The 288,358-nt window shown below is 38.0% G+C and overlaps 2 protein-coding genes across 6 annotated transcripts; both read left to right on the forward strand.

Moving 5' to 3' along the window:
- The first annotated feature begins 23,026 nt into the window (after window positions 1-23,026).
- Window positions 23,027-148,238, forward strand: SLC16A7 (solute carrier family 16 member 7). 5 transcript variants are annotated; one of them, XM_037515091.2, is made up of 11 exons: window positions 24,764-24,998; window positions 27,281-27,347; window positions 36,183-36,243; window positions 63,282-63,379; window positions 93,836-93,964; window positions 96,211-96,289; window positions 97,614-97,859; window positions 132,861-133,004; window positions 135,924-136,742; window positions 138,764-138,975; window positions 148,051-148,238. In XM_037515091.2, exons 7-11 carry the CDS (start codon window positions 97,643-97,645, stop codon window positions 148,093-148,095), a joined length of 1,437 nt encoding a protein of 478 aa, XP_037370988.2. In that variant the 5' UTR covers window positions 24,764-24,998; window positions 27,281-27,347; window positions 36,183-36,243; window positions 63,282-63,379; window positions 93,836-93,964; window positions 96,211-96,289; window positions 97,614-97,642; the 3' UTR covers window positions 148,096-148,238. The 5 variants fall into 5 exon arrangements, with proteins under 5 accessions (XP_054552713.1, XP_037370988.2, XP_054552714.1 ...); XM_054696738.1 differs by lacking the exons at window positions 24,764-24,998; window positions 148,051-148,238 and adding an exon at window positions 23,027-23,058 and having other exon boundaries at window positions 138,764-142,656; XM_054696739.1 differs by lacking the exons at window positions 24,764-24,998; window positions 27,281-27,347; window positions 36,183-36,243; window positions 148,051-148,238 and adding an exon at window positions 36,250-36,297 and having other exon boundaries at window positions 138,764-142,656.
- On the forward strand, window positions 122,712-123,596 carry LOC119248109 (60S ribosomal protein L7-like). Its single transcript, XM_037515094.2, is given in 2 exon segments — window positions 122,712-122,955; window positions 122,958-123,596. Coding segments are annotated over 2 exon segments (783 nt in total). The 5' UTR covers window positions 122,712-122,738; the 3' UTR covers window positions 123,524-123,596.
- Window positions 148,239-288,358: the final 140,120 nt, after the last annotated feature.

A 288,358-nucleotide genomic window follows, 5' to 3' on the forward strand; every position in this document is an offset into this window, starting at 1 on the left:
GACTTGTGGCAGGCTTTGGGGCCTTGTTCTGGGCCAATCCCATTTGGATGGACTTTTACCCACGAGGGGACGGGTCACTTTGGGTGCTTCACTTAGAAACTAGACTCTTTGCCTCACCTGTATTGTTTCCTAGTTTTATTAAAGTTCCTTCCCATTAAAGTCTCCTATGTTTTGTGCTGATGCGGCGGATGGCAGAACCCATGTAGAATAGGCAGGTTTGCGGGGTTTGGGCTGACCCTCTCCCTGTCCTATAACACTTCTGCCTGCTTGTGTCTGTGCAGGCATCCTCGAGACCTTTCCCTTGCACAAACCTGCCCTTGGGCTGGAACCAAACATCTCTGCCATGGGGCGACTCATCTGGGGAAACTGGCGCCAGCTGCCGAGAGGGGGGCTCTGAGGGGTTTTTCCTCCGAAGGGACCCAAGGACCCCACTCTTGGGACCCAACACCTCTGCAAACCGACATCAGCCTTGATGAAAGGAAGCGTGTGGTACAGGGGAGAGAGCAACTCCAGCCCCTTGGCTCTTTCTCAGCCACATGGAACGCCTGTTCGCAGAAGTGCAAGACATGCACAAGGGCCTGCAAGGGACCCAAGCACAGGCTCACAGGGGGGTGTTTCAGAACCCGCTACTCAAGCCCGTCTGTACAAACAGTTAAAAAAAATCACACATTACAAGACACCAAGATCATTTCTAAACCGCGCAGACAAGCTGCACCAGGGGCCTCCAGGGACGCGTGAACCCTTCACATAACCTCACACGTCATTAAGTCATGCATTTCTGCTCCTTTGCAAGCCTGGGAGTTCCCCGATAAAATCTGAAACTGGCCCCTTACGAAGAGGGCAGAGAGACCCAAGAGGCAGCTCCTCTCAAAGGGATGCTTTTCAAAAGCAAGGAAACTTACTTACCAGCCTCCTCCCGGGAGCTGCAAGGGGAGATGCCTGAGCCGGCGCACCTGGGTCTTCGGCACTTCTAGGGAGACCTCAGCTGGGACCAGGCTTGCACTCCGTCAGCTGATCTCAACAACGCACCGACGCTCTCCAGCCCTCTCCAGGCTGCGGCCTTGCTGGGGCATGTGGGGACGGCAGGGAGGGCAGCAGGTCTGTGGCCAAGACAGGTGGAGGCCATGAAGCCCCTCTGATTGCTCAGGGGCCGCTTGCAGGACGCCGTGGCCCCTCGGTGACCTCCTCCAACAAGCGTGAGCTCACCTTTCTCTCAGCTGAGCCTCAGCTGCACATTCCAGGGCTCTGCAGATGTAAGCGTGGAGCCCCCCACTCCCCAGTGCGTCTGTGGGGTACCCGCCCCACACGGTGGTAACTACGGGGTGAAGCAATTAATTGAGCAGGTGCTCAGGAAATACCAGTGGACTCTGATACTCAGCCAAAGCTCAGCGCTTCTCTCTCTGTTGGTTCCATGTCCTGTTAGCAACATCCAGTCCCGGGAGGAGTGAGGCAAGATTGAGGAGTTGGTACTTGTAGGGGCAGGAACTGGACACGGTGCAGGTTTTCTGATCCCAGGCAGACCAGGTCAAGGAGGAGTCAGAGTCCTCAGTGGCTTTTTGCGGGTCTTTTTTGGGATTTACCCGGTAGACAGCAGGCAGGGGTGCTGGGGGGCCGGGGGACTGGCAGGCCTCCCAGCCCCCAGCAAGTCTTCACCCTATCTGGGCTCTCCGGCCTTCTCTCTGCTTCTCTGCTCTTCCGTTCGTTCTGCGGCTTCTCGGCTTCTCTCTCGGCTTCTTGGCTTCTGCTGGCGTCCCCGTGATGCCGCCCTTAAAAGCCCAGTCTCAGCCCAGGTGAATCCCATCTCCCTAGGCCCACACCCCACTCCAGGTGCCGCCCTCAGGCATGCACTCAGGACCGCAAGGATCCATCATCCATCCTGATGGCGGGAGGGCAGAAAAGCCTGACATTAGTCCTTACCCCACAGTAGTTACTGCAGATCTCAGTGGAACTCCTCCCAAGTTAAAAAAAAAAATGACAAAGTGAAATCTATTACGAAGAGGAAATAAATGCAAACATACCCCACGCAGGTTGGGGCTACAACAGGGGGGTTAGCTAGTGCACCCCCTTCTCTTTCCTCCCCAGATGCAAACACAAAGCTAAGGTGTTTGTCCACATGCCACCAGGTGGACGCAAAGCATGAGGCCATTCATTGGCACAAGCTGGGAACTGCCTGTGCAGAAAGGGTGATGTATAATTAATGCGTCTCCAATATGATGGGTGCAACCCTGAATTACAAATGGCGACCCAGCGTTGTGGTTGCTCCTGGCAGCAGAAGAAGAGCTGCAAGTCAGATTGTCCCAATGGCCGCTGTCCCCCTGTTCTGTGTCTAATCGATCGTCTTGCAGTCTCCACCCTGCCTACGATCCAACGCTAATTATGGATTGCCTTCTCATTTATTTGTCGCCGTTCCTGTCGCATCACTATGTACCTTATAAATGTTTTAACGGCGTGCTTTTTAAAATTTTACAGTGCATTTTATAAAGCAAAATCTAAAGACATGGAGTTTTTTTCCTCATTTTGAGGGAAGGGAGGCTCCATGTGTATTCAAGTTTATTAGGCAAACAGGTGGAGCTGATGAAGGTGGTGGAAGTGTGTAGGCAGCATATGTGGAAGAACTAATATGGAAACTAGTATTTTTCTTTAGAAAGAAACAGTGAAATCAGACTTTGATCTCTGCTGACACCTGCAATGCCAAATTTTTGCCCTTTCTGTCTCATCTTCTAATGAACTTGTTAGATATCTCAAAGGAAGCTGAAAGTGTTCCCATCCAGACTCGTACTGACCAAGAAGGTATGATAGAAACAGCAAATTATCTTCACTGCTATAAAAATTTCCATATCCCCATTCACATCAAACCCGAATTTGAAACAGCAGGACATCAAATTACTTCTGCCTTCCCGTAGCCACACAAGTGTAGTTTCTGAAAAGGCATGAATACTGATAATGCTATGGGGATTGTGCAGAAACGAGACTTCTAAAATAGTGGTTATAATCAGTGAACTAGATCTTTAACTATCATCTGTTCATGCTGATATCTTCCTGGTAAGCAATTTTCTATTTTTTCCCCGGGAGAAAACTGAGTCTTGTCCATTGTTCCAGCTGCGAGAGGACACACATTTCAATTCAAATGCAAATTGTTCCAGAAAGTTTTATAAATGCTTTTTAATCTGAATTTGATAGTGCTTATTAACAGAGAAGTAGATCACCGAGTTCTTTTGGCAAGGATTAGCAAGTTGACCGTGTTGCATAACGAATGCTTTTGATATTATATTGGTTTGCTCATAAGTCTTTGGCTTTGGACAGGATAGGACCAGCCCTGTAGAAAGACACGGCTGTTTATCAGCAGAAGTTATTTACTGAGAACTGACTATAGGAACGTATTAGAGACTCACTTTTTTTTTTTAAGATTTATCCATTTATGCATACAAGAGCTGGGGTACAGGCCAGAGGTGCAGGAGGCGGGGTGAGAAGATTCACCAGAGACAGAGTGGGGGGCAGAACAGGCAGATCCACTGAGATCCACTGCTGAGGGGAGCAGCGGGGAGACAGGAGGGGTCGGCTGTGCCCTGTCTCCCTGGCCAGGGATCCAACTCATGCTGCAGTGGCTGCTGGATAGTTCATAGCGCTGAGACTTAACTCCTGCACCACCAGGGAGACCCAAGAGAATTAAGTACTGAAGTTGTTAGCAAATGTTAATAAGATAATTAATCTGCCAGCTTATCTTTATTTCCCCCTTCTAGGACCTGTAAGCCACTTTTCTACCCTTTGTTTCTATGAGTTTGACTTTATCTGGAACCCACATGTTAAAGAGACCATGTGGTATTTGTCATTTTCTATTTTTTTTATAGATTTATTTATTTTATGTGTACAAGAAGTGGGGTAGAGCCAGAGGTGCGGGGGGTGAGAGGACTCAGCAGAGACAGAGTGGGGAGCAGAACAGGTGGATCTACTGAAACCCACTGCTGAGGGGAGCAGCGGGCGAGTCAGGAGAGGTCTGCTGCATCATGGGGGTAGCTCCCTGGCCGGGGATCAAACTCGTGCTGCCATGGCTGTGGACAGCTTCATAGGTTGCGTCTTAACCCTTGCGCCTCCAGAGAGGCCCGTGTTTGTCATTTTCTGGGCTTAATTCACTTAGCACAATGCCCTCGAGATCCATCCACATTGTTGCAAATGACTGATTTTCTTCATTTTCAATCTAAATAATATCCCTGTGTGTGTGTGTATTGTGTTGTGTGTGTGTGTGTGTATCTATCATCTATCTATCTTTCTATCATCTATCCACAATGATGACAACTATTTCACCTTTCCTCCGCACACCCAGTGACAACCACAGAGGTTGCTGACATTGTGAATATTGCTCCAATGAACAAGGGAGCGAGGATTCTTTTGCAGATCATAATTTCATTTCTTTTGAATATAAACCCAGAAGTGGAGTAGTTGGATTTAAGGTTGCACTGTTTTTAAATTTTTGAGGAAATTTCATAATATTTTCTCCACTGGCTGCACCAATTTACATTCCCACCAACAGTGGCCAAGCATTGCCTTTCTCTGCATCTCTACCAACGCTGGTGACCGCTTGTCTCTGATGACAGCTATTCTAGTATTTGTCATTATGGTTTTGATTTTCTCTGCCATCAATGTGTCAACATTTTTGAAGTCCCTGTTGGCCATTTGCATGTCTTCTTTGGAAAATATGTGTAGTCAGTCCATCTGCTCATTTTTTAAAATCAGATGACTGTCTTTTTTTTCTTTTTATTTTGCTATTGAGTCATTTGTCATTAAATTCTTTACATATTTTAGACATTACCATAGATGCTTTCTCCCTGGGTTATCCTCTTGTTTGTTTTAAAGTACCAGTAGAGTGCTGGCTATGTAAAACGAGTTTAAAATAGTTCCCATCTCTTCAGTTTCTGAGAGTTTGACAAGGGTTGGTATCAATTCCTCAAATATTTAGTAGGCTCACATGTGAAGCCATGTGTTCCTGGCCTTTTTTGTTTGGAGGATTTTGATTAATAATTCAATCTCCTTGCTAGTAGAGTAGTCTCCCCTTGTTCACAGTTTTGATTTTCCTCATCCCTTAGTTTCATCCAACTATGGAGTTCCTGGCTACTTGCTTAGAAAAATTCACTCTGCTTTCATCATGTTGTTCTAGATACAAGGAAGAGGAAGCGGAATGGAAATAGTAATAAATATTAAAACTAATAAAAACACTGACACTTTTTGGAATAACTGCTTCAGGTCTCAATCCAAATAAATAATTCAAATAAGGATGCAACACACAGGAATTGTATGACACATTTCTGTCTATCCAACTTATCTACTTGGTTTCTCACAAATGATTTTCTAGTAGTCTTCAAATGGGGGTTAAGATGTTAATGGTCTTGGCATGTTTTTCTAACTGACTTGCACTGGGAAACTGACAGCATAGACCAAACTTTTTATCACTGTAGGATATTTATAAGCACTACAAAGATAAAGTTAGCGGAGCGCCAAAGAGTAGATATTAAAATCCATGGAAATCATCGAGGCAATGGACATGAGTTATTTTTTTTTCAAGTAGTGGGCATCTATCCACAAAGACCGATGTGTGGTGCAGTGACTGATGATGACAACATCATCCTACATGGGCCAGAGGGTCAACAAACAGAAACGGGTTACTATATCACATGGAAGACAGTTAGAGAACAAACCTTGATCCCAAATGAAGGCAGAACTAGGTAAGATAGAGCAAGGTCTTAGGAAATACAGTCAGGTTTAACAGAGGAAAATGGGAGTTGATTGGGCAGAGGGTGTTGAGCATTGAACTATCAAGTAGCTGTGCATAGTGCTGGGGAAGGGAATGAGTCCAGCAAGACTGAAGTCCCAGAGAAACTGAAAAATTAATGTGGGATCAGTTATGGGAAAAGAGAAAGAGATACAGGAACTACTGAAGAAGCTGAGAACTTTTTTATGTTAGATTAAAGTAAAGGAGCTGTGTTTTTGCCTCTATAAGAATGCATACTGATAATAAGAAAGATTAAGTGAGCCATTTATACCTCACTGACAACTTATTCCTGTTGGTATTAGACATTCCGAAACAAGGGATTCCTTTTAAGTTGGAGGAATTTTGGAGTACTGGTTTCCAAAACTACAAGAGCCACACTTATTTTGTAAGTTGGAAAGAGTGTCTTAAAGATGAATGTCTCTGATGCATATGTTTGCATAATTTCTAAGTAGCACAATCATATTAGGAAACACATTTGCCACAAGATTGAACATGAAAGTGTCTGTAATTATCGACAATAGTACGGAAAAATAAAGGACTCACCCAGATTTGAAGAGAGTGTGTTTATGCTTTAATTGTCTTTTTACCCGGAGTAATATTGACTTGGTAGGAATGTTTTACTACCCTTTTCAAAGTGTTGTTTCCCAATTTGAAAGTAACTCTTCCTCCTTTTAAATATGTGCCAACTCTGAAATTGCAAAGTCAAGTTATAAAAGCCAAAAATGCCAAGTAACTAAACAGCTCTTTGCCATCATGTACTTTTGTTACTGAGAAAGAGAGGAACATATCTAAAGATGAAATCATTAAAAATGATAATAAAATGAAAACATCTGAAATACATCTGGTAGTTTATTAAATATAGTGTCTTGTTTTATGTTGAGGCATGTACAGGAGGCTCTAGAGTGCTGCTTAAAAAGTGGCTAGTGCAACTGAATTTTAATTTTATTTAATTTTAATGTAAATAGCTCCATGTTAAGCAGCATCATTCTAGAGAAAGTTTATATCTAAGTGAAGAGAAGAAATATTTTTTTATTCATGCAGCACCTCATCGAAGAGTTGGGGGATTTTTTTAAAGCACCTTACAATAGGATCAAAACTCTGAAAATAGACAAATTAGTAGAAAGACTAGTTAAACATATATGTGAAAAATGAGCATTTTGATGTGTTCACATACAAAAGGCTGTATGTGAACAAATTATAGTTTTCAATCCTTAGAATAATCAACATCAAATATAATAAATATCTGTAGGATGAACGAATCTTCCCCTATTCAGGAGCCTTCACTAAGGACCCAGATTTTAAAAATCCATTATATTTCATTTGCAGGGAGCTAGTTAAATAGTGTCAGTTGCAAGAAAGGTTGGAAATCATAGTTGTAGCTGAGCACATTGCCAACTCATCTAATTAAATAAGGCTCCTATCATCCAGAAAATGGAGAGAATAGATACCTACTGGAGGGTCAAGTTCTCAAAGGCAAAGGCTGCTTCTCTTTCATCTTTGTACCTATGACCTAAAACAGGACCTAGTTCTGTAGCATATGGGGCCATGAGCCCAAACTCTAGAATCAGAGAGACTGGCTGTTACTGATTTTCTGTGTGACCTGAATATAGTGGCTAACACTCATCTCTCTCTATCTCTTTACCTGCAAAAGGAATAAACATCTTTCTCTTGTGTTTGTTGTAAAGATTATATGAGATAAGGTGTGTACGAATTTTAATATAGTGCTTGACTTATAGTGACTACTCATGAAATCTGTTTTCATCTTTTGTTGCATATAATAGATGCTCAATAACTATTTGTTGATTTGTTTAGTCTGCTTTTGAGATTAAATATTGATCTGCTTGGTAATAAACAGAGAAGAGACTTCACCTATTTGAGTCACAGGACAAGTTTCTTAAGATATCACTGAATCAAGTCTTCTGCTTTCAGGTACGTTGACTAATGACCCATTCAAGTTTTAACTCGTTAGATATAGCTGTCATCCATTGCCCAGGAGTTTGTTCTGCACATGTAGAAATTATATTGTCCTGATATTATCAAATAGGGAAGACATAGGGGCAACTTTATTTAAAAAATTATCCAGAATATTACAATATCACCATCTGTAAAATGAATAATAAATCAAAATCCAAGATGAAGGGTAATTACATTTGTAATTTAGAAAATGATAGAAATATTAAGCATAATTGTTTAAATTAAATCAACTGGGACTGAAAAGGAATAGTTTATGAACTCTTTGTGGTTCTAAATACAACCAAAAAAAACAGATGTTTTCTAAGAAATAGGTAGCAGATAATTGCTTTCATCCAACTCTGAATTATAAACTTTATAATTCTCAAGTGGAAACACTTAATGAAAGGATGATATTATGACTCAATAAGATAATAGTAGTACATATTTTATTTATTTTCTCAGTCTATTGAAAGATACAAAAAGATTTGGCTTCCCTAATCTCCAAGTCCACCTCTCCTATTATATATAGTTCTGGTTAAATGGGAAAATGTTTGAAATCTACAAATTGTTGCTGCAGTGGACATGAAAAATACTATACTTTTATATTTCATTCTAGAAAGGACTTCCCCTAAAGAAAATTTGTAGTGTTACATTGGTTGGGGAACAGAACAGAGACATTATTTTTCAAATGAATCTGTACACAATTTTAAATGCTGTATGTGCCACACATGGATTCTTTTTAGTCCACTTTCTAACTACTCACTTTCATTAAAATATTTTAATAGAAAGGATTATACTTATGCCCTTCTAAAGGACGACGTGTTGAAGCTACAAAAGGATTAGAGGAAAAGAAATCATTTAGAGTATTATTCATCATCCAGGTGTAGCTTATGGAGCTAGATTTAGAATTCGTTTCTGTTGCCTAAAAATAAACTTTTTATCCTTTATACATTTTTAGTTCAAGTTCTAATAGGAAAGGTGTTTCCTGTTAAATGGACTTACAGTTTAATGAAGCAGCAAGCCATTTAAATCTAAACCTTATAGGGAAAAAGTAGGTGATATACTCAGGGTTACTAAAGTCGAAACATAAATTCATTTGATTTCATGGGTCCTGCAGCCTCGATGATATTATTCAGTTCAAGTGGGGACGCGCTGAGAACCTTAAAGCAATGAACTCTGAGAAAGAAGGAGCTAGCTTGACTGATTGGAAAAGGCAGAAGGTAAAGCCCCAGAGCTAAGTTATATGGAAGCTGGATTAACACGTCATGTCATCGAGCAGCAGGAATTCTCCTCAGGTGACTATCAGAGGTTCCAGAAGATTCAGGGGAGCTATTTCTGGAAGGGTTGCCTTGATGTCACTAAATTGGAGTCAGCCTAAAATACCACAGACGATTGGATTGTGAATGGGGATAGAATATCAAGACAAAGAAAAAGTATTGCAGAGTAAAAAATTAATTTAAAAATACAAGACAAAAATGACCATATGAGTTGGTTGTGAGACATCCAGATGGTCCGAGCTCTTTGTATTTTATCATGAAAGAGAGCAGGGCATCTCTTTTCATTTTATTTTTTGCATAGAAGATCAGGGGTACAGGCCAGAGATTTGGGGGGGGTGAAAGAATTCACCAGAGCCAGAGTGGGGAGCAGAACAGGTGGATCTACTGAAATTCACTGCTGACGGGAGCAGCAGGGAGACAGGAGAGGTCTGCTGTGCCCTGCAGGTCACCTCCCTGGCTGGGGATTGAGCAGGGGAAATAGTGATGATAGCGCTAAGACTTACCCCTAGGCCAGAGGGAGACCCTCAATCTCTCTTCTGATTGACATAAGAAAGAAGTATTTACCCAATTAATCACCTCATGCCATGTATTTGAGATGCTAATTTACTCTGGCCAAGGTGCCTTTCCTGCCATGGTGCTAGCAATCCGGGCTCCTTATTGTTGAACTTTTGGTGTTTTATGCTCACTGTAAAGGTCAGGAACAGGACACTGAGCAGGTTTTCTGATCCCATGCAGACCGGGTAAAGGAGGAGTCGGAGTCCTCAGTGGTTTTTTGCAGGTCTTTTATTGGGGTTCACCAGGCATACGGCAGGCAGGTGTGCTGGGGGGCCGGGAGGCTGGCAGGCCCCCCAGCCCCCAGCAAGTCTTCACTCTCTCTGGGCTCTCCGGTGATCTCTGCTTCTGCTTCTTTGTTTCTCCTTCGGCTTCTGCTTGACTTCTACTGGCATCCCCGTGACACCGCCCTTAAAAGCACAGTCTTAGTGCAGGTGTACCCACTTCAGGTGCCGCCATCAGGCATGCATTCAGGACCCCAGGGTTCCCTCATCTATCCTGATGGCGGGAGGGCAGAAGAGCCTGATATTTTTCCGTACCCTACACTTATCCTTCGTAAATTATCCATATTTCTGTAGAACAAATTTGGTGAGTTAAATGAAACCGTGATGGCGTCACCATTCCTGCTTCGCTTAGAAGCACCCCTTCCTTTAGGGCGCTTGTCCCCTTAGACCCCCCTCTCTTCAGCAAGAACCATGTAAGGGCTTTTGATTTACTGTGTTGGTTAAAAGAGGGAGGATTCATTTCCAGGACCTCCACCTGGCCTTTCCCTCTTTAACAACTCTCCTCATTGTAGTAACCATCTCAAAGACCCAGCATCCAGGTGGGAACTGATCTGACGCTCCAGTAGTTTCACCCTCGATGCAGAATGACCTCTGCCTGGGTTCATTGACTCAGCAGCTTCGCTGGAGCTGGAGCTCAGGCGTTTCCCACTTATTATGCACAGCCAAAGGCCCAAACTCTAAGAAGAGTCAAGATGACACTTTGGGTCTTTAGGCGTCAGTGTCCATTCATTCCCTCTGCCCTTCAGTCCCAATAATATCCAGGTTTCTTCCTTTCCCTGTACAATCACTGGGGAGTTCCTTCATGGAAAGACCAAGGGGGCCACTCAAATATCATGGCCAAGGTATTGCAGGGTTGTTTCTTCTAGGAACCAGTCACTTCTGAAATCAATGGATTCCGGCTTTGAAAACTGGCTCAGTTCTGCAAACAGGATAAAGATTGATGATTTTTTTGTGGGGTGACTGTCCTCTGTCTCCTCTTTCCTGATCTGACTTTGATTTCTTCTCCCGTTACAAGATGAGTCATGCCCTTGTCAACTGTCAATTTATTATGCCCCTGAGTATGTCATGTTCTATTAATCATCTTAATAACTCTCTGTGCATCAGTCTCCCTATGATGCCAGACAAAGCTTATTAGTCACTGTAATGATCACAGTATCCCGATTCCTGAGAGTTAAACACTATTATCTGAATTATATTGTTTGGAGTCTTTATCTATCTCGTGATGATCAGTGAGTGCTGTTCTGTAACGTCCTCTCCTGACCAGGTGGTTGAGAAACTGCTGCTGGACAGTCCCGTGATGCGAGCGCCCCTCTCATCAGAACATTCCTTATTTATTGTCAATGCTGTGCTCTGTGGGCCTCCCTGGAGAATAGAGTCACCTATCAGGAGTTTCTGGTTGTGTGTAATTTGTGCATTCTTGCATGCTTATAACCTTGAATTTTTTAAAGCTTTCCTTCGGCATTTGCCTTAGAAATTCTGGATTTCAATTTTGCTGAATATGCTATTTAATTTTATTTATTGACTTATCGAGACTATGGTAGGCAGTTGTTTGATCAAAAACTGTTTAGATGTTTCTGTGTTCTGTAGATGTCAAACATTTAGATAATAAATTCCTTAAAATAAATATTTCTCCATAGATGAAAAGATATATAAACGGAGATAGATAGAGAGATAGATAATGACAGGAAATATTATTGATGCTTTTCCTGAGAACCCTAACAAATATACTCATCATGGGTTATTGTTTTCCATTTTCCTAGGAGCCTTTATATTAGAGATTGTACCATCTGCTGAGGTAGTTACTAGTGTGTTACATCCTGTATCATGTGAAAGCACTACCAAGTCAATCAAATTTTATGTTTGACCCTCTTAACTAAGAACCTTTAGGATCTAGTCACATAAGAACTCTCCCAGCTCCACGAACTAAATCCCGTAGCTGCTCAGGGGGTATAGTCCTGCTAGCTTATAGCCATTATTTACTCCATACATCTAGATAATCTGATGCTTCACTCTCACGAGTGAAAACCTCCTGGAGTGTCCACACCCCAACGTTGCTGAAAAGCTTTTAACAAATAGATTCCCATACTGTTGCAGGAGCTGTTAGAGGTGGGGTCCACACTCTTACCCGGGTGATGAATAATGCAGCTCTAAAAGCCTGTAGAGCTCCCTGAGATTCTTCCAGGTATCAGCATTCAAAGATTGAATCACTGAAAGCAGATTCTGAAGGGGGAGGGAATCTGGCAGGACTGGACCAAAGAGGAAATCAAACCATAATAAAATGACTGGAATTTTAATCACCTGCCACATTTGGTCACCAGATGCAGACATCCAAATAAAAGGGGGTGACATCAAAAGACATGACTTGCTGTAGTTAAGGCGGAACTTGAAGTTGCTGTTTTGTAGAAGTGCCTGCTGACCACATGCTCTGTAACTGGGTGGAAACAGAACTGTGTCTACCACATGGTATAGAGTTTGCAAACTCAGGAAACAAAAACAACAACAAACAAAGCCATCACAAGACACAAACAACAAATTCTTGACTCTTTCCCTGTATACAAAACCTAATTTTCCTGGGGAAAACAATATGCTGGTCAATTCACTCTTACAGATTTTTCACTGATATCCTCCTACTGGTTTCTAATGTGATAGAAAAGCTACAAAGGAAAAAATACGGCAGATTCTGTTTTCCAGAAATGACACCAGAACATCCCCCATGCACATGCTCTTAACATGGATCCTTGCCACTCCCCCTGTACAGGTAAAGGTTGACTCTCCTTCTTTTCAGAGGTAACTAAAATGCCTCCCTGTAGGGTAGGGTAAAAATGACATCAGGCTTTTCTGCCCTCCTGCCATTAGGCATAATGATGGATCCTTGCGGTCCTGGATGCATGCCTGAGGGCGGCATCTGGAGTAGGGTGTGGGCATATGGACAAGGGATTCACCTGGGCTGAGACTGGGCTTATAAGGGCGGCGTCACGGGGAAGCCAGCAGAAAGCAGAACCATGAGAAAGAGTAGAAAGCAGCACGAGAGCAGAACCACAAGAGAACACGAGAGAAGGCCAGAGAGCCCAGAAACAGTGAAGACTTGCTGGGGGCTGGGAGGCCTGCCCGCCTCCTGGCCCTGCAGCACCCCTGCCTGCCGTGTACCTGGTAAATCCCAATAAAGCCTGAAAAGCCACTGAGGGCTTGTAGGGTAAGGAAAAATATCAGGCTTTTCTGCCCTCCCGCCATCAGGATAGATGAGGGAACCCTGTGATCCTGAATGCATGCCTGATGGCGGGCACCTGGAGTGGGTACATCTGGGCTAACACTGTGCTTTTAAGGGCGGTGTCATGGGGACGCAGTAGAAGCCAAAAGAGAAGCAGCAGAAGCTAAGAAGCCGATGAGAGAAGCAAAGAAGCAGAAGCAGAGAACACCAGAGAGCCCAGAGAGAGTGTGGATTTGCTGGGGGCTGGGAGGCCTGCCAGCCTCCTGGCCCCCCAGCACCCCTGCCTGCCATATGCCTGAAGAACCCCAATAAAAGACCTGCAAAAACCATTGAGGACTCTGACTCCTCCTTTACCCGGTCTGCATGGGATCAGAAAACCTGCTCTGTGTCCATTCCTGACTTTACAGGTCTCCAGGGCTCCTCCTTCACCCGTCTGCTGGGATCATAGAGATCCTGCTCCATGCCATTCCTGCCCTTACACTCCCCAAAGATGTTCACATTTAATCCTTGGACCTTATAGGTGTCATAGGGCCAAAGGGACTTTGCAGATGTAAGTTAAGATCTCAAAATGTAAGTGCAGATCTTAAACTAGGGCAACATCAGGTGAGCCCAATCTAATCACAGGAAGCCTTAATAGCAGAGAACTTCCCAACTGGAGGCAGGAGGAAAAATGCAAGGAAGGGGCTATCAGAGAGATCTGTAACATGAGAAGCCTCTGGACATAGTTGTCTTTTTAAAACAATGGGGGTGCCACTGACAAGGAATGGAGGTGGCCTTAGGTGGGAGGAGGATCCTGAGAGCTGCCAAGGATATGGGAACCTCAGACTGCAAGGACCTGGATTCTGTGGGCTGCTTACTTCAGCTTGGAAACAGATTCTCCGTAGCTTGTGAAACTCCGAGCAGAATAGTCAAAGTTACTCAGTCTGACTTACAAAACTGAGCGTTCACACATTTGTGCTGTTTTAAGCCACAAGTTTGTGATATTTGATTACAGTAGCGATAGAAAATTAATACTGACTTATGACTCACTGGTTACAAGCACAAGGCAGCACAAGAGATAACGTCCAAGGCTGGGTCAACTTCCACCTGTTTTCTAGAAGGCGAGCTCTCCTTTGAAACAGTCGCCTGCTGAATAAAACCCACCAGGCCATGAGTGCAAAGGTGATGGAGCTGGGTGGGGGGTGAGAGACGCATTCCTACTCACCCAGGGGTGAAGCTGCACTTTCCAGATTATGTAATTTTATAAAATGGTAAATCAATAGAATGTGACTGTAAGGGTAGGACCTGGGCACAGTGCAGGTTTTCCTGATCCCATGTAGACCGGGTGAAGGAGGAGTCAGAGTCAGTAGTTTTGCAGGTTTTTTATTTGGGGTTCACCAGGCATATGGCAGGCATATGGAGGCCTGTCAGCCTCCCAGCCTCCAGCAAGTCTTCACTCTATCTGGGCTCTCTGGCGTTCTCTGCTTCTGCTTCGGCTTCTCCTTCACATTCTGCTGCTGCTGCTGCTGCTGCTGCTGCTGCTGGCGTCCCCCCGTGACGCCGCCCTTAAAAGCACAGTCTTAGCTCAGCTGAATCCCATCTACCTATGCCCACACCTATTCCAGGTGCCCGCCATCAGGCATGCATTCAGGACAAGGATCCATCATCTATCCTGATGGCGGAAGGGCAGAAAAGCCTGACATTTTCTTTACCCTACTGTGACTTAAAAATAAAAAGAAAATAAAAGAGAAACTCAAGCATAAGGGGAGGCCGTACTTAGCTGTGCCAATCAGGAGTCTTAGGTGAGCCCCGGCCTAAGTCTCTCCAGCAAAGGAAAGATACATGCAATTAAAGGAGCCTCTCAATAATATTGGGGTGTGCTGGTTCAGTCTTTCCAGGTGAAGTTCCAGGTGTAATGAGGCAGAAACAAGGTCCATCCCAGACTTGCAAACAGAACTCATGAGCATCATAAAACTGTTACTGAATTATACCACAATTTGTTTTTTCACATAAAAACTAACTGGAGCAGAAAAGAAGGAAGAAAAAACTCTCAAATAAAAAGAATGATCATCTGTAGGGATCCTAAGCCTGGAGTGGCAAAATGATACAATTCTCTCCAGAATAATTATGAGAAGGAATTGTATTCTCAAGTTTTAATTTGACTAAATGACAGAGAAAGAGAATATCTTTTGATAAACTACAACTGAGTCTGTCTCTCTTATGTGATAAATGGTTCCTCTTATAGCTATCACAAGTACACGTCTAATCTCAATTGGACAGAGGATTTATTTAAAGTTAGATGTCAGTGAAGTGATTAATTTCCGTATAAAACTCTCTGAATTTTGTAATTGTCTTTTTTTGTTTACAAATGATTAGAGAAATTTAACTCAAATATCAATTCTTAGTTAATTTTACATGACTTTTCTCATTTAGATGATTTCAAGTTAGTTTTTCTAAATTGTATAATTTTGCTTTGGAGGAATATTTTAAATGTGTACATGTTTTACAGATGATAATATCACCTTTCTTTCTGTTAAAATTTACAGTTTGAAGAGCAATTCCATTTACATTGCTTGGTTCACCCTTCTTAATAACCAAATCAAATTTCTATTGATCATGAAGAGTGTGAAGTTTAAATAGATTTGTGTCATTGCCCAAGTAGTGCATTAATAAATTGCAAAACTATACACATCTTCATTTACTCAGAACACCAAACATCTGAAATAATCATTTAAGATATAACTTTTCTCACTGAGGAAGTATATAATTTTCATTTTATATATTCAAAAATCAAACTTAATATCTTAAAACATGTCTACAGGAATATTTTTATTTAAATATTTATAGAAGCAAATAAACAAAAGCTTTCTCAATTTATATCTGCATGTGAACTGATAAAGAATTTGTGGAACTTCCATACAACAAAAGCCAAATGCAAAAAGGTACATATTGCATCATTCCATTTATGTAACATATTAGAGTAGGGAAAACAAAGAAACTTATGATAACAAAACTGGATCAACAATCGCTTTGGTGCAGGTAGGACTAAAAAAAAAGATGAAATTTCTCTATGTTTTGATTGGAGTGGTGGTTAAAAAGTTTATTGATTTGTCAAGGCTTATCAAACTATACAATTAAAATGCATTCATTCTGATATTTGTAAGTTATACTTTCATGAGTTTACTTAAAATAAAGCTGGTTAAAATCCACAATTTTCATTTGAGTCTTTCGTATCATAAAAGCAAGCTCGTTCTCCTTCATAAAGCTGTTGAGGAAGAACTCTGTCTCTTTGAAGCATATTTCTGTGTGTCTGGCTAAGCATTGAACTCAGTAACTAGAATGGTCTGTTCCACTTTAGACTGAAGAAAAAATTAAGTAAAATGTCATTAAAAAAACATAATATCCCGGGCCTCCCTGGTGGCGCAGCGGTTGAGCACTGGGCTGCGAGGCTGCCCTCAGCCTCTGCAGCACCGGTTCATTCTCCGGCCGCCAGCGAGGGTCCCACCAAAAAAAAAAAACAAAAAAAAAAACAAAAACATAATATCCCAATATTTATACTCTGATATATGTGTGGGCAAATAAAATTATTGGCTGGGTATAATCATAGCATAGATGAGGCTCAGTTAAAAATTGAAGAAACTGTATACTCTGTTTCAGAGAACCAGTATTTATATCTAGAAAGTTTATCACTATACCTGGCAGATAAATGTTGCTTAATAAACATGCCAAATGAATAAAACATAAATATTTCAAAGTCATAACTGTATTTCATAAATCTAGACCTGCATTAAAAATTGAAGTTTTGGGGGCCTCCCTGGTGGTGCAGGGGTTAAGTCTCAACACTATGAAGCTATCCACAGCCACTGCAGCATGAGTTCAATCCCTGGCCAGGGAGCAACTCACATGGCGCAGCAGACCTCTCCTGAATCCCCACTGCTGCCCTCAGCAGTGGATTTCAGTGGATCCGCCTGTTCTGCTCCCCACTCTGTCTCTGGTGAATCCCGCACCTCTGGCCTGTACCCCAGCTCTTGTATGCAGAAATAAATAAATCTTTAAAAAACTTGAAGTTCTGGTAGACTAAGAAATAAGTTACAAAATCAATATACCTCAGGTGACCACCTATATTCAAGTGTCTCACAAAATATTACAGGACTAAAGCGTAGAGCTACGTGGATTTGAAACATGCATCGCATTTGATAGAACATCTCATACAGATTAATTCTTGGGAAAAAATTTACAAGTGGTAATGCAAGATCACAATCAATAAAATCCCAGAAAAATTAACCAGCTTAAGAGATCAACTACCATTATAGAGAAAAACAAACATGCACTCGGGTTCAATTCTTGGCAGGTGGAAAGCAGAAAAGAACCTTTTGAGTAGAAAACAAAATGGTAATGTGGCCTTAACTTTAAGCATAAAACAAAGTAAAGCAGCTGAAACACTAACTTACTGAGAATCAGATAGCTGAGCATATTTTGCATGAAGCTCTCCTGTGACCTAGAATGCATTATGTAAATAAAAACAATGACTAACCAAGTCAAGGACATTCTGGGCACCTGGCAAGCTAGACCAAAATTACAAGGCAAATTTATGGTTGCATTTTATAAAGTATCTTGATCAACACTGCTATTTAAAATATGAAAAGGAAGCTATTCTTTTTGTTTCATTAGAAAAAGCTATCATATGTATATATATATATATATATATATAAAACTTTTTAAGATATACATAATCTCTGTGGATCTTTGAACCACAGAGTTTAAGAAAATGAAGCTAAGATTAGGTGAGTCACCAAGAAATATGTGTCAGGAAGAGGTGCTGACAGAAGCTTAGGTTATTTGATATCATATTAAGACATCAGTGATGCATTTAATAAAATTTATTAAGGATTAAATACTTATAAACAACTATTTATAAGACACCCAAAAATTTCACAGTGTATTATGAAAATACGTTTCTAATGCCATATGCACTTTTAGAAAACATAAAATATTCAGTGACTGTATCAATAAGACATTTAAAAGTGGAATGCATTTAGCTTACTTTATGGATAGCATTAAATTAGATGTAAAATGGACATGAGTTCAATGCAGAACCCATTGAGAAAGTTTTGGAACCTCCCAAGTCATTATTTTTGACAAAAGATCTCGCTGGGTTAGTGTCTATTTGTTGAAAGACCTACAACAATGTCCAACATAACTGTGAGGGTCTTCGATAGAGGATATTTCCAAAGCAGTCTATGTGGATGTACTCACGACATAAATCTAGAAGCAGTGGAAAGATGTCATTCCTCTTGTACTTTCTATGAAATCAGGTCATCCCAGTTGCTCGTCAGACACAGCCACAGTCACAACACGCTGTTGTGAGATGTCGAGTGAGTTTGATGTCACTCAGGCTGATGGGACAAGAGGAACTTTAGTCTTTGCTCCTTAGTTAAATCCAATCTATTGTGTGTACTTGGCACACCCACACCCACATACGCACACCCCTACTTTGGTCTCATAGAGTCTTGTCATATAAAGGCTCAATTTAAGGTTGGGAGAATACATATTTTTAACCTTAACACATTAAATTTTTCTCATTAGCTCAAAGCTTCATGGGTCTTTATACCAATATGATTTATAATCTTATTAAATAACATCGTGCATTGCTCAGAATAATCTAGAAAATGTTCTCATGACAAAACCCCAAATCTGAGTGAATAAACACAATGATGGTTTCCTGCTCACACAAAGCCCAGCAGCTGTTCTTTATCTTTTAGGAATTCTATTTTGTAGCTACTCCATCTGAAACATGATACCATGAGAGCAGGGAAAAGGCAGAATGAAGGCACTTCCGTTGCCCCAAAATGACACATGTCACATTCATTCCTACTCTATTAGTTAGAATGAGTCCCCTGGTCCCAATATACCTGTCAGGGAAAGGTAGAGTCACCTGGAGTGTCATGAACACAACAGCCCCCATCAGGTGTCAGCAGCCTGAAGCCACACTACCATCTTGCCTCCATTGGAGTATCTCTGTCTTCAAGAAGTTGTGCTGTATGTTGGGAACTTCTAGAGATGAATACAATGACACCTTTACCCTCTACAATTCTAATGGAGTTGGAGGCGGAGGAATGTCCCAAAGAGAGGCAGATGCCATGTACACGGGAAAGAGCGCCTCTACAGAGATGGCTGCGAATTCATGGGGTCGTCTGGGGAGGGGCATGGCTTAGACAAGTTTGACAGGGAAAAGTGGGTGGGGAATGAAAAATGTGGGAAGACATGTCATGTTGTAGGAAGAATGGACAGAGACCCTGGAACATGAGGCTGAGGGAAACCATGGAGGACACCGGCCTTTGTTAGTTTGTATTGTATGTGTCTATGCACTAGTTTTCTTATTTGTGGAACATGAGTTGCTAGAATGCTGACTATGTTCTTGTTCTTTATTTTCCCAATTGTTAAGAAATCAAGGTTAAAAACTTACCTAGAAATTTTTTTAGATGGAGTAGCTACAAAATAGAATTCCTAAAAGATAAAGAACAGCCGCTGGGCTTTGTGTGTGCAGGAAACCATCATTGTGTTTATTCACTCAGATTTGGGGTTTAGTCATGAGAACATATTCTAGATTATTCTGAGCAATACATGATGTTATTTAATAAGATTATAAATCATAATGGTATAAAGACCCATGAAGCATTGAGCTAATGAGAAAAATTTTTAGGTAAATTTTTAGCCTTGGTTTCTCTTAGGTGCAACTTGAAAGAAAATTTCAAGTTCTGACCATATGTTGTCTTTTCCCTTCAATGGTGCGTTTTTCTCCATTTCTGAACAATCTTAAGACTATGTGTCATAGGATAAGTTGACTGAATTAGTTCCTACCTAATTCTCCTTTCAGATTCTTTTTTTTTTTTTTTTTTTTTTTTATAGAGGCATGTTTTTATTTATTTATTTATTATATTTGTTTGTTTTGTTTATACATGCACTGGGTACAGTCAGAAGCGCGGGAGGGTGAGAGAATTCACCAGAGCCAGAGCGGGGAGCAGAGCAGGCAGAAGGGCCGAAGTACACTGCTGAGGGGAGCAGCGGGCGGCAGGAGAGGTCTGCGCGCCATGTGGGACCCTCCTCCGGTGGCCGGGGAGCAGGCGGGGATCGAACCGGCGCCGCAGAGGCCGCGGGCAGCTTCGCAACCCAGCGCTCAACTGCTGCGCCACCGGGGAGGCCCTCTCCTTTCAGATTCTTTTCTAATTCAACTAAATATTTATATAACACACTTAGTCCTAGCAATAAGACAATTTAGAAATGAATTTCAATACAGAATTTCAATACACTGACACTGAACACTGAGCTGTAGGTAAATTGGATTCAGTTTTAACTGTTTGAAAACCAAAAATTGGAAAGAGAACTTGTTACGGTTAAGATAAAGTGCTACGGGTGTCGATGTTGAGGAGTTTGACAGTGGGTTAGTACTAGGTCAAGAACATGGGGATTTGGGGGCGGAACAGGACAATTAAGAAAATTCAAAGAGAAGGAAATGGATATAGGAAAACGATTCAGGAAATAAATAGTCTCACTTTTCTTATTTGAAAGAAAATAAAAGTGATGGTAGAGTAGGAAACATGTCACAAACACTCATGCACATGACATTAAAACGGTGTCTTGATGTTGTTTCTTTTCATAAAGAATTCTTTAAAAAAGAAAATGAAATTTTATAGTCTCTGCCAGACCGTCCATCCTTATCAAGTATATATTAAGTCATATATACAAATGTCAATTTAAATATTTTTGCTTAAAAAAACCCTCAAGTTCTTGTGAGAACTTTTTATCTTAGTTTATAAGTTCCCAAACTCCTCTCTTTATGAAAGGGCCTTCCACACTGTGTATCATTACTCATCTTATATTTTTTAAATGTTTATTTATTTATGCATATACTCATACTATCTGTCATTCACTTCACACACACCAGCTCACCTAACTGTTATGACAACAATAAAAAATTGAAATTATTTCTACTTTGTAATTGCAGAACATAAAATTCAACTTTTGTCCATATTCACAGACTTGCTAAGGGAGAAGAAAGGCAACGTGAATTTAGCCAAATGACCTAATTTGTCTGTTGCCAAATTTGTAAAATATGAATAATCACAGCACTCTAATAGGATTATTATTAATAGAGATAATCCTTGTAAGAACTGAGAGCAGCGCCTGACATGATAAACACTTAATAAGCAAGTACAATTATTACTACTACTATTATCAGCTTGATCCTCTGTCCCTCGGCTTTAAAATTCAGTTATTTCAACTAAATTATCTTGACTTCTTAGAAAGGATTTAAATTCTAGAATAAATGAGAAAAGCTTCTAGGAAGCTATATTATTATCTAGGATGAGATAATATTTTATCTTTTTCGCTTTTTAGGAGCAAGGATGGGGTGAGGGGGATCACATAAATTGGCAGAAAAAGTACAATATGGCTTCTCAAATGCAACCCAAGTTTATTCTTCTGGACAGTTTCATTTCTTTAGCGGTTTAACTTTAGCGACATTCAAGGAATTCAACCTAATTCGGTGTGAGCTAAGAAAGCATTCTTTTTTTTCTCCCCCCATGTAAGTATTTTATTTATTTATTTTATATATTTCTTACATCATTTTTCATTTTTGCACTATGTATGCCTTTTCATCTTGGTTATAGTCCCCAGACAATTCCCACCCCCTTGTTTTGATCCTACTGCCTCCCACCCTGCCCCGCCCCTACCTGTCTCTGGTTTATAGTAGCTTGTTGATTTCGGTTTTTGCCAAGCTATGGAAAGAACCCAAATAACCCAAATGCCCCCAAATCGATAACTGGATCAAGAAGATGTGGTCCATATACATATGGAATATTACTCAGCACTCAAAAAGGTAAACTCATGCCATTTGCAGCAACATGGATGGCGCTGGAAGGGATCATGCTCAGTGAAATAAGCCAAAAAGAAAAAGAAAAATCCCGGATGGTCTCACTCACAGCAGGAATCTAGAAAACTTAAATAAGGGACCAGGAAAAAGGCTCATTCTAATCAAGCTAGGCATTCTTTTCCAGGCCGTCCTCACACTAACTTCCCCAAGAAACATATTCCAAAGAGGGAGAAAAATCAAGGCAGAAGAAACCAAAGCAAGGCCAGTGGAGGAATTTCCCCAGCACTATTCATGGTTCAACAACTAAACCCTATTTTCAGGATTTGAATAATTTGCGAGACTAAAAGTGAATTCTGCCCAATGGATTTTCTTCCCTATTTTGAAGTTTCTGGGGCTATTTCCTGCTCTCCGCCCACGGCGCGCACTTTCTGTTTTCCTGAGCTTGAACGACTTGGTGACCTGCTGCCAGCGCTGCGATTCCCTCCCCTCCAAAAAGGCCTTAATGGAAAATTTGGTCTATTTTTTAAGATGTGTTTATGTCTGCGCACAGGGGCTGGGGTGCAGGCGGAGATGCGGGGGTGGGCGGAGTCCCCAGAGGCAGAGCCGGGAGCAGAGCAGGCGGACCGGCCGAAACCCACTGCTGAGGGGAGCAGCGGGGAGACAGGAGGGGTCCGCCGCGCCGTGTGGGTAGCCCCTGGCCGGCCGGGGCTCGAACTCGCGCCGCGGAGGCCGGGGGCCGCTCCACAGCGGGGCTCCCCCCTCGGCCGCCAGGGCGGCGCTCGCGTTCCTTCTTCAGGCTTCGGAGAAGGCCCGTCTCCCGCCCCGGCCGGCCGGGCTCCCCAAGGGCGCGTCTCCTCCCGCGGCTGCGCACCCCGAGCCTCCCCGCGGGCCCCCCCCACCCCGCCCCGCCCGGCACCGGGGGCGCGCGTCGCTCACCTGGCGCGGCCCCACCTGCCGCCCCGGCCGCGCCCGCCCGACAGCCCCGAGCATGCTCAGTGCGCCCCGCCCGCCGCGCCCCGACTCCCGCGCCCCCGCCGGGCTCCCCGCGCCCCGCCCCGGCCCCCCCGACCCCCCCGGCCCCCCCGGCCCCGGCCGCGGGCGCGGACTCGTCCGGGAGCGGGGCCCAGAGCGGCCGGGCGGGCGGCAGCAGCGCCCCGGGAGCAGAGCAGGTCGGCGCGGGGTGCGCGGGGGGCGGGAGGGGCGCGCGGGGGGCGCGCGGGGGCGGGGGGCGCGCGGGGGGGCAGAGGGCGCGCGTCTCGGGGCGCCCCGGCTCTGCCCGCGGGGAGCCGGGTGCCCGGGGAGCCGGGCGCCTCTTCCTCTCGCGGCTGCCGGGGGCGCGCGGGCCCGGGGGGCGGGGGTGTCGTCCCGGGGGGCGGGGGTGTCGTCCCGGGGGCGAGGGTGGCGGGGCGCGGGTGTCCGGGGCGGGGGTGGCGGGGCGCGGCCTGCGCCGGGTCTCCCCGCCCGGGGTGCGGGCCACGCGGGGGGCGCCCGGCCAGGCCGGCGGAGGCTGCTCGCGGGGCGCCCCCACCCCCCGCCCCCGCCCGCACCCCCGCGGGGAGCCGTCCCGACCCGCGGCCGCGGCGAGAGGCGCTTTCCTGGGGGGCCGGGGAGGGTCTGTGGTCTGCGCCCGGGGGGTGACACCACGCGCGCGCGCACATGCACACACAGACACACACATGCACACGCCCAGACACACACGCACACACGTGCACACACAGTCACGCACACGCCCAGACACACGTGCACACGCGCGCGCGCGAAACCAGCGGCTCCCCCAGTCCCTGCCTCGGGGTCCGGAGACGCCCCCCCCAAGCCCCCCCGGGCGGGCGGCGCTGCTGCTGCGGGAGCTCGGGCGGGGCCCCCCCAGGTCCAGGGAGACGCCCCTCAGGGGCGCACACGCCGAGGCCCAGATGGGGCGCTGGGGCCAAGACAGGCAGCAGGAAACTGGGGCCCAGACGCCCCTCGTGTCCCCCCGCGCTGCGCGCCCCGCAGGCTTCCGAGCGGCCCGGGGCGCTGCTCTGGGGGGGCCGGGAATGGGGCTGAGCCGGGGCCGGGGCGCGGCTGCGGGGCGCACCCGGGGGCTGAGCGAGGTGACCCCGAGCCCGGCGGGCGGACCCAGCGCCACCTCGGGCCTCAGCAGCCGCGAGCGCAGCGGCGACCTGGGGGGGCGGCGTCGTGAGCGCCGGGGGGCGCCCGCGCCAGGGCCGGAGGCCGGTGTTTGCAGAATTCCCGCCAGCGCTTCGCAGCCCCCCGCGTGGCCGCGTCCCCGGGGCGCGGGGGAACGCGGGCGGCCGGGGGTTTTCACACTCCCTCCCCATCTCCTCGTCACGGCCGCTTCCTACAGATGCTGCGTCTATTTCTGGCCCTGCCGCTGCCCTTTGACGATCTCGGGGTTGCATTTTTGGCCTCGGGCCCCTCCGATGGGCGGGAAGGAGCTGGACCCAGGAGCGAGCCTGGGCCCCGAGACGTCCTTAGGATCCCGGTTCCGAAATGGAAGGAAGTTCCCTGCGGTGGCTTTCACTTTTATTTATTTTTTAAAGATTTATTTACGCAGCCAAGAACTGGGGTACAGGCCAGAGGTGTGGGGGTCTCACCAGAGACAGAGCGGGGAGCAGAGCAGGTGCATCCACTGAAACCCACTGCTGAGGGGAGCCGCGGGGAGACGGGAGGGGTCTGCTGCGCCCTGCGGGCAGCTCCAGGACCGGGGATCGAACTCGTGCTGCAGTGGCTGCGGGTAGCTTCATCGTGCTGAGGCTTCACCCCTGCGCCCCCAGGGAGGCCCCGACTTTATTTGAACCCCTGACATGATGTCGGGTGCTGCACTCTGATTTCCAAGGTGGAGGAGGCTGGAATTCTGCTCTCGAGTCCTTCGTCTCCAGTTATGTAGGTTCCTCTCCCTCCTGCCCCTTTGCTTCCAGTGGACACGTCGTCCTTCGCGGTGAAAAGGATGCAGATCCCAAATATTCTGAAAGGGATTTAACAGTTATACGGAATGTTCGTCAGAGATTCTAGAAGACACCCCGGAGAAGGGTTCCTTAGCCAGAAACGGCGTATTCGGCCCCTTCCTGTGCTCACGGAGAGTGACCCGTCACTCGTGGCCTGTGGACAGGTGATGCAGGGCTTCCTCGTGCTGAGAAGGGAGGGTTGGACGAGTTGCGCCTCTCCCTGTCCCCATTTATAGAAAAAGAATTTAGGGGCAGAGAATGAAGGCACTTGCTCAGATGCACGGCCGGTCAGTGACTGCCCTGCAGCAAGCCCCGGGCCGGGTGGCTGGATCGTGGCCACCGAGCAGCACAGCCCCTGCCCTGCGTGACGTTGGTGAAGTAGGAACGTGGTTGTGTGTTCTAATCCCAGTGCGGTGCCTGGCAGGGGATCGTTCTGAATAATTGATAATGGGGTTGGGGGCCGGGAGAACCATCCAGGATGGAAGGACGTATGAGGGAGACAGAAGTGGAAGGAAGGGACAGGAAATTAGGAAACATCAAGCTTCCTTCCTGCCCGTTACTCTCAAGCTTGCAGGAAATTCGGCCCGGACTCTGACCTGGGGCGGGATAGTTGCAGTTCCCTGGAGAGTATCTGTGCGTCGCCCGGCATCTAGACATCCGGTCAGAGGCTCTTCTGTGAGGATTAGAAAAGCAATCACTCCTGGGGCCGATAGATTAGCAAACGGCGCCAATAACTGTAAACATGAAAAGGAAACCTACTCAGGGCGGGTGGAAAAGGGCAGGTTGTCGTTCAGGGGTTCTGGATTTCGGTTTCAGTTTGACTGCCGGTTGACTTAGCCGTGTGCCATGTGGGGGTATTGCTTGTCTGCTTGTTCTGAGCACCAGTTGTGTCTTCTCTGTGCACCTGACACATCGAAGGGCAGCAAATATGCCCTGTGTCATTTCAATACCTTTCATCTCCTCCCGCCCCCAACCCAGCCCAAAGCCAAGAAGCTGCTCCTGGGTCCCTCACCTTCAACAGTGCTTATGTCAACTGCCTTGTCACTTGAGCTGGACTTATTCTAGGCCAAATACTCTTATTTTACTTCAATTGTAATTCGTTGGGTGGGGGTCCTCTTTGTCTTCCTAGATTTTAGGGACCTTGAGAGCAGAGAGAGCATCTGGGGTTCATCCGGGAACCCTGTTTGTCTGGGTCTGAACAGAACATGGGGTCAAAGATGGGACTCGGGAGCCTGGATGTCTGGGTTTGAACTTGGCTTTGCTTGAGTAGCTAGAGAAGGTTGCTCAACCTCCCTGATTGTCAGTTTTTTTCACGTGTAATTATCTGTCTGTATTTGAGTTTCTTCGCATCTAGGAAGAGGATACTATTCCGCCTCGTAGTAGTTACAAAGATTAAATGAGATACTACCTACGAGGTGCCAGGTATATGCTACAGTAACTCAATGCAGGGTAGCTAGTGCTGTGTACTGAATATCTGACTGTAAGACTGTTGGATCGTTATAAGGATCGCAGGATTCTTCTTCTTAACAGATATTTTGGAAACTTGGAAATGCCAGTTTTCCCACTGGATGACATAACAGTGTGAGATTGCGTAATAAACCATTCAATGGACTCTCATCTTCCGAGAGTTTACCTTGGTTTGTAATAGGCTTTCTCAAAACTGCGGATCAAAGCAATCAGGAACTGTGTTGGGAAATAACTGCATACTCAGTTGCAGTAAAGAAAAATTTAAAAATAAAAATTATTCATTAAATTATAAAAATTATTCATTAAATAAAAATTAATTTAAAAATAATTAAAAATTCATTAAATAAAAATTAAATAAAGATTATTCATTAAAAATTACTCCTTAAAAAATAAGGAAAGCGTTCATTTCTCAATTGGTTCCTTAAATAGTGAAGGAGTGACGCAACCTACCTACTTGTAGGTTAGTAGCTACAGCAAGTTGCTCACCCGTCCTAATTGTCCGTTTTTTCATGTGTAAATGCCTGTCTGTATATGAGTTTCTTCGCATGTGGAAAGAGGATAGTATTCAGCCTCCTGTAGTAGTTGTAAAGATTAAATGCGATAATATCGACGGGACCCAGTGGTTTATAATCATAATGCGATGGAATAGCTTAATAGAGCCCATGGTATCGAGGAAGAAATAACATTTATCTCACAGACATGTGGCAGTTAGTAAACAAGAGAGAGGAAGGTCCATTTATGTATAAACAATAATAATAATCGGGAACACTAGAAAAAAGTAAACTACAAGTTAAACAAATTGAACGCAACTGTAATAAAACTAGTCCAGGTAAGACTGGACGAATTGGGGTACATGGGTTCATTAGAGACATTCTCGACATAGTCATAACTATCAGTCTTAATAAGTGGTGCGAATATTTTTGAATATAATTTTCCTGACCCAATACTAACACGTTCTTGCAATTTTTTTCATTAATAGTTCTTGAAACCCCAAACAAATTCCTGAAAATCTTACAAGAACCCCGAGGAACAGCTCTGAGACGCAGGTGAGAGATATTTTTAGTAAAAGTTTTGTGCAGCTCATGAAAATGTCTATGTGGGTCACTTACCTAAAACAGTGATGTTTTCCAGTAACACTTGGCATGAAAATAGCAATTTTCAATGGAAAACATTTAGTATCATGGTGAACACAAGAAAAATATTTATTTAGATAAAGGAAAAATGTGTAAAAATGTTGGTTGGTATTTTTTAAAAAAGCATTTAATTTCCAATATTGTCTGTCTCCTTAACAAATAAGATGACGAAATGTGTTCTTGTTCATCATCTAGACCCTAATCAGACTTTTATAGGAGTTATTGTGTGGAATATTTATAATTTATAAGAAGAAGCTGCCCTACTAAGTGATTTACTTGAGGACGTTTCTTTTGGGACTAGGTTAGATAGGATTCAACAGTAAAACTACTAGGCATGCCTTTGCTTAGAGAGCCTCTCAGGAATGAAATATTGTAATTATACTACTTATTTTAAGATTTATTCTCCAAAATATCAGAGTTGAAGTTCTCCCATTTCTCCTCAATTCTGCAAAAGTTGCATTCAGTGATTAATCGCGTCACATGACAATATTTCCCAGCGCGTGACTATTAGCGTTTTGGGCCGAGCACCTCTTCCTGGCATGGGGGTGTCTGTCTCACTGCAGGCTGTTTAATGTCTGTGGGGACCCCTGTTTTCATCTGCCGATAGCTTCACCTGGCCATTACAGATGCTAAAAATGCCTCCTATGTTTAAATATGCCTCTTGGAAGGATAATTCTAGATATGGCAGAAAACTGTTGGCCACTAGGATGAAATTGAGGATGGTAAGGAAATTATCCTGAGAGCAGAGTGTCTTCAGATAAAAAACAAATTCTCTTGTTTTACTTCAGAGGGTGAAAAATAGGATCATAGTGAAAAGACTTTGATTTTAAGGAAGAAATTCTTTTATTATAAGGAATATTGAGTATATTAAGTATATTAACTAGGTTAGCATGGATCACCGGGGCGCTCAGTGTCTAGCCTTTGGCTCTGTCAGCACCTGCTGCTTCTTCAATTTCTCTTCTGGCTTCTCTGCTCTTTGCTCTCCTCTTCTCTGTCTACTCATCGGAGCTCCCCCGTGCCTCTCCTTGTACCTCCTCTCACTAAAGTATGTGTTCCTCAATTTCTGCTTTGCATTTTTCTTTGGTGAATATTCTGTGCTTTGGCTGAGTTCATCCTTTCTTGGCCTCCACTTGCACCGCAGTGAGAATGGCTCCCAAATCTTCATCTTTAGCCCTGGCCTTCCTGTAAGGTCCACCTTCCCACACGCCTGCTGGACAGCTCCCCCGTGCTGTGCTGCCGACATCCTGTGAGCAGCTCTGAACTCTTGATGTCTTCCTTCCTGCCTTCTGTTACTCCCATTTATTTTATTAATAGTAGCCTCGTCCTGAGGTTTTTGAAACCCCCCTCAGCCTTGATCTTGTATCTCACCGTCATTTGATTAGACTGATACTTGCATATGTCGACTATTTCTTTCACCAGCTTCCTCTTTTCTCATCCTGCTGGAGTCTGGGCATGTTGTCAGAACCATGCGTTGGTCTTCTACCAGGTCTTCTCACCTCTGGTCTCTGACTCTACCAGCTAATTCTCTGGACCTGCCACCAGACAGTCTGACTGACATACGGCTCCCTTACTGACATGCGCATATCACTGGGGTGACTCCCATTACTTGGGGCTAAGAACCAACATTTCAGTCCCCGTAATTCCAAGGCCTTCTTCATGGCTGACCTACTGCCACCGTTCTTGAGTCAGCGTGAATGCTCCCCGGGTGTCATCCATCTTCACGCCACCATCCTTTTTGGTGATGCTTTTCTTCCATCTTAAAATGCTCTCACATCCTGTTTTTTCTATGTCTGGTTTCAACTCGCCTTCAACACTGAGCTTAAATACCATGTTCACATTTCCTTGGAAGCCTCTGGAGAGGTAGAAGAAGTTTTGCTGACACTCTGGTAACATTGCACTTGTGAGCTGTTTTATTTGTTTAAAAATTTGTATTATAGTTACATCGCGTGTGTCTTCAGTTGCTCCATTCACAACACATTTCTGGATGTCAGGAATGACAGCGTATCCATATTTATATGTTCTTTAGCACTTCGTTGGGGTACAGAGTTGCAAGGCGGACATCTGTTTCCACTTTTATGTAGTGTTTCTTCAGCATCTTCAATAAACCACCATCTCTTGTTTACCTGAAGTGTGCACAAAGGCAGCCTGTTCTTTTTTAAGGCAGTTCCAATTATGACTGAATTCTTCCTTCTTTTAACTAGAATCTTTACTTAGCTTTCTGGAATAATGCAAAATAAATCACCTTCTGGGTGGTTTGAAAGCCCGAGTGCTTATGTATCTTTTATTTTCTCTATCAATTTAACTTATTTAGGTTTTCTACCTGTTTATTTTTTTATTATTTATTTAATTTTTTAAAGATTTATTTATTTATGCATTCAAGAGCTGGGGTACAGGCCAGAGATGTGGGGGGTGAGAGGATTCACCAGAGGCAAAGTGGGGAACAGAATAGGCAGATTGACTGAAATACACTGCTGAGGGGAGCAGGAGAGGTCTGCTGCACCATGTGGGTTGCCCCCTGGCCCGCCAGGGATCGAACTCATGCTGCAGAGACTGCAGACAGCTTCATAGTGTGGTGCCTAACCCCTTGCGCCACCAGGGAGGCCCTACCTGTTTTATTTTTTATTTATTTATTTTTTTAATATTAAATTTTATTTTTATATTCCCCCATACAATTGCAAACGCCCCATTCTGACCCCAATCCTTCCCCTCCCGCCCCCCAACCCCCAAAAAGTGTCTCTGGTTCATAGTTTTTTGTTGATTTTGATTTTCACTTTCTTATATTCATTTTCCTGGTCCCTTATTTAATTTTCTAGATTCCTGCTATGAGTGAGACCATCCGGTATTTTTCTTTTTCTTTTTGGCTTATTTCACTGAGCATGATCCCTTCCAGCTCCATCCATGTTGCTGCAAATTGCATGTGTTTATCTTTTTTGAATGCTGAGTAATAGTCCATGGTATATATGTACCACATCTTCTTGATCCAGTCATCTATTTTTGGGCATTTGGGTTGTTTCCAAAGCTTAGCTATTGTAAACAGTGCTGCTATAAACATAGGGGTGCAGGTGCTCTTTGGAATTGATGTTTCTGTGTCCTTTGGGTAAATACCTGTTTTATTTTTATATGACCTACTTAAGCTCATTTTTCAGAACCACTGCATTTCAAGTTAGAAAAGTTCAGAAATGTACAGAAAACTATAATAATGAAAACAGTTATTATGAATATAATTGTTTAAACTTTTGTTAATGACCCTCGTGGCCATTAATAGCATCTGTTTTTTCATGAAATCTGAAGTGGCAAAGGAGATGTACAAAGGGTTCCACCTCTGGGAGAACCTCACTGCCAACTTAGAGCTGAACATTTTTTCTTTGTGGGCCTCAGTGTAATGTGTAAGTAAATGACTAAGCCATTGAAAGGAAGAAAGCAAAGAAGTGATAATCACTTTAAATTGCAGTTACAATTTGAAATTAGTCACTCAGTAAAGTTATTTCCCTTTATAGATGGATGCCATTAGAGGTAAATGACAACTCTGTGTGTGTGTGTGTGTGTGTCTGTCTGTCTGTCTGTGTGTTTACTAAATGAATTTGGAGATAGTGGACCATTTATTTATAAATAAACAAAGAGTATTCACTTATGTATTCTAGACACCATATAGATGTTAGGGAGATGACTGTGAATAGTACAGCTAAGTTCCTTTTAGCCTTGAGTCAAACAAATAGTGGAACATATTCCAGAAACAAAGTTAAACAATATCTGTCCTTCTGACAAATTTTTGTAGACTTCCAATGTCGCTTTCACCGTGTCCTCTGTCCCATGCCACAGCTCTCTCTTCCCCTTATTTCTCTATCCCAGTATCTCAAGTGAGACCAGAGCCTTCGTAGAGGGAGAGAGAAAACTCGATGGAATTTTTTCATTTGCACATCGCAAGAATAAAGTCTCAGCAAGATGAGGCTACCCATTAGAGAACCCCACAATTTAGTAGATGTTTCAATGCAGGATATTCTAATGGCAGCTAGATCTCACTTCTGAACCTTAAATACATTCAAATCAGTAAATTAGAATTACGACATGAAGTACTGTGCATTAAGACCTGAAAATAATATAGGGCCTCCTTCCTGATCCTTTGAGAATACTGTAATTGCAGTCATATTCTCTGTATGTGTTAGTTATCATGATCAGCGAGGACAGAGATTGACAAACCGTGTAACTCTTGAGCAACACCCAGCCCACTGTCTGTTTTCATAAAGTCTTACTAGGATGTAGCCACACCCATTTGTTTCTACATTTTCTGTGGACACTGTCCCATTTTCCTTCCACAGGGCAGAGTTGCCTAGTTGGAACTTAGCCAGCAACGTCTAAAATCTACGCTCTCTGAGCACTTTAGCAAAAAAATATTTGTTGGCCTCTGCTCTAGGATTTCAGGTGAGAGAGGCTTTATTATGTGAGGGAAAAATCAAAGACGACTTTAATGAAAGGAGTAGAAATATTTTGAAGCTGAGAGCTGGACAGACTAAGTAAAAAGAGGAGATGGTCATTTTAAATACCACTAAATTCAGAAGCTAACACAAACACATGGGTAAATACAAAAGTCTGCTGAAATGTAAAGATTTTATTAATGTTTGTAATTCAAGTGATGTAACCACGTGTCTGAGTATATGTTTTGTGAGTATTTTCATCCAGAACAGTGATTTGTAAACTTGTTGAGACATTTAAAAATAAGATTTAAAAATATTTATTTAAAATTAAATAAATATTTAAAAATATTTATGTAATTTAAAAATAAGATTTTTTTCATTCATGATCATTGATGCTAACGTATCTGATCTTTGTGGAAAATTACTAATCTAGACTAAGTTCATTTGGTAAAATTTATTATTTTCTGTTGTTGACGGAGAATTTTTTCCTCCCTTGTTATCTCTTCTAAAGTACATGCATGCTGGATGACGTAAATAATTTGATAATCTATTGTTATAATAAAATCAATACAGAATATTTGGTGCAAAACTAACTGCCAGTACTATGTCAAGAGCTTTGCAAAGCTCATCTCATTAAAGACTTATCCTGGTCAATGGGATAGATGTTATTATTCCCATTTTATAGAAGAGAACACTAAGGAACATATGAAACAAATAAATGACTTTAGACTACAATACTAGTAGATAGGTAATCCCCCCTGAATGCAGCATGACCCAGAAACTGACCCCTCAAAAAGAGAAACTTTGAAAATAGGATACAGGCAAGAACTTTCAGAAATTATAAAATAGTGAATTTGTCAATTTGTTCTAATGTGACTTAATTCTTTCCTTTTTAGAGCCTTCTGTTATATTTCTATTCTCACTACAAATGCTTCTGTAAATTATAATTGAAACTAATGATTTTTATGGAGCTGGAAGTTTCTATATCCTGCTTTATTCTGTCACTTTCTGTCCTCACCTCTTTCCCTTTTAAACAGCAGTTGCTTGTAATTTTCTCCTTCCCTCCCCTTTGTCTGTAGGGTCGTGTCCCTTTATTCACATCTAGGCCCCAGGAACCTGTTGGCTGGTGCCTTTAATGTAGCAATAAAATGCTTGAATGCATTTTCCTAAAGCAGCAGCCTTTGTCAGAAAACAAATAATCAATACAACTTAATACCAGTTTATTTTTTAAACATGAAAGCAAGTAGATGCTATCGAAATATTTGTACATCACTAATGGATATCACAAAATGATGAATAGATAAGAAAAGGTGAATGATTCAGGAGAAGGGAGGGTAAGAAAATGCAAGTCCGCCCACATGGACCACGTTGGCGCCCCTTGGAGAGGACCCTGGCCATGTGCCAAGTGGGGGGAACATTCATTATCCCCAGAAATGGTCCTGTCTACTGACCATCTGAGCATTATCTCCTTTGCCAGTCCTTTCCTAAGTCACATGTGCTGTTAAATTTAAAGGGGAAAAAATGCATCAGGGAGGAAACATACACGTTTTTATTTCTTTATTTTTTACCAATAATATAGATTTATTACCCTGACTGAGGAAGATATCTGGTCCTATTGTCTACATTTGTTTTCAGATGTTTTAAAAAAAAAAGAGAAGAGACGCTTCCATACACATAGCACCAATTAAAAACATGCATCTTATTTTGAATGCTTAGAATTAGAAGCCTAATTATTACTGTTCATTGGGTTAGCTCAGTGATCATGATCAAAATTGTCATGCACATGGTCTGCAACTTTCATTTAAGGCTGAGTGCTCCATCCATCCCTTTTAGTTTCTAAGTTATTAAAATTATTTAGCTTTCTATTAGGTCTCTTATTTTACTAGCTTTTGTCTTATTTTACTAGCTTTTGTCTTAGGGCATGGGATGCCTGCTCACACGTACATTCAGATAGTGGCTTGAGGGCTATAAAATCTAAATTTCAAAATGCAATTTTTTATTCTCTTGGTGTTCCAAAGATTTTGAAAGGCTTTACACAGGTTTTTTTTTGGAATTGAGAAAGGGGAAAGAGAAGCGTCTAATTCTTGGAGCGAGCCTTGTGCCAGGCATATCTGTGAGGCTTTCTGTGCATCGTCTCACGTAATCCTCAGGTTCAGCTTCTCCCCCTCCGCTCCAGGTGGTCTCACTGGCTAGTGTAGAAGCATTTCTCTTTATACACACATTATACAGAAAAGGGAAATTATGGGAAGACGAAAGTACACAGAATTTTGTCCTTTTCAAATGTGCTAACTTGAAAAACATCACATTTTTTAAAATGTCAAAATCACACCTGTTAATCTTTCTCAAAAACAAAAGCCAAACTAACGCACAAGGAAAGTGTTGGCAACGTACTGTGTTCCTCTTCTGCGTCGTCTTTGTCTGTCTGTGCTTCTGTGTCAAAATTTCACAGACTAGGTAGACTGAAAAATGGAAATTTATTTTGTTCTGGAAACTGGATGTCCCCAGATCAGGCCACCAGTGTGGTCAGGTGAGGGCTCCCCCCAGACTGCAGACTTCTTGCACCCCACACAGTGAAAGGACGACATGGACTCTCTTAGTAAGAGCAGTAACCCCATCCTGAAGCTTCCCCCTGGTGACCTGAGCAGCTCTCAAAGACCTTCTTTTCTTTTTTCTTAAAGATTTATTTATGCATACAAGAACCAGGGTATGGGCCAGATGTGCGGGAGGGTGAGAGGATTCACCAGAGACAGAGTGGGGAACAGAACAGGCAGACTGATGAAATACACTGCTGAGGGGAGCAGCGGGCGAGACAGGAGAGGTCTGCCTCGCCATGTGGGTATCTCTCTAGCCGGCGGGGGATAGAACCAGCACTGCAGAGGCTGCGGACAGCTTCACAGTGCTGTGCTCAACCACTTGCACCACCGGGGAGGCCCAAAGACATTATTTTCTACAACCATCCCTTTGCACATTAAGATTTCAACATGTGCATTTGGAGGCCCCATAAACATTCACCCCATAGCACACATCCGTACCTTCATTCAACAATGTTAACTCCATGAACTGTGTCTATTGGGACTGCTGTTCGTACCAAGAAGTCAAGCAGACATACAAACTCCACTGAACTAGTGCTATGTCTGCATAATTGGGATTGGAATATTGTTTTATTCTTTACTGAGTACTCGATGACACTTTATTAACCATGTTGGGAGAATGTGCCAAGCCTGTCTAATGGTCAGATGCTGAGTTTGCTGCCTTGGGGAAGCCAGTACGCTGTGGCGTTGCACAGTTGTGCCAATAACAATACCAGCAGAGTCAGCAGGCGTTCTTTGTTGCCAATTCTTCTTGGGGCTTCATGGACGGTGTTGCCATTGCTCCTGAAATCTATCCTTGGCCTGTTGCTGAAGCTGCCCTAATCGACATAAAGACACTCCTATAGCTGTCAATGTTTTCTGGACTTGACTTCCTCATTAAATGCAGCTGTATCCTCTGAACTCGAAAGTGCCAGAGAGTCTGAAGCGATGAGCCTGTCGGAGCTTGTTAGTTGCATCATCTTGTGCCCTGGCCTGGTTCCTGCTCCATGACTTGACTCTGCTGGATCTTGGCATTGACTCTGGCCAGGACCGAGTGACTGTTCCATGAAATGCCCTTCGGTTTTAGTGGAAGGGGAAGCTACAAATAATAGTCATGGGAACTGAGCAGTTGCCAGAAGTCAAACGGAGAAAGAAAAGCATGAAGGGCAAGCAACAGCACGATGCCTAAAGTAGCTGGCTTCATGCTTTGCCACCCCGAGCCTGTAACCTTTAGGTATAAATCTATAGAATAAGGATTTCATTGTAGAGCATTTTCCTTGTCAGATGGTGAGAAGCTCTCTGATAGTATCTAAATAACACCATTTTATGGGAACATTCTGTGTTGCTTCTGAGCAAAATATTTTGTCATTTATTTTGAATTAAACCGAAACAACTAGCCAACATCAATAAAGTCATTTGTCATGCAATTCATAGACTCTGGGTATACCACTTGCAGGGTTTAAATATGGATTTCATTTTGTATAGGTGAGCTCTTCATTTGTCTTGAGTTTATTTAAAATTTTGATAGATATTTTAATTTTTTATTGAAAAATATCAAGTGAGATATTTCCCAAAATACAAAAAACATTCTGAATTAATTTTTCAGTTACCTTACATAATAGCTTTTGTTGTGAAAACCAAGACTCATCATCTTCATAAAACTTTTCTTGATTCTATTTCTGAATTCTTCAGTTGTTGTTGTTCTAAAAAAAGCCCTGTGTAATAAAATGAGGAAGGGGAACTGAGTAACTATTTTTTTTTTCTAGAGGAAAGTATAGTTCATGGAAATCTAAGGAATTTCAGCATCTTGAGAATATATGAAGAGGGGTAAGACACATGTAATTTATTTCCACAGTTTCCCTAAAACTCAGTATTTAAAAGGTAAGTGGAGGGCATTTCTACTGTTTAGCTTGACAGCATACTTGCATCCTTATGCAACTGAAAAATCATATTCTGCCTGAAAATTTACTTAAGTGAAGTTTTATAGGTTTTAATTGCTATGTGTTGTGACATAAATGCATTCTTTAGAGAAGTGTCCTGCTAACTATGAAATAATGAATCTGTGTTTTGAAGTATTTTGAGTTAATATGTAATGTGGGAATGAAATCACTTTGTTAACATTATTGTTCGGCCCATTTCTCCACAAAGTATGGAAAATAGAAATTTAATCTGCATTTATTATTGCTCTATTCTATACGTATTTATTCAGGGGAATATGACTCCATTGATGGCACATTCATAAGATTTACAAAGGCAAAATTGCTTGTTCTTATTAAATACATGCTCTGTTCTCATTATACTTATTAATATGCTCATAAAATGCTACTTGGCTTTGGACAGGCACTAGCCTCCAATTTACACTCTACTCAGGAATACCCAAGTTAGAGGTTTTCCAACCTTACTTGATTATAGATGTCATTTTGAAGAGAAATTCTTGGCATTAGAATTTCATGGAATACCGTCAGGAAATACTGCCTGAAGAAAGACCTTTGTGTTTATGACAAACTGGGGCTTTGAAAGTATTGTTTATAGAAGAGCTGCATGTGCCTATGAGTAACTAATTTGAATTTAATTTGGGAGATTCTAAGCACGTGGCCTGTTGTCAGGTGTTCAAATGCATATCAAAGTAGGAAGCCAGTGTTCCTGTTTTCTTAATCAAATGACAAACATCAAGATCGTGTACATTATGTACATATAATAAGATATAATAAATAATAATTAAAACAGTGATTAAAGGGATTATCGATGTGGGGAATTGTTGAGGTCCGCTGTTTTGCCTTTAGTGTTAAAATAATTGAAATCTAACGTCATTAGAAGGGACTAACTGAACACTTCCCATGGAAGGTCACTGTGATTGTTCTGTTTATTAGTCATAGACTCAGAATCAGTAAAACCTAGAGGATGACCCCATCGCAGATAGAGGCATTCCAAAATTTTGAGTTTCTTTCCTAGTAAAAGCTCTAAATATTGAAAATAAATTTTATTTTACTGTAAACTGACCCAATTTTGCATCATCCTGAGGACTTTTTCTACTTTGCCTCACAGGAGACAAAGACATAGAAAGTTTATTAAAGGAAAATTGAAATAAAAAAATTAAAACCATTTCCTGGCATCAGTAATCCAAATTGTCTCTCCTTTTATAGCCATAGTATTATGGCCTGTAGCCATATCACTGCATTCCTTAATTATCAATACCTTATATGTACATTTTTGCTAAAATGATTTCACACATTTCCTTAAATACACAACTCAGTATCACTCAAGTATTTTTCTCAATGCACTCTAAACCTTTATTCCATCTACCACATGCTTAAGCATTTACTAAACCACTTAGCTAGTCAACACAAATTGCTCCATAATTATAGCTTTAAAACTGTGGCTACTTAATGCTATTTGCTAATTGTGTTTCCACGGACTCTTACTCCATTCTAGCACAGAGACCAATGAAATTAAAAATATTATCATCATAATTGGACTACAAGATGAATAAAAGTCATCTGCATGCAAGAAGTCCAAGAACAAGTTTCCTCCTTTTGACTATAATATTGGTTCTTCTACTGACACATCACCCAAGAGTTCTCCCTCAGTGCTTGTGCCCGCTCCATGATAATGAAAGTAAAGATTGTGGTTAATTCTTTTGAAGTAGAATGTTCCCCTCCAAGTCTAAAGTGGGTGACAGTTAGCAGTCTTACCTGTTCAGTAATCACACTCCATGCTGTCTGATCTGCCCTTCTTTTTTTTTTTTTTCAATAAATGAAGCTTTTTATTTAAATATTTATGTTACCTTTTAAAAATATTCTAGCGAGTGTTACCACATACTTCATTTTTTAAATTTTTATTGAACAACTTTGCAGTGTAACATTATATAGCTTTCAAGTGTGCATCATCATAAATCAACATCTGTATGTAGTACGTTATATTCATGATTAAAAGTTCAGTTCTTTCCTTTATCATATAGTTAACCACTTGTTGCCCTATTTACCTATCCCCTACTTCCTTCCTTTCTGGAGACCACTAGTTTGTCTTTGAGTCTAAAAGTTTATTTTTGCTTTATGTAGCTCATTTATTGTTTGGTTTCTTTATATGATCTGCCATTCTTAATAGTGATTCTGGTAAAACATACATGTAGCTATTAAGGTCAAGAACTTCCAGTGAGAAATGGCTCTGACTTGGTCCCCCAAGACCATTAGCCTCTTCTTCCCGTCTACAACTTACTTTAGGAATCACCTATCGTAAATTTTTGGTATAACAGCTTATCTTTGGTACAGATATGACAATTTTACTTGGAAGCTATCAATAACTGCATTTTCTATGGAGAACGTCATGAGGATATAATGATTTTATGATTTTTCTATTATTGTATATACTTATTTATAGCATCAATGTAAAGAAAATTTCTATGAATCCATTTTATTCTCAACTCTATGATAAGTTAGATGTAGCTAAAGTACATCTAAAAGCATTTAAAGTTTTTGAGTGGCTTCTAATATTGATGGGAGGATTTTACCTACTACTTTCTATTGTTAGGGACCTTTAGCCTTTACCTAATCTGATTTGCAGAGTGTACCTTTTTTCTTTTCAGATGTGCAGGATTTAAACAAAAAAAAAATCTAGATTTGCATTGAAGACTTCCTTTCAATTTGGCATCATGCATTTGGCACAATTTGTATTAATTAAATCATGCGCTCAAAGAAACTTAGAGGTGGTCTAGCTCTGTGTTTCAGCCCGTGTATTAATCCTACCAAATCCATGAAAAGTGATTATCCAGCTTCCGTTAAAAGGTTTGCAGACAATAGTGAACTCATCATTTTACAAGCAGCTCATATTTTTCTTAGCCAGCTTCATTTGTTAGTAATTATATTTTAGCATTAGCCTGAGGAGAAAAGTGCCTGCCAACTGTGTTCTTTACATTTTTATTAATATTTTAATTGGTAACATTCATACCATCAAGGCTGGTCATTGGCTGCCTGCTGATAGATTACAAAGGAATCTGATTTTATCCACATCCCTGGAGAAGGTAGACATGTCTATAACATGTGACAGGGGCTGAGAAAATCAAAAGTGGTGGGCGCCGAAGTTATAAAATGCTATTAACTCAGAGCTGGTGGATATCATTACCCAAGTGGAAAAGTTGCTAGGCAGAAAGAAGGGAGAATGTGTTAAAAATAAGCAAATATAACAATAGCTTACACTTACTGAATGCGATGTTACAATAATGACATTTATTTAATGTCTATTGTCTTGGGCACCATTCAAAATAATTTCCACGTATTATAGTTTTAAGCCATATACATGAGACAGGTACCATTATTTTTCTACATAAAAAGAACCAAGGTACCGAGTCATTGAGTGACTCATTGAAGTTCATAAAGTTGGTGCTAATGTTTGGCACCAGACACTCTGATTCTGCGTTTAATGTATTGAAGGGCCTCTTGGCATTTGGACTTTTCAGGACCCTGACAGTTGTACTCTGCAGTTGCGTAATGAGTCCATGATGCTGTTTTGATTTTGATTTTGATTTTGGTTTTGATTTCTCCCAGCCTGAGATCCCTGCCTATCAAGAAGGTTCGGTTTTCATGTTATCTAAGTTGTGTCTATATAAAGAACTCTGAGTGTTAAAGAGTCATTGTTGCCATTCTAGAGGCAAAGCAAAACAGATAAATTTGGAATTAATCTGCTTCATCTGAAAACTTTTCCTCTAAAAAAGATCAGGGAATGAATTTATAATGAGTTGTAATGAGTTCAAGAAAGACTGCATTGAAGACAGCTCAATAGGGTCTGTATTAGAATTAATATTGAGGGTACGTGGCTTACCTCTGCAGTTAAACACAGGTTTTACCTTGTGGTGTTCAAGAAATTATAACATTTCTCTTTTCATTCATTAGCCTGATGAGTTGGTGACAAAGTCCCTTCTAGTTCCTTCTATACGTGTCTATACTTGGTTTTGCAAAGAGAAAGATGTCTGTGCTTCTAACCCCGTGCCAACAGCGTAGCATAAGGGATGTGGGTCTCCCTTTGGAGGAACAGAAAATAGGAAATTGGCAAGACAAACTAAATAAGTGTGTGTATCATTTGAGGAAGCAGGAGACAGACTTTCCTGAGCAAGAGAAATCAAATGTACAATAAAGATATACCTCGAAAAGGAATTATTGAATGTAATGAATATAATGACTCAGAAACATAAAATTATTCCAGAAGTTCATTCCGTCTAAACTGAGAAATATTTGTAGTTATTATTCATCATACTGCTTTTTTACAAAATTTCCTCTCAGAACAGTGTCTGAGCTCAGGCCTTTCATTTGTTTTTCTTAGCTATGCAAAGTTGGCTCGCTGGATTGTGCTTATAAACACAACACAAACATAATCTGACTTGGCAGGCAGAATTTGAATAAAGACAGAGTATGTAATTAAACAGTCCTAGGAAGTAGTTTGGCCAAGCAGAAATGTGGGGTCCATGACTGACTTTCAGAGGGATGAGTTTTCAGCCATGTTTCCCCCCAGTCTGACTTACGACCTGGTACTCCATGATGGGTCCAGAGGTGTCCACCATTGTTCTCTCAAGTCCAGCTCTCTCTTTTTCTTTTCTTTTTTAAGATTTATTTATTTATGCATACAAGAGCTGGAGTGCAGGCCAGAGGTACAGAGGTGAGAGCTGACTCAGGAGAGACAGAGTGGGGAGCAGAACAGTCAGACTGAAATAACACTACTGAGGGGAGCAGCAGGCAAGTCAGGAGAGGTCTGCTGCACCATGTGGGTAGCTCCCTGGCCCTTCAGGGATCAAACTCAACCTCCTCAAGCTTCTATGAGTAGGTTGGGGCACTACCACGTTATTTACAGTCTCCTTCCCTGGAAGCAGTCTTTGAACCTTCTTAGCCCAGGAGCTGAGGATCTGCTTTTCTAGAATGGGTCTATAATGACTAAGTTTAATTTGCTATTTAATGTTTAATTTGCTATTTCTTGCCTCATCTTTCTCAACCCCAGGGCCATAAAGACACCATCCCAAATGTCTTTAGCACGGTCCGATATGCTTTTCTGCATTGATAGAAGTATTTCCTAGACTGTAAGATGTCTCTCTTTCACAAAGCAGGCTTCATCCATTGGGACAGGATTCTGAATTGCTTATGCACTATTCCTTATTATTCCTTATTTTTATTTTATTTTATTTTATTAAGGTTTATTTATTTATTTATACAAGCACTGGGTACAGTCAGAAGTGCAGGAGGGTGAGAGAATTCACCAGAGCCAGCGCGGGGAGCAGAGCAGGCATACTGACGAAGGACACTGCTGAGGGGAGCAGCGGGCGGCAGGAGAGGTCTGTGCGCCATGCGGGTTCCTCCTCCGGTGGCCGGGGAGCAGCCGGGGATCGAACTGGCGCTGCAGAGGCTGCAGGCAGCTTCGCAACCCAGAGCTCAACCGCTGTGCCACCGGGGAGGCCCACTAGTGCTTATTTTAGAGATTCTAATATTTAACCTGACTTGCATGTCTCATTTGCTCTGTACCTAATACTGTTCACCTGTGTCAGAGCTGCCAAGCTCTTATTGTTTTCCTCTCATTCTTAGAGTACAGGCATCTTGAGAGGTGAAATCATGTCATAGTCTCTTGAGATTTACTCTTGGGTTCATCCCATTGTTTCTGATAAAGTGAGTTGACTGGAATCACTGCCCACACTCACGCCTCCTTGTCTAAGTGTGACCAAGCTACCACCTTACTGTTTGGCAACTCATGATACTGATAGTTTAAATTATTTTGCAGTTGTTTAATGTAGTTAGTTTTTTATAAAATTCCAGAATAAAAGGCCCATTAATGTGTTTCCAGAATAAAAGGCCCTTTAATGTGTTTCTTTGTATTTGGTGAAAGCTAAGATTTAGTACAAATCAGACCACTTGGATAGATGGTGTGAGTGTAGTTGTGTTTCAGATTTTATGCTAAGGTCCACAAATTTCTGATTTAAATTAATATAAAATGTAAAAATAATTTTTATGGAATATAAAAATAATTTTATATAAAATAAAAAATAGGTAAATATAATGCCTAAATTGCCATCAGATTCTACAGAATGAAAAAGTAGTATAAATATACCCTGTGCCTCCTAAGTATTTTATTGTGTCCTCAAAATAAGTCAAATCTAAACTAAGTGAACTGGAAAACTATTTTTTAATGAGGGATAAGCTAACATTAGAAGTATCAATTTAATCACATGTTCAAACATTATTGTCCACCCACTCACATGTTGCTGGGCTACTCTCTAAGTCTGTATAATATTCCTTCCAGGCTGAAAAATAGGTTGTCATTCCCGTCTTACTCTTGGTGATTTAAAACAGTGCATAGAAATTTGTCAAACATTTCAATCCGCTATGTATACCTATAATGTCAGACAGACTGTAAATATCTTTTTCTGTCATCAAATAGAAAAAGTACCCGATAAGTCTGTTGTTCACCTTTCCAGGTGATTGTTTATCATTTTGTGACTTACATAAGTTCTTTTTAGACCTCGTATTTTCTATACGTACATATTACAAATACCCTCATTCAGATTAAGACTTGCTGGAAGGGATCATGCTCAGCGAAATAAGTCAGAAAGAAAAAGAAAAATACCGGATGGTCTCACTCATAGCAGGAATTTAGAAAACCTAAATAAGGGACCAGGAAAAAGACTAATCAATGCAAAGTAAAAATCAAAATCAACAAGCAACTATAAACCAGAGACACACTACAGGGTTGGGGGGTAGGTAATCAGGGAGGGGCGTGAAGAGGAAGGATTAGGGCCAAAATAAGGGGGGGTGCAATTGTATGGGGACTATAACCAAAATGAAAATGCATACATTGTGCAAAGATGAAAAAAGATGTAAGAATTATATAAAATAAAATATTTAAATTAAAAAAAAGACTTTCCTTTCCATTTTCTATATGGTATCTTTTGATAAATGGTTCTGAATTTTGCCAGCTGAATTTATCAGCTATTTCTCTTGGTGGTTTAATTTGCTATTTGTTGCCTCATCTTTCTCTGCCCCAAGGCCATAGAGACACCATCCCACATGTCTTTAGCACGGTCCGATAGGCTTTTCTGCATTGCTAGAAATATTTCACATCTGATATTTTTTAATACTGTGGCCACAAGCCACAAGGTACTGTTGAGCCCTGGAAATGTGACTAGTGTGACTGAGGAGCTAATTTTTAATATTTAATTATAATCAATTTAAACTTAAATAGCCTTCAGTGGCTTTTAACTATTGTCCTGGACAGCTCAGCCACAGCTTTGTTTAGATCATGAATAGCGATGCTTTTGGAGTTCATTTTTCTGTGTGGTGTCAGAGGAAATCTAGTGTCATATTTTCCCATAAGGCTTACAAGTTGGCCAAGAGCAACATTTTCCCCACTGATTGAAAATGCCAGTTTTGAAATAAAAAAGAAATTGTGTATATATTTGAGTGAGTGTGTGTGCATTTATGTACTTCTTTTCTGACTTTCTGTTCTGTTCCATGATTAATTCATCTGTCCTGGCACCAGCACATCTCATTACCAGTCACCACATTCCCTCTTTTCTTGTTCTGCTTCGGAACTTACTTTGCTGTTCTTGACCTTTGATCTCTGAACACATTGTAGCTGCAGGTTTTGCAGGTTTTGAAGGGGGGGTGTGTGGGAGAATTTTCTTTGTATTTGAATCAATACATCAATTTGGGATTTTTATGATGTTGAAGCTTTTAATTCCTGAGTAGGTTTGCCTCTATTTAGGTCTCTTTCATGTCTTGAATAAAAAAAAAATTATAAAGAATTTGCTTTTGTGACATTTTTGAGGTAGAACTGTATAGCGAGGACGTTATACAAGTTGCTTTTGTAAAGTTATGTATCTTATATTTTGAGGGTATCTATCAAACTTAACTAATTAATTAGTGTTTTATTGGTAGATTTTTGCACTCTAGACAGTTATATCTGTAATCTGTGTATAAGAATTTTGTCTTGGGCCTCTCTGGTGGTGCAGGTGGTTGAGCGCCGCGCTGTGAAGCTGTCCGCAGCCTCTGCAGCGCTGGTTCAATCCCGGCCGGCCGGCGAGGGTCCCACATGGCGACAGACCTCTCCTGTCTTGCCACTGCTCCCCTCAGCAGTGTATTTCATCACTCTGCCTGTTCTGTTCCCTGCTCTGGCTCTGGTGAATCCTCTCACCCTCCCGGGCATCTGTCCTGTACCCCAGCTCTTGTGTGCATAAATAAATAAATCTTAAAAAAAGTTTAGTGGGCTTTATTAAACAATTTACAAATCAGGCAACATCCATCTAGTAGGTAGAAATGAGCTGCTTTTGAGGGGTGTGAAGAATTACCTCATTGGTTCCAACCGGGAAGTTCTGCACTGACGGTTAAGGCTACAATCCTGGGGGTCGGCGGTGGTAATTAGTGTTTGGTTTTTAGGCTTGGTGGGCTTAATACAAGTAAATCCATTTGGGGCCTGTCATTTATTTTATTTATCTATTTATTTATTTATTTCCTCTGGCGCTTTTAAGAGTTTCTGACCCCTTGCATTCAACCTTTCTGAGCACAAGCCCAGTGGCATGGCTGGCTTTGGCGTGGCGGCCACCTGGGTGGTGACACCTGGAGGCCTGGCCCTGGTGGCTTTCTGCTCTGCACCCCAGCGGGTTTGGGCAGGTGCCTCTGTGCACCACAGTGACGGGGGCATAACAGCTGGACTGTCCCCCAGGCCTCCCAGCAGTGAGAGGCTGCAGGACAGAGACATGGTGGCCCACCTCGGTCAGCCTTCTTAAGGGCCAGCTGGAAGCTGGCAGGTTTGAGTGTGTGATGACCTCAGGCGTCTGGAGTCCAACATTATCCACTGACTCAGTCCCTCCATGTGTTTCTTCAGATTCTTGAGATTGAATGTAAAATTGCCGTAACCTTACCTATCAATGATCTCACAGAGGTACGTTATTGAAGGGTAGTTTACTGGATTAGATTAGAGCTCCAGTTTGCAGTGAGATTGACTGGATCTGAATCTGAGCATCGGATCTCCTTAGCATTGTCATCCTGGGAATCCCCCTTCATCAGTCCCGCCCAGTTCTTCCTCTAAACTGTGATGATGACAGTAGCACCTACGTCATAGATGTGAGGAGGGATTTATGAGTTAACATGTGGGAGACGTCAAAATTAAGGATATTGAGTATTGAGTATAGTGACTTCTCAGTAAACATTAGTTATTTCTTTCCCCTCACTTGATGCAATCCCTGGAGTAATTGTCTGTTGCCCGTGGTCAGGGCCAGTGGTGTAAGCATTTCCACCTGGCTGTGTTCCTGCGCCCCCACCACTGAGAAGTAAATTGAAAAAAGGGGTGACAGTAGCAGATATGACTAATGTAAATGGTGGAATAGAAACAGAACAACTCGTCTGTTTGAAGATATTTTAAAATATAATTTCCTTTATATAAAAATATACTTGGATGATAGAATTGTAACCTGATAGGATAGTCTGTAATTACACTGACTAAGCTCTATTATATGTAACGTTTCACACCAGAAATTTTCCTGTTTCAATTGATAATATACTTATAATCTGCTGTGGGTAAAGCACTAGACAATCAGGGAGGTAAAAGCGGATGTTGGTATAAACAGTAACACATAAAGGTAACAGCATGACTGTTGTACGGAAGAGTATCTCATTATTGCCCAAGTATTTCTCAGAAGCATTTCAAGGAACGATTTTCTCTCTCCTCCTTTTAAGTGCTTGAGGGTATTTATTTTTCTTTTTTGGTTGTTTTTGTTATTTTATTTTTTTTCAAGGAAAGAATATTTGACTAAACGTGAAGCTATGGACTAAGTCCAGTTTCCCACAGATGAGTACTTACAATTCTGTCCTGGGTTATTTCCAGATCCTTGGTAACTTAGAAATGAGTAAGTTAATCCGGCGATGCTTTGGGTCTGTACAGTTTTTTACAGTGAACACAATGCTTTCATTAATGAGTGAGGTGGACTAATAGGATAATTCTCGTCTTTGTAGAGGAATACAGCGGGGGCTCAGTTACTCCTTCCCAGTCACATAACAAACACAGATTATAGTCACACTCCAACAAAGGCGTTCGGAATCCATGTCATGTCACCTGCTGTGTCGGAGAAAGGACTGTGATGCTCTCAGCTAAATACAATTCTGAGCTCGGGGCACTGCTTCTGCATTTCCCGATTCACCGCTGCCGATGTCTCAGCCAGGCTGAGGGTGAGGTAGCCCAAACCTAGTGGAGACAGGAGGATATAGATGATAAACAGAACCATTTTAATTCCGCTGCCATTAAGTAAAATCGATGGAAACTTTCTCCCTGAATATATCTCGTGGAAGTTCAGCAGACGAACAAGAAATTTTGTTCTTACAACATTTATCAATATTGTTGAATGTAGCCTTTTTCTACTCTCAGGAACATGGAGAGAACATTACAAGTACTCGACCTTTCAATGCAGAATGTGTAAATTAATTCTTGTTATTACTTCAGTTTCACAGCTGAGTTATCTTGTAAATAAAACTTTTCCCTCATTAGAAATGAAGCCAATCTTGCAGTCCCCAAAGATCTCATATCGCTTACACCATCCTATGCTTCATACATTGAATTGGAACCCAAGAGAGTTTATGTGCCATTGGTGAATTAAACCGGAAATAATTTCCTGTGGCATTATGTCATATCGTCAGCAATGAAAAGAATCCACGAATTTATTTGCATTTAATTAGAAAAATTTAAGTGAATTCTTTCAGAAATACATTAAAATTAATAGGCCACTCTTTAGATTTCTTGTGCTGTGTAAAGAAATCCATTTCTTTTATTTTGTAAAAAGATTTATTTATGCATATCAGAGTTGGGGTACAGGCCAGAGATGCGGGGGTGAGAGGACTCACCAGAGACAGAGTGGGGAGCAGAACAGGCAGACTGACTGAAATGCACTGCTGAGGGGAGCAACAGGGAGACAGGAGAGGTCTGCTGCGCCATGTGGGTAGCTCCCTGGCCGGCCCAGGGATCGAACTCGTGCTGCAGAGGCTTCGGATTGCTTCTTAATGGGGTGCTTAACCCCTTGCGCCACCAGGGAGGCCCAAGAAATCCATTTCTTCTGCAAGCTGTGTTATCACAGTTATCTCCATGTTATCGCTCTATATAGACATATCTCTCTATGTATGTCTTTTGATTTTTATTTATCATTTTATTTCTGGTGTTTTTCATTGAGGGAGACATGAGAGAAAGACTTTAGCCTTGTGAGCAAAGAGTTGTTTCCTTTAAGTGTTTTTGCACACAAAGCTCTAGATGTGTTCCGTCTAGAACTCATTAATTTCACCCAGTCTTTCACACTGAAAAGACAAGGGTCATTCCTGACATTTCTTACCATCTCTATATAACTTGTCATCAAGCTCTTAAGACTCTAGATAGTTGCTTGAATTCAACATTTATTTTCAATCCTGTTGCCAGTGCTTTAGCTGAAAAATTTAATATCTTCCACTGAACTATTCTACAGTTCCTCTCTCTACTTTTTTGTAATGCTGTGTATTGTCTTCCTTACTCTCTTTTTTACCTAGACTCTGGATGATTTAATTTTGTTTTTCTTTTTAATATTATTTATCAGAATGGACTATAACCGATGTAGCTTTTAGCACACAGCTGTAATGTTCAGCTTGTCTATCTGGCTCCCTGACTATATAATATTGGAAAAATACATATTCTTCTGTGTGTGAGTGTGTGTTTCACATGCATTGTAGCCCAGAACCTAGCCTATATGGCAGGTCCTCACTCATTGACTAAATAAGTGAAACTGTGAATTAATGCTTATTGTTTAAATTTTGCCATCTTTAATATAGAGATAAAAGTAATCTCTTAGGATTATATTATAATTAATAAAATATTTTTGAGCAAGTTTTACATGGAAGCAGTTGATGGCATTTATAAATCATTGCTTTAAAGGTCTTCTGCCATAAAGATTTAATAATATGTGCCTACGTAGAGTTTCTTGTTTCAAAATTTTACTGTCATTGTTTTCCAGTGGTTGGAAAATTGGCAACTTGCTGAACCCCGTTGTGGCTGTTTTCTCATCTGTGAAACGTGGGTGGTAAAAATTCTCTAGGCTGGGTTGTTGCAACTATTGAATGAAGCTCATGGACATTACCTTGACTCATATGGCTCCTCAAAGCACATCAGTTCCCTTCTCCCAACAGCTCAAATGATTCTCACTTAGCTCAGAGTCAGATGGCACCGTGAGAAATCTAATCGCTCTGTGACCTCAAGGTTGGAAAGTTTTGATGTCCATTGTGTGCCTTTAATTTTTAGTAGAGTTTTCCCAGTAACTGTTTCATCATGAATTTGCGAGATTAGAATTTATTCTTTCCAGGTGCTAAAGGTTAAACTGATTCTCAGCTTTATGTCAAGTCACATATTTAGAAGCAAAGTATATTGCATTTCATTCAAGGGCAAATTACTACTGAAATATTTGACTATCTGTGTATTGTATTGTTTTTAGTAGCTACATATGGATTACTTACAATCTTACCTTATTTTTGGTTATCCTAAGTGGGATGTGGTTCCTCAGTGGTTAGCAGTAGAGTCTAATACCTAAAATTCCAGGTGTCTCATATGCCATGATGTGTCTACTAGCATCTTGCTCTGTCTTTTCTGTGCCACTTCTTAGAAAAGTTGGCAATAAAAATTAAACATAGCTCACTAACTTCTGTCAGGCAGTGCCGAGGTGGTTTATTTGCATTTATTGCTCAGTAACCCTTTGTGGTGATTAATGTTTTCATCCATGTGTTGTGGCTCCACAAACAAAGCCAGATCATTAACTTGCCCACGGTCTATGGCTAGGATCATTTGACTCCAGATCTGTCAACTTTGGGGCTCATGTTCTTAAATATTGCTGCTGGGCTGCCTCAAATGCCCTTATAGATTGTGTGGGGCACAAGTCCAGGTGAAGCAATCCCGCTGTGCTTGGGGAGAGTGTGCTGGGATGACACCCTTGGGTGTTCCGTAAATGCCAAGTAAGCGCTGATGCCTTAATGTCATTTTTCCATTTCTATTCTAAATGGTAGACAGCGAGTGATGACAGGAAACTGTTGTTCTTTCTCCCTTCCTCCCTCCATTACTTCCCTCCTACCCTGTCCTTTCTCCTTGGATTATTTAAAATAAATTCCCAGCTGAGAGCTTGTTCCTGGCCTGTTGTGATTGCAACACTCTAGTGTAGCAGATGCACTTAGGAGAATGAAACTTCCCTGTAGAACTGTTCTTGCAGCTAGTATTAGTGGAAAGTGTATTATGCCACGGAGTTCTGTTTCTGAGGCCTGAGGGCTGGAATATTCTCTCACTATTATTTATTATTGTCATGGAGCCATTAGCTTTTGCCATTCGAAACTATACTCATGCTAAAGGGGTTACGGCTGGATGTATGTGCTCAAATTCTCATTACCTGCTGCTGACCTCCCCCTGTAAATCTCAGCTTAGGAGTTATCAGCTTTCTACTTGTTGGCCCTAATTGGAAAGTTCTCTGCTATATCCAGGTACAAAATGTACTCTCAGAGCTTGAATTTCTGCCCCTTATTAACATTGCCTTTGTGACTTATTCCCTCAATTCTCTTTCCATTGACGATCCTGCTGAAACAATTTCCTCGGTTGTATATGCGAAGGGAGCTCACGTAGAAGACATGGCAAACCATGCGATGCAATAAAGAGGCACAGCCTAATTTTTACATTAGAGAATAGGAAAATGTCCTTCATTTTACTAATTACTTGCATGTCACTTTTTTTACTTTATAATCTAGAATTGAATTTATAACTTTTTTATCAGTTTGAAACTCCCACTTTAAAAATTCAGGTGTCAGGTAGACTGTGGTAGATTTCATGAAGGGCTTGCTGGGACTTGTGTTATGATTTCCTGAATCCTACTTTCACTTCAGATGGATTCTAATTTGACAAGACCGGTGTCATCCGAAGTGGCAGAAGGAATGTTTTTATTTTTATTTATTTATTTTTTTAGATTTATTTATTTATTTTGTACAAGAACCGGGGTACAGGTTGTTCGGGAGGTGAGAGGATTCACCAGAGACAGAGTGGGGAACAGAACAGGCAGACTGATGAAATACACTGCTGAGGGGAGCAGCAGGCCAGACAGGAGAGATCTGCTGTGCCATGTGGGTTGCTTCATGGCCAGGGATCGAACCCATGCTGCAGTGGCTGCAGTCAGCTTCATAGGTTGCGTCTTCTTTTTTTTTTTTTAAGAGATTTATTTATGCATACAAGAGCTGGGGTATATAGGCCAGAGATGTAGGGGTCAGAGGATTCACCAGAGACAGAGTGGGGAACAGTACAGGCAGACTGACTGAAACACACTGCTGAGGGGAGCAGCCAGTGAGACAGGAGAGGTCTGCAGCGCCATGCGGGTAGCTCGCCAGCCAGCCACGATCAAACTGGCACTGCAGAGGCTGCGGACAGCTTCACAGCGCTGCGCTCAACTGCCTGCATCGCCAGGGGAGGCCCAGGAATGTTTTTAAATGGACTAATTTGTCCAGGAAAAATAAAAATCTGGGACAAAATCCTTTAGACTTCCCATAAAGTTACTTGTTGACCTGGGGGATTGCTCAGTGTTCTATCCATGTGTTCCCCCTTCAGAGTATCAATGTACTTAGAAACTGTTAAACTCAAACACACCTGTTTTAGTTGGTTCTTTGCATATATTAATAATGACACACTCAATATTTCTCACCAAGATTCATCTTAAGTGCTTACTTAGCAGTAGTTTTGTTTTCCATGTGTATTTAAATTTTTTTTTTCTTATTTGCTAAACTTTATTTAATGAATGAATATTAAACAAGATTTTTAAAAGAAATATACAAATTTGAAATATTACTATGTAAATAATACATTTTAAAAAGCATTTAATTTGTGTTAAATGGTCTCTCCATTTTGTTTTTTTTTTTTGTATCTTATTTTTTCTTTTTTTAAATATTAAATTTTATTTTATATTCCCCATACAATTGCAAACGCCCCATTCTGACCCCAATCCTTCCCTCCACCCCAAAAAGTGTCTCTGGTTCATAGTTTTTTTGTTGATTTTTTAAATAGTTTTTCATAAATTTCAAAATAGCGTTTACTTTGGAACAATTGTGTAGGGTGTGCTGAATGTTTTGTTCTTCCTGTGCTTTATTTTTTCTATCTAAACTTGATTAAACTGCCTTTAAATCAATGAAAAGCTTTCTGTGCTCATGATAGAAAATGATCGAAACTTTGTTCTTAGTTAAGACCTTTGTAGAATTATGATATTGCTAAGATATTGCATAAATATTCTTTTTCCCCCTATGAACTTAATTTTTCAAACACAATGTCAAGAAATAATCAGAGGAAAAAATTTCATTAAAAAATTTCATTATTAAAATTTGAGGTTAAATTATTATCTCTTTTCTCTGTTACACAGAGCAAAGCTTCCAGGCCTTCTCTAGTTAAATTATTCTAGAGAATATTTGAATTGTTGCTTCTTTTGTATTTGCTGACAAAAATATGTGTACAAAATAGGAATGTGTTATTTCATACTTTTTTTTTGAGAATTTTAGTGTAGTGAAGGTTTATCTGGAGAGACAATAAATATGTTAACAGATAATCTGAAACATTAAAATTTTTAATAATCTATTTGGACAAAATATGTTGCAATTGGGAAGCACCACATCCAAAGTGGTTAGGGATGAAGAAAATTATTAACTGGCTGTAGCTTGAAACACAGTTGGCTGCTTATTGACTGGTTTTCCTTATTGTTTTGATTTTGCAACCTTGACGCTTTTATGGGTATAGATTTCCATTTGCTTAGGTGGGTTACCATGTCCTCAGTCCAGGGGTCTCCAATGGTTTAATTAATTGAACAGGTAGTACATATTTTGGATATATATTATGAATTTGATCACATGAATTTAAGATAATCATTTATCCTTGCTTGGTTTTATGGTTCCCTGTTCTGGAAATTAGTTTTCAGTTTGCTCCATTGATTTTTGATACAAAACAAAAGTATTGTTGTTCTTGTGTCTTCTTTACCCTCTTCTAGTATGCTTGCGATATTACTATGTATAAGCAATAAAAGAAACACAAAACAACCTAAAAGTATAACACAAAGCTCTTTGTGATGGTGAGAGTTGAAGCCATACTGTGTAAACAAGTTGATGTAGCCAAAGTATTACTGATGAAGAGTGGAGTTCTTTGCACTGGGTCATCATCATCATGAGCTGACAATTCACATATGTGGAGCATCATTAACAGATGTTAATTTATATGTCAGCCTTGTGTGAGATTTAAAAGGTTATAAGGATATTCTGGAATGTTGCTAGGAACAAAGGCAGTATTAGATTTATACCATTAGTAAGCAGACCAAACAGGGAATTTGTGATTTTCTCTTTGCTGCTTTTCATATTTGACTTTTGGGGAGGGGATTTCATTCTTTCAGCTTATACATCATATTTATATTTTGGTGAATACCTCTGCAGTTTGTCAGAAAAAAATGCTGTAGCATTTTTTCATTATTTTTAATTATTTCAAGAAATAAAATGACTGAGATCCTGAAAAAAATGAGGTGTCTGTCCTAAAGTGGTTTGGATTCCATGTACCCAAATACCAGGAGGATCCATTCCACTCTTGGCTACTAAAGCCATTTATCATGCCAAGTGTTTGTGATTTTGTAGAAATTTTTGCAATGATTTTTTTTTCTTTTTTACCATTTGATTGACAGATATAATGAAAGTTATTGGCATTGAAATTTGAAAATACCCACCTTCTATCTTGGCAACCTAATAAGAAGCCTGAAGTCTGAATGTCTTTTCCAGAAAATAAAAAATAGGAATAAAAGAGACTATTTCAGTGTTTAGGAAAAGTTCCCTCAGGAATCTTTAAATTAATGTACAGGTCTGTTGAGAGGAACTACATATATGAAAAATGACTTGTGTGAGCATATTGAGAAGCCTGAAAAGTTTTCTAGTTGAAGAAAACATTGAGAGCAACATTTGCATAGAAATTTCTTTGTGTGCCTGTATATTTATGTATGTACATATATACCTGTTGGACCTAATCTTGTATGAACTCTTTAAGCTTTAAGTTCTCTCAGAACTGGTGATACCGGTTGTGATAACTGGGTGAAACAGTGCATGTATTTATGTCGTAAATCTGTGTCCTACCCCCATCTCTGCAGTAGACCTTCCCTAATCACATTGGCTAAATGAACCATTTCTCCCACCCCTTAGTCCTGTGATTCCCTTTTTAAATTTACTTTGTACAAAGCAATCCTTTTAATGTGTCAATCTGTTTCCCCTACTAAGCCAGAGATATTGTATGTTCATTTCCTGCTAAAAATCTCCTGATTTTGGACATAGTATACATTCACTTACTCATTCATTCAAAAATATTTCTTAGAACTTCCTTTGACATTCAAAAAGTATGTTGAACAAAAATGAAGCTGCTGCCCCGAGGGACACAAAACCAGCTGTCACAAATGATTGTCACATATGAATGTCACCTGTTCACATAAATATAGGTGAATTTTCATGGTCCCACATTCATTCAACAATTATGCAATCATTTATTGTGTCATATAGAAGTCACTATGATAGACTAATTAGATTGGAACTGGTTAATACTGGGGACCTCATTGTGTTCCTCTCTGTAACTCTGTAACCTGGCACATATGTGGCATATACATCATGGTAGTTCTTTCAGGATTCCTGCTACATCCTGGGCAGCTTATAACAACAGAGATTTGTATCTCACATCCCAGGAGGCTGGAAGTCTGCAACCAGGGTGTCTTCTCAGTCATGTGAGTCCTCCGTCAGGTTACAGATTTAGTGCATATTCTCATGGCAGGAGAGGTGAGCCAGCTCACTGGAACCTCCTTTATATGGGGACTAACCCCATTCCTAATTACTTCACAAAGTCCCCACCTCCAACTACCATCATTTAGACACTAGATTTCAACATACTAATTTGGGGAACACAAACACTCAGGCCGGAGCACAGATGGTTCTCAGTGTATGTCAATCGGATTAATGGATGAATAAATTTTAAGTATTTAGTTGGGATCTGATTCTTCACGCTGAGGATGGCGCCTCAAGGAAGAGTCTAGATGGAGAGCACATTATAGAAACGATAGCACTTCCCACCATGACAGTGGTTGAAGATATGGAACATAAGGGCAATTGTGAAATGAAAATTCATTGAGGAAGAACATGCATTGTAGGTGAGAGAATTAAGCTAGCCATAAATTAAGGTTGTGGTTATGGGGACCAGTTAAGATAGATTCCGAACTAGTTGTGAAGAATTCGTAAATAGTGGGCATCCCTGGTGGTGCAGGGGTTAAAGACAGCGCTATCAAGCTGTCACCAGCCACTGCAGCATGAGTTCGAGCCCCAGCCGGCCAGGGAGAAACCCACATGGTGCAGCAGACCTCTCCTGACTCGCCTGCTGCTCCCCTCAGCAGTGTACTTCGGTCAATCTGCCTGTTCTGTTCCCCATTCTGTCTCTGGTGAATCCTCTCAACCACTACCCGCCTCTTTGCACCTCTGGCTTACACCCCAGTTCTTGTATGCATGCATGCATGCATAAATAAATAAATATTAAAAAAAGAATTCATAAATAGCGTACCAAGTAAAGACTGATAAAATTTAATTGAAAGTAGCTGTTGAAATGGCTTCTATTAATTGGGACAGTGGCATGAAGATGTTGGAAATTCACTTTAATGATGTAAATTATTTGTGCATTATCACTTCCAGCATGCACTCAATGTAGTTTTGTTGTCAGTTTTCAAAAGCCTTTGATAATTTAGATTCATATAATTCACTTAAGAACTATATAAAATATTAATAGATGATATTAGCTACCACAGCGAGACCTTACAAGCCATGGCCTGTGCTGCTTACTTCTGTATGCATTATTTTTAATTCTCCGTGCAACTGTTCACATTTTACAAAGGAGAAAATCGAGGAGAGTTCAATCTACCTATCTTTGATCACACAACTCTTAAGAAGAATATCTGACATTAAATCCATTACATTTGAATCAAAAGTCTGGGCTTTGTTATACTACACTGTGCTGTGTCCTACTGAGCGCCTAAAATATGTTCACATTTTCAGCATGAGTGTAAAGGGAGATGCATAAATTTGGTTATGTCTTACATGGTGACTCTTTTGTTCATTCATTCATCAAACATTCATTGACTCGCTAGGTACTGCTCTAACCACTGTAGACACAGCAACCACATGCCCTTGTAGAATTTACAGTGGAAGCAAATGGCATTAGCAGCATAAATAGCTGTGTAATAACAATTTTGAGAAATGTTATGAAGAAAAATACAGTGCGTCTGTTAAGCAAATTACAGAGCAAGATTCACACAAATTTACTTTCCTGTGGGCAATTATAATTAGATTTACAGTAGAGCTTAGTGGAACCCAACAAGATGCTTAAAATAACATTAGATAAGTAGAACCACCCAGTGTAATCAAGCTGGGCAGCCAGGAAACACTGGTCTTCCACAGCCTTACAGCAGCACAGAGGAAATGTTGGGGAAGTGAAGAAAATTGTGGTGTTTGAGCTGGCGGCTTTTGAAAATTGACCAAATGTCACTTCTGTATTTCAGCTTTGGAAGGTGACTTAGGAACTACCTCAGTGATGACTTACATCTATTCACCAAAAAGCATAATATCCATAGAGATCATTACTACCGGGCCCTCTTGAGAGCAGTATCGTCCGGCTCTGACTGTGGGGAGATTTTGAACTAGAAATCTTTTAAGTATTTAGTAAGTTTGAGTATTTGCCTTCAAATGTTGCTAACCCTTGGCATCAGATCTAAATAGCAACAAAACAGGAAAATTCATGTCATTTAGGACTTAATAAAGCTATGTGGACCACAAAAAAAGAAAAAGTAATGTGAACCAAGCAGAACAGAGCAGCATAAACCTTTACCAGATGTTAATAACAACACAGCACTGGCTTCATTGCAGTTCAAAGGTTATAAAATTCCAAATGTCAGCTTTAGAAGTGAACTTAGGTCTGTATTATTGTAAGTAACTTATACTTAAGGAATTTATGAAAATTGCACAAAAAACCCCAAGTCCATGATCTGTTTATTTAATTTGAATTTTTTTTTGGCCAATAAACATCTGTGTTGTCACTTTATTTCTCTTTCCACCATCCTCTTTCACAATCCTTACATAAACAGATGGAAAACTAGTCATTTCCCGAAGTTGGAGATATTTTTGTAACGATCTGCAAATCTGAAAGGTTAAGGCTTTATTCCGTAAATGTGAGGGAGCAACTGAAATGCTGTTCATGGAGTCAGTGTCAATCCCCTGAAAGACAGACGTGAAGCAAGAACTCTGGTGCCATAAATGAAACTCATATCATCTCTCAACTTGAGAGTTTGCGAAGCTCCGGGTACCACCTTTCTTGGGAGTTCCCTGTCCTGTTGTTTCTTCTCACTCTCTTCCCTCTGTGTCTTCCTTACTCACTACTCTCACCGAAGAACAACTCTGAGTTGGGTCTTGAGGAATAATTAAGAGCTAATATAACAGACAAGTGAGAAAAGGATTCTTTCCCAGACACCATGTCTACTAAGACAGCAAAGACGCAAAGTCAGGAAATAGTCTGGGATGAACTGACGCTGAAACTTATCCTGGGTTATTAGAATGTACAGCTTGAGGGCAGAAGTGATGCAAGAAGAGGAGACACGAAAGGATCGGATTAGATGTCAAAACCATCCAAGTTCAAGAGGAAATTATCACTTATCAGTGTGGGGGCTGTTTGGTGACCAGGGAGGCGTCTACCTCTCCTAGAATGAAGACCTACTGCAGGTACAAAAAATGTGTGAGACTTCATGCCTGGTCTGATAAAAATTTCATTTTCTCTGTGAATAAGGAGCCAGATCAACCACAGGTGATGAGTGAGAGGGGGAAGTTGTTCAGATGTGTAGATGAAAGGAGAGAAAGACCTTAAGAGGTGTGAGCAAAAGCTTACTGGGAAGGCATTGCTAAATGGGACATCCGTGCGTGTGTAGTGCACATTTATTATGCTCATTTATTCTTTTTTTCCCCAAAAGCTCTATTCAGCTCTCTAGTTGCAGGATCCAAACTCATTCTGGAGTCTGGTTGTCTGGAGTCTTTATTGCCCTTGTTGCAGCAAGACAAAGGTCTGAAGGACAAGAATATTGGTGATTCAGGAGACAGTATTTACTGTGCTGGGACTTGTGCTGGCACACCGTGTATTTTGTCACATCTAGTCCCTTTTTCTCTGTGACTTAAAAAAAAAAAAAAACAAATTGAGGATCCACAATACTGAAGTTCAGCAGAGAAGAAATTAAGATCAGAAAAGGACCAATTGTTTGAGAGAAGCTGTGTCAGGGAAGTGAAAAATGTCGATTCCAGAACAAGATGGATGGAAATAACAGTTTTAAGTTTGCGTCGGAAGCAGGAGTCTGTAATGGGCAGCAGGACGTCAGTGTTTCAGGCTCCAGTGATGGGAACATTCCCAGTGACTAGGGAGGTCAATTTGGAAATGGTTCATGGAATCAGAGTGGACGTGGAAACGCAGGGTTTAAATACTCTGGGTGTTACTGATTGCATCGCGTGGGTATTGATCATGAGCATTGATTGCGGCGGGAATGTGGCGTGAAGAGACATGGGTGTGAAGAGAGGACCTTTACGCTCATGAGTCCCAGTGTTCAGGGTCATCTTGCTTGAAGTGAACTTAAATGAAGAAACATTTCGCTGCATGAGTTACAGAAAATGCTGATGTGAAAGCCACAGAGTGGAACTGGGGTTTTGCTGAGTCCCTGTTCCAGACCCTGAAAATACAGAATTAGCCTGTGCTCAGGAGGACTTCATGAAAGTCCCATCTTCAGGGGGAAAAGAATGTGGCAACACCACGGTGTCCGAGTTAGGAAGAAGGAAGTTTGTTTATATAGAAAGAAACGGTGGCAGCAGCGTGGCAGGGAGGACACAGTGGAAAATACTGGAAAGGACGTCAAGAGGAGACTGGCAGGTTGGAGAGTGTGAATAAAGTGGGGGAAGGTCCTGTGCCGTGCAGGTGTGAGGTTGAGGGAGAGGATTGCTGGTTATAACAAACAATTTATTTAAGACTTGAAAGTGCAAACACAAGACGCCTCTGTGGAATTTGGTGGCTTCAAATTAGTAAATTTCACTTCTGTTTAAAGGCGTCTTACTATTTTGGTTCTATAAAAAATTGCATGACCTGAATCCAGCCACATTAATGTTTGGATTAGTGAAGGTGGCCCTGCCCTTCATTCTGGAGGTGCCGGGCTGATGCACATGCTTTTTCTGCTCAGCTCAATATCAGATTTGGATGAAATTAACTGCATTGATACCTTTGGTTTTGTGACCTTGTTTAATAATATTTTTTACTTAAAAGATTCTAATTTTACACTCATTAATTGCTGGTGCAAGTATTCAGGGTCTTTTCACGAGAGAGATGGCTTCTAACTGTGTGCTGATTGTGGAGCGTGTGATCAAACATAGAGAATGGGGTATTGACTTGAGCCTGTAATTGTGTAACTGAGAACCCGGTTTCCCTAAGCCTGCTGTTCCCTTTTCTATAAAATGGAGATATCAGGCTTATCAAGGAGTAATTGTGAGAATCAGAGACCATTTAGCTGTTGAATGTCTAGGGTTACCTCTGTAGTTTTCTAATCCATTTCCTGTAGTCCAATATTTTTGGACCTACATTAGGAATTTGAAAATCACTTAAAACTGAGTTTTGCACGGAGTTCAATTTTTGATGTTTGTGCGACAACCTGGGATAGACGATTCCATGATAATATTGTTTATCTTCTACAAAGAGAGCTGTTGATAGCTAAGGAATACCCAACGTGTGCCAGCCAAAGCTCTGGGTGAGCGCTCCGGCCTGAATCAGTCATGGGGCATCTCCCTATATCCCAGGAATGGTCTGCGTTCCTGCCTGTGGTCTGCTCGGGTGTGAGAGCAGCAGGTCAAGTGTGGCCTGTGCTGTCTCAGCAATGAAATTCACAACTTGGTTGATTATACTTTCTCTAGCTGGAGGTCTTTGAGGCACACGCTGTCCGTCCTAATTATATACGATAATAACATTGCTAAAGTTTCTGGAGTACAATTTGCTTCCTAGAGGGTTTCCCTGGTGGCGCAAGGAGTTAAGCACAGCACTGTGAAGCAATCCGCAGTCACTGCAGCACGAGTTCGATCCCTGGCCAGCCAGGGAGCAACCCAATGGCGCAGCAGACCCCTCCTGTCTCCCCGCTGCTCCCCTCAGCAGTGGATTTCAGTGGATCTGCCTGTTCTGCTCCCCACTCTGTCTCTGGGGAAGCCTCTCACCCCCACACCTCTGGCCTGCACCCCAGCTCTTGTGTGCATAAATAAATAAAGATTTGCTTTAAAAGGTAAGCAGTTTGCTTCCTAGAATAAACGATAAATGTAATTTGGCTGGAGGGAAGACGAGAGTCAATGGTAGCTCCTATCTGGTTAGCTGGTTTCTCATTTCCTCTCTGACAACCACCCCCTCCTGGACCACAGAAACCTAAGCTCAGCTTGGTGACTTTCCGACAGACAAGTTTTCTGAGATGTGCTTTGAGCTTTGTCCTTCTTCATGATCAATTTCCAGTACAAAACTAGAGAAATCATATTTGTTTTCAATAACCATTGATTTTCTGACATTTTTGACTTCCCCAATGAGAAGGGCAGGCGATTTATAGCTCCATAATAAAGATATGTGAACGAGATCAGTACGTTCAATAGTTCTGCTAAAGTTCTGCAATCAGAACTTTTTCCCGAGTGTTTTCCTACTTTATGATCATTCTAAGGTTGTGTGAGTCCATTCCATAGATGCCACGTCTGTAATGTTATTGTTCTTGTCTGGAGTCAGGTTATAGGACTCCGGGAGGAGAGCAGTGGCGTTCCTTGAAGGCAGCCATGAAAATGACTCCATGCAGAGCGGGAGGGATTGAGGATCTGTCTCCTGTGACTTTCAAAGATTCTCTTTGGTGGTTGTGTAAACGCAGAACAATGATTGGTTTGGATCTCTGGCCGAATGCAGTGACATCCCATGCGTGTCTTTCAACAGCGAAAGGAATGTTACTTTTCAGCTTTTGGCCGTTCTGTCTGCACATTCTCCAGCCTTGGGTCACTCAGCCACTTATCAGCTGATGTGATTTTTAAATTTTTTTCTTCATCATTAATCACTCACTTTAAGTGCTTGTCCTTTGCTTCCAAAACAAACATGTTTTCTAGGTTGTGAGGAACGGACGGAGCGAGAGGAGAAGGGAATTTAAAAGAAAATAATAGATGGTTCTTGGTTATTTTGCGCTTTCTTATTAATGCTAAATATTATCGTAAAGTATGGGATTATGATTCAGGTATAAATGAATAATTCATCCAAGGGACTTTTTGTTAAGCCCTAATGAACACTGAATATTTACAAAAATGATTGGATGTTGCTATTAAGTTCAGGGGAAAGTCTTCCTTCTCTGAGTAGGGTTATCTGCTATTTCTCCTGAAAATTTGGGAGTGGGTTTACCAAGTGTTCTATATTTTAGTTAGCTCTATAATGACTTCTAAAGGTGTTGCTTATTTTTTGAGGATTTTGGCCCACGTTGTCAACTGTGCCACTAAAATTACCTACTTTACCTGATACGACTTTTGATATTTATCACTCTAGGTTATAACCAAACGTGTAAACATGAGTAGTATATTGCTGTCGTCTACATTATATATTATTACCTGCCTTAATAGACACCTTTCTTTGTAAAAATGAGTTTTATTTATGTCTCAATACAGTTTGTGAGTTAGAAAAAGATTATGGGCCCTGGAGATTATGTCTTAGTTGAACTAAATTTACAAAGTCGGTTAATTATGAGATGACCATATGCAAAACATTATCACACCACACAGTGTTGAAATAGTTGTTGGGTCTTCTTTAAAAGTTTGACCGTTTTCATCGCCCGGATAATATTCCCTGAAATTACAAAATTAGAAATATAGTGTTTTCCTAAGTGATAATTGTATACAAACTTGAACATTAATAGATACTTCCAGAAATTTCCTCTTCTTATTTGTATTAATTTTCAGTAAAATGGCCAAGGAATTTCTCTTAACTTTTGGGTTTTTCCAGGGATATCTTCTAAGTTTTTGGAATTGGGTTTATAGTAAGGGAATTATAAAATGAGATTTTTTTTTTAAATAAGTAAAATTCTTTGTAAAACCTACATGTGGTTTAAACTTGCATATTTCAGAAGATCATATATTCTAACCTTTGTACAAAGTAAAAGCTGTTCAGAAGGTCAAAAAGTATCAACCTTTAGAAAATATTTCATTTTTCTACTTCTCTTTATATCTTTATATAGTACCCATAATCACGTGGCTGTCAAATTAGTTCTTATTGACATTGATCCACAAACATTTAGCTTTTAACATTTATTCACATTTCTGTTTAAAAAAAATGGAGTTGCACATTGAAGTAAATGAAAAATCTTTTGCTGCCCTATTTGGCATAACGCAGTATTATAAATTAAAAATTATTGGACAGTTTAATGTTCTAGAGTAAAATCAGGAGATTTCTAAATTCAAGTTGTTAAGATAACCTTATAGTTGAGATAAAAAGAAAAGGACAAATCTTCCTCATCTCACGTTCAAATATTAGGAATATTATTTTACCCTACCTAAGAATCAAAATATGAGAGATGTTTTTAAGGCATGGGATAAAATGTAATTATGCAGTCAAGTGGATTGTAGCAAATAATACCAATATATCATCATGTCTATAAATGAAATGAATTCAAAATTAACTATTTTAATGGCAGTCACTCACAAAAAAGAAAAGTAATTGTAGCAAGATGTTATGTTTTTCAACATGCTAACTTTATTATATAACTTTTACTTATTATGTTCTATTAATACTAGTAATTTTGTAAGACATTTTAATACTGATTCTAAAAGCAAATGAATTTAATTTTCTCTATAATGAAATTCTTTGCATGCGGAATTGACAGGTTGTCCTTTTATATTTACTAAATGAGACCATCATATGTAACTAGTCTGCTTATTATAGTCTTGAAACTTACACAGTAAACAGATTGACTGCCAGTCCAAAATTCCTTCCATTTTAGATTACAAGGTCATGCGTTCTCTGGTCAACTCAGGTAACATTACAAATGCTCTCTAAAGGACATTGTGTTATCTCTGTTCCCCTTTTTAATCTTTGCTTTTGTGAAAAATATTTTAATAGTCTTTCACTATTTCACTACTCTGTGCTGCTCTAAAGCAATCTGATATTTCTGGATTGTATCTGAAAGTTGATTAATCACATTGGTTTAATAAGACTTATATAAAAAACAAGTTTTATTTTCAAGTTGGGAATCAGCAAGGATCAAATATCCTTCTACATAAATTAATTTTTTTTCACTCTCCTAAGTACCAACTGTTCATATGTATTGCCTTCTTTCTTGTTATTATTAATTTGTTGCCAAACTCTGCTAGCACTTTGCAAATATTAGCCAACTTGATAGCCACAATTTTGACTTAAATACTGCTCCTTTTTTTTTTTTTTTTCCAGGTAAGGGAATTGTCAGAGAAGTGAAAAACTTTTTCAAGTTTCACATAATGAAATTGATGATGAGAATTGATGATCAAACTTTAATGATTTTTAAAGTTTTTCTGCCTTATTGTCAGACATTAAAAATCTTTCTGAAATGCTTTTTCAGTTTTCTAAATTAATATCAATAAAGTTTTAATGTAGTTATATAAAAATTTCACATTACTACTTTATAAACACACACAATGTTTCAGAGATGCAATTTAATATTTTTTTTTCATTTTTTAAAAAATATGCATCAGAACACTTAGATGGTTTCTCTTATTTTCTGCTTCTTCCAGGGGTCAGAATTAAGATGTGATTCTTTCCTGTGAAACCTTATATGGAAATCTCAGAAACCAAAGGACTTTAGGACTCTGTGCCAATCAAGAGTTACATTGTGAGTATTCGCTGTGTAAATACGTTTACTTTTTTCTAGTTATTCCAAGTCATGTTTGCGGAATTGATAATTCTTAATGTGAATGAGAATATTAATGTGGCTTGTGTTTAAATCTGCTTTTAAAAATAGAATGGATCTTAAAGTTGGGACTTGTCGTCTTCAGAGCCTCTATGAATTCACTCTCTGTGTGATCCTGCTGAAGAGATTAAGCTTCAGTTTTCTCTGTATATAAAATAGAAGTAAATATAAGCTCTTCATAAAAGTAATATTAGAAAGGTCAGTTGCTAATCAGGTGACCTTGAGATTATCCTTGGTTTTATACATGAATCCAATGTAATCACCAAGGGCTTGATAAATGAAAGAGAGAGGTCTGCATTAAAAGGACTCAGGGTGACCTTGTTGCTGTGAAGTTGGAAAGATGGAGAACAAACCAGGGAATAGGGTGACATCTAGAAGCTAGAGAAGAAAAGGAAATGGATTCTCCCTGGGGTCTCTGGCATTTTTTTTTAGTGTAGTGAGACTTCTGATCTCTAGAATTACAAGATAATAAAGTTGTGTGGTATTAGACCACTAAGTATGTGTCAGTTTATTACATCAGCAACATAAAACTAATAATACCAACTCTGAGATTAAGGGAAACATAGATGTAGTTTAGTTTATGCCAGGGTGTCATTAGGTGGGTCATGAAGTTAGTTGACTGTGAGATTTGTTAATTTTTGTCCCATACTAAGCTGATGATTGTTGAGGTAGAATGTAGTATGTCATATGGTCCACTTTGACCACATGGTTTGCTAAGGGAACTGGCTTGTCCGTGTTTATTCCTTACTGGTTAAGAGCACAGACAGTGGGTTCTGAATATTTGAGTTAAAATCCTGGCTCTGATTCTTACTGATAATAATCTTCTCTTAGGGCTGTAGTGAGAGTTAATGATGTTAATTTATGTAAAGTACTTAGAGCGCTGGCACATGGTAGGGAATGTGTGGGTATTGCTGTAAAGCTGTATTAGTGGTTGCTGTTTTGTTTTATTACTTTTATTCCTTCAACATTATATTCCTCAGACTCATACTTTTTTTTTCCAAAAAGGGTCCAAAACTGTGGGATGAATGCCTTTGAAATAAAAGCATTTCAATGCAACTGATTTCTGTCAGTTTTATAATTTGTTACATAATTTTTAAAATCTCTTATACTTTTAAATTACCCTTTTTGTTTGATATAATCACATACATATAGATAAGCAAATTTTGCACATCTCTAATGATTCATTTCATTTGCCTTTCCATATTGACTGTCTTATATTATAAATTTGTACATCTGTTTTAATGTCACTAAGCATGCAAATGCCTTGTTACTAGGACAAGTATGCATGAATCTATAAAAAGGGGTCCTACATAAAAAATATTCTGCGTGTAAGAAAAACCTAGTCTGAATGGTGCATTTTCAAAAACATCCTGTTAAAAAAAAAGAGAGCCTCTGGAATGAATGCTACTTGCCAATGCCATTTGTGATTGGGTTTCCATTAGGTTTGCTAGACTTTCTCTAGACTTTGGGGAGAGTAGCTCTAAGTCAAGTCATGATACATTAATTAAATTAGCCAGCATGTGTTACATCCCTCCACATGTTATTGGATAAAAGATGTCTGTTCGAGGCTTTCCCAGTGAAGTGGGGATTCGTGAAGCCCCACAAATTCTAGTAGTTAGAATCAGGCAGCGATAGAAAATCTATTCACTCCATCTAGAGACCCACAGATACGAGCAGCATACTGAGTTATTACATAGTTTTGGATCATGCATTATTCTTATGGAATAGCTTGTCTGTGCCTGTTTTTTCACTCCCTAGGTTTTCTCTGTGGCTATTGGATACTTAACGACTGTAATCACATAGCTATTGAGTGTCTGGTTAAGAACTAAGCACCAATCATAATATTGTGCACTTTTATGAAATAAATGCGCTTTCTGTTTTCCCTCAAATACACTCGACATCTTAGTGGTGTCCATGAGCCAGTTCCTTCAACTTTGGTCTTGCAACCCCCACACTTCCCACCATTCAGTAATTGGCATCTCATGTGCACCTGATTAAACCCAGTTAAAGCCTCTCTCTCTATAAATGTTTAAGATTTGGGGCTGAGCATGGAAAAAACTCTTGTGTTAGGGCAGCCCAAGACAAAGACTCCCAAATGTCCCTTTTTATTATAACTTCTACTTACCAGTATGGTGTGGTCTGCTTTTCTCTTCCGTCTTTCCTTGTCTCTGCGTACAAGGCCCAGTATCAGATTATAGCTGTGAAGCTCTTGTGACCCAATACTTCAGCTGATAAAAACTTTTATGTTAACAATTAAGCCTTCTCGTGTATGTGATGGTCCAGAAAAATGAATGAAGAGTCTATATTATGAACAAATCAGTCACATTTACTAACGTGTCCATGGAAACTTTAGTTCTAAAGAGTATATTTGTTTCAGACAGAGGATGACATTTTTATGATCAGTCCTGATCAAGTCCTAAGTTTGGTTAGCAGCTTTATGATGTCATGACAGAGGTCATAGGTAGTTTTATGATGTTGGTTCTTTCTTGTAGTCTATGTGAATGTATTTGTTATGAGTTAAGTCATACAATGTTTTACGGCAAATGGAAACTATATATATTTTAGTTTTAATGATTCTGACTTAGCAACTCCTTATAAACCCCTCTTCTGTCATGAAAGAATGAGTATTTGAGAAAAGAGAGCCTGTCTTATTTAACCTAACATCTCTAATATTGATAACATAATAACTCTTGTATGCTAGCTTCTCCCTAATGTTGGTTAAATTGAAGGCTTAACACAAGGGAAACAAATAGATTCAGCGTGTCCTTGACTCATCTATTTAATTCTCAAAACTGGTACCAAGCTGGAGAATGTTGCTTGGACATATGGTGAAGTAGAGTTTCTAATTTTAAACTTATTTCCAAAATGTAAACTTTCCCTTTGTAGGATCTGAATCTGCCTTGGTAAAATTGTCATGTGGTGTAGATATAGCATAATGTTCAGAGAGTTAAAAAAAAATAAAAAGCTTTAGAATAGGGTGACTAAGAATAGCAAAGAGTCCTGGTATACCACAGTAGGAAATAGCTGGTCCCAACAGGGATGGAGACTAGCAGGAAGGCTGGGGCCGATCACTGGCCCAGACAGAGGCAAGGGAGGTCTCTGTACTCTGCTTGCTTCGAAGAACACGCCGGGAAAGTAGAGCCAACACAAAGAAACTGGAGAGGAATGAGGCCATTGAAGCTGTGGACTTTCATTTATGATCACTTCATGGAATGAAGACCAGTGTAAGGCATGGTGAGGACTCCTATAAACTACCTTTTCCATGTGACTTTATATTGCTGTCTCCCCTCCTCCCCAGCTTGTAGAGATTTCGTTGACAAATCACATCATCAATGTGATGATTTGACACATTGCAAAATGTTTACACCCTAGTGTGAAGATGTCTTTCACCCCACACAATTACCACTGATAGTCAATATGGCGACCGATGGCATTCCAGTTCTACTCTCATAGCAACTTTGAAGTAGGCAGTATGACATTGTTAACTTTGGTCACCGTGCTACATGTGAGACTCCTGGAACATTGTACAGCTGGAAGTCTGTGCCTTTGGCCAAAATCTCCCCTCTCCCTACCCCTCAGCCTCTCACGCCCACCATTCTCATTATTGCTGTTTCTATGAGTTCACTATTTCTAGACTCCCCTTATACATGAGATCATATAGTATTTATCTTTGACTTATTTCACTTACATAATGACCTCAAGGTTGTCATAAAAGGCAAAGTTTCAATTCTTATATGATTTACATATTACATGTATACATATACACACATGTATGTTTTTTATCCATTCATCTGTCGATGGACACTGAGGTTGTATTCATGTATTGTCTATTATGAATAATGCAGTAATGGACATGGGAGTGCAGTTATCTGTTCAAAATAGCTCTTTTATCCTTTTAGATATATATCCAGAAGTAAGACTGCTGGACCATGTGGTATTTTATTTTATTATTTTTGGAGAAACCGCCATACTGTTTTCTATAGTCAATGAACCTATTTATATTTCCACCAACATTGCATTAAGATTCTCCCTTTTCTATATTTTCACCTGCCAGCATTAGTTATCTCTATACTTTTTATAATCACCCTCTTAGTTTTCTTATTTATATTTTACAAGATCAGAATTTGAAAATTTTATACTTTTTAAAAAATAAAAATTGAAGTATTTTAGTAGTTTTGCAATAGAGATCAACTTAATTTTGATTGTAGATGAGTCTCATAACCTATTGAAGTATATAACTAGACCAGTAGCTGCAAATTCTATTTACTTTTATTTTTCTAATGTCTAATGCCCATGTAGTGTTTTTTTTTTTTTAAATCAGGAGAAACAATAACTTCTTATTACTAACGACAGTGAAATCACAAAACACATTGAAACAACTATGTTAGTATTAATTGCTATAACAATGGATGGAAAATACGCACTTGATCATGTTATTATTTTATATGTTCTGGCGTGTGTGCATGTGTGTGTGCATGCACAAGGACAGGCAAGCTGTATTAGAAAGGGAAGTTGGGGAGTTCGTGATCAGTTTTGACTGAGGCATGCTGTAGTCTAAGCTTGTGTTAGTTGCACAATTTAGGCAAAGATTGAAGATTTACTCAAGTAGAGAGGACGGACATTGGAGTAGCAATTAGAAAGCTACCAAATTTATTGAAATTAAATTGTGCCTGTGGGAAACACAGGAAAGAAGATAGATTTCCTTCCTTGCAGAAGAAGAATGCAAATATTGGCAACTTTGATTTAGTGGTGGAGAAGCAGAGACAGTATTGCTGACTGAGATTCGGCAAAATGCTGGTGCATTTAATAGACAGTGTGAGATCACAGTGCGCACTGAGGGGGTGGCTGGGAGCTATATGGAATCAAAGGTTCTGAGCCTACAGGGCATTTTTAAAGCACTTTCTCTCTGAGCATTTCCTCTATTGGCAGGATGCAGTAAGATCATCTATTGACTGGGTGATAGTCAAAGAAGGAATGTCCCAAGAACTTGGCTCACTGTTCCAATAATTCTGTTCTGTTAGTGAGCTAGTCTTGTCAGCAAGATGGGGGATATCTGCTGAAACGGTAAAATAATTGTATATTTTGTGCTGAGGACCACCCTACTTCCATTATATTTTCTTGTGGTATCTTGAAACCTTAATGGAATTTTTCTATGAAAGTAAATTTAACTGAAGACACTTCCTTTTCACATTATAACTCAAGGATAATTAACTCAGGAAATACATTGGATTGTTTTCTTCTGCTATATGCAGACTTTTAACTCTGTCATAATTCTGGAATTCAGAAAACAAAAAAAAGTTACAGTCAGTTTTGTGCTAAGTGAACATTAAGATTGTAGTACTCTTTCCAGGAAAAGAATAGGGGGAAAAATAGCCAGATGAGAAGAGCAATTCATTAGATTTCCCTCATGTCTATTAGATGTTCTGACTGCTGCTATTTCTCACCCAAAATATATGCCTGAGTTTTTGCTCTGCAGAATTTCTTGCACTTTCTAGTCAAATAAAAACGTGGGTTTTCCACATTAATTCAGTTTACAGTCCTTAGTCGTAATGCAAAAAAAAAAAAAATCGACATCAAAATCTCACAAGGGAAATGTGCAAATGCTTCATGGAACTGGGGAATAATGTTATAAACAAATTCATTGCCAAGAACTTATTGTCATGTTTCAAACACAGAATTAATACCCTGTTCCAAGAGCACACATGCTGTTTATCAAGGTTCTCCCCTGAGACTCTTTCCTCTCTATCCTGTATCTACATTATTGAAGAATTTTGGAAACTGGAATTTAAAAAATATATATATTATAAATGTTTTTGGAATTACTCTTGAGAATTTGTAACCTTGGCAAAGGTTAGTCACCTTCAGCCATTTTTTCCCAAGAGCTCATGGTGAACAAGTCTGTTTTGCATTTGCTTTTCTTTGCTTAAAGGTTTATGTAGCAAAAACAACTGCATTTAGAAATATGCTAGAAAAATATCAGCTCTCTTTCTCCCTTAGCAAATAATAAATTTACATTAAGTAATTTTGAATTTTTGGTACATTTGCTAAACTTATATTCAAAATGTTAAAATGATTTACAATTATCTTCAATGAAAAAAATAAATTCTAACTATTGAAGGCAAATAAATCATTTATAATCAGAGCTCTGTAACCTTTGTAACAGGCTCAGTAGAATTAATGAACCATCAAAATTTCTATCACTTGGATAGTAATTTTTAATACTTTAATATTGTAATGGCAGTAAGCAAAATCATACAAAATAAGTACAAAATATATTGCCTGCATTCCTGCCAATTCAAATCTTTGTAGATCTTAAATTATCAAGTTACTTTCTTGATAACGTATTTTTTTTCATATTAAACATACATGTATCTTTGTATTTCTCTTTATATTTAACTTTAGTACTTTCATAGTAATAGGGATATATTAATAGAAATAGAAGTATATTAATAATACAGATGAGAGATTTTTTTTAGATTGACCATTCTTGGTGCAATTAATAGCATGTCTACTTATAAAGTTAATAGTCATATATTTGCATAAAATTGAATCTTATTGTCATATTTGCATATTAAAGTTGTTGATAAGTTAAACAACTTTAATAAAATGTAATTCTTCTACCTTTGAAAAATAGTAATTTGAGGTATATCTACAGAATACAAAATTATTATTATTGATCCAGGATTTATATTACATCAGGTAATTTTATACCAAATAAATATATTGAGCACATACAGCTACTAAGCATTTTTCTATGTGAGACAAAGGTATTTGAAAGAGTTCTCAGTCAAAAAAGTCATTAGGTTTTGATTGTTGTATATATCATACAGTTGTTAAATCCATAGTACAATTTGTTCAGTATATTAAACCTCAGTATACATCTAGTTTTACACTAGATAAAATACCCCAATCATTTTATTTTGTGTCATTTAGTATTTTGCACTTCAAGTTTTAGTGGAAGAAACAGAAAAAATACCACGTCCTATTTTGAAGACATGTGTTTTATTTGACCAAGTGAATTAGAGGACATTCCCAGAGGTTATTTATGTTAATATCTGGTTATTATAATCTTTACGTACATCTAGAAATCAGCTCATTAAAATCTTTGGGAAGCATACATTGCAGTGAGCTGCTGCTTAGTGCCTTGATCTAAATAATGTCATCTTTCTCCTTGGAAACCAAATTCTCCTCATTCACTGACCTTAGAAAATCTGACCTGCTGTTCCTGGGAGAGGAATCTATATTTTGCCTTCAGACGAACTAGAATTGGGATCCACGACCAATTTTTTCAGCAGCTGAATGACCTTACATAAGTAATCAAAAACCGGGTACTCAGTATCCTTCTACTAAAAATGTTTGATTTATGTGGTATAGAGAATGAGCTAATGGATATAAATTTTGTCGTAAAACACCTAACTAAATATGAGAAAAACTCAGGCCATGATTGCTCCTCATTTCCCCAAAGGTATTTTAATTTCTTCAGATACAAAGGGATGACTCTGACCCACCATTAGATGCACATCTTTGTACTAGAAGGCATGCATTTATTTACAGAGTGGCCAGCAGGGTGAAATGTGTGTTGAGGCAACAAAAGGAAAATAATTGACCCTTCAATGATTCAGCACCTGACCTTGACTTCTTTATTAATTGTTCATAACTTCCTGAATTATCTAGCCCTAGATTGTGTGAAGACTCGCTGATACACATTACACATTATAGTATATTTGCACTGCTACCTACATGATAATGAATCACGTGATGGTGCTATTAACATCAGAGAGAGTGAATCAGAAGATTAAATTTAGCAGTTCATATTGCTAGACGTGGTCACCTTCTTTGACCCATGGTACAATTTATGCCAAGTTAACTTTACACTGTGAAACTATGAACTAATTGTGCATGTCAAAGCAAGTTCCTCCCAAAGAGAGAGGGCTACCTTTCCTCTATTTGAGACAAGCAAGAGGGAAAAGCAGAGCAGACACTCTGTTGAGACTCCTGTGCAGAGTTTGCTTCTGGCTAGAAGTTAATGATCAGTTGCCTTTGTTCTTAGCTCTGATCCTGAGAAAAGTGGCAAACTCAAGTTCTCTCTCAATTCAGGTAACCTTTAAATTATACAAATTGCACCCTTGTTAAGTTCTACTTCGGATTATATGTTTTTTTCTTACTCCTTTACTATCAACTGATGTTATATTCTGAGCTTAGTGTAAGAACATTGAAAAGCATTTTAAATCCTGGCTCAAATATGTTGCTTGAGTTGCATCCAGTTTAAGGCTGTTGTAGTCTGTGCTTATATTAGGGAAATAGAGTTTTAAAATATTTTTAATAAAACTAACATTGTTTTCCACTTCTTGGCTAAAATATGTATTAATCATAGCTATTTAAAATAATACAATATGTTAGGTCGTCTGCCAGGTATTCATTAGTATGAGAATTTTAAAGTTTGCTTGCCATTGAAATTTTCAACATAAAACTGAATTTCTGATTGTTAATTTTGTTTCTATTTGATATTATGTAATATATCAAAAGCAGTCTTGTTTTTCTTGTTCTAAATCACATGTTTTATAAGTAACTGTGTGTACTTTGTTGAAAAAATTGTAAAAGTAAAATGCTTGTTACTGTGGGACTTATGTAACTTGTTCCCAAAGCATTTGGGATTGTAATATGTTAAAATATGAAGTTATTATGCATTTCAGGTGATGCCACTTGTATAACTTAGATGTAATTAAAGGTGTTGTTTACACGATCTTACAGTTTTTAAAGCTAATTTCTAAAAATAAAGTATATAATCTATACATGTATAGAATATTCATATTCTGTATTGAGTTCCCAGCAAGGCATTCTTTAAACCACGTGAGCCATAAATTATCTGTAACTATATAGTTTGATTCCTGCTTAAATATCTTTATTAGTGTTACCTTTATTCAGCAAGTTCCCAAGAAAACTTGTTTTGGTTGTATTTAGACTCGAGTGGTAAAGACAAGCAAACATCAAACGCTAAATGTTACTGTGGGTACTACAAATGCAGTTTTCTCTTTATATTTCTCTTGAACTGAAATTAAATGTCAGGTAATGATTAATGATTTGGATGCAGGAAAAACATCACATTTTAAATATGAGAACTGGATTCAGAGAGGGAAAATATCAACAGCTATCGGGAGTGCTTGAGCTATTTACTGGATAACAAATAAAGTTATTGGATTGTTAGTCAACCTTCATGTTACTTTGGAAAGGGAAAACATATGTCGTAACCCTTAATGCATTTCCATTTGGACACACAGCTAAACAAGCTCTGGAATTTAAGTCTGGAATTTAGTTGTATAGTGATATTTCCCAGACTGACCCTCGGAAAACTAAAATTTGTATATCAAGTTATCATAATTTATATAATCCAGTCCTTGTGTCTGTATAGGAGTATGCTTAGCTTTTTAATTTCCCAAGGTTAGAGGAGAGAGTATTGTTAGTCTCTCATCTTAATGCACATTAAATTCACAGTGACAGGTTTCTAATTCATAAGTTACATGTTCAGGTAGCTGAAGTTTCGCTCATTAAGGAAATTTTAAGTGTGAATAAAATAAAAATATGCAGAACATATGAAACATCTTCACATAAAGTGCGAAACCATCTGCATGCAATCTAAAGATTGCAGATAATTATTTGAAGTCACCATCATCTGAATTATGATTAAAAAGTTAAACATAAGACCCTAACAATTAAGATAATGCTTTTTTATTTTTTTAGTTTTTTTAGATTTGATACTCCAATTTTATTTTATTTTTTTAAAATAAATTTTATTTTTATATTCCCCATACAATTGCAACCCCCTTATTTTGACCCCAATCCCTCCCCTCCCCGCCCCCCACCCCCCATAGAGTGTCTCTGGTTCATAGTTGTTTGTTGATTTTGATTTTCACTTTCTTATAGTTATTCATTTTCCTGGTCCCTTATTTAGGTTTTCTAGATTCCTGCTATGAGTGAGACCATCCGGTATTTTTCTTTTTCTTTCTGGCTTATTTCGCTGAGCATGATCCCTTCCAGCGCCATCCATGTTGCTGCAAATTGCATGTGTTTATCTTTTTTGAATGCTGAGTAATACTCCATGGTGTGTATGTGCCACATCTTCTTGATCCAGTCATCTATTTTTGGGCATTTGGGTTGTTTCCAAAGCTTAGCTATTGTCAACAGTGCTGCTGTAAACATAGGGGTGCAGGTGCTCTTTGGAATGGATGTTTCTGTGCCCTTTGGGTAAATACCTAGGAGGGGAATTGCTGGATCCTATGGAAGCTCTATGTTTAGTAGGTCCAGAAATCTCCACACAGCTCTCCACAGTGGTTGGACCAGTTTGCACTCCCACCAGCAGTGCAGGAGAGTTCCTTTTTCTCCCCACCCTCGCCAACATTTGTTGTTGCTAGTTTTTTTAATCTGTGCCATTCTGAGAGTATGCAAATTAAGTTTTAATCAAAAAGTTTGTCTCTGTTCCTTCAGCCCCTTATCAGAAATGCTCCATGAATTCCTAACAAGTTCACCAAGGACCTCTGTCAACTACCCATAGATACTAACACACACACACACACACACACACACACACACGAGAATTCATGCATGTCTATGCACATGATCTATTAAAGGGGTGATGTCTGCACTGCCATGGGTATTGGTACCTAAAAACATAGCTCCCCATCACAGTGACCATCCCAGCATCACCTGTTTTCCAAATCATAAATAAATCACATGGCATGTAAGAGGCTGTGTCACCTGAACTCTCAGTGGGGACTATAGCAATAGTAGTAGCATGTCTTGCTTGTTTAGCATAATAATCATGAAATGTATGTAAAATTTTACCTGCTAGACTAAACCCTTCTGAGCGCTTGCCAGGGCTGCCCCAACAAAGATGCAAAGTGTTTCTTCCTGTTCTTTTTCTTTTTTCCTCAGGTAAATTCTTGTTGGCCAGCACTTAGAAATTTTCTAGGGAAAAGAATATTTCCACTTTTTACTTTTTACCTGTTCTCTCTTCCTTCCTCGTCTTTGATTTTCAAGGTGATAGACGCTGCTTAAGGCTCGTGGGAAAATGAATCCATGGATTGGAGAAATGAATTCATGTATAATGCATTTTCCTTCCTCCTGCTAAACGAGATTCTTCAATTAGCCTTGACAAAATAATTACAAAATTAAAAAAAATAATTTTAAATTGTAGCTCTTTTTAGATAGGGGTTTCTGGTGTACAGGGCGCCTCTGAATTGATTCCATTTTGAAATTACAGGTTCGCTCTGGGCGTTTCCAGGTATTCTTCCTTCCACCAGGAATTCTTCTGTGTTGTTCTCTCACTTTTCCTGGTATTTGCTTAAAGGTCGCTTTCTTGGTTTTTGCTTCAAAGGCCTTCTTTGTGAGGTGTTTTCTTTTCTTTTCTTTTCTTTTCTTTTCTTTTCTTTTCTTTTCTTTTCTTTTTTTGTGGGACCCTCGCCGGCAGCTGGGGAACAAACCAGCGCTGCAGAGGCTGCGGGCACCTCGCAGCCCAGCGCTCAACCACTGCGCCACCAGGGGAGGCCCTCTGTGAGGTGTTTTCTGATCAACAGGTTTAAAATGGCACCATTTTACCCTCAGGGTTTATATTCTTTTGGGTTTGATCTTAGCCCCTGGTAATTATCTTTATGGGGAATACTTTGCATTTCACTTGTTTCTTCTTTGTTTTTCTTTCTCCTCCAGAGTGTAAAAGTTCCTTGAGGGAAACAGTTTCAGTCTGTTGGTAATATTGTTGACCCTTCTCCCCACTGCGTAAAATAGTGCCAAGAACATAGTTTGTGCATAAGATAATTGATTTAATAACTCCTTTTTATAATTAATATTTTATTTTATATAATTCTTACATCATTTTTCATTTTTGCACAATGTATGCATTTTCATTTTGGTTGGATTCCCCAGACAATTGCACCCCCCCTTATTTTGACCCTAGTCCTTCGTCTCCCCTTCCCTCTGATTAAATAACTCTTAGTTAATTAAGTACTGATGATACAGAGAAGCAGATGAAGACCTATTTTCCTCTTCTCCTATTATACTTCTCTCCTTTTCTAGAATTTGTAATAATTGCCTTGCTGAAATTGAGGACTACCATTCTCATTCATGATTTTTGTACTGTTTCTCTGTACACACACACACACACACACTTATATATGCTTAAATATATAATATTATATTATATATGGTTTGAGTTATCAATTTTCGTATATTGGTATCATCTGCTGAAGGGAGCAGCAGGGAGACAGGAGAGGTCTGCTTTGCCATGTGGGTCGGCTCCTTGGCTGGGGATCGAACTCGTGCTGCAGAGGCTGCTAATAGCTTCATAGTGCTGAGACTTTAACCGCTGTACCACCAGGGAGGCCTTAAGAAAAAAAAATTAATTAATCAATAAAAAAATTATTTTTTGCCACCATGTGCTTATAGCAAAGGAGTTATATCCAGATATAAAATTCATAAAATTAGGGCCTCCCTGGTGGCACAAGGGTTTAAACACCGCACTATGAAGCAATCCACAGCCTCTGCAGCACGAGTTCCATCCCCTGCTGTCCAGGGAGCAACCCACATGGTGCAGTAGGCCTCTCCTGACTCGCCCGCTGCTCCCCTCAGTAGTGGATTTCAGTCCGTCTGCCTGTTCTGCTCCCCACTCTGTCTCTGGTGAATCCTCTTACCCCCCACACCTCTGGCCTGTGCCCCAGCTCTTGTATGCATAAATAAATTAATCTTTAAACAAAATTATCTCAATCTGCTTTTATCTGAATCTGATTTTTGACTAATGTTATATAGCAAATAAGATTGGCATGGCTTGGCAGTTCTTTATTGTAACAAAATAGATCCGTTTTCATATTCTAAATGTGTGAGTGGCAAAATGACATTATTAGATCAAAATCAAAGGGCTTTACTTACATTCTTGTCCAGATAAAAGGATGCGCCATCTCTGTACCAATACGACTCTGGAAAGTACTTTGTATAGTCAAAATACTTGAACTCAGACCCAGTGTCTAATAGTCAATAGTTCTAATCGACTATTGAACCAAAGCTTTAACACAGTTGGGGATTTCTACCCTATCAAGCATAAAAGAGTTGACTCTGACTTGGGATATTTTATAGGTAGAAATGTTTTCATTTCTGTTTATCATAAAATAACTTAAGGGCTCTTATAAAGTTTAGAATTTTGAGCAGTGTGATAAGCACGTCAGGATGATTTTGCTACATAATACTTCAAAATATAATGAAACTCACCTGTTGGAATTATTTAGCATTTATAACTGGGTATTGAAGAACATCTACCAAAAATGATGAATTCATTTTTTGCCATACTTCATATTAACAAATAGACTCAATTGTTTCTTGAAGTCAGTTCTGAAATTTACTAGTAAATCCATGTCATTAAAAGACATTAGGATAAATGCTGGAGATAAGAATCCTGTAATGTTGACCAAATTTAAACCTAACTCAGTAACATAATGCACTGTGGTACTTACAGGCTAGTTTAGTTGCCAATAAATGTTTTTGTCTTTCACTGGTGGTGCTGGATATATTTCATTTTTTGGCAATAAAATATTTTAGATCAACAATTAATTATACTTTCTTCTCTTTACTGTAGGCTAAATTCAAAGAAATAGTGACTGTCTCATGTAACCTTGAAGGACATGGGAGATGACAAAGAAAATTCCACAATATCCAATTCTTAGCCAGAGCACTCAACTTAATCTGGGAGATTCTTTACAAAGATGAAACAGTGTGTTTCATTCTGTGTATCAGTTCTTCCAAGTGATTTCAATCTATTGGATGATGCTGTGATATTGTCTGGGACATCACTGGTTGTCTAACAGAAAAATCAAGTTCACTTTATGTGTTAGTTCTCCAAAGTTACCACTATCTCTCTCACCAGGAACTTTTGCAAAATATTCTTGTTGTATCACATTTTTCTATTTCACTCAATTTTACTCATTTTTAAGACTCAATCAAAAAAGTATATATGATCTCCTCAGGCTGGTTTTATTATACTTCCTAATAAAATTGTTATTACCGTAGACTAGTTCCCTCAAGTATTAGTTGATGAGAAAATTATACTTTAAAGCCATAAATCTTAGTACCTAAGACATCCATTGCATATATTGAATTAACTTTTCTCCTCTGCATTGAGGTGCATGCTAGTTATGCATCATCATTGAGAGATCTAAGAAAGTAGTCACTCAAATCACTTTCTGTGTTGGTGGTTCCAATCACACCAGTTGAGTTAAGGTGCCAGAGACTATTATAAACCCCTTATTTGTTGTCACTCAATTATATACTTTATGAAGTCATAGGCTGTATCTTGAATCATCCTACATCTAATGCTAGCATGTCCAACTCTTGCTGTGTAGGTTTTGTTTGATAAATATGTGTGAATTAAATAACAGAATGAGAAAAAGTTCTAATAGAACTAAGTTGACCAGTAATTCATACCCCAGTGTCCAAGGCAGGATACGTGAGCCTGGGTCACCTATGAATTACTCTTAATATTTGAAAGGTACAGTCAGCTGGGGAGAACCATGATGATCTGTTTCATATTGTGGGAGTGGTAGGGCTGATCCTTCAGCTATAGGGTCACTTTCCTCATCACTGAGACAATGGAGGTCAGCAAGAGCAAAGATGGGATAAGGCCATGGGGCTGTTATTATTCTGCAATTCTGGTTTCCTTTATCTGATGGTGTTTGATGGCAGGGATCCCAAGAGCACCAACAAAGGAACAAGTATCTACTTGTTTCCAATTTGCTACTGTCGTCATGTCCCCCATAAGTTTATTCGTTGAAGTCCTAACCCAACATGTAGTGGTACTTGAGATGGGACATTAAGGTGATTAGGTGATGAGGTTGGGGCCTGCTCTACTGAATTATTTGCTTTATGAGAAGGGACACCAGAGAGCTTGACCCATCTGTTGTCTGCTTGCATGTAACGAGAACAGGCCAAGTGAGGGTCAACACAGAGAAGGGAAGAACACAAAGGACTGTGGTGATGGTTCATGGGCGACATGCTGGCGGTGAGCTCTGACTGCCAACATGGACAGTGTGAGAAAAATAAATTTCTGTTATTGAAGCTGCCAGTGGCACACTCACAGCCTAATGCACAAAACAAGTGACAAGGCCAAGCCCGAGTAAGTGTGAAAGGGAGTTGTTTAAAGAGGTGGATCCAGAGATAGGAATCATTTCTGGCCTCTTTTATAATCTGTCATAATGGCATCACAGTCTTTAAATATATAAATAAGATTGAATAAAATTTGGGTAGGTCTCATAGATTCAGGAATTATGCTTCTTTTGACATTAAACATTTAACACCGGCTAGCCCTTCAGAAAAAAATGACCTGGGAGCAGATGTTGTGATGTTATTCAGTGTGTCTGCTTTGCATATCATACACTTATTAAATGCACTTCAGAACTATTATTTACTTAACAAGTTTTGCAGGTTCTTATTTCCCAGGGGACATACAGATGAAAGTAAATGGCAATGCATACTAACTGTTCATTAAATCCGCCTTCCCATAATCTGTTCAAAACTTAAAATTTCTATAATTTCATTGCCAGTTGACCTTCAGGCAAATTGTCAAGGAATTTATGAGGGTGGCAGCATGAATATGTGTCCCCAAGTGTCTCTTGCATAAAATATGACTCATGGCGTTTTTGTTCCTGAAATGATTAAGCCTCAAACCTGAAGTTGACAGCACAGCCATTGTACAGATTGATGTCCTCAGTGACTAGCATTTGACAGCATTTGCTTCTGATTTATTATGCTTCTAGGTAGAAACAGTTTACCTCATTTTTAAGTATTTTACTATACTCTTTCACTAATTGGATGAAAATATAATTTTTTTTATATTTGTAGACATGCATTTTGAGTGAACTAATCATTTTCAGGCAAACTTTATTTTGAAAGAAAGTATAATTTCAATGTAATTTTTCAGTAGTCTCACGTAATCCTGCTTTTTTCTTTTTGGATGTCAAGTAGCTCCTATTATTTAAGAAATTTGTATTTAACAGTAAACCTAAGACTTGTATGAAATCTACTTAATAATTATGGAATGTTTAATTACCATTTATCTGCTCAAGCAAGGCAAATGTACTTGAAAAACAACCATACACTGTGAGGCCTGCCCCCACTAAATTATATTCCTGCAAATAGAGAAACTAAGAAAGAAAGAGAGAAAATAAGAAATCACTTTCTTTGTGATGATACTCACAACAGGGGTAGTTAACATGCCTGTCACTCATACAAGTTCCATTTTTATTTCATGTTGATAACGCTTAAGATCGACTCTCTTGGCAACTTTTAAGCATGCAATAAAAGTTTTACTAACCATTGTCACCGTGCTGTATTTTAAATCTCCGAAACTTAAGTATTATATTACTGGATGTTAGAACACTTACTCTAATGTCTCCCCTACCCACACCGGTTGGCATCATCATCGTACTCTGTTTCTATGGTATCTCTGAAGTATTTTTTATCTCCAGTCTTTCCTTATTGTTTTTTTTTTGCCTCTTTGAAAATTGGGCATTAAAATTCCCTACTGTTATTGTGCACATTTTTAATTATTTCCCTTCATTTTAATTTCTCCCTTTCATTTCTATTAGTTTTTGCTTAGTATATTTAGGTGCTCTGATATGGGGTACATATATACATATATATATATATATATATATATATTATCCCATTAATGAATTAACATCTTTATTATATGTTGACCTGCTTCATCTCTTCCTAGAGTTTTTGACTTAAATTCTACTTTGATATGGGCCTCCCCGGTGGCGCAGCGGTTGAGCGCTGGGTTGCGAAGATGCCTGCAGCCTCTGCAGCGCCGGTTCGATCCCCGGCTGCTCCCCGGCCACCCGAGGAGGGTCCCACATGGCGCGCAGACCTCTCCTGCCGCCCGCTGCTCCCCTCAGCAGTGTACTTCGGTCCTTCTGCCTGTTCTGCCCCCAGCTATGGCTCTGGTGAATTCTCTCACCCTCCCGTGCTTCTGACTGTGCCCAGTGCTTGTATAAATAAATGAAAATAAATCTTAAAAAAAAGAAATAACTAAATAATCATCTAAAACTTAAAAAAAAAAAAAAAAAAAGATTTAAATTCTACTTTGATAGAAATTGATAGAAATTAAAAATTTTCCATTTTCAGGGAAATCTCTTTCTGTCCCTTCACTGTGGGCTTATGTTTGTCCATAAACCTGAAGTCTTGTATTTGTAGCATATATTTGTTCTTTAAAACCGTAAAGTCACTGTATACCTTTTAATTAAGAGTTTAATGTATTTAAAATTATTGGGAAGTGAGCACTTTCTCACGTAGCTCACTCATTGTTTTTTAATATTTGTAGCTTCTTCATTCTTGATTTCCTCTCTTGTTGTTTAATGAATTGATTTTCTTTGGCGGTATGCATTAGCTTCCTTCTTTTTATCTTTGTGTGTTCCATATTTTTCCTTTAAGAGTACCATGAGGCTAATAGAACATCTTATATCTATAATGGTCTATTTTATGCCAATAATAACTTGAAAAAAAGTTGCATTCATGCAGATCCTCTACAGTTTATTCCCTCTCTCCCACATTTTATGCTTTTGATGTCACAATTTATCTCTTTTACATCATGTATCCATTGACCAATTATTATGCATACTGTTATTTTTAATCATTTTTGCCCTTTAACCTTTATACTAGATTTAAGTGGTTAGCATAATACCTTATTACAATAATACAGTATTTTGACTATAATGATTTATAAAGTGTCCCTTCATTTCTTGAAGAACAACTTTTTGTCATTTTATAAGGCAGGTCTAGTGGTGATGAGCTCCTTCAACTTTTGTTTTTTGCAAGGTAAGAAGATCCTTGCTTAGCATTTTCTTTCTTTCAGTGCTGTGACTATATCATCCAATTCATAAAAATCTGCAAGGTTTCTACTGGAGATTTCATTTATAGTCTTACTGGGATTCCTGTGTGTATGAGAATTTTTTTTTTTTCATTCCATTGCTACTTCTGAGTTCTATTTGTCTTTGATTTTAAACACTTTTATTATAATGTGTCCAGGAGAAGATCAACTTTCAGGGAGTTATAAGGTCATATTAGGTTTATGAATTTGAATTCCAAAAACTCTCCCCAGATTTGAAAGTTCTCAGTCTTTGTTTCTGTAAATATGATTTCTGTTATCTTCTTCTTGGTCAGCAATAACGCATGCGTAGTTTCTCTTTATGATATCCCATAATTAACATAGGATTTTTACACTTTTTAATTTTTTGGTTCATCTCTGAGTGAATTATTTCAAATGTCCTGTTTTTGACTCATAGGCTTTCTCTTGCTTGATCCATTCCTATCCTCAGTCTCTCTATTGCATTTTTCGTTTCATTCCTTATATTTTTCTATTTCAGAATTTATGTTTGGTTCTTTTTTAAGATTTTTATATCTCTGCTAAACTCATTTTGTTCATTTTTGTTGTCCTGATTTCATTGAGTTGTCTGTCCATGCTTTTTGTAGTTTGCTGAGCTTCCTTAAAATAGCTATTTTCACTTCTTTACCAGGTAAATCACAGATCCCATTTTTCTGGAGTTGGTTACTGGAAAATTATTGTGTTCCTTCGGTGGTGGCATGTTTCTTTGGTCTTCCATGTTCCTTGATATCTTGGATTACTGTCGTTTCATTTTGAAGAAGTGGTCACCTCCTCCCGTCTTTACTGATGGGGTCTGACAGGGTCTGCTCTGGAGCGTGAGGATTTCTCAGACCTCCACTATTATTACTCCTATTCCAAACTTCTTGCTCCCTCTTGTGGCAGATTTTTAGAGCTCATATACCATCCCTGATCCTACAAAGTCAGGCTCTGTGCTGTCAGCCTTCCTTTAACTTTCCCTTGGATGGTGCTGAATGCTCACATTTATGGTTTTTGCCAGGTCTGTGGTTCAGCTGGTTCTCTGCTCATGCTGATTAGCCTTCTCGGAGTCAGGTGTGGATTGGAGTGTTATGGGGGCAGACATGAGGAGCATCAGAGGTGCCTATGGGCAGTTGGGGTACCCATGGATAGATCTCACGTGATCGCTTCCTAAAGACGACAGTGATGTAGTGCGTGCGCCCAGCATCCATTTCCCGTGTTTCATTCTGAGTCCTCGCTGCTGTTCTCCCGGCTTCTCACTGCCTCCCGGCCATGTAACTCATGACTTACTGTCCTGGTGGTAGCTGAGAAGTGGGTCTCTCACAGCTTCAAAGACCAGAAGGTCACTGATAACCCTCCGCGGGAGACTCACTATCTGAGAAGTTCTCTCTGCACATTGATTTTTGCTCAATGAAAGAGTGACAGTGACATACTAAAATCGGTTACTTTGCCCTGCTCAGTATTTCCAATCTCAGACTATTTTGCTGCAACGGTCTGCTGCAGCTTCTTCATAGGTCTCTTCCACAAAAGCTCTATCACTGTGAATGATTGTCTAACTCGGTCTTGGGGGTCCATGGTATAAACTCTTATTCTAACATTCTGTTGTGTGTGTTTTAATGTTGTCTTTAATGTTTGCCCTCAGTAGAAAAAAATGCAATAAAAAGTGTCAAATTTTTGTATTTTTGAATTTACAAAGGAATCTATCTGGGAGGAGAGCTTAGGATTCTATCTTTTCACAAACTGCATTTTGCTTTCTAATGAAAAGATGACATTTGACAGAAGCTTGTTGAAAAGAGCAACACCCAAAACTCAGATACGCCAATCCGTGTGTATTTGTTTCTGTGGGTGTTTTTGTGGGATTCCCAACCAGTACAGTCAGGAAAAGGGGGAAGGGAAAGAGAATATTTTCTTTTCTCTGCATTGGATTGGGAGATTAATTCCTCCGGAGTGCTCTGAAGGGAAGCCAGATGTGTGGAGAGCTTTGGGAGGTAGAATGGGAAACTGATGATGAGTCAGTTCTTAGGGAACTCTGAGGTGAACAGGGATGTCACCCGTGGTGATCACTTGGGAGCTGAAAAGAAAATAAGGATTCAAGAGCTAGTAAAGAAACAGGCTTTAAAGAGGAAGGAAGAGAGGAAAAGACTCAGGGTTTTTTAGCGTAGGAACCGCCTTTTCCTACAACGAGCAGAATTAGTGGGGATTTCACCTCTGGTGAGTGTGTCCTTTTGAAAACTTCCAGAAAGCAGCTAGTAAAGGAGAATTAATATTTGAGAAAGGATCGCCATATGGGGTGCAGATCGGAACACACAAAGCATAAAAGTGGCAGCTGAAAATATGGACGTAAGCAATGCTCGTGAGCGTATGTGAGAGAAAAGAGAGTCAAGGATGTAGCCTTTTTGAGAATCCACATGGGCTGGGCCTGAGGAAAGCAAGTCGAGATGATAGGATGATGTAGTGAGATGAAGCCGAAGTCTCAAGTACAAGGTGCAATTAAATATCATTAAATACCATAGAAATGTTAAGAAGATGAGATCCAGCAGCTCTGGAAATCATCGCTCATCTTCCAGAGAAAATTATTCAGTGACGCTTGCAAGAGGAAGGACAGAAGCAAGGGATGATGAGTGGGTGGTGAGGAAAGATGGTCCCTGAGTGAGGTTTTAAAGAGAAGATGAGAGAAATACAGGGACAGCCCCAGAGAGAAACAGGATCTCGACACAGCTCTGCTTCCCTGCTATTTTAAACTTGTGGCGTTCAACGCATTTTGTAGGCTCCATGGGAGAACCAGACGAGATCAACACATGGAAAATCTGGAGTAAAAATTATCAGAGAAAATCCATCGTGAAGAGAAGAGAGACCTCGTTAGCAATGAGGAGTAGATGGAGTCATCTGAGGAAAAGAGAGGGTTGCCTTCTTCTGTAGGACCAAAGAGGGGGAAAGATGTGGGATGGGGGTGAAGACAGGCTCTCCCTTCTGCTCTCTCCAGGTTTGGAGTGTCGCCGTTTCCCCACGGAGGACAGAAGGAGGGCGGGTTCGTCCCTCCTAGCTGAGCTGCTGTCATTCTGTCTGTCCGGTCGGGATGGTCAGTTTCGTGTCTGAGAAAGCTCGGTGCTCCCTTGGGGCGCAGGAAGGTAGTTAAAGGACGCGGCAGGCCAAGGGCCCGATTCCAGCACAGCTAACAGAGTAACAGGCGTGAGTCCTCTGGGGAAGAGCATCAGCCAGTCAGCAGGAGAGGGTCTGGCCGGGAGAAGGGCCGGGTTCCCAGCCGTAGGACGGATGGGCAAGGTGGACGGAACATTAAACTATAAAAATAACCGGGAAATTAAACGAGGATCAAGATAATGCCTGGAAATATTGATCCTTTCTGTCCAATTACCAGCCAGCCCTGCAAGCAGGCAGCTTAGCTGCCTTTAGGAGAAACCTAAGGGAGAAGAAATGGATGCAAAGTGCGAAGGTGAAAAAATAATTTCGTTCTTTCTGGCTTGGGTGGCAAGTGTGTCCTCGGTTCCCAGAAGACTGAGGGTGTTTGTTGAGGTGTTTTTGGGGATTCGCAGTCTTGGCCAGTGCAGTCAGGAGAGGGGAAAAGGAAGGAAATTTTCTTTTCTCTGCGTGGGGGGTGACGCTTCTTTCTGCTGACCTTCCAGAAGTGACAAGCTGGATCGAACCAATTGATTTATTCCCAGCAGCTCCTGTAGCGCTCATCTGGGTTATATTTAACTTTGGGTTTGTTTTTGTTCCAGTCAGCCCAGCTTCATTATCGGGGCTCAGTGAGTATCACCGAACAATAACATCAGGTTCTGAATGGGAGAACTTGAAATTGGGATTTCTGTGCGCTTCACGGTGAGACTTCTGCGAGGATCTGCATAGTCAGTCTTGAGAGTGTCATACCATGTGATGAAAGTGAGCACCTTCAGCTCTGCCTCGTACTTCAGCGAGGTTTTATTGATCTTTTATAAGAAATGACCACAGTTCACTGTACCCATCAATGGCAGTGTTGTGAAATTTATATAAAAGTTTGACAAGAGGAATTGTGTCTTGGAATGTTTGTAGATCATCAAGTCTTGTGCATTATTAATGATCCCTTTAGTGATTGTTTAAATTCTCTTGAACATATTTTCATCAAACAATGTATGATGGATGTGATGGCCTTTTTGCTGGTTTTAGAGTATAATTTTTTATTTATGGTAAATAATTACATAGATATGGGAATTAAAATATACAGTATATGGATTGAAATATTGCATGGTTCTTTATAATTTTTATATTTAATATGCACAGTGCTGTTTTCATTGTCTTTTAAATATATTTTCATATCTAATTTATTTGCAACATTGAAACACACTGCCCCACTTTTATGGAGCATATTCTTTTAAAAAACATAAAAATGTGGCCTCCGTGGTGGTGCAAGGGGTTAAGCACCACACTATGAAGCAATCCACAGCCTCTGCAGCACAAGTTCAATACTCGGCCGGCCAGGGAGAAACCACATGGTGCAGCAGACCTCTCCTGTCTTGCCCGCTGCTCCCCTCAGCAGTGGATTTCAGTCAGTCTGCCTGTTCTGCTCCCCACTCTGTCTCTGGCGAATCTTCTCACCCTCCGGCATCTCTGGCCTGTACCCCAGCTTTTATATGCATAAATAAATAAATCTTAAAAAAATAAAAAACATTAAAATGTGCTTTAATGTAGTAATCTCAATAAATGAAAAACTATTCATATACAATCTCACGCAATAACTATTAGGGAAACTACATTATATTTTGAAATTGAATAAAATTCTAAATCTGCTTAAGAAACTAATACTTTGGCTTTAGGAGGCTCTATGTTTAACTGTTAAGTGCATGCATCTGTTTACTTAGACAAGGAATTTCTCGAGATGTTTCTTTCAAGAAAACTTTTCTCATTCAGTGCCCAGCTTTTAAAATCTTGGAAAAGTTGCTCATGAGATGTCTATCTGTTCATTATTTATTTAGTTTTTTTTTAAAGATTTATTTATTTATACAAGGACCGGGGTACAGGCCAGATGCGTGGGAGGGTGAGAGGATTCACCAGAGACAGAGCGGGGAACAGAACAGGCAGACTGACGAAGTACACTGCTGAGGGGAGCAGCGGGTGAGACAGGAGGGGTCTGCGTGCCATGTGGGACCCTTGCCACCCAGCCGGGATCGAACCCACACTGCAGAGGCTGCGGACAGCTTCACAGCGCAGCCATCAACTGCCTGCGCCACCAGGGGAGGCCCTATTCATTATTTATTTTTGCCTGGAAGTAGTGTTTTCCTAGGAAGGGAAGAAATTTGTAATTTACATGCTAATAAGATCTATAAAAGAGAACTATTGTCATTTTCAAGCCTAATATATGAGCTGAGAGCGACCTCAGAGAACTCCTAATTCTACTCCAGCTTTTTACAGATATGGAAACAGAGTTGGTGGGAATGTCACATGCTCAAATGCTTACAACACGTCAGTGACAGTCATGTGACGTATGTGTTTACATTTTTCCTGGTGTCCGGTCTCCGCATGCTACATAAAGCAGGTCACACGATACTGAAAGGAGTCATTCTAAATATTTGGTCATTTTGCATTTTCAGCCAAAACTGTTTCTTTCTGTGTAGGCTGGTAGCACATTTTGCAGCATAACCTTTAAACAGAAGTTTGAAATTATTTAGTTCTTCTTAATACAATAGTAACATCCTTAGCAATTTTCTTAGAGGCACGTGTGTCCAAATATACTTATTTACAGACAATTTGAGTTTATTAAACCATTGATTTCTTCTCCACACTCACTCCCAACTGTTCTGAGAGAATTTACTGGTGTCTGTCTTAAGCCTGTGGAGGTTTTAAGAGAAGTTATTAAGGTTACATCTTTGCTTTGGTCTTCTTTCTTTTACTCATCTTGCTTTTGATTTAGTTTTTTCCCTGAGGCAGTGTCTCTACTTGAGAATATTCTATGAGGCTGAAAATGGGGGAAAATACATCTTTATTTTTATTTATTTATTTTTTTAAAGATTTATTTTTATTTATTTACACAAGCACTGGGTACAGTCAGAAGCGTGGGAGGGTGAGAGAATTCACCAGAGCCAGAGCGGGGAGCAGAGCAGGCAGAAGGACCAAAGGACACTGCTGAGGGGAGCAGCGGGCGGCAGGAGAGGTCTGCGCGCCATGCGGGACCCTCCTCCGGTGGCCGGGGAGCAGCCGGGGATCGAACTGGCGCTGCAGAGGCTGCAGGCAGCTTCGCAACCCAGCGCTCAACCGCTGCGCCACCGGGGAGGCCCATACATCTTTAAACTCTGCAGTGGCTGTAATATGTGAACTGTCCCTTCTCCTCTTACATACCTGCTTGCAAACAGATCAAATCTATTAAGATCTTGTTGTTTAGCAATTCACTTACTGTGTAACCTTGGCCAAGTTCATTAAGTTCTATCAACTTCAGTTTATTCATTTATAACATAGAAGTAGCAATAGTAATAATACCCACCTTTTAGGTTCTAAGCATTAAATGGGATAATTATTTTACAGTGACTAGCACTTATAAAAATGTGTAGTATGTTCAAATAGTAAACATTCAAAGTGTATATGAGACAATACAATTATTCCATTTTGAAATAGAAAAATCAGTATTTTACTTTTATTACATCAACTACTGTTGTAATTCTATTACTTAAAAGCAGAAGCAAATTACTCCCATGCATTAATGACCCCCCAAACTGTGGCAACAACACCATATTGGCAGAGAATAAGATCAGCCAAATTAAAGAATAGTTACAAAAATCAAAAAAAAAAAAAAAGATCTTGTTGTTGTTGCCTCTCTTGGTACTTACTAAGCATAGCTGGCAACAGCCAACTCCTTCTACCAACATTCTTTCTCTAAATACCTTCTCCCAGAATCCTAATGGCATTGTATACATGTTATGCCTTTCAAGATATCATAGAGAACAGTTTTACCTAATAGTTTGCCATTGCGTGACAAAAGTTGTCATTTTTTAAATCTTTTTTAAACAAGGTCCTCAGCGCCAGCTGAACACCCCTAATGCCAACATGTTTTAAAATTTTTCTTTAAACACCACACCTCCGATTTTGTTGCCCTATGGAAAAACTCTAATATTGGAGGGCTTGTAACAATAGCTAAATATTTCTTGCTACTTGGAAGCTGTGGTTAGGCGCTAGTTCTTAGCTGACTCCAGTGAGCTTGGCTGACCTTCAAACATGTTCTTATTTTCAGGGATCTAAGCTAATGGGATATTGTTCTCATATTGAAGGTAAGGACTGCAGTTATAGAGTAAAAACATGTAAATGTGTTTTAAGCTTACTCTTGGACATGATCTGTAATTCATCGGTTTATATTCTGGTGATGAAATAAGTTACATGGCCTAACAAAATGATTTTTGCCTAAAAGAGGTGTGATAAAGATAGGTAGGGGACAAATAATTATTAACAAAAATAAAATTACGAATTTAATTCACTCATAACTATGTCATTGAAGAAATAAATGATAACTTTATGAGATTTCTAAGAGTTCTGTAGCCCTTCTCTGTAAAGACTCATAGTGGTGGCTGCTGGTGCAGTTATGGTGAATCCATTCAATGGTTCATGTAAAGTGGGTGTGAGAGTCATCTCTAAATGTAGGCTTTAGAACTTATACAAAACCTCATAATTTTATACATAAACAAAGAAGTGTAAAGCAAAAAAAGGAACTTCAAAATGGAGACAAGATCTCTAAATAAAATGGCTTCCAATGTTACCATATTATTTTATTATAACCATATTGAATGGATAGTTAAAATTAAGTTACTTTTCAAAGCAGCTATAAAAACCAAAATTAAGGAAAATCACTAAATATGTAATATTAACTTGAAGTATTTGATAGATTAGATAGTTGTATTATCTAAAATTTGTAAAATTAAGGGTATATATTTTTTCTACAACTCGCACCCTAACAATGTAGCTTATCTTAGCACGTATTTTGAGTTTTACTGTCACAAATTTTTATCATCTTTTTTCAATGATGTCTATATTATAAATATTTACCAAATTATTATAACCATCATTTAATGTATGTATAATAGACTTATTAAGTTGAGCACACTAATGTTTTCAGCCACTTCCCAAAGTTGGGAAGTTCGGTTGTTTAATTTCCCAAGGGAGGGCCTCGCTGGTGGTGCAGCGGGTTGAGCGCAGCGCTGTGAAGCTATCCACAGCCTCTGCAGTGCAGGTTCGATTCCCGGCCAGCCAGGGAGATACCCACATGGCATGGCAGACCTCTCCTGTTTCGCCCGCTGCTCCCCTCAGCAGTGTCTTTGGTCCGTCTCCCTGTTCTGCTCCCCACTCTGTCCCTGGTGAATTCTCTCACCCTCCCACACCTCCTGCCTGTACCCTGGTTCTTGTATAAATAAATAAATCTTTAATAAAAAAATTTCCCAAGGGAGGTAGTGGACAGGGGCTCTAGAATCTTGAGACTACAACTGAAAAAGTGTTGGATGACAAATGAGCCTAGATGGAAATATTATGACAAGGTTCTAAACAGAACAGTGGTTCACAGGAAAGTGCAGCTATTTGGAGCTAGGGAGAGGGATCAGTAGACCAGGGAGGCTTATCTTACTGAAATGGAAAACCATGTTACTCAAATGCCTCTGGCCAAGTTGATTCACCTTGCTGTGGCACCATTTCTGGATCCTGCTCCCAGTTGTGGCAATGGAAACTTTTAGGGGATTCTAGTATATTTCTGAAGCTCATCATGGTATCAGGGTATCTTATGGACTTTTTTCTTACTCAATTTTTTAAAATGTGATTTTTAATAGAAAAGTGGGAAAATCATCTTCTGGTTCCGTGATCTTCCTAGAAACATCCAGGAATGATTTCTAACCCTCCTTCCTTTGTACCTTTCCATGTTAAGGAAAGAACCATCCCAGCAAAAAATCTTTGAAGGCTAAATGCAAAGGGAAAGACCCTAAATCTCTTAAATACCATTTCCTTTTTCTCCATGTTGGCCAGAGAATGCCACTAAATATGAGAGGAGAGAAAGATAATACAAAAATTTCTCCAACTATGCCCCAAGATATTTTAAGATTCTTAGGGGCTATTTCAGGGGATGAGTCAAGGAATAAGGTGGAGATACAGGTGGAGATACAGGATCTCTTTGACTCCCCCCCATAAACCAGAGTAGCTTGTTTGGATACTGGCATAATCAGTAATATTTTTTCTTTCAGAAAGGATTGTATGGCTTAGAAAGCTATAGTGCAGAGAACAGAGCCCATGAACCGAGACAGCACAGGGCAGCACACCCCAGGGTCCTACAGCTCCTTTGAAACTACTCTGCTCCTAGGCCCTTGTACTCTGAGCTGATGATGGGAGGGACAGTCCTTATGATTTCTGAACTGTGTTGAGGATTATTCTTCCATTGTCCTGGTTTAGTTGGAGGATTGGAAAATCTTATTAAATGGTATTTTTGTACACACTGTTCACTTCTGACCATATTTGCTCAATCTTTTCAACATGGATGGGCTGAGAGTACTCTTAATCTTTAAGTTTTGATTGACAATTCTGTCTTTAAAGCATATCACTCTGCTGACATTTCGCTATAAGGAGTTAAGAAGAACCAAGCTGACTCACTTAGAAATAACTTCAGCTAAATATCTGATTTCATTATTCACAAGTTCTACAATAGAACTAGAAGATGAACTTGATTGAGATAAGTTCCTCGCCACTTTTAAAACAGAAATCATATTTTCCCCATAGACTTGTAACACATTCTTAATTTCTTACCTATTATCTAAGAAGATAGAGGTCTTCTCTACAATGTTCCTTCGTTGGTGGGTCTCACCACTGTCACACTTAAGAGTCTGTTCATGGCAATAGTCTTTTTTCTTTCATGTACCTCAAAAATTATCCAGGCTCTATTATTGCCCAGTTCCAAAGTCACGTCTACATTTTTAGGTGTTCTACAGCACCCTACTCCTAGTCACATTGTCTTAATCTGATAGGGCTACTATTACAGTGTCACAGGCTGAAGTCTCACCAACAATTGGCATTTATTTTTCACCGTTTTGGAGCTTGGGAAGCCCAAGATCAAGAATCCAGTAAATTCCATGTCTGGTGGGGACCCTCTTCCTAGTTCATGGGCAGTTGCCATTCACTGTGTCCTCACATGGCAGAAAGGGTGGGTGAGGTAGCTCTCTGCCTTCTTATTTATTAGGACACAGACCCCATTCTTAAGGCTTTAACCATGTTTGGAATGAGGCATACATTTCCAGTTCTTCCATCGATAATTACATGCTGGTTTGTATTTGTTCCTAATTTTTCCATTAGTTTGACCCTTATTATCAATTAGTATTCCTTTTAACCACAGGAATAACTTACTTATAAAAACAGGCTGTGTGTTACTAACATTTTGTAGGCCATGCGCTATTGAGATACCTTGTTGTCAAAGTAAATCAGTCAATAGCATTTAAAAGATGGTCCATTTTGAAGAATAAAATATCTCCCAGGATCAGATTTCAATTTTAATTCAATTACATGTTAGAAAAGCAAAGATTTGGCTCAGTTTAATGCCTGTTATAAAATTGGGTGAGTTTTCACCTAAACTTAAGCATTGTACATTAATTTGACATCACTATCTACTTTTGTGTAAGGAAGAGAAAATAATGAGTAAAGCACCAGTCCATTATTCTTTTAGGAACATATTAATTTTTTTTAGGAGAAAACATAATCTACTTCATAGATAGGATGTAAAGACCAACTCATGCTTTATCTATAGGCTATCTAAAAGAATTTATAGTAAAGTCAATAGTCTCCTAACATCTATTGATTTAATTTGGTACCTAGTTTGCTGAGTACATTATTTCTGGACTGTGTTTTGAACTGTTAACTTCTGGATGCCATGGACAATTGATAACGGTTCATAAAATTGATGCATACTGATTTAGGAAGTCAAAATGATCATTCACTAAGTATGTAAAAGAACATTCTGGTATTTTGTGCAACCTAATGAGAAAGGGCTTTGAATATAACTCAAGAATCTAACCAAGGGTCATGGATAATATTTTAATTATTTGTCCTAAATCATCTCTATAGATTTTGTATCCAATATTGATCCCCATAAGATTAGGCAAACTTCTTGAGCATATTTCACTGTGTAAGTTGTTGAAATGAGTAGTCATCAAATCATTCTTTTATTAATGATAATGATATTTTGTAGTCTATCTCCTCAGAACCTGTACAGAAGAGACACATGCAAATAAGTTGGAATAATGAATTTCTAAGGACTTTCACATTTAGACCTTTGGGGTTTAGAATTAAAGATATATGTGTGACAACATACACTTAAAGGATGTGATCCTGTTCCTCTAAATCATATACAGTATTGCAAACCAATGTGAAGAACTCAATTACGAAATACACACTTGAAGAATATAAGTAGTTGACTACTGAGGGGCAAGACAGGCAAGGGTATGTGCAGGAATTGAAATTTGGAAGTTCACCCTAGAAATAAAATGAAAGAATACATGTTTAAGTGAAAAGAACGGCCTCCGCGTTTGTGTAGTAGAGTAGGAACAGCAACAAGTAAATTAAGTCACAAAGTGTAAGACACACCGGATGATTTCACTTGTATGTGGAATATAAACAGTCAAAGAAAAAAACCGTCAATGCACAGCAAAAATATTTATTGAGCTCTGAAAAAATACTGGTTACCAGATGGAATTTGAGGGAGGGATGAAGAGGGCAGGGCATTTCTCAACTTTCATCTAGGCAAAGGAATGGTTGGTGCTTATAAAATAATCTCTAAATATTACCTTCTCTATTCTCAGTCCCATATTTAGGTTGAAATAAAGGCATTTTCTGGACATGCTTGGGAGACTTAGCTTGTTCACCTGTTACCCATATTTGATTGAAAACTTTGAATTGTAAATCAGAAGATATAGAAAATACTTTGAACTTATTTTTTCATGAATCTGTCTGTCTCATTGTAATATTAATAGTATTTTCATAATTTTCTTTTAATTTTTAAATTTAATTCCATTTCAATGTACATTTTAACAGAACTTAAGAGTGAATTATGAAATTAATATGGGGGACTATTTGAATAACAGCTAATGAATGCCAATAAACTCCCTTTTTATAATGGCAAATTTGTAATTTATTGTTTTTTATTTAAAAACCCTAATTTTCCATTTTACACTTTTTACTTTTGCTCACATACTACATGTTACATTTCAGATATATTTATTATGTATACGCACACACTCACATATATAAAAATATATATATGTTATATTTTAAAAGGACAGGTCCATTAGGAAATGGAGAAAGATAAAGGGGCATCTGCATACTCACAGGGGGGCAAGAGAGCTGTCTAGTAAATATTTTTAATCCAATGTTTTTTAATATTCATATATATTCAATCTGCTAATACTTAAAAAAAGATTCATTTGGGGTAAGTTGAAGCTAATGGTTCTGATAAGTATACATGTATTTCTTGTTTTTCTTTTTTTTTTTAGATAATTCAGGGTTTGTTCTACCTCTCATTTGTGTTGCCTTCTAATATCACACTTCAAGAAACAGCAACTAAATTTAACGATTCCACGTGTAATCCAAAGAAATCTGTTCAAGTGGACATCTGTCAGCAGGTAAAATTATACTTTTAACTGTTTTTCTTGATTATGGCTACATTAAAAAAGAACAAGACACAACAACCAGAAGTTACAGAATCATGCACAAGAAAATAAAATGAAAATTCATTAAAATTTATTAACTGGGGCCTCCCTGGTGGCGCAGAGGTTAAGACACAGCCTATGAAGCTATCGGCAGCCACTGCAGCACAAGTTCCATCCCCGGCCAAGGAGCTACCCACAGGGTGCAGCAGACCTCTCCTGTCTCACCTGCTGCTCCCCTCAGCAGTGGATTTCAGCCAATCCGCCTGTTCTGTTCCCCACTCTGTCTCTGGTGTATCCTCTCACCCCCCACCTCTGGCCTGTACCCCAATTCTTCTATCCATAAATAAATAAATCTTTAAAAAAATTATGAACTGATCTTGACCATTGGTCAACTCAGGATTCATAGATACCTGTTAACACAGAACAGGTGACACTCTTGGAAGTGGAATTTTCAATCATTAATTGGTTCTGCATCCACTTCATGATGATTTAGTTAAAAGATCTTAAAATGTCAAAATAGACTGGCAGTTAGAGGAGAGAAGATTCTCAATCTGGAGTGTGCAGTTACAATTAAGATCAAGTAAATGTGGTGGAAAGAGAAAACAAACAATCATATACAAGACAGAAGTGATATGTATGCAAATGTTCAGAGCAGCATTTGGGTAATGACAACTAACTGGAATCAATTTATTAGTCTTTATATGTACATGTGTAAATAAGTATATACACATAAATATAAATGCAAATATGCAGAAGTAGTCAATCATCGTTATTCATAATTTCATATTTATGAATTTGGCTTCTCACAAATATGTGTTAATAATTGTAGTTTCAGACCTCCCTGGTGGTGCAAGGGGTTAAGTCTCAGCACTATCAAGCTATCAGCAGCCACTGCAGCACGAGTTCCATCCCCAGCCAGGGAGCTGACCCACATGGCGCAGCAGACCTCTCCTGACTCACCCACTGCTCCCCTCAGTAGTGGATTTCAGTCAGTCTGCCTGTTCTGCTCCCCACTCTGTCTCTGGGGAATCCTCTCACCCCCCCCCACACCTCTGGCCTGTGCCCCAGCTCTTGTGTGCATAAATATATAAAATTAATCTTTAAAAAAAAGGAATCAACAATGTGAATAAGATGACTTTAAACAGAAGCACTCATACAAAGTTACATGTTGATCAGTGGATGAAAATGTTTTGACAAGAGGTTGGCAGAAACCTAACCCAGATTTCTGCTAGGTGCAGCCAGTTAAAAATTCAGTGTTTATGGCAACTTTATAAAACACAACTCACGTGAATTATGAGAATCAGCTATGCTATATAACAGCAGGTCAGCAGTTTATAACCATCATGTATAAATATAAAATTATATGAAACCAAAAGCTGAATTCCCAAGAATTTATTATTTATATATTGAGGCTTAAATAAGAGGCTATAATAAATATACTTAGGTATTTTTATTGCTTGTGCTCCTCCAATAAATTAACCAATGTTCTTGATTATAATTCTATTTATATAATTTTAAGAGACAGCAGTGATAAGTGAATATAGTTCCTGACATTATTATTTTACTTGGTTCTAGTTTCTTAATCTGTCAGAACGTTAGTCTCATTTTAAAAGTAGGGCAACATCTTTAGGGCTATTGTGGAAATTTAATAAACAGATAATTACTTAAAAAGCACTTTCTTAACATAGAACTCAATATTTATTGAACCAGAGATTCTTTTTCCATTTTTGTAAATTTATGGATTAGATTATAGATTAATATGATTATATTATATATAATTTTATTATGTTACCCATAATATATACTATATATTATTAAGATATATTTTAATAAGGTAAGAGACAGCAAGTTAATCCTCTAAAACTGTTCTCTAGTTAATGTCACTGTAACCAGGAAGACTGCACTCTACCTATTTTGTTTCATTTTTATCATAATTTCTCTTAAGGAGTTTCTGAAATCAGTCTGGATATATTCATGGAAAAATTAGAAAACTTTAATGTGGAGAATATTTTCACTCAAAGTCTAGTAGGTCATATAGGAGATCATTGAAATAGCTATAATTTCACGTTAAACAAAAATTAAACCCCACATGTTATTTTCATTGATATCTGTTAAGGTTTTTCACAGATGTTTCTCAAAGTGTGGTGATACTAGTTTTTATGCACTTATTTACAGTATTATCTTGCAACAGAAAATTATTTCTTTTCCCTCTGTTTCAGTTGAAAATACTCACCCATGGAATGAGGGTAGTAAAAAGCTCATAATGGAAAAATACTAAATGTCACAGTTAAAAGCTAGGTGAGCAGCATCACTCCACAAAATCATTGATTAGAGAACCATGATGTTTTTAACTCAACTTCAATTATGCTGAGCTCTGTGTGATTCTTTCTCCCACATGAGAGTGAGTACCTTATACCATAAAGGTAGCAGTTAAGTATTCTTAGGCATATTCAAAATCCATTTCTTTAAGAAAAAAAGCATACGACCTATTTAATTGCTATGAAATGTGTATAAACGTATCAGCCTTAAGATGATAGGTAGTGCCATTTGTGCAAAATGCATTAAAACTAACTTATGTGTTAGAACCATGCAATTCCTAATCCTATAGATTTAGAAAATAGATTCATGCTGAAATATTTACTAAAAATGGAAAATTCTAAATTATTCCCATTATTTAGTTCCTTAAAATCCATCAGATTTAATACACAGTCCACTTTGCTCTTTATTTAGAAAAATTGTAAACATTTTGTATTAATAAGTTATTCAAGGTGATGACAGTTGTATTTTTCTCAACCCTAGAAATCAGATTGAGATCGCTTTGTTTTTTTCACTTTATCAATTTTTTTTTTTTTTAAATTGAGGTGACATTGGTTTAAGACACTGTATGTGAATCAGAGGCCTAAAATCACACCTCCTTGCATGAATGTCTTCATGCCTCACCTGGGGCCACGGGGTCCACAGTCCTCCACCACAGCCCATTATGCCCCCCTCCTCAATGTGAACTCCCAGAACCTTCTGGAACCTCACTTCCATAGTTAGTTTTCTCCGGTTTGTTACCGGTTTGGTTTTATCTGACCCTTTGTTTTGTTTCTCTCTATTCCACATATAAATGAAGCCCTTTGGTCTCCTATTGACTTTATCTCTTCCATTTCCATCCATCTTACTGCACATGGCAAAAGTTCGTCTTTTTGGAATAACTGAGTGGTATTCAGTTACGTGTGTCTGCACCACAGTTTTTAAGCCTTTCCTCTGTCCTTGGGCACATAGGCTGTTTCTACAACATGACTATTGTGGCGAACATAGGAGCACATACATCCTTTGAAACGAGTGTTTTTGTATTCTTGCGCAGGTTGAATTAGCTTTTATTTCATTTCAGATCAATACAGATTGAAATCTTCTCATTGAGTATTTTTCGAACCCTAAGCAAATTAAATCTGTTCAATTTCTAATCCTTAACAGTGAGTTCCCTCACTATTTTTTTGGTAAATTTTCTGAATACAAATATTAAAAGATATTAATAAGAAATATATAGTTATAGTTACATTGGGAAGCACTGTTGGTACTGATCAAGAGTGATCAATGAAGATGAAAACATGGTCTAATCTGTTATTTTTTCATATAGGTTACTTGAATTTCAATAGAGGAGCAAAAATGCCACCACCTGCAGCTGCACCCCCACTGCACACACCTCCGGATGGAGGGTGGGGCTGGGTAGTGGTGGGTGCCTCTTTTATCTCCATTGGATTCTCATATGCATTCCCCAAAGCCATCACAGTATTCTTCAAAGAAATTCAGCAAATATTCAACACATCCTACAGTGAAATAGCATGGATATCCTCCATCATGCTGGCTGTTATGTACGCCGGAGGTAAGGGTCTTTGGAATCAATAGAACTCTGGAGTAAGGCATTGAATCCTCTAGGCTACAATGTTTTGCACGTAGTGTTGATATCGGAAAGCCCAGTTTTCAGATTATAGTCACTTAAAACCAAACAGAAGTATAATTAGAACTGATTTCGTAATGATTTTAGTGATACAGCATCTCTAACCAGTCACTTCATTCTGAATCTTATTAGTGTCTTTTAGAATGAAGATTTACATTTTACTAAATTATAGAATATCCAAGGGAAGTATCTTCCCATTTAATTCACAGTAAAGTCTACAGTGACGTGTTGGTGTCATTTCCTTCTATTGCTACCACTGGTTAAAATGCTTTATTTTGAATGAGGAAGAAACTCAAGTTGCTGAGAGTCTATAAGCCTGGAAAGGAATTCATCTGAACCTGCAAAAATAGGGTGTTATCATTCAGATTTGTGACATTGAAAAAATAATTCCTTATCTCTGGTACTTATAAAATATGACATCATGTTATTTGAATGGTTGCATGACAATTATCTTGCATTAGCCCATGTTCAAATGAGGATATGGCTCATGATGGATAATGAACAAATCAAAGTATCACATCGTTTCTGAGTGTTAAAAAGTTAGAATTATTGGAGCATTATTATGTCAAATATATTTGTTAAATCACTTTCAACAGCAGACCAGACAGCCTTACAGATTTTTAAGTCATTCGTTAAAACATTTAGATTTTAGAGTTTTTATTTTTTAACTGAATATTTCACTTTAAGGGACAAGTACAGACTCAGCATATAAAGCATTTAAAAGAAATCCTACTCATCATCTACGGCAATTTCTTACTTTGCAGGTGAAGATAATCCAATATTCATTGATATTTATTTCAACTGAGGTTTATCTAAATTCTTGCTATTTATCATGCTACCTAATTCTCTTCATAATCTGAGAAATAAGTCTTATCTTTTCTCTATTCTAGAGCTGAGGAAATAGCGATAAAATGCTTTTCCATGTCAAACAGTTCATTAGTGGCAAATAGATATTAGGAGCCCAGACATTTAATCACTATGCTATTCTCACATCTTCCTCTTTACCTCTAGAAAGTTATAGAGACAGATCTAGGCCAGGCCTTTTGCAGCCAAAGAAATGTCATTTGTTTAGTGACATAATAATTATTTATTAGGATATTCTAACTTCATGTACTGCCAGGGTAAAAATTTGACACTCTAATAACCGTGTGTGTGTGTGTGTGTGTGTGTGTGTGTGTGTGTATTGTCCAGTTTCTTTGTGCCAGATTTTGCATTTATCCTTACACTTTTGGCCAAATTAAATTGATACATGTTTGTTCCAGTACCAACAGGTATGTTCAAAAAGCTATTTTGTCATTGAAAATTTCTGCATCTAAACATTTTTCTAAGATTCTCCTTTGATCAATTGCCTTAAGAATTGTAACTGTGTGATTTTTGATGACTACAGAAATGGTAGGTCTTGTTCTTTTGTCCCATAAGATGTTCTTAATAACATTTTTCTAGAATATTAGAGATAGCAATCATGAAATCCATCTTGTTATAAACTCCAAGATGTGCTGATTTTTAAGATACGTAGTTCCCCCCCTTCTTAAATATAACTGAAATATCTTCTTCTAGTGAATTCATCTAAGTCTCGTGAATTTGGACTTAAGAATATATTAATCATTCCCTGTTAAGTAGCTAGATGACCAACTCATAAGCAAAACAAAAATAAGTTATACGTTGTAGGTAGTTAAGTCTTAATTCACTTTCTCTGTTGGTTTTAAGCAATCTTAAATCTTCAATCTTAGCCCATGTTCAAATGAGGATATGGGTCATGATGGATAAAGAACAAATCAAAGTATCATATCGTTTCTGAGTCCACGTCATAGTCCCTGCAGGGAATACAAGTTTATTTCTTGTTTAAGCAATGTTACCTAGTAGCTGTGCAGTCACCTAAGGCTTTTCACTTTTTTTCTAAATCTGTTCCATCTGACTGGACATGGAATGAAAGCAGACATTCCTATAATGAAAGATTATATGAAGCATTTTAGATGCCAGCCCCATGGGGTAAACATCATTTCTGTACACATTCCACTTAACTAGAGGGAGGGGCTGAGGGTACTGGGGAAAGTTTCAGATAACTTCCTATAAGAAGAAACAGAATTGCTTCCACCATTGCGTTTCAGACAGAACTTGATACCCCAGCAACCATTTTTCATCCAAGAAAGGCAGGATGTGTTTATTAACTTGCCATGGCCATATGCTCGCCTTCCATTCCCTGGCTGCATTTAAAAGGAGGTTTAGGATGAAGAGAGCTATAATTATTTTTCTCAAATGATGAAATGTCAATATCAAATTATATAAAGTAAATACATATTTATCATTATATAAATGTTTTCCTTTCAGTCATGCTCTTAGGTCCCCGTGTTTAATAGATACAACATAAAGTTCTGAAAGCACAAAAGACAAATCTTTTGAATTTACTCCAGTGATAGTTTGGTAAAATAGTTATGAAATTGGGGGGGGGGGACTGCCTTAAAATATTTAGGGTAACAGAGGAGTAAAATATGTATAAACTGAAGAGTAACAGAGATTTTGTTTCTGGCTGTTTCCAGAAAGCCATGTGAGAGACATGGAAATTCTTAGTACGTAGTAATTGACGATGGTACTGTCTAGGTAAGACCCAAGTAAGACCTTGAAATATTTCTTAATTGCTTAATAGTTATAGTAATAGTTAATAGCAAATATTGCTTAATAGTTCTTAATTATCAGAAGTGAGACTTTGACATGCCTCACCTCCTGCCATGGAGAAAAGGCAAATTGCAGAAATCCTGTTACCCTTCGTAACCTTTGGTTTTTCCCTTAAAGGTAGAAAAACAATTCCAGGTCCTTTCCTGCTTACCTACCTGCCATGTCCATGAGGAATGAAGAGCTTATGTACTGACACGGTTTGTTAGAAGTAACATCCATGTCTTATCTTGATAATTAATATGTAATCTTTTAACAAGAAACAATTGGTGCATTTAAAACTGTTATCTCAATATGAAAACAATTTCCCTTATTCACATTGGGACAGATCATTTTTTCAGAAACATAATACCTATAAGGAACAAAAAGTCTGACTGATTCATGTAATCTAAGACACAGATATTGGTCTTGTTCTTTACTTTGCAGTGTTTTTTTCTGGTGCAGCTCACAGATTTTCTGCTTCTGAATCATAGGTTTCTTGTTAAATAAACATAATTCTAGGTTTCTTGGCAAACCCCCTTTTATCAGAAATTCTGTTGTTAGAGTCCAGAAACCTGCCTTTTGGCAAACATCTGTGAAAACCACTTCAGGTTGTGTTCAACATAGAAATTCACTATTGTAGAGAAAGTCAATATTTGATCGCAAAACTATTTAAATTTTCTTCTAATGTTTGTAAGATCTCTATTTACAGAGGCCTTTTAGTTACTGGTTAGAAAATAAATTCAAAGACCATAAGATGAAAAGACTTAGAATTTACTATGACGTGTAAGTCTCTCTACGAAGTAACTGAAGAACTCTGTTCAACAGTATACTAATTGCCTTAGTCTGGAGAACATCTAAGATCTGACACACTCATTAGGGCTTAGCACTCCCCCTATTAATCACCACCGTGGGGTCACTGTGCGGGATGGAGTGTGCTCAGAGGCCTGGCCTGTGATGTCAGGGCTGGAGTCTCTTGTAGTAATTAGTTGGCACCTGGGCCCTGGTAGCAAGGTATTCTCTTCCCTTCTGATGTCTGAATTAAAAATGAAACTAATAAAAGGTAGGCAGGAAGGATGGAAAATAATGCAAATTATGTTTATCCCTTATTTCATCCTTAGAATAATGGCATTAAATTATAGCAGCCATCTGGCTGTCCATATGGTCTCCTGGAGCTCAAATGCTTTTCACCAAATAGGTCAAGCTGAGTGGTCACCCCGTTTATAAAGCACTAAGTAGAGGTGGAAGCCATATGATAGTGTAAGTGTTTTACATTATTTAGACAGATACAGGAATTTATTTTGTAAATAGTGATTACATAGGATTATCTCTGAGTGTGTGTTTGTCTTTGTTATCCTGTCAAAAGATAAAGTGAGCGTGGTTAGCTCCACAGTTACTGGATACAGATTTCGGGTTGCTAGTGTCTGAGTGCTCCATGTTATTTTTCCGATAATATCTTTTTTAAGTTGGAAGAACTGGCCATTGTGGAGAGAATTGGCTTTGTCTCCATGGTAACTTACTCTTCTGTTTTCTGTGAACAGTGACTACCAGTTGCGTAATGTGTGGGTGAGGGTTTTATGGTGGGCTGCTTTACACAGAGGGCGGAGTGTAGACCACTTAGCCTATTTTACTGTAGATCAAGAAGCAAAGAGTCTTGGGCCTCCCCTGGTGGCGCAGCGGTTGAGCGCTGGGTTCCAAGGCTGCCCGCAGCCTCTGCAGTGCCGGTTCAATCCCCAGCCACCGGCGAGGGCCCCCCCCCCCAAAAAAAAAAAGCAGAGAGTCTTAGGTGTAGGAGGTTAGTGGCCATAATATAAAGTGTATATTTTGCCATTCATTTTAAGGCAAGATGAGCTCACTGTATGATTTTACTTTATACCCGAAATACTTTGCAGAATGAAAACTATTAAAATAAGACATTGAGTGCTGCATCTTAGCAGCAATCAAGAAAAAGCTCATTTTATTGCTGTGCTTGAGATACCTAGAAGTTTCATCTTAGCTTTACAAAAACCAGAAAGTATAGCTGGACAGTCCTCCGCAAGTCATCTGTGTACTTCTTATACCTAAGCCATGATAGATTCATTTTTATCCATGAACATACATAAAATTTCCTAAGAAATATATATGGAGGGGCAGAAAGCATGAAGTGACTAGAACTGACCGACAAAATGTGAGTGGGAGGACTCGTGTCTTCCCTGGGTACCTGAATTAGCCCTTCCAGCTCACCCACACCTTCCGTTTCTCTCTTCCACATGGAAGTCCAGCATGACATATTTTCCTGAAGTATATTGATTGGTTTTAACAATTTTTATAAATATTCCTTTGAAAAGGAGATATTCAGTGTCTCCAAAGCAGCACTTATCTTAGGGTTGAGAATGACTACTAAGATTGAGAATGTATTTTTTAGTTAAATATTTTAAAATGATCTTATCACTGTAGAGATCCAATCTCATATTTTTATGCTTTGTAAGTGACATTTGATGGGTAATGTCAGAGAATTGGAAATGTCCTTTCTTATGACAGCAGTGACTTTAACAGAGTGATTGTATTTTGTTCCTACAAGTCACTGGTCACATTTTCACCAAATAATCAATGTAGAACTTCATTTTATGTGTGTTTCTATTTAAAGACACTTCGTTAAATATGTATTGTTGACTCGTTTACATTACACTCACAGCAAACAGCACTGTAACTCCTGCCTGAAAAAAGCTTATGTAACATACATGTTTTCTCAGTAAGATGCAGCACAGTCTTCTTGTGCTCAGTGCTATGCTTGAAGGTCATTTTAAACAGCAAAAATCATCAACAGAGAGTACACAAATGTGGAAAACTTGTCACTGGATCATGAAAAGGACACTTGTTTCCAGTATGTGTGAACTGAAGCAAAGACTGTCATCTGACCTCAACAGGGAACATTTGTTTCAGGTGATTCAAATTTTCCACTCTGCATTTTTTTCATGAATGACTGTAAAAAAAAAAGAAAAAAAGAATGGCTGATTTGGGGGTTACAAAAGAGCTTAGTGATTAGGCAAGTTTGCAAATATGATCAACAATAACTATGGACTTTCTCTGGCAGATTTCCTCATTCCTGTGTTTTGTAAGAGGATTTGAAGTTGCCCAATGATTTCAATACATTAGTTTAATCTGTTTTGAAAATAAACCTGTCCAGCTACAAAGCTGATTTACATTAACATTTATGTACATACACATTAATTATGATCCTGGATTTTATCAAAGTTCTTCCTACGAAAAGAAACTTTCTCAAGCTGTTGAAGTAAGAATAATTATACTTGGAAATCTTTCTAGTCCCTAGGAGGACTTTAAAGGTAAAGCTTTCGAAAGCTTCTGGAAGCTTGGATAGATTTTTGAAGACTGATGCTAACGTGATGCCTTGAATTATTCTGATCGCAATGTGCTCTGCACACTCTGGAAATGTTTGATGCCTGTAGCTTTCTCTTGGTTTCTGTTGCTGCTCTTTGGCCTCACCTCTCCTGCCGTCAATGGGTAGCATTCATGGAAGGCCGAAACGTTATGAACAGGAACTAGGACTTTGCTCTCCTTCAGACTCAACTGTTCTTTTCAGATAATGAGTAAAGGTTTCTGTAAATAAGAATATGAATGAAGTCTGGACAATGAACAGATGGGAACAAAAGGAAAAAAATGTGAGATGGGTATTTAAGTCATTGAGAGCGTTTAAGAACTTCTAACAAACTTCTCCGCCAGCTAATCCACCGCTCATGCCCATGACTTACACTGATACAGAAGCATAAGAGTCATCAGTAGACCAAAAACATTTCAAGCATCCTTTTAGTACTATTCATTAGGAAGGGAAAAAAAAACAGTTAAAATTCCTGAGATTTAATCTCATCCGGTGTAAGCTGTTGAAATATTAGTTGGAAGATGAAATGGTGTGTGCTGTGGGAATGACAGTTGTGAAATCCACGTGGCACACACAACACATTGCCTCTTGTTGACTTTGGGACAGGAATTGGGCATAGAAACTGTTTTTGAAACAGAGGTCTGTGTCAATGTTGCAGCTCTCTATCATTCTTAAAGGATGGGCGTGAAATAGATTGAGAAACTTTTCAAAGTCTCCCTGTATTGTTTTCCTGTTGGCTGGGACAAACCTTTCCCCTCCACCAGAAATATGCGAAGGGTTGAATTTTAATAACCTGATTTAGCATGTCCTTGAACACTCAGAGGTTATTAACCTTCCAGTGTGTCTTGGGTACCAGGAATGAATATCTATATAGAATTAATTTTTCATTTTCAGACAAAGAAAAACAAGTTTAATGAGATGAATCAGATACATTGAGCTACAAGTCTTTCTCATGAACACCGCTTCACACAAGAAATGGTATTAAATACCTTTATGTTGTGGCAAAAATACTACTTAGAGGTTTTTCTTAAATCAAACATCATATATTTTAGAAGCTCGATAAAACTTTTCAAGGGCATCATAACCTCTGCTCCTCAATGTTGACTCCCAATTAGTTCAAAAGCAACTGAACTAAAAGCTTGAGGCAATATGAGGGCTTGGGAAACCATTTTCCCTAACAAAATGGCGTCGCCCCTGCATACTAGAAACGTTCCAAAATATTCATGTGGGAGAAAAAAGGAAAAGAAAATGGCCTCACTCTATTATAAGTTTACATTTGTGAGGTCTTATTTTGCCTCTCGGACTGATTTTATTCTCTTAGGTTTACTACAAACAGCAGGTAAGGTTGAGTCATTACCACGTGTAGATTGTTTTTTTCTACTTGTGACAAAACAAAATTGAAGGTAGAGATGGTTCATGCTTTCTGTATTTTCTGCCGTCTCTCATTCTCCCCCGGGGAGTTAGTAGTAGTGGAAGAGAGTCAAGATGTGTTTGGTTTCAGACAGCACCTTTTTCATTTTTTTAACTCATCATACATTTTTACTTACCATATAATGAATTTACTAAGGTCCAAGTTCAGTTTGCTAAAGGTCTGAATACTCGTTTTACTTTCAATGATACTTTCATATAAGATTCAGACTTTCCACTGTATCCATGTGTTGGTTATGCTTTTTCTAAGAGTTATTTTATCTACTAGAATTCTGTTTCATTTTCTCCTTTTTAATACCTGATTATTGATTGTTAGATGAAGATTGTGCATGCATTCTTGTTCCAAAACATACCAAAAGCTTTCAAAGGTGAGTAGCATATTTTTTAAATAAATTCTTAATCACAGATAAGCTTTTTTGCATTTTTAGTTTTTTTATTTTTGGGAGGTAGTATGACATAGTTGAATAGTGATTTAGGCATGGGCTTGGATTTGGCTGTGTTCAGAACCTGCTGCTATCACTTTATAGCTAAGAAGTGCTGAGAAGTTACTTAATAGCTCTCTGATTCAAATTTTTATATATAAAATGCCCATGCTTCTTTTCATGAGTATATATTTCTGAACTTTCTGTTGGTTAGCTTTATCTCCCCTAATTACACACATAATAAAGAAGAATGTGGTTATCTGAGCAACATACTTTCCACAGAAACCTGTGCATTTTAAGATAACAGTCAAGCATTATCCTTGTTTAAGCCGCTTGGAATATTCAAAATGATCCGAAGGTCTATGCATCATCTCCAGTGTAGCCACATAAAACACGAATTAAGATGGAACGTATCCGATGATACCAGATTTGCCTTAGATTTCAACCTAAAACAAAGGAAAAAAAGATCCATATTTTTTGTTACTTTGACACCTATTTTCTAGACATGTCTTAATTAGATGTTTTAACTTTTAGTCCACACTTTGTATTTTATTATCTGAATTTCTTTTTCCCCTTATTTCATCTTTTTAATGCAATAAATGAGAAAAGCTCTCTGATGTGAGAATGTGTGAGTCACAAAATCCATTGTAATTGCACAGAAGCTATTACACCTTCCTCACCATTTGCTGTGAATGGCTGCGTGTTGTGTTTAGTGGATTTTTAGACAATGTGGGTACAGAATGAAAACCACACTCAATAGCATCAAGCAGCAGAGAAAATTCAAAACAAGAAAGCTAAAAATGATCAGCAACAGATATTTGTGACTTTGTTTTTCAAATAGAGAATACCTCTTCCATTAAGACAGATAAATCTGATTTTGTCTTTCTCGGTTGGAAATACCAAAGCTAAGGAAAGATATAATAAAACAATATGAAGTCCTAATGGGGATGGATTATGTGAACAGATGTGTTAACTAAATTCCGCTGTATTGGAACTGCAGTGAGAGAGAAGGAACAGAGAAGCTCAAGAGAAGCTTGATAAATTCTGTAATATAAGGGGTCCTCCCTGGTGGTGCAAGGGGTTAAGATACAACCTGTGAAGCTGTCCTCAGCCTCTGCAGCACGAGTTCGATCCCTGGCAGGCCAGGGAGCAACCCACAGGGCGCAGCAGACCTCTCCTGTCTTGCCTGCTGCTCCCCTCAGCAGTGGATTCAGTCCATCTCCCTGTTCTGCTCCCCACTCTATCTCTGGTGAATCCTCTCACCCCCCACATCTCTGACCTGTACCCCAGTTCTTGTATGCATAAATAAATAAAAATCTTTTAAAAAATAAATAAATTCTGGGGCCTCCCTGGTGGCGCAGCGGTTGAGCGCTGGGTTGCGAAGCTGCCCGCAGCCTCTGCAGCGCTGGTTCCATCCCCAGCTGCTCCCCGGCCACCGGAGGAGGGTCCCGCATGGTGCGCAGACCTCTCCTGCCGCCCGCTGCTCCCCTCAGCAGTGTACTTCGGTCCTTCTGCCTGCTCTGCTCCCTGCTCTGGCTCTGGTGAATTCTCTCACCCTCCCGCGCTTCTGACTGTACCCAGTGCTTGTATAAATAAATAAATAAATCTTTAAAAGAAAAAAAAAAAAAAAACTGAACTCAGAAAAGAATATTTAAAAATAAATAAATAAATAAATAAATAAATTCTGTAATGTAAGGGAATGACAATTAATAGAATTTATGATCCCAATAAAAATGAATTAGAGCAATTTATAACAGAATCAAAGTTTGATAATACTTTTATGAGTGATAGATGTAAATATAAGTGGGAAAAAAAGGTATTTAATATGTATTCCTTACAATTCACCCTTATTGGGCATTGTTGAGTTGTGGATTTACTAAGAATAATACAACATGATGACCTTTCAAGGAAATGTTGCACACAGGATTCATACCTTGGTCTGTCTGAATTTAAATTCCATATTTCTGTTCCCCCTTCTATATTAATGACAAATAAGTGTGTTTATTATCACTGCATCACAGCCTGTTTCCTAATAGCCAGGTTTGGGTAACATCCAGCAGTCACACAGTCCATCAAATCCACCACTCTTGAAAGGACTCACAATTGGAAGGACAGTAAATTTAGCCTACTTTGGAATTTTCTGACCTTATTGTTACTTATGTATTTATAGTTGACTACAATTTCTTTTTTTAAGATTTATTTTCATGCATACAAGAGCTGGGGTACAGGCCAGAGGTGCAGAGGGTGAGAGGAGCCCAGAGACAAAGTGGGGAGCAGAACAGGCAGACGGACCAAAGTCACTGCTGAGGGGAGCAGTGGACGAGACAGGAGAGGTCTGCTGCGCCACGTGGGTAGCTCCCTGGCTGGAATCGACCCAGGCTGTAGAGGTGATAGTGCTGAGACTGACCCCTAAGTCACCAGGGAGGCCCCCAGATAATGAATTTGTTTCTTCCCTGCATTCAGAAAGTTGAAATAACCAAAACTGTCGCAGGCTTCGCCAACAACATTCTTCCCACTGTTTACATCTGTGGCCTGTGTTTGCCCTTCTTTACTGGCTGTATCCTAAGGGCAACTCCTTGACTCGGATGCTTTATCTTTTGCCACTCACCTGTTAAAAGACACTACTACAGATGGAATTCTGTCTTCTTCCTCCTTTCTTCACAGTTTCCCCCATATGACAGGATTATTCCCATAACGTATAACAGTTTTACATATTTTCACTTGAGTAAAAACAAAAGACAACTAAGAAATTCATCTCCACATTCATATGTTCTGTCCATTACAACCCTACTTACTTCTCTTCTTTAAACAAAATTTCCTAAAAGTGCTATTATAATTATAATCTCTATTTCCTCCCTTCCTAATGTCTTTATCTCCAATCCAATCAATCTTTGCTCCTCACAATGGTCCGAAATTGCTGTCTTCATGATCGCTCAGGGCTGCTCTGTTGTCAGGTTAGTAATCACTTCTCAGGGCTCATCGTGCTGAAATGTTCACTGACATTTGATGTGGCACTTGATCTCTAGCTCTTCGTTAAGCACTTTATTAATTTTGCTTGTAAAAGGCCACACGTGTGTGTGTGTGTGTGTGTGTGTGTGTGTGTGTGTGTGTGTGGATGCATCTTCTCATTATTGATTTCTGGGGCTGCTTTATTTCCTTAAATGCTCATCATTGGAAGGACTGATGTGGGGGTCTGTTCTCTTTCCAGATTTTCTTAGATCATAGATGACTTGTGCCTTTATCTTTAATTAGTTATGGTTGAAACATGGCTGCCTCCCTAATTTATCTCTCTCTTTCCAATCTCCCCTGAGCTCCAGACATGTATGTGAGCTTCCTTTTCAACAAAGGAATATTGGTGGAAAGAAAAATGGGGAGATTTCCTGGTGGATAGAGAGGATTAAAAATGTTTCAAAAGAGTTAAGATTTTAGAATAGGGCAACCAAAGCCATGTCAAAAATAATTCTTTCCCATAACATAAAAGTGTGGAAATGTGGGGAATTTGAATCCAAGGCGTTGCATAATGTTATAGGACTCTGTGTGCTATTATGAGGTCATAATATTAATACTGATAAAAAAACTATAAATATTTATGTAAGTACATAAATACTTTATTTCAGAAAAAACTAAAATATTTCACTTAGTTTCTGTTACAAAGTTAAAATAATATTTCTTTGATCATAACTATTGTTCCCTGTTTACATTGCCTTTCTCTATCTCTTGTCTTTCTTGCCATGTCGGTATCTGTTTCTTGCTTTTAGCTGGTGAATATACTACAGAGCTTTTGTTTTTCATTCCTAGGCAGGTGCACAGATTATATAAACTGACCGTGAACATTTTAATTGTGGAGATGAAATGTACGTGTTTGCATACTATGATATATAATATGCAGTGTAACAGATAGAATGTGTAATGATATATAGATATGTGACTTTGCTGTGGTACTTTTCATCAGTTCCTTAAGCAGCCAGTGCACTTTCCAAGAAAACTTTTGAGCAGAAAAGTCTGAAAGGCCAGTGGAGAGCAGTTTCTCTTTGATCCTTAATGGAATACAGCTTTTGTGTCTGTCTTGCTTAGTGCTGAGGATTAGATGACAGTGGAATAAAGAGAGGTTGGCTGTGATGAAAAAGGGTGATGTTTCACCTTCCCCTCCAGCCAAAGAACATATCAGATGTCCCCCCCGAAAGTTAATCTTATTGTCATAGTTCAGTATCAGTTTGCAGGCATTCATACCTAAAAAGAAACAAGAAAATAAAGTGATAAATAAGAATAATGACATGCACATCAATAATGACATCTCAGATTTTTCTTGAGTTTAGTCTTCATGTCTTTATATCAATTACAGAAAAAAAAAGACTTATAATGGACTTTCCAATCAAATGTATTATTTCTGAAGTTAATACGTGTTGTGTTTTATGTAGACTTAAATTATGTAAAATTAAACTTTTGTGTCTTCACCACCCATGTTTATTTATAGCAGTCTTTAAGCATTCACTTTTTTCTCTGTTTATCCCTGTCCCAAGATAGGGAGCTTTATGCTGTTTCACAGATTAGAAACAAAGGCAAAGAGAATATATAACTCTCCCCAAAATAAATAATCATGAAAATGTCATCTAAAGCAAATATGTTCATTAAATTTCTCCTGGCATAGGCCCTAAATATCTTTATTGCAAGTCCTCTTCCTTCCTTTCCAGTCTAGTGGTTTTTATGTGATAAATAAAAATATAAATTGAATGTTAAATATTCAAACAGACACGTATAGATTTTTACATTTTATTCTTATTTTCAAAACTTAGGAATCAAATAAGAAACTGCTCTAGGCTTTTTCTAAAATCTTAAGTTAGTCACAAAAATAATAACATTTTATATTTGTGATGCGTTTGTCATATTCTCTAACATGTCTTTCCTGGTTGGAATTTTAAACAACTGCGTTTGGGGAATGATATGATCATTATTTTCGCAATTACATAACTGACGTGAAGAAGGTTAAGTAATTGGCGAAAGATCACAGGTTTCGGCTATAGGACTGCAGGCCCTGTGGCCCCAAGCTTAGTGCTTTGAAGTGTTTGGCAGCAGAGTAAGGAATCCAGACATAAGTCCCAATTGCTTTGATCTTTACTTTTTCAAATCCTTGAATTCATTGATATATAAGAACTTTGGATTTAAAATAAAAGATCAAGTTTTAGACTGCATGCCACTGTTTGTGAGCTTTGTGATCCTCATGAAGTCGCCTGAGGTCTGAGTCTCCTTGTTCATCAGCAGGAGGTTATCATGCACCTGGCTCTCCCTACAGGTGTCAGGTGACCCTCTCTGAAGGTGACTAAGTACTGCTCTTCTAAAATATTAAGCAAATACCATTTTGTAATATGTTGGCACTTGGTAGTGAGGATTTCACCCACAGGTGAAGGACATAAAGGTCAAACCTCAACCCGCTACTGAAGTTCTGTGAATCCAGGTAAACGCTTAGGCCAGTGTCCTCATCACACACTGTAAGATAATGATTCCGAGTGATATTTGTATCACTACAGTAGTGAGATTTATCCATTCCAGATTATTGTGTGCAATCTCATGGAATAAACAAATGCAAACAAGACCTTTAGTGTGTGAAGGTCTTCTTACACTGGAAAGGTGTTATGTCAATAGGAAAATAGAAAACCTTTTTAAATAGATGGAGAAAAGCTTCATTAGCAGGTGGCGTCAAACATTAAACACCAAACATTAAAAGAGGTTTTGTTGTTTTATTCCTTATGTCTGATTCATAATGGCTCCTGAATCTTTATGGGTTCAAAGGAAATAGCCAAAGAAGATAAGGACTCTTTGCAAAGGCTGTTATATGTGACTAGTGCCTAGTGTATAACGTTAGTCTGGCTTGTCTTCATACTTTTCCCTTTATCAAGCAGTTTCAATCTCGTTTTCCTTTATAAATAGTTTTCTCAAATACACAGAATTCTTAATTTTCTCCTGCTTTGTTAAGGGACTTCAAAAAATGCCACTTGCTATGCCACACTGACTCTTTCCTCCATATATAATTCATCACCCCACTCTCCCCATTAAGCCAACTGCATGCTTGAGCTCGATCCAGTTAGACTTCTGGCCTGACCCTCCCTGCCAACTCTAATTTTGCAAACCAGAGGGTGTTAGATGAAGGGTTGATTTCTGTAAGAGTTGACATAGAGATCACTTTTAAATGTCTTTGTTGAAAGAACATGCAATTCATTCTCACTGATATGTGAAAAAATTCCCTGAAGCTGCCAGTGCAGGGGAACCAGAGAAAGACTCCGGGGGTGAACGAAGATATTTAAATGGTAACTTTACACCCTCTCTGTGCACCTGCTGCGGGTTGTCTCAATTCAAGCCCGATTTTTTTGCCTGTAGAGGAAATAAAGAGAATGATCTCAGAGATTCAGGTTAAGATCAGTTATTCCTGATATTCTTTTAACATTATAGTTGACGATGTGAATTTGGTGTCTGGCAATATAGAGCACTGTAATTATTTTATTTATGCAGTTAGATACCATTCAGTGTACCATTTGAAAGAAAAAATATTCACAGAAAAATAAGAACTTATGAACTTAAGACATTATGAACTTATGTTCATAATCATATTTTAAAATCTTACATATTATAAATTCATACCTTCATGTATTACTCTTCAGTTTCCTAAATTTCAACTTGAATTTTACTTTTCTAAGACAGCGATAAAGCTTAATGTATTTCCCATATAATTAAATCATCTCAAAAAGAGTTTAAAACACAAAACCAAAGGAAAGCAAAATTGTCTTTTATAGCTCATGAATATATTTTGAATGTCCCCATGTATTTTGTGATTTCCATGGCAAATAGGTAAAGTGTAAATAGTAAACCACTAAGAGTTCATGGAAAAATCACTGATTTGAGACATATTTAACGTCTACCTCAAAAACATAGATTTTTCTATTGGAAGAAATGTTTTTTCCTATTAGGAAACCTAAATATTCTCATCACCAGCATAACATGCAATGTCCTTCCTGAAGTCACTGTATTTCAGAGGATCATTCTAATGTGCTCTGACTGTGGAATATCAATATCGCTCTTCAGGTGAAAGCTGGTTCCAGTAATGCCTGATGTCTAAGCATCATTTGTTATACAGATGATGGGGATCCTATGGCTTAATGGCCACTAATTTATTTTGAATTTCTGACACACTGCAGCTATTAGAAGTAAGTCATTTTATATCAGTTCACGGGGAATAAGAGTTCTGTTTGTGGTGGGTTTTATTTGTTGTTGGCAGATAAAAAAATATGCCCATTTCAAAAGAAAAAGTCTGCAACGAAGCAGATTAAGTCAGAAGTCTACCAGTTCTGCATAAAATTTCTCATCCATCATGCATTTCACCGTGCCTTTTCCTAGGTGACTGTGGAAGACAGTGACCTTGCCGGTTTTGCATTAAACTCAAATATAAATTTAGCATGCAGTTTCCACTATTTTTCTTAATCCTTTCTTTCTATGTATTTATCGAAAGGAGGTAAGACCATTTAGCTTTATATTTCAGAATAAGTATAATATAAATTTTGTGTAATGGAGATTGTCATATATTTAAGTATCAACATTAGAGTAAATGTTGAATTAAAATTTCAAATAATACATAACAATATAAATTCTCTATGATTTGTACCTTAGGAAAATAGAGCCAAATCATTAATTTGCCCTTCAAGTTGATAACCCTCTCCTTTGTCTACTCGAGAAAAGATTTTGATAGAAAAATATATTTCCATACTTGGTTTTAGTAATAATTGCAGGCAACAGGTGGTGAGTTGTGTTCCTAATAAATAAGAAGAGACATTTCCTGCATCTGACAATAGATGGTGCCGATGTTGGAAACATGAGAATAAAGCTCCAAGGACAGAACCTTCACATTCAAGGACATGGTTGAGTTTAAGATGGATCTTCAAGAAAAAACAAAATAAGAGCAGGGACAACATGTGCATAAAACATGATGGAGGCAAAAGAAGATGACAGATTGCTAGAAGGTAGATGTTAAATCAAATAGTTGATCTGGAAGCAGAGATTTTATAAATTTGAAATAATATAAGTCGGACTGGAGTGAAAGACTTTAAATATACACCAAATAAAAACAAAAACAATAAAAACCAAACCTAAACAATTCACAGGTAATTTGACAATATGCAAATTTCCAATTAAAGCAGCCATTAATGGCTGTTGAAGGATGACTTCTTGTCATCAAGGAAATTTCTCCCCAGCTGTCTGTTCAGGCATCACTTCGAAGCTGAACTGATCCAGGAGACCACAGATGATTTCTCTGGCTGTGCTAGAAAGCGCTGCAGAGGCTGGAACCAGGTGGGTAAATAATTCCTTCCAAGCAGCAGTGTGGGAAGACACCACCGTAGGACACTAACAAAAGGGCTTTTGTCCAACCTTATTAGACCTCGCTTACCAGTTCCTCCTGGGAGGTAAGACCATTTCGCTCTGTATCTTTGTTTAACTTCAGTACTAAATACAAATCCTCCTGATCGTCTGTCCCATGTATACCTTCCTCCACCCTCTCACCAGTGAGACCTCAATGATTTCGAGTCCTACATATGCCTCCTTATCCATCCTTCCAGTTCCTTTTGCAATTGCTTTTACATTATATGTTCTATCCTCTTCTAGTATCTATGTGTTCTATCCTCTGTGCTCAGCCCCTCCACCAAGTAAGCCCTCTGACTCCCTTTCTTAAACAAGCCCTGATTTCTTCGCTCACTCCACTTCTTCTCAAGTAGAGAAGAAAACCCCGCAGGATTTTATGAGTGAGTCACCAGCATGCTCCTTACATACCCACCCCAAGGCTCAGGATCTGCACTGAGACTCTATTCCAGATGTGGGGGGAGTGAAGAAGGAGGTCAGCATCAAAGAGGACATGCAATTCATTTTGTGCTGTCTAACTGTCTTTTCCTGTAGATTATCTTTATTGAGAGGGATTTGGTATTTCTGTAAAAGCTTAGATTATACCCTCAAAGAGCTCTAGGCTATACATTCTATCAATGCTTTGGCATAGAGAAATTGGACTTGAAAAGAAAAATGGGTTCACAACGATTCCAGCACAGATATCTGGCCTACGCTATTCCGTTCATCATACCTCCCACATTTGATTTGAGAAACTTCAGGTTTTGATTTGGAATCACTTTAGCAGTACAGGTCACACCATCACATGACTGAAATCTATCTACCAAGGAATGAATCAATTTCAATTTGTCTACCAAGTATGGAATTATACTATAAGATGTTCAAAGATAGCACCATTTACAAACAAAATATAATTACTAAGAGAATGTTGACAATGATTATGAAATCCAACATGTAAAATTAGAACTGAGTGACAAAGATAGGTCAACTGAAAAATTAAATTTGGGTTATAAATACCATAGAACACTTACTCTTCAATCTTCTCAGTAGTTTGATAGGTTGCAAGAAAATCTGTAAATTCTGTTCACTGGATTGAAGAAGTTCTGCCTGATGTCTTCTTTGTTCACCAAGTAAGCAGTTTGGGATGATTATATGCTTAGTGATGGCAAAGTAGGCTAAGGAGAGGCTGTTAATTTGGAGAGATTTAGGGAGAAAATTGAATAGCCATTGTATATAATTTAAGCAATTTGGCTTTAAGAACTGGAAGAGAATGGCTGAGTGGCTTGGAAATAGTCACCCTTCAACGAGATAGCAGAAATGAATTTCAATTAAAAACAGCTTTTGGCTAGATCTTACAGGAGTAAATATTAGTCAACATCAGCTGACTACATCTAATGAGTAACTGGTGACATTGTCAGAAACCTGAGTAGGGCAGCTTGCTACTGACAACAAGACAAGGCATTCTAGTGGGTTTATTATCACATTTATAAAGTGTGGTGAGCTAATAATAGAAGTACTTTTGCTTTGAAAACTTCTCCCAGTTTCATCAAGTTAATAGATTAAATTCTTTCTCAAACATTAGCAGCCATGTTGGCTACTTGATCTGAATTCAAATATCTGACTTGTTTAATTGGACTTTTTAAAAAAGATTTATTTATTTTTATACAAGAGCTGGGGTACAGGCCAGAGGTGCAGGAGGGTGAGAGGATTCACCAGAGACAGAGTGGGGAGCAGAACAGGCAGACGACCGAAACACATCGCTGAGGGGAGCAGCAGGCATGACACGAGAACACTTAAGAATTACCTTCTTAACAAACATTTTACTGTGTAATACTATACTGTTAACTATAGGTCTAAAACTTAATCATTTTGCTTAGCTGAAAATTTTGTGCTGTTGTTTAAGAATTCCCCATTTGTTCCTGTCAATCTTTATTCCAAATTTAATGCAATGACTTGTATTATTTTAGATACCTCACGTAAGTGGTGTAAATAGCTCATATATGTATGTAAACAACTGCTGGAAACTTCTCTTCTTTGCTCATGGTTCTGGGTTAGTCCCGGGATTAGTGGACTTCCTTTAAGTTTTACATTAGTGATTCTTAAATATAGGGCAAAAAAAAAAATCTAGATTTTTTTTTTGAAGAGTGAGTTTGTCTTTTTTTCAAAAAAATAATGAGGGGTGAGTTGACCTAGAGATAGCAGGTGAATGCAGTCACCGTCCTCAGCTATCACTCTACTTTACAAAACTCAGTTTTAGAGCTCTTATAAGACAGCATTATTTGAAACTCAAGAAAACCCATAGGGACTCTGAGTCCAGCAAGGGGCCAAAAGCAGTAACTTTTTGCTATTGATTTGTTGGTTTATAATTAATTTTAGGACAGAAAGAGGTGCCTCTTCAGTGCCCACTTTGCTGCTGTCAATCCTCCACCATGTCCCCAAATGGCAATTGAGGAGGCAAATGAAAAATCTCTGTGCAAGTGGGGAACTTCAAAATGTTTTTCAGTGTAAAGAGAAATTCACATTCAGGCATCTACAGAGAATATCATGATTTAAAAGATAAAGTGAGAGGCACATTATGAAAATTTATAAAATAAAAACTATAGTATTTAATAATATTACTTCTGTGGAGATTTTTAGGGCCATGCAAAAATTAAGGAACAAGAATGGAAAAATGTCCTTGGGTTACATCTATCCATATTTTCATAAATGGTTAAATATATTTTTGAGATTCTCTTTTCTTTAGCATATTATTTTTCGCTCTCCATATAAATTCTTACACAGGTACCATCGGTTAATTTTCTTCATACTTTTCCTATTTTAGTTCTGTTTTGTCACTAAAGCTACATTTATTGGATGTTTGAGAAAGATTCTTTCCACCTACAAGAAATCATGTGTCTGTAAATTGTTAAACAAAAAGATGACTCAATGCACAGAAATTATACTGAAAAGAGGAAACCAGCCTTCCATAGCTTAATAGATGGAAAATTAGACTGCAGAAGGAGCAGTGTTTGACGTGGTAGAGGAAAACTACAGATGAACACCAGTTGTGTGGAAAAAGAAATTAAAGAAAGAAAAGTTAGAACAATTACTGAGAAATCAAGAGAAAAGGCAAACTTTATACATTACTTATAAACCGAAATGCACATATTCTGCATTGACTTTTTGGACTTAAAAAACACCAAACTTGTATTGACAATGTGTCCCTTTTCATTTCGTTTCATTTTGAAATTCACTCAAATAATTTACCATCTTTAAGTTAGAGAAACATGCCAAGAGGGAAAAAAAAATCACAATCTTGCTTGACAAGTTCTGCATTTTTAACCATTTTTAGATTTCTTCAGGACTTCTCAGAATATAGTCCTTGAAGGCAGGTATCAAAACTAACAGACTTGCTCATAATAATTCCAAAAGATGCTCAGTAAATACTTGGTTAATGAATGAATGAATTTATTTTTAAATTTGTATTACTATAAAGTTTACATACATTAATTTTCTCTTAAGTAAAGTAAGACGGTGAAATATTTTATTAAGCACACGATATATATTTTGAAACTACTACAGTCAGAAGTCAGATAATTCCATTTTCATGTATTGAGTTGATGCAGACATTTTTCAATAATGTTCCAATTTCAAATTTTGACGAGAGTTTTTTGTATTAGACTTATTGCAGTTTTAAGCACACAGGACTTGCAGTCAGGAAGACTTAAATTCAAACCCCGACTCTATAATTTATAAGATCATAGGTAGATGATTCATAATGTTCATTGTAATGAGGATAATGGCAGTGGGGGTAAAGAAATATTGCCCTGGCAATTGATACATCCATTGTTAAATTTTGACATTTAAATTAACAGATATAATCATGGAAGAAACTACATAACCTAAAAGTAGAAACTAATTCCTTGGATTAGTCACCAAACTCATAATAATGACACAACATAATTTGCATTCTAGTGAGGGAGACAGAGTATCAGAATCAAGGAAATTCCTGGTATCAGACAAGTGTACCAATGATGAAACATTCACAATTAGAAAAGTAATATATGTGGTGATAATATATACCAGGGGTGACATTTAAGATTTTTTTAATAGAGTCTTTTCCTATGTTGGCATGAAAGGTATTCCAGGAAGAAAGAATTAGAATAAATGTGCTAGGAGAATAGGAAGTTTAATTTTCAGTTGTTCAGTCTGTATCCCCAATACTAGAATTATTTCCAAAACATAGTAGGTGCTCGATATTAATAAGACATATTAATTGAGCAGCATTCACAAAAAATAATAGATTGTGAAAAATGTAGAAAGTTAAGTGGAAACTTGTGAAGTTGAAAACAGGTAACATGATGAATGGCCTGTATCTCATTTTTAGTCTTTATTCTGAAATTGATGGTTGTCAATTTAGGGCCATGATTAATAACACGTAAGCTTTTTGAAAGATCACTCTGATCATCTGGGTCCAGTAGAAGGTGGTGCGAACTTCACATAAGGAAACAGAACAGGGATGAAAAAAAGGGGAATAACTTCAGAGTATATTTAGGAATCAGACTCAAGAGTACTTTACAAATACGATGTCAGACGTGAAACACAAAGAGTAATCTAGTATAATATCTGGCTTTCTGGTTTGATTGAATGGGCAGTGATGGCATTAAATAAAATTAGGAATATAGGAGCAGACCAAATTTTCAGCGACTTGATTGAAACAATATTTTGACAATTGATTCTGAACTATCAGTTCACATTATATCTATGTACTGTGAAAATTCTAGAAAAGGTTTGTTCGACCTTTCCTACAATCATGAAAGATTTCTGATCTAGAATTTTTTCAGATCCAAATAGTAGTTAAAGTTTAAGAAGAATTTAGAGCATGGAATAAGAAGGTTCCACATTTAATGTTGAATCAAGCAAAAGCACATTTCCTTCAGAGAAAACTGACAAAGGAGATGGCAGAATAATGTGGGATTTTAGGGATGATGTTCTTGCAATGTACCCTGATTTCCCCCCAAATTCAGGCAGGCAATATTTAGTGTTCTTATTTTTAAAATGGATGACAGTTTTATATATATATAATGTGTGCATAATATATATTAATATGAAAGAAAGACTCAAAATTTAAGGTATTATTAAAGCAATAATTATAACTATTAGACCATATTAAAATTAGTTATTATTTTGCTATATACTTGAACATCAATCATTAAATACTGCTATAAACTTACAACAGTGTCCTTATTTAACACAGGAATTCAAACCTGTCTATACCGAAAACCAGTATTCTTTCCTTACTATTTGAGATTATAAAATATTTTTCTAATTGATTCAAAACTCTCTCCTCTAGAATTAGCACTAATTTTACCCTCCCTTCCCTTCATTCCTTCTACATACCTACATCTTGTGATTTTTATAACCTTTGGCTAAATGCAGAAACAAAATTCAGAAAGGAAGGACTGAAAAGTAAGATACCATGAGTGAGAGGCTGCAGGCTTAAATGCCTGGGTCGCGTATTTTAAAGCAGATGCTGTCCATAAAAAAATTCAGTGCATTCTCAGGCTCTAACCCATGAGATCGGCGGTTCTGTCTTTCTGGTGTGGAGCAGGCGATGAGCAGAGGGAGTTGTGTAGTTGAGAAGGAAGGATGTAAGCAGAGGTGAGCTTGGTGTGGGAAAGGGAATGGAGCTTATTTCTTCAGCGGTTGCAAAACCACCACGTGCATCACACGTCGTTTGATTTTCCGAGATCTTGTGAGCAGTTTACAGACCATAGTGATGAACACTAAGAATTACAGAGGCGAAATGTTCACCCCAAGTCATTTACTGAAAAAGTTGATTCAGGATTTGATCATAAAGGTTTTCTGAGTCTTTTTTTAGAGCGTCGTATCAGGGTGACTGTGCTTTCTGACTTGTAGCATGTAGAATTCACTTTCTGTCTCACACAGCAGAGCCACGTTTTGTGCTGAATCTGTGCATTTGGCACTTCCAGCCTGCAGGTGAGCATTTAAAGGCAATGCTTTGTATGATTGCTTCATAGTGTTTTTTCTGCTCGGTGGGTGAACTGGGTAGATGAACATTAGAATTATATTTTGTGTGGTGCATGAATTCCTTTGGGCTCTTTATAATTAGCTAATTAAAAATAGACATATTGATTTGAGTACAGACTGATTCACTCATGTTTATGCAGTTTCTATGTTCACAACACATATTTGAAAGTAATATGTACAACACTGTCCACTAATAGGAGTTTTTAGTGATATTTCTAGATGTTACAAACTTAACACTTTTTTTTAACTGTGATAATTATCCATCATTGTTGTAGTACCATATGCAGATTTGTTTCCCTGTATTTTAAAATAAGTCTGTGCTTCACAGTTAACTGGTTTTTGGCATCTATTTCTGATAAACATTTATTTTCATTTTACAGATGGCTCTAGAATAACATTATTTTAATGAGATTTTTTTTTTCATTTTTGGGTCTTGTTATTTCTCAGGCTGCCAGCTGTATTATATAATTTCATAGGAAAGATATTCTTAGGTCAGTCATTAATTTTTGTAATGACTTTTCTAGATGAATTTTTTCCTATTTAAGGAAAGACTTCCAACATTCTGAAACTAGATGCATTTTAATCCATTCTGTGATGTGATGATTATTACTTATGAGTATAATAACAAGCATATAACTTGGAACTCTTCAGAATCATAAAACAAAGTCAGCCTCCTGTCAGATTACTTGTTGAAGAAGTATCTGGTAGTTTTTTAAAATCTATCTATCTATCTATCTATCTATCTATCTATCTATCTATCTATCTAATCTATAATTATCTACCTACCTGTCTGTTTATACAGATTCTATTCTTCAAAATCTCCCCTTGCAATATTTTGACATTTTTCTTAACACCTCTTGACCACAATTAGGGAATTATAAAATTATACATTTCAATTATATTCCATTGTTTCTCTATAAATTACTCCACTAAGAAGAAAAGTGCAGAATCCCAAAATGTGGTAGCTTATTTTAAGAACAGAAATAAACATCTCTGCAGAGATTTATGTACTTATTTAGTTAGATAAATTAGGGATAAATTGAGAAAAAGACATTTGAATTCAGAATACATTGATGTTCTACCTCTGAGACAATGCTGTTGTGGTATGTTAAGGGATTTGTTTTGCAGATATTGAAATTTGTGTCTTTTTGGAAGAATTATTTTAGTTCAGTCTTAAAAAAACAATGTTTTGTTCCTTAAATTGTACTAGTTACTTCTACTAGAGTAAACCTTAAACCTAACCATCACATTTTTCTACTACTATTTATTTGGGAATCAGGAGAAGATGGCCTATGTTTTCAAGGTCAGAGAGGAACTTAAATATGTGTTTGTTAGCACCCTAGGGTTTTTCCATCTCTGTGGACAACACTGGTTTAAAAGTCATTGATTTTAGCAGCTAAGAAGTACACAGACTATTTGACTCTATTATCCAAGAACAAAACAATCCAGAACTAAAGTGTATGGACATAAGTTGAGTCTTAATTTGAGATTTTTGTTTAGATTACAGCAAAAAAAACTATTAGCATTTCTAGGAATAGATCTAGATTTGGTAGTTCCTGAAATGTGATATCATTTGGAGGTAACTCTTGAGTACAGAATATAAAAACATTTTACTTTTCAGATTTTACAAAACATAAGATCTTGTTAGACCTTCCCCGGGCCTTGCCAATGACTCAGGCAAGTACAGAACTCTAGAACTTAAACTGCTTTCACTTCACCTTCAACTTACTTTTGGATGTAGTAATAAGACATGAAGCCGGAAGCACATTGGTTCATGGCTTCATTATCATTAGATAAATATTTGGTAACCATGTACATAGATTCTCCTGTTAATTATTGAACCAAATGTATTTTAAGCAGCTAGTTCTTCATATTTTTAGATGTAGCTTCTAAATTTTTATTGAAGCAACATTTGTTTATAACTATTTATAGGTTTTAGGTATACAGTTCTAGTTGACATCTGTGTATGCTGCATCATGATCTCCACCAAAAGTCTAGTTTCCATTTATCACATACAGTTGGTACCCTTTGCTCAGTTTACCCACATCCAATCCCCTGTGATTAGCACTGAAAGTCTACTTTCCAATACTTAATTCCACTTAGAAAAAATTCCGTTTAGAAAAAAGTATGGCCTTTAATTACAGGGATTACTATAAATATACTTGCATTTGCAGGTAAAATATCAGAAAGCTTTCATCTCTACAGCTTTCATTCAGTACAGTTTGATCAGAATCAGCCTGGGGAACTTGGGACTACTCGTTAATTAATCAGTTGATACTATTTAGTTTTAGCTTTTCATATATTAGAAACAGTTGTACCCTCAACTTCTGACAATAGACTTCTAATACTTCAAATATTTGAGTTGATATCCTTGTTACTTTAATTCAAGCTGGGGGATACACACATACTTTATTTGTAATGGAACATATGAAATCTCCATGGATTTTTTTTTCACTAGTAATCTATACTGTAAAGGTGTGGTTAATAGTGATGTACGTCGCTCTTTTTCCGGCTGGAACCATGGAGGGTGCAGAGGAGAAGAAGAAGAAGGTGGCTGCTAAGCCACAAACTCGAGAGAAGAAAAAGAAGGTTCCTTCTGTGCTGGAAACCCTTAAGAAAAAGCGAAGGAATTTTGCGGAGCTGAAGATCAAGCGCCTGCGAAAGAAGTTTGCCCAAAAGATGCTTCGAAAGGCAAGGAGGAAGCTTATCTATGAAAGAGCTAAGCACTATCACAAGGAATTAGGCAGATGTACAGAACTGAGATTCGAATGGCCAGGATGGCAAGAAAAGCTGGGAACTTCTACGTACCCGCGGAACCCAAACTGGCATTTGTCATCAGGATCAGAGGTATCAATGGTGTGAGCCCAAAGGTCCGAAAGGTGTTACAACTTCTTCGCCTTCGTCAGATCTTCAATGGTACCTTTGTTAAGCTCAACAAAGCTTCAGTTAACATGCTGAGGATTGTGGAATCATATATTGCATGGGGGTATCCAAACCTTAAGTCAGTAAATGAATTGATCTACAAGCGTGGTTATGGCAAAATCAACAAGAAGAGAATTGCCCTAACAGATAACGCGTTGATTGCACGATCTCTTGGTAAATATGGCATCATCTGCATGGAAGATCTGATTCATGAGATCTACACTGTTGGAAAACGCTTCAAAGAGGCAAACAACTTCCTCTGGCCCTTCAAATTATCTTCTCCAAGAGGTGGAATGAAGAAGAAAACCACCCATTTTGTAGAAGGTGGAGATGCTGGCAACAGGGAAGACCAGATCAACAGGCTTATTAGAAGGATGAACTAAGGTGTCTGCCATTGATTGTTTTTGTAATCTGGTCAGTTAATGTTTATTAATGAACAGTGACTGCTTTCAAATTGAAAAAAAAAATAGCGATGTACGTCAAAATCTGTTCCATCTGACTCTATTTATACAACCCTTTCACCTTTGCCTAATGTAAACTATTTTCTTTGTCACTGAACATAGTTATAACAGTGTTTAGTTTTATTTGAAGTTAAAGTTGCCTTCCAGTAAATATCAGTGAGTCCCTGTATATCAATGAACATTTGTCATTTCGCATTTCAAGTTAAATAGTAACATTTCAAGTGAACAACATACATTTTTAGCAAGAAGCAGAAGATAATGTCTGATGCCAACTCATAATTGCTTGGATACAGCAATGCCAATGGGGAAAGTGCCAGTACCAGTGCCAGTCAGCCCAAGGAAACTCTTGGCAGGGCTAGACATTTTCATGTCTTCCTCTATTTGTTCCCTTGGTGTCAAGTCTCTAAACACAAATACAGAGCATTTGCTTGGTGTCTGGGCATCATGCCAACATTCAATCAAAGGAAAGTCCTGAAGGTGATCATTCTATGGGAAATAATACCCAGGAGGGTGTAGGTGATGTGGATGTCTTTGGTCTTACCAGCTTTGTTCACTATCTCCTCTTATAGGTTTTCTTCCTTATTTCTTTAGGCACTCAGCTGACTATGACCTTCTAGGATAGGTGGGACACGCAAGCTCAGACTAAATTGTTCTCTAATATAAACTGACACAAATTAAGCAACTGAAGAGGTGTTACCCATCTATTATTACATTTTGAGAATTGTCTCCAACTCTGTAGTGAAAGTTGCTTTGGTCTTAAACCATCATTAGGGAAATTCTAAAAACCGTATATCTTGAGCTAGAATGGCATGGGTGACGATAAAATTGTTCTCTCTGTGCGCTCTGATGGAATTCCTTATACAAAGTTCCCTTGTTTCACTCTACCTTTAATATCCAATAGGAATTTATTGAGATAATTCATAGTTACATTCAATTTATTATGCTATGTGTATAATTATGACATTGTAAATTGGAGATAGGCTTTAAATTTTTGAAAAAATATGACTTTGCTTATGTCGTATTTCTATGTATGCTTAAAATTAGCCAGTAAGCTTGCAAAATGTCCTCAGACACCTTCCAGAAACAACTTTCAGAACTCAATATATCTAGAAGTTATTTTTCTTTAAATTTTCTCTGTTACAAGTCTTTACACGAGAAAAAAAATAGACATCAAAGCTTCTTTCTGAAGCAACAATGAAATCTAAATGGCAAGATGATCTGATGATCACTGTCATTCATTTAAAAAATAAATAAATGAATGAGCAACGGAACACAATTTTAAAAATTGAGTTCAATCCTTCCTTGAAGTTATAGTTCCATTATGTTTCTGCAAATTATTTTCATAGCATGGAATATTTCAGTACTTTTTTCTTCCTTTAATAACATTGGGTATAAATTTCAGGTTTTTAAAAAAGTTTTCTGGCTTCATAAGGCACTACATATTAATAGAATTATTCTGATTGAGCTTTATTCTATTATAACAGGTTTCATCAAAGTGAGATAATTATTAAACAAAAAATATTTACCAGAAAAACTAGGAAAGACTAGGCCTCCTATGTATTTATAGACAAATATTCTTTATTGCTAGCTAAGTAGATAGTTTTTGTTCTCAATTATATTTCTTTTTTGTTTTGCTTTCTGTAGAGATAAGTAGTGAGTAACTTGTTTACATGATAAAGTAGAGAGCAATAGAAAGTATTTGATTTTAGCAATATCAGTTCTTTGAACCTGCTAAAAATCACATGACTTATCCTCAAAAATTGCTTGTAATGATCTGTTGGCTAACAATTCAATTAAGGCTTCCCTGAACTTTATAGAAAATAGGGAATTGGGGAAACCATCTCACTTACAGAAGAACCGTTTTCCAGTCTATAAATTTTTCAACTTCTGCAAAGTTTACCAAAACTTATCAAATGATAAATAACTCGACTTCTCTTTTTATCATTAAAGGCAAATGTTTCATCTAATAAGGTAATAAATTAAAATAGATACCTTTTCAATATAGTATTTGTGGTTAAAGCTATTGTGTGTCACATGCTTTAAGACTATATTAGTAAAAATATTGGCAATGCAGACTCAGAGGTCCCCTCCTGCACTGTCCCTGAAACTGCCTAATAACCCTAGCTTGCCCTGTGTCTCAAAGCCTTCTAACTTAATTAGCAAAGTCAGTCCCTACTCTCAATCTAATTAGCTATATCAGAGTTCACTTTAGTCTGAAAATGTTTGCATTGATTTTTAAGTTCAAATGAATATTTTAATATGCATTTGAGGATTATTATAAAGCACTGAGATCAATTATGGGATACTTCTTACAGAGTTAATCCAACACTAAAATGTTGTTGATCTTCATATTTATATATTTTTGCAAAAAGATTAAAAGCAAGAACAAATCTATAGGCTGTTTCCGATGCTGACTATGAAATGACTCAGTGGTACGTGATGTCAGTTTTTGGAGTTGTTGGGTTTGGGGTGCGGGGTCCTTGTGTGCACTCTGGAAAAGGTTTCACCAGCACCGGTGAGTTTCCAGGTGAGTTTCTCCAGGACACAGAGATGTCAGTTATATCAAAAGGGCAGATTTATTATAAAAGGGAGAGAAGAACAAAGGACACTTGCACAGACACAAATGGGCAGAGAGGGCTGCCCCGAAAGGGACAGTTTTGCTAAGAGAGAGGCCTGCATGGTCACAGTCAGGTGGCCCGAGGAGCTGCCTCTGCTGAGGGGGTCAGTGAAGAGAAGCCCAGGCAGGGTTCAGGGCACAGGCAGGCAGGAGGCTGCTGCCCTGCAGAGGGACAGAGTTGGGGAGAAAGGAGCACCTGCTGGGCACAGGTGGGCAGTCCTTATGGCCCATCTGTGCCCCTGCGGAGATTGCACTGATATAGACCTGTTCTCTGTGGGAGGGGCTCCCTCCTTCCCTGAGTGGTTTGTTTGTTGTTGACTTTGAATAAACTGTGTAGAATTTGAAAGGGCCCAGATTTCTACACTGACCCTCCACCTCCATATCTTCACCTTCTGGTCTGCATGGCTGACACCCCCTACAGCATCTGATGCCTGCTGGGATCTGTGCTTTGTGATCTGGGCGTTGGCCCTGAGGGTCTTAGTTCCTATAGCTGGTTAATGGCTGTTAATCCCTCTACACCCACCTCCAGCCCCTGGCATTGTGTGAGCCTGGTTTCTGGTCTTGTGGCACCTCCTTTCCAGTTTTTCTGTCCTTACCCTCCATCAGTATGTACTTAATAGTATTATTTATGAAGTAGGAATATGACAGAGAACAGTATTATTTTTGTAAATATGTCCCTGAATGTGTTTTAAGGCTCAGGTGTAAATATTCAGAATACTTCACCTTTATATCCATAATTGTGAATTTTTTCTATGAATTTAAAGGAACAGAGAATCATATGCTACTGAAATATAATTGGTCCAGCTGCTACCTTCCTTTTTATTTATGACTAACATAAACATGTGGTAACCTAGTAAACATCTCATTACAATTAAAAAAATAAACTTCAGTGATTTGAACTGCACCACCTGTTAAAAAGGTGCTTTATTTTTCAACTAATGGAATGTCCTACGAATGGAATGAGTTAAATTTTGAAACAATCATCTTTAACAAACATTCATATTTATCAATGCGCACTTCACAGTGCTGTCATCAGCCTCTCCCTCAAGCGCAATGTCATCTCTGACTATAGTTAGAACTGAAGTCAGTGAAAAGAATGTTGCTACCATAACCTGCAATATATATGATTTCTGAACACTTAAAATCCCACATACTCCACTGCATAAAACCTGCATTATTCTCAACAGTAATATGCATAAAGCAAAGACAGTCGGAGGCCTTCATGGTGGTTTTGTGTTTATTTTTGCTTGTAGCAATTGTTAAAAAATAGCCAAGAAACTCCCTTTGCTGGTCTCTAGAAATTTAGTCTAGTACATGTGGAAATCGTTGGTTAAAATAACTGAATCCCCAACATCCGTATGTCCTTTGGAAATTTCCATTACCTCCAACCTTAACTCCCAGTGAAAAATCAGTAATGTAGAGACATTCCAGCTTCCTCTGCATAGAATCCACTGGTGTCTCCCTGAGCCCGGCAAGCGACCTTGGGATCTCCTTAGTAGCTGCCCTGAGCCCTCCGTAGTAACTGTTTCAGATCGGAGTTTCAGCTGCTCATTTCTTTATTGTCTGAACTCCCCTCATTTACTGAATTCCAAGTACTTTAAGCAGAGTAAGAGCCGCAGCAGCTTCCTCTTCTAGGGGAAGGAGTAGTAGCTTTTTACCTTGGCAACCAAGGAAGCACTTAGAAAGCCTGGCCTAGAAACGATGTCTACGTGAGTGTTGATCGAATGAGGATCTCTCAGCACAGGTAACAAGGCGTAGGTGTGTGCAACTTTAAAAGCAAACTTAAAACTCACTCTGGCCTGGTGGATTTCAGCAGTCATTCCGTCATGTGAATTGAACTCATCTTAGGTGGGAAAAAATAACATTTCGCTTGCTTACCTGGGAAAGTTTTTGTTTTTACTTTTACTTTTTTTTTGTTTTCTGTTTTTATTTTAAATATTAATTTCTTCTTTTATTTGTGGTAACATTAGGATTTTCCCCATCAGGTATCACCACCATAGGGTACCTGCAGCCAAGCCCCCCAAAGTCACCCCATAGTCCATTGTGCTTCCTCCTCTTCCCACCTCAACCCCTCTTGGGATGCTTTAGTCCTAGGTCTGGTTTCAAGGGCTGGCTTTCTCTGGTTCTTAGTCTGGTTTCTCTGTATTCCACATAATAGTGACACCATCCAGTATGTCTCTTTCTCCTTCTGACTTACTTCACTTAGCATTTTATTTTTATTTATCTTTTTAAAGATTTATTTATTGATGCATACAAGAACTGAGGTACAGGCCAGAGGTGTGGGGGATGAGAGGATTCACCAGAGACAGAGTGGGGAGCAGAACTGGCGGAGGGACTGAAAACACTGCTGAGGGGAGCAGCAGGTGAGTCAGGAGAGGTCTGCTGGGCCATGTGGGTATTTCCCTGGCTGGGGATCAAACTCGTGCTGCAGAGGCTGCGGATAGCTTCATAGGTTGCGTCTTAACCCCTCGCGCCACCAGGGAGGCCCGTGCGAACCTTTTTAGATGTGGGGATTTGATTCCCTTTGAAAGTATCGTCTCCACGACTGCGTGAGTACAGATGGCTGGTTGATAACTGGAGAGACTCAGATGCCTATGACTTTAGAGCCACAGCCAGTTTTTTGTTTGGGTAGTAAACACAGGTAAATTTCTATAATTGCAAACAGCTTTTTCCCACTCCTGCATTAGTGCTTTTTGTCATTTGATTTGACAGGATACCATGTATACAAATTTGGAATAAAGCAAATGAAAAATAAATTCTAGCAGTTTATCATTTTTTCTGTTCGTGTTTATGCGATGCATACAATTTTTACATAGCTCAAATTGATAGTCAATTCCAATTCATGGTTTTAGATTGATCAACTATATTGTATGAAATGTTTATTACATAACATACTCTCTAAATTTTCTTACAGCATTTATCATGTACTCATGCAATACATATACACATACAAAAGAAATAAAAACAAGCACTCTGAGTTCATGCTTCTGAAACAGAACAATATACAAAAGAATAGGTCAGTTCATATATATGGAGGTCATACATTTTTAAAGTATGTAACACAGAATCATCTGTTTATCATCCTATGCAAAACTCAAAATGAGCAGTAGGAGAGACATTCTGTATTCAGTGTCCACCCCCAGGTAGGTGAGTCACTGGAAGGCTTCTCAGGACTCTGCAGCCTCTTGCAGGGCTGTTATTCAGTGCCGTGAAAGGATACAAAAGAAAGTCAGTGGAGAGAAGGGTGCGTTGGGTGAAGGGTGGAGGAAACCAGGGGCAAGTCCTCTCCCAATGCAGCTATGAAGGAGGGAAGTAGGGATTTAATTCCTATGGCAACTAGTAGTGAAAACACACGCTACGTGTTGTTGACTAAGAAGCTTTTTTTTTTTTTAAAGATTTATTTTATACAAGAACCAGGGTACAGACCAGATGTGCGGGAGGGTGAGAGGACTCACCAGAGACAGAGTGGGGAGCAGAACAGGCAGACTGACTGAAATCCACTGCTGAGGGGAGCAGCGGGCGCGGCAGGAGAGGTCTGCCGTGCATGTGGGACCCTCGCCAGCCAGGATCGAACTGGTGCTGCAGAGGCTGCAGACACCTTCACAGCGCTGCGCTCCACCGCCTGCGCCACCAGGGGAGGCCCACGACTGGGAAGCTCTATAGGGACTCGGTGCTTAAGGTTTCCGTTGGCTGCTGGTCACTAAGTCTTTCCCCCTCCAGCTTGGACCAACATTCCAGACTCCAGAAGGAAAGCAAGCGGGTGTTCCGTATAAACCTCATTGTGTACAAAATCCTTTAGGTAGAGCAAATCACTCTAGGAAATGTTGGGAATGTTTGGGAAATCCGTGTTCTCAGATGGTCACCGAGAGCCAGGCAGGTCTGTCTGAGGATAGCAGTGTGGGCCCGTTTGGATGACTCATTTCGGAACAGTAGTTAAAAGCACAAGGCTTACAATCCAATGACCCGGGGCTCATATCACATTCTACCATTTATATTGATGTGATCTTGACCAAGTTATCTAACCACTTTGAACACCTCCATTTTATTGACTGTTAAATAGCTTTAAATAGGCAAATATGTGATTGGATCACCATGGATGTCATATGCAATAATGCAGGTCCAATTCTTAGCACTCTGCCTGCAAGTAGTAATAGCTTGATAATGATGGTGTGTATGGCCGCTGCCTTGATAGAGCTTAGAACATAATGTCTCAATAAGATGCAAACAAAGGAAATACAAAGGAAATAAATGTTTTGTTTTCTGAGTGTGTGTGTGTGTGTGTGTGTGTGTGTGTATCAACTGTAAGTGCAAGAGGGGTTTTCAGGATGGGCAAACATATTCTAGTTTATAAGAATCCACAAAAGCTTCTTTGTCGAATAAATATTCCTTTGCTAAGTGTTATGGAACCACAACTATTCAAAAAGTAGCTTTTCAAGTCAAAGAAGGAGCTGAAATATGGGTGGGGCGGCTCCGTGATGAACCCCACATCTACAACCTCATAACTAGCATCGAAGTGGCTGTTATATTTGATGTTAAAAATTCTGGAAAGGTTTGGAAGCTGGATCTGAAGAAATGGGTAGATATGTCAGCCTAAGACACAGCCTGACACTTCTGTGACTGTTTTTGGAAGTAAGGCTTTCTTTTTAAGGAAATAAAATAAAGCACTTTGATAAACAGTAGCGATGCTTTCCTTCGATGTGGGCTCAGATAGAACTCTCAGCAGGTGGAGTTCTTTTTTGACATAACTAATGATTAAACATCATGATTACCTGAAAAATACATGCTGAGTAAAAACTTCCGGAATGATTGAATTAATAAATGAATGAGCTCTGAATATAATTAGACCTAAAATTCATCAACAAGGGACACCTGTGAGGCTAGCTCATGATTAACAAAAATCATGTCTGATAAGAATGTATTTATTTGAAACTTCTTCCTTTTTTTTTTTTTTTGAAAAGTCAAACAAAAATCACACCCAAGAAATCTGTCTGTAAAATAGAGGCTACCATAGGGGCGGGGGAGATGGAGAAAGAATTGGGATGGGGACTCAGTGCACTGCAGTGGAGTCTGTGGGTGCCTGGTGGTGGGTGAGGTGTGGTAATGCACATCTGAAGAGGTGTGGTCTTGGAGCTCTGAGTCATATTCAGAGTTGTGAACCAATGTCACCTCAGTGAAAACAGAAAGAAAATAAAGCAAGATATCATCTTCTTTGTTAATAAAGTAAGCCAAGCTATGTATAGGATGAAGAGAGAGGTTGTATGATGCTGTGTTTTAGATTTAAGATACCTCCTCAAGCTAATACTTGGCATTAGAGATTCTTTACAAAATAAGGTATATTTTATACTATATCATAGTATAAATGGTTTTGATTCACAACCATTACAAAGCAGCAATATTTTGACATTTTATTGACATCTAATATAATGGGATAAGAGGCTTCGGTTACTTCTTAATAGATGCCATAAATTATATCTTTTTCTTACTAGAAAAAAGATTATAGATGAATTATGCAAACATATCCCTCGTAGGATGTCATTTAAATACACTATATAAAATAAAATAAATTCATGGTAAGTTAGAACTCTCATTGCATCAGGACAGATGTTACTGGAGAAATTAGCAGATCAAAAAAAAAAAAAATGCCAACATCGCTCAGTGTTTTCTTTAGTGCTACCTTTAATAATCTCAATAATGGTAAGAAGCCTTGATGTGGTTATTGCAACCTATAAATATATCAATAATTATTTGACATCACTGTAAATTAAGTTGTGATTTATAGCCTATGCTGAAATATAAACTTATACCATTTAGGCAACCACACTTATAAAATGTAGTGCTCAGTTAGCCCATTCGTTAGTTATCCAGACAACACAAAGGATTGATACACATAATATAAATGATACAGGGGAGGTTATTGTTATTAGTCCAAATAATTGATTAATGCCTTTGAATCCATTCTGATAGTGTAGCATCTGTCATATCATCCATCACAGTTTATAAAATAACTTGATTATTTCTTCCTCTGGACTATAAAACCTTGAGGATTATAGTTGTGCCTTTATGTTTTTATTCCTGGTATGTGCCAACTGGCTTTATACAAGGAGCTCAAGAAATATTGAACTGAACTGATTTGAGGTAAATTGAAGTGAATTAGCTAAGTGATTTTAAAAAATGAATAGAAATGAATATGAAATTTCCAAACCTATATCCAATAATGAATCAAAGTTAATCAATTTATTCTGACTCTGTTCCTTACAATGCTTCTTAATGAAAACACTCATCGCTTGCATTGTGTACGTGATCATATTCATATAATTTTCAGGTGACCTTCACCATATCAGAGAGTTCTGTTCTTCGCAGGTTTTTGTTATACAGATTTACCTGCATTTATTAACATAATTATATATTTATCTATGTCCTGTGGGAAAACTTTTGTATCAAAGTTGAACTGTTATGACCATAACCAACTATATGTAAAATACTTCTAATTTATTATTTTGTGTGCTTTCACCCCTGTGGTTTAAACTAACCCAGCAAGCTGATTGGAAAGTGTTGGAAAGTTTTGCTTATATCCCGTGTGAGCGAATAACTTTTCTTTGCCCATTAAAGTTTACCTTCTCCTTACCCTTCTCTGCTCTGCAGGTCCCATAAGTAGCGTTTTGGTGAATAAATATGGCAGCCGCCCCATCGTAATAGTAGGAGGCTGCTTATGCTGCTTGGGAATGGTGGCCGCCTCTTTCAGTAGCAGCGTCAAGGAACTTTACCTCACTGTGGGGTTCCTGGGAGGTAAGTCAAGTTCTGTTTCCTGCTTGCTTTCTCCTTGGCAGTTCTATTGTTTGCAAAGCTCTTTAAGAAGTGCCAAAAAATGGGAAATTCTTATTTTCTTGGAATTCCCTTTTTAGGACCATTCATAAAATATTCAAGTATCTTAAAGGGTTTTCTGGCATATTGAAATATGGGCTCTAGAATGGTCAAACTCATTGCAAGAATTGGGGAAAAAGTTATATGTTATGTGTGTGTCAAAAAGAAAACAGCGGGGGTTTGTTTTCACTGTTTTTCTCTTCACTCTTCATTTAGGGGCCTCTCAAGGACAGACTGTCTGGCATATAAACAGCTCCGTTTAACAAAAATAACCCATTAGTTATTACTATTTAGAGTATCTTACTTGTTACCCTTAATAGGTTCAAAATACCACTCAAAAGACATTTCCTGGACACACTAATTTAGCTTTAACAATATTATTGTTGTCTATATTTTCGGTATAGATCTGGTTGGTATACCTGAGTCTCCTTGCTAACTTATTCTGTTTAAAAGTTTTCGTAAGGCTCCTTCACTAAACCCAAATATTTTTCAAGGATATCCCGTCATTTGATTATAGCTGTTTCTCATGTAATAGCGTCCAATTGGCTTGAATACGTGCATTTAGAAAATTCTGTTTTTATTAATCTCACCTGCCATTGAATTAAACAATTCTACATTCACAATTTTTAGAAAAATAGACTTCAGCATATAAAGAAATTCAGTCTTTCACTTACATCCATAAATATATTTCCCTTTTATAATCATGTTAGATTTGTCTAAACTTGCATGTATGTACCATTTGATGGGAAAAATATATGTAGATGTAGTAAAACCTACAATAATAGTGATATTAAGGTATTTCTCTTTACAGTGTACCTCCAACTGTCTTCCTTTTGTGATGGCAAAATTACTGTTCGAAATTGCAAACAGGAATCTTATAGCTAACAATTGCCATGGTGGAGGGCATGCCCTTTCCTGTGTAGAGACATACTAAATATGGGACTATAGAATTCAGCTGGACCTACTAGATGTGTTAGGGAAAAGATGATTTTGGCATTACTGTGCCACAGATGTCGACAGCAGTATGTTATTCTAACTTCGACTCCATTGGTTTAGGTCTTGTAGACTTTGGGACTATTGAGTTGAACATTCAATGCAACTACCGGGGATTTATCTGAAATCATTGTCAGCCAGTATGCCTCGGGTTTTGGAAATCAGACAGTCCAGCTTCACACCTGACTCAGCACTCGTGGCTCTGGGGTCAGGGATGGCTGAACCTCTTAGTGACCTTGTCTTTACAACAGAGGGAGAACTTTCTTTTGCAGCTGTTGGAATGATAAATGTAAAAAAAAAAAAAAAAACAAAAACAAACAAACAAAAAAAAAACATACGGTACTTTACAAAGTGTCCAGCATTTGTTGTTTTTTTTTTTCAAATAAGTATTAGTAAATAATGATAATTGCAGTATCATTTGTAAGATATTAATCTTACAGTTCTAGAATTTACTTGACTTTGGTAAACCATCCTTTTATTGTTGTTGAAAGAATAGAGTTCACATAGTCTAAATATTTTTTCCCATTGTACATATAGTGAAGTAGTTGAGACATTTAAATCTTTTCATTTCAGGTTTTTTTTTTTTTTTTCGTCATGCTGGTGTAGGAAATAAATGTCAACTGTCTCCTAAGGAGAACATGAATTAATAGTTGAAGGCAAAATTCAGGGGAACAAAATGGGGGTGGAGGGAGGCAAGGGATGGCATAAGATAAAAAAATTTTAATTTTGAAACACAACGTCTGGGTTTTAATTTGAGTTCCTCCACTTATAAGTCTCTTGACCAGTTTTATTATTTATATACTGGATCTACTTGCAGCTAATCTATCTATTTTACTGGTAAGGCTGAGATAGGGTGAGAGAACATGCCGCCCTGTTATTCTTCAAAGCATCTTGCTTCCTTTGTGTCATCTTTTAAGGACCTACCTGCTCACAGACAGTGTTCGTATTGAAGGGTTTGAGTATGTGTACTCAGAATTAAATGTCCAAGAATTTGTATATTTAGCCCCGTTGCAATGCTGTTTCAATATATGTAAATTAGCAGATGCAGAATTGTAAAATAAAAGCGTTTTAAAATACTAAATATAGAAAAATGTCTAGGTTAAGTAGAAAGAGAGGTAGCTGATATAAATCAACTTTAGGTACTATTAAAACAACCTTATTTATTACTATTGATGAATTGTACCTTGGCAAGATTTCAGAAGTAATTCATTTCTTAAAGGTGGTGCTTAAGCTCTGCCAAGGAGTTCCCTAGAGAGCAAGAGTTTTTGACTCCTAAAAATCGGCTTTAATCCCTAAAATAGGAGTGTTTTTCAAGCAAAATGATGCATTTATTTTTTTGGTTAGTATGCATGTGCATCTGTATTCGTGAACGATCGAATGTGAGGTATCTAGAGTATGAAATTACATGTTTATTACTCTTTTTTACTACTTGCATGGTTTTGAAATAAATATCCGGGGACATGTAAGATTTTTTAGAAATGACAGTCTTTTTTGATCTATTCACATTCCTTCACTCTAAATATATAGTGGAATGTGTGATGTGTGTGTATATAGTAATATATATATAATATATATATAAATTAATCTCTTCTGAATTCCACAGATAAATTAAATTCTTCCATTTTGGAAGAGATTAATTTATCTGTGGAATTCAGTGATTGTGATTAAAAATTAAACATTTTGTCCTAGATTCAATCATTGAAACATCAGTAGAAGTTCTTGGTTTTCTGTTGTGCTTTCACATGAGAGGAAATGAAACTGTTATGGATATTGTGTCCCATCCCAAGGGTGGTTTCTTTTGTGAGTCGCCTACTGTATCTGCTTTTCTTCTTTTTGTTTTCTTCTTTTTAGGTCTGGGCCTGGCCTTCAACCTGCAACCAGCCTTAACCATCATCGGCAAATACTTCTACAGGAGACGGCCTGTGGCTAATGGATTGGCCATGGCAGGAAGCCCTGTTTTTTTGAGTACATTGGCTCCTTTCAATCAGTACCTTTTGAATACTTTTGGCTGGCAAGGGAGCTTTTTGATTCTGGGAGGCATACTGTTGAATGCCTGTGTGGCCGGGGCCCTCATGAGGCCAATTGGCCCCAGACAGACTGCTTCCAAGTCTAAAATTAAGCTTGACGTAGCATCAGATGATGCAGATGTGAAGAAAAGCCATAAGAAGATGTCGCTCTATCAGAAAGTCAATAAGTATTTAGATTTCTCCCTTTTTAAGCACAGGGGCTTTCTGATCTACCTATCAGGAAATGTTATCATGTTCTTTGGGTTTTTTGCCCCCATTATATTCTTAGCTCCATATGCTAAGGACAAAGGCATTGATGAATATTCTGCAGCCTTCTTGCTGTCTGTTATGGCTTTTGTAGATATGTTTGCCAGGCCTTCTGTGGGATTAATTGCAAACTCCAAATTTATCCGGCCCCGAATCCAGTACTTCTTCAGTCTTGCGATCATGTTCAATGGATTGTGTCATCTCCTGTGTCCTTTGGCACACGACTACACGACACTTGTGTTATATGCCGTATTTTTTGGGCTTGGCTTTGGGAGTGTTAGCAGTGTCCTTTTTGAAACTCTCATGGACCTCGTTGGCGCTGCAAGGTTCTCCAGTGCGGTGGGACTCGTCACCATTGTGGAGTGTGGTCCTGTTCTTCTTGGTCCTCCCCTGGCTGGTAAGAATATTGCTCATCTGGGAAAGCAACATGCATAAAATTACTATCTACTAACTCTTATTTCTTGGTAGTGCATAATGTGGTTTGTGATAGTAAATCTAGAATAGCTCTAGCGACTGGGGGATGTTAAGTCTCAGTTTTATCGTGAATTTTAAAATTTCACAGTTGATTTTATTTTATTTTTTTGATTTATTTATTTATGCATACAAGAGCTGGGGTACAGGTCAGAGATGCTGTGGGGGCTGGGGGTGAGAGGACTCATCAGAGACAGAGTGGGGAACAGAACAGGCAGATTGACTGAAGTACACTGCTGAGGGGAGCAGCAGGCGAGTCAGGAGAGGTCTGCTGCGCCATGTGGGTTGCTTGCTGGCCCGTGGGGAATTGAACTCGTGCTGCAGAGGCTGCGGACAGCTTCATAGATTGCGTCTTAACCCCTTGTGCCACCAGGGAGGCCCTCACGGTTGATTTTAGACCTAAGTGTGTTTCAGGGTCTGGGTCTGTGAACTTAGAATTTAGGTCAGCTGGATAATCAGTAACATAGTGATTTTCAGGTTTTGTCCATATCAGTTGTTTCATGCTTTGAAAGATGTCTCCCAAAACTAAAATGTCATTTCTTTATGCTGGCATTGGTGAGTAGATTTCTGTTGCAATTAAAATGAGTCAAAAATTAAAAATAATGCTCTTAAGCAGTAAGACTCCGTTTTCTCATTGGAGTGTCTTGGTTGTATTGATAGGGTGCTTGTTACAAGTCAAGGAAGAATGCTTTTGTAGTATCACTGGTAAGAATATATGAATATACTTATATATACCTGTATAGGAAATGCAGAAATGAAGGGAAATTCATTGGGAATCACTTTTGATCAGGATTTATATTCCATATTTATAAACCATAAAGATTACTTTTAGATTTTAAAATCAGAAATAGGCTCAACGTTTCCTATAAGGAGTAAGGACAAAGATAACATAAAGGTTAATTTTTGAAGTGAAGTCTTTATTTAGCGATAGATTAAATGTTATAAATACGAAACAAATATTATATTTGATGTTATACATATTACGTACCATTTGTGAACCTCCTTTGCAGAACCCCCTGTGTGTTGGTTTGGCTGAAACAGAACTTGGGTATTCTTTGAGCCTCCTGGCCTGCCCCCTGGTGACCAAAGCAACTGCTGGACTAAATATCCATTTTTTTTCAAATATTTAAATCAAGTTTTATATTCCTATTGACATCAAGGAACCATCTTGAAAATGGGAAAATGCATGTTTAATTTGTTAATATTGAGGCATTATTGGTCTTTTGCTTTTCTCTTCTTCACATGTTCAGAAATTAGTGGTGTGGTCCATCAGTGTTGTCCAAGAAGTTTGTTTAAAACTGTTTTGTAGAGTAGTTAAGAATATGAAGTTCAGACATACCTGGATTAGAGTCCAGATTCTGCCACTTACTGGCTGTATAACCATGGCCACGTTACTTCCCAGGGTTCTTATAAGAATAAAGTGAGATACTGTAAATCAAGGACTAGACTATGTCCTTGATTTAGCTGCAGGTACTTCATAAAAGTCTTTGTTTTTCCTAAGGAATGTAATTTTCCCCTCTTTATTGAAAAGATAGGAAGCAAGAAAAGGATAAAACAATCCCTATATATATATATATCATAAGTAAATAGGTTGATAAATATATAATATGTACAGGCATTAAAAATGTGCCTTACAGATGTGTTTTTGAACATATACACACGTATGTACCCAGTTTATGTTGGTTGTACATCTTTTGTGTATACATTTTTATCAAGGTAAATAATTTTTAATAAATGAAACATACTGGTAATATAACGCTGTGTGTACCTATGTATGTTTTTACTATGAATATATGGAATTCTTAATCTAAGTTTTCTTTGTAAAATGTCCTTTAATATTAAAAAAGCAATAAGTATGCATTTTGGGGAAGAACTTATTTTAAAAGTTTATCATTTTATGATAAACTATTAATTATGCTAACTTAAAGTATGTTCTTTGTCTTTAAGGTCAGTTGGTGGATAAAACTGGAGAATATAAATACATGTATATGGCCTGTGGCGCTGTTGTGGTTCTAGCGAGTGTGTGGCTGCTCATTGGTAATGCTATAAACTATAGATTGCTTGCGAAGGAAAAGAAGTTGGAAGAAGCAAAAAAGGAGAAGATGCACAGTCCTGATTCCACAGAATCTGAACCATTGAACAAAAGTAAACATTGCGAAGTTAGTATCAAAAGTTCGAGAGAAGGGGCCGCTCCTTCAGAAAGAGAGACTAATATCTAAAAAGAAACACATCTCTGGTTTCAGTGTTTATGACTTTGCTAGGACTTTTCCCCCCAAATATCATTTTTTTTTATTGTTGTGGTGAGTCATAATTAAGGATGGAGATGATATTTTTCTCAATGGCAAATTTTAATGAAGTCTTTTTAACATTTTATTTGGTTCCTTAAATTTGAGATTCTACATAGAGCGAATCTGTGCAATGGGTTTAATTAAGTGCGTGACTCTGATCGTGGTGGCTGAATAATTTTAAAGTCTTCTAGAGACTTTCAGGCTTGGTTATAGAGATGTGAGTTCCAATCCCGGTATAAGCAGTGAGTAGGAGGATGTTTAATCTCATAAAGTGACCCGTCTCCACATATCATTTTTCTTTTTGACACTAAAGTATCAAATTGAAGGAAAATGAGTTTTTTCCCTCTTGTGTGCGTACATATGTACTCCATTCTCTCTTTCTCTCTCTCTCGCTCACACACACTCACACAATTATGCACACACTCATAGAGTGTCTGGAGGAAAAAAAAAAGACCAGTTCAAGGGGGATATTATCACTGCAATTTTTTAAATAAAAGAAAAACCCACAGAATAAAAATAGATGTATTGTATCTCCATTGTGCTTTACCATGTGGATCGTAAAACCCGACAAGAACATGGGTGAAAACGAGGATGGTCTTAATCTGAAATTGCAAGTCACTGCTGTAAAAAAAATTGCATTTTTTAAATAAATTTGAACAAAAGAAAAAACTCCACTTTAAACCATTATTTCTGAGCACTGTTAGGTTTGATTAATTCACGCACATGATTTTTTTGGAGGGAGGCGTTGAGGACCTGGTGCTAGAGAACAGAACCCTCAGACAATTTTCAGAATCCTCAGTTAATGTGTAAATCAAGTTAAAAGCCTAAATGACTCCTAGCAATAAGCTACGCCCATTGATTTTAGAAGAGGCTACCTAGAAATCTATAATTTGATAACCAGGGATTTCTTTTAAACAGAACTTAATTCAGACGAACCGTAATACTGCAGCCTCAAAGTGGAACCAGTCAGAATCCTGACTGATAGGTTTACAAATAGGTCAAATTCTAATTTTTCCCAGCATACAGTGATGATCAAAGGGTTCCTGCTGGGAGTAATCCATCTGATTAAAACCATCTAAGAGTGGGAGGTGCTTCTAATGAGGCTGCTAAGCTCTCATTTCCCTCCCCTTCCCAAAATGCAAAAGCAAAAAAATTAAAAAAAAAAGAAAATTACAGACCTTTTAACTCAGTCTCTGAAAATACCTCATTGTCTAAGAAGAACAGCACTTGAATTCCCTCCTCCCCAGGGTGAGATTTCACGCTGCCTGTGGACATAACTAAGCCAGGAGAATGTAAGAAAAGGCTTTTGGAACTGAAGGCTGAGTGTGACTTGATAGCCACTTGTGCGGTGTAGGTAGAGCTCTTAACGCGACAGTGAGAAGCAGGCAGTGCTGCGGCCCAGGCTAAGAGAGAAGAGTTTCTCGTTCCCATCGCTCTACGAAAGCATCTGGGAATCAGAATCACTTTTGAATACAGAGGCCTAGGATAGTTCTGTTTGTTCCGAACTGTAAATACCATTTCAAGTGAAAAACGTGCTTTTAAACAAGAAGAAATTGCATTATTACGACGAGTTATAAATATTTATATCTAGAATCTGAAATTTAAATGAAGTTCATGATTAATAAAAACATTGAGTGCTTGATTATTGAAGTGATGTCACTCTTAAGATGTCGAAAGGAGTTTGCAGTACATTTTTTTTTTTTTTAATTTCTGTAGAGGTAGGTGCTATTCTTCTTCCCTATAAAATTGCTCCTGGATACCAAGCTTTTGTGTTGGTTCATGTTAAGGATTTGATTTGTAAATATATGCACTGTTTAGGTACGTGGATTTTACCTAAGTTATATGAAATTCCATCATTCATTTGACGTTTGCTTATTTCCATATGAAGAAGTATTCATATTTTCAAATATTAAGTAAAGCAGGCTGTGCCAATAAAATAGGCAAATAAATCAGGGACAATGTGACAGTCTATGGCTATTTCAATTTAATTCCATCTAATCTTGAGTCTTGAATTAGCTTTTTCGTATTAGTGCTTTTACATCTCGCTCTCAATATATTCGTCACAAGAAATGCAACATCATAAATTGTGCAGAAATTCTCACACCGTTCCATAACATGTCGTGAATTCTTTGAAGATACACATTTAAATTAATACAGATCTCAGACCCCCAGGGTAAATAAACAGCAAAACAATAATGTGGAGCCCTAGATTCTGCTGGGAATATGGGGGTGACTCCATCCCGCAGCTTTCTCCATGGAAGGAGTCATATTTACCAGGGATGAGTTTATCAGGGCAAGCCAGTTTGTGTCTGTTCTGTTGCTCCCGGGTCACCTTACCTCACTTTTCATTTCAAACACTGAGTTTATTAAATTGTTAGAAAGAGGAAAGGGAAGTCAACCTGCACATCCACAGCGCACGAGCTGAGGCATCAGTCCTGCCCCAGCGGCACTGCACACACCACAGATGGGCCCAGGTGCGGACTCCCGGACATAAGGCGCTTTAGAATGAAATCAGAGCACCCTGGAAGCAGGGGTGCAAGCTCACATCCAGGAGCCGCAACTGTTCAAGGGCAAAGTAAGCTTGTCTTCATGTTCACTCTTCCCGTTCCTGTAAATGTGTTATCCCTGAAGCCCCTTTTACGTCCCATACCTCGGTTACAGAGTGGTGCAGACGGCAGTGAATATAAACCAGGGTCTCACGATCATTCTCAGCATAGTCAGCTTTAAGTTGGTCCATGTGTGAAAACGGAGCACCCCCCGGTAGTCACTATTGAACCTTAGACATGCCTCGTCTACTGATAGCATGTTGGCGATCCATCGCCTTGCCCTCACCCTGCCTTCTTCCCCAATCCCCTTTGTGGGTCTAACCAGCACACACTTGCGAGTCAGTGGGTTGCTCTGGTGTAATTTATCTTGGAAGACAGGATTTTTTCTCAGTATGAATTCACGTGATTCATAAATTTCATTTCTCTATTTCCAGCCACCTTGATTCATGGGCTCCTCTTAAACACTAGGAAATAAATAGAATAACTGTATTTGACTACGTATTTTTAATCTAGTTATCTTGACTTATCCTTTGACAGCATATGGCAATTAAAATATAGAAAAGACCCAAGATGTGTGATATGCTTTCCTATTGATGTTATAAGATACAGTAATATCCTTCATCAGTGAGTTGACACTTATTTTGCATTTGAAAACGTACATTAAAAAAACTCTCGAATGTAAAATGTAGATTTTTAATACGATTTAAAAGCATGATTATGTTCCTTAGGGAGAAGGCATGCAAAGTGGGAAAGAAACTAAATTATGCCCTACATTTTGCTTATATAATAAGATTTACTATTCAACATAAAGCATCATGGGTAGATGGGTAGTTTAGTGGCCTGATATAGCAGGATATAGCAGGATATAGGATGTCATAAAACCAGAACTGAAACTCAGTTTTATCTCAAAGCAGAAAGAGCCCCTAGGCTGTTAATGTTAGAAGCTGCAGAAGCAAAGTCAAGTAAAATGGAGACTCAGAAATGTAAACACTACATTGTAAGTCAACAGGTGTAACTGCAGTTTGCATTATGCTTATTTAATGTTTATTAGACATTGTGTTTGCTATAACCTAAATATATTTTTGGGGTTGCCTGTTTTTCTAGCCAATGCAACATCCAAAAAATGAAAAAATATATATAGTAATGTGTGCATAATAGCCATAATTGCTTTTATTTGTCCTCTTTCGTGAAAGTAATGGCATTTACAATATATTTTCTCTGAGGTTGGATTTAGAAGAAAAATGCTATTTTTTTATAAACAATTCCCATATTTGTTGCTACTTGTTATGACTCGAAAATAAAAAGCACTTACTATGAAACATGTTCATAAAATCTTAGTGATGCCCATGTATAGGATTATTCCGAGCTACCAAAATTTCATAAATATTATAAAATGCAAAGAATTTGGTTAATGTATACAGTATTTTCATCAGTGAATGCAACTAGCCCTGCACCCTAACTCATTTCTCAAGTTACCTTGAATATCCGTATTGTCTTTCTCCTTTCTTTCCATTTGTTCTATAGCGAACACAAGTATCATTACTTTTGTCCTTTCTCTATATTTTTGACATCTTTGGGATCTGGCTCTCCTTTAGCTCCATTAGCTAAATAGCTCTATTTCAGATGGCGGGCACACTCTCAAAGTCTCGTATCCTTCACATAGTCACGATGTTGTGTCTTGTCTTTATTTGTGACGCGCAGAGGTAGCTGTGCTCTGGAGCTAACGGTCTATAATTTTGCCCATGGCAATTCATATTCAAAAACTTAAGTGACTGCAGACTTATGCTTTTCCAGATAAGGAGAGCACTGATACTCTGGAAGATTTTTCTTTGTTAATGTGTTCTCCATTGAATGGTAAATACATCATTGAAGATGACTTTCGAAAATTTAGAAAATTCGATCATCTTGCCCTTACTTGTCCTTGTACTTACTCCTGGGTTTCTAATTTTCTTACAATGCCTGACTACTTTGAGAAGCAAAGTTTACCATCACAATGTAACGCTGTTCCAGATCATCCTGCAGGTTCTTGCAATGCAAGGATATCACTGATACATCAGATCAACTAGATCCCTCACCCCAATGGTGCATGATCCCAAAGAGCATAGCAATTATTTAGATAAAAATTAAAATTGCTGTCATTTCTTGTGTCTTTTTTTTAGGTTTTGATTTCTCTCTACCTATGTACAGAATTTTATGTTTGAAAATGCACTTATCCGTTAGAGCCCCAACTATCAGTAATTAATTAAGAAAGCTTGTATAGTCAAAAATCATAATCTTTCCTGATAAGTAAAAATGAATAATTCGTAGAGTTCATGTCTTTTTTTGTAGTTCAGATTTTTCTGCTTTACTGTCGATTGCTTTTGCACTATCGGCTGTAACTCTTTATAAGGTCCTTCCTACAGTTGTGGTTGGTTGGTTTGTTTTTAGTCTTTCTCTTACTGCTTTTTTTTTTTTTTTTCACTTTATTTCACTTAGGTACAGTCAGTTTGTGGAATAATTATTGTAGTATTGAGAATGATCCTTTGAGTTCTCTACCTTAAGAGGAAAAGTAATACTACAAAAATCAGTTTTGACTTTAATGGGGCATATGGTAGTATTTTTAGACCAAATTATTTCTCCCATTGCAATTTCATGCTGCTTTAATGCCAACCTCATTTTCTATAATTATTTTTAAAAGTGATTTTGTTTTTATTGTTTTGCAATATATAGGTCAAATTCTTTATCTTTTGTTATAATTATGGACATTCTTTAGTAAACATGTTTAGCATAGAATAGGGGCTTAGATATGTACTTCCCCTATTTATACGGTCTCCTTATTTTTCAGTCTTCTTATGTACTTGTGAGTAAGGTAATATTCAGGACTATTTAGTAAGCAATTATTCAGTGACCATGAATTCATTACTATTCCAGCAATTTTTTTTTCACATTAAAAAAAAATCCATTGTTTTAAATACAAACATGACAAAATAATTAGAGGTCTGTGTGAAAACATATTCCATGTCCTATTAAGTTGTAAAAAGTTAAGAACAGATAAATAAAAGATTCATCTGCAAAGAAATCTTACTCAGACCTAGTTTAAATAGTTTGTTTATTAAAGTATAAATTTCTGATATGTAATATATTAATGGACTTTATTTTTATATTACATGCTTGCTGTTTGTAACTAATATCTGAATATTTCTGGATTAGGGGAAAAGGACTTGTGAACTGAAGTGTTTATTTTCTAGGCATTAGATACAATTGTATTTTGATTTGTATTGTATTTTGGTTTTGACATATTTGCATATCAAATTGCAAACTTAATTTGTTCCATCTTCTCAAGCCTGAAATATTTGTTAGATATCTGCATTTTTACAGACTAAGAGGAGAACAGTCTAAGGGGTTTGCCTAGACATATATCTATACTGTAAATTAATCAGGGTTGAAAATTAAAACCAGGTCTTTTGACTGCTAACCCAGTTTTTGCTCCATACGTAAGTCATCCTATTTGTAATGATGTACTCTAATACAATGATAAATATTTGTTTGGAAACACATAAACTTACTTTATAAATCCTTTTTTATTTCCAACATGAATACATTTCTCCTACTGATCATAGTTTTCAAAATCATGTTTTTAAATTTCATTTGAAGGATATTTGCTGATTCCCACAGGATACAATTCTGAGTAAACTGGGCATAATCACTAGTGAGATGAACGATATTGCACAATACATCTTGCTATAGCAATATAGTGGTCAAAAAAAACACCATGATATGTTTTGAATCCATGTGTCAATATTCCATTTCTTCCCTTTTTTGCTGATGTTTATATTTTATTTTAGAAGCGTCATTCACTTATGTGTTTCCTAAAAGTATGCCAGAGCACACAACATGCAAGAAAAAAATTATTAAATTACTAAGTCATATGCAAGAATTTATTGACATTGTGTGACCTTGAGGAGAAGACCTCCATAATAGTTCTTGATCTAAGATCTTGGGAGGGAGGAACGTATTAGTAGGATTAGAACAATCTCAAAATTTCCTGCTTTTAAAATGGTTATTTCACCTAATTAATAATACTAAATTAATAATACTAAATAATACTAATTAATATACTAAAATCTATAGGAGGTGTCTAGAAGCAGTAAAACTAGTGTTTCTCTTATCTTCGAGGTACCATCTTCCTCCATCCCAATCTTACCTAAATAAATATTCTTTCTCTAGTTTTTTTAAATTTCATTCCAGCAAAAATGCACTCCAAAAATATAGGTCTCTGGTGGTGCAGAAGAGTGATTTCTATTAGGAACTTGTTGTGCAAAAGCAGTAATCTGTACACAGAATTTATGTGCTTAATTTATGAAGAGTACTTACCCTCAGAGCACACTTTAATAACACTTTGGGTCAATTCATGTGTCACACTAAAATCTTTCATGAATAGAGCCCTAAGCATGTGTGCAGCCAGTGATGTATTTGGGTAGATTCGGTCAAACTGATCCCCATACTCTGACTGGCACTGCCATTGTGACAGGGGACAACTTTCCATAGCCACAGTGAGTTATCAACTAAATATAAGGTTCCCTCTTATTAATGACACAAGAATGTGGTTGTGTGTTAGATATGAGTCAGGTATAGCAATTCCTATGTTGAAAATGGAAAAGCGAGGTCTTTCTAAATATGCGTTTAAATGTACATTTGATTTGAAGTTTTTCTTTAAAAGCACTTCCATCCAAGTGGCTTAAACTACCGTGCTGCTTGCTACCTCCTGGAATGAGTAATACTCTAGTTTTTAGGGTTTTTTTGAAAATATTTTATTTACTACATGTATTTCTTCAACAAATACTTCTTTTGTGTTCTCTTAGTACATTTGGGAAAATACTAAAAGTAAGATTCTCGCAATAAAAGTTAAACATAATGACGTGTTGCTAATCATATAGGTATAAGAAAGACATTCCCTGCAAAAGCCACAGCTAAATTAACTTTTGCAAGAATTCTTTCGGGGTTGGATATGGGGTTTATCTATAAATTATCTTTTAAATGTGCATCATCTCTTAGGCTGTATTTTTATGATTTTTAAGTGAAAAGAAACAAGGTGTTGTTGATTTGTTTGTCCTCTCAGCATCTTAAAGACCACTGAACAGGCCCTCCTGTTGCCACCTAGTGTATCAACAGTGGTTACTAAGATAGGAAAATAAAGAAAAGGGTAGCTTTGTTTGACTCTTAAGGTGATCCAATCAGTCGTTTTAACATGACAAATCATGGCTGTACAGATTTCATTGTTCAAAATATCAACACGAATAAAATCACTGAAATCTCCTACCAATGAATGTATGTAAAGTGACTGTGATTAAATCTTGAAATGCATATTTCTGTAATTTATATATATATATGTTATATATAAAGCACATATATATTATATATGGTAGTGTCAAACTGAGCAAACAAAACGTGTGAAAGAAAATTAACTAAAAATGAACAAACTGGCGTTGTCATAATGTATGTATTTTGTTTTTTTAACTAAACATAATGTAGATTCATTTCAATAAGCAATATATCGTATTGTCCATCATTTAAAAAATATAGTGCTACTTCCTTTTTAGGCAAACTTGTTTCAATACTGAATTATTTATCACTCAACTTTCTTTTAAAGTACAGTAGTATGTGGACTTAATTTTCTGGGAAAACCTGTTTTGGAGTTTCTAAGTTTCACTACATAAAGAATTTGAAATTGAAAGTCAAATTCCTCTGTCTGAGTATATATATTTGCCTGTAGGTTTTAATATGTTTTCAGATTCATCTCTTTCTTACTAGACTGTGAGCTCCTTGTGGACAAGGATGTTATCTTAATTACAGTAATAACTTTCAGGCCTAACAAAGGGTGAGGCACAGAATAATTCTTTATTGAAATGAATTGATGAATCTATATTAATAAATGAATACTACAGTATTCTGTCACAGACTGAATGTATATTAGAAAAATTCTGACTAATGTTCAAAATAAGATCTAGAAAGCAACAACTTTAGCATTTTTAATCTTAGATTGAAGAGCTGTTTTGATTTGATTTGATCATCAAATATTCTATGCAAATGCTGAAATATGCAGCAGTTAAACTTCATGTTATATATTGATTAGCTTTATTTTCTTTACAAATTAGAATGGCTGTTTTTAGGCTTCTTGTAAATAAATGTTGACAATCATTTTATTGACCAAAGGTGCTACTTATTTGCCAATATTTACCTTGATCATAAGTGCACTGTCTGCTGAGTTTTAGTTCTTTTTGTGGGAAGGCAGAGGGAGGCGTGTAAAATCATTAGAATATCTTTTTTGTGAATTATGCAAATTAGCATTATACGTTCCTTTTACTCTAGTATTATTGTGTTTTAATTATTTTTTCTTAATGCTCACTATTTTTTATTGCAGGCCCGTGCTGTTTCTGAGAAAGTATATGCATATATATTTATATAAGGTGTATGAGGGGAAACCTGGATTGCTTATGAAATTAATATTAAAATGACCAATAAAAGTTCCTGTTTAACTTTTGAAGTGATCCCTTCACTGCCTTTTCTTAAAACCATTAAATGCTATGCTGCTATGCGAATTCAATAAAATTTTTGACATCTGCTCAAATGTTCGGCCATTTCTTTTTTCTAAATGTACATGACTGATCAATGTCAGCGGAAGTCAGAAATAGTCAAAATGCAAGCCATTCCTAGGGACCAGGATGAATGTCCACTTTTTTTTTTCCAGGAGAACTACATACACCTCATGAACTAACAGAGGGAACGCTCTAAAATTCAAGAAGACATTACCTGCACCACAGATACTCCCCTTCCCAGCCTACTCTTCCCACTTTATCTTTTAAAATATTATATTTTATTTTTTAAAGATTTATTTATGCATACAAGAGCTGGGGTGCAGGCTAGAGGTGTAGGGCAGGGGGTATGTGATAGGATTCACCAGAGACAGAGTGGGGAGCAGAACAGGCAGATCCACTGATATACACTGCTGAGGGGAGCAGGTGAGTCAGGAGAGGTCTGCTGCGCCCTGTGGGCAGCTCCCTGGCGGGGATGGAACTCGTGCTGCAGTGGCTGTGGACAGCTTCATAGTGCTGAGACTTAACCCCTCGTGCCAACAGGGAGGCCCCAAAAGACAAATTCTTGCCAGTTGCAATAACATGATTGGAACTGGAGGGGATAATGTTAAGTGAAATAAGTCAGAAGTTGAGAAACAAATACCACATAGTTTCAATTATCTGTGAATTTGAAGAACCAAAACAAAGGGCCGGTCAAAAACATATCCCAGAAATTTGACTATAAAACAGAGTCTCTCAGAGGGAGCCAGGGCTGGCGAGGGTAGAGGAGAGGGAGGGGACACAGTGGACGACAGTGGAGGCCTAGGGGTGCCTTGGTGAGTGTCCTTGGATGAGTGTCCCCACACCTGAATGGGTGGGAGCCTGCACTTCTGAATCCTAAAACAGTGATGTAAAATATATCGCCTTAATTTTAAAAATATAAAAAGTAAAAATAGACAATGAAGAGCACCCTGGTCACTAACTTCAATCCATCCAAATTTCCACTTACCCTGTGCCTAGGGAACATTATTCTTTGGATATTGCTTGATGGACTGTAATTTCCCACTGGACTTGAGATGACATTTCCAACCTCTTGTTTTTTTTTTGTTTTTTTTTTCCTTTATTAAATCATTACCAAAAAAGTTAAAAAGAAAAATTAGTATTCCCATCAGTAGGATTTGACAATGCTTTATTTCTTCCTACACTGGAAGAATTATCCCTGGCCCTTAAGACTATGAAATCGTAATTTTGCCAATTTAATTTTTATCCATTGATGACATATGGTACAAAAAAATATTTTCATAAAATAATCCTCCTGAAATAATTTAACAAAATTAATTACCTGTATTTGTGCTGGTTTGTAAACACACATGTATTGAGAATGAGCTCACAGGTTTTTATCACAATTTCCAAGATATTTATGAAGAAAACAATTTAAGAAGGGCACGTTAAAACATGGGGAGCAAAAAGTGACTGTTGACCTGAGTAGGAATACAGCAGCAATCCTAGCATGTTGGTCCTAGCTCATTGCACTGGGAACCTACTAAAACACTGAACATGACTGTTAGCAGTACCCAGAAGATGTGTCAAATGCTGGCCGTGAATTGGCCTGTGTTACCTTTGCTCTATTACCTCATTTAATACTTGGCATCACTCTGTGAAATAGGCATGATTGTCCCGATAGCCCAGTGAGAATATTGCCACTCAGAAAAGAAATAATCGCCCAGGTCATGTCACAGTGCACGAAACAGCCAGAATTTAAATCTCTGCCTGGTTCTCCGTCCCATTAACTTGCCAGGAATAAGCTCGACGCTCAACAAACATGAATTGATGTGGACGAAAATATTGACATGAGGCATGGGCGAGAGGATGAGAACGTATTTATCTCTCATTAAACTGCCCTTCAGTAAATAAACTACAGTATTCCTTCTATTCCATCTGTTCTCATAAATATTCCTTCTCCTAGCATTTGAAAAGTCTGTGATAATGATTGTATGTAAAGTCATCTCATTAAGTGGATAATTCAGCAAAACATGTCTCCGGAGTGAGGCAGAAGTCCCCAGAAGTGCAGAGAACAGCTGAATTATCATCCTTTCTTCTTGGCATTCAACTTCTTTTAATATCACAAAAGGTCACATTAACCTCTTCCTCAGCCTCCTCACGTTCCTGATAATAGTCAAGGAAAGTTGATTACTGTTTCCATGGCATTGTATTATATCTTTAAAATAGCAAAACGATTGGATTTGTAGATTAATCCAAATATAATGCAACTTTGGACAGGAAGAAATTATCTTCCTCGTCTTATTACTAGTGATGATGAAATGCATAATTACTTGGATAACACCCCTCCTCTGCCCTCAGGGGAGAGAGACTGATTCAAACTTCACCGAGTGAGATGAGACATAAACCAATAAAGTTCACATCTTTCTGCTGAGGCTGAGAAAGGAGGAGGAAGCGGAGGGAACTCACGGGTGGAATAATTTTTATGACTCTAAACCAGCAGCAGATTATTGGTGACGTGAGAGAGATGCTGTCAGCAAGGACCTTCTCTGCGACGATTTCCTGATTTCCTTTTAACCGCTGCTGTCTCTCTGCGTCAACACAATTAGGGCTGATGGGCTTATGCCACACTTTACAACTCTGTGGGGAATTAAACGGTTAGCGTCATTGCTGAAAAGAAACTGAGATAAAATGGGAGATCATTTTTGCACTTTTGGAGAAAAATGAAGCCACGTCGTTTTAGAAACCTGGGCTTTTCTGACCTGCTTCTGCTTTGCAATGCTGTGGCTGAGCACGGAAGCATGTCTCGTGGTAATCACCGTTCTGGCTGGGTACAGGTGGACATTTATGCAGTTTGGCTTGTAATATCCTCCCCCGGTTTGAACCTGCAAAATCTCCTACAGGCAACGATGCACAGAGAGATCAACTCTGTGACTGTGGTGGACCCGGGGTTGCCACAGTTCAAGACACAAGAAACAGACGTAGAAAGAAAAGTCTATGGCACTGTTTTGAGAATTACATTTTTTTTCTGAAAAATAGTTGCCAGCTGCAGCTCTCCTCCCCAAACTGCCCGCCTGTGTCTACGCAGGCGTCTCTTTTGACAAACCTGCCCCTTCCAAAGGCGGCTCTCTGTCCTCTTCTGTCCGTGCACGGGGCCTTTACTTTCCTTCCCTGTTTTTACAATAAACTTGCCCTTTTGTACTTTTCACTGGAGAAACCAAACTCCCTCAGCTCAGCTGCAGGCATTACTTGACAGTGCAAGAGTGTTAATGCTGGAGGCCTTGGAAGCGGATGCATCCATACCTTGATCTCCCGGGTGGGCACTGTTGGAAGATATTCTAGATATTTCTCAGAAAACCTGGCTGAGCTGAGTGCTATTGCCTGCAGCATGACCTCAAGAATGTGCCTCTATTGACTTTTGCTCCTCATGTCGCTTTCCCTGATGTTTTGCGCCATCTATGTAGAAAGGTTCTCAGAAAATATCTGTACCAAAATTTGGTTTCAGATTTTGTTTATGAAAGAACTCAGACTAGGCAGTTATGATATAGCTGTTTGAATAATAAACTCTGTGTGTGTGTGTATTGCATGGTATATATTGTATGAGTTGCACATAGTATGTGCAATGTGATATGTGAGATACATATATATATATATATATATATATATATCTCCTTGTCCAGAAACTTTCCATTATATATATATTGAATTGCATATAATTAATGAATTGCATATACATATAATTAATTGCATATAACTAACTCCAAGGGTTTAGGGTGAAGAATAGTAGGGAACAATTATTTAGCAGCAACCAAAAGAGTTTTATATACCATAAGTTGGAAGCCAGGAAGAATTTGAGTGTTAGGGAAAAGTTCCATCTGTCATTTTTGAACGATGTTTATTATTAGATGCCCTACACTGCTGTGCTTCAGGTACCAAATTAAAATGGATTTATCAGAACAACTGTATGAGTCGCTTATCAGCTCTGTTTTTTTAAACAGCGTTTAGTGTTTGTTTTCCTGTGTATAATGTGATACATATTCATAATAGAAAAAAATTGGATATTAGAGAAGTATATAGAAATACAAGTTGTTGGCCTATCATTTACAAACTTCAGTTAGGTAATATGAACCCGGTTTAAAACTATATAATCTATATTTCAATTCTGTAAATGTAAATTTATAACTATGGACAGAAACTGGAAAGTCCACATTTCAGACTCCCTGTGAATGTGAGGCTCAAATAAATAGCTCTCTGCCCCTCTATCATTGTCTGATTTCTCCCCAAAGCTCCTTAACCATCATAAGCCAGACTCTTCGACTCTATCAAGCCTGGGTTTATTGAGCTACTTTTAGGCTATCAAGATTCTTTTAGCTTTATTAACTATTAGCAAATGTGCAAATGTACACTTAGAATAACACCTGAGAGGTAGAAACACTTTTTTTGTCTTTAATAATATTGCCAAGTTCCCTTTTTGAAAGGTTAACTCCATCACCTTTCTACCAGCTAGCAGTGAGTGAACACCCCCACCATCATCAACGTTGAGTTCTGTTTTGCTTTCCTGCGAACAGTGACAGCACTGGATCATCAGGGGAGGGATATCCAGAGGATATTACAGAGAAGTGGTTTTAATCATGTTCTACTGGGGTCTACCAGGCACTGTCTATGAAAGAGTGAGTCTGAACAGTTGGTGGGACTGGCACATGGCACCCTCTAGACCGAAATAAACAATGATTCTACATCTAATTCATAATCACTTGCCCATTTTTTGCATGCATTTGTTGTTGGTTTTGTAACACAAAAGTTGACTAAAAGTGGTAACACACTTAGGGGTGTGCTCTTTCAATCCGAATTGAAACTTTAACTTGAAAAACAAACATGATCCTCAATGCTGGTTAGCCCTCAGAGTTAAGCTCCAGCCCGCCCTCATGAGTAATGCTGTCCTCATTAATTTTTTTTTTCCTGCCAGATGGCTTGCTAATTTAAAATCCCTGAAGAGGTAGGTGTTTTATTATAGACACTCCACTTGGCCGGGAAAAGAAAGACTTCAACCTTTCACACCTTCACTGATGAAGTTAATGAGTTCATGGCAAGTTTATGAAACTCATTTCACTTAGACTTGTAGGATTGGATTCAAGGGGCACAGACATGGACTCAAGTTTCAGGAATATTGTTTTTTGTTAAGGTAACGTTGCTCTGCAACACTATATGCTTCAGAAATATAGGATCATACCTAATCAGGTACCTGTTACCACACCACACCCACCACGGGGCACCGTAGTCCATTGAACACTCCACGCTCAGCTCTCTACTCTCTGGGAGTCTCAACTCTGCAGAGACATTTTTAGAGTTTGTTGTTGCTTTGGTTTTGTATTATCTTTTGATTTGCTTCTTTCTATTCCACATAAAAGTGAAACCATCTGATATTTGTCTTTTTCGTTCACTTAGCATTTGGTGGCTGCATAAGGAATAGACGGTTGAGAGCACACAAGGTCATTATATTGATGAAGCAACATGGTGACTTGAGAGAGACTGGAAATTGTAAATTTGGTGGGGCAACAGTGTAAAATACATTAAAAAGAAACAATGTGTTTAAACTATTTAGTTCCTTTAGGCTTCCTGTCACCAAGGGCACATTTATAATCATTAATCAGTGATTATGAAAAATACATGATTGATAGTAAAATGCTCATACAGCGGTACTCACTTGGAGCACAGAGATAATGGAGCAATTGAGATAAATTTTAATCCCTGCAGCAAACACTTGCTCCAGACTTGTCTATTGGAAGGTAACTGTACCACTCACGCCTTTCTATCCTATTCAGTTCACTTTTATTTTTTGAGCATCGTACATCCTATATTCCAGGACTTTTAACCCATTGTGATAGCCTTCAAAGAATCAGGACGCAAGAAATGCAGCATGAACATGAATCTCACGTTATATAAATAAGTATCATAGGCATATGGATAATTCTATTTTCAGTAGAGAGGACTTATTTTTCCATGACTTTCATTTATTTTGGATAACTTAGTAGCCTACTCTTTTCTATACTTTGCCCTTCCCCTGGAAGAGATCAGTGTATATGCAAATTAGTATACTAAGAGAAACTTTCCAATTTTTGTACTTTGCTTTTAGACTTCCTACTTGATTTTGTTTTTAACCTATCTAAGTAGGCCTAAAAGTCTTTCAACAGATTTCTCTGTGTGGGATGCTAGTGAGATGTGATACATAGCGTACCCAGCAGAAATTTATCTTCCTCTGATTTAAAACCAAAACAAACTTTTGTAGTCCAAATTTCCTGAGAAAAAAACAGATACGTAGACATAGGTTGCTATTTATGAAATTATCTTTTTATTACATGAAGAAAATATAATAACATAATATATTTCTTTTAAATAACTGAATTCACTCATAATGGAATTTCATAGTTAAAGGTAGATTTAAACAACTGAAAGACCAAATCCTTCTGTATAGGACAGACCTGCCCCTATTTGAAGCTATATAATCCTCCCTGAGTTTCATTAATATGTGAAAGAAGGCTCAAATTTGAAATGAGTGAAAGGGTTGGATGGAACTAGTTTGTTCAATAAGTGAAATTTCATTTTGTACGTAAGAAAAATTTGGTTGACATTGTGGAACCAAGCATAAGTATTCTTAGCCATTGCTTTGTCATTTTGTGTGGAACTGCCATTTTAAAATTTTAGGTTTTGTTGGGGAACTGCATTCCAGAGATAGTTTCCACCCTCACTCCACCCTTACTCTCCGGTCACCAATGAGGGCGAACTTGCAGTAATTGGAGCTGCAGGTTGGAGCTGCTTCTTGGCCTGGCCAGTCAGCTTAGAATGATAGCCTGGCAAAGTTGGAGAACGCATCCTTGTAGCTAGTGAGTAACTGCCAGCATAATTTAACCTTATTAAAAGACCCCTGCTTCCTTTGTTCGGGGCTCTCGGTATCTGCCACTGCGTTGGTAGGTGCCATGAACCCGGACTCGAGTCTGAAATAAACTCCCTTTTGTGTTTGCATCAGCTGTCTTTGGGTTCTTGGAGGCTACGCTCCCCGAGTCTGCTGATCTTGGACACAACAGACATAAGAAGAGAAAAGATTGAGTGAATTGGAGGACGGCATTTTAAGGATAATATTATCTGTATGCTATGAGAGAAATGCATTCTTTCTCCAAAACATCAACAAAATCTGCTCCAAACATCTAAGAGGTATAAGCATGTGTGCGTGTATTCATGCGTGATTTCAACAAATTAATACTGGTACCTGAAACTTGGAAAACACTTAAAGAATATTACCTGTTATCATGATTCATATTAATGTCACTATTTGCAATGTTATCTACAAATAGAGATGCACAATATTACAGCACACATAAAAATGCTATTGATAATGGAAATCATAGAAAAATATTGAAAAATGATTTCTTCAGGAAACTATGATTACCTCGTTAATATAATTAAGAACAAAATAAAATCCTAAGTTTCCTAGCTGGTTGTCAAATATGGAAAATAAAATAAAGGTAGATTTAAATTAAATAATACTTGTAAATTGATTTTAAATTATGCTATTTATAAGGAAATTTATTGAAAAGTTTAATAGTATATCTACTAAAACATTTTCTGAATAATGTGGATAAAGGCATAATGTTAGAGCAATCTTTTAAAAAGACTGAAAAAAATTTTCTTCCAAGTTACATATTCAGCCTCAAATATAGGCCTGTCATTAATACACTAAATATAAGTATGTTTTCTTTAATATCTTCTCTAGAAACATGCATACAAATACATAAAATATTATTTTTAAGCAAAAATAATGAATTTACCACTTTCTAAGAATTCCGTGATTGTTTTTCACTGCAAAAAAATCAAACTTGAGATAAGCATAAAAAATTTATTTTCAAATGAAATGTGATCATTTCTATTTGAAATTTTCTTGATTCTTGTTAGCAATAAACTTGCCACATGCATAAGGATTTAAACTGCAGCAAGTTGTTAAGTGCTTTTGTCTACCTGGCAAATGATTCTCCTGGAACAGAAAGTGGTAACTTGTCTTGAGACATATTAGCAAATTTCATCTTATACGAATTTAAGCTCAAAGTCAACTTTTCCAACTCAAGTTCTCAGGCTCAGAAGAGTCAAGGAAATTGTCATCACCCCATTATGTGCTTAAGATGTGAAGACCTGCATGGGGGAGACACTCTTCTCTTTTGTACTGTGGCTTCCAGACGATTTTCAGTAGCTTTGAGAACTGCCAGTATCTCTCCTCACTATCAAGACCAAGTAGTTAAGAAAACATTTCAAGATTTCCCTTTGCTTCATGATTTTTCAAAAGATTCCACTTTCTTTAAAGTCTGAAACTCTTATCATTTCAAGTCAAAACATACTCTGAAGGAGTCTTAGAGGGTTGTTCAACTGCTTCATGCACTAAAAAGAGTGTGTCAAGCAGACAAGTTCCTATAGACTTTCTTCCTCTTCAAAACATTTGGCAACATCTGCAATTTACCTTTAACTTAAACACCCCATTAAGAATTCCCCCTCTTGGGGAGGGGAGGGATTGGGGTCAAAATAAGGGGGTCGCAATTGTATGGGGAATATAAAAATAAAATTTATAATAAAAAATAAAAAAATAAAAATAAATATAATTGTCATTATGATTGTAGATACATAAATTTATCCTTGAAATTCTGCCAATGTTGACTATGCATTTTAAGTCTATATTATTAGCATCATGAACGTTTAGAAATTCTGTATATTCGTGGCAATTGTTTCTTTTCATATTATGTGGTGTCTATCGCTATTTTTAATAATAAAAGCTATATTGATATATAAGAAAAAAAAAATTCCCCCTCTACATAGATTTACACATGCAGTGGGAAGTAAGGAGCTTAGTTATCCAGGTTTTTATTTTTTATATGTCTTTGCAAAAAAAGCCATCATGGCTTCATAAAGTTATCCATTTTTGTACCACCCCCCATAAGTTATTTCAAAATTTCATTTCCAATAATTTGGTCATCATTTTACAAGAAGTTTCGATGTGTTTCATGCAATCACTGAAAGTGCACTTTCAATATAGATGTCAACCCAGTCCCTCCAAGACCATTTTTTCTGTGCAAAACTTTAACTATATCTTGTCTCTGCTATTTTCATGCAGAAGAAAAAGTTTTCTTGGCTTTCAACATCATTTACAACTCTAACAAATGCTGTAACATGACATTTATGGGTGAAATCTGTTGACTCATCAGTCTGGAGAGAGAAGTTGTTGTTTTTCAGTTTATTATATTCAACCTTTCAGCATGTGACCCGCCACCAATACATCAAATTATTTACTACTTGAAGGTGGAAGCATTTCATTTTATCATACTGCCTCTTGTCATTGCATTTTATTCATTCTAATTTTACATGCTAGCATTATTAGTTTTCTTTCTCTGGACAATAAGTTTTGCTGCTACTAAGAAAATTTTCCCAGGTCTTTGAAAACTAGATTTCATCCTGTTTGTTTCAGGATTCCAGTAATTTAAGATAATCAACTACTTATCAAATGACTGTGAATTTGGTGATGTATATTTTACTTTCCATGGACAACATACAATAAAGTAGAATGCTTGAACTGCCAACCTATGTAAATACACTCTTAAGTATTATTCGTTTAAAAACCGTAGGATAAGACAAGAATTTAAGTCTTTGCTATCAACCTCATCAAAAGTTTCAAGAAACCTAAACCTGCAACCTCCTGCCTTATTTTATAAAATTACTGCATTTTGAAAAATGACTACATTGGACCTAAGATCCACTTGTGATATGAGTGCAATATGGACTTGTGTTGTGGGGGAAGTCATGGGGTGAGGCCGGGGCACGAGGATGAAAGAGTTCACCAGAGACAGAGTGGGGAGCTGTAGGGTAAGGAAAGTGTCAGGCCTTAGCCGTTAGCATTGATGATGGATCCCTGTGGTCCTGAATGCACGCCTCATGGTGGGCACATGGAGTGGGGTGTGGGCATGTGTAGGTGGGTTCACCTGGGCTTATAAGGGTGGTGTCACTGGGAGTGAGGGACCGAGAGGAGATCAGACAGAGAATGAGGCCATGAGGGAACGCCAGAGAGCCCAAGAAGAGTGAAGACTTGCTGGGGGCTGGGAGGCAGGCAGGCCAGCACCCCTGCCTGCCGTGAACCTGGTAAAATGTCAAATAAAGCCTGCAAAAGCCACAGAGGACTCCAGGACCCCTCCTTCACCGTCTGCCCCATCATAGAGATCCTGCCCTGTCCCTTCCTGCCTATACGGGAGCAGAACAGGTGGATCTACTGAAGTATAGTGCTGAGGGGAGCAGCGGGGAGACAGGAGAGGTCTGTACCCAAAGGAGGATGTGAGGCTCACTTTTATACTCTGTTCTCGGGCTTTCTAACTTGGGGCGCCAGTTTACACCAGTTATCTGCTGGGGCTCTGGTCTCAGGTGCTGACCTTTGACACAGAACCATGCTCCAGCTCTGCCTCTGCCCTCCAGGAGCCTGGTGCTCAGGGGCCCCAAGGCAGCTTTATTCATTCCCTTATTTATTCAAACATTCCAGAGCCTTCCTCTTGGGCCTGGAGTGGGGGCTTAGCTTTTACCCTTGTTAAGTTCTGCACCGACACTATGTGGTTAATTAACTATATAACAAAAGGGCACAGAAAATAACTCCATAGAGTTAAAGAAAATTTCAAAACCCTTCAAAACACAATTTAGTTCTCACTTCCACCAACCGTGTTTGATAATGTTTTACTGGACAGGGAAGTAGAGAGAGGCTGGTGAGGGGAACAACTGAATCCTATCACTTACTCGTTCCTTCCTCAGAATCAAAATTTTGCATCAGCTCTCCACCCTCACAGGCCCTCCCTTGTTGCATGCACCTTGACTGAAGTTAAGCATGTAGGTGTTACAGAGAGCTTGCTACCTGAATACCTGTCAGGAATGACAGAAGATAAGACTCTTGTAAAGAAAAGGCCAAACATTCCAACATTGTTGAAGGTGAGATTAGGGCCTAATCATTGCTCTCAGCCGCCACTGCTTTCGAGGAGACAGTCCTTGAATAAATAAGCGGCCTGATTAGAACTCAACAGGAAAGTCACTCTGGAAGCTGAGAAGGAGGGTCTATATTGACTCTCCCACCATCTAAGGTTAGTTCTCTTGTCCATAATCTAGTAGGGTAAATGTTAAGGGAACTTGGTGTTTTGAGATCCTGTATATATATTTTTTCCTCAATAGGATGCTTAAATGTATTAAAGAGAACAAATTTTCCCCTTTATCATCAACTTGGGTTTTGTAAAATGTTTCTACTTAATGTCGCAATGGACAACTCCACTCTGCTTGCTTTAGTCCTCAGAGATGCTGGGACAAGTTCAGTAACAATGCATATGCGGGGCCTCCTTGGTGGTGCAAGCGGGTAAGACACAGCACTGGGAAGCTATGCATGGCCATGGGCCAGGGAGCTACCCCCATGGCACAGCAGACCTCTCCTGTCTCCCCGCTGCTCCCCTCAGCAGTGTATTTCAGTCAGTCTGCGTGTTGTGCTCCCCACTCTATCTCTGGTGAATCCTCTCACACCCCACACCTGTGACCTGCACCCCAGCTCCTGTGTGCATAAATAAATAAATCTTAAAAAAAAAAAAAAGCAATGGGCATGCAGAGGTCTTCACAAACTGTGGCATGTTACCTGAAGAAATGAATTTTGGTCAGTGAGAGAGAGGGCAGGGGTGCAGGTAAGATGTCCAGAGAATCAAGCAGACAACTGTGGGGAGAAAATTACTGACGTCAGTTTTTCCCCATGACTTCTGGTTTAGGCTCCAGGTCTGCATTTCCTCACCAGGGGAGAATGTCGGGTGGTGAGCCTTGCACAGATGCGCTCAGCCGGGTTATCTGGGGCAGCCGTGCTGTGTCTCAGTCCTCCTGCATGAGTCAAACTGCACAAATAAATATCCCGAATGGACTCCACTCCTCCACACGTGATTGTTGACTGGAAGCCAGAAAAAAGTGCCTTTCTCTCTTCACACAACAGAAGGTAAACCATTGGCACTCAGATGTTAAATAATGTCCTTATAAGGAACGTTATGTATGAAAGGTAATTAAAAAATAAACTCATGACATTTGAAGAGTTTTTTTTAAGGCTATGCAATGGTAAAAACAAGTTGAACCACTGATAGTTTTCCAGTCTCTCGTTCATGACTTAACCAAAAAAAGGAGCTTCACAATGAAACTTTATGATATAAATTTCCTTTTGGAGTATTAGTTCACTCAGATTTTCTCTTTGTTTCCTATGTTTTTTCTGAAAGTTTTATAGATTGACATTTTCTATTTATAATTGACATTTTAAGTTAATTAGAGGGGCTTCGTTTGACTCATTTATTTACCTAAAGGTACCAAATGGCCCCAGTACCATTTGCTGTAAAGTCTGTTCTTTCATTAAATTGTTTTTGTGCTGTTGTCAGTATATCTGATATTACTGGGTATACTTATGGAATAAGAGGTTTTTTAATAAGAAATATCAAAATTCCTATTTCTCTGATATCTGTTCTACAATAAAAAGTCTTGACTTTTAATCCAAAAAAAAAAAAAAAAGTGGTGGCTACTGAAATTCTTTGACACAAATGTGACTTTATATGTTCCTCACTAACTCAAATTGTATCTAGCTTTTAAAATTAAGATTTTAATAGTTGAATAGTACTCTGACAAGTACATATTAATTTGTACTTGTACATATTAATAGTATTATATACATATTAATAGTATGTAATATAATATGTAATACACAGTATGTAATATAATATGTAATTAATAGTATGTAATAGTATTAATTTATACTATTTAATTAATACTATTGTAATAGTATTAATTTATACTAATTTATACTATTAAATTAATAGTATGTAATATAATATGTAATATTATATTATATTACATATTATATTACATATACATACATATTATATTACATATTAATAGTATTAATTTGTACTTGTACATATTAATAGTATTAATTTGTACATATTAATAGTACTCTCACAAGTACATATTAATTTGCTAATGGGTGAATGGAAACTCCATTCAAAACTGCAGTCTTATAATAAAATTATCACCAATAGAGAGAGGAGGAAACAACAAACCAAAACAACCAACAAGAACAAACGACGCAGCAAGCGGGACTGTGAGTGGAAAGGAACTATTGCAGCCACCACACCCCGTGAACGGGAGCTGAGGCGAACCCTGCAGGATCCGCCGCGGCGGTGAGCGAACGGCTCCAGGCGCCATTAGAGAAGAACAAAGACCCCGGGAGACGCGCACCCAGCCCGGGCTGCCGGTAAGCTGGCGCAGAAACGCGGCGCGCTAGGGGAGCTTGAAAAGCAAGTGCAGACCGGAATTGCGGCTGCCCAGGTACCCGCGCCTGCAACCTAGGCTTGCGGGGAGACGACCTAGGCTTGCGGGGAGACGCGCGGAGGTCCTCACTGAGGTGAAGGTCCCTCCCTGAGTGAGCAGGAACCAGGCGTCCAGGCACGGGAGCGGTGCAAAAGGCGCCATTCCTGCGCCACTGAACTGGGCTACAGCCCGCGTCCTGGAACTGAGGGCTTTGAACTGAGACCCGGGGCACGAAAATTCGGGGCGTGGGTTCTCCACGACGGTGGGGCACAAGGCAGACACAGCACCCCAAAGCTGTTGAGGTGTACCCTACCATTCCCGCTCTGTTCCCTGTCCCACGGGGTGGGGGGGACGAAAAACAGCCCCCCAAGGACAATAGGAGAGATCTCTGGCGCCACCTAGTGACCAGGAAAAAAAAAAGTCACTAACACCCCATAGAACAGGAAATTTCTTAAGACTGCTTGAAAAGGGCAGAAGGCTTCTGCAGTGGCCAGCCGGGAAGTTATTCCACGCCAGGCCCCTTCCGACCAGCAGTCTGAGCCCACAGAGGGAGCAGGCACCCACGTCCGGGGCAGACCGGGGGCGCAGAAGAGTGTGCCTGAAACCGGAGGCGCAGGGACTGCATCCCGCTTCGCCATTTGAGAACAGGGACATTTCTTCAGTAAAAACTGCCTAAAACCAGCAGAAAGCTCCCCCAGAAGACAGAGATGGCTCCTGGAAGAGCCAGAGGGGAGCGGAGAAGTTCACCCAAGATGTCAGTCAGTCCGAGCAACACAGTGTCCCAACGCATACGACAAATTAGAAAACAGACAGTAGGGAGTAGAAGAACCACACGCAACCTAAAAACTCCTCAGGAAAGAAGCACACCACAAAAAGAAAACCACTCCCCAGATTGCAACGACAGCAACTTGGAAGAACTTCTGAGCCTTCCAGAAAGAGAATTTAAAATTGCCATGATTAAAAAAGTGATAGATCAGAAGAAGGAAATTGAGTCCCTAAAGAGGGAAGTAAGAGAAATGCAGGAGATCAAAGAATTAATGGAGGAACTAAAGAACTCTGGGAAAAGCAATGAAAGCAGAATAGATGAAATGGAAGAACGAATAAGTAATCTTGAAGACACAGAAATAAAAAGAACCAAAACAGAAAAGGAAAGAGAAGTACGAAGGAAAAAGAATGAAGAAAGACTTCGGGAACTATCTGACTCCATGAGGAAAGGAAATATAAGAGTTATAGGAATTCCAGAAGGAGAGGAGAGAGATGTAGGAACAGAGAAAATATTCATGGATATAATTGAAGAGAACTTCCCAAATGAGAAGAAGGAGCTGAAAATTGATATACAAGAAGCAAGAAGAACACCAAACTTCCACGACGAAAGGAAAAACACAGCAAGACACATAATAGTAAAGCTCCCAAGAATCCAGGACAAGGAAAAAATAATGAAGCTGACAAGAGGGAAGAAACAGATAACATTCAAAGGAAAACCAATCAGGCTGACATCAGACTTCTCTGAAGAAACACTACGGGCAAGGAGAGAGTGGAGGGACATAGTCAACAGACTCCAAGAAAACAGATGCCAACCAAGAATACTCTATCCCGCAAAGCTCTCTTTCCTCCATGAAGAAAGAATATGGACCTTCCCAGACAAAGAGAAACTCCGGAATTTCATTGCGACTAAACCCCCACTCCAAAAAATACTACAAGGAATCCTAAAGCCAGAACCTCAGAGGGACGAATAACAACGAAAGAAGAGCAAAAAAAAAAAAAGTTATTAAAAGAATAAATAAATAAAATCAAAGGAAAGACAAACATAATGGCAAATACAGATGCTAACATATCAATATTAACTCTAAATGTAAATGGACTAAACTCTTCAATAAAAAGACACAGAGTTGCAGCCTGGATTAAGAAACAAAACCCAACCTTTTGCTGTCTCCAGGAAACACATTTAGCTACAAAAGATAAAAATAGGCTCAAAGTCAAAGGATGGAAAACAATCCTACAAGCAAATGGGCCAAAAAAGAAAGCAGGAACAGCTATACTTATATCAGATAAAACAGACTTCAAACTCAAAAAAATAAAAAGAGACCCCAATGGTCACTACATTATGATTAAGGGGACAATACTTCAAGAAGAAATAACACTCATTAACATATACTCACCAAACGAAAGAGCACCAAAATATATCAGACAACTGTTGTCCTCTCTGAAAACAGACATCAGAGAAAACACATATGTAGTGGGAGACTTCAACACACCACTATCAACAATGGATAGATCAACAAGACAAAAAATAAGTAAAGAAACTAAAGCTCTAAATAAGGACCTAGAGCATTTGGGCTTAACAGACATCTATAGAACACTAAACCCAAAAAAAACGGAGTACACATTTTTCTCAAGCGCACACGGATCATTCTCCAGGATCGATCACATACTGGGGCACAAGACAAACATCAACAGATACACCAAGATTGAAATCATACCAACCATCTTTTCTGACCACGAAGGCATCAAACTAGAAATAAATCATAAAAAGAAGGCAAGGAACTATCCTACCTCATGGAGATTAAAAGCCACACTACTGGAAGACCACTGGACTAACGAGGAGATCAAAGAAGAAATTAAAAAATTCTTTGAATTGAATGACAAGGAGGACACCAATATCCTAAATGTATGGGATGCAGCAAAAGCAGTAATAAGAGGAAAATATATAGCAATAGAAGCTCACATCAAAAAACAAGAAAGAACTCAAAGAAACAACCTAATCTCGAAGCTCAAAGATCTAGAAAAAGAACAACAAAAAAACCCCAGAACCAGTAGAAGAAAAGAAATAATAAAAACCAAAGCAGAAATAAATGAAATTGAAACTAAAAAAACAATCCAAAAGATCAATGAAACCAAGAGCTGGTTCTTTGAAAAAATAAATAAAATAGACAAACCCCTAGCCAGGCTCACAAAGGAAAAAAGGGAGAAAGCACAAATACACAGAATCATAAATGAAAGAGGAGAAATCACAACGGACACAGCAGAAATCAAAAGAATAATCAGTAACTACTATGAACAGTTATATGGAAACAAGTTCAACAATCTAGAGGAGATGGACAAATTCCTACAACTCTACAATCACCCAAAGCTAGATAAAGAAGAAATAGAACACCTAAACAGACCAATTACAAGCAGCGAAATTGAAATGGTAATTAAAAACCTCCCCAAAAACAAAAGCCCAGGACCTGATGGATTTACAAATGAATTCTACCAAACATTCAGAGACGAATTAGTGCCTATCCTTCACAAACTCTTCCAAAACATTGAGAAGGAAGGGACAATACCAAACACGTTCTATGAAGCCAATATTACACTAATACCAAAACCGAATAAGGACAACACAAAAAAGGAAAACTATAGGCCAATCTCCCTAATGAACACTGATGCAAAAATCCTCAATAAAATTTTAGCTATCAGAATCCAACAATGTATCCATAAGATAATTCACCACGACCAAGTTGGATTCATTCCAGGGGCACAAGGATGGTTTAACATCCGAAAATCAATCAACGTTATCCAACACATCAACAAAAAGAAATATAAAAACCATATGATAATATCAATAGATGCTGAGAAAGCTTTCGACAAAGTGCAACACCCATTCATGATAAAAGCCCTTGAAATTCTTGGGATACAAGGAACATACCTCAACATCATAAAGGCCATCTATGACAAGCCAACAGCCAGTATCATTCTCAATGGTGAAAAGCTGAAAGCAATTCCATTAAGATCTGGAACAAGACAAGGATGTCCACTCTCACCACTGCTTTTCAATATAATACTGGAAGTCCTAGCCAGAGCAATAAGACAAGAGAAAGACATCCAAGGAATCCAAATAGGAAAAGAAGAAGTCAAACTATCACTATTTGCAGATGATATGATAATATACATAGAGAACCCCAAAATCTCCACAGAAAAACTAATTCAACTCATCAATCAATTCAGTAAAGTGGCAGGATACAAAATCAACACGCAAAAGTCAGTAGCCTTCCTATACACAAACAATAAATCTGAAGAAGAAGAAATCAAAAAAACCACCCCTTTTATTATCGAAACAAAAAAAATCAAATATTTGGGAATAAATCTAACAAAAGAGGTAAAGGACCTATACAAAGAAAACTATAAAACACTGTTAAAAGAAATAGAAGAAGACACAAAGAAATGGAAAGACATCCCCTGCTCATGGATTGGAAGAATAAACATTATTAAAATGGCCATCCTACCAAAAGCAATATACAGATTCAATGCTATTCCAATCAAAATCTCAATGGCATTCTTCAAAGAAATAGAACAATTATTGATGAAATTCATATGGAATCACCAAAAACCCCGAATAGCCAAAGCTCTACTGAAAAAAAAAGAAGGAAATGGAGGCATCACACTCCCAGACTTCAAACTATACTACAAAGCCATAATCATCAAAACTGCATGGTATTGGAACAAGAACAGACATACAGACAAATGGAATCGAATAGAAAATCCAGAAATAAACCCACAGATTTATGGTCAACTAATCTTTGACAAAGGAGCAAAGACTATGCATTGGAGCAAAGAAAGTTTGTTCAATAAATGGTGCTGGGAAAACTGGGTCGCTACATGCAAAAGAATGAAGCTTGACCACTACCTCACACCATACACAAAAATCAACTCAAAATGGATTAAAGAACTAGACATAAGACCTGAAACCATAAAATACATAGAAGGAAATATAGGCGAAACACTACGGGATTTGCACATCAAAGACATCTTTACAGACACATCACCCAAAGCAGTGATAGTGAAGAGAAAGATAAACAGCTGGGACTACATCAAATTAAAGAGCTTCTGCACAGCAAAAGAGACAATAACAAAAACAAAGAGAAACCCCACCAACTGGGAGAACATTTTTGCACCCAACACTAATGATAAAGGACTGATCACAAAAATCTGCAAAGAGCTGATGAGACTCAGCAACAACAAAGAAAATAATCCAGTCAAAAAATGGGCAGAAGAGCTAAAAAGAAACTTCTCTGAAGAGGAAATGCAAATGGCCAACAGACATATGAAAAAATGTTCAACATCACTTGTAATCAGGGAAATGCAAATCAAAACTACCATGAGATACCATCTCACACCAGTGAGAATGGCACATATTAAAAAAACTAGCAACAACAAATGTTGGCGAGGATGTGGAGAAAAAGGAACTCTTGTGCACTGTTGGTGGGAGTGCAAACTGGTCCAACCACTATGGAGAGCTGTGTGGAGATTTCTGGACCTACTAAACATAGAGCTTCCATATGATCCAGCAATTCCACTCCTAGGTATTTACCCAAAGGACACAGAAACATCAATTCCAAAGAGCACCTGCACTCCTATGTTTATAGCAGCACTGTTTACAATAGCTAAGCTTTGGAAACAACCCAAATGCCCAAAAATAGATGACTGGATCAAGAAGATGTGGTCCATATATACCATGGAATATCACTCAGCATTCAAAAAAGATAAACACATGCAATTTGCAGCAACATGGATGGCGCTGTAAGGGATCATGCTCAGCGAAATAAGCCAAAAAGAAAAAGAAAAATACCGAATGGTCTCACTCATAGCAGGAATCTAGAAAACTTAAATAAGGGACCAGGAAAATGAAAAACTATAAGAAAGTGAAAATCAAAATCAACAAAAAACTATGAACCAGAGACACTTGTTGGGGGGTGGGGGGCGGGAGGGGAAGGATTGGGGTCAGAATGGGGCGTTTGCAATTGTATGGGGGAATATAAAAATAAAATTTAATATTAAAAAAAAAAAAAAAAAAGAAAATCAAAAAGAGAAAAAAAAAAAAAATTATCACCAATATTTTTTATAATATAAACCCAAATGTTAAAAGCTAATAAAAGAAGTCTCCACCTTTCAGGTGAGAAAGACTGGTAAAGAGGGTTCGAATTAGGAAGATGCCCTTCCTCTTGGGTATGATAAAACTCTCATTATGTCTCGTTATCTTGCACTCCCACCCCCAAGCTATACTAATTCTTTATTATGGGGTTTGCTCTGGACATACATCAAAATGATTAGTTTTGTGAGTGCTCATTCTTGTCTCAAAGTCTTTGCATCAACTGTTCTGTTCTGAGAGTATTCTGCCCCCACTTAACAGATTCATTTAATGCTGCTTCCTGCAGATCTCTGCTTAAAATTCACTGACTTAAAAAGACCTTTTTCCTTATTCACTTTTATATGGTAAACGTCCCTCTATCACTAGCACCAGCTTCTTCCTACTTCTTTTATTTTATTCCTGGTCATCACACCTGTTACTATATTATGTTTATAAATATTTATTGTATTTTGGGAGATTTTTCTTTCTGCTTTTTCTATTTGAATAAGCTACAGGATGGCAGAAATTTTGTTTGCCTCACCAATATAACCCTCCTGTCTAGAATGGAAAAATTTCTAGGTAGCTTCTCAGTAAATAATTTGAAATTAATTTTAGGGATATTCCAGGTCATTGATTTTTCACTTGAGTCATTGATAGATCACAAGTGAGTCCAGAAATAGAACCAAATAAGTAGTTAACTGAGCTTTGACGAAGGAGCAAAGATAACACAGAGAAAATATAGTCTTTTCAACACATGGTTTGATGACTGGACAGTCACATGCAAAATTAATGTATCAATAAATCTAGACACAGATCTTATACCATTTACAAAAATAAACTCAAAATGGATTTCATAAAAGACAACAAAAATACTAGTTCAAAAGGAAACTTGCACCCCCATGTTTATTACTATAGCCAAGCTATGAAAATAACGTTAAGTCCCCCCAAAATAGAGTGAATCAAGAGTGGTATGTCACATGATGGACTATGACTCAGCAATCAGAAAAGATAAACTCATGTTATTTGCAGCAATGTGAATGGTGCTGGAAGAGGTTATGGGAACTGAAATAAGTCAGGAGGAAGATAAAAACCAGATGGTGTCACTAACATGTGGAATATAGAAAACCTAAAAAAATCAGGAAAATACAAACTTTAAAACCAACCCTTGAATGCTCACTGTACAACTAAAACATCCAGAGGGGGAGAGTGATTGTGAGAATATGGTGGGGAAAGAGAAAATGGAGTATGGTGGAAGACGACAGGTCTTTTGATGGTGGGTTTGGTATGGTGACTACGCCTAAAAAAGAAATCCTGTATTTCCAAAACACTAACAAGGTTGTAAATCAATGGAACTTCAATTAAAAAAAAAAGAAAAAAGAAGGATCATGAGCCTTAATAAAAAATGAAAAAAACGATACAACATTTAGAAGATATTTGGTACAAATTCTAGATGGCTTAGGATTGGGTGATGACATTTTAGATAACAAACCAAAACTGCTACACAAAATAAAGCCTTTTTAACATTTCTCCTTGGAGATTTTGTGCTATTTGGATCCTTTTATAGAAATGATTTACTTCTATTGAGAACCCAGAATACTGTAAGACTGTAAGTAGTTTTTAATATTTTTCAGCTCAGGGAATCATAGAATAAATATTGAATATAAATTGAAACATGACACCTGAAAGATGAATCAAGCTTACACAATCTCAGAGGAGACTTCTCTTTTCTATCTACATCCTTGGCTGAAATAAGGGGTCATGGTTCTCCTATGATCGTGTACTGATTAGGGAAGGGGGTAGATTTTTATTCTAGTTCGATCTTTGATGGGGAGACATGACACAGGAAAAGTATAGGTTTATTTGAATGTCTTTCTTGTAATTAGAACTTCTTTCTCTTCTCCTTTGAAATTCAAGTCAACCTTCTAGCTTCTCAGCAGTTTTATAACCCAGGTCTGTATTTCTCCAGGAACTGGGGAAATGACAGGGCTAAGGAAATAAGAGCTGAGATAAATACTAGTTAGAAAAGCTTGTGACATCCTCTCCCGGTGCCTTCTGCAGACTAATGGATCTTAATTTTGTCTCAGGGTTAATATCTGTCCTTCCTAGTAGAGATGGCAGTATGGACACCTTTGTAAATTTATATCCTGCTTTTTGTTTGTATCTGCTGCTTCTCCATCATCTTGAGCTCAAAATAACGTTTATTTAGGTGGTAAGGAAATAAAATGGAAAAAAATAGATCATAGATTTTGCTCTTAGAGAAGAATCTAATTTTTCTCTTTCCTCCTGGATCTTTATGGCTGAAAAATAATTAAATTGACACAAGACAGAGTAACAGGAGTGAAAAAGACCAAATTTAATTTCATGCCCTTGGAGATATCTTTGTGAATATAGGACCAAGTGACTAGAGTGTAGAGAGCTTTTAGAGTATAGATTATGGGACCAAGTGTACAGAGTTTTTCAAGAAAGAAACTTTCTTTCTTTTTAAGTTTGTGAAGAGTAGACAGAACAAAGGAATTCTTGAAAGTTTAGGGTTAGGTTAAGGTAAAAGAAAAATAAAGAAAAGAATAAAAAAGAAAAAGGAATTTTTGAAAGTTTTAGTTTGGAGAACTATTTTAGAGAGTTAAGCCAAGTTTGCTTACACAGCTCCGTTCCCTCTCTCTGCAGACAAGGCTGTGTTCCCACCTCTGTCAGCAGGGAGGGCCTTTCACGGAGAGATTTAGTCCCTGATTTGAGGAGGAACAGAAATTGCTCAAAGAAAATCCTGCTTTTCAAAGGGAGTTTTCGGGCATCATTCATTCATTGACTTTCTTTAATTAAAAATAATCAATGGTCCCCTTTCGCACACCTTGGGGCAGCCTCAGCTGAGACCCAATACTTGCTTTCAAGAATCAGTTGTTTAGAGCCAGCATGTGAGCGTGAGTGAAAACGGCAGCGAAAACGTAATACTAGAGAAACACTGAGGCGCTGCAAAGAGGATCCTGTCCACTCACTCTCTTTTGTTGAGAACTCACATGGGCCACGCTCTGTGCTTACTCTCTTGCACATGTTGTCTTTGCTGACTGAATGGAGGACAAAGGCTTTACGACTTGATTTAGCAGTTACCCTGGCTTCCTGCCCTGAGGACCTGCTACTGTGGCTCTCATGCGTGCTAGTGGTTTGTTGCCTTTCTGACTCCTCAGCACCAGCCGCCAGACCTACCGAGGGACAGCGGGCAGGTCTGATGTCTCTTCTCCACCTGTCTCCTTTCATGGCTCCCAAGTCCCTGACGAGAGCCCAAAGCTGAGAAGCGAGTGGATCTGCTCCATCGTCTCTCTGCTCCATAGTCTCTCTGCGTCTGTCTCCTGTGTGTCCCCTGAGCCCACCTGCCTTCACTGATGGACCACATCACCTGGACACTCAGCTCTGCTCTTCAAGGGTAGGAAAAACACTGCCTCTCCTGGCAATGGCGACGCCTCTGTACAGTACTGGGATGATTTTTCAGTGAAAACTGGTTAAATGTGACTTGATTAATATCATGTGCAACTTTTGCTTTTTCCTCAGCATTCTCTAATCTTGCACCCGTTTCTAGCTTCCAGTCTAATAGTCTCTCTCTGGCCTCGCTTTGGCAAAATATCCAGTTGAAAAGCTTCTCAGGCAAGCATCTGGAAACATACTCATGATGTGCTTTATCTCATTCTCATGTTTGAAAATTACCTAATATTTCAATATTTTTTATTTAAGGGCATGCTTCATCTCCACATGTCCTCCCTGCTTTGGAAGAGAAGTGACATTCTTCCAATTCATGCTTGTAGACTATTCATCTCCCAAGTAAGCTTAGTCGAGAATTGTGAGAACTTCACTTGATCCTGCAGCTCACTCCCTTATCTTTTTAAACTAGGGCAAACAACCCTCCAGTGTGCTCAGTGGGCTTGCCCTCCATGACAAATCTCTCTGCGCTCCAGGAGTTTGCTTTTTAAGCGTTTCCCGCTAAGCCCTAGATTTTTATATTAAAGATCCTAATTTAGTTTTACAGTTCACTGTCTTACTGACTAAATATATTTTTGCAGCAAGCTGCTTTTAACATAGTCTCTTGCTTAAGTCTGGAGTTTTTTCCACTTTTCATAGCAGCCTAATTTGCTGACTCCACTTTCCAAGGTTTGCTCTCACATGAAGGTCAACAGTGAAAGTCTTACATCCTTACCTCGAACACATGATGATTGCTTAACGTGTCCCTTTTCTGATCTGATATAGATATGAAATCCAATTAGTTTGGAGATAGGATGCACACATATTTTGTTTTACCATAAGAAATAGTTTGCTAAGAGCTTGGACCTGAATGTTTTTATTCTCCGAATCCATAAAGATGGAGAGCATCCCCATTCTAGAACTAACTCTCAACAGAGACAAGAGGGCTCAATAAGATACTTTCTATAAAAACTGATATAGTCAAAAGAAAAAGATAAAGTGTAGGAAAAAGATGCCAAGTGGCCCATTGTCTGGCCCGCCTGTGTTGTAAGTGCTGCTATCACCACGAGACTGACTGTAAGGAAATCGGTGTTACTGAAGTGGAGTCTCATATTGACAATTTAAAATGAAAGTTACCATTTGTTTATGAGGACGTTGATAGACTTTCACAGCAAGGATGGATAAAAACGTAGCTGTGCAGACAGGACAAGTCCCCAAAATAACATTTGGTTCTGATAAAGCCCCTCTGAAGCAGAGTAAATATAGTAGCTGGAAAAGTTAATCTGAGAAGCACTGGACTCCATCATGCTCCTGGGGGCTCAGAATCCTCCCCCAGATTTCAGCCTGTGCTGCTGCAGGCTCAGCCCTGAGAAGCAGGACTTCTATCCCAACGAGCTGATGCTGCAAGGGAAGTTCTGAACCCTGAACATTTTTTTTTTCTTTCTAAAGTTCTAAAAATGCAAACAAATCTTTACTAAATGCCGCCTATGTATCATCAAGTGCTGTCATTTATGCGAGGGGCAATGTGGTGACTAAGGCAAACATGAACATCGCTGACCAGGTCTTGCTTCCAATGCTTTTGCTCTCCTGAACGGCGCTCGTGGGGTGATGTCCAGGACTCTCCTAGAATTTTGTGTATAGCCCAGACGCTGAGTTACAGGGTGAGCTGCATGAAAAATGGGCAAGTTATTTAAGTTGTCCCTCATTTCCATGTAAGTAATTTAGGGCTAATAGTGCTTGCCTCTTCGTGTAGGGGGGATCATTCATGAGTCAATTCATGTAAAGCACTTACAACCATGTCTGGCTTCTATTAAATGCTTTTATATTTCATCTTCTCTGCTTCCCCAGCTCACCTAAAGTGCTCTCCCCATATACTTTCCTCAATAATTATTTGTTGAATAGATGGACACAAAAAGAGGAACGACTCTGAGGACCAGTAAATACACGGCTGTTCTTTGAACACTCTACGTGACTAATTTGCTTTGATTTTTACTTCCTCCAGCCCATCATGCTGAATGCATTCCTTCTATATGCAAAGGTCTGCCTTTGAATAAAAGTGAGCTTTCAGCATTAGTCAACTAATGAATAAAAGTTCAGTCATTACTGGAGAAATCTGAACTCAGAAGGGAAAAAGGTTATGTATTTTTTCATTGTAATGAACCTATTTATATGAGAACAGTCTATCATGTCTTTGGTATGAAGTCTGTATATTTTTAACAGTTGCTTGAAATTATTCCCTTCCTTCCTTTAAACAAACCATTATTAGCCTCTTATTTTTTACTCATTTTTTTAAAAGATTTATTTATTTATACAAGCACTGGGTACAGTCAGAAGCGCGGGAGGGTAAGAGGAGTCACCAGAGCCAAAGTGGGGAACAGAACAGGCAGACTGATGAAATACACTGCTGAGGGGAGCAGCAGGCGCGGCAGGAGAGGTCTGTCGGCCCCGTGTGGGACACTCGCCAGTGGCCAGGGATCCAACCGGTGCTGCAGAGGCTGCGGGGAGCTTCGCAGCCCAGCGCTCAACCGCTGCGTCACCAGGGGAGGCCCTTTTACTCATTCTTTTTGAGAAAGGATTCTTTTTTCCTAATGTCCAAGACCACACAGTTATAGACTTTCATTTTTTAGCAAGATCATATCATTCTTGCCAAAATCTCATGAGGATGTATTTAAGCTTGGCTTAAATTAGTTAACTGCATAAATTCCCTAAAGTTGAAAGAACTCACTATAAAAATTCCACCCAAATTGCCTGTAGGAACGTTCACTACAAGGTAAACTCTCAAGAGTTCCATTTGCATTTACCTAGAATGTTCATTGCTTTCTTCTGTGAATGTGATCATTTCGCATTGGACTTGAAGCAAAATGTAAGACAGCTGATAAATGTGGAAAATTTCAGGAAAACATTTCTGGTCAACCAGAAAACAAATTTTCTGGCAGATTATGTCATGAATATATTTATTTAATCAAACATTCATGAACATCTCCTAGGCATCATGCCAACCATTCTGCTAGGTACTGAGATCATGATGATGAACATACATCTTCTGCTTTAAAGGATGTCTCTGAATAGTTTGGGGGAAGTCTGCTGGCTATTTGATTATCTTTTTTTTTCTGGTATTTTATTGAAGAGCTGGTAGAGCAGATATAAACACACGATACTATAAAAGCACCTGTTGGTGAGCGGTCAGGAAAACTCTTCCTTGAAGGAATGAATGCCAACACGAAAACTTATAAGATGACAAGGACTATCTAGACCCAAAACCTAGCGAGGTAGGGAAACATGCATAAAGAGGGGAGTGAGAACTAGCCCAGCATATGTACAGAATTGCAAACGATGGTGTTGCTTGAGTATAAAATACAGAATCCTCTGAAGGAAGGTTGGATAAAGGTGGCTTGCATTCTTTTAGTTTCTTTTCTTTTTTTTTTTCTTTTGTCTTGTTAAAAAGATTTAGCTTTAACCTTGGTGCTATGTAGGGCTAGTTGTAGGTTTTAAATCTGGGAATGATAGAGTCAGATTTGTACTTATGTAGATGTTCCATAAATTGTGTGTAGACTGGAGTTCAGAAAACCAAGGTGAAATGTCGGTGCCTTATAGGAACTGATGCTAAGAACCTGGAATCGGGCTACGTGATAATGCTGGAGGGGAAAAATTGACAGGTACTTAGAATGTGAAATCAGGCAAAAAAAACACGCTTATAAGGAACAAGGGGAAGATAAGTGAAGGAGGAATCCAAGATTTATCATTTAATTGGTTAAATATAAAGAAAACCAAATCTTTCGAATTAATTAGTTTTAATCTACTTACACAGAACATACTTCTAAATATTGACTCAAGGAAACATGCATCATAATAAGTAGACCACAAGCGCAGGATGTCTTTTTTCAATCTTGGATATAAAATAAGTAAAAATAGGCAATCTTCATACCTTATGGAAAGACAGAAATTTGCAGAAAAAATAGTCACCTTGTACAAATCCATAGAATGTGTCCTTGGATAATTCATTCTAGACATGATTTTAGGGGAGTTTATCCTGCCAACTGGTGTCTTAATGTTATGCTGACAATGAAGCCAGAATGTATAGTTTTGGTTTTATATTTCTGCTGCATTGATAAGCAGCGGAAAACTAAACACAAAGTTTTGATCCAATTTCAGGATAGCTTTAGAAACCTCTACTGAGGGTTTGTTTATTACTGCTGGTGTCCACAGTTTCTGCTCATGCCCCAAGTCTGGCTGAATTAACTGTTATTTTAATTGGGTTAAAGTTTCCCACTGCACATTCTTTCCCTCTGATGATAAAAATGAATTGTTTTAAAAAAAAATCTAGCAATAGTAGATGTTTATTTCCCTCATTCCTTATGAAAACACCAGTAATTGACCCACTGTTTAGCAGTACACTCTTATGCATGGATCCCACTTTTCATTTCTGCTTCCGTGGTCAAAAACTGTCAGAAATATTAGGTATAGTAAGATCTATGAGACAGAAAGAGGACACAATCACATAACTTCTATTGTAGTATATTCTTATCATTGTTCTTATTTTATCATCATTGTTCTTATTTATCCTTAGTTATTATTGTCGATGTCTTCCCATGCCTAATTTATACATCAGATTTTATCATAAATATGTAAGCTTATGAAAATAACGTAATATGTATAGGGTTCAATACTATTCAAGGTTTCAGACATTTACTGGAGTTCTTAGAATGTATCGCCTGTGGGTCAAAGGGGATTACTGTGTAGACAAGTAAGTGGAAATCAGAGATATCGTAAAGTAAGACGTGCAAGAAAAGAAATTTGAAGCAAAGTCCTTCCAGAGTGAGCGCAAATGTCCTCTCGACTACATCTAATAGCCTTGAAGGTGCTAAACATCTGGCAGAGAGAAAAAGAGAGACCAGTTATCTCCAATCATTTTACATATCTTATATTTTACCACTGATTTTTTTTTCTTTTTCTTCCCCCCACATAAATACGCTGGTTTCAGTTAAAGGAACATTGGGGTAGACAGTAAAATCAGTGCTGATCATGTGCCTCACGCATGAATTAGGAACTAGAAATGGAAAACATTTAAAATCTTGTGAACTTGTGTTTGATTCTAGATACTCCTGTGTGACTCCTGGTAATAATCTGAACTGTCTGAGCTACACCATCATTTTCATAAAACTGAGTTTTGTGTTATTTATTTATGTATATGCTTTTAATTTAGTTCTAAAACAATCTTCTAAGGCTAGTACAATTTTTCTACCTCATATTTTGAAATTAAGAAATTCAGGATTCTAAACACATTGTTAAATAAATGCAAGCTTCAAGTACGTACCTTCTGGGGTCAAACTATTTTGTAAATCCATGTTTAAGTGAATACTCTCAAGAATTATACAATTAAGATTGAAAACTTTTGCACAGGTGTGTTTAACCACATATACTTGGGCCAGCTGAGATTATTAGTTGTGTGCATTATAAACTGGTTCCAACCCATTAAAGCAGCAAAACAAACTTGTGGAACGCGTGCTGAGCAATTTAGTCTCATTGGGAAGCCTCAAGAAATGGAAAGCCGTCAATAATAGGGTGAGCAGAGTCCCATCAACAGTGAAACACCAATGAACCAGCTGTGAGCACTGAGCCCTGCCCTGCACAGGCAGGTCCCTGGCCCCGCCTCTCCTGCCCCCTGTTCACCTGCCCCTCATCCCCGGGAATGTGTGTGTCACCTCTGAGGTTGTCACTGCTGGCTCACACTGATGCTTCACCAGTTTCTGGCCCATCCTAGGAGAGAATGACAAGGTTAATACCAGGCAATTTCCAATTCTTTTGTTCGAAGTGGTCTTGTTTTCTTCTATTCTCAGAGAGAGGAAAAGCTTAAGATTCTGAGAAGCAGCTTCCTCCTACAAAAAAAAAAAAAAAAAAAAAAAAGACAAATATCGACTCTACTGCTTAACCAAAATTATCAGGTAATCCGACTTGTTTATTTGAAATTTCTACTTGTCAGGCTTGGCTTTTTAATTTTTTGGTAATATATCTGGCTTGCCTTAATGTTTTTTAAATGAAAGTCTGAGTAAATATGAATTTATAAAATTATTCTGTGGTATGCATTTTTAATTAACTCATGTACTTTTTTTTTTTTTTTACGTAAGGGGAGAATTTTGGGAAGTGTTGTGACTTAATAACAAATCCAAAAATATTGATGAGTAATATTCATAAGACAATTATGTTTTATATTAGTCAGCAGTCAAGTGACTCATAAGTTTATAAGAGTTTAAGAACAAGCTTCATTAGAAGTTGCTCATCCCGTCCCAACACTGTCATTTTCCAAATAAGCAGAAAAAGCCTGGAAATGTTAAGTGAAATTTTCTAAGTCCTACAGTTAACATGGACTAAAAATGATCCTTATTTATTTGTATTTAACATCATGCCTATCACAGCAAGTGCTTCTTATATTAAATTGACTTGGGTCAAGTTTTCATGTTTTTACGATATTTTCATTATGGTTGATACAATCCTTTGGTTTCCTGTGTCAGGTTTTTATGTTCTTAACATCTAGCATAAACTAAAGAGCTAGACTGAAACAAAACTCTATATTGAGAGCTTAAAATCAGTTAAACTAGTTAATCTGTAATATCAACCTCTTGAACTTATACATATAGAGAGAACCATTATTTTTCCTATAACCTATTTTATTGTTGGACTCTCTGTCTTAATACTAATACAGCTACAAGGACAACAAAAATGTAAAATAAAGAAAGAGGGTTCTGCCAGTATACAGCATCTTACTAAGCAAATATGTGTGCGTATCTGTCCTGTGAATATCTTCTTGACCACAACCACACTATAAAGCTATGAACTTTCTAGAGAAATCGCTGGATGTTGAAAGGTGCAATCTGATGCATAAGATTAGCCTCGATCATCTTTGGAATAACTAAACATCTTCAAAAAAATTACCATATCTGTGGGGAAAAAGTTGAGGCAAGCAGGCATCTGATCCAAGGGATGTTTAGTTATTCCAAGACACAAATAACCTCCTTACAAAATACTTCCATTTATAACATGTCATCTTTCCTAGAGACAAAGGTATAACAATAGTTTACATTTATTAAGAAGTTTGATTTCTAAAATAATATATACTTTCATTAATTTCACTGAAAATATTTGCATAGCATTTTCATGAAATGTTATTATTGTCATATTATATGTAATATTGTTTCCAAATTCTAATGTTAAACCAGCTCTTTGATATTACTTATATAAATATATATAATTAAGTAGCTATATAAAGTTAGTAATGACTTTATATATGATTACACACACACACACACACACACATATATATATAAAGATTTGTAAAACTTGTCTTAATATTGCTTTGAGTCTATCGAGGTTATAGTAATCATTCCTACTCCTCACTTAGCAACTCCCTCGACTGCGATAATTTAATGTTACAGAGACACTGGAAATTTTTATGATTATTTTAAAAGTCTATCTCTTCAAAAAATTCTCAAGAAGCTTTATCATTCATTTAAAAGTCTTCATTTTTAGAGTATGCCAATGACTAGCTTTGATATTTCTTTCTTTTTATCCAGAGCCACCACATTAGGAACAGACTATTTTTGGGTCCTATCCTTGAGGTCTGTAGTTGTACATTCAATATATATTGATTCAGACTCTTCCAGATTCCAATACCAAGCCTGTCCATGGGAGTGAAGAAGTTTTATGTGCTTGTGTCAATATTAATGCAATTTTCCTTCTAATCCATATAATTTTACTCTCCCTCTTGATGCCTGTATTTTTTTCATTAAAGTATTTGCAAAAAATGTTAAGATATTATTATGTACTACACTAGAGAGAGCAAATATATGAATGCATATTGCTGGTCTTACAAGTAGGACCAAAGACAAACATCATTAATCAATCATGCCCCACCTTTGCTAGTGTGATCACGTCAACACTGTGTCCTGAGTAGCTACCGCCTGGAAGTTGGACGGCAAGCTGAAACCTATGTATGAAACCCGTGATAGACATGAGAAGTGATGAATGAAAAAGCCCGATGGACCTCACAAAACAGAGAGGCAGACCAATACACCATGACGTCCAATACTGAACTCAACAGGATATTATAGACTTAAGCATCAAAGCGGCAACATACAAGGTAAGTCAGACTTGGGAAACAAGGTAGGAGAGTGACAATCTCTCTTCTCAGCTGTGGTAGAGTCTGAATTCAGTCTGTAGGAATGTGTAGGAACAGAACAGGTAAAATGGAGGTGTAGGGAGAGCACTCCATGGAGGCAGAGATAGAGACAGAGGCAGAAAAAAATTGTAAGCTAATTAGATCTGAGCTGGTGGCTCCTCTGGAAAATACCAGAGCACTTCAGTGTGGCTGGGGATGAGGAGTTGTGAGAGATTCCTCAAAGCGAAGGCACAGCCAACTTCTGAAAGCCAGGTAAATAGTCTGGCATTTCAATCTCAAGGCGATGGGAAGCCAGCGATGAATTTAAGACAAGGAATCCCTGATGTGAAAAGATCAGCTGCACAGCAGCGTGGAGAAGAGATTAGAAGAAGGTGGAGCAGGAGATAAGGAAACCTGTGGTCAGGTTTTCATTGTAGCTGAGAGGAATGATGAGGGCAGAAGCACACCAAGTCTTTAGGAGGTTTTAATTGATAGAACTTGTCTCATTAGCTCTGGTAAGAACTGGGAAATAGGAAATCAAAGGTGAGTTCCAACTATCTACCGCAGAGCTTCATTTCTGTCCCTGAATTTCAGGGCTTAAATTCTCATTATCACCAGACCGGCTGCTCTAAACTCTTAGGATTTCCCCACCTGTTAGATCCCTGGCATTTGAAATTCTACTGCTACTTTAAAAGTCTGTCCTGATCTTGGACCTCGGGGCTAATGGTATGCAAGCCCTGCTTTGCCTTCTGTTAAGGAACTTGGTCTTTTACCTAGTGTAGAATTGTCCTGCAGCACGTTTTTATAAAATTCAAGACGTTTTAGAGACTTGTAGTTCTGGTCTTATTCTGGTTCTGTAGCACCTCATTTCTTACATGGTATGTGTGTGAAGATTCTCCTTTCTGACCTCCGTTGAATTTTTCGTCCATCCAATTATCACCTCCAACTTCAGTCTTTAAAGTAACACTTCTATGAAAAATGCGAAGTAACTCGTCTTTATAACAATTTTTTTTTAATTAAAGGATGAGGATAATAATGAGATACAGTGGCAAGAAACTACCTACCACATTTTCAGGAACAGTGTTTTATTTTTCTAAGTCTAATCCTCAGAATCGTAAAGCCATTAGAGATCATAGTGGGGCCCAGTTGCCATCATGCCCTGCAGACAAGAACCTCGAGGGAAAAAACCAAAACCTGTGGTTTCTATAGAGGAAAATGCATCTTTTTTGTCAATTTAGACTTTCCCTGAACTATTGACTGAAGCTGCAGATAATTTATTTATAAGATGGCAATGCATTTGTCAACTATTAAAATGCAAACACAGATTGTTTTATAAGTCGCTTCAGGATTTCCAAGCCAGCCCGTTTGTAATCCCTCCATTTCACATCAACACGTGTGGAAGCCAGCGTTTCCTAGTGCCCTGGGTCAAATTTTGGAAATACTGGTGCAGTTTAGGAATGTTTCTTGTTTGAGATTGAAATCTAACATAACCCTCAAGAGAAGCAGAGTGTGTGTTTCTCCGGTTGTCTTTCCCACGTATGAAATTTGTCCAGCATATCCATTCAGGGTGAATCAGGGTGAAGGAATTTGTTCGTGCCCATTGGTAAGAGGGATGGCTTCACATTCAGCAGGATGAGGCAGGGATGCCAAGGAGGTGGGGTGGAGGTAATGAATGGTGTCTGAAAGGTGCTTGGGGGAGTTGGACATATCAAGACCATCTCCAGAAGCAAAATACCTACTGGCTTTTATAATACACGTCAATGACCCTCAAGATTCTCCAATGAGAGGCAATGCTGCCGTCAAGCAAGCCCTGGACTGGAGTCAGCAGGGAAATGCTGATTTCTTATCAACATTCAATAGATACAGCATCCTGGCAACTGGTTGTCTAAGAAGTGACTTCTAATTAAGGAAACAGCGAATAGCCTCAGGTCAGGTCTGGCTTTGGGGGTTTGTTAGAAACTCTGGTCTACTCTGTGATATTAGTCAGCTGCATTAAATAAAAGTGCTCCTGTAGGAAAGCTGCAGTTCAGAAGACAAAAATAAGTGAGCCAGAGGATTTTGCTTCATTCTGTCTGGGAAAGCCTCAGTAGATGAAGGGGTCCGTACATTAAAGCCGCAGGCAGAGGTCTATTTTCTTAATCAAATCTCAGTGCCCAAAGCTTGCTTAGGTTACCAACATGTGTTGTTCAAGTCTGCACCTATCAAGAGCCTTTTGATTGCAACTTAACTGCTCAGGTACTTTACCAGCAGACAGAGAATGCAGCTGATCTGTGAGTATTTGAAGAAGTACGTTTTATTTGTCGTGCTCTGATGCTTGAGTTTTTTTTTTTTTTTTTAACGACTTTGTTGAGCTGTGATTTAACTTGGCAGTTCAACTATTGGAAGCACACTAGTCAGTGTGGCTGTTGTTTTGGATACTCCGTTGTTCAGCCATTCCCAAAATTAAAGAGGGGTTTCCTGCTACTTTTGTCACCCTTAAAAGAAACCGCCTATTCTTTGGTAGGCACTCTCATTTTTTTTGGATTTTCTTTTTTACTTTTGTTGAGATATAATTGACTTATAACCATGTGTAAGTTTAAGGTGTACAGCAATGATTTCATGCACACGTATATTGCGAAACATTACAACCATAAAGTTAAATCCTTCACCTTGCTTAATTAGTATTTTGTTTTTGTTCTTGTTATATGATAAGAACATTTAATATCCACTCTCATAGCAAATTTTAATGATACAATTCATAATAATCTCCACACTGTGCTTTAGATTCCTGGAACACATTCACTTTATAATTGCACGTTTCTATGTTTTGACCAATATCTCCCTGTTTCCTCATATTTAACAAATTCTTTAGTTGGTAAACATTTGACTTGTATCTACTTTTTTGAATATATATATGTATGGTACCATTTATATATTATATATAGAAGGAACCATTATATATATATTAATCACAGGTAGTTGAAATAAAAATTGTGATTGATGGGACATTGCAAAATTGCTTTGACTTTTATAGATTACAATTTTTTTATAGTACAATCATTTAAATAGTTTAACTTAATGTGTCTTCATTTATTTGCTAAAATGGGTGACATAAATGGGTATAAGTTACTATTTGCTATCTGTTTCCATATTTGTTGACTCTAATTTAATATTTAAGAACAATGTATTTTAATTTAATATTATTTCACATCTTTTGTAATGCTTTATTAGTTTATGCATAAGAATAATGTATTCTCATATAAAGAACATTTATGAGTAACACAGACAATTCAATTAATATCTATCAGTGAACTAGAAAGCTTTAAGAGTTTTTACCAATTAGAATTAATCGTGATTATGAGCTTTGTCCTCATATAATTTAAATATTTTGCTTAAAACAAAGGTTGAGATAAGATCCCTGCCAAAACTTAATATTTGTATTAAAATAAAACCAATAAATTGTCTAATGAAATAGATTCTTCTTTTTGAGATTAGCTGTTTGATAGATTTTCCTGACCCTGGAAAATATCCATTATGATTAATATTAATTGGCATTTAAAATATTTTATACTTTACTTTCTTAAATCATCTAAATGTGTGTTTAGTGACCTCTTAAAAATAAGTCAAAATTGGGGCCTCCCTGGTGGCTCACGGGGTTAAGAAGCAACCTATGAAGCTATCCACAGCCACTGCAGCATGGGTTCGATCCCTAGCCAGGGAGCTACCCACATGGCGCAGCAGACCCCTCCTGACTCGCCCGCTGCTCCCCTCAGCAGTGTGCTTCAGTCAGTCTGCCTGTTCTGCTCCCCACTGTCTCTGGTGAATCCTCTCACCCCCAAAACTATGGCCTGTACCCCGGTTCTTATATGTATAAATAAATAAATCTAAGAAAATAAGTCAACATTTATGAATTATCTTTAACAGCAATGTGAATTTTTTTCAAATTTGATTTTTATGAATTCATCTGAGTGCTGTGTTATCTCTTTAATCAAAGAACTTGATGAACTGGGATCCATTTAATGCACCAAAAACTTGATGGAGAAATCCCCCAACAGCTATAAGTAAGACTCAATTCTGTTAGTCACTTCATTCTTCACTGAAAAAATAAATGTTGGTGAATAAATTCATTCAACTCCAGATTCTTGAGAGAAGAGAATCAATCTCAGTTGTACCTGTATTTTTCCTATAATCTGTGGTTAAAAACTTAATCGCCAAAATTGGGTAGGACTGCTAAAGTGTCCTTAATCACATGCCTGATGTATCCTACTTTCATTATAAGATATTTTGAAAGACTGATGAAAACCAGTACAAGAAGATAACATGTATTGACTGGAATAGGAGAACAGTTTTAATAGCATTGTAGAGCTGCCGAGCATCAACATTGCATCGCGTTGTTATGTCAATTTGCAGGAGAGTCGTTTGGTTTGCAAATATTTAAATACTGTATAATTTTTCTAAGTTTTGCAGCAACAGTCTCCCTTTGCCCCTTGGCTTTACCTCCACAATGATTCTGCCTTAGCACTTGATAGACTCCCTCCATCTTGATCCCTTTTTCTTTAGCGGGTCCTCTCTAATTTCTTTATTTTCCTGTAATCTTGCTCTGCACACACTACTTTTCCAGAGCCAATTTGTTGCCCAGAACGGAAGGGACTGATTACCTCAGGGAGAGGAACTTTGCCCCCTGGAGCCGTTCTGGTCAGACAAGCAGCCAGCTGAGGACTGGACGGAGCACCCTGGCTGTGGTCTCTTCTGGACTAAACCGAGCAACATGAGCAGAGCCAGTTGGTGATGGAGCCGGAGTCCTAGCCAGAGCTGACAATAGGAAATGTCTGAGGGTGGGGTGAACATTTCAGAGACTATAAACCGAAATATGTTTTGCATGAGTTGGTCATTTTGCACAGATATCTTTCTCCTGACGGCTACTCTGCATGCTCCTAATGGATTTACAGTGGCAACTAAGCAAGTGCGCTCTCAGGTACCTGAATTCTTACAACACGAATCTCTTCCAGAACTACCCCCTCCATCAGCAGCATCTTCCCATGGTGTCCTGTTGCTTTTCTTTGTTAAAAAAATGGCTCAGGATTTGATTTGACATATTTTTAAAATTTCCTAGTCCAGAGGACTTTTCATAACGATAAGTTAAATACTAATGGTTCATTTTATTTAGGTACGCAACAAGCATTTATTTAAGGAATTGTTTGTGTAGTTCTCTGCCGATGAAGATGCTGCTTCTGACTCATATTGTCTGCAGTTGTGGCTAAATTTGCTAATCAGTGACCTTTGCTCACCACACCACTGCTTGCATACATAACTCAGCTTGACAGCTGAAGCCACTACCTCTTCTCTCAATGTCTTTCATTAATTGTCTCCATAGGATTCACCTATGGCTATATGTAGAAAGACATATGAAAAGGCACAGATTTTTTTTTACTGGAGACTATCTTGAGAGTAGCTTACTGAGTAGATTGTAGCAAGAGTGGATGAGAATCACCTGGAGGGCTTGTTAAGCGACTTGCTGGACTCGGCCCACAGTGGCTGATTCAATTGGTCTCTGAGTGGGGGTGGGGTCAAGGGTGGGGCAAGATTGTGCTTTTCTAAACATCCCCTGATGCAAGACCACACTTTGGAGTACCTGGAGTCGATGCCAGGATTATCCTACAGATGCCTCAGGCCCCACAGGTAACCTCACGCTCAGGTTTGCTGTCTGCTGGGTTGCAGCAATCCTTAGCACTCCCATGTTGCCTTTGCTCACCAGCCCTCCTGAGAGGGCATCCTTCAGGCTGATTTTCTAAGGTCACAGTCTGTATTCTCCTACTCCCATTTCCCTGGCCTTTCTGAGATGCTTCGCAGTGATGCATTTTCTCGAGATGATGTGCTGCATAAGGCTGATGTCTCAGAGGAAACAGCCAGGCCTTTGAAGATGGGCTGTGCTGGAAATGGTGTTGGTGGTCTGTTCTGTTGTTGCTCAGCAGACCACATAGATGGGACGGAGCAATGTTGGAGAATGGCAACCTCGCTCTGTTATTTCAGCTCTCATTAGGAAGGGTGGGGGACTGGAGATTCTGATTTGAGGCCTCTGTCTGTAGGCTAGTGTGTAAAAAGGGTGTATTGATTTTATTAATCTTTTTTTTTATTGCCCTGTCTAGGTTTGAAAGATCTAATAAAGTCACTTCTTCACCTCTGAACTGTTGTTGAGGATGTTTGCAGCAGATGTGATCTGGCTGGGAAGGTTGGTATTTGATGATTTTGAACTATCCCCTAGGCCCTGGGCATTTTGTTAAAAAGTTAATTACTCTTTCCATGTTGTTTGGAGAGTGCTTCTGCTAGGACATGGAGATGAATGAGAACTAGTCCTGGGAGGGTTTTGTGGGGAGAACCTGAAATAACAGATTTTATGTGCCTTGAGGGCAAGAGGTGTAGAATCTTCCTGCTTAATGATCATATCCACAAATCAGCCTTGTATTTTGCTTTCAATGCTGATACCTAATCCATATAAGAAAAATGACATTAACATTCAAGGAAAGGAGATTCTGAGAGATAATGTTTTTGAGACTTTCCCAACAGGTGAGCCTTAAAAATTTAGTGTCTTAGAAATAGTTTTAATCATGAAAGAATTTTGGAAACTTCAGAAAAACTGTAAACTACCTTCCTCCCCTCTGAGTCACAGTACACAGAAGCAAAATAAAGATCCCAGGAGGTCCTGAAAGAAAAAAAAAAAATCTTAAATTAAAAATTGCTTGTTTTATCTGAAATTTTGAAAAAATATCACCTGTTTGTTAGTTTGTCCATTGGTCTGTCCTCCTTACTCATTTCACTGAGCAGGGATTTTTAAAATTTATTTTGACACAAACCTCTCTTTTTTTATCATGATCTTAAAGATATTCCCTTAAATCAATATCACAAGACTACTTTGAAACACATTATGGAGCTTAAGTTTGAAAATAGGACTGGGAGTAAACATTAAAAGTTATTGAGCATTTCTGGTGCAAGCTACTTTACAAACACACATGCACACACATACACATTCTTGCATTCTAGCTGAATGTCCCTTGAGCTAGGGATCAGAATCCCCACTGTCCAGGTGGTAACTACAGAACAGACATTAACTACCTAACAATTAGTCTATGATTTCCCAGAGAAGTGCCATCCCGCCTGGCTGTCAATGTGAATTGCAGCACTGAACTCAAATGCCCCAATGGCAGGTCCATGCAACACAAAACCACAGACATGGCAAAAGGTATTGTCACAATTCGGTAATATTATACTTCAGGCAGTACTGAAATAGTCATCATAAAATGATAATGGATTTTAAACTTTTTCCACTTATTATACCTCTTAAAATTTGCGATAATTGTTATAAGGGGCTTCTCCAAATCTTTGCAGTGTTTGAGATCTCTGAAGTTGTTATTCTATCTCTGCTGTTTGTCTTCCAAAATTTCCTTTTAAAATGCATGTTCTTAAACTACCAACTCATATCCACCCATCTCTTCTCAGCATTACTCTAAAATTTCTTATTCTCATTAATAGCTTCCATTCATTCAACAGCATTTTATAGCTTATCACACCCTCTCATCCATTCATTTCTTTCATTATAATGGAAGATAAAACATAAAGCACTTTCAAAACAAATTGCATGAGAGATGCATAAGAATAATGTACAACTAAGAATGTTTCTTTCTAATGGGAAGAATTGATTATGTAAGGTCATTAAAACATAACTCAAACTCCATTAACAAAATAATGTAACTCCATTAGGCCAGGGCAGTGAGTTTGGCTAATGAATGGGCATTGCCATGCTTGACTGCATACATAGCCTTAGAAACCCACCTAAAATTTCCTTGAAGTCAGTCTGACATATAATAAATAAGATTTTTATGTAATGAAATTATAGTGCTGCTATATGGTCATCAATAGATGCTAAAACATTAGAAGAAAGATATGAATTGTTTTAAAGATTTATTTATTTATGCATACAAGAACTGGGGTACAGGCCAGAGGTGAGGGGGGTGAGAAAATTCACCAGAGACAGAGCGGGGAGCAGAACAGGGAATCTGACTGAAATCCACTGCTGAGGGGAGCAGCTGGGAGACAGGAGGGGTCTGCTGCGCACTGTGGGTTGCTCCCTGCCCAGCCAGGGAATTGAACTCTTGCTGCAGAGGCTACGGACAGCTTCATAGGCTGTGTCTTAACTCCTTGCGACATGAGGGAGACCCCTGAACTGGGGCCTCTTCACTTAGTTTCCTTATATATTAATACTTTGTAGTTGGTGGAATTACCTAACTTCTTCACACACATACACACACACACAATTACCCCCAATTTCTTACATTAAAGATTTACCCCCCAAACGATGGTATTTGGAGATGAAGCTTTGGGAGGTAATTAGAGGGCGCGGGGTCCTCATGAATGAGATTAGGAGGCATGGGAGGGGTGTTCTCTCCCTGCCACGTGAGCATACAGCGAAGAAAACCCTCCCCAAGAAGCCGAGTCTGCTGGTCCTCTGACCCCAGAATCGGGGTATCACAGTGATTCAGAATATCAGCTCTGAAATGGAGAAATCAATGTTACTGTTATGTGTCTGCTGCATTCTTTTTATGCATCAGAGAGCTTTTCGGTTCTATGGGCTTCAGGTATTAAAACATGTTAACATATAGCTATGTCCTTTCTTTTATAACACAAATGGAAAGAACCACGATGTTAATACTTTTCAAAGAAAGTCAGTCTCTGAGAAATTCATCCACGCTCATGATTTATTCCCCGATAGACAGGGAAGAACCTCTGGGCTGTGGATGACAGTGACATGAGTCAATTAAATATTAGCAACCCATTAAATGCCTTGAAAACATGATTTTATTTTCACCCAGTATGAAAATGATGCAAACTGGGTCACAGAATTGATAAGAAGTAAGTTCATTTACAATAAATCAACCTGAAGTCAGTGAAAGAAGAATACAGAAAGGGCAAATTTGCTCTACAGTCCCACAGTGTGTCTTTGAATAATGGAATGTTTTTCATGCACTAGCACATGTTGCTGGAACATTTGGGAAGGGAAAGCCAAAATTGTTTTTAAGTGAGGATAATATTGTGAAACAAACTTTGCTGCAGGGCTCCAAGAGTTTAAAATCCTCAAATAATTACTCTTGTTGCTTGCATAGAATTACTTAGGACGAGATTTCAGTGTTGCAATGTATAATTCATGATCAAGAGTCCCGCACACCAGCCTTTCATGCATTACTACGCTATAGGGATACAGTCGTTATTATACAAATTTGCAAAACATTGAGTTGCTAGCAAGTCTGTCAACACATATTTATTGAAGCCTTCTTAGGGGGCATGCATTGCTCTAAAAGCTGGAAATAAATTGATGTACAAACAGATATGAATTCACTCTTAAAGAGGAAAAAGCAGGCAGTAACTTATTGTGGGATTAAATTTAATGAGACTGTTGGGGGCAAGAGAGAAGGAAGCAAGGGCAAATTTAACCTACTCTCAGATGTCCACAAATATGAATATGATGCTACCTGCACCTTGAACCTGCTGTTCTTGTCATAGGACAACCTCTGCACCCTCTCTTCATTCTGCAACTACTAGGGCATACGTTCTATTTAAAGGGGTCACCAAAATGATAATTTTCAAGGTATATGTTCCAATGATTCTTATATATTCTCTTATTAGGAATCACTGCTTTTATATTTTGTAGTTATTTTAATAATCAAAGGAATTTTTCTGTGTACGTGTGTTGTGTATGCGTAGGAGATGGTATGTGTTCTCTGATCATATTCACCAGCATTTTTTTTCTATCTTTGAAGTCACAAAAATACTTGCATGTGTTAACAAATGTTTAATACACACACGTATACATGTACTTGTACAGAGTTTTATGGTCATATATATTTAGCAAACTATTACAGTACAAGACTTTTGGAGATCCAAATTTTCCTATGCCTTTAGTATAGTCAAAAAAAAAATCTGGAGTTTCTAGAATCTCTCAAGCAACTATATGTTTGTTCATTATTTTTGACTATTTTTCAAGTAAAATTATAACTGCCCAGGGACAGTTCGGGAAAAATCATTCTGCTCAGATATTATGAAATATCTTTGTTTTAAAATATAAAATTCCATCTCTTCAATTTTGACTTTAGGGAATTTTGCAAAGAAATACTGGTTTGGAAATAAGTTATTTTTTTTCTCTGCCTAGCTGAAGGTATAGACACATCTTGTCTGTGTTAAATAAACATAAATTTATACCAGAAGACATATGAACATAACTTTTATGCTTTTGGTAGTTATTAAATCTGTTATTTTAATCATGCAATCTAGTAATAATCTTAGTGCATTAATATTCAGAGAGCCTTTGACAGGAACACTTTTGTTCTGTACTCTGAAATTATTACGCTTGGTGTTTAAGAACAGTCATTTAACAGCTGTGAAAAAGTGAGAAAATATACAGCTTTAACCTACATTGAAACGCTAAAAATAGAAATGTTAGCCAATATATTTAAATATATATATATATTTCAGGCAAATCCTTCTTTTCTTTCTTCCCAAAAGTTAGGGGAAGAACTGTCACATGCAATTTGATGTTCCAGTTTTGATTATTATGGAGCATTGACATCATTTTTCCTCCACATGTCTAAAATCAATTAAATATTGATGTGAATTTGGTGATCAATGTCTCCCTCCACATACAGTTCTCCTTTCAGTGGTGGTTTAGCCGTCTAACCCACATTCTGAAACTTGTTCTTACAGCTGTGATTAGCTCCCTACCAGGATGGGACGGTGTGGAGACAGGAGGGTTTCTTCCATGACGCTCAGCATAATTAGTATGATTTGGAGTTCAGTGTGTGTGTGTGGGGGGGGTTGTTGGGGGGAGAGGAAGTGGGGGCTTGGGGGTGGGGGTTCTGCTCAGAAGAGGCAGTCCCTTGAGTTCTTACATGCTGAGGGCGCTGGGAAAGTTACCCAACCACTAGTAAGAAGTGCAGAAGCTTATTCAACATTTGGTGGTGACTGATGGCAGCGGCTTTACTCTCTCAACTCGATGCCTGCAAAAGCATTTCATTGCCATTTACCCTTCTGCTCTCTGTGGGAGGGAGAAGACACTACACAACCTTCCCTCCAGCCGGCTGGGTCAGCTGGCTGGGAATAAAGGGGGTAACAATGGCCTCTGCAGTCAGCCCTAAGGTAATACTCTGGTTTGAGTAAAGAACACATTATTTTGGGAGTGGGGAGCATTATGGGAGGACTTGTGCTGCACTTGTGCTGCACAAGGAAGATTGCACCAGGGTAATCCCCAAGGAAAGGGGAGGCTCCAGGTTCCCTGCCGCCCCCCCAAGGAAGGGTGGGGTTGGGCTGGGGAGTGAATGAAGCACCTAGAGAGAGAAAACCTGGCTGAGGAGAAGCGGACAGAGGTGGAGGGGTAGGAAGGCTGGGGAGGCACAGGGAGCAGAGAGACGTGAGAAGGAGCAGCCCCTGCTGGCTTCACCGTCTTGGACTTGGACCAGGAACTTGGGGGACATGGAAGGAGACACTTGACAGGGGCAGAGATGTGGGCGAGAGACCCGTGGGGAGGCTGACAGTGGCAGCCTGTTTCTTCACTTGGGTTTGGATTTTGCTCTTTTTCTTCCAAGCTTGCCTGGCTGCTTCTGCCCCTTCCCTGGAGGCCCCCACCCGGAGGTGCCTTAGACTTGTGCCTTGGCTTTTGGGTCTCAGTGGTCCTGCTTTGGGGCACCCAGTTTGGCTGGACACTGACCCATGGGGGGATGGAGAACTTTGGGTGTTTAACTGGAAACTATGGTCCTTCTTTTCTCTCCACTAATTGTATTAAAGTTCTTTTTCATTGAAGGTCTTTTGCACGAGAGTGTGTTGTCTAGAAGTGGTGGATGGCAGAAGCCATTAGAGCAGACAGGTTTGGGGGCTCCGGGGGTCCCCCACCCCACCCTGTAACAAGATGAGCCTGTCTAGAGGGGACCAAACCCTTCTCTTGCTGTGTGGCCAGCAAGTCATGCTTCTGAATTGAACACAGAATCCATCCCAGATGCAGTCAACCCGTCCTCTTCACCATTGCTCTGTCTGAGAAACTTTCGGGGGATTTCCCCCTCGAGTCCTTTAGTTCTTGTGTCTGTTCCAATAGATTGACCAGAGAGAAGACACTTAATTTCATGCACACGGTGTGGCATCAGACGGGGAGCCTAGTGGATGATCAAGGGCTCCGTTTATGCAGCTTTTAGACAAAGATGCAAGCGGTCCGTGAAGGATAGACAGGAAATTCTTGAAAGTTTTGATGTGGACACTAGACGTGGACACTAGGACGGGCTAAGCAGAGCTTATTTAAACAACTTCTGTCTCTTTCTCTGGCTATGAGGGTGTTCTCCATCTTGGTGTAGGTGGGCACCTTAACACAGAAATTTGTTCCCTGCTATCAGGGTAAACGGAGGTGGGGAAGGTCACAGAAAGTGCCTACTTTTAGCAGAAAGGGAGGCTTCGATGACCACTAATTTGTCAACTATTTCTTTAACTGGAAATAATCAATAAGCCATTTGAGCACATTTCAAGTGGTCCAGTCTGGAACCTGACAACTTCATCCCATCCAGCCAGTGATGCCCCTCAAAACTCAAATCCACACTTGTGTGAAAAGAATAAAATAATTTATATATTGCCACCTACACGCTTTCCATATATCCCCCTAACATGGAGGCCCAAATAACAGGAGCCTTAAAAGTCTAGGAAACCAGGCCCAGGGGGAAATCCCAGGCATTTTCTTTAGCTTCAGCAACCTGCTCTGTCTCTCTTTTGAGGACCATTGTTGCTGGTTTGTTTGCAAACGTTACAATTTTCCCTTCTCACTAAACGACAACGTGACAACCTTCCACAAACTTGAGACCTGAGGGTGTTGGCCAAGTAAGGGAAGACAGGAGACAGAGAAAATTTATTCTTAATTAAATGTGTGCAATATAGTAACTGGGAAAAAAACATGCTATTTTTTCTTATCACCATTACTTAGATAAGAATTTTTAATATTAAGCTTAGTATCAGATATAACTTCTTATCTATGTAATTAAATGTGACATTAACATTTGAGATAAAAATAAGGTCATTTTTTTCTTCCATTTTTTTAAATGAAGAGATGGCTGATAAAAGTGTGAGTCTCATGCGTGTCAAATAGATCATAAAAAATTCTGGGGTGGAGCAGAGAACTTAAATTTTTTCTATAGTGGAATCTACAATATTTCATTTCTTAGGTGTTTGTTGTTTCTTGGTATTGTTACGTACATGGATGCAACAAATTCTGTTATAATTACATAAACTCTATGCAGTGAAATTCAGAACCAGTGCACAACGCCTTGCTTCAAGGCTAAGGACAGTCAAGCACTATGTAAAATGGGAACAGAAGTCTGAGTTCTTGACACCTTTGTACCAGATAAATATCTGGTCCATAAATAATACCAGATATTATAAATATCTGGTACAGATTAGTGTATGAAAGGAAAATCCAAATGTAATTAGTCTTTTTTTTTTTTCTGGTTTAGATTTTATTTATTTATTTTTTATTCCAAAATCAGCATCCTTTTTTCTAATGAACAGGGTTCAGTTATATATTCTTATTCAAAACCTATCTTTCAAAAATTTACTATATATTTTTTTTAATAAATTTTATTTTTATATTCCCCATACAATTGCAATCCCCTTATTTTGACCCCAATCCCTCTTTACTTACCATCACTATGTAAGAAACCACATCAAATCCTAGTGGCTTAGGATAGTTTGCCATGTCTCAGGTGGGATGGTTGGGTCCAGGTCTCTCCAAGAGCTGCAGAGAGGTTGTACCTGTAGCAAGGGTCACCTCTGTCCACCTGAAAGATATCCTGCAAACCCCATCCCCTAGCTCCGTCATCTGTCTGTTTAATTTAATCCTTGATTCTTAGACTAGGGAGAAACTTTGAGGATCCTCTGTTTGAAATAGCTCACGTACCCTTGAAGAAACTGCAGCTCACATTAGAAAAAATCTTTGCATTTACAAAAAAACCAGTGATTATGTCTTAGTATTTTTAGGCTAACAAGATGTCGCAGTATTCTAGCAATCAACCTAAACAAGCATTTCAAAAAAAAGTAGGTAAAAATAATTTATGCTCATCTAAAACAATGTGCAGAAATTAATTTAAACAATTGAGGGAACATGTCCCAAATGTGAATAATGGTTTTTAAATTTCAAATTTATTTATTGTTTTCTATGGATTTATCAGCCATTTACATATCTGTGCAAACTTGGGGTACATTTCCACACCTCTGTACGAGCACAAGCGCCACTGCCCTCCACCACCTGCGCCAATGTTCTATCCCCCACCCCCCAGTAGCAGGTATATTTTACACAGCGTCTGAAAATTATTCTTGCTGTGCTTTGCCGGTCTGTGTTCATTTATTATTTATAACCCACCTATAAGTGAAACCATCTGGCATCTGTCTTTCACTTTCTGATTTGTTTTACTTAGCATAATCATCTCAAAATCTATCCATTTGATCCAAAAAGCTATATTTTATCTTTTTATTAATAGTTGAGCAGTAGTCCCTTGGGTATATTTTCCAAAATTTCTTCATCCAGTCATTGTCATTGGACACGGAGGTGGATTACTTGGTTTTACTATCGTAGATAATGCTGCTATGTATGAACCTTCTCATATTAGGATTTTCCTCTTCTTTTGGTAAACACCAAGCAGTGATATTGCTGGATCATACGATATTTCCTTTTTTTTTTTTTTTAGTCTCCATACAGTTTTCCACAGGCTCTGCCAAATGACATTCCTACCATCATTCAGTCAGCATTCCGTTCTCCCCATGTCCTTGCCAACTTATTTTTTCAAGCTTTCATTTGCTCTAGAGGATTCTCTTCTCACAGGGGTGAGGTGATTATCTCTTTGTAGGCTTGATTTGCATTTCCCTTAAGATAAGACATGGCAAACATTTCCAGAAAAAAAGGAATCAAAGGAGATGAGGAGGTGACCCTTGAAAATATCCCCCCCAAGGGGGCTCCCTGGTGGCACTGGGGGTTAAGACACAACCGATGAAGCTGTCCGCAGCCACTGCAGCACGAGTTCGAACCCCGGCCAGGGAGCTACCCACATGGCGCAGCAGACCTCTCCTGTCTCACCCGCTGCTCCCCTCAGCAGTGTATCTCAGTCAGTTTGCCTGTTCTGCTTCCCACTCTGTCTCTGGTGAATCCTCTCATCCCTGAACCTCTGGCCTGTACCCCAGTTATTGTATGCATAAATAAGTCTTTTAAAAAATATACCCCCCAAAATGATAGTGACGTGGACTGACTGATCACATTTAGGAGGCTTATGAAATTTGGAAGCGTGACCTGCTCACCTCACAGAATGGGCTCAGACTCCTTTTAGGCACAACCCACTTTAACACCACAGATCCTGCTATAATGTTGAGTTTTGTTTTCTCTTTCATTTCTCTGCTCCAACTTTTTTTTATTATTATTTCCTTCCTTCCACTGACCTTTTGTTTCATTTGCTCTTTTGTTAGTTACTTCAGTTGTAAAGTTAGATTATTTAAGATCTGTCTTGTCCATTCATGTGGGCCTGTGTTGCTCTGTTTTTCCCTGATCCCCCAAAGGGTCTGGGAACTTGTCTCTCCATTCTCATTAGTCTTCACATACTTTTAAATTTATTTTTTGATTTTTTTTCCTTCACTGAACCTGGGATGGTTCAATGTTTAGTCTCCACATGTTTTGGTATATTCCAGAATTCCTTTTGTGGTTAATTTCTACTTTTATTCCATAGTGATCAGAGCAGCTCCTTGGTATAATTTTGATTTTCATATAATGTTTGAGACGTGCTTGTGGCCTCAGCCTGTGATCTATCATATGAAAGCTTCATATGCACTTAAGAATGTGTGTTCAGTTCTTCTGGGATCAAAGACTCTGCAACTATCTACTAAGTCCTACTGGTCCAATACTTCATTTAAGGCTTTTACTTCCTTTTTTACCTTTCTGTCTAGATGATCCATCCCTTTGTGTAAATGGTGGGTTGAAGTCCCACACCATTAATGCATTTTGTCAATGTATTGCTTTAGATCTCTTAATAGCTGTTGTATATAATTAGGCGCACCTGTGTAAGGAGCATAAATATTAATGACAGTTATATCTTCTTGATGAGTTATTCCTTTGATCATTATGAAGTGCCCATCTTTATCCCGATTACTTTTTTTTGGCTGAAACTCTAATTTGTCAGACATGGAAACACCAGTTCCTGCTCTTCTCTCTGTTCTATTGGCCTAAAGTATATTGCTCCAGACTTACGCTTGAAAAATTGTGTTTGTCTCTAGGTTTTAAATGAGTTTTGCACAAGCAAGGGATAGATGATGTGTGCTCTTTGATCCAATTTGTCAAGCTGTGCCTTTTAATTGGAGCGTTCAGGCCATTTACGTTCGGGGTGACTATTGACGAATGAGGCTTATTAGCTGCCATTCTTTTGTTTTGTTCTTAGGCTCACGTCATTGTTTGGGTAATAGAAGTACGTCCCCCCTCAGGTGTTGTTATCACGCCACATCCACCACCAAGACACCTTATTCCACACGACAGTCCACTGTGCTCACACCCCGCCTTGCTTCCACCCTCTCTTCCCTGCAGTAGCCTTAGCTCTATAATTAGTTTTCTTGAGTTCATTCTTGTGTCTGTGTTCTAAGTTTTTCCTTTGGGGTTATTATAGGTAATGTCAAAATGTCTCCGTCTAAAAACATTCTTTACGACCTGGTATTGACTCGCTGTCATTTAACTACCCAGATTCTAAACTTTCCTATGCCCACTTCAGTGATTTCATTGTTGTCCCTCATTTTTCCCTGTTGACGCTTCTGTTCTGGATTCCTCTTGTCTCTTTGCTCAAGGTTTTGTGTTGGGTTGTCTTTTCTTGTAGAATAACTCCTTTGACATTTTCTGTAGGGCAGATCTGGCAGCGATAAACTCCTTTATTTTTTGTTTGTCTGGGAAAGTCTTTATTTCACCTTCACACTTGAGCCAGAATTTTGCAGGATAGAGTATTCTGGGTTGGCAGATTTAATTTTTTAGCGTCATGGATATTTCAGTTCACTGTTTCCTGACCTCACCCGTGTGGGATGAGAGCCTGATCTAAGCACTTGAACATGTTACATTCTTTTTGTAAATTGAGGCAGTGCTGGTTTACATCTTTGTATTTTGGGAGGAGCGGAGCCCCTTCCTGAGTTTTTCCTTGTAAAAGGCAGGACTGGCCACAGTGTAGGTTTTCTAGGATCCAGCAGACCAGGTGAAGGAGGAGTCAGAGCCCTCAATGGCTTTTACAGGCTTTTATTGGGATTTACCAGTCACACGGCAGGCAGGGGTGCTGGGGGGCCAGGAGGCTGGCAGGCCTCCCAGCCCCCAGCAAGTCTTCACTCTATCTGGGCTCTCCGGCCTTCTCTCTCTCTCTCTCTCTCTCTCTCTCTCTCTCTCTCTCTCTCTCTCTCTCTTTTCTTCCCATCTACCTAGGCCCACACCCCACTCCAGGTGCCGCCATCAGGCATGCACTCAGGACCACAAGGATCCATCATCCATCCTGATGGCGGGAGGGCAGAAAAGCCTGACATTTTTTCTTCCCCTACATTCCGTCATGCACCCTCCACCAAAGCACCCACAGACTGTGGCGCACACTCCCCACTCTGTCTGGGCTGGGGCACCTCCCCCTGGATCTCTTTTCTTCTCTAACAGCCTTCAGTTGTTTTCCTTGAGTTTTGAATTTTGATCATTGAGCCAAGTTGTGCCTTGGTGAGCATCATTTTGCATTTAGAGATTCAGGTGTTCCTTTTGCTTCTTGGACAGCCATGTTTATTTCTTTCCTTAGGTCTGGGAAATGTCCAGCTATTTTTAACTTCCACAGTCTCTATTTCATTTTCTCTTTTCACCTCTTGCAGTACCCTTTAGCCTTATGTTCTCTCTGCTAATTAAGTCTGTTTTTTTCCACCAACTTTCTTCAATTTCCCTAAATTTTCTTTCTCTCTCTTCTTCCATTAGGGAGATTTGTACATTTGTGTCTTCTATTTTGGAAATTCTCTCTTCTAAATCATGGCCATGTTCATTCTCGTTTCAACCTTTCATCTAGTGTTACTTTAATATCTTCAATCTTTTAAAGTGAAGAACTAAGATCCCATCCCTGCTGTTCTGTCTTTAACTGTCCTTCTAGCACCTCATTTTGCCTTTTTAAAATTGTCAAAGGCAAATATCTGTTTATTGGTCCCCTATTTCTGTGTCCTTCATACGCTTCTCTGGACTTCTTACCTTCTGCTTTTCCATTTTTTTTTCAATCAGATTTCCCTTGCTTCCTGGACATAGGTGCTGTCTTATTTGCTCTCTGTTGTGGACAAGGCACTGTGGGTTTATTTTTGTTTGTTTCTCTTTGTTGACCTTGGTGGCAGGTGGAGAATAAGAAACTGGGCTCCAGCACTCACTCTCAGTCCCAGTGGGGAATGAAGTCACCCCCTGCTGCTGACAGATCACCTCTGCTCTCTCTCCAAATCAAAGTCTGCTGAGTGCTTCGGGATTCTTTTTTTTTTTTTTTTAAGATTTTTTTTTTATTTATTTATACAAGCACTGGGTACAGTCAGAAGCGCGGGAGGGTGAGAGAATTCACCAGAGCCAGAGCGGGGAGCAGAGCAGGCAGAAGGACCGAAGGACACTGCTGAGGGGAGCAGCGGGCATGGCAGGAGAGGTCTGCATGCCATGTGGGCCCCTTGCCCGGAGGCCAGGGATTGAACCGGCACTGCAGAGGCTGCGGGCAGCTTCGCAACCCAGCGCTCAACCACTGAACCACCGGGGAGGCCCAGCTTCAGGATTCTTAAGTGCCTGCCCCGCTCCCTTGCTCCTCCTCTAGATGGTGTGAGGTGTGTCCCACCAAGCCTTAGTTACCTGGCGATGGTGCCAGGATGATATCCAGTGTCTGAGCTGCCAGATACGGGCTTCCTTGTGCTGCCTGGCAGGGGACGCCCGCCGTGGGCTGTGAGTCCTGAGTCGCCTTGCAATGACAAGGGTCTGGACAGACACTCAGGCTAGTTCACTTGGATCTGTTTGTAGGGAGTGAGAAGAGGCTTCTCCCACCTGCTTCAACACCTTGTTTCTTTCCTGACTGTCCACATAGCGAGACACCAGCCTCAGGACGAAACTTTTAGGAAAGTCCTCTGTCTCTGGGCACGAACCTCCCAAATCTCCCTTTACTCTAATTTTGTTCTGGTTTTATTTTTCTTTGGAGATTGTTTAGGGAATCTAATGAACCTGAATCTCTACATTCTGCCTGTTTTGGGTGGGGATTCCCTAACATTTCATTTGAAAAATTTAACAAGATACGATCTAGATCTAGCTGGAACATTTCTTTTTCTGTTATTTTATTTTATCAACAAAATCATGACATGAACTTGCAATGACATATTTTGCCACATAGTAAGAATATTTTCATTGGACGTATTTTTCTTGCTTGTCGGAGATAGATGATGTGAGTAGTGATATTTTTATTCAATTGATGTTTTGGAAGGAAAAAGGAAACTAGTAATAAGCCATCTGGAATTTCCCGTAGATTACCCTGGGAAATACATAATGACCGAACATATTCACAACTATATATTACCACCTCTTAGTTATTTCTACTCTGTGAATTCTTTGGCAAGGGACTTGTTGCTATTACGGGGTGCCGGCAGGTTTCATTGATGTTAAATGTGTAGTGCATAAATGGAGACGAGGTTCTGTGGGCACAGGAGCTAGATTTGACCGATAGGCTGGCAAGGTGAACACTCCCATCTGAAAACTCGGCGAACGTGGAGAGCAAGAATGTTTTATTTTGCAATATAACATTGAAATATGTCAAGCCCATGAGCTGAGACTTGCTAGGCTGATATGTGTTATGAGAATAAAAGAAACATAAATTGCCCAGGCTCGGGAACATGCCCATTCTATGAATAGAGATTGACTTTGCTGCCAGGGGAAACAAGCTGGTTGGGTTTTAGGTGACACATTCCTTCTCTTTACTTTACCAAGAAAAAGGTTTGGAAAGCGAAATGCTTGAAACATTTTCCCAGAGGTTTCCAATGAATATCAAACCCATCAAACATCACATTTATTTTAGATTCACTCTCTCTGCGCCTCGGGAAACTCTTTCAGCTCTTTCTAATGTCATTGGAAGCACCTGTCATCTGGCTTCACTTTTTACTGTCAGGCTATTCTGTGCCTTTAAGGTAGGTCACCTTTCTTCAGCATCCTGCTTCATCATAGGTTTGGAAGCTTAAGTTCTTGTTCCTTATCAGTTGTGCTGGGAATCTGAGTCCTCTCTGCTTGGCCTGTTGCACATTTTCCATTGCACGGTCACACGGCGGGCGGCTGTCCCTCATATATTTAGTCAACAAAATCGCTTAGACTGTATTTTATAAATATTTTATATTACACATAACTTTACATTTTATTAAGCTATTATTTGTTGAACTCCAGCCACAAGGAAGAAACAGCAGGGGTAAACGAATCAGGAAGGTAGAGTTGACTTGATTTCTCAATGTCAGGAAGAAGGCAAAGAAGTTTCTACATAAACGTAATACAAGCGGTGTCTAGTAATGCTCATTTTTTAGTAGAAATGGTGGGGTTTCCACATGGTATCTGTGGAGCCCTTCACTTCCACCGTTCTTGAGAATTTCAGTTTACTCCTGCAAGGGAACTATCACCTGTAATTTTTATAAAAACATGGAAAATAGGCTTCCTCATCCCCCCCCCCCATGTTTCCTACCTGGCTTAGGAGAAAATTAGCACCTTGGATTCAGTATGCAAGGGTGAGCCTGACCAATATGCTTTTGTTTTATTATTCCAGAAACATTTCCTAAAGCTTCTCAAGGTTAATCAAGTATACCACAGGCTTCTGTGGGGGTTGCAGACCCTAATTACTATTCTTGTGGTTATCCTACCATTTGCTTCAACCCTACTTGGAGAATTCCTTCTGAGACACCGAACAAGCCCCACAGTCATGTATATCTGGATTCTGAAGGGCAAGATAAGGAGAGGAAGGAACCCTTTGATTTCAATGACTGACCAGGACTGAATTTTCCTTTATTCCACTATGTTTTGGCGATAATGCAAAAAGACAGTTGCTTAATGAGCATATCATGTGTCAAGGGATGCTTGGCCTAGAGAGGAATGATTTTATTTCAAAGGGGTGTGAGATGGGGAGAGAATTATTTCCACCTGCTTTGACTTGAGAGCGGTGCTAGAAATTTACCTTGATTGGGGTCATATTTATTCAGAGAAAAATGAGTAGGGAGTCGCTTTTAGGTTTTTGTTTATTTTTTGTTTACATTTGTAGACAAAAGAATATAGGAAATCATTTTATGTTTAAACTTCTTGCTTTCAGACAAGCTTAGCAAGTATAAGCCAATGAGATTTTCATAGTAAAAATATTCCAAAGAGCGAGAACAAGAGCCCTGGCTTTCTTATCCTTTTGTTTCCCCTTCTGGGACTCACATGTATACGATGATGTCTGGAGCTTACAGCTATTTTACTGCTGGGAAGCGGGAGTTGGTAACATGCTTGTGGGTGGAAAAGTCCACACCTTAAGAATAAATCAGGCTGGAGAGAAAAGCAAAGACCTTTACTGAACTCACTGAGTCGATTCCTGCCTCCAGGCTTCCCTTTAATGTGAACAGTAAATGACCCACTAGTTTATGTGGCTGCTACTTTAATATTAATATTTATAGCCAAAATTACTTTTTACTGATAAAGTATGTGGAAGCTCAAGGCATTGGTTGAAAGACAAAATATATGTGAACATAAAGTTATCTCGACTTTGGAAATTGAGTTATTTTAGTTTCCTGTTCCTTCGCAAAGCCCTTCAAGTATTGATTTGGTTAATATGTTAATTCACAAAAGGAAGGTGAGTGTCTGATCACAGCCTTATAATTACAAATGAGGGAACTGGAACATGGAGGTAAAGGGACTTTACCTAGAACAGCAGACTCTATCGTGAGCAGCGGTTTGAGATCTTTGATTCTTTGTCTAAGAGCCAAAGACAAAGTGGGTGATGTTGCTAGTTAAAAGCAAAACAAAATAAAAAATATACAAACAACAACAAAAGACACTAGATGTCAAATGATCCTGCTTTTTCTCTTTTGTTTCAAACTCTGCACCCACAATACACTAAAGAAAGCATTTTCACCTCAGTTTTCTCCCTGTTCTTGAAAGAAGGAATTTCCGCAATTCCCCCAGAGAACCACCTTTCCACAGCAACCACCTCTCTCTCTTGGCTGCAGTAACCTTGTTTACTGAGAGAAGAAATCTAAAAGCGCACAGTTTACAAACGGAGCTGGAGAATGTTGTCGCAAAACCATTAGAGCTCTACTTTTCCCGTTTCGTGCAATTCAGACCTCACTGCAGTCATCACTCCTTCTGGGAATTCATGGTTTGCAGAGAGAAAGGACATCCAGCTTGATAGCAATGGGCCTGCAATGTTACAAAATGAAGAGCTTGCACCTCGATCCAAAGTGTAAAACCTCATAAGGGTTAATCAGTCTGTTTAGAAATCCCTTCCTCTCTGTACAGAAGAATCAAATACCGTGTTTCGTGAATTGCCCTTAAAAATAGCTACCATCCAATTGTTTTTCTCTTATTCTGGTAACTCAATTTATTTTGGGATTGTCCTTTCATAATAGGAAAAGGATATTAAATGTTTTTGAAATGAATGCAACAATTCCATGAAACAACTCACGACTATAAATATTCCACACTTTGTGTCAAATGCATCAATAAAGCGAGGGCAGAACCTGAGGCAGCAAAAATCCTGAAATAAAAAGGCAACTCAGTGATTTGTATTTGGCAAATATGTACTTATTATGAAAGATGATTTCAGATAATCTTCTGGAAAAAGGTATTCTTAGATCCTACTTGGTTTTCTTACAGATTGATTCACTGGCCCATTGGCATAGGGGAGATATTTGGCATGTTCAAGGGCATTTGATGGAAATAACTTTTGCAACACAATTTACCAAATGTTTCTTCTAGTTCCATTCATGTTGTTCTAAAAGACAGGATTTCAGCTTTTTTTGAATAGCTGAGCAGTATTCTACTACATATTTATACACACATATATACTACATCTTCTTAAATTGTTCGTCTGTCCTTGGGTAATTAGGTTGTTTCCATAACTTGGCTACAAATAATGCTGCAATGAGCGTAGGATGCATAAATGTCCCTTCAAATTAGTATTTTTACCTTCTCTGGGTAGATACCGAGGCGTGGGATTTCTGGATCATTTGGTGGATCTATTTTAAATGTTTTGAGCACGTTTCCCTAGGAGATGGGTCGGTCTAACCTCCCCACTAACCCTGCATGAGGTTCCTTTTGTCCATACCCTCAACGTGTCTTTATGACATGGGTCATACCATGTGAGGTGACGTCTCACAATTGCTTTGATAGTGCCCGAATGCTGCTGCGTGTCTTGATGCACCTGCCTTCCATTTTGATAACCAGATCATCTTTTACTTTCATGGGCTCATGTATTTAGTTCCTTCCACAGTTTGGGACTTCTTTCTCCATTATCTCTGTAAATAAACTCTCTGTTACCCCTTCCTTCCCCTTCTGTGATATCCATTATCCTTATTTTGCTTCTCCTAATGTAGTCTCGGAGTTCTCCATGTTTTTCTTCCTTTCACTTCATATTTTTCTCTTTTCTTCCAGTTGAGTCTTTGGAGCATTACTATCTGCAAGGTCACAGATTTGATCCTCTGGCTTATTTCTAGAATTCTTGTCTATTGATAAGCTTTTTATATCCTAAATATGTTAATTTCTGTTTCAAAACTTTGTTTTTTATTTCTTAGATCATTTTTTTGTTTCTCTAATATTTTGTAGTCTCTTTGATTAGCTTCTTTGAGTCTTGTGTGACTTTTGCTTGCTTTTCTGTATTTCCTTTCATTCTTTGATATCCATCATCATAGCTACTGTATACTCTCTCTTAAAAGGAGATAAAAATCTTCCATGTCTTCATGGTTAGATTCTGGATATTTGTTCTCTCCTGGTGATGTCCTATTCCCTTGAAGTCTCATGATGAAATGTGTTTTATTTATTTTTTTGGTCTGTTTATTTTTGATGTGTCAGATTTCCCAGCTTTTCAAATATATTTGTAATATTTGGACATTTTAAGAAAAATATTTGAGGAAATATGGATGAAGCGAATGTGTAAACTCTTTAAGGTGGAATGTATCGTGTTCAGAAACTTGGTGTGGAAAATTATTCTCTACTCAGCTTCCTAGTTATTCTTTCCTTCAGGATAGTTCATTATTTTTTCCCATTTTTTTACATGTATGTGTGTGTGCATCTAAAGCTGTGTAGGTAAATATATATGGAGACAGAATATATCCATTCATATATCAACTCTAAAAAAAATATGTCATGTTAGACATTTTGTTTTATTTGTTTTATCTTCAACTATAGTCCTCTGGGTTTTGTGGATCTTTCCTGTAAATATAACAGTTGCTACTAATGACTAAATGGGTGATTTCCATGGAAGATATTAAAAATCCATCAAGGATTAGAGTATGATGTGAAATGTTTCTGATTAAAACACGAGCACCATATGGCTTCCAACATAGTTTATTTAGTTAGCGATGTCATGATTTGGGTTTGGTTAGCTTTCTAATCTTCTTTTTATCTTCTTTTGGAGAAACTGGATAAAACCAGTATATTGGGAGAGTAAGTTAATTGCTGAGGTGGGCCAAACCTAGCTTAATGCAAAATGTCTGCTAAAGATTGAGCTGGAATCATCACACTAATTTCATTTATAAAATTGAAACTGGCAAGAGACTGTATTACACTAATGATAGCCAGTTGCCTAATTAGCTCAGCAACACAGTCGTTCCAATTTATTAAGACAAAATGAGTCTTAGTTTTGAACCTAGGTCAGGAGAGAGGGAGATAGCTTCCTGAGAAAATAAGTTTAAAAGTATGGGTAGGTTTGAATGATAGAGGTAGTCTCCTATGTGTAGGCTTCTTTTGTGTATAAGACCGTGCTAGTGATATCTGGAAATTTAAACTAATGAAAATCTGTGTCTTTTTCTAAAACAATTCAACAATGCTAAGAGGAAATTTCTCGGTAAACACTAGTAAGTCATTTTTTTTTTCATTTTGTGCAAAAGGAGGGTTTTATTTTATGATTTATTTATTTATTTTTATATACAAACTGCTTTAGATTTATTTGGTATTAATTGATTAGTTTACTCATTTATTTTTAAAAATTATGGAATCTTTTCAGCTGAGAAATTTTTTTCGATCATCTATCGGATTTCCTTTTTCTGATTTTAAACTTTATGACCCAGACAATTAGTTTACTTAATACCCACAAAATCGGCTTTAAAGAGGTATCTAGGGTAGGAGTCATTTCTGCTTTCGGAGACACCCTGCTGTGCTCTGAAAAATCTAAAGCTACCTAGAAGACAAAGTACAATGAGGTTGAACGGAGAAACCACCAGTGTGGATGGGGTAGAATCGTTGAGGCTAGCATACCTCGGAATGGTATATATAATAATCTGGGAAATACATTGGGAAATCACATCTGTCAATCACAACGTTAGGTCAATCAGACATTAGCAGCATGGGTGATATTGCTGGAAAGGGTCCACGAGTCTCTTTTAGACATAGAGAGGCTGTAAGGTTCAGGCATGTATGGCAGGTGAAACCAATAACAGTTCAACAACATATGCATATTGGACCGTTCTTTGTGAATGAGCTGGGAAATATTTGGCTCTTAAGCCCCTAACTTAAGCGGATGTAATGAAGTGTCCGTACATCCTTGGTTTTGTAGTCCTTCCTAATGACTCTTCTCCAAAATTGACAAAGGAGTGAACTTGCTTGTAACCGGTGGGGTTTTCTTATCTTTCTACGTAGTTGTTCATTCACAGATTCTGGTTATTAACCTGATTTTAGAGAGGAAAGATTTTTAAATGGCTTAGTTTTTTGATCATCAGTTAAACATTCTCATATATCTCATGGTCAGGATGAATTTGATGAGATGCTTACTGACCACTCTAACTAATGACATCCCCAGGTTAATCATATTTTTTCTATAACTCGTTTGTTTTGTCTTTTCTGCACTCTTCATATCTTCTTATGACAGTCCTATGCAAATGAAGTTCACCTTCTTATTAGTGTAGGAATGCAACTTTTCTGTGACAGAAAAGATATTCTCTTTTCCCTCGCTTACCTGAAAATTATGTACAGCTTAGGGACTCACTCTCTGCTAAGAATGAGGGAAAGCATTGCGATTCATACAGTGTTGAAAATGAAAATAAACACATTGCCATCCATTTACTTTATCATTTTTAATCTCTGGAATGGCCTCCTTGGGAGACTTTAATTATAAATTTTGCATTTTGGAAAGTCATAAGGCATTGCTGGGGCTTCCAGTCATGGCAAATATAAAGTTGTTTCAAATGAGCAAAATTTAGGTTTCTGTTCTATACCTCATTAGCATTAGCAAGTTCTAGTCTCATAGCAACCCGGATCTGATGATGAACACCTGCCCGCCCAGATGGTGTAGGGAGAAATTTTTTGAGCTAAATGGAATAAAGTTCTGTTGTTGAGCTGTCCAAGCTGTTACTTAACAGGGATGCTGCAGGAACTCTGAAATACTATTATTGTTGAATGTTGATAAACAAGTATTCCCAAAACTTGTCATGTCCAGTTGCCATCAATTCAAATTTGTTTTTTAATTTGTTCAAATAACATGTCCTTATAGTGTCTGAACACATTACAATTGACATGGGATGTCTACTAATATGGACACAACAGTGCAGCACAATCAATAGTACCTACGCAATTTTGAAACAAATATGTATTTTTTTTAAGATTTATTTATGCACACAAGAGCTGGGGTGTAGACCAGAGGTGTGGGGGTGAGAGGATTTACCAGAGACAGAGTGGGGAGCAGAACAGGCCAATTGACTGAAATCCACTGCTGAGGGGAGCAGCAGGGAGACAGGAGAGGTCTGCCGCGCCATGTGGGTTGCTCCCTGGCCATGGATCAAACTCATGCTGCAGAGGCTGCAGACAGCTTCATAGTGCTGAGACTTAATCCCTTGTGCCACCAGGGAGGCCCTCACTATTTGCTTTGATAAGTGCAGAGTTTCTGTACACAGAGCGAATGCCTCAGGACAGGAACTGTACTTATCCCCAGTCAGTGGCACAGAGGTTTTTACCCAACTGATGCTCAAGAAACTCTAATTCCCTCATTGATTTTCCTTCAGTTAGTAGACATTACAAAGATCATGGACTTGGGTAGAAGACTTACTATATTTTATCTCTGTAATCTTGGGCAAATTATTTAAGTTCATTAAGCCTCTGTTTCTTCATTTATACTTACCTCATGAGGTTGGTGAGAGTATTTAGCAAATTGACACATGCATGTAATGTGTACTCCATAAACATGACTCCCTGTCCATGGCTGCTGGCACTGAACTTTGCATCGAGTTGATATTTGAGATGAGCAATTAAAAAACAAGGAAATTAGGATTCAGATCTGATTTTGTACTTCCTACCAGTTTCCTCACCTTTCATGGAGACGATGTTAGTATTTTATTCACAGGATTGATGACAAATGTGCGAATTTAATACATCTAAGTGCTTAAATAGTAGAGAACGCATAATAACACTTTTCTTAAATGTGGATCTTAGTTTCAACTATACAAATATCCATTATTTAGGTTTGCAAAGAAAATGTTAATATAATAGGGATTGTTTTAAAATTTTTATGTTATATGCTTGATATTATGTCCCAGATCACTATGATAATTATCCCTGAATTTGGTGGATTATATGAACATACATTCATAGAACAGATTAATGTGTGTTTTTAAAACAAATCTTTATAATTTACCGTTCTTAACTATGTGCTAATCAATATTTAAAAGAAGGCATTTTTCTTTGCTTTCTACACATTATGTTAATTTCTATCATTTTAATTCATGTGTATTGCACATTTCTTCATGAAATACTAATGATAATCTAATCATTTTAATGCTACGCTTATTCACTTTGATGATATATGAAATGTATAAATATATCTTATGTATGCTTTTCCATCTGTTTAGCTCTCATTTCTTAAAAAGCATTTTAATTGTAAAATTGGGAAGTAATTCAACATCATAGTCTTATAGAGAGAGGATTATATATTTTAAATTATTGAAGATATGTCTTACAGTTAGCATTTTTTTTACCATATGTAATAAACAATAAAAGAAAAATAAACTTTAGGAAACTATGTCTCCCAAATTAATTTTTTTTAGGTTAAAAAGTGATTTCACATGTGTTTAGTTTGTGAAATGGTTACCACAGCCAGATATACTAGTGGGTGTAGAACCAGAGTATAAAAAAGAATATGTAGTTGCTATAATTGTGGAAGAAAATATGAATATGCCTAAAGAAATACACTCTGTCTGGAAGAAATTATTAGAATCTGGCAACAATATTTACTCCAGCGAGGACAAATGAGTGGCTTCAGACAGGAATAGAAGGAAAGCTATTTTTTTCCTGTATACTTTTATTGCTATTAAATTTTGTACAAGGCACATTTTTACTCACACAAAAAATAAAGGAATGATGTACAAGTTAGGAATAGAGAATTTATCTATTTTTTTATGAATCTGGAGTTGTTGATGGTCCAGCATTTTCTATGTATTTGACATTTATGTCCTGATCCCCCCCACGTGAAACTTGGGGTATCAGCTGTGCACAGTATTGCATCAGGGAAACTGCTTCTGCCTTAAATCTGACTCATCTTCCCAGGAGCAACCCGCGTTCATAGACTTCTCCGCTGCCTACTTTGTTCCTCTCATCGATCCTTTATAAACCTTGCCTTGCTCTGCACCTTCCTGAACCCTCACTGGGGTGCTGTCCAGGTGGCGCTCTTGGTTGGCCAGGCTTTAGAAACATACCTTGAAGAGTGTGGTTGCCTAGATCCATTTTTACCTTGACGTTTTTGTATAGTCGTGGGGACTCACAGTTGCTATGCTAGGTAAATTCCTGTATCTCTGAAAACTGATAAAGTAGTTTCAAGCCATCATAGGTGTATTATTGTTACTATATATATATTTTTAAAGATTTATTTCTGCATATAAGACCTGGGGTACAGGCCAGAGGTGTGTAGGGGGTGAGAGGATTCACCAGAGAAACTGGGGAGCAGAACAGGCAGATCTACTGAAATCCACTGCTGAGGGGAGCAGCTGGGAGACAGGAGAGGTCTGCTGCGCCCTGTGGGTAGCTCCCTGGCTGGGGATCCAACTCGTGCTGCAGAGGCTGCGGACAGCTTCATAGGTTGCATCTTAACACCTTGTGCCAGTAATAGGAGGCCCTATTACTCTAATTTTTGTTGGGGTGACACTGGTTTACAGCACTGGCATGACCTACAGGCTCAGGATCATACCCTCAGGCTGCTGCACCCTAGTGCCCACCACCGGGCACCCTAGCCCTCCACTGCTGTCCACTGTGCCTGGCTCTGCTGTGCCCTCCCTGCTCCCTCTCTCCTACTTGGCAGCCTCAATTCTGCAGTCAGATGTCTAGGGTTTGTTATTGGCTTATTTATTTTTATCTAGCCCATGTTCTGTTTCTCAATATTCCCCATATCAGTGAACCTGCAACGCTGAAGCCCAAAGACCATTACAGGTGGCGGCCCCGGGGGTTTGGGGGTAAGGACAGGCAGCCCCAGGGAAATGCCAACAAGGCTCGCATCTGGGGACGGGGCAACCCATAGGAAATACAGGGGGCAGCAGAAGGGGGGGATGCATTCGTCTTCAGGATTCAAGGTTTTGGGTTCTTGAGCTTTGGGGCCAGCAGATTTGGGGCCCCACCGGTTGGCCTTCCAGGAGGCTGTGCGGCCTGGTGGACCCGGAGCCGGAGTCCGGCTGCGGGGTGAGTGCGGCCCTTCCTCGGGCCTTGAGCCTCTGCAGCTGCTGTTTTGAGGGTGGCTTGTCTGTTGCTGTGTGGAGGCGTCCCGGCAGCTCGGGGGGTGTCGCCTGTTGTGTCTTCACTGAAGCCAATGTGGATTATTTTGCCTATCTCTATGTATTTTATAGTTTCAGGCCTTAAATTCAAGTATATTAATTACCTGTTTTGAGTTAATGTTTGTGTATGTTGTGTGGTGGCGGTAGAGTTATTTCTCATGCATGTGGCTGTCCATTCCAAAATGATCAGTGTATTGTTTTACCATCATTCTTCAATCCCTACCTCTTCTTCCTATTGTTTTACTGACTTCAGGCTTGGCCAATCTACCTAATGGAATGTGGAAACAACACTTGTGCCAATTTCAACATAAGGCCTTACGAGACATGGCAAGTGTCCAGTAAGACTCAAAGAACTTGCCTTTCCTCGATTAGGAGAGCAACTAGCCATTCATTTTTCAAGCTGAATCCAAGAACATGGCTGTTTGCATCCAATATAAGCTACCCAATATTAGCAAAATGGAAATTACCTTATTATACTATGAATAGGAAATGAATTTTCTTGATGTATTTCTCTGAGACCTTGGAGGGTTTTTTTTTTATTTTATTTTTTTTTTTGGTGGGACCCTCGCCGGTGGCTGGTGGCTGGTGAATGAACCGGCGCTGCAGAGGCTGCGGGCAGCCCTGCAGCCCAGCGCTCAACCACTGCGCCACCAGGGGAGGCCCTGGAGTTTTGTTTTTAATGCAGTATTGTTTCAGGGAGAAAAGTGTAACAGCTACTATAGAGGTAATGTTTGTATATAATCTTTTTAATCAAGTATATAATAGATGTCATATAAATATTTAATTGCTCTTACATAAGGTCAATTTAAATTTGATGTTACTAAAAAAACAGACATCCCAGTTTTTAAATGGTTCATATCAAATTTAGTTAAATGATGTTAAACATGCGCTGATCATTGGAGTTTAAATGGGTTAAATGACTTGTCCATCTATGGCCTGCTAGATATTCTGTCCATTTATGACAAGGATGTTATTTAAATAGGCTTAGAATTGCTTTAGCCAGTAGCCAAATGGATAAAGTTTTCATTTGGATGTACTTGTGGAAAACATCTTTCTGCTTAGCAAATGTGCACATATGAACCTCCCACTTTGTACCCATTGGAACTATTACTTGTACCTTGAAGATACTGCAAATTTTCAGTTGAGATTTATATAATTCAGAGAATTTATCACTTAGAAATCTTTGTATTGAGTCACTGAGACATGTTTTTAATCACTATTGCTTATTATTAATAATTATTAGTATAATTATTAAATTTAATAGGAATATACAGATAGCACTTTTTTGCAATAACTGAGTCAAAGGGAGAGTTAGTGATTAAAACTCTTTGCAAATGTCCTTTGTGATATATCAGAAAGTTAGAGTCAGACATCTTGAAAGAGAAAAATCTTGGTTGGAAAGCAAAATATGCCTTAATATCAATTAAACTGTCCTTTTGAAACGTTTTGCCTTGATAAGACATATTATGATTCACTTTTGAAACTGTTTTAGTGCTTTTTAATGTAACCCCTTTCATTTCTGAAATAATCTTTTAACTTCTTCCTTATAGTAATTATAAATCATTTCGTATCTGCTTTGTGATGATTCAGTAGTATAAAATAGTGGCACTGAGGAAGTTATCTTTACATTCTGGGTAAAGCAAGATGTAATTATGTTGTCACTTCCTTATGCTTTGAGACTTGGAAGAATTCGTTAAACAAATGCAAAAAAAAAAAAAAAAACCTTTTTTTTTTTAGAATATGAAGCTGCCATCATTTGTGATACTATTTATAGCAAAGGCAAAACTTACATAGCAGAATAATATAAGAAATGCAATGCTCATATAAATTGGTTTTGGTACCCAGGTGTCCTTGTGAAAAAAAGTATTAATTTTACAGTATCCTGGGGACCAACTTGATGCTCCACACATAATCCACAGTGTCACTAATGTCCGCAGTAAGCCACAGTCCCGGCTGCAAAGGCTTCACACTTAATGCAGCAGAATGTCACTCTGTGCTCACTGGGTTGCCAGAAGGTGCTAGCAGAGTTACCACTGTATCACCTTCCTCCCTCCTGAGACGCGGGGACCGAGACAATTCAAATTAAATGCAAAGGAAGAGAGGAAGCAGAGTAGTGCATTTTGATCCAGATTTTTTTTTGGCATCTGTTCTATGAGTTGACCCAAGTCTAAGTCTCACTCCACGCATTAATGTGGCCTCGTTGTAGGTTTATATTAGACTTTTAAAATACATTAAGATGCTAAGACTGTCCTGCTGTCAATGGTGGTTTATCACTAGCTATTATATTGCTTTTTGTTTTCTTTTGTTTTTATGTATTTTTTGGTTTTACATTTTTTAAACTCACATTCATGAGTTAAATACAAATCTATGGGAAATATATACCAGATGCAGATTCACATATATTATACTACCAGAAAAGTTATCTTTTTATTGGTATTATACGTTTGATGGAAAAAAGTCCTGAGTTCAGGGTCTCATTATCTGTCTGACATTCCAATAAGGTTTGATAGTTTTCATGATCTCCTTGGTCACATTACAAGAAGATGGATGCACTGACTTACCTGGCAAAAAGAATTGCAAGAGACGGATATGCTGTACACCATCACACATGTGTACAGGAGTATTTCCTCTCCCTTTTTGCCATATATTGCACATCATTGTAGTAATGTAGCATCATTTATGCAAACAGTTATGGTTTACCGACAGATTTCTAGAGTGCACTCAATTTTTTGTTGTAACAATTAATGGCACAAAGTTTAGCCTGGCACAGATGTCATTTTGTACTTTTGCTCAGTGTATATTTTGAATCTATTTCTAGTAGTTAGATTATTGGCCAGGAGAATAAATGCATACTTTTGTAATTGGGGTAACATTGCTTTACACCACCTTATATGATTCAGGGGAATGGGTTCACACCTCCTCAGATGAACATCCCCACCACACACACACACACACACACGCCACCAAAGCACATGTATCCCTGTATCACAGTCCACTTCCCCCTCTGTCCTTCCTCTTCTGTAACATCAATCTTGCAGTCATATTTCTAGGCTCTGTCTTGGTTTTATTTTGTCAGCTCATTTGTTTAGTCTCTCTGTATTCCACATATGAGTGGTTAAATACCTCTGCTTTTTCCTTCTGCTCTTTAGAAAGATTTACAATTGTATTCCAATTCTTTAAATACATTTTGTATTGCATTGCATATTTGCATATCTGTCACCAAATATGAAAAATAATAAAATCAATTAGCAAGAATGTCTTCCTTATCCCTTCCTTCTTTAGTGATCTTCAAATTAAATTAATATTTTTAGTGTCATTAGAAAGCTGTGTAGCAATCAACACATTTAATCTATTTTGCAAATACTGTTTCCATTCCTCCTGCCTGAGGCTAGATAAGAAATATTTCCCTCTGCTTACATGATGTAATTTATGGCATATCTTTTTAGGTAAAGATAGCAAAGTTTTGATATTTTTATAGTATTCTTCCTCTTATGTAATAAAGGGGGATTATTTAAGCTATAAAGGATTAATGTTTGTGCTTTGAAAACAGCGTGATGGACTAGCAAACCAAATATGAGTAATAATTGTAACCTTGAGTTTACAGGTGGTATAACCAGTCTTCAGGTGGTGGTGGGGAGCAGGGTGGGGGGAACAAACCTGAAAGGTACAAAATAGAAGGAAGACTTCTGTGGCTGTGCGTTGTTTCAGAGTTTTCATCATTGACTCTTGTAAGTGCATTTCTGAGCTTAAGATGAAACTAGATTGAACTAAAATGGAAGAAGTAATCCATAAAAACTGAAAACGTACTGAGACAAATGGACCTTATTATATATAAACTCGGTGGCTTATCCAAGAGCGAAAAACGTTATTTCAAGTGATTTGAGTGCATAGTCCTTTTTCAACAGCTTAACTGAAATATAATTTACCTACCATAAAATTCACTTATTTGAAAGTTAAATGTAGAGTTTGGTGAGTTTTGGCAAATGTACATAGTTAAGTAAGTGTCACAGTCACCACAGAGATTGTTTCTAAAAAAATCCCTGGACTCTTTTAAGGGTCTGTGCTGTCCTTGACTCAAGTGATCATGGATGGCCACTTACTTTGGTAGAATTTTATATAAATTAATAATCAATATGTCATATTCTCATATATGTGCTGCTTTAGTTTATTCATGCTGAATAATATCAAAAGTTGTTTTCTCATAAGTGCTATCCCCTTGTATGGGTATTTCTATTTATGAACATTCCGATAAAAATCTGCATGTGGACATAAATTTTCCCTTAATAAGAATATAAGAATAATAGTTCATTAAATTTTGGGGTGATATGGTTAAGCATATATTTTACTTCTTAAAAAAAGTCAAACTCTTTCCCAGAAAGACCATACTATTTTGAACCCTCAAGATCAATCTATGAGTGTTCACTTTTATTAGAAAGGAATTACGCAAAAAGAAAACCTGAGACTTTTTCTAAATATCTAGTGGACCACTTAGAGAAAATGTTCAGAGTGTCTTTGTGTTGCTGAATGAGAAATTCACCCTGACTTCGAGCTTAAAGTTCCCCTCCACTCCCCAAGACTCTCTACTGTCTACTGGACACTGCAGTCATTTATTCCTTTATCTCCTCTTTAATATCCGCTGTGGCTCTCAGGATTTCCATGTAAGCTCTGCCTTTCCTCTTGTTGCCCCATCTGGGTTCCGGGACCCCTCGCCCTCCTGCTAGACCTATTTAATTTGACTCTCCCACAATCCAGCATCCTGCACTGGGCTTTCCTTACATTTTATTGCTCGTTCAACAGCTCACTGCACATTGAAACTTGTTTCAACTCTTGATTCACTTTCTTTTAGGCGTTGGAATCCCAGTTTCTTGCAACTCTACTGGGGTTCCAGTCACCCGAAGACTGGCCAAGACCGAATTTGTAACTCTTCTCCACTTGCCCCTGGGGAATTTCCACCTTCCCCCTTCAAGGGACGGGAACTGACTGACCATCACTCTCTCCAGAGCAGAGCCTGTATCAGTCCGAATGTGGGAACCCTGGTCTAGGTCCCAATGTCTGCCTGATACTTTCTTCACTTGAACATTGGCAGCTTTTTTGAAAATAAGATGTTGATCCCAATTCTCATGACTCTTGAAATATACATTGAAAAATACATCCAGTGACTGTGGGATAACCTAAGAAAGTTGAATAATCCAAAATCCTATAGCTAATGGACTTAAAACATGAGAAATGAATAGGGACTGTCCCATTTACTGAGTCCAGCTAGGATTGGGGTAAATCTCTCAAGGGCGGTGTATCTATGGACTAAGAGCAAATACTAAGATATGAAGAGCTCTGTTCTTAAAACAGCTCGGTCTCTTGCTAACTTTGTGACTCTTGGCAAGTTTCTAGGACCTTAGTTTCTAAACTTTAGTTTCCTCATTTACAAATGTGATTGGCATATAGAATGGTCTCATGGAATTACTATATTTAAAGTGCTTTACCCACTTGACACATGGTGAATAGTCAATAATTAGTATATATTTTTAAGTTAGATTTTCTAATGAGAATAAACATGCATTATTTTTCCAATTAAACCACTTAGACACTCAAGGTATAGACTGATTCTTTTCTTGTGTTTCACAAGTAATAATGATCCAAAGCAGGGACAAAGTAAAATCTGAAGATACTCAAAACCTAAACTGGTATTTTTAAGTGAATTTCGATTAGCTATTAATCCCACCACTCCTTAAACCTACTCACGTGACACAAAAGATGTAATGGTAACATAATCTAGAATGAATTTATTATTGCTGGTTACTCTTATGTATGGATCATTGTGAAAATGCAGAATTTACAAAGGGGAGATTGGAGAATCCGCCTCACAGTGGCCTGTTTAGATGATGACTTCACCACTACAATGTTATTTAGTGTGGCGAAAAACAATTTATTGAAAATGAAGAAAAATGTAAATGATTCCTGTAAAGAAATTAAATTAATGTTAGGTACTAGAACACAGATGTTTTGCGTGCCATACCTATGCAACCATGTCATCAAATTCAAATCTTTAATTAACTGACATCTGTTTCTTGTTCAATTTTGAAATGATTCATTGAAATCATTTACAGAACCAAGTATGCTTGTGAAGAAAAAAAATGTGTCTGACCTTTTCTCCCCTTCCACTATTTTCTACTTTATAATTGCCTTTAAGAATTGACTGGCTTACTGACTTGTTGATTCAGAATTAAGACAAATCTGACTCTCTAAAGTCTGTCTCTCTTACTTCTTAGCTTCAGATTCTGTATCAACAAAATATTCTATAATAGGGGGCCTCCCTGGTGGTGCAAGGGGTTAAGTCTCAGCACTACAAAGCTCTTGCCAGCCACTGCAGCACGAGTTCGATCCCTGGCCAGGGAGCTACCCACAGGGCGCAGCAGACCTCTCCTGTCTCCCCGCTGCTCCCCTCAGCAGTGTATCTCAGTGGATCTGCCTGTTCTGCTCCCCACTCTGTCTCTGGTGAATCCTCTCACACCTCTGGCCTGTACTCAAGTTCTTGTATGTATAAATAAATAAATCTTAAAAGAAACGTTCTATGATAAAATCAGAAACACTAAATAGTAAGTCACGAAAAACAGATTGACAACGCTTGGGCAAGATAGTCTAATTGATTTCTGAAGCAATGATGAGCTTATTTTAGACTCCTTCCAAAGTTCAACTTCACTTCTATTTATCAAGAAATGTTAACATTTCAAGTTAATTAAACAAACATTATTGGATATTTATCTCTTAGAATTGTAGCTCTGTTATCATAGCCCCCCCCCCCCAAATGAGCTTTGTATAGCACAGGAATTTTTTTTCATTTCTAATTCTGAAACTAGTTTGGGACTTTGTCTCTCTGAATTCCATTTTGCTTATTGAAAACGATAATAATATTAATGCTAACATCAAGGGTAGAGTGAAGCATGGCATAAATACTACTTGTATGGGCCGCTATACTGTGTTATTTATAATAGCTGCTTAACTCAGTAGTAATTTAAAGCTCTATTATTTTCATTAATATCTCCTGGCTCCTTAGAATATGCTTTCTCCATGTCGGCAATTTCCCACATTAGCCATCCATCTTGCCATGATGAAAACCAGAAAATTTGAATCCCTAGCCTCTCTTGTGTATAAGAATGGCAATATCCTGCAGATGTCAGGACCTCAGCTGAGCGGCAGAAAGTTGAGCTTCCAGGTGCAGAAGTATTTGACTAAAGCAACAAGCAAAATGAAAGTGACAGTCAGATCTTTAATCGCTAGTCTTACCATATGAGCAAAGCACCAATCAGAGAGAGTGTAGCATGTCCCCTCCTGTCCTTCCGTCCCCTTCTGTGGAATGCATCCCTGCAAATATTCACATGGAGAATGCAGAGGTGGGGGTCATCTCACTGTTGCCTGAGTCCCAATGAAAGATCCCTGGGGTTGTAATGGCGGGGAGTGGGGGGTGCTGAAAAGGAAGAGTTAGGAGTAAAAAGTACTGAGTAGTGACACCAAATGAAGAAAAGTGTTTAGGTTCTTAAGGGTTTTTCTGTTCTTCCATACAGCAGTGGTGCCTGGGGAGGCCTCTGAGAAAGACCCAGATGAAGAGTCACCTTCATTTCTCTCCAACTTTCTAGTCAGGATCTTTGGGATTATTTTAATGTCAAAATTTTATTATATAGCCCCCGTGCACATTACCTGTATGAAAATTTGTAGCAAGAGGAAAAAATAGAACACATCTCCTGTCCTAAATCTGGATTAAACCCAGGAGAATAATTCCTTGGAGGGACATTGTCAGCTTCAAGATTTCCTGGAGAATCGGCTCTGCTAAGATACAGTGTGGTTTCATAGCTCCAGTCTGAGTGACTGTAATTAGGTCATCTTATTTCACACATTCTGTCCTTTATTCTTCTCCAAAAATACATAATTCAATCAATCTCTAAGGAGATACATAACTTGCTAACAGAAAGTTTGAGGTAAAGGATTGAGCTTCTTAATTAAAATCTGAAATTGCATTTTATAATCGCTGGAGGGTTTAGGTGGTCTCACATCTAACATTGAAATAATTTAAGTAAGAGATTTCTTGATATGAATAGACAAGTTTTGCAAAAATTTTGCTTCTTATTTCTTGATTTCACAAAATATTCGATAACAGGGTGTGTTTTATGCTTTGTTGCTTTCGTGTTCATGGTACAGTTATGTTAAGATTCGACTCCTGCAATATTCTAGAAATTTGGACAAGAAATATTTCCTTCAAAAATTTTTCTACTTTCATTGTCAATATCAGAATTTGGAAAGCAAGGGATTAAAAATTTAAAATAGAATGAGAAAAAAAGTCCTCTGTAGAATTTAAATCCCACAACTTTTCATACATTTTTTCTTTATTGTTTCTCACAGAATTATAATTAAAAATGAGAATAGTTGCATGTTTTGCAGATCAACAATTTTAGCATATTTAAATGATGTATTAATAACTACACATCGAAGGGAAGCAATAGTTTATCATCTTGCTTTTGGCACATTTATTTCACTTACAACTTCTGAAAATCCAGAGTGTGATATTTGTACTCTAATAAAACACCTTGGTGTTCACAAATATCACTGGGAATAAATCTAGAATATTGTTCTTCTGTACATGTATGCATGTATATATATATATATATATATATAACTTGACTGATTATTTGCAAGGGGCAGAGATTTACAAATTGGGTCGATAATATTTGGCCAGGTTGCTTAACAAACTGGGCAGGAATTTACAGGTAAAGGCAATAAGATTTGGCCAATTTGTTTAACAAGACCCACTGGACCCTAAACTTCTGCTAGATGGAGAGGTTTTTACAACTAATGGCACCATATGTGAGATAAACTAATAGGATTTGAGTAGTGTTGGTTTCGGAATGTGCATTGCTGTTTTTTTGAAGAAATGCTGATGGGGAATTGGAAGCAGGTTGCAGCCATCATGCTAAGTGACTGCTCTCCTTCAAAACTAAGAGAAAGTATTTTACTGGACAAAAAAAGAAGCCTATCTAGTTGATGGGATTTCTTAGGAAGATGCTTTCTTGCTTATAAGGGTTGATATGGAGGAAAGAATTAATATGTATTTCATACATTGCATTATGTTTTATCCTTTCAAATCTTCAGACCGAATTATTCTATAGTGAATAATTGAGACATTATTTCCCTATTGTCGCTAAAAGGGACACCATTTCTCCACATGTTAATAGACATAACAAAAAAAGCACACCCAGGTCAGCATGAGTTCATAAAAAGTGAGCATGACAAGGCTATACTATGTGTGTGCAGGGTCTGGGAGATAGAAGGGAGGTTCTTTTTGTAGAGATCACAAAGCCTTTAATAACTGCAGGGATTCGCAGAGGTTTTAATTAATATTTCAGAGGAAATCTCTTAGGAGGGCTACTATTTGGAGCATTTTAAATTTTATTTGAAATAATAAATTGTAAAAGTTATGAAAGTATATATGGCATCATTTCTGTATGCTTGTGTGCGCACCCACATATATGTGTGTGTATGTACATGTATGCACATATATGTAACTTGACTGATTATTTGCTAGGTCCCTCAAGAGAACTATTTTGATGGAAGGTCTTGCACAAAACATTGGTCTACAAATAGAACAGTCCTAGCCAGAGTCAGTCCTCTCGCCCCCTGAGGAGTCTTTATTGGGCCTGTCTAATCCTTTTGCTTTGCTCCTTATCCATAAAGAGTAAGGCTTTGGGTAAAGAACACCTACCTTCCAATCTGACCTAGCCTTTGAATCTTGAGAAAAAAAATCTGAGCTTTTAACAATAATGCACCGACAATAATGCACTCTAGTGAAAACCATAACTTAGAATTCCTGTGTGGTGGTTTTGCATTCCTGACCCGTAGGCCAGTCACTCAGCTTGACCTTCTGAAAATGAGAATCCTGAGTAAGAACAACCTGAAAACTCCCTTTACATGTCTAATCCTCATCCTTTATAAAGTAGGAGAAGCTTGGAAATACTTAAAACTCTACTAGATCAGCAGTCTTTTTAGTAGCTTCAGGATTTTGTTATCAATAAATTAGCCTCCATGGCAATATTTCCCAGTGCCTTGGGGAGATGTGTTTGTAACTCTTCTCAACTAATTAAAAACATGGATATAAGATAAGAAGAACAGCGGGCACAGTGCCCAGAGTCTTATATTCCATTAGCCCCAATTCCTTCCTTAGGAAATAACACAAGAAAGCTCTAAAATGCCATTATTTGTGAAAAATCGTACATATATTTCTTTCAGTTTAGAAATGTGGGCTTATTTCACCCTTCCCTTTTCCTGAGGTCAATGTTATTCTCTTTGTGCACACACTTACTAATCTATGGAAGTATATTTCTTGAGAAGAATATCTAAAAGGGAACAGAGGGATGTGGATCAATAGGACCGTAGCACTTTAAAAAGATACTAGTGGGAAACCACAGAAAATGTCAATATGAAAACCCTTATCAGTCATACAAGATGCTGTTAGGAGTAAGCTTTGCCTTGGGGTCCTCGAAACCAGTTATTCATTAACTGACAGAAAATGCCTGGCCCAAGGGATATTATTATTTCAAAGTTGGTCTTTCTTTTTTTCCCCTCCCAAGTCAACCACATCTCTATTTCACTGACTGATTCCAGTGAAATCTTTTTATTGTGACTGTACATTTTCCAGAAAGTGATAAATTGTGTCCAGGAGGAAAAATTGGAATTTATTTTAAACGTTGTCTGAAGGTTACAATCTTTTTAGACGTTCATGAATTTGAAAAATGTTCACTAAGCAAGGTGTGACGACGCCTTCATTTTGCAGCAGCTCACATCGAGCTAGCTGGGACCCCTTTTTCTGCAAGTGTTTCTACTCAGAAAAACCACCAATGAATTTTTATTTACTGAACACCACATCAGTGTTCCTAAGCAGCTTGATATCCTTTTTGGTCCATGATGTAATACGTTTTACAAAAGTCCAATGAATGACTAAAGAGAATAGATACCAGTGAAATGTTATCAATTTTATTCACAGTTTTCTTTTTCTGTATTGATTAAAATTTCAACAGAAAATTGCAATTTTGCGTATTTGTGGTTTATTAGGAGGGAATGCCCAGTAGACAAAGGGTGGAGGTAAGAAGAACGATTTGGCGGGACCCGTGGGTGTCCTTCAGGGATCACCTCCTGCCCTGCCTCTGCCTCCTCTGGCTTTTCCTCTGCAGTTTGATTCTATCTTCTTTGTCCTCTCACAACACCTTCTATCTGAAGAATTAGGGTTTCCCCACATCACCTGTCTAGGGTCATTTTCAAGGTGCAGCTTAATAGCACAGCAGCTAATCTATACCTTCATTTTTCCTTCCTTTGGCTGGAAAAGGAAGATTAATTTCTGAGTGACTCACACCTGTCAGCTTCTTTTTGTTGCCAAAAGACTGATGTGGCTTTCCCTGTCTCACTACCCCAGGACAGAATCAGAAGGGTCCAGACTGCAAAATTCACTGCAAAAAGTGTCCTATTATTATAACTTGTGCCCGAAGTGATTCTCCCTTACATTCTGGCCAGTTTACCTTGCATGGATAATCAGGTTCCGGACACAGGTTACAGCACCTACTGTGTGACTCTATATTAAAGTTCAGAGGAGGTTCAGCTCAATGAACTGCACTCTGTGTCAGTTAATATTCATATATGCGTCTTCACCATGAATCATGTCATTTAATGTCATACGTGTGTGCCTTCGTTGCTCAGTAGTTGACATTCTGTAAGACCTTCCTCTGACTGACATTTTACTTTGCCACACCCTCTCTCAGAGTGACTGTAACTCCACATTCCAAATCAGATCGCCCCATTTCTATTAGCAAAGTTTTTAAGGTAAAGTTGGCAGAGAACACAGAAATGATAAGGTAACATGGAATCGAAATGTAGTTCATTTTAAAGTTCTGTTTCCAAGGCATTTTGTCAAATCCAGACAACTCTAAGTTCTTTCTGGAGGGGAACCATTTGTGTACTCATGTGCAAAGCAGTCATGTGCTGGTGGCTAGAGCATTTATAGCTCCTTGAGGCTGAAACCTCACACACCTTAGGAGCTCTAAGGTCAGAATTTATATTCTAGGAACCTGTAGAATGATTGACAGGAAGTATGAACCTAATGTAGATGTCCCCCTTTTTTTTATGGAGGACTACAGAGGCTTAGGGATCTCTAACTTGACAAAGATGGCACAGCCCTACTATGTGCTAGAGCATACAGTAAGCCATGTCAGAATGATTTGCTGCTTCTGCTATACACAACCACCATGAGGGAAAAAAATCTCACAAACAATATTTTACAAGATCTAGTAATAAATTTTTATCTTTTCAAAGTCACTGTCATTCTGAACTTTCATTCACTGCTAAACCTAATATTAATTATTACTTTTTGAGTTCAAGACCTCACTTTTTCTAACAATAATAATAATGATAATGATAATAGACTGTTTTCCAGATATCGCTCCATGTGATTTACATATATTAACTTATTTAAAATTTTCAGTAACTTTATTGTACTTATCTCACAGATGAGTAAAGTGAAACTCATAAGCTTTAAATAAACTGTCTCAAGGATCAATAAACTGCTCAGTTGCAAAACTAGAATTTAAATTCAGTTAGTCTAGCTTCAGAACCTGTATTCTGAAGAAACTGAAATTTCTGTGCTCAAATCTGGACTTTTTGATTCAGACTGTCAGAATAAAGATAATGTCATATTAAAGAAAATTTGAGTTTTCATTACTGTTAATAATTACTTAAAGAATCAACCCAGCATGAAACTAAGAACCTGAGACTAATTACTTAGACATTAAATTCACCAAGAAAAAAATTCTTCCATACAAGACATGAAAGTTTGACTATGTATTTTTGATCCTATAAATTAGTATTACATTTTTCTAGAATTCTTGTGTAACTGCACAGATAAAATTAGTAGAGTTTCTAGATCCCCTCACATTTCTTGCACTTTATTAAGATACATATTTTACTCTGCAAATGGCTAATATTTACTTTGCTATGATCCTTCTGAGAAAAAAAAAAAATGATTTAGTGTTTAGCTTCCTAGTTGACAGATATGATAACGGCCTAATAGGACATAACACATAGAATGTGACAAATGTCAGAGAGGAAGTAATTTGCAATTTGAAATAGTGGAAATTGCCTTCAAAGATTTTATATAGTTTTATTTGCTAAACATTATAGTGGTAGATGCGCCCATCAGACAACTGGTGTGTTGACTCTTAGGCAAAAGTTTATCGGTTTATTTTCTTTGATTTTTTTGTTATGTGCATTTTTTTACATATGTTTCTAGTTGAAGCTGGCATTGATTGTCTGTTACCATGTCCTGGAATTATGACAGTCACACTGAGAAGATTTAGGTAAAGTGCCTAGAATAGTCCAAACCCTCAGTCTCAAGGATGGGTGTGACAATACACCTTGTGTGTCCCGAGAGCTCACTGTGAGTCTGGGATTCTTCTTCTGCTTTCAAGTATTAATTTATTCAATTCTTCCAATTATCTCTGAAGGAGAAAATTACCATCCCTGTTTTATAGACAAGAAACCAAAGCACAGAGAATATGAAATACTTGTTTAAAATCACAAAATAAGTTGTAGAGCTGGAATTTGAAACCAAGTAATTGGTGTCCAGAATCTGCTTTTAACCATCATGCAACAGAGCTCTTAATATCTCAAGTCTAAGGTCAACAGAAATTTAAATTATAATTAAGAAAAGAATCTGGAGCATAAAGTCTGTTATTGGTTCTCTTTTTGTTTTAGTAACAGTTTCTTTGGCAGTACAGAAGCTCTGTGGTTTGATGTGTTCCCAATTGTTCATATTATAGTCTTTGTTTTCCGTGTTGTTGGAGATGAACTCACAAAAGACATGGCTGACTCCTATGTTGAGGATTCTCTTTTCAATGTGTACCCTCAGAATTTGGTTTTCAGCTTGATCATGATTGTCATTATGTGTGCTCTGGACCACTTTTTTTTGGGGGGGGGGGTAATTTTTCTTCACTGATTTCACAATTTCCCTTATTTTCCTGATGTGATTTCTTACTTGATGTTTTTGCTTGTGTGCTGGGTCCTGAAATCTGACTCCGATTAACACAATGATAATGGCCAATAGAGCCAACTTGCCACTGACCATGGAAATTATTCAGTTTGGATAAATGGTTAAGAAGCAACTGAATGTGTTTTACAGTCCCTTTTACAATCAGAGGGTGCTAGCAATATTCCTGTCGCCATTCAAAAGCTGAATAATGATGTAATATATATATATATATATATATATATATATATATATATATATAAAGATATATATATAAAGAAAAGCTGAGATGCATCCCTCATACCTTTGATTGGGCTTTTTCTGTAATGGAGAGAGAAGTCCCTGCCTCTAGCATGTTCTCATTGAAATAAACATTAGGCACAACCATTGTGGTTTGCAAAACTACCAGTTCTCTTATGGAGCATATAGTATTATCCATTTGAATAAATAAATAACTATTTTCCACTGGACCGAGCACTGCAGAAACACTATAAGGGACCTAAGGCAAGGTGAAGGCAGACCTAACGCCCTGAACTTTCCATGCTGGACATCAGAATCAGAAGTCCACTCTGCATCTTGACGGTTACACTGGCAGCCCTCCTAGGCCGCACATACCAGCACAGGAGGACGTCTAAGTGTCGTGCATTGTGACCTTTCTTCAGTCTGTGTCCACCTACAGATACAGACTTGAAGAAAGGAATTTACATAGACTTTCATGTTATATATTTTTTTTAAAACACACAGTGCTAAATGAACTTTTAATGAGATTGAGCAAGTTAAAAGAACTTTCTTGATCTGGTTAGATTTATATTTAAAAAACATCAATACAATTATTCTTTTTTAGAATACCCCCCAAATGAAATTGATTACCAAAGCAGAATGTGAAAATATCCTTTGTGGAGCACCTTGCATCTACACATCTATAGACGTGTGTGTGCATGTACATGTGGGTGTCGGTGTATGATGATTGCCTATCATCCAATATGTTCAGAACAAAGATTGTTTTTATGTGAGTATTTGAAATATCTGGTGTATTTGTGTTGAAAACCTATCTTGTAATTTTTACTGTCAGTAACGTTTCACATTCTACCTGATGAACTTGGCAGTTAAATTCCCTCCCCTAATGCTAACATGTGCTATACAGTCTTCTTCTCATTTATTTTACAAATCTTTCTAAAAAGAATATTTAACACCCTTTTCTGGATCAAAATGTTATAGGGCAACCCCGATATTGAACGGGTCCCTGGCTGTGGGTCCTCACCCGCGTGCTTACAAGGGACTTATGAATACTCCACTACAGGCACACACAAAAGGTTCATAAAAGGTTTAGTTACAAGGGAAAAGGAAATAAGGAAAATGGACAACTCAGGGAGAAAATAGGGAAATAAAGTCTTTCATGCGTCCTACCCGATCTGCCGACCTGGAAACCCAAAGGCACTCTCCGAGCTGGCCGGACGCTGCGAGCTGGCGGGGAGCCAAAAATGGGGGACCCCCCCCCCAAAGCCCACGTGTCTGGCTTTATACCAACCTGGCTGCTGAACCCCACCCTCAAGTCCCAGCCACCTTCCCTTGGGTGGTGATGGGATTTATAGTTCCCAGTGTCTTTGGCTTTGGCCTGGGGTTGGGGTGGAGTCCACAAAGCCTGTATGGAATCAGCTTTAGGACAGCCTTTCCCCCCTAACAAAAAGATTTCTTTCAAAACACAAATACAGCTGCAGATTTGGGAGGGCGAGGGTTATTGTTAACTTCGAGGTAAATTCTTTCCACCAATGAGGACACTTGCATTTATATCAGATTTTTCTTTTCAAATCACACCATATAGCTTAATGCTTAGAATTTGAAAAAGAAACATGTGCCACTCCTTGGCTGTGTGACTTCGGATAAGTCAGCGGTTCCCTCAATCACCATTGCCCCTATTAGTTAGACGAAGGATGATCGCATTATATACCCATAAACGTGTCCTTAGACATGTGATTGTACATGTGATTACGCATATAAGGGATCTAATAGGGCATCTTCCTCAGTTTGACTCCAAAGGGGAATGTCAATTAAAAAAGTGAGAATAATTATTCAGAGGTTTGTCCTTAAGAATCCTTGAGAAACATCTATATTTAATAACAAAAGAAAGGCAGAGTGAGAATTTGCGTGTTGGGGAGTGTCCTATGGGGTGGGGAGAGGGTGAATAATAAGGAATTTGAACCTTGCTAACATCAGTTCAACCGAATATATTTACGTGTACAATGTCTCCAAGGGGATGGAGGATACAAGTAAAATGCCCCTCTGGTCAAAATAACCGTGGCGTTCACAGGCTCAGTGACTCAAGTTCTTGAGATGTGTTTCTCTTAAATAATGAGATATTTCAAAGCAAATTATTTTGCTTATTTTTGTACCAATCTTGTCCTATTTTGTAGTGTGTTTACTGAAGTATAAGGGATGACAAGCTTCCTTTGACAGGGTTTTAATTAGTTTCCATATGTGATACTTTTTATATCCCGTAGTCCTGAAATTCTCTTTTTGTATGGAAAAAAAGCCACTTACATCATTTTAATTATTTACCTGTACCAATTTTGATATTCCCCAAACAGATGGCTTTGACACTGCTTTGCTTATTTGTGCTTCTGATGTTTTTCAAGCTTTGCTCTCATTCCAGAAATTCACATGCATTGGTTCATTTTCAGAGCCGTTGTATTAAAGAAAAAGCAAAAAGATCCATGGTAGGTCAGTTGAAGGATTTTCAGTAGTTAAAATCAATTAGAGGCATTGACTGAAATGAGCTAAAAATTGTCTTTCCTGAGGAGTGACTGAATTTTGTCCTCTAATTTCTGAAAGGAAAGTGCTTGTCAGGCTCTTGAAAAATGGACACGGTTATGACGTTTGTTGTCTTTTATTTTTTTGGGGGGACAGGGGTGTGAAAACTGGGTGCCAGAGAAAGAGGCTCTTTGGTTTGAGATCCGTTCAGTTGCCACAGCTGCACTAAGCCAGCAGCTAGTTTGGGCAAAGATAAATCATCTTGTATAGGCAGATGAGGCCTTTCTCTGGCAGGAATGATTTATTCCTAAGATGGATAACTCTTGTGTTCTCAGACGAGGTTGCTCCTGTGCTGCTCCTTGAGAATCTGGCAGAAATGTTTCCTTCTTTTCTCTCCTTCTTCTCCTGGATTCCAATCAGTCTTTTTGTGTGTGTTTCTTTGTTTTTTAAAGATTTATTTATTTATGCCTACAAGAACTGGGGTATAGGCCAGTAGTGCAGAGAGGGCCTCCCTGGTGTCGCAGGGGTTAAGTCTCAGCACTCTGAAGCTATCGCCACTCACTGTGGCCTGAGTTCAAGCCTCGGCCAGCCAGGGAGCAACACACATGGCGCGGCAGACCTCTCCTGTCTCCCTGCTGCTCCCCTCAGCAGTGGATTTCAGTAGATCTACCTGCTCTGCTCCCCGCTCTGTCTCTGGTGGGTCCTCTTGCACCCCACACCTCTGGCCTGTACCCCAGCTCTTCTACACATAAATAAATAAATCTTTAAGAAAGAAAAAGAAAACACTGCATTGTAAAATAAATCTCAGAGAACTGATTCAGAAATTTTCTAGATTCAAACCTAAACTCTAGAAATTTGGGTTCAGGGCATTGATTTACCATAAAAATGTAGCACCAGAAGATTTTCCTGTAATTTCCTCTAGTCAGGCGTCAGATTCAGAGGCCAGCAGGCTAAAGAATTGAAGTGAGTGTAGGAAAATAATTTCATCCGGTTAGACAATCTCAAAAAGTGCAAACTAAGTGAACTACATGAATTACAAAAAGTCAAAAAAGGGAACAGCATTGCCTAGTACATTGCTCCAGTTCATGGTCACTGGAACTCTCTAAGATACATGGAGAACATTGTAATGAATCAATATCAGGAATAGGGATAATTTCAAGTTATTGATTCTAGGATTAGAGTAAATCCTGGAAAGTGATATATTGCCCTTTTCACAGTCTGTAGAATCTCATTAAAAACATCTGCTTTGTAAATAGGAAAAACTATATGACATTTTAATTCCTATTGTGTATATTGTCTATAAACTGGGACTCCATCTGCAGATGGCCAAGCAGATCTTGGGACCATAAAGCTTTTGCAGATGAATCAGTTATGGTCAAAAACTAGACAGTGATCCTACAGAGGGTTGTAGCACATGTGCAACTCCAAAAGCACCAGGAGACAGCAAACTTATAAAAGCTGGTTAGTAAAATCCAGTGATCCCTTTTCTGGGTCTATATCTAAAGGAAGTGAAAATCATGAAGATTTAATTTCTCTTGAAGATAATAAATCATGTAAGAAGTGCGTGGAGAGCCTATTACAGTCACATAAAGATTACATGGAGAGCATCTTGACAAGGCTGATGCCTCTGACCAACCTGCATTCCCAGGTCCATCGCTGCCTTACTCACAAGCAGCACATGGTTATTGTGTGTGTCTACAGATGACTAGTTAATTTATATTCATATATGCATATGACTGGATAAAGGAAATGCAGGGGCTAATCATTTATATATATATATATATATTCATATATATGTAGATCTATATGAACTCTGTTCCATCATGGAAGGGAAAGAAATCCTGCATTTGCAATTTCACGGATGAACCTTGAGCTTATTATGTTCCATGAAATATATCAGATAGAGAAAGACAGATTCTTTATGATCTGTCTTCTATGTGAAATCTAAACATGTTGAAGTGATAGAAATAGAGAGTAAAATGGTGGTGCCAGGGGTAGGGGTGGGAGAATGGAAAGATGTTGCCTAAAGATACAAACTTCTTATTATAAGATGAGTAAATTCTGAGGCTCCAAAGCATGGTGGGGTACACATGCTGAATTCAGTTAATACTGTGTTGTATATTGACATTTGCTTAAAAAGCAGATCTTAAATGTTCTTACTACACACAAAAGGTGACTGGGTGAAATGATGTATGCGTTAACTATTTTTATTGTGGAAATCATTTCATAGTACCTACACATATCAAATCATCCTATTGTGCACCTTAAATTGGTGTAATCTTATTGTCTATTACACTTCAATAAAGTTATGGGGGATAGATAGATGATTTGTGCAAGGTGGTGCAAAGAAAGGAGGGAATTTCTTAAAAATGAATAAGATGGTCTGATCTGGAAGATGTGATTTTATAATCAAAAGAACACCATACTTTAATCATAGAATGCATACCTAAGACACTAGTTACTAGGACTGAGATAAATGTGAGGGTTTATTCACAAAGTAGAAGCAAGAGCAAAAATCGGGAAGGGGATGAGCCTGTACAGAAGACTAAATTAAGGATAAATACATAGCCAAATCGACCCAGAAGAGCAATGCTAGTATTAAATATATTCATAGTAATACCAGTTAAAATAATCCAAATGATGCTCCTCAAAGCGATTAAAATAAAGACAAATCACATATAGTATATAACTCTTTGATTTGAATTTAAGAATTAAATTAGGTAGTATATTAAAAGTCTTGAACTCATCATGCAAAGCATATGCTAAAAAGGAAAGCAAAAATTAGAATTCCTCCCTAATTTTTTTCCAACAAGGGGAGAACTCTGCCTGTAACCTTAACTAGTCATGATATAATACACTTGGAACTTACTTTGTATCATTCTAACAGTCTTTTTTAAAAAACTGGTTTTATTGAGATAATTGGCATACAATGAATCACAGGTAGTCATAATGTGGTCTGATATATATTATATATATTTATATATATTTTATTATATAAAAATATAAAAATTTATATAAATATATTATATAATATAAAATATATAAATATATTTACGTATTAAAATACATAAATAATATATAAAAATAAAATTATATATAAATATATATAAATTATAAATATATAAATATATATAAATTATATAAAACTGCCAAGAAGATTCATACACAAGTGTACCTCCTCTAGAAATCTTGTGTGTTTAGAGTTAGCTATTCAGCTGTGGAAATCAGAACAAAATGATGGAAAACTGTTCAAGAGAATTGTAGGGATTGCATCATCTTTGATCAGAGTTACACTGATATTGCTTCTCTGTGACAGTTTTTTGAGTTCCATCAAGGCAAATGCCTACTTTTTTATTGATTCAGGTTGAATTGGGGATAGTAAGATTCTATGGTATAGAACTCATATTGAAGTTAAATTTTCTGGTAGTTTGAACTTATATTATTATTTTTACATTTCTTTATTCTCAGAGTACATTTCTAATGAATTGTAGTAAAACTACCCATACCTCATAATTCCGCAATATGAAATAAATCACCTCTGAATTATTTCTAATCAAATATCTAAATTTTCATGAAAAGGATGTTATCCACATATTCTTTGATTTATATATTTTCTAAAAGGCACAAAGCACATTGGGTTTGAAAACAAAATTCATGACAAATGACTTTTCAAAACAATAATAGTGGAAAGACAATATGAAAACTTTATCTTCTCAGTGACTCTTTAAACACTTTTTACAAGTTAAAATCATAGAATCTAAGAACTAGCTGAAAGATTAGGTGTCACATAATCAAGGTTGCTTTACAGTCTTATTGATGAAGCAATTTGCTGAAAGTCAAGTAAGAAGAGTTGTTAGTGACTGGGCAGGTATTCAAGCCAGTTACCAATCAGATTTCTCATGTAGTCTTATTTCCAGTATTCCTTACTATTCCTGTTGCTGTCTCAATTTTTTAATGGCTTTCAATTCAAGGAGACATACATTTTTTGTTAAAATTTTTGTGAAAATATATATGGGTTTTCTCAGCAAGAAGATACCACTTTACCATGACAAGCTGTCATCACTGTGAAAGTTATAAACTTCAGTCCCTGGAAGACTCCAAAATCTACATTTTTTTTCATCTAAGTAAAATTTTCTCTTTATTTACTTTAACTTGGAGATGCTCTTGCTAGTAGAAATAACAGCATTTAGCCTTAGATGAAGTGTTCTTTGAACATGAAATCACTTTTTTCTCCTACACAAACTTTCCATTTCCATCCAATAAACATGTCTCCATGTAAATCTATTTCTATATTTTTTTTAATAAAGAAGAAGTAGACATGTTTACTTAGGTATATAAAGTGTTATGTCCTGAAGTGGAGGAGGCTATGCACGTGTGGGAAATCTTTGCACATCCCTCGTCATTTTGTGGTAGATCTAAACGGCTCTAAAAAAACAAAGCTGAAATACCAAATTAAGATGAGGTTAATTTCATGCAATAAAGGGAATACTTCTTTGAGTCTTCATCAGTATCTGTGCATTTAGTTCCAATACTAATCTCTATCTATTGCTGATAGTGATTCCACATTTCTATAATACAATTTTAGTTCACATTTTTTAAGAGAAGTGTGGTGGAAAATGCATAGACAATATATTGGTAAATCTCCCAAGTTTTTGTGATAAAAATATTTTGAAAATTTATACATAAAAAATTACTCATCCAGAAAAATGATATTGGTTGATCATGAGCATTTTTAAAAATTGTGTGCTAAAATATTGTCGAATATCTATGTGCAAATACAGCCTCGTATGTGGTGAAGCTGTGGGTTTGGCATCTCAGGAAGTCCTGCTTTTCATTACTTTATGGAGAATAATTCTGATTTTAGTTTTTAATTGAATTTTTAGAAATACACATGAACTTAAATCTAGTATTGAGTGGAGATCATTGGTTTTCTCTGTTAAGTCAAGCTAACGTAAAAGGAGTAATTTTAATTTAAAATATTTAGAAAGTAAATGAAAATATGTCTGCTTTCAGAAATTATATTTTCAACTGAAAGGTCAAATAAGTCTTGAGTAAATCTCATTTCATTGCCTTTTATTTAGAAAGCCATTTTATTCATATATATTTTAATTGCTAAACTAAAAGGTAATATTTGAAAGGAATATTGAGACTTTCATTTTTATTCCTTCTGCGGTTATAGGTGCTAGGAGAAGTTTATGTGTTGCATTTTACAAAGCCGCTGTGGAAGCAGGTATGGAAGTTATGCAAATCCATTATAGCATGGGTTCTTTTTTACCACGGTTGATCTAGCTGCTCCTGAATTTTTGAGACATAAATGGAGAAATACTGAGCCCTAGATATGACAACATCTTTCAGGGCCTTATCCATGACTTGGAAGCCCATTAATTATATCTGAACCTTTTTACTATGGAAATGACAATGTTTTGGTCTAGCAGGATAGCCCGCTCTTCTGGCATGTGGGTTTGCTCTACTTCCTACATTACTTATGTCATAATGAAAATGTGATTATTTACAGCAAATATGATTTACTGAAACTGGAACTTGTGTGGGAAAGGATTTATCTACTACACTAATGCAGATGATCAATTCTACTTGAAACAAGAAGCTTTGGTTAGTGATAAATAAGGGGACAGTAATGAGTGTGTTTGAAACACGTAGGTCTTATTAGGCATCTTTTGCCGTGACTAGTGACAATAATGTAGTGACCCATTGCTGAAGGCTAACCTGACAAGATGAAGGTCACCGGGGCGAACATCTGGTAAACCCATCAGACACTTGATACCAGCTGAAGTGCCAGCCAAGCATGAGGACAACCTAGAGTGGGTAGATAAAGTGATCTCTGCACTAGCTGCAAGTGAGAATGATTGTTTTCTTAACTCTACTGCAAACAAATCTTATTTTAGGAGGCTGTAAACAGTAGCATCTAAAAGTCAGCAACAGAGTGGACTTAATATATGACACAAACAGATTCAAGTGATAAAATTGATGATCTCTTTTTGGATGCTGTATCTCCTTGGTCAACTGAATTCAGCACAGCTGAACTGTACTATCCATTCATCTGATCTGAGCACCATAGCAAATATATGTAGTGCAGGCTCTTTGTTTTCTGCCTTGTGACTTTTTTCTGTAGCTGCTGAAAACTGCTTAGTGGTGCACTTTTCCAGTCTGAGATTGAAGGTAGTTAAAGCACACTGGGTCATTCCCAAACAGACGAGGAATGGGAGTTGGTTTATAATTCAGCAAGCCTCTTTATCCTCTGAGAAAGTTCAGTTCTGAAGTGCTTTCTGTGTAATTTCTCATGCTTTCCCAGTGGGATTGAGCTCTAGTCTTCCACAGAGGTAACTAATTAATTAACACACATTTTATTGGCTTGTCTGCCTTCCATGTCTCACATTCTTTCTTTTATTTAATTTTTTTTTAAGATTTTTATTTATTTATACAACTGGGTACAGTCAGAAGCGCGGGAGGGTGAGAGAATTCACCAGAGCCAGAGCGGGGAGCAGAGCAGGCAGAAGGACCGAAGCACACTGCTGAGGGAGCAGCAGGAGAGTCTGCGCGCCATGTGGGACCCTCTCCAGTGGCCGGGATCGAACTGGCGCTGCAGAGGCTGCGGGCAGCTTTCCAGCCCAGCGCTCAACCACTGCGCCACCAGGGGATTTTTATTTAAATTTTAAGAGCTGCTGTATCATGAGAGTAGAAAGGAGATTGTCTCACTTTGCTAGAAGTGTCCACAATGATCATAATACTTTTTGTCCTATGAATTTGCCTCTAGATTTGTTTACTTTTATGCAGCTTAAATTTCATTCCTTTTATTTCTGTATCATGCTGAAAATGTATTAGATGCTCTAGCAAAATGAGCTCACACCGGGGAGTATGGAAAAGAATGTATATCTGCCTATGGGCATCTTTTAATCTCAATTTGATAAGTTAAATAATGTTTGGGCCATCAAAGAAGGCTGAATCTAGGGAAATCAAATGGTAGCTAACTTGTCTAAGGCTGACAATTTTATTCCTTACAGAATAGTTAATACCAAAATTCCAAATTCACTGTTCTCTAGCATAGTTTATGGTCAATGGATTTCACAATCATTTATTTAAATACTGTTCTTTAAAATGAGAATAAAAGAAATTGATGCAGTATTTCACAATTCTACTTGTAGTATTATGTGACTCAAAGGACAATAAAATTGAGTATGTTTCTGAATATTTTTCTAAATCTATATATCACCCCAGGTAGACTTCTCCAATAAAATAATTTCTATTTTGCTTGTCGGTCTTGAAGTTAGGTAATATTTTATCAATACAAAAAAATAGAGTATGTATTCTAAATTTCACTGGCATATAGGTTTTATTTTTCCTATATAGTACCAAAAATATTTCTTTAAGTAATGGCATTATAGGAAAATATATAATGCTGCGCAATCTATGAAGCTGACTAAAGGATAGAAAATATCTTTGGAAGAAAATTCTATTCCATGAATTCTTATTGAATACTCAATTCTAGACACTGAGGAAATTGTATTATAATAGATGCACAAATGCAGTTGGAGTTTTGCTCTTTGTTAGGAGTCCAATTTATTTCTCTGATAATTTTTTATCAGTAAAAGAAGACTAGTTATGCATTAAACTTGATGCTAGGATTAAAGGACATAATATATTCATGCCAAACATCTTTTAGGCCAAAGAGCTCCACACAAGTTACTTTTACACCCTAGGGATTCAGTGATGACAAGTGAGACATCTATCATGGAGACTGTCAATTTAACCTATAACGGCAATATAGCAGGACAGGTGCTCTTCTAGGTGCAATGAGGAGGTGGTCAAAAGATAAAGCAAAACAATCTGTGAAGAAGCTAAGGGTTAAGTTAGACTCTGAAGAAAAAAAGAAATTTAGCAGGGAAAGACAGGATTGGTAGTTGAGAGGAGCAAAGAAAATGCCAAGAGAATGAAAGAGCAGGATGATTTAAAAGAACTGGAATAATTTAAAAGTAGTTAAATGGGTAGAATATTGAAGTTAAGAGAGAAACCGGGAGAGACAAACCATCCTAACCCAATGGCTCTCGAACACTTTGGTTGTAGAAACTTTACTTAACTTTTAAAAATTGCCAAAGACATTAAATAGACTTAGTTTATACAGGTTTTGTCAATCAATATTACCACATTATAAATTAAAACAGAAGTTTTATAAGGCATCTATGCATTAATTGATACAAAGATAGCAACCTGTTTGTGTTAACATAAATATTTCTATGATAAATATTTTTTCCAAAACATACAAACAATATAATAATGATTGTGGCATTGCTTTACTCTCTTGCAAATACCCAATTCTGAATAACCATTCTTTGACAGTTGTTCTTCCAAGGAAATATGATATAAAATCATTAAAATGGTCAGTTTAGCTTACAAATCAATTGCTAAGTGCTTTAGAAGTGTTTATGCATATATCCCATTTCATGACAGCGTATTTAAAGAGCATGTCCATAAGAATAGATATTGACAACATTAATGTGTCTTATTTCGGGTTATTTTTAAATGCAAATGCTTATCTTTCTTTTAACAGAGAAAGTATGAAAACGTGTAATTCAATAACTACTAAAAAGTTTGATGACACCGTCTTGATTTGTATTTAGGTGTTAGCAATATTATCCACCATTGTTTCTATATTGTCAATACAAAAAATGGAAAATACATTTTAGTTTTGTTATGAAAATAGTTTTGATCTCCCAGGTCCTCCCAGAGAAATAGGGGTCTTATATAGCACTTGCCCTAAGAATGGTTAGATTATGTGGGAAAAAATTCCAGGAAAAAGAAATGGATATATTAAAATGGTAAATAATTTACCTCTTTAAATTACATTTCTTCATCATAAACACATCTGTTGAAGTGTTTAGAGAGCTGTTGCATGAAACTGGAAATAGATGTGCCCCGTTCTGTTTCCGTGGGTAGAATCAAACAAATATACATAAATCGTGACCAGAAGCAGCTTAGATGCAGATTCTTTAAACATCACAGGCTCTCTCAGGAGGCGAGACTCTTAGGTAAGTGATTCATTTTTACAAACTGAGCCAAGGCAGGGAACACGGAATGCTAAGAGAAGGTTTAAGTGCTAGTGAGGTTCCTTAACAAAAGGACGTCCAATCCAATTCTTCTTCAAGTATTGAGATTCTATGACTTTTTTATATATTAAATTGCCTCAAAGGTAAAATCATATGGCCTGCACACACCATGATAAGAAAAGCCTTTCTCAAATTCTTTTGGGTTGCTTTGTTGTTGCTGGTTGTTTTAAATCCCAAGTCTACAGATTCTCATAGACCAATTGCTTTTGGAAGGAAATTCTACTGGTATCTCACTTGGCTGAAGCATTTATGCAAACACAATCTGCTCAATCCTAAGCAGTGAAAAAGGGTGTATATGGAACTGTGTTAAAACAGAGATGTTATTCATAATTTTGCTTAGTGCCAGAGCTAAGTGACCACTTTTCTACCTTGTTGATTTCCTTTTCATTCTTTAAGTGGACAATGGGATTTGTTTGTCAATTGAAAAATGAGTTAGAACAACTATATGTGAGTTAAAACAGTAATTCATAAGAAGTAGGCAACAAGTTTCTTAGTTCTTTTAATGAAACCTTATCTCAAGTTAAATTCATGTGATAGCTCTGTAGCTACTTGATTGGAGAGAAAAAAGTACAATGATATTGGGTGATCATATGTACACACACATGTGCATACACATACATACTGATATCTATCTATCTATCTATCTATCTATCTATCTATCTATCTATCTATCTATCTAACCTAATGTGTAATAAAAGATTTTCTTAAAAATATCAATCTGTTCTCAATCTCTGTCTCTCTCAGTCAAAAAAAAAAAAAAAAAGGTAAATATACCTGAGAAGCAGAGAGAAAAAAAAGTGCCTTGACAGTTTTATGAAATATACAGTGATGAAATCATGAGAGATTAAAAAAGAAAGTGTAAAGGAAATCCATGATCGTCTTTGTCTCTTCATCCTCATTTGTCTCCTCACTAATATTTAAGAACATTCTAATCACATCCTCCCCTGTCTGAAGTGGCTATTGTCTGTTTCCTTGTTCTCCTCATTCTTTTTGCTTGTGCATAGTAGTTTCTTTCATCTTTATCTTTTCAAAGATAACCCGAACCACTGTTAAAAGAACATGAAATTTGCAATGAAGTTCTAAAGCACTAAAGAGCATTGTCTTTATTGAATTGTACTTGAGATCAGAGTATGATGAATCTTCTAATAGACTTCGCTCACTATTGTCTGGACACATTCTCCTATTATTTTATTTTACATATAAAATGCATCAGGTCTGCATGTGAGCAGCGTTCAACTTCACCTTCAGACTTTGGTCATTTTGCTCATATGAGCTCTTCGTAATTCTCTCTAAATCAATATTTGTCCTTTCCATTAAAATGGAAGCTCTTACAAGCAAGAAACCATTTATTGCAGATTCTAAATCAACAGAATATAAACCCAGACCTGCAGTAATTGTCCTGCCTGAGATTACAATAGAAATGAAAATAATTTATCTATAGTGGGAAATTTGTATCCAACAGAAGTTAATTAAAAATTACTTAAGACATTTATAGAAGATAAGTCTGGTTGAACAGCTTAGAGAATGAGTTGTAGATAGGTTGCAGTGCATTCTCAATATCAGGCTTATGATTTTCAGAGTTATTATATAAGTCCCCAAATTGAGAAAATTTGTTGCATCTTTAACATATTGTGATTCTCATGTGTCAAACTAAAAAAAAATTCCATGAGAGTTAGACAAGCAAGAGAGACTTTGCAAAAGGAAAAAAAGCATAGAACTCAATTCCATTGAAACAAAAGCCAGGAGGGGAGCTGGCTAGGCTGGCGTGTGGGGATCCTGGCCATCTGCCCATCTGCATTTGTTAATTGGCTTCACTCAAGTGAAAAGTAAACTTTTGTGTGTCTTCATCACGGGAGGTAGTTTTACAATGCGGATCAAAGTGTCCACAGAAGTTGAAGGCCTGCCTTCCCACAGGGTCCGGGAGATGTGAAGATGCTGTTTCTGGATGTTTACATTTCAAGGAGAGGACTCCTAGGTCCTTGAGAAAGACATTTAGAACTGATAAGAAACTTGTAGAAAATGTAGACATATTTCAAAGGGGCAGAGAAAGAATTTATAAGGCAAGTTTTTTTTTTTTTTTAAAGTAAATGCCTGAAGGAAAGGGAGGTCAAGGGCCTAGAGGCAGGAAGGATTCTGCCTAAAGTTTGGTTAAGCTGAGGGAAAGGTGAAGATTGTCCTCACCACAGGCACAATTTTTAAATTAAAATCTGTTTTCTATTCCTATTTCATTGCATTGGCTCATCCCAACTACTGTCAGGGAAGAAAAAATAGTTCTTATATTACAGCCACTGAAGGGAGTGCTTATTACTTTGTAGACTTCCATGACAAAAATAAATATTAAAATGTGTCTTGGTTTAGTAATTGAGAGCCTGTCAGTACCATGAAGAAACAGCATATGAAATACTTAACCTCAGCTCTGCCATTATCCGTTATCTGTCATACAAGTTGGTGGTTGTGTTAATTCCGATATGTGCAAGATCAGGGAGGATGATGGACATGTCCACACTCTTGAGACACCGGGCCAGGCCGATGGTGCTCCTTGTAGGCAACATTAGAGACAGGGTGGAGGCAGCCCTGTCTCAGCAAAGGTCTGGAGGTCTGCGGAACCCCACAGAGTTAGTTTACTAATGCTTCTTTCTTTGGAGGCTGTCTGCTGACTGTGTCTTCTCTCTTCAGAGGCTGGCTGCTCACCCTGGCTTCTACCCTGCCTCATATTCTCTTCAAGGGCCTTCCCCCTATAAACCTGATCAGACCCCTTTCCATCCTAAGCATCTGATTGGTCCAGTTAGTGACAATCAGCTTGCTTCCATTTCAATCTGCATAATTAACTCAAAGCATTTGACTGACAGCTGGAATGTTCAAGCCTGATTGGTCCATTTAGCTCAAAACTAACTGGTGGATCCATGATCTTGGCTCCAGGTATAAAAGGGAAGGTCATTCCTGCCCAGACTAGCCTGTACTGAAGCCAGGGCAAGCTCTGGTTCCAGATTCACCACTTCTTCTTAACTCAGTCATGTGTCATTGTATTTAGGACACTGTTTTTACAACTTAATGCAAGGACTTACGAATTTAAAGAGGGCCTCCCCTGGTGGTGCGGCGGTTGAGCACTGGGCTGTGAAGCTGCCCACAACCTCTACAGCACCAGTTCGATCCCCAGCTGCTGGGTGAGGGTCCCACATGGCGCGCAGACCTCTCCTGCCGCCCGCTGCTCCCCTCAGCAGTGTATTTCGTCAGTCTGCCTGTTCTGTTCTCCGCTCTGGCTCTGGTGAATTTTCTCACCCTCCCGCACTTCTGACTGTACCGAGTGCATGTATAAATAAATAAATAAATCTTGAAAAAAAAATAGATAGGACCACAGTCAATAATCTTATCTAGGCATAAACTTTATTCCTAAAAAATTGTATTGTTTGTTTTTCTGGCCCCTCTGTTATGACTAATGCACACTCCATGCCTACAACTTATGATAGGCTTCTTTGAGATCATGTTCAAACAAAAGCCTGGATGAGCGGCAACAATTTCAACCACATCTTTACTTCTGTGCTATCCCCATTGGTTCCTAGAGATACTTGAAAAATAGTCAGAAACATTGACTGATGCCTAAGGTTGTTTCTTCAAAGCTATCCCTTCTGTCTGCTTCTATTTGGAGAAACAGACATGGATACATCTTTCAGGGCTGCAAGGTCATATATTACCTGAGGCTTATTCAACTTAGATTTCAGAGAGGACCTCCCTTAAGAATGTTATGTTTTTCTATTTTCACCTGTGAAAGAAAGCAAGAAACAGTTAATGCCCACTAACTTTTTAGGTTGCTCAGATTATATCCCTAGAAGCTTCAGACATAGCACGCAAGCAGAGTGTTAGTAAAATATTTTGCCATGCATTGTGAAAAGCTTTCCGTTTCTCACTGTGCAAATTCAGCATCCTGTTCTTAGAATTTGACAGCTCAACTAATCCAACATAGTTTAGATTTTACTGGGTGCCATACTAGTAACCAAATTGCATATTATTTAATTTTTAATTTGAATTATGTATTCATCAGCTCAGTTTACCATACAGAATACCACAGACTTGATGTTGTAAGCAAGGTTTGTACATAGCTGTTTCTCATTGTGGGTCCTACCATGCCCTTTCTTCTTTAATTCCTCATGGAGGAGAAGAGAGACTTATATAAGAGGAGAATGAAGAGATAAACAGAGAGAACGAGAGAGAACAAGAGAGAGAGAGAGAATTAGCATTTCTTCCTTTCCATTTGAGGGTATCCGTCCTATCATGTTAAGATTTTACCCATATGACCTCACTTAAACTTTATCACCTCCTGTCTTCAATTACAGTGACAGTGGGGATTAGATCTTCTACACATGAATTTTGGGTGGACAAAGTTCAGTGCATAACAAATGATAACATAGAACCAAGAGAGCATGGCTAAAATAAGACAGATCATTTTATTTTCCCAGCATGATGAATACCTGCAAAATAAATAGTTGGTTCAGATTCCTTCTCCTGATTCCTCTAATATCCACTGGTTATACTGACAAGGTTGGAGAGACTACAAGACTATCTGTATTTCTCTGGAAACTGGAGAAGGGCTCAGAATATAACTTCCCTTTAAGAGTTATACTAGAGTTACATACGTCAGTTTTGCTGTTACACTGCAGTGTTCTTTGGCCAAGACACTTCTATTTAAAGATAAGAAGCATTTCTTACTAATTGTTATCTAATATGAAAGTTTAGAGCACAGAATAAATAAATGTGAAAGAAAAAAAGGCATTCCACATTTCCTTCTAAGTTGAAAATGAACATGAGTCTTCAAAATTTCTAGTATGGATAGCTATCGAGATACACACTTATAGCAACATAATAAAGATCTTTATAGAATATGTGGGAAAGAATATTATGAGCTAATCTTCAAACTGAACTTCTACCAACTGGGTGCTCATTGGGGAAGAGGAAATTTCAGATTCTGGACACAGTAACACATCCTCCACTTCCTACTGGGAAATTAAGTCCCAATTCTTGAGATCCTGTTCTCACTGATGCTCAGACACTCGACCAGAGTCCAGTAATGTGTTGAGGTGAAAACTGAGCAAGAAGGGATGATTGAAGTGTTTGATTTACTATTTCTGCTTTCCAGTGGCAAAATGTCATTGCTGCCTCTGTCTCTTCTGTTCTTTTTGTCCTTGACATTTTATGTCTTTTTAAGTCTCTGTTGACTTTACGTTTATTGGAGTTGCAGCAAAGGGTGAAAGTAAACCCGTGTGTTCAATCCTACATGTGGAAACCCATTTGCATTATTCAGAGAAATTGTTTCAAGAAAGCAAGCATACCTGACATTACAAAGTGGATCTAACATGATGAACAACCAAAGTTTTCATCCACCAAACAGTTTATCTCCTCTTTGTCGAATAAAAACACTACAACAGGTATGCATAAGAATCAACTAAACAATAACCAGTTAAAAAAGAGAGAGAGAATATCTATGATATGTGCAAGAAACCATACAGATTTTGTTCTGATTTCCCCCCTTTGGCAACACTGGAAACAAAATGATTTTCAGCAAAGTTTAGCCATTTACATATCGAATAAACAAAAATATTATTGAAGAGAGCTGTAGAATCATGTTAAAAAATCTATTTGCTTTACCTAGCAATTACTATAGAAGAACATAAACAATGAGGGATGGAAATGCATGGAAGTAAATGTGGGTTTCTTGACTTCCTGCAAATTTGAGACAACCCACACACTCAGAAACAGAAAATGGGTTTTTGAGTGAAATGCACTCAATGAATGGCAACATTAATATAGAGAAACCTCCTTTAATGAGCTGGGGCAGACACAGAGTGCCTATCCATGCGAAAATTAGCAAACTGCAGGACTCAACAGACCTTGCATCTCCTGTGGGAAATGATTCTGTATCCCTGTCCAGTGGGATGGAGAACGAGGTCTCCCAAGGTTTTGTAATGACTTGGTAGCCTTTGAGGCAGGGACCTGCGTGTGGGTCTCACCACAAAGTCACCTTCTGATCTGCTCTTTTTTCAATTGCTTGTTAATAAATCCATTTTGTTCATGAATAGCTGATTGATTTTTTTGGAGGTCAAGCCAGGCCAGGGATTTAAATGGATTTAATGGGTAAATTAAAATGACATAGATTTTTGTTACAAGTGACCATTTCTAAGTAAAAAAGACTTTGAAATCATTTTGTAATTTCTTTGGAATACAATAGTTACAGCTGGGCTGTTAGGCTTATTTTAAACAGAGAACAGAAAATGTTGTTTACAGAAAAAAAAATTGATATGAGCCGTTCATTTTTCCAAACCAAAACTGAAGAGGGTAAAGAAATGGTTGCTGTTTGCAACACAGAAAACCTCTATATCAGTAGACACGACTTGCAGATCAGTTGATTGTCAATCAGATTATTTACTTGACCTCAGCCAGATCCTCTCCAGGATCAGCAGAAACTTTGTTCTGCACAGGGAACTGCAAGTCAAATAAAAGCCAGTTTCCCAATCCATTTGCTCAGCACAGATAGAATTTATGATTTTTCTTTTGCTTAGCAAGCAGTTGTGCTATGAATTTTATCTTGAGAATTTTGGCGGTAATGAAACATTGCAATAATTTAGGATGAGCCAAGCATGTATAAAAATGAGAGAGTGAAAAATCTGACTTTCTTGGCCCACTGAGGCATTTTTTCAAAATCTAGTTAAAATATGTATGACTTTCCTGAATTCTTTGGCATAGATCATTATTTAAAAAAATCAATAGAGAAGATTTTCTTTTCAATTTGGAAATATTTATCTGCCAGGCAATTAGACATTCTTTATTTAACTAGTACATTTTGGGAATTTTTACCATTCAAGAATAAGCAAATATCTGTATTTATAAAACAATCTATTAAACAGTCTATTAATATCCTATACAAATATAGGAAAAGTGGATTTTTATATCATCATATCAGAAAAGTAGTACCTATTTAGTAAATGCTCTTTTAATTTTACTGCTCAAGTTTTCTTCAAGTCATTTTATATGAAGTATCTGATAAGGAAATATGAACAATTTCCATTTTATATAAATATTTCTACTTTTTAATGGCCATAGAAAAATATTGCCCAAAGAAAATACCATCACAGAAAACAGATTGCTTTCTGTTTGTTAATAGATTGACTTTTTTTAAAGTATGGGATAAATGGTTGTCAATAACACAAAACTATAAAAACTTCCAGAGAAAACTGTATAAAAAAATCTAAGCCTTTAATTTGTTTCATTTGAACATTTCATACAGATCATTCTCAAGATACTAATCAAATTTTTCAGCTACTACCTAGAAAATTTATGAAGGTTGTTATTTATGTGTTTTGTTAATGGTCTCCTAAATAATTTAGTTTTAATTTAAATCACACACTCTTTCTTTGTATAAGAGTAAAGACAAAATGATAAAAAAGAAAATTATAAGGAAAATATGCATAATAAATCTGAAACAAACTAGCTAATAAACTCATAGGATTTATTTCTTCAAGGAAACAATCAGGGGAGGATTTTGCAAATTCATAAAGTTCCATAAGCTTCTTAAATTTCAAAAGGTTCTGAAGCAGTTTCACCAAAGTATTTGTTCAAAGAGGAATGCCATGGATCATTATATCATGCCTTGGCCTGCACAGAAGTCTGTTGTAATGGCTCATGGTAGAGTCTGTCAACATGTGATGAAATACTTTATATTCCACTAAGCTAAGAATCACATGGACCCTTCCCTGTTATGTTCATGACATGGTAAACCTCCACTGTAGCCATGATGTGTAAGGGTGCAAATTTGAGGAGCTCACTCATGCTGGTGGCTAAGATGCATTCCCTGAAGTTATTTGAAAGGGGCTTTTTATTTCTAGAGATGGAAATAGGTAAACTGACTTTTTTTTAAGATCTATATATTTATGCATACAAGAACTGGGGTACAGGCCAGAGGTGTGGGGTGGGGGGTGAGAGGATTCACCAGAGACAGAGTGGGGAGCAGAACATGTGCATTGACTGAAATACACTGCTGAGGGGAGCAGCGGGCGAGACAGGAGAGGTCTGCTGTGCCATGAGGGTAGCTCCCTGGCTGGGGATCGAACTCGTGCTGCAGTGGCTGTGGACAGCTTCATAGTGCTGAGACTTAACCCCTTGCACCACCAGGGAGGCCCTCTAAGTAACTTTAATTCAAATGAACTGATATGCCACTTTGCATATTTTGGGGTGGCTTGCTCTGAAGATGGCCATCGATAGGGATGAAAGGAGGTCTGAGGAGAGTAAGAAAAGAGAACTTGCACAGTTTACTCCCTGTATTTGTATACTTTGAATCTTTTATGGGAAGAATATATTTATATATTAGTTAACAAGCAAGGGCCATATATCAAACCCAAATTTGAATATTTGCATTTTCCACGGTTTTTGTAATATTGGCAAACAATAAGAAGATCCCATTTATTAAGTGTCAAGGTGCTGAACAAAGTGTGTGTGGGTATATAGCTAACTAACTAACACAATAGATCAGTCTCTACTAACTCATTCCCACTGGGAAACTGAAAATAACTTCTTTCTCTAGGTATTTCTTCCATTATGCTTGTTACTAAATATTTGATTCAAGTTAAGAATTTAACTTAAATGTGATAGTATCATTATACTTATATTAATGTCACATTTAAGAGTTTGAATCTCACGTATACCCTAGAAGTGGGTATTATAACTACTCCCACTACTCTCTTTAAACTAATAATATATTCATCAGAAAACAATATTTTTTAATTGACATAGTTCAGGTTATTTAGGAATACAGTCACACTAATGAGATTATCTAAAACAGGTTATTTTTCTTTTATCTACAAACCACTTTGAACACACACAGTGCAAAAATGGAGTTGTCATCCCCTGACAGAGGCATTAACCACTGCTTTTCAGTTGCTAAAGCTCTGGAACATTTTCTTCCCATTATGATCTAATTATGCAACTTGAACCCTGTCATTACAAATGTAACAATAATGGAAAAATAATATTCTTGTCTCATCTATACGACTCTGCTTTAAAACCAAAATCAATGGGGTCATATGAGTTATCTTGGGATTAATTACCTAATTTTCGTTTCAAGTTTCCTTGACAATGCTCTCTGCCTTTGAGTCAGTTAAAACTATATTTTGTTCAGGTCTAGATTTATCCACGGCGTGTATATATGACACTAAATGGAAATGCAAAGTCAAAGTTACCAACAAGAAACAACAAAATCGTGCTCATGCCAAGGGGCTTGCTCGATTTACATCTTTACTATTCCAATTTGTTCTTTCGTGTTATCATAAAATGCTCTATTTAATTTACACCCTCAAAAAATCTTTAAACAGTTCCATTTTATAGAGACACACAAGATATGTCTAAGACATGATTTCAATGAAATGTTCTATGCACTGTATTAAATACCTACTGTCCAATTTCCACTGGAGGCTGAACATGACTTGTTTTCTCTAGGTAATTCTGCCTCCTAATTATCCATCCAATTCAAATTAAGAGCAGTCAAGACCTATATGAAGAGGGGTCACTCAAAGTGACTTGTTTCTCTAAAATGTGCTAAAAGCTATTCAACCCCAACATATAAAATAAGATTAGTTTTCTTCATCTGTACATTCGGTCAGAGTCCATAAATGATTATGGGACACTTAGACCAAGCACATTTGAAGGTAGCTGTCTGATAACATGTAATATTCATCATATTATAGTCAAAGTAAAATTTTAACAATGGGAAGGTCATTGTTACTAGCAACTGTCTCAAGCATGTGTTGAATATTTATTTTATGGTATTATAACTGGGAGGGTCATTTGCAGTGAAGGAACCAAATCCAAATGGGGTGAAACTAATACCTCTTCTTTTAAAAACTCAGGAGTAGAGTTAATACAAAAAATGACTTGGTGTTTTGGATAAATTAAATAGCTTAAAAGTGTACGGTGTGATGTAGTTCCAAGTAGCAAATATAAATTTAGGGTTTTCGATGGTATATGGTATCTAGAATGATTCCCACTTAAGTTTGCCCAATTTTTCTCAAATTTGATCATATCTGTAATGTTATATACAGTTCTATGCTCCACATCTTGAAAGATATTGATGGACTTTAATGCATTCAGAGAACAAAAAGGGTGATAAAAATGAAAAGCTATTAAAGGAACAGAGTACATTTGCCACATAGACAAGGAGATTGCCAGCAATGTGATGCCTATCTCTAATATTTGAAGAACTATCACACCGAAAGAGAGGTTAGATTTATATTCTGTGACTCTAAGTAGTAGAACTAGAAGTAATGCTGTGATTTCAAGGAAAGAACTACTTTAGTTCAGCACCTGGTGATATTACCTCCGCTTTGTAATGATTTCGCTTGCAAAATGAAACATGTTTTCACTTGGATTTTCCTGAGTTATTTCAAATTTCATCTGATGGTGATTTCTTTATAATAAAATCCACAATTAGTTTGTTATCATGTTGTACTTAATAAGTAACATTACGATGCACAAAGGCACCAGGAAATAATGGAATGTGTATGGGATTTATAGTCATTAAAAATGTGGCTTTAAATTTGGCTTTTGCCAGTTATGAGCTCTGGTCTTCTGGTCACTCAAACATTAATTTTTAGAGGCAGAACCTCCACACACCAACCTTCACCTTCCAGCTCCTCCCCCACCCCTTGAATCAGTAGCTGCAGACCAGTCCTCCCTGACATACAAGGTACAGAAACATGGAAATGCCAAATGTATAAGTTATTTAAAGCCCAGAAAAGCTAATAAAATCCCCAAAATTTTCTGGAAAAATGGAAGTTCTGTGCCATCTATGCAACTGTTAAGGACACAAAACACAGCAAACTGAAAAGCTGCCAAATGGTCAAACAAACAAACAAACAAACAAATACAACACATGACAAGTGAATCCTCAAAGGAATATGGTATCTCAAGGAGAGAAAACTTTTCAGAAATCACCCACACCTTTGGGAAGATCTTTCTTTCCTACCAGATACAGATCTCAAATTGCCATGATAAAGCAATTCCAAGAAATGTGAGAACTCACAGAACACTGATCAAAGATGTACAGGACAGCTCAGAAAAACAAATGAATGTCCTGAGAACTCAAACAACAAGCAGATGAGGTTCTACACTGTCATTTTGTCATATGTCAATAATTACCCTAAATTTAAATGCACTGAGCACACAAATCAAAAGACACAGAGTGACGGGTTGATCAGAAAACAAAATCCAAATTTCTGCAGTCTTGGAGAACCATCTGAGCTTCAAAGACAAATCCTATAAGCAAATGGGGACCCCGAAAAATTGGCAGAGAAGGCATACTTTTATCAGATAAAATAGATTTCTAGCAAAAAAAAAGTTAAGAAGAAACAGGAATTGGCACTATATAACAATTATGGGAATAATACATCAGGAAGAAATAACATTTATATATATATATATATATATATATTATATATATATATACACACACACACGCACACACACACCAAAGTAACATCAAAAGTGTGTAAGGCAAACATTAACAAATTTGAATACAGAAATGAGCAGCAACACAACAGAGGTAGGGGACTGTCACAACCCACTTTCACCAGTAGATAGATAAGGAGACAGAAAATAAATAAGAGTTGCAACTTCTGCCCCTTTTTGCTATTTCATAACTCTTGATGCATAAAGAGTCTTTCTGTCACTCTGGGGTCATTTGCTTTGTGGGAGTGTAATTTGGTTGCAAATACTGCCACCATCTTGCTGGACTTGAAATTAAGTAATCTTGTGTCAAAAGCACAGAATTAGTATATCTCAGTATATCACACTTCCACCATAATACTTTCACCTCCCAGTATGAGACATTTCGTGCAAAGACATTATGTATGTGATGTGGAACCACAAATCCTTTAGTTAAGTCAGGAAGTTAGAATTTCATGTTTATGAGAATGACTTTATGTAGAAAATCTTCTCTAGGGACCAATTAACTTCGTTTTGCCTAATGAATACTGAGTATATATATTTTTTACCCAAATAAATCATCTCATAAGCCAGGGTTCATGGTCATAGGATTTGGCATAAATACATAATATGTACTTTTATTCAACTATAAAAATGATAAAAGTCTGCCATTTGCAACTACATGGATGGATGTAGAGGGAATTATCTTTAATGAAATAAGCCAGGTGGTGAAAGACACATACGTCACATACCTTAATGGTAGTATACAGAGAAAACAAAGAGATGCAATAAATACAACAATAATAAATAATAGTAAAAATAAAAATTTGCCTGTATGAACAACTGGTAATTACCAGAGATAAAGAGGTAAGGGAAAAGGGTAGATCAGGTAAAAAACAACCAACCAACCAAACAAAAACTATATTATGATGAAGAATAGAATTATACATTTAGTTGTAAATGTGATGTATTATATACACATGCTGATTTTCAATAGTGCACACGTGAAACTTGCATAATGTTATAGTGTAATGTTAATTCCACAAAAGTGAACACATTTTTAAAAGTCTTCCAAATTATTTTATAACGAGCTGTTAGTAATCCTTCAGGAGTCACTATAACTCTGACTACATGTTAATATCACCTAAGGGAATAAATCGGCTCTGTCCTCTCCCAGAAGTCTGATTTAATTGTTCATATTTAGTCTGTATTTACTGTGACATCAGAGAAAGATTGAATGATATTTTCTCCATTCTTGAAGAATGAGGAAGATCACAGCAGAGTATCTGACCATCCACCAGTTGGAGCAATCCCATGCTTCTGGACAGCCAGGTATGCCGCATCAGGCAGTGCAAACTCTGATGCTCAAGAGCAGATGGGGAAGAAAAATGAATAAAACAAAATGTGCTCCTATTTGCCAATGAAATATGAGAATAGCCTTTACATAAACATGAGCAAATATTTGCTTTTACTACCAAATGTAACTGCTATTGTCAACAGAAATTTCATTTTCTAATTTTATGGAGCCTTTCTGTTTGTTTCTATTTTCACATTTTATAAACTACAGAATAAATGTGCATTGTGTTTTGGCTTTTATTTATAGATTCAAATTCGAAAAAGAGAGAGAACATAAATGTCCAAACTAGAGAAAACCTAATTATAGATTGAGCTCTGAACACTGGATAAATTTGGAGGACAGGGTTTCAAATGGACCCCATTTCAGATCATTCATGTATTTATTTTTGTTCTATTTAGTTTAACTGTTTTTTGTTTGTTTGTTTTGCTATATACACAACATGAGTGTAAATCATAGGCTGTTTGTCTTTCTCCAGCTGACTTATTTCTCTAAGCACAATCCCCTCTAGGTCATTACATGTTGTTGCAAATGGCAGGATTTCATCATTTTTTTTTTTTTTTAGTAGCCGAATAGTAGCACATTGTGTGTGTGCACCACAGTGTCCATTCATCACTTGACGGGTACTTAGCTGGTGTTCAGCTCACGGTTATTAGTGCTACAATAAACACTGGAGAGCATCTCACTTTTCATTAGTGTTTTTGTATTTTTCAGATAAACACCCAGAATTAGGATCAGGGGATCGTAGAGCATTTCAACTTGTAGTTTTTTTGAATCTTCTTACTTGATTTCCACAATGACTGACGCAGTTCATCTTCCCACCAATGGCCTAGAAGGGCCCACTTCTCCCAACATGCTTCTCAACAGGTGTTGTTCCTTGTCTTTCGTGTCTTTGGTGTCTTAGCCATTCTCACAGGGGCCAGGTGATATCACGATGTTTTGATTTGCATTGTTTTGGGGGGAATTGCTTCTTTATTTCACAGAGACACATGTCAGTTTTCCACATCCAAAGAGTCGCACTGCTGTGCTCTCTTTCTCCTAAGTGGTCCCCAAAGAGAGCAGACCCAAGGGGAGGATGTTGTAAACCAACAAGCTGTGGGGTGCACACCTAACTGGCTTCATGCAAACCTCACTGAAAGAGGGGGACTAGGTAAGAAAGGGAATTTTTAAAAATCAACACACAGTCCGCCCCCTGACATGAGGTGCCCTCCCAGCCAGAGGGGCCACCAAGAAGCAAAATTTCAAAATTATATAAAAGTTGGTACATCAGCTGTGCAAGATTTCTCCAGCACTAGCAGGAAGCACGAGATGGCCCTTTGAGGAGACAGCAGCGTCACGCAAACATCATGTTCTCTCCTTTCTTTCAAGGCCACAGGGAAGCAAATAAGTGGCCACCTCAGCAGGAGGGGCACCTGGTCCACTCTGTGAGCCCTGGGAGGGGGCAGGGGGACGAGCCCCCCATCTGGTCTAGAGGTGTCGCCAGCCTAACTCCCCGCCCAGCTCCTGCCTTACCTGGCGCTGCCTTGCTGCTGGGCTGGGCAGGGCAGTGCTTCTCCTCATGGGCCTTTTTCTAATCATAAAACATGATAAACAACTTTTCCTATGCCTGGTGGCCATCTGTGTGTCTTCTTTGGAGAAGAGTGTATTGAGATCCTCTGTCCATTTATTCACTGGGTTATTTTTTTATTATCATTGAATTTTATAATTTATAAGTCCCTTGTATATTGGAATATTAACCCTGGTAGAACACGTGATGTGCAATCTTTAAATTATTATCACATTTCATTTTGATGCAAGTTTCTTCAGCTGTGTAAAGTTTTGTGTGTGTGTTTTTGTTTTTGTTTTTTTGTTTTTTTTAGTTATATGTAATCCAATTTGTTTATTTTTGCTTTTGTTTTCCTGGCCGTTGGAATCTGGTCCTCAGCATCTCTCGGGCTGACAAGAAGTTTATCTTCTATGTTTTTTCTGCGTCAGTAAGTTTCAGGTCTTACCAACAAGCCTTTTACCCATTTTGAGTTGAGTTTTGTGTTTGGTGTGACGGTGCAAGGAAGGAAACAAGGAAACAGGGAGGGAGAGAAAGAAGGATTTGTTCTTTTATTTCCAGTGCACTTGGGCTTATTGAGGAAGTTTCTTTACTTCACAGGAGCAGCTAATGCAATTAATATCGCTCTATAATCATATTATAATCTGTTATCCAAAAAACAGAATATGTATTACTTCCCAAACTTATTTGGCTAAAATGTATTGTAATACATTTTTGTTACTAAATATTTGTTAAGTATAAGGTTGTTCAGGAATCACTCCCCTAAATGACTAGAAAGTTCCTCTCAGAACAAAGCTGTGATGACATTATTCTTAAGTCATTCCAATTTTATGATGTCATATGTCTTTTCAAATATTAAATTAGATCATTCCTAAATTACTTCTGGTAATGAGAAAAAGGAAATAAACTTTTTTTTATTCTTATATGCCATGTATTATGTTATTTCATTGAGAAAAAAAATCCACAGTCCTGCAGCTAAGAGTTATTATGCTTGTCTAGACCAAGGAGTTAACTGATTTACCCCACAGGTACATAATAATTTTTTATTAGTATTGTCGAGTCATTCATAATTTTATTAATATGTCTCTTCATTACATTTTCAAAGGGAGTTAAATGACTTCTTTGGAGGCATTAACTGTTAAATTCATAGCTGGATACATGTGTCTTTCATTGGTTAACATGCTGTTCTATAGGCTGCAACGGAGCTGTCACTGGCTAATTTATTTCCATGCCAAACCATTTAAACTCTCCAGAGAAACTTCTGTTTAAATAAAGCATGCTTGACCAAGAAAGGCTGTCATGTATTAACTGTCTCCATGGGGAGTTGATGTGAAAAGTATAATTGGTTCAGTGGAGGGAACAGAAAATAAGCTTTTTTTAGCCACAGAAAGTAGCTCCAGTCATCTCTGTAGGAAAGTGCGTTGTCACTTCCTGCTAAGAACGTGCAGCCACACACAGTAGTAGGAATACTTGCTTTTCAAAAATTCAGAACTTTTTTCAACTGGAGGGTAGAAACCCTCCTCGTGTGTGGTCTCTGATTGTCCTTTATCTGTTAGAACACGCGCGTGCACACTCAGACTTTTGCCATTTTCTATCAAGGAGAGCATCAGACTTCCTCTTCACGTGTCCTTTCTGTTTCACTTCTCAATTTTGCAGGACATTATATTCCTCCTGGTATTTCATATTTTCTTCTAATACTAAGAAAGCATTTATGCCATGGGATTGCAAGGTCATTCCTATGTTATATGAGCAGAAGTATTTCCCAAGGCCACAAATGCACAACCATTTTAATTTTATTTTTTAAAGATTTATTTACTTATGCATGCATGAGCTGGGGTGCAGGCCAGAGGTGTAGGGGGTGAGAGATTGACCAGAGACAGAGTGGGGAGCAGAACAAGCAGGTTGACGGATACACTGCTGAGGGGAGCAGCGGGCGAGACAGGAGAGGTCTGCTGTGCCATGTGGGTAGCTCCCTGGCCGGGGCTCAAACTCGTGCTGCAGAGGCTGCGGATGGCTTCATAGTGCTGTGCTTAACCCCTGTGCCACCAGAGAGGCTCCAAAACCATTTTTAAAGAGAGAGAAAAGATAAAAGACAACATCAATTGCAAGAAGAATCTTATTCTTTTTAAATCCACAGTTCAAAATTCTAATTTCTTGTTTTCTTCTAAGTCTCTAGTTTTATTTCAGTAATGTCCAGTGAGAACAGAGTGGGCAGCCAACCCCCCTCTCTTGCAATAGCAATTAACCAAGAGAGGGAGTAAGAGCACCCGCAGTCAGCCTGCCAGCCGCTCCTGTGAGGAGGGGGTGCCTCAAAAGCCCTGACTCCTGCATCATAGTATGTAGAGACTAATGCAACCAGTGCTGAGGCTGTTTACTCCTCCCTCTTTAAATATCTGTACTCAGCAACGGTTTCAAGCAGGGAATAAAGTCCTTTCTACAATTCTTCACTGTGGTGATCCTGTGTTGATACTGCAAACCACAAAGGCATTTGCCACCGAAATCTTAGTTTATTTTAGAAAATGTTTGATTTTCCCTCGGCAGCAAAATTTATTGTTTCTATTGCCTTTCCAGCAATATGAGGTCAGACTAATTTTTTTCAGCTTTCAGAAATGATGGCTTAATACCGTCTATATTTTCTCTTACACAGTCAAGAAAAAAGCCCCTACAAATTATAGTGGCTAAGTTTATTTTAACAGAGACTGTATGATATCAATTCTTTGAAGAGTTTGAAGCTTAGAAGTGGCCTGGTATCTAATCGGAGTTTATTGATGTTGAACGCATAGTGGATAATAACATGTTATCTCTGCTCGTTGATTATAGTGCCCAGAATGTAGTGAAATTACTACTTTTGGTTTTAAAATCTTCCGTCCTTGATAAAATGCTTGATCTACTGGATCACAATTTTCTCACAGGGTATTATAAAGATTCCCCATTATGATTAGTGGGATTGTCACATCTCTGTACGTCTCAAAGGTTTTTCTTCACATATTTCTTGAAGATACCAACAAATGAATGATTTCAATATATTCTCATTAAATTATTTCTTTTATTACACTGTGCTAATTTTATTACTATTGATGACTGGTGCTAAAATTATTCTTTACCTAATGTTAATATTGCTGACAAAAATTTCCTTGTGTTTAGTGTTAGGGGATGTGTCTTTTCTTTATTACTTAACTGTTCTTTTTGCTTTTGCTTTTGATGTACTGTTTTAAATTATCTTATGTTTTCAATTCAAATTCCCTCTTATTTGCGTCTTGCTTTTATCTTTTGCTTGATTTTTGTTAGTTGATATGTATGTCGATTATTACCATTTGAGAATCAAATTACTGTTCTGTATTTTTAATTTTAGTTATTATATATACATTTTGATCTGTACATGTAAATATATTTTTTCAACAAACAAGAACATTAAAAATCATCTTCCTCTGGAATAAGATAGTGACTTTATTAGTTTCTCCTCTTACCACCATTCCAATTTTGTTATTGGTGTTTGGAGATTTAATTATATTTTCATGTTGTTAGTTGGCTTGTTCCATTTTACATAAAATAAAATCATGGAAAATAATCCCACAAGTAAAAGAAAATGCTTAGAGCAGCTTACTTTGCTCTACAATAATGTTTTTTAAAAGATAACACGTAACTTCTGACTTTATACTTAGAGATATTTATAAATTATAGATATTTGTTCATTGGAAGAAAGTCTTTCCCACTCCCAGCTATGATGAATCCAGCTTTTCTGCTTTATATGTATCATATAAATTGTTTGGTATCGAGGTCCTGTGGCATCATGTAGTGTTTACCATCCTGACTTCCCTAATCAACATAGATGCAACGTAAGAGATGTTGCCCTCATTTTACCATAGAACAAGCTGAAAGCTTTAGTACTTGTTGAATGGAAATATCATATTACTCCACAGACTATTTCCAAAATTAAGCCATTATGCTCATTTTATAAATTGCAGTTGTATGCTTGAGAAGACATTTGCATACTGTGCATCTACATTCTTCCTTTCCTAGTGATATTTGGATTTAATGACTGGGTAAGTGGAACCACCTTCAGTTATTCATATATTTTTCTACTGGACTTGAAGGAGCACCTGTTGGATGTTTTGCCAGGGAGAAGAGGAATGATCTCTTATGCTCAGCACTTCTCGTGCAATTTCTGTTACTTACTTGGGGCAAGAGAAGACAGTTTATACCCTAAAGATTATGTATTCACAGTCACTAGGAGAAAAAAAATTGGTATTTGTCTTACAAAATCCTGCTAAGAAGTATATTGATTATCATTGAGTAAAATGAAATACTAATTGACTCCTAGGTAGCATCCTAAAGTTCATTACCTCCTAATTTAGGGATTCAAATTAAGAGAATATTATTACAGATAAACCCATGCTTGTTAATAAACAAGAGACATACTTCCGTTATTGGTTTATGGAAATTCATTTTCCACATATTTAGAGTAAACTTAAAGAGTTGAGAAAAAGTTTTTTGGGTGACATATAAGGATCTTACCAGAGGTTAACTTTTCTTGATTTGTAAATTCATGATCAGTACATGACACTTCTTAGGTCAGAGTAACATCCATCATTTTCAAACATAGAAAATTAATTTATTTTGCAGAAGGAGCATTTATTTTATAAAAGCATAATTGCAGGCAACACACATACTTTAGTAGTGATGTTAAAATTTATCTGAATATTATTTGTGTTGTTCACATTGGAACTATAATGTGTATATTATAAAATGGATCACATAAAGTAATTATGTTAATGTATTTAAATTAAGACAAAATAAGTTTTAAAAATACAATTAATTATATAAAACACCTGCAATCTTACATTTGAAATGGAAAAATCAGCAGGAACTCACGAGAGTTCATCAATAGAACAACATGTTTTTGCTCAACTGTTTACAGTCCAAGAAGCAATACTGACTTGGTTGCAATGAGCCCACCTATTAGCCAGATGACAAAATATAAATACCACTTGCTACATAATAGAAGCGAGTTCTTGAAGGGAAATGGCTGCTTTCATTTTGGGTGGAGAAGAGTTTGCAGAGTTAACGTGTGGCATTTTGTGATATCAGAAAGAAAGGATGATATCAAAAGAGTTGAGTCATGACTTAAGGACATAAGAGACAATTTTCAGGTCATTAAAGGCAGGAGAAATTTAAATGCAATGGTGCAATGGGCCAAACCATATTAAGTACATAGAAATCTATGTCATCGTGGCATTTAAATAAATTTCAGGGACCAGCTGGAATACCAACTCATTATTTAAAGAGTGGTAAATGAAAGGAAAGGAGGGATCATTAGCTTGGCTTTGTTTATAATGTTGGATTACCAATAGTTAATAAGATAAAAATCTTAGCCAAAAAACCAGTCACGGTTATAAATACAGGAGGAATGATAGAATTTTTAAATTGCTATTTTGCAGACTAATGAAATAATCTAAGCGACAATCAATAGTGAATGCTAAAAGCATTTGGTGAAAGGTTGATGGGAAAAATTTATAAAAGATGAATAAATCTCATGTATTGGATTTATATTCCCATCATAATAAATTGCCACAGATTCAATGGCTTAAAACAACACAAATTTATTATCGTACATGATAAATACATTATCTTACATAATAAATACATTATCTTACAAATTTATTACCTTATATAATATTCTCTCTGTGCATCAGAAGCCCAAGTGCAGTGTGATCTTCTTGGTTCTCTTACCTAGACTTCACAAGGCAGAAATCAGGTTTTCATCAAGGCTGCATTTCTTTCTGGAGACTCTCGTGGGTGAAACTATTTCTAAGCTTACTTGGGTTCTTGGCAGAATTCACTTCTCTGCAGTTGTAGGGCTGAAGTTCTATTAACTTTCTAACTCTTGGTGGGGGATATTCTTGGCCTCCAGAAGCCACTTATATTCTTTAACATGGATGCCTTCCTCTGCGTACATAGTCAGCAGCAATACATCCACCCCTCACATTATATCTCTGACTCCCCCTCTGTCCATCTTTGTTGCTCTCTTGTCTTTGACTCCAGTCTATTAATATAATCCAACATAAATTCTCTAAGACAGAGCAAAGCAGTCCCTTTACATCTGTACCTAGGTCAGTGTTTGATTGATTATTATATTAGGGTGAATATGTAGCTGTAGAATTTTGCCTACCATGGCTCCAGAGCTGACAATATTTGAATCCTGGCAATTCTAACTGAATGCAGTTGTAATTTTGGTAAAAGCAAATGAAGATGGGGTTTTTCTAGTCCGCACGTAAGGAGTTTGGAAGTTGTTACTCATCCCAACAGCAAGTGAAATTTAACAGACTGAAAAATCAGCAACTCTTCTTGCCCCCAAGATTGGACAGATGGGCAGAAAAATGCATGGAGTCAAACCTACAAGCACATTCACAGACAGAAATGACTTTGGCCACCGGAGCCTGGACAGGGAAACCTGAACTGTAATTGCTGAGCTGATGGATGGTTAGTGTGGGGGTGAACGTTGAAACTCCTCAGGGGGCCCCCACAATCAGGTGGGAACAGTCATAAAATTGTGAGATTTACCTTTGGAAGCATATTCTGTTTCCCACAGTGAATAGCAGAGAATGTTCATTTCTGTTTGGGCAGAGAAAGGAAATCAGAACCACACTGAAATATCCCAGAGTACTCTCTGTAACGGGGTCCGACTCCGGCCTGTGACCTGCTGAGGTCTTATCAGAGACTAGCTAACTCGGAGGTGGGGGCTGGGGGAGGGAGACATGTCCTCCTTGGAGTAGGTTTCCTAGTTGGCGTTTGCTGTTGGTGAAATTCATCAAAGCTTGAGTACGTGGGAAAGAGAACCCGTCTCGTCTCCTAATCCCCAGATGGTCATGGCTGGTGACACTCTTTGTAAATGAATCTACAAATGGGAATGCTCAGTTGTATCATGTAACAGCCTTTGCCTCTGCGGGGTGACAGCTTCCTAAAAACCTGGACACCTCCCTGTGATTAAGTTTCTTGTCGCTGGGAAGAAGCCCGTGTCCTGAGTTGTGCTGCTTCCTGACCTAGTTCCATTTTGCCAGAAGTATCGTCTTTCTTTTCCTATAATGATTTTGACCCTCCTAAACCTCAGGGCTTGACCCTTTAATCAGTTTTAAAGAAACATCATTGCTAATATAAATAAGACAGTAGCTTGCCATCAATAGAAGGGAGTTATAAAAATAATCAAAATAAAAGTGCGGTATTAAAAGTAAAGTCATTAAAATTTATCCAAATTTCTTCATTCTCTCAGTTTAAAGATTGCCTCAAAACTCTCCTCAGGTGTAAAAGGAAGCAAAATCAGTGTCTGTTATATCCACTAATTTGTGTTCTCTCCGACAGCTTCAGTTACAATCAATTACAATTAAAAAAAAATGACATTTGCTCTTTTTTGGAAAGACTGGATTGTTCAGTCTTCTCCGTGGTCACCTTGCTTCCTGAGGATGCACAAAGATCATTGAACACTGCCAAAAGGAAGCTCTAGAAATAAGTCTCACAGGGTATTGCTCACATGATATTCTGCTTCTTTCTGATCGTTTTTTTCATTCTTTTATTAAAAATGAACCCATTGTCTCCCCAAATTCGGGGGGGAGTCAGTCATGAAGAACTTGCAAATGAGTCTGACCCTGACTGGTAAACGCATGGACGAGCTGGTGCTTCGCTTCTTGCCTCGGCCCATCCAACCTCATCCAAACATAACCCTCACTTAGGTTAGTCTCCTGATCACAGTGCAATCACTGCCCACGTGGTTGAAGTATAATCTAGAACTTTGGCTTAACAGAGGCGGTGTGGGGCAGGCAGGTGTCCTGAATGGCATATATATGCCCTGAAGCCAAGTATTTCAATGAAATGGTAAATGCAGTAGTGAGGATGAGAAGCAGAAAATGGAATGAGAAATATTTAGGGGCTAACATCAGCGCACAAATGCTTTGAAATTCATTGTTTAAAAAAGATGGAGGAAAAACAGTAATTAGGCATCTAGTGAAAGCTGCTTATTTTTTTTTAATTTGCTTTTATAAACAGAACTAATACGGGCTGGCATATATACATATGCACACATGCACATGCATTGTTTTTAAAAGATTTATTTTATCTATTTATGCAAACAAGAATAGGGGTGTAGGCCAGAGGCACAGGGGTGAGAGGATTCATCAGAGACAGAGCGGGGAGCAGAACAGGCAGATCCACTGAGACACACTGCTGAGGGGAGCAGCAGGGAGGCAGGAGAGGTCTGCTGTGCCATGTGGGTAGCTCCCTGGCAGGGGATAGAACTTTGTCGCGGTGGCTGTGGATCATGTGATAGTGCTGAGATTTTTAACCCCTGCGCCACCAGGGAGGCCCCCAGGCTGGTATAAATGTAAAGGTATGACTGGGAGGATATAGATGAAATAAGTTTGACATTTTGCGGCAAAGGAGGGAATGCGGGAGCCATTCAAAGTCAGGAACAGAGTGGAATGTTATCCTATTTTAGTGAAAATGAGAACAAAATGAGAGACTGTGAGAAAATACACAACTCTTTGATCTAACCAAAAATACTGTATTACAGCAATTTTTAAAGAATTATATGATAATGCTCACCTGAAGGATCGGAGTCGAGGTGGAGATAATAGTGTCTGTATTTATTCAACAGGACAGAAAAAAAAAGATTTCAGTTCAAAGAGTATCTTATCGGTTTGAATTCCATTTTCTCACTTGATGTGATCCTATGCCTGTGAGTCACATACAGCGTTGTAAACCAATGTTGCCTCAATAAATATATACATATATAATTATACTTACACACACACACACATATATATAATTTATAAAATTAGCTAACTTCACCGTGAAGATCATTTTGCAGTATGAAAGTAGGCCCAATCAACAGGTTGAGAGCCTTATACTTACGCAATGTCACATATCAATTATATTTCCATAAAGCTGGGAAAAATCATAATATTGACTGAAGAAGAACTTTAGATTTTATCTTAGAGTGGAATGATTATATCTCTCTTATAACAGATACTAATCATGAACGTCAAAAGAATCTGATTTTAAGTTTCTGTCATCCTAGGACCTGTTATCATAAAACTGATTTGCTGATGTCTCCAAAGTTTAAAATACGATGATGGCCACAGTGGTCCAAGGTGGTCCTTCCCTGAACTGATACTGTAAGTTTTTTTTCAAGAGGTCAAGGAAGAACAAGGCATCAGATTAGCTCCATGCAGATGGGGCCACAGAAGGGGCCAGCAGGTGTCACAGGTATCTGTGACAGTCTTCTAAGGCTCTCCACTTTGGCTTGTGAAGAAGAAAAGGCACCCTCTGTGTTGTCATCCTTGCTAGCCTCCCGCTTTGAGGAGGAGAGAGAGATAAGCTAAATAATGAGAACAGGAGCGTGAATGAAGGCTGGAGCATTTCAGTGCTATGAAAATCAAACGAAGGCTGCGTAATCTTGCCTCTGTCTGTCATACTTCTTATACATGTTTTTGTATTTATCGTGATGACTGACACACTCATTGTTTTGTGGGAAAATACTCAGAATCAACTCTGATTTAAATTTAAGACTAGTTTCCTTTTAGGCATTAAAACTACATTATGATGTTAATGAGATATTTATCAAGTAGTAGTTAAGTATGAGCCAATTTAAATTTCTGATTAAGTTTTAACCTCCAACTAGGGACAGCAAAAGTAATTTTGATGTTTATATGTCATTTAAGAAAAAAATTAAAAAATAATGTTAATTAAGCTACACATACTTTCTTGGTTTGACTAAAATTGTGCCAATTTAATATTATTTTTTGTAACAACTAGTCTTCTAGTATTGTACTATTTGATTGATTTAATTTCTCAGACCCATAAACTATTCATTTCTTTCCTTCTGTCATATCCTGCTCTAAGGAAGAGAAGTATTACTTTGCAGACCCTCAAAGTTCTGTTAATATAGAGTCAGTCAAAGTAATTTTTTATGTCTTTGATTATCCAGCATTTACTGCAATGGCATGTGATTGACTAATCTTATTTCATTGTAATTTCTAAATTCTATGCTGAGCTAGATATGTCATTTTTATCATTTAGTATATATTTACCCAATTTCTAGATTCACCAGAGACAGAGTGGGGAGCAGAACAGGCAGATGTACTGAAATCCACTGCTGAGGGGAACAGCGGGGAGACAGGAGAGGTCTGCTGCGCCATGAGGGTAGCTCCCTGGCCGGGGATCGAACTCATGCTGCAGTGGTTGCAGCAAGCTTCATAGCTTGCATTTTAACCCTTTGTGCCACCAGGGAGGCCCCTAGAATCTCAATTATTATAACAAAAATGTGAACACACAGAAGACAATGCTGAGAAAAACATTTAGAAGTTTCTGTTTATACTTTTTCTTTTCTAGTTTGGATTTTAGGCATTTAGTACAAATAAAATATTTTGATATTAACTGTTGAGCACAACTTATTTAATAAGTTTTTTATATTTTATTCACTAGCTGCTGAGAGATAATTAAAAGGAATATAAGGTAACTTATAATGTTTTATTTATACTCCTCTTGGCAAGAGAAGGTGAACTCCTCACTGTCCCTTCATTACCCTAAATACAAAGTCCTAGTGCTAAGACTTGTAGTTGGTGTTTAACTTTTTTGCTCTATACCTTAGAGTTGAAAATACAAATGAGTAATCCAAGTAAAAAAAGTTACAAGTCTAGCTGGTGTGACACTTCATTATCCAGTTAAGAAGGAGCAAAGAATGAAAAATAAGATGAGAAAGATGAAATAGAACCTTGACTATCAATGGCTGTTCCAGCATCTCACAGGCCACAGGGAAGTGCTAGAATTCTAGGTGCTATTTATCATCTTCTTTCTTCTTTCCCCACTGAAGCCCTCCATTCTAATTTCCATTATTAAACTGAAAATAAAGTGTCCCTAAAGGCACCAAGTTTCCTTCCTTTCTATTTTCTCACTGAAACTGTAATCTTTGTATTGGATAGAGTTTAATATTTTAAGCCAAACTGACAACATTATGTCCCAATGCAAGTGTCATTACTTGATGCATAGGCGTAGTCAGCACAATAGACTGTGAAGAAGTTCAGAATATAATTTGTTCTTCACTGGTGTTGGCATTTAGCTTGTTCGTGTGTGTGTGTGTGTGTGTGTGTGTGTGAAAAGGCATTATGTCAACCGAGATCAGAAGCACGATAGTATCAGCTATTTCTTTAAAATGGAATGCCACTAACTTCTGTCCAGGGAAATGAGTTTACCACCAAATCTATCCCAGTGAGAGACTATATCTAAGGATATCATTTATGTGGAAACTTAACATGAGTACCATCCTGTGTTTTTGGTTGGTTGATTTTCCAAACCACTGGAGGGTCTGACAAGGAAACAGCCATCCTATAAACTCAAGGTCAGCTTCTTCTGTGAAACATGATTTAAAGTAATTATGGTGGTGGGAGAATTATGAGGACATTGCATGAAGAAAGAAATCAAATAATGTCTAGAAATTAACAACAATGTAAGAAAATAAATAAGTAAATTTATTTAAAAAAATAATTACCTTGTCTCAAATGACTTCGTCCTGTTCTTCTAGTTGTACTCTGTAGAGGAAAGCTATTTTCTGCATTTTCCTGGGTTACTGCATCTTATAAAATAGAGGTTAATAATAAACTTTTAACCATGTTCTAGGAGTAAAAATAATAACTGTAACAACATCTACTATTAAGTACTTACTCTGGTCCCCACACTGTCCTAAATCCATATATTCATCCTATTAATTACCACAACAGGCAGAGGAAGTGGGTGTCTTATTTCATTTCTGCAGACAAGGAAACTGGGACATAGTTTAATAAGCCACTGAAGGTCATAGACATAATAGCACAAAAGTTGAAATCCTAACCGCATAGAATATCCAAAATGATGCAATAGTCTCAGTTTGGTGAGAATACTGTTTCTTTCTCCAAAGAAAATTGGCTTATCATTAACAGAGCTGATATGAAAACTCTTTTTTTTTTTCACTCTAGTCTGAACTTATATACAAGGCAGATATGATTATTAGCAAATTTCTAAGTAAAATATACAGAAAGCATATACATTAAACATAATATTAATGCATTAACTGAATGATATCCCTTTGGAAGTATCAGTGTGTTTGCTCTCCTCACAGTTTCAGAGGGAATGTTTGGTGACCCCAGATCGCTGGATAGAACTGACTCTATGGTTTGGGTGACGTAATTGCTCTTGTAAAGCAGTTCTCTCTTGCTAATTTCAAAGAGAGGGGCTTTCTTCGCCTCCCTTCAGTTGAAGATGACCGTGTGTTTCAGATATAGCCATTAACACACTGAAAAGATTTTGCTGCATTGGTGAAAGTGCCCACAATCTAGATGGCATGATGCCCTTGTCCATTGCCTTTTGGTATGTGGAGATGTGGCTGCCATTTTGTAAAGTTGAAAACTTTATGAAGAAGAAAAATGAGCATGTTTAGCATGACATATTCCAGGAGGCTGGCAAAGAAAAAGTTGATTTTATAACATCCTGGTATCGTTTTAGATCCTGCTGCTAGGTGAAACAACCATTTTTTATGCTATTGACTGCTACAGTAAGGCAATAATATGGAGAGATCCGAGTTTCTCAAATACGCTATTAAACAACACAGTAAATACCATCTACTTACATAATGGTCTGTAAATTACCAATAAATAACTTTATATTTCAAGTCATTGTTAATCAAACACTTTGCTAGCTGAAACTAAGATTATTCCTCTATGATATACATTGTAAATGGGAAATCATATAAAAGATAACACATTTAAAAATTATTTGATGGGATATTTGATATAAACTTTGGATAACCTAGAGAAATAATCCCATCGCACAGAATCAAGAACACTTCAGATGAAAAAAAGTGCTTCTTTAGATTTATTTCCAGTGTATTTCTTGAGTAGACAATATTTAATGTACTGTGACTTTTGTCTATACAAGCTTATTTTTAAAAATTGTGTAGTGTTCACAAAATGCATGGAAAAATTCACATTTCTAAATGAATTGGGTTTTTTTTGAAGTGAATGTTTTGCCTTTTATTTTTAAGGGTTGTTATTCATTAGTCATTTGATTATAATAGCATCTTATAGTCACTACACTGATGGTTGAAATTTGATTTTTCAACTATTCAACTGTTGATGTTAAGCAAGTTATTTAACCAGAGTATTAATCTATATCACAGAGATAGGACGAGGGAAAATCTATATCTTAACTTGTAAGTTGGATATTTCATTTCTTAAGTGCATGCTACAACTCCTCTAGCACTCTAATATACTGGCCTTCTTTTAAAATAAAAACATCTATTCAATAAGGAGATTATAGTATTTTGTTTCTTATAGACTTTTAAATTCTTGCCTCCATGAGTTTCTCTTTAGAATCAAGAAAAACATTAAGAGTACCTATGAAAGAGAAAAAAAATTAAAATTGCAGTGGGTATTATTGAAATTTACTCATTTAAAATAATACATGTAAGTCAGTCTGAGTGATAATAAAGATGCATAACAGAATTTTTCTGTCCTCAATCTATCCCCCAAGACTTAGGACTACAGATATTCAGCTAATATTAATACCTAGTTTCCTTCTTAAAATGAGGGAAATCTGTAATGCATTCTTTTAGAGAATATTATCTGCAAGAAGTGACATTTAAAACATAAGGTTGCTGGTGATAGAGTTATGAGTGATCACATAATTTAGGCTACTCCGTGTAAAGTATGACTCATGTATGTTTAAGATGTTCAGAGGCGATTTATGAAATTGATATCTAAATCTTAGTGAGCTTTAAAAATATGTTTCCATTTCAATCTTGAATATTGTTATCTTGGTCAATGTAGGATTTGCTTGGTGTTTAGAATCTCAATTGGCTCTAATTTCTTGGTGGTGCTATAGATAATTACTCTTTCCTTCCTTAATGTTTATACATATTCAATACTAAATTATTTAAATTCGATTTTAATGCTTGATAATTTAAGCAGACAAATTAGGCTATTCAGAAACAAATCTGAGTACACGATCATTGAAAGGTAGTATCTTATGCAACTTAGTGCAGCTCATAAAATAATTCTTTATAAAGGAACTGAAACTTTAATTACATGTGTGTATCATTTTATATTATAATATTTTCAACAAATATTATATAATTGTTATGTTCTCTTCATGTACAATTCTAATTGGTTTCAGTCATAGTTAATGTTTCCCACATTCATTTTCTAATATTGCCTCAATTTTAAATAGGGTCTCTTGCCATATATTAGTATTAATATTGTACGGGAACACATTTATATTCACCTGCTTTTTTTAAAAAAAAAGATATTTATCATTACCGTGGTGTTCTTTCTCAGGGCAACTGAATGATCCAAAACCAGAGCAGCCATTTGGAACCGTCCTAAAGACTGACTCCATTTTTGAATGTTTAATTTCAGGCAGATTTCTAGCCCACCAGTTTCCTTCATCTTCTGTCCCAGATTTGGACAATCTCATTCAATAAGCTTGAGTTTCTTTTCTCTTTGTGCTGATAGGAAATTCAAAGCATGAAATATGAGGTGTAGGTACAAGAACCCACCTCAGCCTCCACTACCAAACCATCATTAAGCACAGCCTTCGTTTGGACTGTCATCAGAAGTTACCTTGCCCAGCCCAGGAGCCCTTATTTTGGAGGTGATGGGCTTCAGGATGGGCATTGTGCATTTCAATACCTGAACCAAATACTGACTTGCATATTGGGTGTTCACCCCATCTTTGTGAGTTGGTTGTAGCAGTTGCACTGGGAGTTTTTGGGGCCGTTCACTCTAGTTATTATTCTTTTGCTCTTGTTGGTGACTTCTGGAAAGCACGAACTTTGCACTGTGCATGTCTGTGCTGCATTTGTTGACTCCTACTAAGCCTCTTATAGACTGATGAACCTAGGTTGGAAATTTCAACAAGTGGCTTTTGAGGACAGACATATATAATGTGGCCCTCCTTAAGCTGACCTTGAGTCAGGTGTATTAGATAAAGACCTATTTTTATGTTTTAAATTGGGTGATATTGACTCAGTCGTAACAAACCAATAGGAGACTGATGTCAGGTGCAAGGAAACACTCTCACGCTGTGACTGCTCATTATGCTTATGCGTCTGAACTGTGCTAATCTCCCCCTGCCCCCAGGCTCTAGAGAGATCAGAGGACAGACTGATGTTCTTTGTAATGTGTGAGTCGTTGTGTGCTTACTTCTGCGGAGGAAGAACAGTTCTCATGTGGCATGTTGAGGTCACATTCCTATAGCAAATGCCTTGCTAAGAGCGTAAAAAATGTTTCTACCGTTGCTTCTGCCTGTTGTGGGCAAGCCATGATTTGGGGTTTAGATGTTAGGAAGAAAACATCCAGGGAATCCCTCTGGCACAATCACAGTTTAGTCCAAATGTAATCTTACTTTAGGTCTTTAAACCCTATAAACCCCATAAACCCTTTAAACCCTACAGCTGTGAGGGGGTGCCTAACCCTAATGGTATAGATTTAGAGCTTTCTGGAGGAAGATACTTATGGGTATAGGCACAGCAGAAAGAATCGTTCCTGGAGTAGATTCTTTATCTGGAAGAGGATGAGATGGCGTGGAGGAGGAAAAGGAATCAGAAGAAATGGAAGGGGTGTGAAGAAGAGAGGAAAGTAACAGCCATCAGCCAGCTGCAGATAAGCAGAGGTCCACGATTTGACCCGCTTAAAAGTCCAAAGTCACTAAAATAATATATAGCTGAAAAGAAAAACATTACCGATTGGCCTTTACTCCTTTACAACATAAGTTCTGAATTAATTCTAACATCTCCTGAAATGCTCTAATTGGCAAACCTTCACTATCTTGAAAAGAAAAAAAATAATAGTGGTCAATTACTTGCCAGTGGTGCATATTCATTAGTTAGGCTGAGATTTGACCCCCTCTCCACCCCATGTCTTTATGATTCTACCACACCTGCGGTATGTACATCTGCATTGCAAATGGTTTATTCCTGCTTACTTTGACTAATTTTTAAAATCTGATTTCTTAATATGCTCCAATTAAGAGAAATAGGACCTATTTAAAGATAATACAATTCCTCATCTCCATGCCCTTCTAGTACATAGGTGTCTTTTCATTAATAATATATCAAATGATAGCAGAAGACAAATTTTTATTAGAAATTCATTCCTAGAAAATTATGTAAAGAGAAAGATTAAATTTGGGAAGTTAAGATTTCATGTCTTTTCTGACGATTTATTTATCTATTCTCAGAATAAAAGGGTTATGTACCATTTCCTGTCTTCTTCCTATTATAAAGTCTATGCTGTGAAAATATATCAGAAATTTAATTCCTTGAATTAGAGCAAAGCCCTAGAATATTCTGACCTTTAGAATGTTCTCTCATGTTTGGTGACGAGACATTTCATTTGGCTCCTTTATCATAGCTTTATACTCCTAAGGATTTTCATACAGAAATTTAACTTTTTAGTTAATTTTAGGTGACTTCACTAAGGCCACATCTCTGGGGGTCCAGCACATTCAACCTATATTTCAGATTTGAAGTTAGGGTGATGACACCAAATATAAGGGTGAATTATAATGTAACCAGATAGAGAGTCACATACTGAAACAAAATTGGTACCATTCTCCCCGAGAAAATATGGGAGATGCTCTTGACAAGCCTGCCAGAAACACAAAATAGAGTTGTGCTAGGAATGTTTAGTCTGTAGTAACTTAATTTAATGACTGACTTAACCATTCAATGTTTCAGCTTCACCATTTGTAAAATGAGGATTGTAGACTATTTTCCTTGTAGATTTGGGGTTGATTGAGTGAAGAATTCATGCAAGAAACTTATGATAATGCCTTAATGCATGTCAAATGTTCAGAATACCTATCAAGTGCAAATAAAATGTTTCTTAATTAGTGTAATAATGGACTGCATCAGCAAAAAATCTGTGAATGTTTTAAATGACAATATTCCTGTTTCCACAGAAAGACTCTGACACTTAGTGGACACTTGTGGGGTCTCCCCGGTGGTTCAGGGGTTAAGCCTCAGTGCTGTGAAGGTATCTGCAGCCACTGCTGCACGAGTTCGATCCCTGGCCAGGGAGCTACCCACATGGTGCAGCAGACCTCTCCTGTCTCCCCACTGCTCCCCTCAGCAGTGGATTTCAGTGGCTCTGACCCAAGTAAAGAATATAAGTTTAATTTACTAAATTTTAGACTATTTTCTAAAGAAAAAAAATTCATTTGCTACAGTGCTGTGTTGAGAAAGAAAAACATTTAGAGCATTTAATGTTAGGCACTTTTTAAAATGTCTTGAAGGTTTTCATTTTAAATTTATATGCATCCTTCATATGTATTAATTAGAACCTGAGCTCCAGTGGATGGTAAGAGACATTAAAATCGTATTCATTGCTTACTTTATGGAGCCTCTCAAATGAGCAACCTTGTTCATATCAAAAGTTCTCCTAACTGTCACTGCAATTCCAAATTGCCCTTGGTGAAATTATGTCAGTTAGAGAAATTTGCATATGAGTTAGGATTGTAGCATGAAATGTGAGAAAGCTTTTCAGTCTGTAGGAAACCTATTTAAAAGCTCCGAAACGGCAATAGCACAAGGATTCTAGTTGCGAAACTGTGTGTCTTCTGAAATTGGCCAAAGATGACTCATCACCAGCTAGTGGCCCAAGCAAACCCTCAGCCCTGGCGGAGATAACTAAATAAAATACCCTCAGGAACACAAAGACAATACTGAGAAATGTCTTCATAAGGCTTTGAAAAGGTGAAATGATGTAATATTTGTCCAGGAACATTGGTGTGGCATTTTAAAACTGTCAGCTTCTAATTCAGTTTTGTGAGGCCAATTTTTCTGACCTCTGCCTCCTTCTCTGTAAACTTGATCTTCTAAGCAAGCATCAGTAAACCACAGAGCAGGCTAAGTCCAGATGAACCTCTGTCTGGGTAAATAAAGTATTATTGGGACAGTCTCGTGCGTTCATTACTAATTGTCTGGCTTGGTTTCATGCTATATACATATTTGAGTAATTGCAACAAATATTGGCCAACAGAGCCAAAAATATTCACTATGTGGCCTTTGACAGAAAGACATTTGCTGAAACTTGATAGAGATGAAATCTATAGACAGTGGCGAGTGACAGCCGCATGGATTGAAAATTCCTCGCACAGGAAGATTTTTACAAATTCACAAATGTGAAGTTGGGAGGACTCTTCTCTCAAGACAGAGAAGAAAACCTAATACTGAGGACTCCGAAAAATTGGAGTTCATATTCAGCAAATTAACTCCTTTACACTCATGGGCTGGGTTGCTTCCGCAGAGGAAGCCTCCAGAGGTGCTCACTGCCATAGGATTCAACTCTTTATTAGCTTCAACAAGATAACTGGCCAAATCTGCTGGTGACTGTCCTTGCTAAGATTCACCAACCCGAAGCTGTTAGGGGCACTCCGGGTTTATCAGCTGGTTAGCAGTAAAGGAAAATGCAAGCCTTAGGGAACCATGAAAAATCTCAAAATGAGGGAAGCAGAGATTAGTCATAGTGCGGTAATCACAGGTGTTGGAAGGATTTTGTAAAATAAGTAGCTGCTCTAAGGTCAGTGGACTTATCTTTTAAACATGTGTGTCTTTTCCAGGTTTCTCTTTGGTCAGCTGGCCAGTGCTTTGGTTTGGAACACTTGAGTCTGATGCAGTGAGTGTTAGAAGAGTTTGTGTTCAAATGATTTATTTTGTTTGTCATGCTTTGAGATAGTTTATCTGTTTTGTGACTCCTAATTCGGGTTTGAAATTGTCTTTTCTGCTTCAAGGTATACAGTATAAGGATAAGCATTGGAGTAAAAAATACCACATTCAGGTTGGGAAAGAAGATGAAATTGAAGATGGGGACAGCTTCTATTTGTGCTTTTTAAAATTTCTACAGCCTTGTGTGTGTGTGTGTGTGAGCGTGTATGTGTGTGTGTGAAATACCCATTTCTCCCTTGGCCGATGATAACAACTAACAAGTTCAGAGTAGAGTCATCAAATGCTAAATGCTCATGTCAAGATCTCGCTTCCCCTTATGATTTTTCAGCTTCATGCCACTACTATCTGATTTAAAGATTTATTTATTTATGCATACAAGGGCTGGGGTGCAGGCCAGAGATGCAGCAGGTGAGAGGACTCACCAGAGACAGAGCGGGGAACAGAATAGGCAGATCGACTGAGAGCCACTGCTGAGGGGAGCAGCGGGTGAGACAGGAGAGGTCGGCTGCACCCTGGCCAGGGATCGAACTCGTGCTGCAGAGGCTGCGGTTAGCTTCACAGTTCTGAGCTTAACCCCTTGAGCCACCAGGGAGGCCCTGCTTTCTGATTTAAACTCCCGGGGGATTCTCAATGTTTCTTTTACCCTCTCCCCTCCAGAAGCCCTTGTCTTCCTGAGTATGTCATAATTTGGGTTATATCCTGTCAGTTTACAATACTTTTCCATATTAAAACCCTACCTGCTTTTTAAAAAAATAACACAAATCATCATCTGATATAACACAAATTGCACTCATTGTTTTAAGATTTGTATCACCTGTTGTAGCAGTCAGATTTTAAATATGTCTTCCTGGATTCCTGTCGGCTCTTCACTTAATCAAACACTAATATAGGTACTGCTGTGAAGGGATTTTGGAGATGCAATAAACGTCCCAAGTCAGTTGACCTTAAAAAAAATCCATCCATTCATGTGTAATTGACTCAATCATATGAGCCCTTTAAGAGCAGAATTTCCTGTGGCTTGTAACAGCCAGGAAGGAGAGATATTCAAATGACTAGAAGTTGAGGTGCCATGGCTGGCTTTGGGGCTAGAATGCGTCAAGGACAGGGAATGAGCAGGAGGAACTAGAGTGATCCTCAACTGACACCTAATAAGGAAACAAATACTTCAGTTGTGCTGTCATGTTAATGATCTGGGGAGTAGATTCCTTCCCAAGAGACTCCAAACAAGAGTCAACTCCTGCCAATGTCTTGGTTTTCTCAACCTGGTGAGAATCTTAGCAGCACACCCAGCCAACACCAGCCAGACTTCTGACCTACAGAGCTGAGATATTTTCCTTTTTTTGTTTTCAGTGCTATATTGTTTTTGCTAGAATTATGCCTGACACATAGGAAATATTTCAGAAATAATTGCAGTTAACACTGTGAATAGCATGAGACAGTTTTAATCCTGTAGCCTGTAGATACTTAACTGTAAATTCAATTGAATAAAGGATGAAGGATTAAATGCTTGAAGTACCCATTGAGAAATCTTCTATAATCTGTGAAAAAATTGTGTTAAAATTATAAAAGACATCAGTGATATATACTTACACACGTTTACATCTTTTTTGAAAGGTGAATTGATTACCAGACACTGAATATTTAATTTAATGCATGTTTTAGTGCACTGTATGTGACACAAATTAATTTGCAGTAGAGGCAGGAAACCTATCTCTAAGGTAATTAGTCATGGTCAAGTCTTAATTATCTTTTTAAATAGGAAAACAACAGGGTTATAAAGATATCTACTACGGTTCTTTGAGTGGTATTCTCTTATTTGTTAATCATTCTATTAAAAGGACATATTCTATGACATATTTTAATGCAAAGACTTTGAAATACTGATACCATTTTTTTTAATATCTTCATCCTACTCCAGTCACATGGCAAGGTAATTTTATCTCAATTTCATACATGAAGAAAGTGAGTCTCAAAGATAGCAGGTCCCTAACTCCAGGTCCAGGTCAGAAAAAGAAAATTTAATTTTCTTACATTTTTGTTCATTTTTGTATAGTAATTGATTTCTCCCCTCAGCTGAAGTCTCCACAGTTTTTCCTCCACCACTGCACCATGAACCATCACCATGAGCCCTTGTGCTCTTCCCTCTCCTGTTTTGAGCCCTCTGCCTCCCCTGCTGTATGCCTCAGACCTATTGTCAGCTGGCTGTTTTTGCTTTTTTCTTGACCTTTTGTTTGGTTTCTCTGTATTCTGCAGACGGGTCAGAAAAATCAAATTGGTCTAGGATTCAAGCTCAGGTTGTTGTATAACTAAAGTCCCATGATAGTGTCTTTATACTGCACTATCAGTGATGCTTTGTTTATTAAGTGCATCTGTGATTAGCGTGCATACTTATGGGTTTATATCCATGTTTGTAGATGGGCAGTGTTTGTAACCGTGATTCATTAAAGATGAATATGACACAATCATTCCAATTTTATTTTGGAAACTGGTTTTATTCTTTGAGTGACTGAAGGAAGTGTGCTGTCGTTGGACAGCAGAGTCCATGTAGGGGAGAATGCACAAAGAGACAGTTTAAAGGGATGAATTTGTGTGTGCAATGCCTTCTAACTCAGTAAGTTGAAATTTATGTGGCGCCACTGAAGGGAATTCAGTGGGTAGGTGGTTTTTTGTTTATTTATTCATTCATTGAACAATATTCATTAAAGTTTTGCCCTGTGTTGGGTTTGCAGCTACACCTGCAGTGAATTCATCACTGAAAGGGTTCCTTCCCTCATGGAGCTTATTATCAGGATTGATGATTTTGAAAGGGCTTCCTGACGCAACATAAATAATAAGTTGTTGTGATGAAAGATCAGATGGAGGGAAATGAGTGGAAGCTTACCGGGGTGACTGAGCTAGAGGCCCAGGATCTGAGAATAAAGAAGACATATTTGTGCTGGTTTACCGCTGGGATTCCTATCCTATACTTTAAGTTTGTGTTTCTGTTTTTGTTCTAATAAAGATAATGATTATTTTTGTTGTGTAGTCCAGGTTGAAGTCAGGGAGTGTGATAGCTTTGTTTGACTTCTTTTCTCTCAGGACGGCTTTAGCTAGTTGGTACCCTTGTGGTTCCATACACATTTTTGTAGTTGTTTGTTCTGTTTCCTAGAAAAAAAGTCATTAGGATTTCTATAAGTGTTACATTGAATCTGCAAATTGCTTTCAGTCATATGTGCATTTCAACAATATTTATTTTTCCAATCCATGGTCACAGGATATAATTCCATTACTTTGCGTCTTCTTTTATTTCCATTAACAGAGTCTTAGCGTTTCTGATGTGTAGATCCTTCACCTCCTTGAACAACTTTGCTCTGATATTTCATTCTTTTTGGTGCTATTGTAAGTGGAATTTTTTTCAATTCCTTTCTTCTACTTCATTGTTTGCATAGAGACATGCAACTGATTTTTGTGTATTGATTTATATCCTGATATTTCTCGGTATTCATTTATTATTTCTAGTAGTTTTTTTGGTAAGAGTTTTTTTGGGCTTTCTCTGTATGTTATCATTTTATCTTTGACTCATGATAGTTTCACTTTTTCTTTTCCAATTCGGATTTCTTTTATGACTTTTTTCTTCCCTATTTGTTACTACTAAGCATGGCAATACTATATTGAACGATAGTTGTGACAATGGACATCTTTATATTGTTCCTGATCTTAGCAGAAATGCTTTCAGCTTTTTACCGGTGGATAGAATGTTGGCTGTGGGTTTGTTATATAAGCTTTTTGTTATGTTAATATGAGTTCTGTTTATTTCCATTATATGGAGAATTTTTATCATAAATAGTTATTGAAGCTTGTCAAATGCTATTTCAGATTTCATTGAAATGATCATGTCACAAAATCAAAAAGGCAACTTCCAGATTGGAAAAAATGAATTTGCACATCATACATCAGCTAAGGGGCTAAGCTCCAGAAATAGAAAAAAAAAAATATTTACATAATTCAATGGCAACATCAACAAAAACAGAAAACCTAATAAGAAAATGAGCAAAAGACCTGGATAGATATTTTTCTGAAGAAGACTTTCCATAAGCTTACAGGCACATGAGAAATTGCCCAGTGTTTCTGGTTATAATGGAAATACAAATCGAAACCACAGTGACATCTCCCCTCGCCCCTGTGAGAATGACCGTATCAAAAAGAATGGAAACAACAAATGTTGGCAAGTTTGTGGAGAAATTCAAGCACACTTCCACATTGGTGGGAAGGCAGTTTGTTGTAGCCTCTATGCAAAATGTGGGAGAGATAACTTAAAAAAATATAAATGGAAATCCCATACGATCCAGCAGTGTCTCTGTTTAGTATTTTTTCAAAGAACCTGAAAAGACGAATATGAAAAGCCTTACGCACTCTTAAGTTCACAGCAGCACTGGCCACAGTTGCCATTCTGTAACCTGTGTAAGGGCAGAAGAGGGAGGATAGCAGTTTTATTATAAATAATATTTTCTAGAACAAGTCCTTTTCATCTGTTCCTCTGATACTAGCTCTATCTGCACTAGCACCTGTCCTCTGTAAGGTTCTATACAATTCAGTCTTGATTCCCTCATAATTCTCAGGAAGGTGCCTTATGAATGAAACCTGTAATTTATACTTTCAGTTTATGTCAGTCAAGTATTTTTCTCTTACTTGGAAGACTTAAATATTGTCAGTATTAAAAAATGCAATATTTTCCTACATGATACTGTTTTTTTTTAAAGATTTATTTTTATACAAGAACTGGGGTACAGGCCAGAGGCACGGGAGGGTGAGAGGATCCATCAGAGACAGAGTGGGGAGCAGAACAGGCAGATGGTCTGAAAACACTGCTGAGGGGAGCAGCGGGTGAGACAGGAGAGGTCTGCTGCGCCATGTGGGAATCTCCCTGGCTGGCTGGGAATCGAACCTGCACTGCACAGGCTGCGGACAGCTTCACAGCGCTGCACTCAACCCGCTCCACCACTGGGGAGGTCCCTATTTTCTTACTTGACATTGTTTATACTCTTAATATTTAAGCACTGTAGGTGAGTAACTATTCCCCTGAAATTAATAGCAGTGGGTTTTTACAGTTGTATTTCATATTTTTGCTTATAAAATCTTAGTATCCTTTGATTTCTCAAAGCAAACTATAAAATCAGCTGATAAACATGGCTACACAGTTCATTTTACCTTTATGTATAAAAACTGAAATGCAAAAACTGGGTTTCATTAACTATTCAGACTCTTGCACATAGAGGGTGCTGTTTCATTAATGAAGATAATTTGAAGCACTGTTGTTTACAGCCCCTTTTAATGGCAAGATCATCAGTTCCAATGTGAAACATGAGTGCTATGTATTAATCATTTTGTCTTTCAGTAAATATCTTTTTTAGCATGCTTTAATGAAGTCCTTTCCATAAGCATTCATCTGAGATAAGTAAAGATGTGAATGTGAATGCATGGGGATATTTATCAAAAACATTAGCTCATATGTTAGATGCCTCATGAAGCTTCCTGACAACATCACTTTTAATTTTTAACACATAGAATAATACATCGTGACAAACATCAGTCAACATGAATCACTAGATGTTAAATATAAATAATTATGGAAAGACCGATCGCTTTCTTTGACATTCTTAAAATATACATGTTTTGTTACATTTATGCCAGGATAGGCAGATCACTATATTTAGTATGAGAGGTGCCAAAAAAAAACCTGAGAATATGGAAAGTAGCCCCATGGAAAGGAGCCCCATTTAGTTGTTATGTTGATCGTTCCAGGAAAATAAGTTATTTGAAATGTTGCCATTTTTGAATTGCAGTGATCTTAAACTGTTGTGTAAGTAACTTAAAATCTATGGAGGGTATCTGATCTACCAGGGGGTCGTAGTACACCTGTGTATGATTTCTAAAGAGAGAACAATCAGAATAGAATCACCAAACACTCAGCTTGTGATACACTCCCTCCTCCCCTCCAAGAGCCTAATTTTTCACTCATTCCTAATGCGTCATGTTTTCTGTGGACCCTCAGCTACAGATTCTAAGGTAACCATATGTGTCTGATTGAGTCTAAGACTTATGCATATGCCCCAGCAGCAGGCAACCAAGAAAATAAGTATATTACATCATCGACTTGGAGATATTTATGCCACGATAGGAACAGGGACCTGGCTGTCAATCTAAATTATACCCCCCCATTTATCTGTCCTTTTGTAGAATCCTCCCCTTGAATCTAGTTGACCTAGTAACTTGTTCTTGGCTATTAACTTGTGACAGAGGTGATGTAAAAAATAAATTCTTACTTCCACTGGACTCTTGTGTGATGGTGAGTTCTGAGTTGCCCACTTTGCAATCCCACAACTCTACAAAGATAAATCCAGAAGGTCATGTGGGGATGCTCTGATAGCGCCAGCTGAAATTCCAGCTGACAGCCAGATTCAATTGTGAGCCACGTGAGTGAACCCACTGAGCTTTCCAACCTCTCAAACTTTAAGACCGTTGCACCCTCGCTGATGAATCACTGCAGCCCTGGGCAAGAAGTGGGATCACAGCAAGAACTGGGCAACTGAGTCTAAGATGTCCATAAAATGCACAAAACCATGGGAGATCATAATGCATTATTCTTTGGTCCTGTGTATTCAGATTGTTATGCAGCAATAGAGATCATCAAAAGATATTTCCACAAAAGTAGGAAAGGTTTGCAGATTCTAGGTAGGTTGGGGGTGTTAGAGAGAAGGGGGTAGAGGAAAACAAAAAGACAGGAAAAGGGGGGGAAATAAGGACAAATGATTACTTCAAATTAAAACAAAATTCCATCTCTTACCAATTACAGAGAAATCATAACAACTTAAAAACACATTTCTTTTTTTTTTTTAATAATAAATTTTATTTTTATATTCCCCATACAATTGCAGCCCCCCCCATTCTGACCCCAATCCCTCCCTCCCGCCCCCGCCCCCCTAAAAGTGTCTCTGGTTCATAGTTTTTTGTTGATTTTGATTTTCACTTTCTTATATTCATTTTCCTGGTCCCTTATTTAAGTTTTCTAGATTCCTGCTATGAGTGAGACCATCCGGTATTTTTCTTTTTCTTTTTGGCTTATTTCGCTGAGCATGATCCCTTCCAGCGCCATCCATGTTGCTGCAAATTGCATGTGTTTATCTTTTTTGAATGCTGAGTAATATTCCATGGTGTATATGTACCACATCTTCTTGATCCAGTCATCTATTTTTGGGCATTTGGGTTGTAAAAACACATTTCTTAAGTGAAAAGAACTGTAGCGCTGTCATTACAGGTCTTTTTCTGGACTTTTTAGAAATTACACAATTCTTTGAAGCATATAACTGTATTTTAAAAGATTAAACATCAGACTCAGGTGGGATAAATCATTTGCCGAAGATAACAAAGTTAATTGTTGCCAGAGGCAGTTTCTGGACTAAAGCCCTGATGACTCCAAAGACAAAGTTAAACTTCACTTGACTGCTAAATTTGCCTTTTTCTCTTTTTATTTGCTAGTGTGAAGCTAGAATAATTGGGTAAAGTTAGCTTTGTCAATTCAGAACTAATTGTTTAGGACTGTCAGTATGATAACAGCGGCATCTGGACATCTCTAGAACCAATTATTTTCCTCGTTTCATAAGCAAGACTTTCTGAAGTTCTCTACACTGAATTATTTAATTTTAAATATACTTGACCCATCGTTCTGCTGTCGATAGTTGCCTTCAGAGCCTTTCTGGAGACACACAACACAACTGTAAATCTGTTGACACACAAATACCCATTTATCCATATACTGTGCCCGCCAATTTAAAGATTTAGATAAAGGCATGCCAATTAATTGTGGGGAGAGAGTAGAGAGGTCAAGATTACTCATACTCACTATTTAGTTATAAAACATAAGAAGGGTAAGTAGTGTAGTGGGAGAATTATTTGGCATTTTTGGCTGTTGTGTCAAATTGAATGATTAAGGTTCACCCAGGGAGATGCTTACTAAAATAAATTAGCCTATTTGTAATGAAGCTTTGTTTTGGCATAATGGCGAGCCAATTGTTGTAACAGGACAGTCATAACAATAAATATACAGAAGCACATTATTTCCTGATGGCGTGCCTAACTGCAATCAAATATATCAGCAAGTGTTAAGGCTCAATGGCAATTAAATAAGCACTGACACATCTTCCAATTTGCCTTCTCAAATTGCTCAGTTTGTTAAAAACCAGGAGAACCAGAAAGTATCAAGAATAAGGATTCAAAATGTATGAATACTTTATAAAATTTATAGGATAATGAATAAAAAATAGAGTCAAAGTGTAAATGAAATTTCATAAAAATGTTTAAACTTGCCTAACCTTTATTTTTAATGAAATGTGTATTTTTGAAATAAATGACAGATATTATTTTTCTCCAGGGAGTCTAGATATTCATCTTTAACATGTAAGGAATATATTGTGAATGAAAAGTAACATGAAAGGATCACGTAGTGAAGTTTGACTCACTCATTACCCTTTAGAAGTAGTGTGATGCTGGCACATCAGATATCTCCAGATTTACAAACAGTAATTTATAGCCTACTTTGTGATCAGTTTCTGCTTTACTTACTTTTTTAAAGATTTATTCATCATGCACACAAGAGCTGGGGTGCAGGCCAGAGGTGCGGGGAGGAGAGGACTCACCAGAGACAGAATGGGGGACTGAACAGGCAGATCCACTGAAACACACAGCTGAGGGGAACAGCAGGGAGACAGGAGAGGTCTGCTGCACGCACACACACACTCTATTTTGTTCTGTTGATCTGTGTGTCTTTTTATGCCACTACTATATTATTCTTATTATTATAGCTTTGTACAATGGTTTTAAATCAGGAAGTCTGATGCCATTATTTTTCAGATATTTTACCTCTTTATTTTCATCCTCCAGTCTTTCTGAGACACCTATAATCTTCATGTTAAACTTCTATATTCTTCTTATCTCTTATGTTTCCTGGGCATCTTCCATGAGATTTCTAATTCTGATTTCATAATTTTCTAATTCATTCCTTTGCTCAATCTCATTCATCTGTTGAATGCTATGTTTTAATGTCACATTTTCTTCTATTTTACTTGTTTCTTTTGATGTTTTCATAATGTATTTGCATATATCTTATTATGATTATTAAGTTACTACGAATATAGGTCCTTATTAATATTTTTGCTCCTGATATCATTTGTAGTACTGGGCATTTTTTCCTTTTCTTTCTAAAGTATATGATGTGTTAAGTTGATATCTATGCTTATTGTGAAATAATTACTATAATTAAGTTAATTAATATATCCAGCTACAGTTTCAATGCAATCTTCATCAAAATTCAAATGGAAATTTTGATAAAAATAGGAAAACTATCCTAAAAACAGTGTATTTGCTAACATAAAAGACACTGAGATCCCTAAGGGAAAAAAAAAATAAATCTCACTCCTATCCAGGGCGAAGCAAGATGCATGGGGCAAAGCAGAGTCCCAACACTTCCTTTGAACATATGTGACATTTTTCAGAATTCTATCAGAATTTTTTTTAGTACTTTTAAATACTACTGGAAAGTAGCTTTTTCTTCAGCTTAGTAAAATTTGATTACTTCAAGTAAACATTTTCTTCCTTATGTATTATTTTAGATATGCAGGTTTCCCCACCATCAGAGAGTTCCTGTGAAAACTGTGAAATGAAATGGTGTAAAGAAGCAATTATCATTCAGTCACATGATAATATTTTCAAGCATTTCTGGACTCAAAACATAACTTCCAAATCGTACTAAGTAGAACACAAAAACCATAACGATGTTAGCAGATAGTGAATGCAGCAAGGCCTGGTACAGACACAGCCTGTGGCAGGGCCTGGAGCTCCAGCTTTCCCTCCTGGGGCTGAGCTGCTTCCACTAAGGCTGCCAAAAAGCAGTGGTAGAGCTGAGCTTCTCACCTCACACTTTTGTTGTAAAAGCTAAAATCCACTCCAGAGTTCCTTCAACAAGTGAAAAAGGTACTGATAAGTGTCTTTCAGAACAACAAAGAGCTGTAATGCGAATTTTTGGAAAGTGATGATATCTATATTGTAAATTGGCGGTGAATTATATTTTTCAAATGTCGTGATGCCCATTTGATGTAAACTTGAAAAGGTAGACAGCATTTCCTGAGAGCTGTGAATATTGACTAAATGTGTAAAAGTCTGTGGATATTTTTATGGACCAACGTAAAACTTCAAAACCCACTTTTGACACAATTTCATTTGAGCACAGTGGGCTGCTAATTGAAATTAAAAAGAAAAAAAAAATATTTTCACACTTGGTCTGCAAACCGAATCTGCTGAGGTTTCGATGTCTCTCTTGCAGTTGTCTGCTATTTAATTTAGCAGTGCACGGATAAAATGTCCTCAGTTTAATTTCCATTCCGTAGCTCAATACTGTAAACTATTCACAGCATAATTAAAAGTCCTGAATTCTCCCTGGAATGATGTTAACAGTAAGCAACCAACCCATGAAATAGAGAAGTCTGACTGTTCCTCGGCTAAATTGTGTGTGTTAATAACGCTGCACAAGTGTTCTTTGCTTAATCTGACCGAGTCGAGAAAACCCCAACTGGCGCTCAACTACCTGCTTGTAAAGTCTCTCCAAGCAGCTCAGCTCCGGGAGAGCTTCATTAAAGTTAATATAGGAACTGCATTGTATTTTATTGAATTTCATTGAATTGTCTTGGTGCAAGAACTTACTCTCAGATAATACAAATTCGCTCCAATGTCATGAAATATAATTATTGTCAGGCTTCAAGTTTGACGTTTATCTTAAACCAGAGAAAAATGAAAGGTAATAGAGAACACATTTCTAAAAGAAAAATGAAAAGTTTGCAGCTTGACTAAGGTCACGGAGGAAAAAAAAATACTCAGTTGTATGTATATGTTATTTAAATGAAAGGGTATTTCTTTCCTGAATAGTCATTATTCAAAGAATTAGTGGGTTTGAGCTTTAAAATAACAACACTAGGCACCACTGACCTAGTTATTTTAGCCTTTGCAGAGTCTGGTTCTGCATGGTGAGGACCTCCACCAATTGCTTTAGCAGTCCAGTGAAAAAGGATAAACAGAATTAATGGTTATTACTACAGTGTTCATATAATTATTCTAGACATCTGGGCTCTCCCCTGTAAGGCAAATGACTTCAGAACCTAGCCTATTCCTTATTTCTTTGATATTTTGATGCAATACATTAAAACTATTTCATGGTTTGGATCAAATCCAGGTTTTATAGATGATGTGTCTTCAGCTGCAGTACCCTAATAAATGATCATTATGATGCTAAATAGGAAAAAAGGAAATTTTGACCTTTTTGCTTTGTTTCCTGGAGGATTGCACATTCCCTTCTTTGTCAAATCCAAACAGATCTCATGTTTGTAAAATTATCACGTGAATAGCACACATTCAGCCAGACTGCTCGGGTGGATGTGCAGGTTGCCCTTGGCTGTGGAAAGAAAGGGTGAGCGTTGTGCTGTGTTTCATACGTGTTTTCTCAGCAGATGACCCCAAGGGGCCCGTGTATTGATTTTGATGCTGACTTACATGTTGCATATTTGATAAAATTCAATATCAGAATTAAGTTAAACAACAGAGCATGCATATTAGAACCTATCAATTAATTGTCAAATTCATAGAACTTGAAGGTGAAAATGAGCATATACAGATCCCTCAAGAGTTTGGTTTAAAGGCCTCCCTGGTGGCGCAAGGGTTAGGTCTCAGAGTGTAGGGTAAGGAAAAATTGTCAGGCTTTTCTGCCCTCCCGCCATCAGGATGGATGATGTATCCTTGAGCTCCTGAACGCATGCCTGATGGCGGCACCCGGAGTAGGGTGTGGGCGCAGGTAGATGGGATTCACCTGGGTTGAGACTGGGCTTTTAAGGGCGGCGTCACGGGGATGCCAACAGCAGCAGAAGCCGAAAGAGAAGCCAAGAAGCAGCAGAATGAACGGAAGTGCAGAGAAGCAGAGAGAACGCCAGAGAGCCCAGATAGAGTGAGGATTTGCTGGGGGCCCGGGAGGCCTGCCAGCCTCCTGGCCCCCCAGCAACCCTGCCTGCTGTGTACTGGGTAAATCCCAATAAAAGACCCGCAAAAAAACACTGAGGACTCTGACTCCTCCTTCACCCGGTCTGCTGGATCAGAAAACCTGCACTGTGGCCTGTCCTGCCCCTACACAGAGCTATCAAGCTATCCCAGCCACTGCCCATTGTGGCATGAGTTCAATCCCCAGCCAGGGAGCTGAACCACAGGGTGCAGCAGACCTCTCCTGTCTCCCTGAGGCTCCCCTCAGCAGTGTGTTTCAATGGATCCACCTGTTCTGCTCCCCGCTCTGTCTCTGATGAATCTTCTCACCCCCACACCTCTGGCCTGCACCCCAGCTCTTGTGTGCATAAATAAATAAAAACAAAACTTTTTAAAAAGAGTTTGGTTTAAGAACCAAATGTTAAAGTGGCTCTAAGAATTTCAGGGAAACATTCTATAATCTTTGTTCATAACTCACCCTAGCTGTCAAAAATGTCTTAGAGAAATATTTCCTCACAAATAGCTTCATGTTTTTGTTTTGAGCTTGGCCTGAATGGAATTGAGAGACTATGTTCTGAAGTCCTCGTGCTTTCTTATTAATGAGCTGTAGATACATCTGTTCATCCAAGGTTAGGTTAGACCCAATCTTAATAGAAGACCCAATCTGTGAATAGAAGACCAGTTAGCAGAGCCAGATAAAAATTCACATTATTCAATTTTAATGTTATTATCTGCAGGGCTTCTACGAAGATTCTCACATTCATTCAACATCTACTAAAGGAAAGTAGGAATATATTCCTTTTCAAATCTCCTTGTTCTTAATGAGATGTTTTCCCTGCCTTGAGTCCTTGGCTAAGGTAGTGGCCTGACCCCCCACAGCTGATGGGGATTAGTGTGCATCTGAGGCTCTGATCAGACCAGCATATGGGCAATAAGTGTGCTTCACATTGTTCCATCAGAGACTTGCAGCTCTTTTTCACCCCTCAATATATACCCTGACTTCCTTGCTGTAGATGCCTAGCGCGCTGTTTGCTTAATTAGCCAAGGGTCTGCTCAGCACCCCGAGGCTGGGAGAGCACTTATCCCGACTTCTAAAGCCGCTCTGTGGCAGACCATAATGCTATTCGGCCAAGTATCCTGCGTGGAAAACATACTAGTTCCTCCAGGAGTGGAAAGCACCTGTGTCTCCTGGTGCTTCCACATTCTTCAGGTAAATAGCACTTGCAATATCTGTGGTTTTTACCTGGCATGGGAGATTAAAGTTGAGAGACAATGTGTTTTTTATGAAAGTAACATTACATTTTGCAAGATAGCATTATTTTAACTGTTAGTGGCTTTAATCCAATTCTAGCCAAGTGAAATCAGTCGCTATTTAATCTTTCACATGCTCTTTGGGATATTGTAAATATTTAGTTAGGAAGGTTTGTTGTTGAAGTTTTCACATGGATTTTGACATCATTTTTTTTAATTGTTTGCCAAAGCAGGGAGAGCCAACACATGGCTCGGAAGGGATCACGGGCAGTAGAACTCAGAACAAGTAAGTCCTATGTCATGAATTACGATATTGTTCGGAAGTGGATTGAGATTTATAAGGCAGGAGCCCATGAAAGAAGAGTCAGGGGGAGTTCTGGATTTAGATGGAAATAAAGGCACGGGAGAGAATAAACAAAGGATAAGGAAAATGTTACCAAGTTGAAAGCAAATTAATGCACAGAGCAAAAAAAAAAAGGAGGGTGAGCAGACTGGAAGCAGGTGGCTATATCTTTAATGAAGACAAATTAATGTTCACGGGTGTAGAGGCAAGTAAGTCGAACAGCAAGGCCAGTCAGAGTTCCTGGCAGGGACTCGTGTGTCTGTCATCATCGTGTTAGCATCGTGGTAGTAACTGTAAAGGCCGCTGCCCTAAGTCCATTCTGGTTGCAAATTTGACTGACAGTCCAGGCAAACTTCATTCACTGAACAAGACCAAGCTCGTCACAAAGTATGTCACATTTTTTGTTCTACTAACTGGTTAAGTCAACAAGGGTCATTATTTAAAATGATTTAAAATGTGTCATGTGGTCCTTTTGGGGCATTATTTAAAATGTGTCATGTAGTCCTTTCTGGAAAAAGAGGGAAAAAATAGTAATGATTCCCTCATGTAGTGACTGTGAGGGTTAACTAAAATAGGATAATATACATGAAAGCATTTATTTTTGTTCCTGTATCACAAAAGTCATTCAATCAATGCCATTTCTGTTATTTTCTCCTGTTACGAAATAAAATTTTTCAAATTTTCCTGTTCATTAGAATTATAAATTTAACAATTGTTAACTATAAATTTAATAATTTGCTATATTTTAATATGGGTTATTGAATATTTCTCTCTGTATCTATAAATCATTTCCCCCAGGTGAATGAAGGAGAAAATCTTGGTAAATATTTCATTGATTATAAAGATTTTTATATGTAATTAACTCAGAATAGAGAAAGCTACATTAAATTATTTTAAAATTGGATGAACTTGTATAAGAACCCTTAGAAAATATTTTTTTCTCTAATACAGGCTTTCAAATTTTATGTTTCTATCCTAATAATTAGGTAAGTAGACAAATGTATCTAAGGAAATTCAGTGAAAGCATATTTATAATGATAATATATATCATTATAAGGTCTACAAAATGAAACAAAATGTTCAATACTTCTAGACAGTACATTTTTAGAAAATTCTGGTTGAATATATACCAAATTCTAACATTCTATCTCTTAGAGTAAGAAGGTAGTGGAACTTTTTCCCCTTTATTTCCATTCACTGAATTTTATCAAATGTTTATGGGTTACTTGTGTAAATTTTAAAACAATGAAAATAAGTTGACCAGAATAAAAATTAACTCTATTTTGAAATTTTATGAGCATTTTGAGTCTTTGTAAATAATCTCTAAAAAATTTAAACTTGTTTTAAATAAAATGCCTCAAACTTGGCTTAGCCATGGAAATTGCATATTTCTCCATAGTATCTTTGAAACGGTGTCTATTTCTGTCCTCACTGAGTACAAATGACAAGATGAAGAATTGATAAATTTAGAAAAATGTCCCGGAACACTCCTGATAACAGTTGTACCATTTGCTATATCAGTATTTTTTTAAATCAACTGAAGACATTTTGCTGATAGCAGTTGGAACACAATTCTGTTGCATGACATTAGGTCACGATTCTGTTGCATGCAAGAAGGACTTGATTAGTTGAACCAGTTTAGCACTTTCCTGTAGTTCAACTAGACTGTCAATGTGCAGGAGGAACGAAGCTTTAGCACTAACTAGGTCCTGCTTTGTGCGGCACGGCCTTCTTTAATATTCCTGGAGCCATAATAAATCTGACAGTTCAGGGTACATGGTGATAGGTAGTCACAGAGACTGTTCAATATTGAAAAGACCCCCCTTTTAATCCAAGACCATGATGAAATTCAAATTTGAAGGCAAAAGGAAATGGAAAGTCTGGATAAGAGTAGAGAAAGCCAACAGAGCCAACGAGTCATTGCAATTTGAGTTTATAAAAGGTGATTTTGTATGTAGATCACTTTTACAATCTGCATTGGGATGATTCTTATTGACAACTTAAAGATCATTATCGAGTTTAATACCAACCTTCATGAGGTGAGGAAAATTATTTAATTTAGGAAAAGCCCTTTTTTTTTTTTTAAACAAAACAAAACAAAAAATCCTATGTGTTATTAAGGACAGGAGTGGATTTTTTTTTGTAATAGCAAATTAAGATTTGAAAGTTTGAGTAATAGGACTACCCCATCTAGACTGAACGGAGAGAATGATCTCTTTTTTCCTTTTATTATTTATTTTTTTCTGGTGCACATGAATTAGTGCATTACAGCTAAAGGTATCTGTAGACATTTCTGCATATTTATTTTTTTTTGCATATTTAGAAGTCCTGTTTGGATTCCAACTTGAGTTTACAAATCATCACTGGCATACTCTCAAATCAAACTCTAAGTTGGAAAAGAGAGGAGCTGGAATGAATACATAAACAGGGTTTTTTTAACAGAACAAAATCAGTGAATTTCATAGGTGAAATATCTCCAAGTATTTTCATATGAGACGAACATTTCGCAAAGGTAAGCAGTTTATTCCACAGAATGTTTCCTTTTGGAAAGAAGATCTATTGAATATGCCTTCATCGAGTCCTGCAAATTTCAGTTCCCTCGCAAACCAACCACGTGGTAAAACTCACCTGAAATGTCCTGCAATCTTCATAGGGTTGAATAATTCTGATTTAATGACATCACACACACACAAAGAAAATTATAGCTCAATTAAGGATACATGACATGAATCAGATTACAGAACAGACGAAACAATGTGGATTGCAAGATGAAACTTTTTTTAAGGATCAAAAATGAACTTCAGTGGTTTCCCTAACATCTCTGAATTCGAGATTTGAGAAAGCAGTTTTTATTGCTGACATTTCTGTTAGGTTTCCTTCACATAGAGCTAAATCTGCCCCGATGGTATCCTCGTCTGAGAGTTGAGGTGCTACAGTATAGACTATCCTGGCAATAGTTATTAGATCTTTTTATTGATAAGAAGCTTTCATTCTGTATATCTGTGCTTTTTTTGTGTTTTTGTTTTTTTTGTTTTTTTTTTTTTTGCAATTGGCTTTTTAAAATTTTTTGGGGGTGTAAAGAGCCGTTTGAGTCAGGGTTTCTCACTAGGATAAGTTGCTATAGCCTGATTTTTTAAAATACTAGGTGGCTATTTCAAAGTCAGCTGAAGGATGCAGGTCATTTTTCTTGGAGTTCATTTTTCTTTTCCTTCTTTGAAATGTATGCTTAGTTCATTCACTAAGATTTACTATGGGGTAAATAAAATTTAGCAGGAGTGATCTAATCCAAGAGAGGAAGTTAGGATCAAGAGAAGTATTAATAATTTAATGAAAAATGCTTTAATCAAGAAGATTTAAATGGAGAGAGTCAATATTTCTCTAAAGAGTAATTGATTTTATTCATTTTCCTATTGCTACTATATCAGAGGATCCTATTCTCATTGTATTTAAATAACTAAGTGGCTAGTTTATGTATTAGGAAGGTGGCCCAGTGATTAGTTTGCATTATAAATTGGCATTTATCCTTTATCATATTATTTTATTATTATTTTATAATTTTTTATAATTTTATTTTGTAATTATTTTTATTTTTTTAAATAATTACTAAAATGAGTAATTTGTGAATTCATGCTAGAATTTAAGAATTGCAATATTTTTGGTAACATAAAATTTCCTATGTGTTTTCCATGAATCTGTTGTACATGTAACTCAAGCAGCAATCACATTCTAAGCTTTGCATCTATATTTTCTGCATTTTGTAAAGTTTAGCCATAAATATGTGTGCATGTGTGTGTCTAAACATGAATATTTTGTTTGACTTTTGAGCACAAAAGAAATCATAGCAGATCCATAATTTTCAAGGTACCATTAAGTTTTAAGATTCATAGTCTCACCACTGTGTCTTTTATATACCTTATTTTATATACCTTATTATATTTTATATACCTTATTTAACTTATTTCTCACTAATGTCTGAGTTACATACTTTTATTACCATATTAGAACACGAGGAACCAACACTAAGTTCCTTCAATTGAAGGAACTATCTTAAAGTCACATCTCAAGAGCAAACCTACCCACAGTTGATAACTATACTCTTCTGACGTCTAATCCTTTGTTGTTTATTATAGCATAATTTAGGCTTCCAAGCAGAAGAAAGAGCTCAAATCTAAGTTGCCCTGAGGTTGTAGTATTTCCATTTCACAGGTGAGCAAAGTGGAGATATTACCCAAAGATGGTCTATTTTGAGAGGCAGAAAAATTACTACACCAACATGGCCTCACTCTGATTCCAGGGGCTTGTGAAAAATATTATATGACAAGACAAGAAAGAACTAGAGTTGCTGTAGGCGGTAATTAAGCATACTAATTAATTAACCATCGAATCAGAAAATTATCCTGGATTATGTGGATGGGCTCAATGTAAGTATCCTTTAAATATAGACGAACAGAGCACAGGACACTTAGCCTCTCTCTGTGTGGCATGTGGTCACTGTGTAACTGGCGGCTGGATTTTTAAGTTTGGCCAGGCCACGTGCGTAGGGCTGTGATATGGCAACAACAGAAGAGGGTTGGGGGCAGCTTTTAGCAAGACTTGCCCACAGATTACAGCAGGCTGGAGCATGGTCTCAGACAGCTGCTGCCAGCGCTGGTTTTAGCAAGATTGCATAAGTTTGAAAATAGTACAAGCGAGCGTTACTAACCCAGAGACTATCTGTGAACTTTGCTGTCTTTCAGGCACCTAATAAAATAAAAATGATCAATAGGATTCCTTTCACTTTTCCTTAGACTCTTCAGAGCAGTGTGCTGGAGCCCAGGGAGGGAGAGTTTGGGCATCCACCGTACAGAGGTGGGTTTTTCCTCCCTTAGGTATATTCCCCATCTTAATTCAACGTTGAGACACCAATGGCTTGTCTCTGCTGTGCAGGATTGAAGAGTAGGGGTGACAGTTCAGGCTCTAATCCTCCCTACCTCTCCTAGGGAAAAAATTCACAGCTTGAGATTCCTTGATAAATGCATTTCTCTTTTTTTTTTTTTTTACTAGTGTTAGTGCTGCCCTTTTTAAAAATTTTATTTATTTATTTCTGCATACAAGAGCTGGGGTGCAGGCCAGAGGTGTGGGGGTGAGAGGACTCACCAGAGACAGAGTGGGGAAGCAGAACAGGTGGATCCACTGAAATCCACTGCTGATGGGAGCAGCCGAGAGTCAAGAGAGGTCTGCTGCACCAGGTGGGTAGCTCCCTGGCTGGGGATTGAACTGCTGCAGTGGCTGCAGACAGCTTCTAATTCATTTGGTTTTTAAGTTGAATTCTTAGTTTTTAAGTTGAATTCAATTGAGTAAATAGTTCCATATGTAGTTGTATATTTGTTGTGTCCATGAGAGAAGGTGATTTTAGATTCTTCTTGCATCACCATCTTGAACCAGAACATTGTCGTTCCTGTTTTGTCTTCATTTTTCTGTCATTTATGGTTCTCATTGATCATTAGGTTTATCAATCCAAAATGTTCCCTTTCTTGGTATATCAGTTGCAGTTCAATTTTTTAATTTAATTTTTAGTGTTCTCTTCTCTTATTAAGAGCTTAATATTTAGTCATTCAAAATGTTCATTTTTGTTATTATTGGCTTTGCATTTCATATGAGCATTGCAGTTTAGTATAATTTGTCCATTAAGTAATGCAATTGAAAATATATAAGATTAAAATAATAAAAGTTATTTTATACATATTATAATATTGATAATTTTTGAATATTTGATACTGTGAGGGATTGAATTATACTCCTTTAACCACCTTGGAGTGTTTGAAAATTTTCTTTACAAAAAACTACTCTAAAATTTGCTATTTTAAAAATTTCCAGATTCAAAAGTACTCAATACATTAAGGCATAAATGTGCAGGACATCTACCCAATCATAGATATTATCAATAACTTTCTGGATAATAAAAACTTCAGGCATAGATCAACCTAGAAATGCACCCAACAGAACATAATGACCAGCTTCAGAAGTTATTGATCTGGAATGATGTGTTCTGACCACTCATCTATTCTTGTACTAGACCCTTGCGTGCGCTGGCATTGCTTGTGATTTGAGCTCGAAAACAGAGGTCTATGTTTGACTGATGCTTTTCAAACTGGCCTGAATAATAAAGTTTAAGCTTTAAGCTGTCATCTTCGTTGAAGAATAAACCAAATTTTCTTATACTGAAACAGATGAATGGCAGGAAAGTTTTAAATCCAAATCAGAACTTTCAAGAACTTAGTAAAGAATTAAAAAACTTTGTGCTTGCTATAGTCACCATTTTTGGATATGCTTTATTTTCATTTTTTGCAGAAGCAGGAAATGAATTGAACAAAGATTTATGCCATTTAATGTCACAGTTGATTACCAACAGAAATTGGAAGAATGCAATTTTTATGACTTTATGTAAAAGTAAGCCATAATTCAGAGTGAAATGGAGATTGGCTAGACAGACAGATTTAATTTTTAAGGATATATGTTACCTTGCAGGAAATATTTATATAAATTAAGGAAGATAAATCTTTAAATTATTTATTTCAAATAATTCATTGGACCTGTTTCTAGTCATATATATTTCTCACATATAACTTTATTAAACAACCTCCTATTAAA

The sequence above is a fragment of the Talpa occidentalis genome, unplaced genomic scaffold (genome assembly GCF_014898055.3).
Source record: "Talpa occidentalis isolate TD23 unplaced genomic scaffold, MPIMG_talOcc4v2.1 talOcc4.16, whole genome shotgun sequence".
Lineage (NCBI taxonomy): Eukaryota > Metazoa > Chordata > Mammalia > Eulipotyphla > Talpidae > Talpa > Talpa occidentalis.

Excerpts from the sequence above, each read along its gene's own strand:
- SLC16A7 (XM_054696738.1), top strand. The coding sequence starts at position 97,643 with ATGCCACCACCTGCAGCTGCACCCCCACTGCACACACCTCCGGATGGA. Across the intron at positions 97,860-132,860 it reads GGCTGTTATGTACGCCGGAG|GTCCCATAAGTAGCGTTTTG; the intron begins GTAAGGGTCTTT and ends TCTGCTCTGCAG. Across the intron at positions 133,005-135,923 it reads CACTGTGGGGTTCCTGGGAG|GTCTGGGCCTGGCCTTCAAC; the intron begins GTAAGTCAAGTT and ends TCTTCTTTTTAG.